This window comes from Pelmatolapia mariae, linkage group LG10_11, assembly GCF_036321145.2.
Source record: "Pelmatolapia mariae isolate MD_Pm_ZW linkage group LG10_11, Pm_UMD_F_2, whole genome shotgun sequence".
NCBI classification, from domain to species: Eukaryota; Metazoa; Chordata; class Actinopteri; order Cichliformes; family Cichlidae; genus Pelmatolapia; species Pelmatolapia mariae.
In genome coordinates, this window is record NC_086236.1 from 13,407,699 (window position 1) to 13,614,100 (window position 206,402).

The 206,402-nt window shown below is 38.9% G+C and overlaps 3 protein-coding genes across 9 annotated transcripts; 1 reads left to right on the forward strand and 2 right to left on the reverse strand.

The window, feature by feature from the left end:
* Positions 1 to 28,576: 28,576 nt before the first annotated feature.
* LOC134636825 (putative fibroblast growth factor 1) lies at positions 28,577 to 33,376 on the reverse strand. Of its 4 annotated transcripts, none has more exons than XM_063487042.1 (4): positions 33,289 to 33,376; positions 31,109 to 31,325; positions 30,518 to 30,621; positions 28,577 to 30,005 (listed from the first exon to the last, which is right to left on the reverse strand). In XM_063487042.1, exons 1-4 carry the CDS (start codon positions 33,328 to 33,330, stop codon positions 29,820 to 29,822), a joined length of 549 nt encoding a protein of 182 aa, XP_063343112.1. In that variant the 5' UTR covers positions 33,331 to 33,376; the 3' UTR covers positions 28,577 to 29,819. The 4 variants fall into 4 exon arrangements, with proteins under 4 accessions (XP_063343112.1, XP_063343114.1, XP_063343113.1 ...); XM_063487044.2 differs by lacking the exon at positions 33,289 to 33,376 and adding an exon at positions 32,334 to 32,428; XM_063487043.1 differs by lacking the exon at positions 33,289 to 33,376 and adding an exon at positions 31,995 to 32,321.
* A 4,733-nt stretch (positions 33,377 to 38,109) lies between these two features.
* On the forward strand, positions 38,110 to 127,264 carry LOC134636047 (rho GTPase-activating protein 26-like). Of its 3 annotated transcripts, none has more exons than XM_063485817.1 (25): positions 38,110 to 38,459; positions 38,535 to 38,807; positions 86,078 to 86,173; positions 89,070 to 89,131; positions 89,338 to 89,409; positions 93,485 to 93,586; positions 93,700 to 93,810; positions 94,137 to 94,241; positions 94,709 to 94,838; positions 95,221 to 95,321; positions 97,153 to 97,247; positions 98,967 to 99,045; positions 99,852 to 99,888; positions 100,116 to 100,181; positions 101,363 to 101,437; positions 101,566 to 101,650; positions 102,835 to 102,893; positions 108,140 to 108,245; positions 109,858 to 110,017; positions 111,082 to 111,220; positions 111,904 to 112,087; positions 120,829 to 120,864; positions 121,021 to 121,131; positions 122,429 to 122,520; positions 125,208 to 127,264. In XM_063485817.1, exons 2-25 carry the CDS (start codon positions 38,654 to 38,656, stop codon positions 125,294 to 125,296), a joined length of 2,346 nt encoding a protein of 781 aa, XP_063341887.1. In that variant the 5' UTR covers positions 38,110 to 38,459; positions 38,535 to 38,653; the 3' UTR covers positions 125,297 to 127,264. The 3 variants fall into 3 exon arrangements, with proteins under 3 accessions (XP_063341887.1, XP_063341888.1, XP_065327819.1); XM_063485818.2 differs by having other exon boundaries at positions 38,110 to 38,293; XM_065471747.1 differs by having other exon boundaries at positions 38,110 to 38,807.
* A 5,694-nt stretch (positions 127,265 to 132,958) lies between these two features.
* Positions 132,959 to 193,377, reverse strand: LOC134637613 (glucocorticoid receptor-like). Of its 2 annotated transcripts, XM_063488070.1 has the most exons (10): positions 192,886 to 193,377; positions 190,028 to 191,286; positions 155,889 to 156,058; positions 153,418 to 153,444; positions 149,194 to 149,310; positions 145,217 to 145,489; positions 142,871 to 143,015; positions 140,855 to 140,985; positions 136,507 to 136,664; positions 132,959 to 136,171 (listed from the first exon to the last, which is right to left on the reverse strand). In XM_063488070.1, the coding sequence occupies exons 2-10, from the start codon at positions 191,275 to 191,277 to the stop codon at positions 136,019 to 136,021; spliced, it is 2,424 nt and encodes an 807-aa protein (XP_063344140.1). In that variant the 5' UTR covers positions 191,278 to 191,286; positions 192,886 to 193,377; the 3' UTR covers positions 132,959 to 136,018. The 2 variants fall into 2 exon arrangements, with proteins under 2 accessions (XP_063344140.1, XP_063344141.1); XM_063488071.1 differs by lacking the exon at positions 153,418 to 153,444.
* Positions 193,378 to 206,402: the final 13,025 nt, after the last annotated feature.

Here is a 206,402-nt window from a genome sequence, read left to right on the forward strand (position 1 = left end):
GTTCATATTATGCTTTTGTACAGTAAAATACTTAACATGATCAGATAACATGTTTTAGCAATTTAGTCCAGAGATTAGTCTATAGTATAGCCCAAACTAATTTGTAAGATTTACTGCCAGCCATGTAACAAACAATGTCTTGTCGTATGGGAACGAGAGAGCTTCATTTGCTTCAGGGACTACAACCACAGTTGTAGAGAAGAAGAAGACGTTGCTGAGAAGAAGAATCCTCCACTCTTCTCTCACCTTTCAACTAAAGCCTAATCATGATGAGAAGGGATTATAGGCACAGGCCCAGCGTGAGTCCAAAAGAGGACATGATGTGGGGGAGTGGCGGCCCAGGCTGTATGACAGGTAGTTAGGAAGAACATACCTCCCACCATTTATCAAGATAAATAACTTTTGTAACATACCAGCACTGCTATAATGGATATAGTGGCAAACAGCTCGATTCAGTATGAATGTGCATGAATCCCATCCTGTGCTACCATACTAGAGAATGAAATGAAATCTGAGAAAGAGCAACAAGGAGCTTTCTATCTTGGACTAGTTTCCAAAACTCCAACACCTGACTGGGTACTCAATTTTGTTAAATGATAGATGGTTAAATCCAAGACAGAACATGATTTTGGGAGATATTTGTACGATTTACTAGAGCTGTAATAGAGAATGACATGAAGTAAAGGTCTATGCATCCAGAAATCAACACTGTGTCTCGTTATCTTGTGATACGTGCCCCAATCATTGCATCCTGAGCTGGTCAGACTTGCCATGGCAGCAAACTATCATTTTGTTTGAACAGAAACCCTACAATATTGAAGATCACGCGAAGAGAAAACAGATGGTAAAAGCAAACAGGAGACATGCGTAACCCCCCCCCCCCCCCCCCCCCCCCCCCCTCAAAAAAAACAGGTGATGAATGATTGAAAGTGCATTATTCATCGGGTGTGACACCACAACAGAGAGTCCAATGGTAAACATGTGTGTTGGTTTGGGGTCTAGTGACTGCCTCAACTCCGAAACAGACTGTCTACTTTGGGTTAGAAACTGTAGGCTTGGCCTGTCTCTCAGTACTCTGTGAGTGGTATGCTCAGGGATCTGAATGTTTTAGTCAATTACCTACTAATCATAAGTTTGTGTGTGTAAAATATTTGCCTGTACATATCTGTGTAGATAGGAAAACCTTTTCACTTTTTTCAGTCGATCTACCATATCAGAAAATTCTTTGCACATGGTGCCGTGTTACCTCACGACAAGAAACTTGAGATTGAACCTCCTGGTTGGTTGAGGCCTGTCTGTGTTTCTCATTCACGTTTTCTGACAAGTCCAACCTTTACCCTGGCACGCTGGACTTACTGTATTCAGAGAGATGCATTGTTCCTGTTCCAAATTATTTGTATTGGTTAAAAATACAAACAACTGGATTTCTCAAATCTTATCACTGCCCATTTACAAATGAGTGAAATATTGGCAGCTTTAGCAAGCTACAATCTAAATCTGCAGGCTTCAATCTGAGGAACTACAGAGAGAAAAAAAACTAAACTATGCAAAGGCCCTAATCTGACAGTTTTCCAGTCATTCATGGGGTCTACCTGCAGTCTGTCTGTCCGTCTGTGTGGGTGTGGTCATGCCTGTCTGAAGTTTCTGAAGTTCAGAGCAGAGCATTGTACAAAGTGACAACCCCATCAAAGAGACTGGGCCTGCATAAAAGGGCATTTTATGACTCTGCCCTTCAAAAGAACAGTTTGAAGAGTTCAAAGCACACACACAGGCTGTGGATGGAAAGTTCAGCGCAAAACCAACAGTGAGACACTGAGACGGTGGAAGAGAGAGCGAGGGGGGGAAGAAAAGTGAGAACGAAACATAAAAGGGAAAGAGAGGAAAACCCTCAAAAGCTATTTGATATCTTTCATCAAAGAACGATACTAACCTGCCTCACTTTGCATTTCCAGCTCGATGCTAAATCTCCAACATGAGGTTGTCATTCTCCCCACACCCGACGCACATCAATCCCAGCCGTGGTGTTTGATCAACCTCACCAGTTTGCACGTGCGTTTTTAGGGCACACACCTTCCAGCCATATGCCAGGGATTTCTTCTGAAGACAGGAAATGTCATTTTGTGATTTACAGTGAGGTATTGATGTTTGGTTAAAGCAGAAACAATGGCCAGTGCTGATGGTTTGCCCTTTTGTCCACCTTTCCAGTACAGTGCAAAGATTTAAAGCCTCAGTTGAATCATCTGGCACAAAGGCAGACACAGGCAGACACCTACTGTGTTTTTAATTACTGGCTGCAAATCAAAGGTGGCGAGCTACATTTTCTTTCCAAAATGTTGTAAAGCCATAGCTTGGATATTAAAAAATAAAAGGTTAAAAAAAGAAATCCAGTAAAATATCTCCATTTGATTCATATCATCTGTTTCGCGTCAAACCAGTTAGAGAAATATGTTTATTCAGATTACTTTGGGCCCTTTAGAACCAACTAATGCTTATTGACCACAGTGTACCCATCTAGTGGCTGCTTGCATGTTGCAAAACTTCAGTAGTCTTAAACTGGTTTCTTGAGCATGAAAATGGCCTTTCTGGATTTAAAAGTCCTCTGCAATCACCAGATCTCAGTCCAGCAGACCAGCGGTCCCCAACCTTTTTTTGCACCACGGACCACTTTAATGTCAGACAGTATTTTCACAGACCACCCTTTAAGGTGTCATGGATAAATACAACAAAATAAAATGATAGAACCAAGACAAAAACGGTGGTATTTTGTAAATAGAATAATAAAAGCGAATTCACTGTGTAATTGTATAACTTTATTAGCAGCGTCCTCCTGAACCGTGCCAACAACATTGAGAGTAACATCCTCCTCTCTGTCCCGTAATGCTCTCTGGTCGCTATGGTAACGTGTAATTATTTCTTTCAAAATGAGACCCACAACTACAGCACGGGAAAAGACCCAGGGAAACCGAGTTAACGATAAAAAACACTGAAAACCATACATTTCACACCCGAGCCTCAACTCTCGTGGCCCGGCACCAAACGACTGACAGACCGGTACCGGTCCGTGGCCCGAGGGTTGGGGAGTGCTGCAGTAGACCACCTTAGGAATGTGGTGGAACAGGAGATTCACAAATATGAATGCGGAATGTGACTGGAATGTCTGAGCAATGACTCCAGCACCTTGTTGGATCTTTGCCATGAAGGCTTAAGGTACTTTTGGAGAGAAAAGGAGGTCCAACCTGCTACTAGCAAGGTATACCTAATAAAGTGACCACTGAGTGTAGTATATGCAATTACAAAGGTGAACACTTATGTTATATACATGTAAAGAATATAGGATCCGCAGTGGCCACAGTACTTCACCTTCATTCTGGTGTTGTTTTTCCACAGCTCAGCTGAGTTACTGAAGTTTACCAGAAAGTTGCTACCCTTGAAGTGCAAAGCACTCCAACATCCACTGAGTCATAGTCTTTCTTGTAGTCAGTCCAGGCAATGATCGGGTTGCCTTCCAAATGTTAAACACAAATCTTTCTCAGATAACTTTAACAATAACAGTGTTCAGAGAGCCACAATGAACAAGTAATCCAACAAATCAAACCAAGTAAACATTAGTGTGTATAACATGAAAGTGCTGTTTTCAAGTGCTAGAATGCATCCTAAACTTCAAAATAAAGCCCTGTTCACATCTGTGCACACATGGCATTTTGTTTTTTTCATTCCATGCATGTGCGGAGTTAAGTGTGCTATTCTGGCGCTGGTGATAATTGTGGAGGTGTGACAAGTATGGTGTTGGAGGTGGCAACCCTACCCTCACCACCTTAACTAATCCCCCAGTAACAAAAGCCTGCTTCTCTGCTCCGTTTGACACTGAACCCTGCTGGACTCTGCCTCGACTGTTTACAGTTTCCCTGCTCCTGCTTAAATGTGGCTTTACCTCCCCAAAAAAGGGTGTGGTTGTGCTAGAGAGATGGTTAGCGAGGCAGAGGAGGAGGACAAATAGGTGTTTTTTTAAGCAGAAATAAGGGAGCTATTACATAGGAGATGCAGAAAGGAAGGGAGAATCATTGGTGGGTGGTGAGTAGAAGAGGAGGAGGAGAAGGAAAAGGCGGGAGAAGAACCCATCAGGGATTAACCAGCCAGCTGCTCCCTCAGGGACCAGACATGAGCGACACTTTTATTCTGATAGGAAGAGCAGCTCAAGAGAGCAGCGAAGAAGAAAAAGAAAGAATAACTGAAAGAAGTTGAGGGATAACAGAAGGACAACTGGGATGGGATAAAATTTAATTTAAGGTGTTCATTTTGCCAGCAGGCATGGCCGGAGGCCAACCATTGTCAGGGCCAGGTGTTTCAGATTCAACACAGCACACTTTGAATGTAACTGAGAAAATTAGCTAAATAAAGCAACAATTCAAGTCTTAGTGACCCTGTAGTTTCCTTTTTCTTTTCGGCATGCTTATTATCACTCACTTTAAGACATCAAACTACCTGTCTACGGCCAGGAACCTTCACCTGGGCACTTGTTGCCTCATTGGTCACCATCTTTGTCCCTTTGCATTAGTCTTCTGTCAGAATCACAGGCATTGTAATTTAGTGAAAACACACAGAACACCTACTAATACAGAACATTAACCGTTTATTGATCTAATATTTCAATATTTTCTATCCCCTAAAGCAGTAAACCTCCTTTTTTGGTAACTTTTACAGAAAGGAGAGAAGAAATGATCGATCCAAGCATTTGATTAGACACAGATTTTTATGCCAGATGCCCTTATTGATGTAACGCTGCTTTGGTTCAACACTAGGGGTACACAAGCTAGAAAAGTAGCAATAAAACACGATGGAAATGTCTCAATATGCACACAAAACTATGGAATCTATCTTTTAGCATTGATAACTGCTTTTGCTTTTGTTTGTTTTTCGCCATACATCAGTAAAAAAAAAAGTGCTATTATCTCAAAATGTATCATTAGTCAACCTTCTACAGAAGCCCTGCTGACAGGCTGAATGACAGTTTGGTATGGGAGTTGCTCTTCCAACAGCCGGAAATCACTACAGATTGTGGTAGAGGTGGCAGAGGACATATTTTTAAGAGCCTTCCTGCCATTAAGATCCTCTACCTCCAGTGGTGCTTACGTAAGACCCGCAGTATTATTGGGTATCATAGCCATCCAGTACACCAGCTATTCTCCTGGTTACCGTCAGGTAGACGATACAGGAGTGTGGCTGCAGGGATTACCAGATTAAAGAGCGATTTTTATTGTCAAGCCATCAGACTCCTCAACTGCAACACCTGGCACCTGACTGATCCTTACAACTGTCAGATCTCTCATGTGCAACATGCTGCTTAGCACTGACCGCCCACCTTATCTACATGTGAATATTCAACAACGTTTATTAATTTCTTAGTTTTTTTTTTTGTAAAAAGCCTTACTTATTACTTCTTTTATCTTATTTATCATATTTTTTGCTACTTTTTTCATCTTAGTTTTTTTTTAAACTTGTGTTGCTTTCCTTTTTATCTTGTGAAATTTTCAGATGTCGAGTGTTTTGTTTTGTCTTTCATCTTGCCAAACACGTTTCGTTGTAATGCTGACCTTGTGTGAACTTACATACTCATACAGCAACAAAGTTTCAGGTTAGATATCTCAAAAATTTGTATTATCTGAAAGTTTCTACTTAGAAGTTTGAGCCATCCATCCACTTATCCTTTTCAGGGTCGTGGGGACCACTGGAGCCTATCCCAGCTGTCATAGGGTACACCCTGGACAGGTCGCCAGTCTGTTGCAGGGCTAACACACAGAGACAGACAACCATTCCTGCTCATATTCACTCCCACGGGCAATTTGGATGAATCAATTAACCTATCCCCACAAACTGCATGTCTTTGGACGGTGGGAGGAAGCCGGAGTACCCGGAGGGAACCCACGCAAACACGGGGGGAACATGCAAACTCCACACAGAAAGACCCCAGCCTGATGGTGGAATTAAACTCAGGACCTTCTTGCTGTGCGACAACAGTGCTAATCACCATGCCACCGTGCTGCCAAGTTTGAGCCAGTCAGTTGAAAATTTTTAAATGTGTAACTTGAAGTTTTGAGATAATAACGTAGCTCTTCCTGATGGGTTTTTTTCAGTGGTGGATACAAACCTTTATACAAAACTGTGCTACTATTGGCAAATTGTTTCATTTTTTCTATTTGGAAACCTCCTAGAATTAAAGTTTGATTAAAACCTTGCTCTGTACTCCACTATGATTGTGTACAAGGGAAAACGTACTAGGATTGTCTCTTTGACCAGCAAATTATAGACCTAACCCTCTGCCTGAATAATGCCATTTTCTTTGTGCCACCATTATTGTGAAATAGTAAAAAATAAGTTATATATGAGTCATAAATAAAAAATATTACTTCCAAAAAATGTCTTTCGCATTTATTCACAAGTTATTAAATGCACTTGCACTGGTGATCAATAGTGAATCATTTTATTAAAATTAGATAATATAAGATGGATTTGGCACCATTACTGAAACTCTCCATACAACAGTGTCTCTAGCGTTATGTACCAAGTTTAGTTTCACTGAATGTTTCATGTGTGGCAGAGAAATGTGTCCCTATAGACCGCAGAGACAGAATGAATGTGGTCATGGTTTACAGCCCACAGAAGCTGTACATCTCTTTACAATGAGCCACTAGTATTGATATCTCCATCAGCTCGATGAGACAGCAGGCAGCTCAGATGCATCCCTCACGTTCATGTGGCACGAGACCTGAACCCATGCAACAGGAAATATTAATATTAACATGCTACCGTAGCATTATCCAAAAAAAAAAAAAAAGATTGAAATTTAAAAACCCTTGAAGAAAACCTCCTACAGGACCATAAAGTATGAAGATACAGCAGAGAGTTTTTCTTCCTTTCCTTCTTCTCTGCCTTTCTGTCTTTCTTTCTCCATATGGCAGCCATTTGTCTGGAGGAGGTCTGTCAGACATAAATAATAGGTTATGAAAAAACAGACGGAGGGAGGGGGGGGACGCTTGCTTTCTTCCTGAGGGACGGGATCTCTAGAGGGCTGGTGTCCTTCATGGCAAAACAAGGAAAAAGTGAGACAGAGGGAGCGAGAGAGAGTGAGAATGAGGGGGACTGAAGGAGAAACTGAAAGAGAGGGAGAAAAAGCAAACTTAGAGCAAGGAAAGTTGACCGGCAGAGCCTCGCATATTTGAGCTATGAGTTTCCGCACTAAAACATGATGAAGTTTGATTAATTGACCAATCAGTGCAGCAGGAAGGAAGACGAAGAGCCAGGAAGAAAGAGAACGTGAGGGAAAGACGGAGAAGAGAAGGGGGAAAGGGAGATGAAGTGCAAGGCAAAGAACATTAAGGCCTTCTCAAGTTTGTGTGCGTTGATTTTCATCTGAAACCAATTAGTTCCAAACCACGAAGACAACACCAAGCCTAGTTTTTAAAAACATCCTCTCTCTTTCCCCTCATCTTCCCCCCTCCTGTCCATTCATGTGTCAGGCTCTGCAGCTCTCTGCTGGGTCTAGACTCCTTTGTGTGTATGCATGCAAGCATATGAGTGCGTGTGTGTGCGTGTGTGTGCACTTAAAGGCATTGTGATTAACATTCGCCCCAATTCGCTGAGGGACACGCATTCTAAGCCCTTCCTTCCTGCTCCGAGTGGAATTCTCATTAGCTGATAACTACTTTTCAAGAGACTGCTGCATTCCTCTGCTCGATACCAGAGGCCTTACACACACACACATGCATGCACGCACACACTCGTGCATGTACACAGACAAACGCAGACACCAATGCACAGGCAAAATCATAGATACAAACAAGCATTCTCACTGACAGGGAAAACCACAAATGGATACACTCTGATTCTGGACTTTTCCCCCCTGTTTTCATTTTGAAAAGTTTCATGGCTGAAACAACTCTCATACCTGCACTACCAAAAGTTTCCACAACCACAGACAGGTAGACAGGCAATAAAAATTTCTGATACCTTGCTTCCTGCATTATTCTGTCTTCCAGAGATCGAGGACCAGAGCACTTTCCTTATTAGATTCAAGCCAGAAGTTTATGGTATCTGTTACCAATTGCTCTCCAGCATCTTTCACTCACTTCCCAGGACAATGACGCTGCCAAACAGTGAAATATATAAAGAGAGGTGAAGGTGTCTGTTTTTAAGTGGGAGCAGACAGAGGAGTGGGGTGGGGGGTAGACGGCGACACCTGGTGCTCCGTTTTCTCATCATCATCACACCTCATTTGGATTCATCCTATTGTGAACTTTTGGCAGAGTTGTAGATATTGACTACAGCCAGAGGAATCTGACATTTATAGTTCCTTTGGGGGCATGAAACCTGTTAATGGGGAAAAGAAATATTGTTATATGTCAGAAGGATTTAAAAAATAAACATATTAGAAAGGATGTGGGACGACATCCATGAAAAAAGAGCAAAAAAGAAAGTTCTCTAATCAGCCAAGTCTGGCAACACTGTTACAGTGCAAAAGGTAGCCTGTGAGCGATTAGTCAACAAATGACCAGCTGTCTCATATTCTTCTATATGTAAACTCACCTCCTTTGCCTCTCCATCTGCCTCTCTGCTTACAATAACAATGGCGTGGACTGTTTTGCTTTGCGACATTCAACTCTGTCTAAAAAAACTTTGCGATTTCTCGGGTGCTCAAAGTGAGCTGCACGCTCGATTTTTCATGTCAACAAATGGGGCTATAAATTTATAATGTGTAATGCAGAGCGGCCTGGTTGTTGCAGACTTAGAAGAGGAGTGCGTATCAGAAGTAATGGAGAAAGGGAGACCGAAGGGAAGCAAGAAGACAGACAGGTCAACTTTAAATCCTAAATTCTAAAAAGATTTTTGTGCAGGATCACTGGGGCAAGACACACAATGCAAGTAAACACTATTTAAATGATGCAAACACAGCAGGGCGTAAGGGCACAGCAGAAACAGGACACAAGTTATGAATCGAAGCATGTTTGTACTGTCCAGTTCCACAAAGGTTTAGAAATCATGTTAGTTCACAACAGTAAAAAGATGGCCACAATGTTGCCTTGTATGTGCCTGTAACTCCTCTTTTCCGCTTGTCAGCTAGAGGAAATCTAAAGTTGTTGCTTTTTTCCTGTTAGTATTTCATCGCTTGCAAGTCGCAATTTGTCTCTGTGCTTCCTCTTGTCTACCTGTTGGACCATGCTCTGTTATAGGCCAGTATTGCCACCTACTTTGCTCTCACTCAGCCATTTGTCTGGCTCCTTCCCCTCCCCAGGAACACTTCCCCTTAGCCTGTAAAATGATCACCGGATGGCTACTTGATTTGCCTCTCTTTCTCTCTGTCTGCTCTCCTTTCTCCCCCTTCCTCTCATCTCCTCTTATTTTCACTCTCTCTACTGGCCTCCAGCTCGCCCACCCCTTTATAACCTTAAGTCTCGTGGTCCTTCCTCTCATTTCTCTTCCTCTATCATTTTGTTCTTCTTCCGTTGCTCCTTTCCTCTCTAAAATGGATGCTGTTCCCTGGGGAGTGGTCAGCAGAGAACAGAGGAAGTAGGAGGAACTTACTGTAGAGCTAAACACTGATGCTCCTTAAATGAAGGCTGTTAATTCAAGGAGGTATTACGTGTTGGCAGTTGAGGTAGATGAGACAGGCACTCAAAAGGTCCTAAAAGGATTTCCTGTCTCTTAATTAAAACTGATTAACACGGTTTGTCATATTCAGCTTGATTACCATACTTGGAAAGCTACGTCTCATGGTTTATTTAGTGCTCCACATTACCTGCAAACTTACTGCACAAACATTTTGGGCTATTTTCAGCTAAAATATGGAAAAGCATCTACTTGTTATACTAAAAGTTTTGGACTATATGTTGCCAGATTTTAAAGTGAGCAGAACACCAGCCGAAAACGGGAGCAGCTTGCTTTACACAGTCAATAACCTGTAGATCAAACAATCACGACATGGTGTGTGGTTGCATTATAGTCAGGGTACAAGGAGTCCCTTTGCCACAAACTACATGCTGCTCCAGCTCTGCACCATTCCTGAGTTTGTTTCCCTGCTGTTGTTGCGTGATCAGACAGTCTCAGAGGCCCCTGGTTGCACTGGCTGACTCCACTCCTTTTCAATGGGGTCTTCCGCTGTCATAGTCACAGCCATGGCCCTGAATTCCCATTCCCGTACACACATACACGGCCCCTTCCAATCCACCCATATGTGCGCACACACTCACAGACATCAGGGGTGGTGGTGGAGGCTGGAGCCGGAGGTGGGGAGCGCATGGGGATAGCCCCAACCGGAGGCACGCTTCTAGACTTGTGGATGAGGCAGAAAAGCCATTATGAACTGTTATGGTTGGCTGATCGCTCCCTTTCAGCTGCTGAGCTGCAAACAAAAGCGGCAGGCAGAAGCTAAAATAATGGATCTCTTTTCGGCACGCCCCCTCCGGAGCGTATCTGACTTTGTGTGATCACAGATGCATGTTGGGAGGTGGAGGGGAGTGTGCGTTTGTTTGCATCTATAAGTGCACGTTCTCAGAGAAAGCATGCGAAAGTAGAAACGTTGTTTTTAGCAACCCATTCAAAGGCCGGGGTGTTTTCTTCAATGGGTTCAAAAATAATAGACTTTCATTGACCAAAAATGTTCACGAGGGGTGATGTTCAAAAGGTATTAGTATGATCCTCAGGTGTTACCAGGGAAACAAGGCTATTTTTAGTAAAACACACACACACACACACACACACATATTGAAACACACAAAAACATGGATGCATAAATGTGGATACAAACTCCCACACGGACATGGAAAGAGCCACATCATAGTGAGTAAGACGGTGTACAGCCCTGCTTGCTTAGGTTGCAATTGTGATATTAAATATCATCAACTACACAAAGAAAAAGCTCAGCAGTGGTGGTTGAACTCATTGTCATACTATTCTTTTACTACTAGGAAGAAAATGTGGGTTTGAAAATTATGCGGCTTGTCTGATTTACAGGCAGTCCTCAAAATATGTTTGCAGTTACCACTGTGTAAACAGCCTGCTTATTTTGAAAGGGTATTACTAGCACAGCACAATGGTAGTGGCACATCAGCTCCTGTTATGTCATTGCTTTCTGTGACATTGAGAGGAGTTACAGCTATCTATCCATGCACTGGTCTATAAATAGACCTGGAGCCATTTATACACCAATGCCACACTGTGATGCTTTAATGATGCTTTTTCACAATAGGATTATGTCTCAGTGTTATTCTTTTATATTTCTTTACATTGCTGTTTTACAGAGATTTACAAGAAAAGGAAAATGTGTATTATTAGAAAACATACAAGTAGAGATAATATATTTACTTTTTTTTTTTTTTAACAAAAAGAAGATGACTCCAGCACTCATACACTAGCATCTACTGACTATGAGTTTCTTCAAAAAGGCACATGCTGAAACCCTCGCCCACTGTTTTCTTCTTGAACCCATCATCGTAGACGTCATCTTGCCGGTTGTATTCTGTTTCCCTGAGTGTATGCATGTCAGCTCTCTATATGGAGACCAAACTTGCCACAATTGACCTCAGCCTTGATGCGTGTGAAATTCTGTTTGTTGCACAACTGCTAAGCAAACATCTGCTTCCTCCGTGAGGTTTGAAACAAAACATTCAAACACTTAAAAGGGCACGCAGAGTACACTCTCCACCATAGCCAGCCCATTATATTTCAGTGATTTGGAGCTGGACTAAACTTTAGCTGGAACTTTCCTTGCCCGTACTCCACCCCACCAATCACATTTCATGAAATTCGGCATGTTGATTTTTCCATTATTTTGCTGACAGCCAAGCAGATTAGCAGAATGATTGAATATCTTATATGCTGTCTGTACAGAGTGGATTTTTTTTTGTCGTGGAAAAGCTAATCTACTGTATACTGAATGCACTCCCTAACAGTTGGCTACACTTTAATGTCTTGTGAAAATGATTGTTTTGGCTTAAGGCAGACACCAGACTATAACCTGTGTTATAGGTTATATATCCACCTGGACTTTGTATTTGGGAGCTGCCAGGTTAGAGGCTGTTTAATGTCTGATCTGACTACATTAGGGTTTTCTGTGTAGAAGAGTTCAGGGCTAAAGTTCAGTAGTGAAAACATGTTTTCTTTGTTCACAGATGCCAATAACTTGATTGGCATAGATTCTCAGAATCAAAAAAGTGCCTGCCTTAGTTTGATTGATGTCATGTTATATGTGCAGAATTTCCTAGTATGAAGAAATGAAAAATACTGCGCGAGTATAATGAAAAACCCTTCCCCTCTATCATTCATTAGCCTAACCGCTTGTTTTATTTGTACAAAGATTCCTGTAGCAGCTCAACTTTTATCTGAATGGAAACATTGGAGGTGCTGTCAGTGCTGTTTATGACGCCCATTCACACCACAGTTACAAAACTCCTGTAATCAAACTCACAAATCTGTGTGTTATATAAAGCTAGAGCGAAACTGTAACTTTCCCTCCTGCTAGATTTGCTAAACTGAATAAAAAAAGATGAGATCACGGAGTTTAAGGGGTCTTTTTTTTTTCTCTTGTGAAAATACAGTTGAATAACATTTTCTTACAGTTAACAGGCAAATTTCTGAGTAGAGTTGACAGAAGTCATTTGTTATCTGGGTTGTTTGGACTTGAGCGATATTATAGCACAGACCAAGCTCTTTACACTTTTCCCACCCACCAAGAAAGCTCCACTGACTCAGTCAAACTGTTTTTTCCTCTCATTGTGCCTGATTCAAACAGAGTCACAAACGCACAATTGACTGTTTCTGATGAATTTTCCAGTGATCTATTTCTGCCCAAATGACGTTAATCAAAGATATTTTTATCCTGTTAATGTCTTCCAAGGGTTAGGCATGTATATATGCATTTATTTAATTTCATATTAATAATAACCTTTGGAAAAACTCTGCTTATCGAGTAAACAAGGTGTTTTTACACTTTACCCAGTTCGCCGCTCATAATTTTTCTTCATCTCTGTCTTAAAGCCTTTTATTTGGGCATTTATTTATTTATTTTTAACATCAACTGGAGATGTTCACAGCAGTACCAAAGTACAAAAAACTTCTTTTCAACTAAAAAAATTCCAATTTCTAAGTTTTGAGAAAAGCATTTGACCTTCTAAGAAATCTTTTTCGGGTTCAAGGGAAAGGGAAGTGCTAGAGATCTCTTTTTCTGAGGACTTACAACACTGACAGTGAAGGCAACTCTTGGTGACATACAACACTGGGAAACCTGATGCAGTATTTCTCGACATCAGGCAATGTAATGATATGTCATGTCGAGATTTAGACACAGCAGATTGAGCAGTTCCATGTTACTACTGTGCTCACTCTCAAAGACCTCAAAAATATTTAATCCTTTTCAGTTCAGTTGCTTATTGGATCATAACCCAATATTTGGTCATATTGGACTGCGGTTATTTGTGATCACTGGAGTCAGAGGTGTTGCTATAGTGTCATATTTCTGTGGCATTTTGGACTATTTAGGTGGGCTATTTGGGCAGGAGCCTAGTTTGAGTTTTTAAAAAGGATGAAGGGGATGGGTGAGGGATAGGAAGAAAGAATACAATTACCGCTTCCAGTCTTAAAAGGCAGATCCGGATCCATTAGCTCACTAATCACTAAATCAATAGCCACCAAAGAAGCTGGTAGTTCACTTAACCATGTCTGAATCACATGCGGAAGTGTTGTGCCTTTGGGGAGGAGCACTGACTATGCACACCCTCATCTTCAAAATGGCCAATGGGAAAGCAATACATTTTAATGGCAGGTGACAAAACTGCCAAACTATGAACACTGAAATAGACTAACTTTGGAGATTATTCTATAGATGGGCACACAAATTCTTGCTTCAGAATAAAGCATATATATTATAGGAGAAGAGAAAACTGTGCAAGATGATACCATCTATTGACCCATTGTTCAGCAGATGCTGGTGGAGAATTTGAATCTGGAACACCTCCTCAACTTAGAATTCCAGCTCAGGAAAGTAGAAGGAATCTCAGAAACCCCGTGTTAACAATCCTAGATGGCGGCAAGGAGCGTAAACAGGATGTAAACCCCTCAAACTTTTCATCTGTACTGCCACTGTTGTGTATTTCTGTCTTGCTAAAAAGACTTTATCCATGAATGTGCTGGAGTAGCATTTTTAAGCACAAAAAAAAAGTATTATGCTGTACTGATAGTGATACCTAAAGGACTCTACCTTGCCAAGCACCAAAACAAAAACCCATTTTTCTTCTTTGATTGAAAACAGAGAACATGACATATTCTGATGGCCTAAGGTCAGAGCCAGGTTTAGGGTAAGTGTTGAGTTGTCACCACATACGCCTTAGACCTCAACAGAGGTCAAACATGGTTGGTATTGAATTTGAGGAAACTAACTTACATTTGTATAAAGCATAACATGAGTAATCTCCCTTTCAGCAGGTTTGTGGTGTCAAAAGTGACACCAGAAGAAAAAGGAGTAATGGCTTCCAGGACAGACAGTTTTATATTGCAACATCCCAAAAGCGGGCCATCTATATCCTACTCAGGGCAACAGCAATAGCGCTAGCCTTGCTTTTTTCCAACACATGAGCCCTGGGGTAAAAACTACTGATATAATCATGTCACCGTCACGGTCACCCTTGTAGCACTGGACATATGTTAATGCTTTGTCTATATGTTAGACAAGCAATCTCTCTGAAATTTGGTGAAAAATGTAATAGATGGTGGAAAAATAGCATTTCGTGCATAAATATAGTGATATTAACAATATTAATATACAACATGATCTCTCCCTATATGAGTATTCTTTTTTCTAAAAGGAAAGCACTAGCTCCAAGTGTGTTGTCAGTCCTGATAATGAGTGATTCTTGGTCATGTGTGAGTAATAAAGCCCAGCACACTGTTTATTTCCTCAACTTGACCTCTTTTTAGAGCATGCATAACTAGGATTATTACACCAACTGCAATGACTGATTTCAGTTTTAACATATTCAATATAAGGTAAGTGCGTGTGTGTGTGTGTGTGTGTGTGTGTGTGTGTGTGTGTGAGAGAGAGAAAGAGATTAACTGTAATGGCTCTAATTCAGAATTCATATAAGAGGAAAACAGTCCATTCATCATATTTTGCTTCACTTGACACAACAACGAACATTTCACTTCTTCTTGCTTTCTTTCACCCTCCTCTCTTCCCTCCTCTTATCGCTCTTACTCTGCCTCCATTTGACTTTATTCTGCTCTGCATTCCCCCCCCTCCTCTAAGTCTCTTCCCCCTCCGGTCTTCCCATGGGCCCACAGCCCACAGGAGACAAGGTGATGTCATACCTCCGCTTCCTGGTGATGTGGGTAACTGTACACTGTGTGCCTTGGGCCATGGCAGAGTGTGCGTGTGTGTGAGTGTACGTGTGAAAATGTGTGTGAGTAGCAAGTAGGTTATCTTTTTGAATGAGAGACACAAATGGAAAGAAGAGAAGGAGAGAGACAGTAGTGGAATGATTGTGAAATTTGTTCCAATAAAGTTTAATTTGAAGTGTATGCACCATACAATATGTTCACTTAACTATGGTCCAGTTATGATCATGTTTTTTTGTGGTTATATGCAACTTTTTGGACATAAATGTTATATATCAGCAAGTCCTCTAGCCTAATCTGTGTATTTGAAACAGCATTTTAACAGCGCTGTGGTAGAATCAGCTATACTCCTCAGTATGGAGCCATAGACTAGTTTGGTGCCCAGAACTTAATAAATGTACAGTAAATACCTTAGCAATGATAAATCTAAGTATGACTTACATTTAATTTCTGCAAATAACATTAGTAAAACACAACCTTTAATTCTTGTACCATGAGCAGTATATGTCTTACATACTTTTCTCATCTGTTTCATTTGGTTTTGTATTTATGGTTAGGCTTAGGGAAAGATTTGAGATTACCTTAAAAAAAGAAATTTGTTTTCATAGTTTTCATAATAAATACAAATTTAAATAATGGGCATAATTTAGAGAAATGTTGAACCTCAGTGTGGAACATTCCATGTCATCCCATCCATCCACCCTGACCTCCTCCCTGTATTGACTTTCCAGCTTCCAGCATTGTCATCTTCAAAATTTGCTAAGACCGCTTAGATTTGTTGGATATAAGATAAGATCAGATAGCCTTTATTAATCTCAGTTTTCTCTTACCGTAGGTGTGATATATGGTTGACAACATGAGTAGACATCAGTCTTATTTAAGTCTGAGAATGAAAACCTGTATAAGTGATATTAAAATACATGATAAGTTTGTGTCAAATGATTTCAGTACAAAACTCACATAACTGAAATTGTTAAATATCTAAGGCAGCACGGTGCAACGTTGGTTAGCACAGCACAGCAAGAAGATCCTAGGTTGAACTTCAGCATCTGGGCTTTCTGTGTGGAGTTTGCCTGTTCTCTCTGTGTGCTCTGGTTTCCTCTCACTTCCTCCCACAGTCCAAAGATGCAGTTAGTGGGGCAGAAGAAAGTGGATGGAATAATAGCTTATATTTAAAACTTGATTTGTTTGCATGCAGTATCTGTAAATGTTGTTGAAAACTTTTCAGGTACTGAGGTATTACTAATATATTTTATAAGTATGTAACTGTAACTGAAACTGTTTAATTGAATTGAATTGAATTGAATTTTCTTGAAACTTTGAGTAGCAAGGAAAGGACAAAAAGTTAGCCATGTTTGCATAGATGTTAGAGAACTGATTTAAAAAATTCCCACACTTTTTGTAACCTGAGTATATGTGTTATTTAAAGCAAGTTCCTGGTATTCATTTTAAACAAAATTATACTTTAAAACTCTCTCAGACAGGAGCAGAGAGGAGGGACTGGATCAAAGGGAATCTGACAATAACTAAACCACTGAGAAAAATGAGATCCACCCTCCCCGCCTCCCCTCTTGTACCTGTAAGCTCTGCCTGTGCCCTAAGCCCAGGGCAATAACACTTGATAGCAGCATGAAGCTGTAAAACAATGTTGAGATTGTGCCTGAAGCAGTTCCCTTATAAATCAAACATAAAACCATGCTGGCACTGCAGTCCACCTTGGCCTGCAGCAGCACTTTGAACAGACATCACGTGGAGCTTTCACCTTAACAAGAATTGCTTGCAGCTCGAATGCACTTACAGTAAATGGATAGTACTGCGTGTTTTTATTTTTTCTTAACCTTGTTACTTTATTGCTTATACCCTTACACAGTTTTAGGTGGGATGAGAGAAATGTTTGCAGCATTTTTGCTGACTTGACTACAAAAATAATTCTGACATGTCTTTTAAAATAGTTGACGAAGCCTGAAAATCTAACAGTATTAGCCACATTTAAAGGTTTTATAATAAATAACTGTAACTTATATCATCGAGGATTTAACCAACCAGTCCCAGATTCAGCTCCAAACATACAGAGGCACGGTTAAATGTCTTCCATGCCAGTGTTATGTTTACTATGGGTTTGCTTGGGTCAGCGTGAAATTTCATCATCTGGGTGAACATGAGGCAGACGTGTGGACATCCACATGGGTTGCAGTTTTTTGTGACCCCTGGACTTTTCCATGAGACACTACACTGCAACACACTAACTCCACATGCCTCATTCATGTATCCTTCCTTTGTGAAGCACTACTAATCACAGATTCATTTCCACAGAACAAAACCAGCAGTGATGCAGCAACCAGCAATGAAATGTATTCATTTGTAGGCTCTGCACTGTTTTTAGGGTGGTCCATTAGATGGTAGGACCTAGTACCAGGTACTCAAGCAGGGATCCAAGTGATCTAAGTCAGTGATGTCCAAACCCAGGCCTCGAGGGCCGGTGTCCTGCAGGTTTTAGATGTGTCCTCGATCCATCACAGCTGATTTAAATGGCTAAATTACCTCCTCAACATTCCTTGAAGTTCTCCAGAAGCCTGGTAATGAACTAATCATTTGATTCAGGGGTGTAGACCCAGGGTGAGATCTAAAACCTGCAGGACACTGGCCCTCAAGGCCTAGAGTTGGCCAAACCGGATCTAAGTAATTCAAAAATGTAACGTCAACAGACTACAGCCTGTTGTCATCACCAATTGGCTAGTCAGTGACATCACTCAATGAGACATGAGAGTGACTCCTTCCCGAAAACCAAAACCGCCATTTTTGAAACCTGACAGCCAGGGAAATGGCTATACAGACACCCTGGTCCTGGAGTTTGACAAAAATCCTTAGACCGGGTAGCAGGTATACCTTTGCCTCGACATCCTCAATTACTGACTTCACGGGACTTTCAGCCACGTTGAGTGGATTCACATAAGGTGGAATTGTAGTGGAAAATGTGGAAAATGCCATATTTTTTTGTAATACCCTTAATTTATCAATAAGACACTACTATATAATACAACAACTACACAGGTGTCCATCAGGCAGACTCACAGCAGACTAGAAAAAAGTGTGCTGTGACTCTGAACATGGTATCCGGTCTTTAAGTCTGCTGTCATTAGCTGTTTCTGGGTCCAAACTCTGCTTAACGTCCCAAAGTCAAAGAAACACTGCGGCATCACTGAGAGTTAAAAATGGTCTAAATTCTTTCATCTTTAATAAAATGATCAGTGTGGCTGCTCTACCAGGGGAAACATAAATTTAAAGTTAAGTTTAAACTTATATGTTAAGTTTAAAATCCAGGCATCCATGAAAACAGAATTTATGAAATTTAATAGAGTTAGAATTTAGCAGGGAGTTAGCTTGCTAGTTCCTATCTAAAGATGATACACCATGTTCTGACTGAAAAATTAAAATGTACAGATCTGCTATCACTTCCGACATAAATGAAGACAGAAAACCAAACAGCAGTGATGTTTGTAGGGTTACTGAAGTCGGGCTAACTGGTATATAATTATGTGCTAGGTGGTTGCTAGCTATATGGTTAGCATGATATGAACACAGTGAAGCTGATGTATGCTAACTTTTTTCCACTCGATAAAAGTTAACACGAGGGTGGTTAGGGACAAATTTCAATTGCATGCTAGGATGCTTTAAACTGACCAAACCTCAGTCAGGAGAACAATTGAGATAATCAATACACAATATGAGGTTAGTCATTAATATACAGCTGCATGGGCTGAGCTGTAGTAAGATTGTAAGGTTTTAAAAACTGAGCTTTAAAATGAACAGTGATAATAAAAACCGAGAGAGGCCGACAGTGGTCACTGACCTTTTTTTAGGGGCTTGTTCAGATTAAATAGAACAAGATACAAAGCATTAAAACGTGTTAAAAACACAACAGCCTTGATAAACTCAGAGCAGTTGGGAACCGGGAGCACAGTTCATACCTCATCACTAAAAGACCGAATAGTTGCTGGTGTCTGATCGGGTGGATGTGGGTGTAAGTATTTCAGAAACTGATGATCTACTGGGAATTTCCCACACAACCATCACTAGGGTTTAAAGAGAAGTAGTCGGGGGTAGTATTACTAGTGGTGTAATGTTGTGGAGGACATTTTCTTTGCATCCTACAACCAACTGAGCATTGTTTAAAGGACACAGCCTCACTGAGTATTTTTGCTGACCATGGTGATCCTTTTATGACCACAATAAACCACAGTATCTTCTGATAGCTGGATAATGAACTGTGTGAAGCAAACTAAAATAATCTCAAACCTGTACCTTAAAAGTCACTAGATTTCAATCCAGCATTGTGGATGTGCTGCTGTCATATCAATATGGACCAAAATGTCTGAGGAATGTTTCCAGCAACTAATTGAATCTTGAAGAATTAAACACTAATGAAGGCAAAAGGGGGCCCAACATGTTACTAGCACGGTGTACCTAATGAAGTGTCCGGTGAGTGTATTTCATTTGCTTTCAGTTTGATGTATGAAAAAGGAGTAATATGGTCATGTGTAAATGGTCATGTTTAAGCAACTCAGAGTACTTATGGCACTGTTTTCATTTTCAATATTGAATAACGTCTAAGTGATTTCGAACCAGTATAATACAATTACAATGCAGATTACTAATAATCTTTATTTTCTAACCCAGTCTCTCCTTCCTTCTCTCTTCTGTCCTATTTGTTCGTTTTTCCAACACTCCTGACCTCTCCCTCGTTCCCCTCAGTGTTCACCACCTCTTCACCTACTGAAGTCGGCAAACAATGAACCACTTCAAAAGGTTGGTTTGCTTTAGACATTCCTTTTTGGAGAAGGAGAGAACAATTATAGCTACTCCTTTGGTCTGGGAACACACAAAAAGGATGTCACCTAAAAACAGAAATGAAAGGAAGTGGCAACAGGATAAAATAGGGAGTGAGTAAGACATAAAGAAAGAGAGAGAGGAAGCCACAGTATCCTGCAATGACATGGCTGCGGCCACAGCCAAACAGTCTGAGTTATCTGGGATGTGTGGTATTTAAGATATTTGCCATAAATAGGGTCCAGCTGTTTGTTCAGAACTCTATTTTTCCTTTGGTCTGACAGGTTTTTTTCCTCCTTTTTATTTTTGTGTCCTGAATGAAAGGAAAAGGAAGAGGAAGAGATAAGAGGTTAAACTCGGACATTTCTTTCCCAGACAGGAGACTGGGCAGCAGCACAGAGAAGAGTGGGAGTAATGGCTTTGCTTACGCATTTAGTGCCAGAATAAGAACTATTCCATGATCACTTCCAGGGGAATGAAAAGAGGATACTGTAATGGCTTTTTCATCATGTTCCTGACATTTGTGAAGTCATGGTTTTACTTAGAGGAACAGGCTTTCTGTTCCCATTGCCACATAAAGAAACGTAATTTATTATATTATATTGTATTATATAATATTATGTGTTTAAAAAACAATTGAGTTATTAATAAAGGAATGAAAAAAGAAACTCATAGTTTCATAACTTTTTCTCAAAGTTATGGGAAAGCTGATGATTTTTTATGGTTTAGAAGTGAATAATACTTAAACAACTGAATAGCAAGCCCTTTCCTTTGTTCTGAACGTCATCAGGAAGTCTCAAACGTCAGTCATACTTGGAAAAATGAAGTAATAAAAGGTGTTTTCAGTGGAAGGGACCATAACTCAGTTAACTCAGTTTCCTGCATAGGATGCTGTGAGGTGCCATTTGCCTGCGTGTCCTCTAAAGATTGTAGATTGTGTATTGTAGCTTTCATCACAGAGTGTATCTGTGAATGTTTCTCTTGTGGCAGAGTGCAGTGTCAGTAGTGTAAAATTCCTGAGCGTTGAAAAGGATTAAAGAAAACAAAAAGCAATGTGACTTCACTGCTAATTATTCCACTCGGGATATTTTTGACCATTCGCAGGCGTCATCGCTGCAGTTGGTCTAAGTGTGAGAGTGTATTTGTGTATGTGAGACATCGCAGCTGAGACGACAGGCCAGCTTCCGGTCTTGATAAAATGTTTGTGTGTGTGGGTGGGTGTGTGTGTGTTGGCTTCCCAACTAAAACAATAGATGACACTGCTCCCACATTTGTGGAAGTACAAACAGTGATTTAGAGAGTCACACTTAGCACGTGTAGGACTGTGGGTGTCTGTGTGCAAGTCATACCGAGTGCAGGTATGACAGGGGAAACAATCACGCTGTTATTGTCGTCCCTCTCTTACTATTTTTAGGAAATTTGCAGCATATGAATGTTTAGAAAGTACTGCTTTGCAATGTCTGGTAACTGTGGTTATGTTACACTTTTGTCTGCACTTGATTTTGATGATATTGGTCATATGCATACTTTCGCCTCCACATCAAAAACCTTTTCATAATATTTTACCAGAGGTGATCCTGTTCCCACTCATCTCTATATCTTATATAAAAAGGGTATTGTTTTCCTTATCAATTACAAAGACCCAGTTACACAGTCCTTACAATGTCATATAACAGGACATTTAAACAATAGCTTTGCCTTTTATTCACACTGAACTTGTTAAAAGAGGATTTAAATACCGCTGCTGCCTACTGTGGAGTCAAATTCTTTTATTTCATTGAAACCTTTTAAAAAGCTTAAATCTTCTTCTTTCAGCTGGCACCTTTAGGGGTCGACACAGTGGATCAGCTGCCTCCTTCTATACTTATATAGACCATATATAAATTAACAGTCTATGAGACTACCTAAATAAAAAAAAGATTGAATATTAAAAATAATGTTAAAGATTATGGTTATAATTAGTAGTAAGCAAGAATAACTTGAAGGTTTGTAATGGATTGCAAACTCTTGCATGTCAGTCCGAGTATCCTAATTCAATATTGCTGTTTTTAAAAGTGAATTAACAGTGAAAAATCAATTTGTTTAATAGAAACAATGTCTCATGAACACAAATAATTAAAATCATGGGTATACCCCAGCAACCTGTAATCCATCCACTCATCCATCCATCTATCCATTTTCTATCACTTATCCAGATTTGGGTTTGCGGGGGCAGCAGAGAAGCTGAGACTTCCCTCACCCTGGTCACCTCTTCTAGCTCATCCTGGGGGACACCAAGAGAGCTGAGAAATGCAGTCTCTCCACTGAGCCCTCCGTCTGCCCCGGGGCCTCCTCCAGGTATGACATGCCCGTAATACCTCACCTAGGAGGCGTCCAGGAGGCATCATAGTCAGATCCGTGAGTCACCTCAACTTGTAATTTAAATGACTTTTGTAATGAGATCATGTTTCACATGTTTCATAAAGGTCATTAAAAGGTATATATATATATATATATATATATAATCTTGCAGCTCTGTAGCACACTTTGCACAGAGTAATCAATAGTTCTGCTTGTGATTGATCACATGACAATTTATCATATAGGAGCATAATGGATAATAAAGCATGAAGGTTCAGTTTAAATTTTGGATGGAGAAAATGAATTGGGTCAATCTTACTTTACAAACAAGCTTCACTCATAGACTAAGACTTAGTATATGTGATCTTATATATTTAGTTATATCAACTAAGGTGTTATTGAAATTCCCAGGAATGAATAACTCATAACCTCTATTTGTAAAACCAAGACCAGGACCATTTATATGAGGTAATACCAAAACAGGCGAGTTTTCTGAATACACTGCATTACTGCAGTTCATGCAGTTATATACAAATGTAGCAATAGCTTTGTATATTTAAAAGAAGACTGCAGAAAAACCATAATGCAGATGCCGTACTGCTCTAATGTGCTGAAGTGAGAGATGAGTGTGAAAGCAAAGCTGATGATTTATTGGTTATCAATGGTCCCACCCTCGCCTGTGTCCACCAGCTGTGGGTAGTGACTGAAAGAATTAGAACACTGAAACCAGCAGTGGAAATGAGCTTCCTCCAAAAATGTTGGGCTCGCCCTTAGCGATGTAGCGTGCAGGGGGGGCTCTGACAGCAGCCCCTACTCCTACACATTGAAAGGAGCCAGTTGAGGCGGTTGGGGAATCTTAGTAATATGCCTCTTAGATGCCTTCTAGGTAGAGCTGGGCGATAGGACGATAACGATATGTATTGCGAAATAACTTTTTCTCGATAGAAAAATTAAACTATTCCGATAGGCCTCATCTCTCTTGTCCTCTTAAAAAAAAAGAAAAAAAAAGAACAGCCAATCCAAATTAAGTAGCGCAGAGCCGAACCAATCACAGCCGCAGCGTCACGTCACGTGACTTGTTACATACAGCACAAGTGCCAAGGCGCACATGTGTATTTGTTTTTGCAGCCGGGCTGCCCAGGTAATGAAGGAAATGAGTTTGCCGACTAGAGAAAAATCAACCGAGAGCGTGAGCGAAGGTTACCGAAGAAAAAACCGATGATGGTTCCAATTCCGGAGAGCTTGTCGAACGGAAGGGCCATAGAAGTTCCGTAGTGTGAAGGTATTTCGGCTATTTCAAGTCTGACAAAAAACAGAGTAGCCCGCACTGTAAATTGTGCCGAAAGCAAGTCTGGAAATACAATAAACCGGTGCATGCTCAATCTCTGACTGAAAGCGCTAATTCGTCATTCGGCTTTTGTCAGACTAAAGTCACTGTTAAAACTGTTTGAAAAGCTAAGCTATACAACAAGGAGAGATTGAGAATTTCCTTTTAGTTCTCAGTTTATTTGATATTGACAAAAGTTAGTCAATTTTGTCTGTTCTTCTGTAAAACAAACTAAGATTTATTTTTAGAATTAAAATTTTGTTTCTAAGTGGAATTGACAATTTAGTAGTCTGTTTTGTTTGTTCTATTTTGAAACTTAAACGCTTTAGCGGCTGCCTTTTGTGTAGTTTGCAATATTTGCCTTTATTTATCTGAAACTGAAGTCTCATGTTCCTTAAGTACATCTACCCTGTTGAACTTATTTTGGGAAATAAATATTTAAATCAAAACAAGCTGCTGATTATTTCACATTTTACTTGTGAGCAACGGCACATTTAAATCTTACAAATATAGTTATTTGGCTTATATCGTGATATATATTGTTATCGCCTGAAATGAAAAAAACATATCGTGATATGAAAAAATCTTATATTGCCCAGCTCTACTTCTAGGTGAGGTGATTTCGTCCATTTATAAATGGTAGACGATCCTGGAAAGAACCAGGAAACTCTGGAAAGATTATGTCTCTCAAGCTGGCTTGAAAAGGCTTCTGTGTCCCAACAGAATAACAAAAGGAGGCAGTCCAAGTGTCTTTGCTTAGTCTGCTGCCCCGACCCCGACCCAGATAAGAATTAGAAAATGGATGGATGGGAAATGCACTAATTTGCTTTCTTGTCAAAAGTTACATTGAAAGATTTACGCTACTCTCATGTCTGTATAGCTGTTTTAACACATGAGCTTTCAACACTGGATAATGTTGGGACGATCAAGATATTACTAGTGGAAAGACTTAGCTTAGTTTAGGTCAGGGTGCTGCTATAGGAGTGCAAGCAATAGGCAGGATGCAATACCCTGACATTGGCTCAGTTGGGCTTTATAAAGATTTGCAGTAGGGAGGTTGTTTTGTTCTGCTGGGCAATGTATAGTAAAGTTTAGGACAATATTTCATGTGGGAAAACAACTTGTTTGATAGGAAGTTCAGTTTTTTGGGAGCATATCGACACATCAGCAGATGTAAAGCTCATAAAGACATTTATTATGCTTTAATTCACATTTCTTTCCCCTAAAAAGTTCGGCAACCAAGGCGTATTAGCAGTTGTGCTAGTTTATTATGCAGTGACAGTAATTATCATTAGTAGTGTTCTAATAAAACCTTTCTTTGTGTTGGTATTACAGTCATCTGCAGACGGGGTTTGCACTTACGAAAGGTTTTGATCTTCTCAGGATTATTTCTTTCTTTCCTTTGTTTTTTTTAAACATTCTAGAAAGGACTCCCTTTGCTATATAGTAGTCGAGTTTATTTGTTGAACCGTACCATTTGCTTCCTCTCTGAGTAAAAGATGCATTTTTGCAGCCCAGCAGAATGTGTCTATCCAGCAGAAATCATTTATTAGGAAAACAGTTGCAATAGGGCAAACCACAAGCATCCGGACGATTCTCTGAGTTGTCAAAATGCTCCTTCTCGCTTTCTCTGTCCCCCTAGTCTGCCTTCCTCCCCCGTTGTCTCAGAGTGCAGTAGCAGATGGGGAGACAAGTGTCAGCATTTCCAGTTGGATCAGCTGACGGATATGCATCCTCTGCTTCCGTTGCTGTTGGTGTGTAAATGTTTGCTTGTGTGGAGGAGAAAGGTGACATGACAGAAAGGTAACATGTAGAGCAATCCCTTTTTAATATCATGAATTATTATTTATTTGGCCTGCTTTAAAAAACAATAGACTGTATTTGTTTCTCCCCCGTTTATAGGGCTTGATTATTAAGATTGTTGTTTAACCAAATCTGCATCTGTCTAATAAGAAAATGCAATGCAAACTTTCCAGAGGTATCCTCTCTTTACTATGCAAACTTTGTAAACTTCCCTGATAGGAGGGAGGAAGCAAAAGAGAGAAAGAAAGAGATGAGAAAAAAGAACCATAAAAACTAAAAACAGAAGATAAAACAAAAACAAAATAAGGAAGAAGAGCTGTTTGAAGAAAATTGATGCAGGAACGTAGTAGGATGGAGCGCGAGATGAAAGTAGGCTGGAAATTGAGAGAAGGGCAGGAAGGGAGAGTAAAAAAAAGACGGAATTGAGGAAAGAGAGACGAGTAACAGATGAGAGAATGTGTCCTAGTTCCAGCGTGTGTACGTGCTGATTGCTGTGTGTGTGTGTGTGTGTGTGTGTGTGTGTGTGTGTGTGTGTGTGTGTGTGTGTGTGTGTCTGCTAGAGTGGTTTGTGTTGCAGGGATCTTGGCTGCTGTCAGGCTAGGGGACTCCCAGAGGAAGCCAGTCCTTGTTCAGTTTACAGTGAATGATTCCCTTCCTGCCCTGCACAGCCCTGAAGGCCAATGGCCAACCAGGTTTGTGTGTATATGTGTGTGTCTCTGGGTGTTTGTGTACTGAGCTGCTTCATAGGGTGGCCTGCTGGAATGAAGGAGAGACACTGTCCTGTAAATGAGAGGTCACAAGTTGTGAAATCGGCAGTGTTTGTCCACCAACAGTCGTGTCCACTCAGAGTCCTTAAGAAAGAGAGGTCTACCAGTTTTTTTCTTCTTCTGCACATGAAATGTCTTCACAGCACTTTTGTGAAAGAAAACAAATGTAAAAAGTAGAAAACAATTTGTTATTTTTTTATTTTTTAAAAAAGCATGTTTATATTTATTCTTCTTAAGTCAGGTACTATACATAAGGAACTCATACAGAAAGCAAAGGCAATTGCTATGCAGAATTGCCCTTTACAGAGAGCTTCATATCTAAATTACTATTAGTTTAGTTTAGTTTAGTTTAGTTTAGTTTAGTTTAAATGTTATGATGCATTGTTTGTTCTAAACTAATTATCTTTGTCCCATATAAATTTGTAGAGTTTAAATAGTTGACAATGACAAATGTTGATGCATCAATAGAGAATTTAAGATTTCCTGAAAAAAACGTATGGCGAGACGGATTACAAGTATTTTAATTTAGCTCTAATTTAACATTTGCACAAAATGATCATTCCAGTAGGAAAGGGCAGACCTATTGCTCAACTTGAAACAGTAATTTGTCACACTCATGGTGCTTGGATAAGTAATAATCCTACTGTAATGTTCCCTGCCAACTCTGTTTAAATCCCACAATAATATGGGACTTGTTGGAGACATGAATCAGCTCCAGTCCTCCCAAACATTTTAAACCACGTTCCAGTGTTTCCTCCAGGATCTTTTTCCTGGCACAGTCGACTCTAAAACAACGTTTCAGGCCATGTTCTGTTTCAGCCGTTACACATTAAGCGTGGATTAGATGAAGAATGCCACTGCTTCCAAAAATGTGGTGAAAATACTTGATCGGGGTGAATGGGGCTGGTAACATCTGTCACAGCTTTGTGGTTACAATCATTTCGACTGGAGTGGAGAAAGTCTTCACTAAAACTAGTGCATATGGGGTTTCCTTACAGTTTTCAAAAAATTAACTGCAAGTGCTTTGTTATGCAACTACTCAGTACACATATTGTGTCTAAGAATGAAAATCTGTCAACAGCAGGAAATTGACACTGGATGTTTGGCATTAATGGGGAAGTTCAGATATTTCAGATATTTTGGTGGTGGAATAACATTTTAACAGCATAATATTATTTTAGGTAGAAATAAAAATAAAATTCCAGTCCTTCAAAATGTAATTATATTTATACAAAGAGTTAGATAGTAGAAGGACTCCTAGGATGGCTTTCCTTGATGATTTTCCTTCTGCTTTTTCAGATGGTTTAATTTACATCGATTTGTTGTTCATACTATAAGACAGCTAATATATAAAAATATACTATATCAATTGTTAGGTATGCCTGTTATATACATGAGTCGTCTTTACTTGTATTTGGACGTGTAAACCCAAGAACAATACATAGTTTAGACAATGCCTCCATCTTGTGGCCAAATGTATTTTTTGTGTTTGACTCACAAAAAGAAACTTGCCTCTAGTAGTCAAAGGAGTTTGCAAAGAAAAGCGTCTGGACTTCTTAAAGTTGCTTGAAGACGTTTCACCTCTCATCCGAGAAGCTTCTTCAGTTCTAAGGTCAAATGGCCGAGAGTCCCAGATTTAAACCCAGTGGGAGTATCCCCCCAAAGAGGGACAAAGGACCCCCTGGTGATCCTCTAATCACATGAGCCAAGGTGTGAAAGCAGGTGTGGGACCTAATCAGCCAGGGTTTCGGGTGAGCTCATTGTGAAACCTGGCCCCACCTTGTCGTGTGAATTCCTGAGGTCAGATGGCCCAGGATGTGAGTGGGCATTAAGGCGTCTGGGGAGGGAACTCAAAACTGGATTATAGATGGCAGACAGTTGGTGTCGTAAACCACCGCCTCTGTTCAAAGATGGTCGCTCACAGTGGACATAGATGGCCTAATCATTTTTAGTGTAATTATTTGTTGTTATTTTTTATTTGTGTAATTGTAGTGCATGCAATCAATACACACCACATTTGCAAGAATCATAGCTTCTAGGTTAAAATGCTTTTTGTCAGTTTTTGAACAATAACTTGATCACTTGAAGACCTTGAAGACCTTAGTGGATGCATGCCAGATTTTAATGGATTGTTAACACGCTACAACAGACAAAACGGAAGAATGACAGGCACACAACCAAACTCCTACCAATAACATATTGCTCCTTGGCAGAGGTAATAACTATCATGAATACAGTAACTCAAAAATAGTATTTATTCATTCATGTATAATAATACAGGCTTATTCATTACATTTAAATAGAGTGAATACAATATGTATTACTTTGTGAAAAGGTGATATAGTTACCTTTTTATTCCTTCAGTGTAAGCATACATTATTTAGAAAATGTCTGTTACAATGTTGAGTAGAATTAAATGTTATTAGCAATAAATCTTTATAAATACATATTCATAATAATCTAGGATAACGTTACAGTAACAGGATTTTAAATCAAAATTAAAAAGGGGGGGAATTTACTTGAACTGTGAAGCAATTTACAAAATAAAAGAAAACTTACATTATATACCTGCTATACATCGTACATAAACACACTTAATAAAAGCTTCACTCATTTCTCTGACAAAGTTTTCACATCTGCTTTTATAGGTCTGTCAGTCTTCCAACAGTCACACAAATACAGTATATTAATACAATAATAATTCTTAGCAACAGAAATTATTTAAGAGCTGCTGTTTTAAAAGCAAGAATTCTGGCTTCACAGTAACACCATATCATCATTGCTCTCTTGACTCCCTCAGCAGACATATTCATTACAAAATGAGGAATTGTTTAGGAAGACTAAATATCTATTGATTGAAATTCAATTATTATTATTATTAATTCAATCCATATAAGACATTTTTAGATTTCTACTGTAAACCTTGAATATCTTTCCTTTCTTAAATTTTGAATTCAATGCCATATTTTTGGTTTTATTCTTTAATTATATTCCTTTTTTTGTGCCAGACATTAGTAATGCTAAATACATTTATGTATGTAAATTGCATATTTTTTCCTCCCTGTGGCATTTCAAATCAGGGTTTAAATTAATCACTTTATATATTTTCTATCTGCAGTGAGATAAAGTATATATGCTATGCACTTAGAAGAAAAAACTGTGCTGGATATGATCACATATCCACACAATGATCATTTATAAACTGTTCAGTCAAATGTTAAATTTGTGTATGAAGAGCGACATTTAGTTTTGCCTCAGCCATTACCAGAAATAACAGATTTTCAGTGACCTCATGATCGCTTGTCAAGTGTAATTTTACACTAATAATGTGCATTTAAACATTTTAGCGAATATACAGTGCCTGCTGACATCTCGCTTTACATGTTGCCTGCAGGCCTTGGCAGGAAAAAAACGGCCTTCTGACCCTGGTGGGTGTCAGGTCCTGCTTTGGGCTGGCCGTTCCTCTTCAAGGCGACGTACCAGTTGTACTTCTGAGAACGATACGTGTTGTGATGGTTCTCTTCGTATTTCTCCAGGAAGTAACACTCATCGTTCACAGCTTGCTGAAGCAAGAAAATGAAAGAGGGGGGAGGATTGATTATATCTCTAATATACGGTTAAAGGTAATGCGGGCATTCACAAACAGTAACTGAGCAGGATACAACGAGGAATAGTGTAACATAGTGAATCACCAAAATAATAATCGACATAACAACCCTCTAAAATAAAGCTTGTCTGTTTTATTTTAGACATCCCAGTGACAAATTATTAGTCACAGCAATTTGCTAATTACACTGAAACTTTCCACTGTTTTGCAGTCTAGGTTGTTTTGCACAACCTGTTACAAAACTGTAACGATCAGCGAGTTTAAACTTACGCTGAGAAATAAATGAACAATTGTGTCATTTGATGAAAAAAGATTTGGGTAAAAAAAGCTTTTAGAACTGTTACATAGAAAGACAAACGGGACCAGTGAACATTTGTTGCAATCTGTAAGTGTTCAGCCTTTCCATCAAAAATTAGTTTTTAAGTCAAACTGCAAAATATATATATATAAAAAAAAAACACAACTCACTACTCCACAGAGGCGTCCATTTCTGTTCATAGCCAGATACCTTCCTGTCGCCTCACCTTTGATGACCACCACTCCCGCACTCACAGCCTTCAGCCTCAGGATGTCTGCAACACACATTATGCAACACAACACCGCAGCGTTATTGCTTTTTTGTTTTTTCGATTTTCTTTTCAAGGTCAAAGTGGAAGATCAAATCATGTAAAAACAATGTAACTGTGATATCCCGGAATAAAAGTTTAATAAGTATTTTTCAGGGAAACTAGGCCCTGCAGTCCAAATGTGTACACAGGTTAAGATGTTATTATTGCAAAACCAAATCACTGAGCAGCTTTACCAGCAGCCTAATTATTATTCCTTTAGTGGTAACATGTCCTCTTTTCCTCATACCCTCATAACCTTTAATCAAAACATCTTAAGTTTACCTATTCTCTTTTGTTTACCATCATTATAACAATCACAAAGACTTTTAACCTAATGTTAAAACTAAAGTTAAAAGCCTCCCCTTCATATATTACATGTACTTTCTGGCTCCTGATTTTGAAATATAACCAGCAATCACAAATCAAACAGTTCTTTTGTTTTTTTCCTCACCATATGTGTCATTTTCTTGCCTCCCACCATTGACGGTTCCATCTGGTAAAATCCTTAGGTGATAGCCTCCATTCATACTGTAGAGCCTGGTCAGTGTCTGGGCTTCCTGCTTGGACAGGTCCAGGGACCCAGGTCCCAAAGGCAGCACTGTAATGTCTCCCTCAGACATCATACAGATAGTTTGAGGTATGGACGAAGCAGTGTGATGTCCCTGTGTCTGCAATGACAGAGAAGATCCAACGTGTTCACTGTTCACATCACCTGGACTGCGGCTGAGACACAAGACGAAACAGGAAGGGGAGGACAACGTCGCCTTCATAATATGATTACAGGAAATGCTCCCCTTTCCTACCCTCGCCTAATCACTTTCTCCATCTGCCTGGCTCTCTGTTACTTTCTGTCAGCCTTTTAAAGAACACACTTTATTAGGAAGTGATAAAACCATCCAGGGATCAGTTCTGGATGAAGGCCAGGAGGGGCAGCAACATGACCGGACTTGTTTTAGAACTGAGCATCACTTTGATTCGTCTTTGGAAAAATAATTTCCAGATGCTGGGTGATGTAATCTTACACCTGAAATCAGTGTGAGGCCAGACAACAAGATAACCAACACATGGACATAACAGCCAAGAGAGAAATTTGTGGTAATTGTTTAACTTCCTTTTAGTAAGTTTTATATTAACCAGCATAATCTTACAAATAGGTGCTAACACATGACGCTGAATTCTACTAGTGGGATACTGGACCCTTGACATTTTTCCCACGCTCTCTGAAGCATTAACACTAATCTATCGTTCAGCTGGATTTAACAGACATGTTAACACGTCAACAAATCAGCGACTATCAATATGAGAATTTAGAGCCCAGGCAGCCCTCTTGGTCTTACCCCTGGATTCCCTGCTTCCTCAACAGCTTTTCCAAAAAACAGTCAAGCTCATTTTAAAGCCACACTGTCAGTATAGTTTTTATTTCCTGGATGCTTGAGATCCCAGAGCAGCGGCAGCTGTCATAAAGTCAATCCAGTCCAGAAACAGCAGTGGCAGACCAAGCCAGTGGGGATACTCTAACACACACTGGTCTTTGTTATCATTTGAAACCGGAGGTATAGCTGCTGAAGAGCCAAGTTAGCCCACATCTGGAATGTCTTGGAAGAAGCAGAGAGAAGAAGGGGAAAAAGAGAGAGAGCGAGGGAAAGTGAAAGCCACAGGAGGAATGTAAGGCCTACCCACTGGCGGTCTGTTTTTCCTAAGAACAAGATCTGGAGGACAGGATTACTGGATATGAGAGCTTGTGCCAGACTGGCCTGGGGACCTTCGGACAGAGCAGCAAGTGGGAATGACGTCAAAAGTCCAACCAATGACCGAGTCAGAGTACAGATGTGTGGGAGGAGAGCTTGAATCTGTGTGTATTTCAGTGTTTATTTCAGTGTAAAGATGAAGAGCATGACGGTGAGCTAAAGTAAAGTTTGAAAAAAAAAAGGGGGGGGGGGTGTTGCAATGGAAGCCACCAAAATAAGAGGCTTTCCGTTGACCCTGCAGTGGTCCGAGTAAACAACCTTTAGTTTGCATGCTTCTAGCACCTCTTTTTCTTTGAATCACTTTGCAATAGTTCTACATGTGCTTCACAAGAAGTTTTCTCTTATTTCATTTGAATTGGCTTCACTGTAAGTTGTTTTGGCCTTTGACTAACAGATTGTACTCTGTGGTAAAACGGGCTGTAACACATACTGTAACCACTCATCTACCACAATATTTCATTATTCTCACCTGCACTCTACTGGTTGTTATCTTGTCTTTAACTCTTTACCCCTTGAGTAACACTCTTTTCTGACTGAGCAGTTTCTTTCGTATTTCAGGCCTGCCTATAGAACAAAACAACTAGGTTAGTGACAGTGATCACTAACCTATACATCTACCCTTGGAAAAACCCAGAAGCTGTTCTAACGGTCATCAAACCACATCTTTATTGATATATATATACAGAAGTATCAAAAAGAGGGGGGAAAGTTATGTTACAGATATGTACACACACAGACCAGACAGTCAAAAAGAAAGCACAAAGAAAGACAAACATTAACTTCATTTTTTGTTATGAAGATCCTTATTTAACTCTGCAGCACTAATTACTTGCCAACTATATTACCACACAGACAATAAGCCATCTTAGCCTTTGTCACCTACCTGTGACAATGTCATGTGACAGTGCCCACATTGAGCCAGCATGTCCTCTTTTCTTCCTCTTAACTGAGGCTTGACTGAAACAAAGTTTTTGGTGCCTCTCGTGCCAAACTGTCTTCCTCCTTTCTCTGCCAGTGAAGTGTCTGGACTTTATACGGGCTTCTTAAGTATGAATTTGAACTCCATCCACTCCTCCCTCACCTCACCCCCTCTTCTAACAACGTCAGAGGACGCATTTTAACAGGCTAACGTCAGGACTAAAATTACCATCCACGACTGGAGAGGGAGAAGGAGGACAAGCCAGACCCTAGAAATGAGCAAGGCCGCCTGTCTGACTGAGCACTGATACATTCTTGTAGTGTTGTCCTCCTGGAGACACTGGTAGGCAACACTATATAAACATTTATAAGAGACACAAAGGGAATGACTTCAGCTCCCAGAATTAACATAATGCCAGTGCCTTTGGATTCCAAGTTCTGCTTCCCATATTACAGGATAATAGGATTCCATAAAATTCCTGCAAAACATATAATGCTCAGGTTTCAAAAATATGAGTGCATTATATACATACAGTAAAGGTGTGTGGGGTGTAAATGGAGGAATACTGTACTTAAATGAGGCATTAAGGAAAAATAAAGTTGCATTTTCAACAAAATACTCCATTTCCACAACAAAGATTCATTTTAAAAAAACAGAAAGAAGGAAATGTTGAGTTTTGTGCCTCCATAATTCCAACTCTGTAATCTTGAAAAAGAACAAAAATGCTCACACGCTCCTAAAAGGTTAACCAAAAGATATGAGGCTGATTTTTGACTGGCAGTAACACTGAAGCAGCTCTGAGAGGAAAAAATATTTAAAAAAAGGAATGTAAGTCCAGAAGATAACACAGTAGTGATCGACAGCCTCACATTAGCTCTTACACAAGGTTAATGTTTGGAATTTGGGGGGAGTGATAGGAATTTATGATTCAAAATGCTGCAGGACATATTAAAAGCATTTTCCAAAGCCTATAAAAATAGACATTTTTGGATATGCACTGTGATGCGCTGACATTTCTAAAAATGGTGGAAATGGCTTCCAAGACATGGCAATCTCAATATCTATTTTTGCAGCCCTTCACTGTCTATCCTGCAGCTATGTGAGAATAAACAGTGGTGGTGTGCAGGCTAGGTGATATATTCACACTGACTACTTTGTCCCTGTCTTCTTCTAATGGATTTTTCTCTCCGTAATTCATCCTCTGCAGTGCATCTAAAGGTTAAAACCATCACTTTGAAGTCAAGTAATCACGAGACACAAGACCGTGTCAAGAATGTGCAGAAAAAAAAGAGTGATAACCAAAAACTGAGGAATCTGACCTACTTTTCTCTCACCTGTTCCATCAGCATTGAACTGCTTCTTTTTCTTTGCTTCTATTAACCACAAGATGGCAGAATGGGTTAACCTTGGTGGTGCTTCAGTCTGCAAAAATCAAGTCTGCTGTTCATGTCCACAGAGCTGACACGGGCAAATTTAGAGCATGCACCATTATACTGCATTCTCACTAAACCTGCATTCTCAGTTCTGTATTGGCACAGTATCAGAACAGTGAAAGTATTATCAAATGCACATTTACACACTAGCATTTTTTGGGTGTTTGTGTGTTTGAGTGTGATCAGTTGGTGAATATCAAGTTCAATATTTCCATTCCTGAAACAAATATGTGGCTAATTAGCTTCTTAATGTTGTAGTTTGTACACCAGCCTTGCCTGCCAGTGAGATTGTGTGCAGATAGTGTTGTTTGTCAGAGCTTTGACACCAAAAAATTGGTGTGAGTGAACCAAAAAAAACCTACAAGCTACAGAATAAAAAGCCAAAGTCTGATAATTCTCCTTGGGTTCATCTCAGTTCATATTGCATGAATTCATTTCATGGGGCTTTAAAAGGCTAACTGACACTCAGTCATCATATGCTTTTATCTTTGACATGCTGCTGATTAAGTGCCATTAATCTACAAGTATTCTGCCAAAAATTAAATCCTCCCCAAAATGTGTCTGATGCTTGAGAAAGGCAGGTTTGAAATGATATGTCTCAGTGCTGTAACAGTGCTTTCTTTTTCTCTAGATAATTCCACCTAAATTCTTGAGTTCCTGGCAGTCTTGGGCTTGTCATCAAAATGCATTTGTTTCAGTTGTTTTATTAAGTGCTATGTTCTCCATTTCAGATACAATTTCTTCCCCTTCATTTTTTCTGGTCTATTTTTTCTTGGCGTTATCAGAGAATTATTAAGACCAAATGCTGATCCTAAAGAAAAATCTGTTTCCTGCATCACCTCATTATGTGGTGGTTAATTCTGGTTCTTAAACTAGCCTCCTGGATTTTTAAAATTTATACATAAACAACAGGTGACTTCCTGTACATTGCATGTCTGCGTACACCAGACTGTGACAGATGGGGTAATGAGCAAGCGACCAGATGCAGTGCTCTACTCTGACAGAGGAAGTGACACTTCTAAATATGAGCTGTTTTCACACAATAACCACATGCACTTAGTGTGCATGTATCAGTGACATGAAGTGAGATCTCAGGACAGGAATCAGTGGCGGAAATGCGTTAGGCCTCTTCACATAATGGTTGTATCAAGCTTTACTAGGTCTGCCAGTAGATCAGGATCAATCTGATATCAAGTAAACACACAGCAAGTATTGCCAAAGCCAATAGCCTATGTAGGGGAGAGCAGTGAGTCATGGTAAGATAAATCACTATTAATTTGCAAATTCTGAACACATTTAATGAAAGCTAAATCGCTTTAATTTTTACTTTCCACAATTATTAGCTAATGCAACAAATCACGCCTTTCCATCAAATATCGATACTACCGATCTATCAGCCCAACCGTAGTGCTCACAGCTAGATCAGATCCCCATATTAAGGATGTTCCCTCTTATCAAAGAGAGCCATGGAGTGTAAAAAACGTCTCTAAAACTACCAGTTTAGAGCCATCTGGAACCATATTTATTACAGCCTATTATATGTTTATACTTTTTTGATGAAAAGGCGTATTTTTACATTATATTATAAAATATCGCAGCTATTTTAATGTGATGCAAACAACTGTGGACCAGATTTTCAGAAAAGGCAAACTAGTGCGCTCAGGTGTGGTTGGTTTTACGCATGAAATACAAAAGTCACAGTCAGTTTTTCCCAGTATCAAGTCCAAAAAATAAGGTATGCTCTTTTACTGCGAAATTAACAGTAAATTGGCGTGTCGCAAACGACAGTAACTCAGTTTGCATACCTCTCCCAGAAATACATATAAGACGGGGTCAGTCGCAAGGGTCTCCGAGTTCCCACCTCTTACACGTAACGCCCTCTCTCTGTTTATGCAGCCTCTTACCAGTAGAGGGCGCCAGAGGTGATGGAGCCTTGGTGGGTACCTCTCCTCTCTACAGAAATTCCCCGCTCTGGTTGAAATGACATCACCGGCTCCTCCCACCAACCAGACTCCGGAGCCGCTGCATACACAGATCGTTTATTCACAAAAAGATGGTTCACTCGACCTTTGACAGGTTTTGACCTATGGGACCCTTTTAAGTCGAAACATGTTCCAGTCATTAAAATAAAATGAATGAAAAGTACTTCATACATGTGACCCAGTTATTAGTCTTTCATCGCAGAGCGAGCCTACTTTCTGGGAAGCCCCAATTGACACTGTTTTTACCCCACAGGTTAAAGTTCACACCACTCAATGGAAACTTTGAAAATTTAGACAAGTAATTTCTACTCAAAATGTAAACCGTTCGCCTCTTCAGATGTAAAGATATGCCTTCCAGTCTTTCAGAAATCCTTATTTTATACAATAGTAACCAAATATTTTTGGCGTTTGAGCTTTTGGAAAAACCAAGAAATTATTAAAGAGAGTAATCAGCTCATCATTTCGGTTTAAAGGTAACTGTTGTGTACCTGATACTCCTTTTACTTTCCTCCATGTACACTGTAGTGGGACAGAAGTGCATGATATAGTATGCTGATTGACCTAGCTTGTGAAGCACTGTGAGTGACATCATCTCCAGAAAAACAGCCTTTTAATGGGATTACTGATTAGATGACTTGCATTAGCTTTTCATTGATATGATGAATCTAGTGGTAATGAAACACACTGAATATATTTCTATAGAACCAAACCAAAAGCAGACAACCACTTTGTTGCTTAATTTCATACTTTAATGATATAAACTATTGGCATATAATTTTACATTGCACTAATTAACCACACCTGAGATTTGTAAACTAGTGGCACAGGTATGTAGGATGGCGAAGCTAGGGTAGTGGTTGGTGATGTTCAGAAGTGGTCCAGTGGACCGGGATAAAATGCAGTACATACATTTACAGGTCTTAGGAGATTAGATGTGTGTTGACTTTGGTGAGCTATTAACTTTTCTTCCAGTGATTTTCTTTCTTTGTTTTTCTGTTTAGAGTGTAACATGCTGATATTGGTTGAAGTATCAAAGGTAGAATGTTGACTTTCTAAAATTAAGCCTACCTGCTAAGTATTAATTACTAATTAATTATTAATGAAGTAGTAATGTGCGAATATTTTCACTGTTTATATGCTGGGTGCTGCACTTTCCATCTAATTCTGAGAGTTCACTTTTCCAACGCAGTTTCAGGAAACTTGGTCAGAGTGGACCCTCCTTCTTTTATCCCACCCATCTTTGCTCTGGAGAAGCTCACCGCTCGATCCGCCCCTAAACGGTCGAAACTGCCCTCCACGTCGTGCCTTGCCATCTCATTGGTCTAGACAGACGTCAATCAGTGGATTATCCTTGTCGGGGTAGGTTGATTACGGTCTGCGGCGCTGAGCTGAGCGGTGCTGGGAGAAAACAGTGCATTTAAAACCGCCCAGGGAAGACACCGCATTTACGAGCGGAGTTTTATTTTTTTGCTGCCTCCCTCCTCCTCGGCCCTGTTTCAGTCTGTCCGGTCCAGAATGAGTCGGTCGAGAGGAATGCAGCACCGGCTTACCTGAGCAAGTGGACACCTTTTCTTTGAAAGCCGTTTCCAGACACTTATTCAGCTCTGTCTTTTTCCCCCTTTTGAAATTTAATTTTAATTGGATGTCTTGTTGTGTTACTGCTGCTGCTTGTGTGTCTGCCTGAGTGTTTTCCTTTGCAAAGAAAAACGAGGTTATGTAGGTAGGGATTTCTCTCGGATCCATCTCCGCCCTGTTGTTTTCATGTTGTAATTGGATTTTCTATCATTTACAACAGCAAAAGGAGCACCAGAACAACAGGTTTTCTCCCTCCATCATCATCATCTCGTTCCTCTTTCCTCCTGCTGTCCCAATCGTTTATTCTTTTGCCGGGTGGTGGTGGTGGCGGTGCAGAAGATGGGATTACCTGCCCTGGAATTCAGTGACTGCTACCTGGACAGTCCGCAGTTCAGGGAGAGACTCAAGTCTCACGAACTAGAGCTGGACAAAACCAACAAGTTCATCAAAGAGCTGATTAAAGACAGCAAGGCTCTGATCCAGGCTTTGAAAAGTAAGTGGAGGTTGGAAGGGGCGTGAGTGTGTGAGACTGATAAAATGTGTGTGAGGAGGTTGCAGCTGATAGTTATATGTGATGTCCCTAATTATTGAAATAAAGGGGAAAACAGTCAAATCTGGTTCATGTGGGCTTGATAGAATCACAAGGATTGAGAGGTGAGAAGCCTCCAGGTGTGAAAGTCTCAGTTTCATTGGATTCATGTAAAAGGGTTACACTCTGTTTTGTGTGTGTGTTTCTGATAAGGCATGCTGAGAGGCTAGGCGGGTGATATGACTGATCACAGTGCATAGTGTCCTCTCATGTTGTCAGCACATTTGTTCCCATTAGCGTACATTGGGAGGCGTTTACAGTGAGAGAGGGGGTGTGCACTGTGTTTCATCCACATTGATATCTGCTGCTGTTCATCTGATGGGATTTGAGGCTGTGATATGCTAAAAACGTTGTCCTTTAATCTAAAAACAAAAGCCTTTATTTTACATTAAAATTTTTATTGTAGAAAGGCATAAAAATCAGAGTGGGATTGAACGGAATATGACTTTTAGGTGTGGTGGTAAAAAATTTCTGTTTCTCTAAAGGTCAAACTTGGAGTCACAATCAGCATTACAGGCCAAGTGTGTTTATGCATGCACGGATATGGGCTCAGTGGCTCTCACACATATTTACAAGAGAAATAATCAGGAAAAAGCAAACATTAATGCATGACGTGTACAACAAAGAAGGTTGGAAAATGCGTGCCAGTGTATACATTTAATGGCAAGGGTTATCTAATGTTTATTTTTCAAATGCAAGAAGATATGAATTTGAATAACAACAAATGTCCAGCATTCAAATGTTAATCTTATCAGCCTAATCAGGGCAGTTCCTATAACATAACTACTAACCTTAAACAAAACATTAATGTGTAACTTTTATGTGTAACTTTACTTCAGTGAACCACGGTTCAGCTAAGGATAAGCATAATCCCACCTCCCCAGAAAGACTAAAATAATAGTTTTTTCCATGTAAGAAATATGAAATCCAAGGCTTTCTTTTGTTAGGGAGTCACGAGCACCTCAGAGGCTGTGACAGCACTTCCTGCTTCGGTAGTGTAAAGTTCATTCTTGTGCCTACACAGTTTTCATCAGCATGTGCAAAGATAAACAAGTGCCATTAAATACTTACTGTGTCTTTAATAGTCCTGTCAGTACTATTCAAATCTAACTTTTTATTGCACCTTTTAAGTTTGCATTGATGTAAAGTTCATGATGGGCAGGGCTCCAAATGACATGCAGTAAGGAAGGAAGATTCGGTGGTCAGTTTTACTGTGGTATGTTCTAGAGGCTGGTCCAAATGTCTGCACTGACCAGCATGAAATCTTATTCTGGCATAAACTTTAACAAATGAACACATTCAGAATTTGTGATGTCATGGTTCAACTATACTAAAATTGACAGTTAGCAGCTGTTTTTACTCAGTGTAGTTTGCTTGCATACAGTGATGTGCTACAGTCTTGAGCCACCCCACATTTCTTTATATCTGGGAAAATGGGAAATGGGTGCAGAGATTTCATTGAAACATGTGCAAAGATACATGGAAGTCAAGTATCCAAGGCAAAAACAAAGTTTTTACAATTGTAATGAGCATGACAGTCAATTTCTGGTAAGATCAACTTTAATTCTTTAACACAGCCTGAACTCTCTTAGGTAACATTTGTTGTAATTTCTTTCAGTAGTCTTCATGAGTAGTTCTCCAAGCATCTTGAAGGACATTCAAAGCTCGTCTTTGGATGTTGGCTGAATTTTGCTCTGTTCTCTGTTGAGATGATCCCACACTGAGGTGAGGGCTCTGGGGAGGCCAATCTATGATTGATAGGAAAAAAAAAATCAAAGACCACTGGTTTGTAAGACACGATTTTCAGATGCTGCTCATCTGCTATAGATGTGTATATATTTAGACCTGCTGCTTCTTCTTTTGTCCTCCGCTTGTTTCCTCAATTCTGTTTAAGGACACATTAAACAACGTGCTGTGTTATGCCAGTTTCCCAGTAGCTCTTTGGGAATCCCCTTGTTGGTGCAAAAATACTGTTTAATGCAGGGGTGTCGAACTCCAGGCCTCGAGGGCCGGTGTCCTGCAGGTTTTAGATATCACCCTGGGTCAGCACACCTGAATCAAAGGATTTGTTCACTACCAGGCCTCTAGAGAACTTCAAGACATGTTGAGGAGGTCATTTAGCCATTTAAATCAGCTGTGATGGATCAAGGACACGTCTAAAACCTGCAGGACACCGGCCCTCGAGGCCTGGAGTTTGACACCTGTGGTTTAATGCATGTTCTCTGTAATGAACATTTGTTTTTGGTCTATATCTTTTGACTTATTTGAGGTACCCTATTAAGTCCTGATGTACTACATAGAGAGGACATCCTGGGCTTTCCATTGATATTTCCTGTATTTGGGTTACCTGTTTTAGCTCCAAAAAGGAAGGAAATAAAAAAAAAAAAAAAAGTTTAATGGGAAGATTCTTTTTTCCTCGATTCTTCGGTGCTGAAATTGTTCTGTAATAGTAATAATAATAATAATAATACTAATGATAATAATTTATCGACAAAATCATGTTCAAAGTGCTTTGAAATAAGTCACATTGCTTTCATGTGAAAACGGTGTTAAAGCACAGTAAGATTAAGACCTTGAAGCATTACAGAGAAAAGCCAGTGTTCTCTGCTGCTGTTATGCATGACAACAATGTGGAGACAGCCAGGACTGTTTGAGGTGTGGGGAAAGAAAAGAAAGAAAAGTAATGAGCAACAACAAACAATAAACACAGAGTAGCTTGGTTACCTGGAGCCAGAGATCCCTGCAGATAGATGGAAGGAAAGGGACAACGGGAAGGAAAAAGCATGAACTACAAGAGAGAGAAGACACAAAAAAACCTGCTTGATGGCGCGAGATGGGTGAGTTCAAAAGCGTCCAGTAAATTTAAAGCTTTTGGGGGTATGTTTTTGAAATTTTCATGGATATTTAGCTCCCAATCCAAGTTTAGCCTATCACATCTACAAATGCCAATTAAAATTAGTTCTCAAAAGTTCTGTCAAATGTTTTGGTTGTCGATAAAATACAAATATATATTCTTTATTAAGTCGTTGAGCACAAGAGCAAGGCATCCAAATTCAAATTTGTCAAGGTTGATGCCACTACATGTCTACTCTCCGTTTCTGTTTTGTCTAATGAACTGATAAAAGTCGTAGTTTGGAGGTCAAACCTTCACCAATGTTGCTGCAGCAGCGGTATAATGACAAAGATAAAGGGTAATTTCATTTGTACAGCTCAAAGAATTGTAGTTGAAAGGATTGTGTGATGGGAAATTAAACTGGCTGTTGTTGAGCATGAACAATTTTCACAATACAGGCAGTATTTGACCATGATTCTGGTTTCCAGAAATAATTAGAATGAAACTATGACTGGCACTCCAGAACTGGATAATACCACAGAGATGAGTTAAGTGCTGTTAAAGTGACTCAGAAATTTGGTTTAACCATATGTGAAATCATCTCTTTGGCTAAAGCTTAATAGGTTATTGTATTCAACAACATGTTCAGTGGTGTGCCGATGCTAGGATGACCAGTAGGAATGTGTTTAACAAAATCTGTTATGATGGCACTGGAAAAAGTCTTCCAAATTCCTCTGGGGAATAAACCCTAGTTATTGAATTACCAGTTTAGAGGAACTCAGGCATGCTACGGCTGCTTTTGTGCATGACCAAATTGGAAGTTGTGTCACTTGGAGACTGAAACAGAGGTCTGTTTCCTCCTGGGAGATGTTGCTGAAGAACTGTTGATGCAGCAGGAAGATGGCATGTTTGTCCAACGTGTCTACCATGGGGAAGATCCTCATTGCTCATTAACGAGAGGACCAGAGTGCACAAACAGTATATCCATTGCCCGTTTGTTGTTGTGAGCCGAGTTGAACCAGTCTCTGAAGTTGGTCATTGATAAATTGCCAAAAATTCTTGGCTACAACTTAACACCACAAAAGACATCATGATGGACCTCCTTGCTCTGTTAGGTAAATTGTTTGGATTACTTGGCCTAGCTGTTGCAGCACAGAGTTATCCTTGCAGTCAGCAAACCACAAACAGGGATGAAGCTTGGTAGTACTTCTTTGTTCAAAGCAGTTTATTATTTACACTGTTCAGATAGGACAGAACCTGCAAAGGGCAGATGTTCCACTCTGCTAAATACACCTTTTTAACAGCAAACTAGCCCAATTCTCTTTCACGACAAAGCGCTGGTCAGCTGATGTGCAGCTACGAAGACAATTCTGCTTTTGTCCTTATGTGGGATCCAGAAATCAGACGGCGTGACCTGGTTCACTAAGGCCGGGATGAGAGAGGGAGATGTTGTTGCGTGTTCTGTGCCATTGTAGCAGGGTGCTGGCAAATAAAGAGCAAGTCAGCAAATTTTTTGAGTTAATCTTTTTATACCTGTGCTGTGCTGCGTCACGTGCTGAATCAGTTGCAACAGGTCTGTAATATCTAACAGCATGTCGGAGTCCTCTTTGCAGTTACATCGTAACTGTCTGCGCACACACCTCCACCTCCTCGGCTTTTCTGTAAACACTGAGGGGGATGTGACTGTCCCGGGAAGCCCCTAAGGTTTAGCTGGTTACAGTTTGCTGCTGTTTGCCTGGGGTAGCCTGACAGCTTTCACTTGTGTTTTTATTATGACAGTTTTAACCTTGGGCTTACTGTAAAATATGCCTGTTCCTGTCACTTTTTGATTTTCAGTTGAGTAGAGTTCATCATATGATGAGACTGGTGAGTTAAACATGTGGGTCAGAGGAGTTTCTTTAATGTTTTTGTCAAGGTTCTGTTTCTTTTAACTTTGACAGCAGTGAAGCAAAACTGTTTTGCCTGCTATATCCTGAAATCCCCTTTCTGCACAGTCCATTTGTACGCCACCATGCCCACGATATCCTCCATGTCAAAGGTCAATCTGACTGGCACGTTGTGAGGCTCTGTAGAAAGGACTTTCTGACTACTTGCAAACTAAAAGTGTGCTTATGACCATATGTCACTTTTGGCCAGACACAATGTTGGTGATGCTATTTTGGGTGACCAAACAGAAACAGTGGCGGTTTTATATACCTTCCTCTGCTCCAAATATACTCATGTTTTAGACTTTATACCTTTTTTGCAGCAGCATTCATATTTGAAGCCTTGTCAAGCATTTCCTGTAAGAACTGGCTTTATTCCCCAAACATATAAACATAGTTGGGGGATTTTACTGTATTTTTTTTCTTTTTTGCCCTAGTCAATAAACTTCCACATTAATAAAGTAGAGGTAGAGCAGAACAAAACAGCAAAGCTTAACACTGGACTGAAATGACAATGTCTGAACTATCGGTCTATGCATTTATTTTTTTCTGCATTTATTTTTTATTATTCTTCCCAAATTATTTTTCATATTTTACAGAGTCTCTACAGTTGATATGTAATTGCTCATCACATAGTCATCATATTATTTACCAAAAAAGAACATTGCTTGCAGAGGTGCCATCGCCACTGTTGCAAATTAACAGCAGCTCCATCCTGTTTGAGGGTAACAGACTGGCTTGTGTAGCAATTACAGATGTAGACACATTCAGACCAAAGCCTGTACACATGCAAACGCACACAAACTGTGTTTTAGTATAGACCCTGACAGCCACAAACCCTCACTTGAATAAGTAGTTTTGAAGCGTGCACAAACGTGGGACGTGAGATGAACATGCGCACGAGCAGATGCCCATGTGTGCGCACACGCAGATGTTGACGCGATTGCGTGTGTTACCCAGATGTCATTTTAGGGTCGACCTAGCTTGTTATTACTGAGGCTGTAGAAATGTTTGGCTCTCTGCTCCACCTCTAACATGACACGGCTCAATCAGCCAAGCAAATCGTAATTACCAGCTAAGCGTTCACTGGAGCTCCGAAGGAAACGAGGCAGTGTGTTCAGACGCTTGCATGACAGCAACACGTGATTTTTGCCATGTTTTCAGCTAAAAGTGCGTCTCAAGGTTCAGGGTTGTGATTTCTTCTGTTGTGATACTTGATCATTTTTTTGTTTCACATCTTAAATGTGTAACTATAACTCAGTGATTTAGTTCTGGTATTAACACTATTGATTGAAAACCTACTGGTTCTTGTGATAAGCTAAAAGGTCTAGTTGTTTTTGGAACCTCTTTAAGACACATAATGAGAAAACTGTAATTATTGTAAACAGTTAAAGACAAAGGACCTGTACTGAACCTAAAATGACCACCCCAACAATTCACCATCGCCATTTTTACCCAATACTGTTTCACAGTCATAACTGCTGTTTATGTTTCAGTTATTTAAACAATGCTTCAGCCTGTAATTATATTCCAGTTTGGAGTCTCGGAGCTCAATTGTGACAAGTTCTTAAACAATCTGGCCATAGTCTTTGTAGATTAGCCACTAATGTGTGTTTTGGTTTGATTTTTTTTTTTTTTGGCCCAAGCCCCACAGGTTGTTTTTCTTGCTAGGTACTATCCCAACTTTCTCTCTGTGTTAGACCTCAGTCACATAATGCTGGGGATCAGTCAACGACTCCCTGCCCACCAATGGTCACAAGTGAAATGTGTCGAGTGGGTGAGGGCTCTCGCTGGGTGAACCTGGGTGTAAATAGGGTGCTACACTAAAAACCTCCTGATGATTGATTTGGTTGGTAGCAGATTGTTTTTGTGGCTGTTACAGATTCATCAGCAAACAATTTACTTGCCAAGCAGTACTGAAACTTGGAAAAAGTGTGCTGCTAGCCAGAAATGGAGAGTGTTTGTCTTCAAAATCTAACTTGTACATTATCGCTGCCACTAATACACTTGAAGAGATGGAGCTTTTACTTTGGAAGAGAATTGTCTTGGTTTCTGCTTTTCACACTTCCTGCTTCCACTCTACAAGCAGTTGGTGACTGCTTACAGATGAATTGCATGAATTTGCACTGTCCCCAATGCAAACTACAGGCGATCACGGCAGTCTGCTAGTGACATCACCATTTACCTCTTTTTGTGAAGACTTTTCTCTAGGGACCAGTGATCACCAGGAGGTCACTGACTGGTCTCTAGACATGTGTGACTGAGGCCTTCACTTGGATAGGCTCTGGCCTGAACCCTATACTGGTTCCAGTGGTAAATGGACTGAGTCTTATATAGTACTTTTTTACTAGAGCACCTCAAAGCGCTTTATGCAACATGCCTTATTCACCCATTCACACATCAGAGAGTTACTTGGGGTTCAGTATCTTGCCGAAGGATGAAGCATGAAGAATGGAGCAGCCAATCAGCCACTGAACCACCAACCTTGCATTCAGTAGATGACCTACTCTACCTCCTGATCTATAGCCACCCTTTAAGGCCACACATTATGTATGTGGTCACTCTATATAAATAAGCCAAATTTTAACACCCACAGTTTTTCGTCAAGTGAGTAGAAAGCAACTTGCTGATGTATTATAACAGCAAGCCCCTCCCAAAAAAGCTCAACGCTCCTAGAATATTTTCTGGTGACTACTCATTGTGTATATAACTGTTTTAGTCTGATGGTTTATGAATATGATATGCTAAAATCAGACTGTCGTGCAGGCGTGAATGTGCAGAAAAGGACAGCATGACATCCTTAACCGTGCATGCCAGGTTGCACATGTTGACAATATGGACATAGTGCATTCTTTAAGTATGAGGTCTGTGTGCAATATATATGTTGTTTACTTGGATTTACACTTTTGATGAGATGTTGCTACCAGACGGACGATAAAGATGCCAGGAGGACAAACTGTGCTCCTTTACAACCCAGAGACGAGGGACAAAGAAGTGAATCGTGTTTGATTTTCATGTGATTTTCAATCTCTGAATAACTGAGAATTTTTAAATTTTGTTGGAGTGTAAGGAAAGTTTGGGCATCTGCATAAGTTGGTGTAGCTATGGCTTTACAAGGACCCCTGTCTCTGTTGTAGTTTGGACACAAATGGCTGAATAGTAAAATTTTTGATGACCACAGTATTTCAACTGTGATTGTTATGATGTGCAGACCAGGTTTAGCCAGTAAAACAATGCCAGAGCTGGGTCTGTAGAAGAAATAGTTGATGCCTAAACTTTATTAAAGTAAATTTACTCCCTAAGAATTACAGCTACACGAACATGTTGTAGTAAACCTGTAATGCTTCCTGGCTGCAAGAATATAGTGTGTGCATATATTAAAGGCTAACTAAAAGCACAAGCATATTGTTCAGGCATGTGTGCTTAGCTGCATGCTGTCTGTTACTGGTTAAAAACAGGCCTTCCACCCATTAGGACCATCTTGATAATGGCTTTCTTTTCAAGCATTTACTCTGACTTCAAATTGACCTTTAACTGCCGTTGGCAACCTCACAAATAGGCTGCTGGCTAAGTGAATGTGTAAATGTCCCAGAGGAGAAGAAAAAGAAGAAGTAGCAGGAGTTCCCTGGAGCTCTGAGACCGTCTGTTAATGGCGGGAATATTATGCTTCTACTCCATGTTGCTGTTCTGTATAAAAAGCCATATAGCCAGCAGTCCGTGTAGTGACAGAGCCAATTCAGCTCCCACCGTGATGCTGTTGCATTTGGTGCCACACCCCTCTGGTTCTTTAACACCGGCACGCTATGTAAAATCGCACACTTTGGTGCCATCGCGCTGGCTTGGTGTGTTTAAGTGCAAACATGCAATTGCGCTGTAAAGAGAGGTGTTCTTAAAGGCAAAATCTGTGAGTGAAAAGGGCTTCATTCTTCTTCTCACGTTACCTTCTGTCTTTCTTTTTTCCGTAGCCACCCACTGTGTTTTTGGTTAGTAACAACAGGGGTAATGGCGGTTATTCAGTAGTTCAGCTGTCAACTATTCTGATGGATGAGGGTTATACACACACACAAGTGCACACCACACCATAACTAATTCTCAATTATGGCACGACTGAACCTTTCTTTCTTTCTTCTTCTTTTTAACATCCAGAGCAAAAGAAGAGTTTGTGCTGGGAGGCAAATGAAAGAACCAGTACGTAAGGAGGAAAGGAGGTGGGGGGTGCGGTTGTGTTTCACACTGTTTAAAAGCTAACATGACCTTATTTTTTTTCAAAAAGTGTCTGTAGAGGAGCCTCTGGCTTGGTGAAACAAAAGAGTAGGAAAGGAAATGTGTGGAAAAGAGTAAAAAATGGGGACAGAAAAGAGAGGCGTTCTTATGTCGCATAAGAACAAAGATGATACTGTTACGTGTGCATGCGTGCAGTTATATTCTAACTGCACGCTGTACATCGTGTGTGTTTCCTATTAGAGGCACATTTCTGCTTGCAGAAGATTTGTATGCATACAGTAAATGTGTGTGTGCGTGTTGCCACTGCAGCACAGCACAGTGGGGGCTGGGGGTCTTCCTCTATCTGTGACGTAGCATGGATGAAAAGGAAATTAGGGCACGACACAGCCCTGCTATTTTGCTATTGTTGTCTTGCATTGACACTGGAGACAGTCTGAGACACACACACACACATGCATGCACATTTGTACACACAAGAAGAAATTTAAAGGTTGTGTAAATTAAAAAAAATGTCTAGTGGGTATGATGTAAGGCAAAAAGGATTTCATAATCTCTTTCTTTTTGTCAGACCAGCAGTCATCGCTTCATAATTGTGCAAATCTGCAAGTTTGCCTACTTCATTGCTACTTCTATTCCATGTGTGCCCTCATTCGATCAATAGTGGATTTTTTTTTTTTTGGTCATTTGAAGATTGGTCAGTAATTTGTGATGGATATGTTTTAATGCACATGAAAAGATATCCATCTCACGTTGTGCATTTATTGCACATTAGCATTAGCATTGAACTCTAGAGTTTGCTCAAAGTAAGGACATCAGTAGACTCTGTGTGTGTCATAAACATTAATGTTTAAAACGGCTTGATGCATTCTCAATCATCCAGGTAAGTAAATCTCCAAATGTTGATTCTGTTCATCTGGACGTAGCTTTTTCAGTGGGAGAAACATTTCGTCACTCATCCAAGTGACTTCTTCAGTCTCAGCTGACTGCAGGTTTCTCCAATCTTATAAACAGTACATTTGCATAATGACTGAAACCAGCCCACTGAAGGACATGATCAGTGGTCTTTGATCAGTGGTTGTTGAACAATGGTCATGAGAATTTGCATAATCATGATGAAGGAACTGACCTCCCAGCCCATTGTTCCTTCAGTGGGCTGGTTTCAGTCATTATCAAATGTACTGTTTATAAGATTGGAGAAACCTGCAGTCAGCTGAGACTGAAGAAGTCACTTGGGTGAGTGACGAACCACTGTAAACGCTACGTCTAAGATGAACAGAATCAACTTTTGTAGAAACATTCATGTTGCAGTGTAATAAATATCCTCATTAAAAATCTAGTAGGGTCGTATCAGGTCATTTAAATGTGACAAAGACAAGCGATTTGAAGGAGAAAAGGCTTGTTTATCTATATCAGTTTTAAATTGGCGTTACTACTGCTGCCCTGTAATCTGATTAATTGAAACTTTGACGTGGAGTATTGGATTCAGAATCAATCAGAATCTGAATACTTGTCCAGTATTCAACCTGGACGAAGGCTTGTAAATATTTTAGCTTATGGTTATTCAGTTACATTGCTTGGCAACAATACAGTAACTCAACCCCTCGATGTAGTGAGTACTTGTGTGTTGTGATAATTCTGACTTTTTTGTTTTTGGTTCATCTTCCACGTCCAGTATAGGCCCAATAGATGCATACAGACCAGGCTGACATATTTCCTTTTTTCTCTGTGGTTGCGCCTATTGGCAAATTCACACATTTGACCATATATTAATGTAGAGGCAATCTTCACGAGGTGTGAAGCATGCATAAAAATAAAAATGCCCTGTTTCTCTTTTTCTTTATCTGTTCTTTGCCCTGTTCAACCTAAAATGATTCAGTAAGAATTTATAGTCACAATGTAGAGATGCAAAGAGAAGTCACTCAAGGAACTGAAAAAGGAACTGCAATGCAACAAGTTCGTTTGTTGCTCTCATGCCATGGTTAGAAATGCACAAAAACCATCATAATTTAATTATAGTTGATCGTTCATGAAACTGTAAAGAGGAAGTGGGATTTGGACATAAATGTAAGCTTTTTTAAATTTACAACTCTTGCACTCCTCACAACCCATACATCATTCTCTGACACGTACAGTGAGTTAATTGCAGAACTGGTGCATGTGGTGAGCCTTTGCATATGCATGAAGTCATGTGTGTCAATGATAGAGGCTCCCTATCTGCTTAGCCACAAAGTTGCTGTTTTGTTTAGGGGAACTACTGAGCTAATTTAAAGGCATCTTGCACTACTTTTACCTAAATTATTGCATTGCAGAGAAATACTGTATAAGTTCTTCTTTTTTCCTCCCTTTTTGCAACATACTTTGACTGAAATACACTTAAAACCAAGTTGTACAACCTGTTGATACTCTGCTAAATGAGTTGGTTACACTGTTTTGTAATGCCCTAAAGCTCATCTTCTCTTCTTTCCAAAACCTTTTGAATTTTGTCTCTTGCACAAACAGTAAAGGTGTTCGGGTCATTTAAAAAGGGCTTGTATGAGGGGTTTTAATCACGGTGGTGGGACGGTGATGATTTAGGCTTGTTTTACAGCCACAGGAACTGGACCCTGACAATGAGTCAACCATGAACTCCTGTGTATATAAGACTGTCAGATAGCTAAAGCTTTGCCAAAACTGGACAATGATCCCAACAAAACAGCTGACAAAGAAAAGAATCAAGGTGATACGTTGTCCCAAAGTCCAAATCTCCACCAGAAATGCATAAATAAATATTCTCAAACTTTAAGTGATGTTTTAAAAAAGAGTGAGACACAACCTTTTGAGAGACTCGTGAAAGTCATAAACAGTAGTTGCTACTGGTGGTTTATAAGCTGTTGAATCATGTGGTGTACTTTCATGGTGTACACGAAAGTACATGGTGGCTTACTGTCATGGTTTTTTTTTTTTTTTTTTTTTACATGACAGTATATTGTCATTATGTATGTAGTATTCAGTAATTCCTGGTTTCATAAACAAAATACTTACTGGGAAAGCAAAACTGATATTTTTTCTTTGCCATTTAAGTTTTAATATTAAAGTGCAGGAAAATATGGGGGAATAAAATGTGTCGAGCACTTACAACTTTTTGCTGACTCCTGACTATACTTTGGATCTTTACAGCTGCATGGAGGAAATGCCATTTTAACAAGTGAAAGCGATATGTTCATTAACCTTAGGACTCGTTTCTCTGCGTAAAGCAAATGAATCCAGCTGCCATTAGTGGAAAACTGTCACTTGCAATCCAATAAAAACCAACTTGGTTAAAGAACGTTCTTGAATTTGGCTTCAGTTTCTTCATGCTTCTGCAGGTGTAGTAGCAGTCTGCCTTTTTCTTCCTTAAAGGCAGTAAGGGATCTGTCAACTTTAAGAAAAATGCTGCTTAAAGGGTAAACGTGATGTGTGGCGAGTACATTTAACCGACTCTACATTCATGTTTTCACATTGGTGTACTCTAAAGATCATAAAACACCCGGAATCGAGCAGGAAGTGAGAAGGGAAGCTGAACTCTCAGGAATGCTCTTTTACTTTCTGTACTCAGATAACTGATTGCTGCTGTTCAGTCATAAAAGAGACAGCTGCAGTTTTCACAGCTGTTTAAAAATTTACTTTTACTGCAAGAGGTTACGGGAGCAAATTGTTTAATTGCAACTGTCGAAGGTGATGTTGGTGAATGGCTGTACCTGACACCCCACCCTTCTGAGTGATGTTGCACATTTAGCGAAAGGATTCCTGTTTAATGTCGGGTTTGTTTTGGAAAACCGGAGACAAGAGAGAACAGGATTTTTATAGTCTATTTGCACCCTGCGAAAATGTTAACATACCACTGGCTACAAGTCTGAACTCTTTACTGAGAATTTTAATAAAGAAACACCTTAGAAATGTCATCCGTGTGAGTGTGCTGGGTCTGGCTCTCTATAAAGTGTCACGTGTGAAGGTTAGGTTGGAAAATGTGCTTCAGTGCAGTAATTCCCAGATACTTAAGTTATGGAGTAATAGTAATGGGTATCTGCGACCCTAAAGGAATATATTGGTGGAATTTAGTGAGATTTATTTACCCCCAGCAAACCTCTTTAAAGTCAATTTGCAGTTTAAGGTTTTTTTTTCTTAGCCTGGAGCGCTGAACCGTCATATCCAAATTCACCCTGTCTGTGATAATGTCCTGGAAACTCTCAGCCTGCGGTGGAGAAAAGGTGTTGCTCACAGTTGATACACCTTTCAGTGAGGAACCTCAGGCCTCTGTCCCTGATGCCCAGACTTGCATATTCAGCAGGATGGGTTTTTTTTTGTTTTTTTTTGTTTTTTAACCCTCTGACATATTAAGATCTGTCTGGGAACACTTGCAGAAGCAAGAAGACAGATGTGGCTTAAATGAGATAAATGCATCAACACACACGCCTTCTCTTGCTGACACATGTTGTTAATAAAACCGTCTATTTTGCCTTCACATCAAAGCCCTTGAAATGAGTCAGAACAAAAGGAGAGAGGAGCCTTTGTTGCATGTCACAGCTGGAGTGTGGTTGGAGTCTGTCCTCTCTTTCCAGGGAACTGTGAGTCTAGAGGTTGTGAGGTTAAAGCAGGTGGTTGCCGTGTCCAGAAGTGCAGATGCTGCCTTTCATACAGGAGAGAACGCTTCCTCTTTCTCGTGTGTAATGTGGAGTCTTTTTCAGGTTAATCGAGTTTTGGTTGAAAGCCTCCTTGCAGGCAGTTTGGTATCCAGCTGCCGCCGTCATTTGAGATCAGTGGTTGCATTTTAATAGTTGCTAAAGTATTTTACTGAACGAGGTGTAAATCCGACTGACTTTTTCATTTCGTGGCCACATCTTACTAAAACTGAGAAGTGAACCTTTTCCACAAAAATGGTTTTAATATACCACAATGTAACACAGCCTCAGAAAGTATTGGTGAAACTGTGTCTCCTCCTCTCTGTTATTCCTGTCATTCCTGTATGAATGTGGCAAGCTGGGGCATGTGTCTGAAGCTGTAAAAAGACATCTCTACTGCAGATAATCTAAGTGATCTAGAAGATGACAGAAAGCCTTGAGGGAGGCATGCCAAGATAAGATAACTGTTGAATTAGTGAAGATTGTCTTTCCAAAACTCTTTGAGGGGAGACCCTAAAATGCTTACTTGTGGGATTTCTCCTCCTGAGCTTTTATTGTTTTAACCTAACTTCTGTCTGTTTCACATTTCACTAGGTTTTATGCTTATGATGTATGACTGCGCTTCTCCGAAAGGCTGACATTTCATTTTGGCCTATTTTTATGGAATGGCGAATTCAGAATTCAAACTCTTCAACTTTGTATCCTCAGTGGCTTCCTTACTAGCGCTGAAATCACGCCCTTCCTTCCCCTTGTGGCGTCTTTTACCAGAGTGAGATTTATCAGCTCTCTCTTGTCACACATTTTTGATTTTGATAAGGAATTTAAATGTAGTGTTAAAACAGGCCATGAGTAACTTGTGTCATGTCAACATCCAGCTCGCCACCTTTAAAAATGCTCTTTATTTCAGCTTAATCTGCTAAGAGAAGAAATGATTCATGAAAAATGAATCTAACGTTTAAGGAAGACCTTCCAAAACAATGATTTTTCTTTCTGCTTTCCACTCTTCTTTCTCCCCCTCCTGCGTTACATTTTTTTTAAGGTGAACGTTTTTGATCTTTGTATTCTAAATATATTAATCCCATCCTTCGTCATCCTCTTCTTTTTCTCATCCTCATGTCCTTCCTCATTTCCTTTCATCAGCCTGACATGGAAATGCCTATTAGCCTTCTTCCTTCCTCCATCGTCTCTTACTCTGTTTCCCTCTGTGTAGTTACTCTGTTTTGTGTTGAGACATTGTGAGTTGGACATTATTAAAAATGGCGTGGCGGATGAGTTAAATGAGGTGCAGGAGCCTTTAAGTGTCTCCATCACTCCCATTGTTTCATTTTAACAGCAATGTCTGCTTTCTTGGCCAGGCTTTATGGTCCCATTTTTGCCAGAACTTGTGTTATTTTTATAAAAACTAGACATGAGCAAACCCCCACTGTGCTGAAGTAATCACACTGGGCATCAGTCCGACGCAAACACGGGAGACTTCTGTAATGCCATGAGTACTGGCAGTCTTAAAAAACACATACTAGAATCTATAGTAGTAAAAATACATGAAAATACAGTATATAAGACAAAAACACAGTTTGTATAATTCTAACCTGCTTGAAAGTCAATATTTGATATGTCTACCTTTATTCTTAAACACAGCCCAACTCTCTTAGATAAGCTTTGTTGTAGTTTTTTTAAGCAGCTTTCAGGAATAGTTCTCCAGGCTGCTTGAAAGAAATTTAAAGCTCTTCTCTGGATATTGGCTGCCATTTTTTTTTCCTGTTATTTGTCAAGATGATCCCACACTGCTTTAATACTGTTGATGTGCAAGTTTTCAGCTAATAGCCCTTTGGAGATCACCTCACTGGTGCATATGTCTGTGTTCTGGTCTGTGTTCATCCAAGTCATGATATTAGTCAAAAGAGCTTGAACTTGAACTTGACTTGTTTAAGTTGGTGGAAAACAAGAAAAGTCGGTCACCTTCTTTTTCAAGCCCTTAAGACTTATTGGTACAAAAATCCTATTTTTATGCCTGTCAAACTATGTTTACTTTGAGATTTTTCATAGATGCAGCTAAAGAAATGGAAACAAATGATGTGTTTTTTTGTATTTTTTTAGGAGAGACTGCTATTAAGAAAGTGGAACTCATACTTTGAGTTAGGTGCCTTTTTGATGCTTGAATAGGTCAGTGTTAAGTGGCTTAAACTTACAAAAATGATCTTAAAATAGTACAAGGACTTAGGGCTGTGCGATATGACCAAAATCTCATATCCCGATATAAGACATCTATTGTCCCGATAACGATATAAATCACAAAAATTTAACATTTTCTGTAAATTCTGTGAATCTCGGGCAGCTCGACTGCGTGAAGTGTTTCCAGCTGGGCGTTGTGTACCTGGAGTCGAGTGTTTTAACCGATGTATGAAACTATACATTTTTAGACATAAGTTTTAACGGCCGCCGTTTTCTTTGTAAGTATTTATTACACAGCGTGCTGCGGGGAAAAGCCCGTTCTAACGTTTGAGTCTAAGGTTTATTTTTTAGCACCTGACGGCTCTTTTTTGCTTCTCATCCGTAAATACTCGGCATACTCTTTCACGTGATTCAGTTCATTTTGAAAAGTCTCAACAGGATCTTGAGCTTTATTGTGAAAGGTTTATGTGGAAAATAAACAAGCGGGCCCAATGGTTTTACCGTCGTTGTTGCTAACGACAAGGCATTAAAAACAGGCGCTTGTCCGTCCGTAGTGTGGTTATATTAAATATAAGAGAAAGGGAGAACTTTAAGAAATTAATATAGCCACTACAGTGACCATCAAAACGATGAAAAAATATGAAATATGAAACGATAGACGTTTTTATATCGTCATCCGATATATATCGTTATATCGAACAGCCCTTGAAGGACTACTCAGAAAATCAGTCAAAAAGAAAACTTTAAAAGATCTCCAGAAAGCCTGAAGAACTATTGCTTAAGAATACTTAAAACAAATACAAGCCAGTCTGGCTCATTGGAAGAGAAAGTGAAGAAAACTGCGTTGGCTCAAGAATTTTGCACATTACTGTATGTATGAAACTGTGACTGGAACATCAAATGTCTAATCACACGTATCCAGACATTTGCTTTTACAGTAATGCTCACAGATACAGGCCACATGTGTTAGTGAGCCAACAGATTAGGTTGGACTTTTGGGGTTAGCGTCTTTGCCAGTGTTGCACTTAGTAGGTGGGAATTGAACCAGCAACCCTGTGATTAGTGGACTGTACTTTTTGGTTTTCCAACCCACCAGATTTAGCTTGAGATGAATGCAAAACAGTCCTAAAAAGGAACAGATGCACTGAATTATTGAACACAATGCAGTGACCCGAGCTGAGGTGTGGCCTTTCTGTAACTATTGCTGTGCTGTCTTGTGAGAGTCAGCAGGCGCAGATATGAAAGCAGAAGAAAAAGGGAGATAATTAAATAAAGATTTATAGAACTTTTGCTATATTTTATTTATGGTGAAAGAGATGGTTTGCATGTTTAGAGTCAGCATAGTTGTCCCACTGTATGATCAGAAGGAATCAGGAGAACAGCCAGAGTTGATGCAAGCGTATGCAAAGTCAGTGGAAGAAGCCAAAGTTTCAGGTTTCAAGGCTGTCAGATAGACCCATCGTAGTGCAAACCAAGATACAGATGTGTTGTGTTTTTAAAAAAGCCTTTGTGTACCACATCATTGCACTGTTAAGTCTAATGTTCTGTGAAACAAAAGAGTATTTGTTTTGCATTGAAAGATGTTTTTATGACTCAGAAGAGGCCACCTGTAGTGATGAGCTTTTTTTTTTTTTTTTAATGTCATTTTTTTGTATTATTGTCTTGTTCCTTTGTATGTTAATCACATTAGTCTCACCCACCCTTGTAGGTTTTTCCAGTAAATCTGATACATGGTGTCTTCCTAGCACATGACGCCAGCTGACATGCTGTGTGACGGGTGATAATTAACCAAATAATAGGAAAGGATAGTGGGTTAGGTTGATGTAAAAGAAGAAGAAAAAGAATTCCATAGTCTTTGTGTAGTTGTTATTAATTAAGATGAAATGATGAAATACAGGTCAACAGAATATACTCCAAGACATGCATCCTTCACTTGTTTAGAGCGTCATTTGTGGGTGGAAGGAAGTGTGCTACGCCTCAACTTAAAGTGCTTTTTTTTCCCCCCATCCAGTTAAGGCAATTTATGCATGTAATGCAAGAAACCTAATATATTATCTTGCTCACCCACTTTACCTCTTAATGGTGTTTAGTATGCTTTCGCTAGAAGACCGAAGGCACACGTTTTAATTTCACTTTGACTGTGTGTGTATGAGTCTATGAGACAGGAGCGCATGCAGGGGTGGGCTGAGACTACCCAGAGCCAACCCAAGCAAACCACAGTCCCCTGGCATGGTGAGCGAGGGTGTGCGTGTGTGTGTGCATGTGTGCATGTCTATTAAACCGAGTGTGTGTCTGCATTCAGCTCCGGTCTGTTTTGTCCTCCAGAAATAACCTCCCGCTAAGAATATTTAATCCCCAGGTTACCGCTCTTCTCCATCTCGCTCTTTATCTCAACCTCACACATTTGATATACATATTTTACACACTCATACACACACGTGCAGGGATAAGTGGGCTGGGGGTCTCCTGGTGTACAGCCAGCCAAAACTCTTTGGCTTAGTGGGGGTAATCTGGTTGGTGAGTGTTGCTTTACTCTGTCTGGGTGTAAAGTGGTATTGGCTTGATTTAAGGTCTGGCTCTCGCTCTACAGGAGAGTGAGATTACACTGTTTGATATTTAAATATTTTATAATATATTTATTTAAATCTTTTTTTAAGGATTTTTTTAGAGCACTTTTGGTCTTTAACAGATTTTGTGGGGCTGATGGGACTCAGGGTCAGGATGTCAAGACTAATGCTCAAAAACTGAAGGGTTAGGGTGATGCAGGTGGAAGAGGATTGAGTATGGCAGGCTGGGATTAACGCCCATCCCAGCAGGAAATTGCAGTAAACACAGCTTTTTGGGTAGTTTGGTTGATGATGATGGCAGAAGGGTGTGGGGGAAGGGGAGTCTAAACTGGTGGAACAACTGTATATTTCAGTATGGGGGAAAAAAAACCCTGTATTTTTATATTATTATTTTTATTTATTTATTCATTTATTTGATGGTTGACTCATGAATTTTGACTTAATGCAATGGAACATCCATTCAAGGCCGATCTTTGCACTATTAGCTCTACTTAACCTGAAATGGGAAGCTGAAAGGCAGCTATATATATATATATATATATATATATATATATATATATATATATATATATATATATATATATATATATATATATATATATATATATATATATATATATATATATATATATATATATATATATATACGTGTGTGTGTATATATATGTATATATGTGTATATATATATATATATATATATATATATATATATATATATATATATATATATATATACATATATATACACACACACGTATATATATATATATATATTAATATATAATATATAAAAGTTAATATTTACCCTTACACAGATGTTATAATGTTACAGAATTAAAATATTTTGGAGCACAAATTTAATTGCAGTAGAAATATTATCGTGTCACTATCTGTGTTGACACAAAAAGCCATATGGGCTTGCCTGTCTTTCATTGTTGTGACAGAGGAGTTGCCTAATCCAATTAGACATTTATTTTGGAAGTTTGCACTGGCAAAATTCTTCTCTCTTCTAAATTTAGACCCTTGTATAACAAGACACAGTCTTTCCAAATGCGATTTGTTCTGTTGTGGCTTTATTTGAAGAGGAAAATGAGGGCAAATGCCAACTAATTTCTGACCAAAACTAAACAAATGGAATCGGGGGGATACATTCTCTAAACTACAAAACAGTAAAAGGAAAAACCTTTTAAGTGATGCAGCAGTTTAATATTTTTGCTTTGCTTCATGCATCTGGCAATAAATTAATCAATAAATGAATAAATCAAGATTCAAAGCGGAGCTCGAACATTGAGAGGCATTCTGTGAAAATCAAACGCTGACCACAGGAATGCTGCGGAGGATCATATGGTGATAAAAGCAAATTTTCTGGCCCAGAACTGAAGCACAAAAACCACAATAATGTAAGGCTCATTTGTCTCTCTGTGTGCTGTTGGTTACACTGAGTTAGTTTCCCATCTACTGTCAACAGACCATCACATGAAGAATTCTTTGTGTGATCAACTAATCGGAGGTTTTCCAGTTTCTTTCAGTGGCTATTGATCAGACTGTTAACCCTAAACTAAGCGAACAACTTGTTAAGATGCTAAATTAAGTGGAAATCCCCTTTCGGTTTGTCTGTAAACCATTCCCGCATCTTATTTATTCCTTGTTTGCTATCATTTTCCACACTGACGCTGAAGTCTTAAACTGGGATGTTGGCCTCCATTTAAAAATACTCTAAATTCCGTCTCTCCTCAATTAGTTTTGGTCCATTCGTTGTGGTTTCATTAAAATGCGCTTTCACCACTACATGCACCATTTTTACACAGTTTAGTGAATTTTATGTCCGTAATTAATGTTGTGGGTAGGACTAAGGCAATCTCTATCTCTCATATTTATTGAGGTTTTGCAGATTTGTGATTGCTAACATGTGATGTTAACTTGTTGGCCATTTTGGGCAGGTGGCAATATAGGATCAAGTGAAAAAGCCAACCACGCAGGCTTGGAGACCAGTCCGTGACTATCTGACAACCATTAGCTGTGAGGGGAAAAATGAGTACTCCCCAGCTGGCTGCAAGTGGCTGCTGGAGGTTGATAGCAGAAAATGATAACTAAACCCCCCCAGTCACACAGGCCCAGAGACTGACCAGTGAGCCCCTGGCAACCACCTGTTGCTAGGGAAAAGTATGTGATCCCCAAGCAGTTGGCAAAAAACCTTCAAGTTTCAGCTTCCTGGGAAATAACAGATAACCTGACAGTTTGTTATGTCTCCCCCCCATGCTTTACATGTGTCAGTTTTAATCTGTCATCTTATAAAGATGAAGCGGACATTTGCGGGCCATGAACCTGCCACAGTGGCTTCAGAGGAAGAGCTTAAGCAGACAAGCCACTCAGCTGCACATCCCCCAGGCTGCTGTGATCCATTCTGACAGAGACAAAGCGAGAGAACCAGGGTGAAGAGGGCGAGAGAGAGGCAGTGATGGCTATGCTAACAAAAGAGTTGGAGGGCACAACATGTACTCTGTCTTTATTTCTGGTATTTGTGTAATAGGCGCTGAAGAGAAAAGCAGGCTATGCCTGTGCGTGCAGTTGGTAATAAAGAATATGAGGATGCCTTCGGGGCTGCTTTTAGTCTTCTACTGAAAGAGTGATTTTTGAGGAAGGAAGTTGAGCTTGCGTGTTTTCTGAAATACGTCAGATATACTGTTTAACTATAGCTCATCGGCAGTGTTTCCATTTCTGTATTTCTGTGTGACTTGTTTACTTTAGCAGTTTTTCCAGTTATTTCTTCCATTATTTTTATATTTTAAAGTTTGCACACTTTTACTTGATGACAGCTAGGATGGATGGAGTGATCAACGAAGGGTCTAAAGTTAGCTGATTAGAGATGGCTGTTGGACGTACTGTTGAGGGATTGTTTTTCCTCAGACCAAACATGGTGGATTAAACAATTTTTGAAAGCTACAACGACTTTTTTTTTTTTTTTTAACGTAAAAGGTGCATGTTAGCATATTGGGTTACTGGCATTTTCTGTGTCAAGTGTTATTTTTTGTTGTTGTGAAGGGATCCTATTCATTGACATACCGAGTGACATTTTTTTGTGCTGTTACATAAACACTCCAATTGTTGACCTTTTCCGACCCTTAACCTATTTAATATCAATCATCATATGGATGGATTTGCTCTGTGCTTTTCTTAACCTCACAGCTTCTTGCCCAGGGCTGCAGCAGGTCTCAGGGACAGCTTGTCCACACATGCCTGGATACACACAGCAGCATATACTCACACACACTGAGACACACACCTCATTAACTGTCATCGCCTTGTAGCATTGGTGATGCAATATTCAGAACATTTACAAATTTGCAAGTGACTCTCTGAAAGTGCTCTTCATGGTGACGCATGCTACGCGGTAAGAAATGAGAGCTTAAGGGGTTGAATATAACACTAAAATCTTGGTGATTTAATAGGATTGGCCTGATGACCTAGTAAGATCTTGACAGGAACGGACCGAATAGGAGAGCGACGGATTAATGAGAAAAGCAGAGAGGAGAGGGAAGGGAGATTACAACTTCGAGGTGCTTGGTCCGCGTGGGGTTTGGCTTACTATAGGTCGAGGTTTTAGTGCTGGAGATGGTGGGGGTTGGTTGGGGGGTTGGGTATTGATGGGACAGACATTGAGGCCCATTCATAGAGCCAAAAGAATATTAATTTAAATGCATATTTCTCTGACTTTAGGGAGAGAGAGAGAGGTTTATAAAAATGTTGCTCATATTTAAAGGTTGTGGGAAAGATCAAGGTGCAATTTCTTTTTTTATTACTGTTTGCAGATTCTTTTTGAAGCTAGATTTCTCTGACTATCCTCTGATCCCTTGAAAATTTTCTGCTGTCAAAACACATAAAAGGCATTGAGGTATTGAAGGGGGTGCTGTATCCAATGCCATCCAATGAGATGAGTTTTGTGCTCAGAGGACAACTGGTCTTAGGCCAAGTTAAAGGTCGCCCTGTGTGGCAGCCTTTCAATCAGTGTGTTTAGTGCTTCATAAAAATAAGATGACTTCTTGCTGTGGGTGTTCAATTTTGGCATAATCAGTTATTTTTGGCGAATACTGAGATCATTGTTATTTATTAACTTTACGAACGTCAAATTAAGTGAAATTTTTGGTTTCCTTGGACTTTAAAAATGTTTAAAGTGATAAATTAATGAAAGCATAGTTGGTTAAGGATGCAAGGTTATCGGGTCATACTTCTTGCTCAGAATTATAGTTTGTCACGCATAACATTAAAATCAGCAGCATGATATTGTGTTGGTCCTCGCATCCAAAAGAGCTTTTGCGTGCAGGGCTGTAGCGAACACTGAGTTCTGATGATGACTTGTGGAGCCAGCATCAGTATCTCGGGCTCCTTATCACGTTGCTCGTGCAGGATCTGAGCGCTTTAAGGAATGATGGGAAACATTTTCCTTCTTGGGGATGTTTTTGCCATTGAATAATGTTGCCATGGGGGCATGTGACCATGTTTAGATGGATGATTTCAAAATAACATTCACTAAAATGCCAGGATGGAAACTTTTCCAACAAAACTTTGCAGTGTAAGAACATTGCTTCAGTTTTTCTGGCTGGAAAACTGTCTGGATCGAGAACCTACTTCCTCTTCCTGTTCCTGTGTGGCCTTTCTTGTTCCTGACTTCCCAGAGCTATGACAAAGAAAGTCGGCAAAGTGCGGGTTGAAATCTCACAGCCTGGAAAATCGTTTTGACAAAATATTCAGGGCTATATTTAGGTTTATTTTACTTATAAAGTAGTGTCGTGTGGAACATGACTAAATCAGGAATCATAGTAATTTTCTAGAACCTAAGCTTCAGATATCATTTTTTTCTGGCCAGCCACAAATGGCCAAGAAGCGGTTTATTTATAGGCTTAAGTACTTAAAAAAACAGTGAGAGGCAATAAGTTTATGAAAAATGACTGTTTATCTCAGTTGACCTTACCTACTAATTGTATTTCTGGCTATTTCCTGCATCCTGTTTACATCATCATCCTCTCTGTGGTCGAATGCTCAGTTATCAAGTAGTCGTAGTTTAGATCAGTCATTGCTCTGTTAACTAATGAAGTAATAATCAAAAATATAATAAATACACAAAAAGACAAAGAAACTTAACTTCCAATTGTTATTTTTTGTTACGATTGTAAGCAATAAAGTTTCTCTTGATCAAGTTTCTTAAATTATTATTTTTTTTAGATGTCAGAGGTCCGTAGCATTGTGGTTAACACATTTGGCTTGTACACCAAAGGAGAAACGACCTCCTCAGGGGGTTGTAAGCTAGTGTACTAGTGTTGGTTCCAGCCTTGGGTAAATGGGGCCGTTGTGTCAGGAAGGGCATCCATGCCAGATCAAATATGCAGTCCATCTGTTTTGGCAACCCTTTAGAGAAAAAAAAGGAACAGATAAAAGGATCTTTCTAAGTCTATTTTCCACAGCTTTGTGGGGTCTTATGATCTTTCTTACTAAGTAGTACTTATTCAAAGCTGCAAACTTACATTTTTATGACTGCCAGCCATTCATCCATTCAACTGCTTATCCAATTTAGTGTCTGGACTGTAACCTATCCCAAGTTTGATAGAGTGCGAGACCACAGTCAGGTCACCAGTGTATCACAGGGCACAGAGAAGCAGACGACGCATGCTTGCATTCACACTTGCAGTCAATTTGGAATCAGCAGTTAACCTAACATGCAGATCTTTGGACTGTGGTAGGAACTGGATTCAAACCCAGGACCTTCAGTGAGGCGACAATGCTACCCACTGCACCATTGTGCTGCTGACCACATTTCGCATTCCAAATTCTTAGTTCACTGCCAGTTTTCACTGCATTACGGGGTATATATATTGGACTTAATAAAAAATAGGACAGGGCATGTCATTGTTTTATGCACTACTCGGTCAAACAGAGCTTTCTTTTTTTGTTTTTTTCCTTTGATTTCGCTTCATTTGTGAGTTTCATGCTTTTCTGTTTTTTTTTGTTCCTCTCTTTATTCTTTCCTTCATCTGTCTCATAAGAGTTGATGGAATGAGGTCAGAGGATTTCACCCAGGCCCATTGGAAACAGCTGATTTATTTCCTGGTTGATGTCACACAGAGTCTTTGCTTAGAGCTGCTGTCCAGTGTTGTCCTCTGTTGTCTTGGACAGAAAACACTGGCAGCTTTACGAACACCTCCAATCCAGTCAGCACTGGCACTCTTGCTCTATATTGGCAGCCAATTCAAAGACAAGTATTTAGCTGTTAGTGAGTTTGGCTTCCCTTCCATACAAGGCAAGTTGCCATGCTGTATGGCATGTAAAGGAGAACTATTTAATGTGTTTAAAACTGGTATGGCAGATGTACTAGTTATAATAGCCCACATTCTGTTCATCTAAACTTTGTTAAAACTCTATTACACTGTATGGCAGTAATGTCCTCTGACTAGATCCTCCTTTTTAAGCATATTTGAGACTATTAAAGCCCAAATGTAGTTTTTGATCTATCTAATATTGGCATAAACGGAAAGTTCAGGTCTTGTGTTAGTTAGTGTAGATGAACACTGAACATCCCATGATACATAATACATTTTGGTAAATAATTAGTAAGTGCCGGAAGGAATTATGTAGATTGTGTGAAGATAATTGGTATCTTTACACAATTGGTAATATGCAGACATTAAAATATCTACCATAGAAAACCAGTGATTTTTTTTCTGGCTTTCAGATGGTACTAAAAAACCTTACCATTTATGTTTGCATGAAATCAAAACCACACAGTGGTTTAGATTGTATTAGATCCAAGCTAGATAAGGTTTACATTAAGCAGAACTGCATAAGTAGGACTTACATAACCAGTCAAACATTAGACAATGAATATACCTCTCAGTGCTAATAGGTTAAAAAACCAGCAGTAAACAGTAATAACTTCAGTATAACTGAATTAACAAGGTGACAGTTCAGCTCTCAGGGAGAGTTGTAGGCATTGTTTTGCAGCATGTTTGTGTTTCTGTCTGGAACAGAGGTCAAGTTTGTGTCGGGCGTAGTGGAGGAAGTGGACGAAGGCTATTTGGAGACTGGCACTAATCTGGTTAGTGTGGTTTCCACCCTCTCTTCTCTTTCGTATCACCGCTGCTGCCTTACTGGTCTGATCTGTAATGCGTCCAACAGGCATTCAAACTGTAGGCTGCCGCTTGGATGTTGTTTAACTCAAGGGAAAAGTACTTTCAAGATGTGTTTCCTATTGTTTTGTAGTAACTGGTTGTTTTGTAGCCACAAGTTGGGACCCAGGGCAGTTGAATTGTCTTGCTTCATCACTGAGAACACTGCCTTGTGAAACTGGAAGTTTCTTGAGAGAAACTTGTGTAAAAAATGTGTGAAAGATGTCCTCACCATTGTTGCATAATGTGATTTATTCACAAATTCTTCAAATAATAATGAAGTGTAATTATTCTTTTCCCACTGTTTGTGTTGGAACAGTATTTAGTGTGTTTTTTACCAGCAATGACCTCTAATGGGTCAAGTCTCTCAGGCAGCTCAGCAAAACTGTACACAACAGAAGGAAAACTACTCCATCATCCTTGTTTTCTTCTGTTTCTTACCTTCTGTACGATGAGCTACTTTCCTCTGCTCTGTCACTCTGTGTCTGTATCTACCATCGCCTGTACTCCCTGTGAGCTCTGTGCAAAGGTAAAGTCATATATTCTTTTACGTTTCCTGTTATGAAGAGGGCGCTTGGGCTCCAAGTAAGTCATGGTTGTCATATGAAGGGCTGCCGTTACTGCACTGTAAAATGTAATTCTAGCTGTTTGTTATTTCAACATATTATTCTATATCAGTTTGACGATAGATGACTGAAGTTGTTGTTATAACATAGAATTACAAGTTAAAAACGTCCCAATTACACCAAAAAAAGCTAACTTGAAAACTCATGTCCAGCTAAATCAGAAACTTATGTGAACTTGACAATGCGGGTAAGTTGAGCACAGCAGGATTCAAAACTGCCTCACGTGACTGCTACCGAGGTGCATCATGGGGAATTGGCGGTTAACGACATGCTCACTTTACTTGGACGTTTTCTAATCGTCTTCTTTGGAATATGCTTTCAAGGTGAGTAACATTGGTTATAACTATAAGGAAAGAGAGCTACAAAAGTTGGAACATGTTTTGAATTTATGGCATGACGTGTGTTTTTCTCTTTTACCGAAATGTTTGCTTTAGCTAATGTAACTTTAGCCGACAAGGTCCAGCTTGTGTGTCATGACCAAACTTGACCTAATAAACTGACATATGGCCTTTTTTATGGGTTTAATGTGGCGCTGAGCAAATCACAAGTATTGTGCCGCTAGCTTTAAGGTTGTGCACTCAACCACTGTTGCGATATTAGCAAGCTAACTCAGCTAATTAATAAAGCTTATTTCATATTGTCTCTGTACTTGTAAATTTCTTTCAAGTTCACAGGCTGTTGTATTTTGGTGGAAGTTCATTTTGGCAATATTTCCAATAACTGGCTGGGTTCAAAAAGACCTTTTTGGCAGGACTCGGATGCTTGTTGTCATCTGTTTATCCCTATGTAATCACTTAAGGTGTTATTAACTGCTGCATGCTAAGCTGCAAGAGTGCACTGAGGACAGAGACAAAATATGGTCTACAAACCAGCATTATATTAGTTTTTATCAGATAGTCCTCCAGTGTGCTTATTTTTTGCTTTAATTATATTGTGCAGTTATTTGTTACCCTGAAATGCTTTATGCTTAACAACCGTTCACTATTTTGACTTATTTTTGAACTCTTGTGATCAGTATGACTAGATTGTGTGAGTTTCCATACTAAACGAGCTGTAGTGATAAAATAATTGGCATCAGAGACACTGATTTTTGGCATGGTATACTGCAGAAGGTTTTTTTTTTTTGCATAATTTACCTTTTAATTAAACTGCATTCTCTGTATTGTAACAAAACTAACATTGTTTATATGTCAGAAAATTAGCAAACATGAATAAATGGCGAAAACAATATAATTATAACATATATTTTTATTTTACTTATTTTAGGTCTGTGAAGCCAAACTTGATGCTGGGGATTTATTTTTGTCAGTGGAGTCAAATGGTAAGTTACAATTTGTGCATTTTGTCATACTGGAAACACCTCAGATTATATTGTAATTCAATAGCTCTGTAGAACAAATGATATAAAGATTGTAGTGTCAGGGTACTTCTTAAGAAGTAATATGGCACTATTGATGATCACATGCAGGTGGCATAAACTAAATATTCAGACGTGCTGCCAACAAATGATTCATTAACAAAAGCAATGGAGCAGACTGTTTAGGTTCTTGTGGTTGTAATAACATCCATAACTGAAGGTTTGTCATTAATTTATTTTCACAGGTCTAGATGATCACATTTGACTTTGTCATTTAAATGAGGTGGACTTGCAAACTTTGCGCTCTTTGGGGTAAATTGCTGTCCACTACATATACACAGAATGTGCACAGTATTTCAGATCTAAAAAGGGAGTATGTAATGGACTTGCTGGCTTTAATGTAAAAAGCCTGTTGTGTAACTTTAATGAGGCAGTTGGACTAAAACAGTATTGCTCATCAAGGTAAACATCTGAGGAATAAGGAAACTGTTACTTGTCCTTTTACTCAGTGTTCTTTTAATCGCACGTTTACTAAAGTTTTACATCACATAAGTCATTTTCACAATCATTCTACTTTAAAAGATTTCAAGACAGAGCTTATTGTTCTCTGAACTTCCTTGTTTGCTGAACGGCAGGTAAAGTGCATCTTTTTGTTTGTTGTTTGTGTTTTCTCTAATGGGCCTCAGATGATCGTTTGCTTAAATTTGGGTCTCAAAGAATCTTTTTTTTATTCTGCCTGTACTCTCCACCCCTCTTCTTCTATTGCTCAGGTTGAAGCAGAATTTGCCCGTCTTACATCTGTTGACCTGAAAGGGTTCCTTTTTGCTGTGCTTGACCATTATGGAGAGGTTCGTGGAGCTGTACAAAATCAAGAGCGGCATAGAAAGGCTAACTAGGCTCATAAGATGCTTCGGAGATGATGTAAGTGTTCAACTGCGAAATCTAATCCTTTGTTTAAGTTTTAGGTTATCCAGTTCAACTGATGAACTCATTGAAAGAAAGCTGATAAGTAAAGTCTGTCATCATATTTCACAACTGGACATTTAGTGTGGTAACTTTTACAGAATCTATGTATATTGGTGGTAGGTTGGATATCATATTCTACTTGAATGTCCTGATAAGCCTGATTCAAAATCTCCAATGATAATCATATATTGATGGAATTATGCATCAAAAAGCTGTGAATTTGGAGCTGTCTACATGCTTCATAAACACTGTTTAAAAAGTGTTTTTGTTTTCTTTTTGACTTCTTTGACCAGAGCCCTACACAAAGGAAGAGGACAGAGGACCTCATTTTCTAAAGGAAGATCCCTCACACACTTTCAAGACTGTGAAGGTTAGCATTGTTTCTTTTAGTAAATTTAATAATGACAGCACCACAGTGGATTTTAAATTAAAAAGTACATGTGTACTTTTTCCTCACCAAATGTATTATTACAAGATCTTTGACACTGGATTTGGTCTGGGTTTCAGAGAAACTAACTGGCAAGCTAGCATTGATATTATTAGTGTCTTGTGTTTATTCATGTCTTCACCAGGGTCTTTGACATTTCGCTGCTGTACTGTTCACTTCAGCTTTACGTTTGATTTCTCACATTGTATATTGTAATGGCAGAGATATTAGGATATTTAAGGGGCTGCAGTGGCTGCTACAGCTGTGGGGGGCAATACTTTGGTGAAATGTCCTGGACCCTGGAAAAGAGACTGTGTAGACTGGGTAAGCAATTAAAGGTTACTGGCCGAGAGTCATTGGGCAGCTGGGTAAAGGTGGATGTTGATATTCAGTGCCAATTATGCAACCTGTTCAGCCATGTCTATATGCTCTTTTTTCATGCTGTTAATATAGGGGGAAAAAATAAACTTTAATCAATAAACTGATTAAAGAAGCATTGTCTATGGAGCCATAATCTGATCCTGTAGTGTAGCTGCAGTTTGCACATTTCATGTATTCTCAGCCAGATTTGGTTTAGAGCACAGCCAATATTTAGCATAAGTAGATTTAAATTCACACACTGGTGATGGCAAGCTACATTGTAGCCACAGCCACCCTGGGGCGCACTGACAGAGGCGAGGCTGCCGGACACTGGCACCACCGGGCCCTCTGACCACCACCAGTAGGCAACAGGTGAAGTGTCTTGCCCAAGGACACAACGACTGAAACTGTCGGAGCCAGGGCTCGAACCGGCAACCTTCCAATTATAAGACGAACTGTCAACTCTTGAGTCACGATTCAGTCATCCACCCATGTGTGTGAATGACTGAATGTGTAAAGCACTTTGGAGTCCTTAGGGGACTAGTAAAGCACTATACAAATACAGGCCATTTACCATTTAAATTGAAAATTTTGTTTGAATTCTGCAATTGAAGACATGCTCAGTTATTTATGAACATGGTCTTTGTTTAAAGCAAGAAATGGATTTGTAACATGGGGGTGCATATCTCATTCTGAAAAAACTTTAACAACTAATAAGTGTTACCCAAAGCCAATCACCATCATCCAAAGCATCAGTATGGCTCTTCTTTGGAAAGACATGAATTGTTAAGCACACGGGATATTGTGTAATTGTAATTGTGTAATTTTTTTTTTTTTTTTGTCTTTGAACCCTTTTATAGCCGACAGGTATTGAAGACACGTTTTCTAAGAGGATGAAAGTTGGCATTGCGATGGTGAAAGAAGAAGACATCGATGTGTTGGTTGTCCTTGAGGCAGCAGTAATCCTGTCTAATCTGAGGGATGTCTCAAGTGCCATTTCCATGCTGATGGGCCTTCTTTTTGCCCTCAACATACACTATCCAAAGGAACTTAAGGACATCTTTGAAGTCATTCAGAACATCCTAATGAACATTGGTGGAAGGCAGTGCATCTCACTAGTGCATGGTCTAAGAAACAGACTCTTGCAGAAAGCCATGCAGAACTGTAATTGTATGATCCTTAGTGTTAAGGACAGTTTTTATTTTACTGTTTGTTTTTTTATTCTTGCAAGTTCTCATTCTCACTTTTGTATGTCACCAAATGACTACACTTTACATTCCAGATTAGACAATTACTCATTTGTTCATGGTTTAAGAAACTTATGTGAACAACAATATAATGCTGGACTTTGCAGATGCTTATCTCATGCAAGTCAGTAGTTTTTCCTTTGTTTTGCAATTGAGCAGACTCAAACTAATGTTTCTGAAATATCCATATTATCAAATGTTTCAGAAGCATGCAGTCATTTTCAGAGATATTGGTTCTGTGGAATTTGTTGCAATTGTAAACGAAGACAAATACAAGAGTTTGATGTCTTAGTTGTTATAAACTGATCTTTACTGTCACTTATCAAAGGTTTTGTACTATTTTAATATTTCAAGTTTTATGCTAACAGGTGTGACTGAGCACAATGAAGTTTAAAAATTTTGTAAATGTAAAGAATAACTTTTCTAAAATAGCAAGTGTCCCGTTGATACATTACATTAATGCAGACTTTATGTTGTTACTTCACAAGAATCACTACTGCTCCTAGAGTATTGGTCAGAATTTCATCTTCACCCAAACTGGGCTCAAGACCAAGTTCAAATTTATTGTTTCACAGGGAGCAGCCTTTGAGTTTTGATGGATTGTGAGCCTGATGAGCTACGTCACTGATTTTTCTGTTTCTCAGATGACTAAGATGGCACAATAAATGGTGAATGTTGGGTGCTCATGAGTAATTGTCTTGTCATGTTCTTAAAACAAACTTTCTGTATGAAATGATCAGATAGACTTTAATGGAATCTGTGGGGTTTTATTTTTTTTCTGTAAACAACAGAAAATTAATTTAAAGGAATGTAGATATTTAAACCTGAGATCTAAGATAAACCTAACAGGTAGTTTTGCTGAAATGGATGTTAGAAAGCCAAAAAAAACAAAAAACAAAACTTAAGATGTTTAATACACATTTTTCTTTACATCCAGTCAATCAACTCTGATAATTAAAATGAAACTGATTTACAAGTTCACTCAGCTACCTTAAGGAGCTCAGTTAATTAATAAACTTAAATCAACTTAGCTAACAGATTATGTTAGTTAAGCTAAAATAGATTCCTAAGTTAAAAGAACTACTAAAGTATTTGAATTAACTAAAAAACCCAAGTCAACTGAACTAGGACAAGAGTTTAAACAATAGATTATTTTAATTTAGCTGAAAGGGTTTTCCCAAGTAAAGATGACAATTAAAGGAGTTGAACTGACTAATAAATCTCAGTCAACTAAACTAAGATGAAAGTTTAGACAACATGTGATTTTTCATTAAGATAACAATTGGTTGTGTTATAAGAACAAACTCTATTTCTTGACTTAACTTAAAATTTTAAGGCAGCCCTTTACCTCATATTTTTAAGTTGAAACAACAAGTTATATTTTACAGTGTGGAGATGTCTTCAGTTTGCAACGGAGTCAAAGTCCAGAACCCTAGTGACCTGAAATAATATTATTTTGTTCCTTTTTTTTAAATTAATGTCATAAAATTGTTGTATTGTTATACAAAATGTCTAAATATTCTGTTTAAAGTCATAAAATCTCTGAAACGGTGCATCTGAAAATTTTGAAAGACTAAAATTTGAGCACAAGTTCAAAATTATGATGAGTACTCAATTATTTATCACAGGAAACAGGTGACCTGAGGCTGTCTTCAGACTAAAACCACTTTTTTAATGCTTGTTGCAGATGGTCTCAACATTGTGAACAGGGCTCCAGGGCAAATGATCCTGGGGACACTCGGATACTTGTGGTGTCTGTGTTCTCCCCATTTCACAAGAATGTTATAAAACTGGCTGAAATCTTGGTGTTTTCCTTTAAATTGCGAGGTAAGTTTTAGCCAGAGCAGGGCATTTCTGGCCCCGAGTCCTCCGCTCGGATTCCAGCTTAGATTGTCCCACATTCCTGCTGCGGATTTTTCCAGCGGCAGTCGGCGGTCTGCAGGATGATTTCACCCCGCAGATGCTCTTTTTAAAAAAGGAGAGAGGAAAACCTCCCCGGTTGTCTCTGTTCGCTGTGTCAGCAGCAGGCGTGGCAGTGCCAAAATGAGAGTGGGAGAGTTTGAAAGGGAACTACAGACAGTGTGTGAGGCAGGAAGGGGACAGAGTGGGATTGAGTGTAAAACTAAGAGGAGCTGATGGGGACTAAAAACAACAAAACAGTGAAATGGAAAAGCTAACAATGGAAAAGCATAGAGAAAAAAGTGTCAAAGAGAAAGCTGTACTGTAAGGGAGACACAAACGATAACTCAGAAACTAAACTTTCTGCTTGTCGTCGTGGTCTGGCTTCTTTGTGCCAGTTGCTAGGATACGATAGCTATGTGGCCTGGGACAAGAGGAGGGAGAGTGTGAAAGCCTCAGTGATGTACAGTGTTTCTCTCTTGTCCAAAGCTGCGCAGATAATTCATGACTGTTTGATTTACTATGAAAATAGAAAGTGGTCAGACTGAGATTTACTAATTCATGTCTCACAGGTCTCATTTTTGAGGCAGTACTGATGGCAGTATTTGAGGGTGTCTGATTTAAATGCCACTTGATCCAGTTTGATATTTACATTAGAAGTAATTCAGTTGTTATTTTTCTGTCTTTATATTTTCATTTATATATGTGATTGGAGAAAATTTAATATCTTAGCCTTAATACCAAACAGTAGTTAGAAGCTGCCACCTGTGGGATCTTAATCTGGTGTTTCTCCCTCTCTGTTTGTTTGTTAGCAAGACTGTAGACTGACTATGGCCCAGCTGACCCAGTTTCTCACACACATGCATACGATGCTGTATTCTAAAGAGTCATTTGTGGCAGATTTGCCCGTTTGCGAACCCAGTCGACACTAAATAGAGAAGGGTTCTCACCCACTGCAAAAGTGCTCGACGTGCATGACATGCATCGGTCGAATCCTGATTGGCTTGATCAGCAGGCTGGAATAGGGAAGAGAGTAACAGTTCATTGGAGAAATTCACAAAAATTTGGTGGACAGATGGAGCACGAGCATTGAAATCTGGTGTGGGTCTTGACTGGATTACTGTCTTTAAATTTAAGAAATGTGAAATTAAGTTTGGTGGCAGATTTATACTAAAAAAAAAACTTAAAGAAGTCCATTTGCTTTGCTTTTCAAGCTCCTTAGATGACCATGACCTGGATGACTGAGAACCTACACAGACACTTTTAAATGTTACTTAATTATGGAATTAAGTGGGATTTATTAATCCCACTTAATTCTACTTTGATACTAGATCCCTAGTATCTAGAATTTAGGGATCTAGGTACTTTGATATACCCAGATCCCTAAATTCTGTTTATTCCACTTCCTCCCTGAGTCCTTAAACTGGCAAGAAATAGTTCACATTTCCTTCTCTTACAGCTGTTTCTCAGCTTAGTTCCCTCCTTCGTTCACTAAACCTTTGACTTTCTTCCTCTTGTGCCTATGTGTTTCCCCTGAACCTTCCTGCCCCCACTCCAACATACAACTCTCAGTTCATTCTGGTTGGGAATTTGTCATTGTTAGGGTCTTTTTTGTTCCCAGGCTTTATTTAGCCATTGTTCATCACTTTGTTGGGCTCTGACCACCATTGAGACAGTTTCTGATGAGCAAAGTACTATTGCAGTGTAACTAAAGGCCACCATAAACTAGTGCAGACTTTATAATCGTTGTAAGATTCAGAGGATTTTTAAAAAAAGTGCTTCTCCCCCCCCCCCCCTGTTTTTCTTTCTTTCTCTTGTTCCATCTTTAAATACTTTCCATGAGATTCTTCTTTGGGATGGGCAGTTTGACGCTCATTAAACAGGAATGAAGATGTTGTTGGGTGTGTACTGTGTGTGTGTTTGTGTGTGTGTTTTCTTTTTCAATTTGAAATATGGGGAAAAATAAAAGCTAATTACAATGAACTCCTACAGTGCACACATAACACGTGTACCCTCAGTCACTGCACTGACACATTCAGATGTGATGAAAGCCATCTGCTGAGACAGACAAAGTGAGTGTTTCCAGTTTGTGTGTGTGTGTGTGTGTGTAACAATGATGGGTCTGCTTTGTCAACCCCAGTGCTGTGTCATGTGTTGGCCTGTCTTTGCTTTTATAAATGCTTCCAAATGCGGGCCAATGACAGCTCATGTAGTTAGTGCATGTTTGTGTGTGTCTGTGAGTGCACTGTCAACTCTCACATTCAAGGGGCCTGAACGGTGTTTATGTATCATGGATTTGTTCTTGGTACATGCGAAATTTTCACAACATTATTGTAATAACTGCAAAAAAAAAAAAAAAAAAACCACACAAAAAATTACCCTGATCTGCTCATGTAAACAAAATGCATTTGTCACCACAACTATAGCCATGCTAGATTTTTACAATTTATGATTTTGGAGGTTTTAATAATTAAAGTTGATGAAAAATATAAATGATACCTTTTTGTATAGTCTGAAAGACAAATGTTTTTTAGAGCAAATTTAATTCATTGTTATTAAATGCAGAAAAATATTCTAGCCAGTGTTCATTTTTAGTGTTGTAGCTTTGAAATAACCTTTCCCGTCTTCATTGCTCTCTTTGGTTAAACATGTGTTTAAAATAAAATTGACAGTGAATGGCTGCTGTTGGTGGCAGTTGGAGGGAGTGTGTGTGACTGACGCATTGGACCTCATGCCTGTGTGTCAGCCTGTAGTTAAACCACCAGCAGGAATATTTATACAAGTGGCAGCAATTAGTGTATGATTGAGAGATATGCAGAAACTGTATGTGTGTGTGTGTGTGAGTGAGTGAACGTGCACCTGTGGGCGTCTGTATTTGGTAGCTGATTTGCTATAAGAGGTTTTGATTTGCCCTGGTGCTCACATCTGTAGTCCCCATGCTATAGAAGGTGAAGCAATGGAGCCAGTACATTACTGTGCTGCGTCTGAAGCCGCATTCTTCCTCTGACAGATCCCAATACATTGCAAAGAATGATTCTATGTAATTTAAAAAGTTATAAGAAATATTTAAAGGTCAATAGATGTTTACGCAGTCATGTGAAAAAGAAATCTTTGATAGGTCTCCATGGAGACCTGTTATTAAAGTAAGTACATCCTATGATTCAGTAGCTTGATGAACCACCTTTAGCAGCAATAACTTGAAGCAATAGTCTCTGTTTGACTTTATCAATCTCTCACGTCATTGTGGAAGAATTTTGGCCCACTCTTCTTTACAATGGTGCTTTAGTTCATTGAGGTTTGGGGGTATTTGTTTAGGCTCAACCCTCTTAAGATTGACCACAGCATTTAAATTACTTGAGGTCTGGACTTTGACTGGCCCATTGCAGCAATTTGATTCTTTTCTTTATCAGCCTGTTGTAAGCTGATAAAGTTTGTATTGTTCTCCTGTTGTGTGACACATTTTTGGGCCGAGCTTTAGCTGTTGGACAGATAGCCTTATATTTAACTCTAGAATATTTTGGTATATAGATGAGTTCATGGTGGACTCAATGACTTCAAGATGCCCGGGTCAGTTTCAGTCTGATTCAAGTGATTACCAACCAGAGGACTTGAAGTTTTACAACAAGAGGATAACGGTGGTTAAGGGATGCATGAAAGTCGGTGTTTGTGCTGATGCGGTGTGTTTAATTTGAACTAAACTGTGTATTATGGCCAAACATCTCCTCTTTGGTCTTGGTCTGTCTTCCAGAAGGCTTGCCGTTTGTCTGTCATTAACTTTAACATGCTACATGCTAACTGAAGCCTCTAGAGTCTGAGATGCAATCTCTTTTTTGTAAACTCTTTGAGCATTGCATGGTCTTACCTTGGAGCGAATTAGCCAGGATGTCCAGTCTTGGGAAGACTGTGGTGCTGTTTTAACACTCAACTGAATGCTCTAACTGCCAAAACATCTGCTTTTATAAATGTGGTCACACTTGCTGATGATCAGTTAAGAAAGTAATTAATCAGTGAGTTACAGCACCTGGCTGCTACTTACCCTCCCCAGTGGAGGCAGCAAGAGTGTACTTAGGTTTTTGCATGTAGAGTTCTGTAAAAATGGTTTTTACAGGACTCCCTACAGTATAATGTTTGTAAAATATTGATAGATGTTCTTTAATTTTAAACATGGTGTCTATGAATACATTTGTATAATTTGCATATTAGTACAAAATTAGGTTCTAATATAAGAAAAACAGACCTATCCCAAAATCTGTGCTGAAAGTGTGCAGCCAGTTTCTCATCTAAATTGAATAATTTTTGATTGGATTAACTAGTTCAGCTCTAATTTCTGTATTTTTATGGCATTTTTCTTTATTTTATCAGTGATTGCCATTTAATGCTTTCTTATTGAATGGTATCAGGCATTTCAGTCAACCATTCTGGCTCTACATTAAAATATCTCAAAAACTGATCCATGAAATTTTGTACAGATGTTCAGATATTCCCCCTTCAGTTATTGGCAGCTATTGGATGGATACTAGCAATACAGCTTTTTCACGGCAGATACCGTTACAAATTATAAGAGGGGCAAATGTGTCTGTTAGAGCAGATTGTTAGACTACTTTTGACTGTAAGCATCTTAGTCATAACCTTAGCTCAGCTATTATATGGCATTTTTCAGCCATTTTAGTGTTAATAAGAGGCCATACATTCGTATTACCAATAAACTGGCACACAGTCCATGCTACACAACTTCAGGAGAAAGAATATCAACCAGACCAAGAACTGGGTGACCCCTAACAAATATTGTAAAGGTTGGTAAGGTAATTCAGTCTTAGCCTGATGAGGTGTAATAAAGTTCTTGATCTCCTGAACCATCATCAGTTTTAAAATGTACTTTTAATCATTTTTGTTTATGACAGCTAATCCACTAACCTTAGCTGTACTTTGTATTTACTTACATTTTGCATGCTGGCATTAACATTTATCTGAAGGACGACATGAAGGACCACCAGCCTGGCTCTAGACTTTTAGTTGTATTGCTGTATACAACATTCTAATAAAGGAAATGTAACCTATATGTGCATGTGTGCTTGCATCCATGTAGACTGCATAAGTAGGCTACGCATGTGTCTCCTGCATCTGTGAGGATGTTAGCATAAAGAGTCCAAGCTACAGCCCGGGGGTTGTTTCATGCATCTTGGCAGCAGCTTGTCGTGATGACATACTTGCTGTAAAGACAGCCAGGCTGGACTTTGGAAGGGAATGATATAAAATATAACTCTAATCTGTTTTTCTCTCTTTCTCCTCATTTCTCTGCCAATCTCTGACTCTTTCTTTCAATCTCTAAGGTGACGTTATTGTTGTCGCATCCAACTCAAACTTTCTTCTGTACCATAACAAAGCTCTAAACTCTACATTTTTTGTTCTTACACTCACATAGCGGTTTTTCACGCAAAACACAAATTACCATCACTCATGCTGCAATATTTTAATCACTGAAGAGGCTGAATTTGATTCCACCTTAATTTAACCTCTAAACATCAACCCATTCCACACAGTCCTCAGGGAATGCATGGCAAGGTATTATATGGTATGGACTTAATATTAGCAGACAGCGGTGAGCTTTTTTTCCTGTTGTCCCCCAGCTGTGATGGTGGGTTGTATTACAAGCAGATGACGGATATGAAATGTGGATGCGTAACAGGATCTACACTCATGGCCAGATTTGACCTTAATCACCCATATATGCTTCAAAATGATAGTGATGAGATGTGTTGTGCGACAATGAACGCCCTACCCAGTTAGCTTCCAATAAAGCTGGCTGAGCTGAGTGGACAGACACAACGTGACCTATGACCCTTGCCCCCCCCCCCCCCCCCCCAACCTGCACTCACCATGGTAACGCCTGAAAAAAAGCCATCTCCACTTCCTTGCCTTCTTATGCTCTCACACTTTCCCTGCTTCTGTGGCCTGCTGTTGCTGTGAAAGTAGTGCTTCCTCTCCACTACACATCAGTTTGACCTTGTGTGCTGCGTCCAACAGGAAAGCCTGCCCATATACAGATGTTCCTGCTCAGCTTGATGATGTTTACTCATTGCAGGCGTCTTTTGCTTTTCATTTTTGGTTCTTGTGACATGTCTGCTTTACTAATGAGCTATAAGGCACTGATAATGCATTTATTGCTTTAGATCTGATTAAAGTGTCACTCAACATGACTATCACTAATAAAAGAACAAAGGCAAATTAGGAAAAATAGAGTCCCTTATACAATAGTATGCATCCTTTAGTACATGCAGTAAGGCATGGCAGTATAGAGGTATAATAATTATAAGATTAATACAGTTTTGTTTTGACTGTTGGCATAGTTTTGTTTCAAATTGATGGATGTATTTTAAGGTGTAATTCAATAAGGAGTCAATGGGTAACAATTATATGAACTTACAAGCTAAGCAACACTGGAGAGGACTTTACATTGACTTCTATTCATTTCCTAGATGTAACCCTAATGACTACTTGCCAAATGACAACTGACCTAAACGTAGCCAAAACCCAATGTTAAATCTTGTCTTCAGTATAATGATTCATGTATGAGAAACTCTCTATTTGTTCACTAAAGGGGAAGCAAGGCCCAAGAGTGTGCCTTTTCAAACACTTTTTTTTTTTTAAATCTTTAAGGGAGATTTAGCTAAAGAAATATGCACTTATATGTATTTGAAAGCAGTTTTGGCATTTAATATCTAGTAGCCAGCTTAGCTTATTCTCTGGATATGAAAATGGAAGGGCACAAGTGTATGATAATGTTGGTTTTTACTGTCATTTTAATGGTATTCCCCTACAGAAGCTCAGAGATATACAGATATGCAGAGGAAGATTTAAATCTCTGAAAACTTGAGACTTTGCCGAGTGTTTTTTCCAAGTTTTTATCACCAAGTCTTTGCTTCCAGTTTTGATGACTTCTCTTCCTATATCAGATAGGATGTAGGGATATTGTCTCAGTGGCGACACCTATCTTTCAGGGGAATACTGCAACTGCTTCCTGCAGTTTAATGGTGAGCAATACAAATATAAGTGACTGCATCATGATGTTGTGGCTGTGCCCTAACTACAAGGGAAAAATTAGTATTTCCTGACTGGTTGTGATGGTTGCTTGAGGTTTTTTTTTTTTTTTTTTTTTATTTAACCTTTATTTAACCAGGAATGTCCCATTGAGATTAAAAACCTCTTTTTCAAGGGAGTCCTGGCCAAGAGGCAGCACATTTCCAAACAAATACATACAAACAAACAAGATTACTGGTACTCAATGTGGAATAAATTGCCAAAGACCCATTGATTCAAGTCTAAAGACTGGTTAGTGGTCAGAAACAAACATTCTCCATTTCTGGTTTGTAGTTTTTTCCAGGTTTCACTAATGCACAGTGGTTAGTTAGTTTGTAGACAAATTGGGATCTTCCAAGATTGAAAACTATAGGTGACTGCTGAAAACTGCTAGTGACCAAAGCAATCACAATGAGGTTTTTGGTGCAGAACCTTCTTTGCAACCAATTACATGTGGTGACATTCAGCACCCTCTAACAACCACTAGCCAACTAGTTGAAGCATGGACACTTTTCACCTAGTGAGAGGAGAAAAAGCAGAACGTTGCTAACTAGTCCCTAAGCCTGTGTTACTACGGCCTTTACTGTATCAGTGTTTAAACAGAGAAAATTTGCATTAAATGGTTAGAGAATTTAATTTGACCTCCGTATCAGACTGTGAACAGTTAATTTTCAAGTTCCTGACAAATTCCCGTCACACAGAGTTGGCAGTCGGCCATTATGAAAAATGCTTTATTCAAATGGACTTTTTAAAAATAGGGTTTTGGAGTTACATGTATAAATAAATTAACATAAAATAATGATGGTCCTTATTTGGTACAATATTAACCTTGAAGCAATATATACACTGCCAGTAATATCATAAAAATATGTGTCCCAAAGTAAACTCCCATACAGTGCCTCGTACACTACGTGGTGATTTTTACATTCCTTACACTATAATTGAGTCCATCAGTTCCTCTCCTTGCTTGGCTGCTGGGTCATGTAAAGAATTAGATGAGGAGACTGAAATCTGTCTTTGTCTCCCAGATGAATTGTGTGTGTGTGTGTGTGTGTGTGTGTGTGTGTGTGTGTGTGTGTGTGTGTGTGTGTGTGCACTTGTCCTACTTGATGAATAAAGTTTCTATTCACATGCTCATGGAACAAAGCTTCTGTAGAGTTCAAGCTACTGTTGGATATCCTGTTGATATCACACAGGCCCATTCTTTTGACCGTGTATGTGTGTGTTTGTGACACACATAGCGGCCGTTGTAGAGCTGCTGCATGGTTGTGGTTAATTACAGATTCCTTTTGTGTAGCTTACAGTGCTCTGTGTGTTTCTCTGTGTTTTTTGAGTAAGATGCAACATTTCAGCAGTATCCAAGTCACTGTCATACAAATACCTTTGTTAAAATGCAGCACTGAGAGGATTTTTCTGCTTTTGCACTGAGATTTTCCACCGTGACTCAGAGTACTGTCTTTAAAAGTGATTTTATCCAATTTTGACAAAATATTTAACACGATATATATTTGAAAATTTGCGATAACGATATAATTGACGCGAGACAAAATACTTTACAACTCCACAACTTTATTAGTGCAAAAAACCCCCCATCAATGTATTTTCACTTAAACAAGCAGCTGTTTTTTATGTGCATTAAAGTTATATAAAAATTTAACAGTGCAAATGCAAATTCCTTGCTGACATTTTAACCAAAAGGCATTTCCAGTGGAAATTGGCCGACATATCCTCAGCATAACCATGTATAATATCCACAAAACTTAAAAAGAGGTTATACACACACAATACGGTAATATTATGTTGAAATGGTAAATGGCCTGTATTTGTATAGCGCTTTACTTAGTCCCTAAGGACCCCAAAGTGCTTTACACATTCAGTCATCCACCCATTCACACACTGGTGATGGCAAGCTACATTGTAGCCCTGGGGCACACTGACAGAGGGGAGGCTGCCGGACACTGGCGCCACCAGGCCCTCTGACCACCACCAGTAGGCAACGGGTGAAGTGTCTTGCCCAAGGACACAACGACCGAGACTGTCCGAGCCGGGGCTCGAACCGGCAACCTTCTGATTACAAGACGAACTGCCAACTCTTGAGCCACGATCGCCCACGTTGAAGCAGAGTACCTATTACTCCGTGAGGCTCCTGACTACGGCATAATGCTCTGACAATCCATCAAGTGGTGCGGCTTCATAGCTTAGCAGTCGTACTAAAACTTTTTTTGACAGATTTTCGAGCACCGTGTACCACATAAAATCAGTTCGGTAATAACGGTAATAGCGAGGGCTCACTTGCATGCTCTACCAAAAAATTGTGCTTTGTTGTGTATCTGACGGACGAAAGCCAAACCAGTTCCACACCACTGAAGTTGCAGCATTTTTACAAACCAATTCTTGTTCATCTGTTTCATTCAACGATCCGCTTTCGCCCTTCTCATTCTCCGTCGCCGCCATGCTTTTTCTGCCATGTATGTATGAAAACAAAGGCAATGCGCGTGAGCGTTTTACCCATATTCTGTCGCGATATTTCATTTTCTTATCATTGCCTAACATTATACCAGTATTACCGTGAATGGTATGATATGGCTCAACCCTACTTACCCTATATGTTCAAAAAGATCCCTTTTTTTTTTTTTTTTTACTACAGATGCTGAAAAAAGTACTCACATTGTACTGTATTCTTAGGTGGGTAAACTCACAATACTTCATCAAATCAAAGTTTAAACTTTTTTATTACCAAGCATAAATAAAATAAATAAATAAAATTGTCGAAGAATCTCTAAGAGAGATTTTGTAAATTGGAAATAAAATCCTAAATACTGTAATAATATGATCTAATGAAGAACAAAATGTGGACATAAATGCTGCTGCTGCTGGGTTGAAGTTGAACCAGCCAAAACTAATGATTAGGTGTGTGCTAATATATTGACCCAACATCGCTATTTGCTGGAATCAGCCTTGTTGATTGCAATCAGCCTGTTAGCGAATAAGATAACATTTTTCAGTGGCAGTGGTTGATGCTTTGTGTGTCACGTCAGTTCTCACGTCACTATAAATTAGAACCTTCAAGTTCAAGGCCATGGACTTCAGATGAAAAGAGTTTAATGTTGGGGATAAGTTACTGCTTCAGAGAAGAAGGTTGAAAAAAAGTGGAAATTGAGCTGGGAGTGTTTACATTTATATGGCCGCCTTCCCACATTTTCTTTTTACATTTGTTCACGAGTGCTCTGATTAGTGCCTGAAAGAAAAAGCTAAGTGTGTCTTAGCTTACCCCTAATTATAGAGTGACAGTCATTCAGGAGGGGTTCAGAGTACTCCTCCAAACAGAAAGTTAGTTGAAGTGCTTCTGATGAGATTGCGTCTTAGGCGAGGAAGTTCAGGCATGTCCCAGCTGAGAGGAGCCCTTGGGCTACTAAATATCTGGGTTGCTTTGGCAGCACCATAATATTCCTGCAGAAGAGCTCGATTGATGGATGGATGGGTGGAGTTTGGAGGCCATGCCTTCATCATCATGTTCATCAAACTGTTCTTGTGGAGTTCTCTTGCAGCAGGGCATTTGTCCTTTCGGTGCATGTTTGTGTGTTTCCGTTTGTGTGTCTCTTTTCGTTGGTGTCTTGAGCTCAGAATTAAAGGAGCGAAGCATGGCAGGAATTTTGTCCTGTGAGTGTGAGAGAAAAGACGGGGAGGACAGAGAGGCAAGTGTCAACAGGGTCATCTATTTTTAGTTGTCCTTGTCCTTTGCTGTCCTTCCTGCCTGGGCACAGACATACAGGCGCGCACAAACAAATACACACATACTGACGGCAGGGCATCATCAACACATCCAACTGTGTGTTTTTATTTTAGCTTCTAATCTGATTCAGCATATTTAAAATGGTTTACATATTTTCTCGGAGAATTTTAAGATTTTTATCACATTGACAGCTGACCTATGCACTAATAACGATAATGGGACAGTGCTGTAGTGGCAAACATGCAGTTCAGTTCTGTTTGGTGGTTAAAAGTAGCAACAAGTAGCCCAAAAATTTGAAGCACACAGTCTGCTATCGTGTTAATGGTTTACATTACTAAAGTTATACAAAAACTATCTACTTTTCCCTTTCCTTTTTAGTACCTAGCCAGAAATTGGACTCATGCGTACAAATGACTGACCAGTGTTATAGCTCAGCCTGTCAGCCAGTTACAACCTTTCTTTTAACCTGGAGCTTGAACATGTGTCTTACCGCATTAAATTGGATGCCATAAATGGCAAGCATCACTTCTTGCTACATCTGTAAGTAGACTTTCCCCTTTCCTAAAGATTTCTGGACAATGTACTTGTTGTGGTGTGTGATTCATTTTTTTTGTTTTATAGTAATTCCTTTGTGTTGGCAGGATTTTACAGAATCTCATCAGCCAACAATGTGGTTTTGATTTGAAAACATGGTTCATATAAGCCGAGGGACCTGCATGGGGCTGACACGTGTATGTGCGCGTGCATAAATGTGTGAATATATATGTGGATTTATGTGTGTCCTGTTGTGTCATTGCTGCCAAAACTGCTGACTATAGGGAGCGCTGGTCCACTCCTGATGCGTATCTGTATTTATGAGCCAGAGTAAAAAGTTACCTTATCACGCTGTTTGCCAAAATGTAGAGTGAGACTCTCCAAGGGAAAGTAGGTTAAACAGAATTTCGCACTTTGATTTTTATTTTTCCGTCACATTTTTAAGTGATTCAAGGGGGAAAACAAATCTTAAACTTTCATGCAAAAGTGCTGTGATGGTGTGTCAAATGTAAATGAAAAATAATGCAATTATTTCAAATAATTTTAGTCCTGTCTTAATGATGATAGTTTGCTACAAGTAACAAACACAGTGTCCATTTCAATTTTCTCTTAGAAAACCTGAAAGATCTTATCTAGGAGATAAGATTTACCGAAGGAATTCTTCTTAAGGCTAGTAATATTACTTCTTTTATTTCAATAGCACAATAGAGAAACGGCTGGGAGAAAGACCAGGGAAGACAGTGAATGGCCTTGGGGGCAGATTTGAACTCAGGCCTCTGCAATAGCCTTGCAGCATATGAGTTGCCTACTTTCTCTAGTGTGCTACACACTGGCGTGTATAATGAATAATTTTTAAATGTATTTGTAGACGTGCTTGGGGTTTTCATAACATGAAAATGAGATTTCTAGAAGGAATAAAACATCACATTGTGTTCAATGTGATGTTTTTTTATGTTCTGTTTATGGGCTTCCAGTTCTTCCCTGGATGGAAACTGCTGATTTTTCTGTTGGCTTTAAATCTCTCAGTAGCTAAAGAATTGCTCAAGTGACATACTTTTTTCATGGGGTCAGGAAGGTTTGGATAGCTTTTTTCCCTTTAAAAAAAATTCAAAATCACTATTTAAGAAGTGCATTTTGGATTTATTCAGGTTATCTTGCTCCAGGTTGTCTAATATTAGAATTTGTTTAATGCTCTGAAATATGTAAGTGTTTAAATATGCAAAATCAGAAAGGGGCACTGAGTGTTTAGTTTGTGGTTAGTTATGATTTGTGTGCAGGAGAGCACACAGAGTGTGGCTGAAGCCGGAGCGAAGAAATCAACGATGGGCACGTTTCACTCACGGGGTGCTGAGAAGAACTGTCAGTGGGAATAAAGGAGGGGAAAAAAAGAAACGGTCAAAAAGGAGACCTAAGGGAGGTGGAGGCCAAAAATAAGAGAGCGGAGACGTAAGAATGAGAGAGTGTAGAGAGAGATATGGTTTTATACAGCTCAGTGGATGTGATATCACTGTTGCCAGGGCTGGATGTGATTCCCGCTGAGGCCACCCGTGCTGAAAATAAATCACCCATGCTACTACACAAAACAAATAAGAAGCTATAGAAACTAAAGTTTACTGAAATGTGTGATAGAAAGCAGGCGCCTCGGTTACCTAAGATCTGGCTCATAGATACCTGAGATCACTCAGTGCAGCCTCATTTGCCAATATGTAATGGCAGTGATTATAAAGCCTGAAAACAGCATGTTTAATCATTTAAACCTAAAAACACCCTGAATTGTTTAAGAGCTGAGACCTGCTGGCTTTCAAAGCGACTGAAAAAAGGTTATATTGCTTTATGCATGCTACGTATATTAGTTAGTTATTTATGCTGTAAATTCATTAACAACATGACATTATAGACAACATTTGGTTTTCATTGGAATTTTCTATTGGAAAAACATATTTGCTCACTATATACATGTTTACCTTTAAACATTGTTATATATTTAATTTCATTAAAATATGTTACATGATTTCTGTTATGTAATTGTAGCAAAATATGGGGAATTGGGGAAATACTGTGAAAGTACAGTGGAGTTTTTTTGTTGTTGTTGTTTGAAAAAAAAAAGTACTGGACACTGACTGGCACCGTAAAACCGCAGTTTATCCTTCAAGTTTGGAGTGTGGTCTCATTTTGGTCATACTTTAGTTATTTTGATGACACAGGGCCACTGTGACTCACTACTCACTGACATCCTAAATGTTTTTTTTGAGTCTTTCCGGAGAGAGAAAGTGGTCTGTGTGCGTTTCTCTGTGCCAGCGTGCACGTTTTTCTGGCAGCACATTTAAGCAGAGCTGCTGGGCCTGCGTTTCATTTCTGTGACTGGCAAACTGCACTGGTCTACACGGAGAACCAGTGGTATTTACTTGAACATGGCCAATTACTCTCTGTCTTTCTTCTGTCTGCGCTCGCTGTCCTTTCTCTGACTCCCATGCGCATTTTCATGAAACTCTTGATCTCCCCTCTTGCGTTTTTTAATTTTCCTTCCTTGCCTGGATTTAATTATACTTTCTATCTTTATTTTACAAAATGCCACAAATACATATTTGCTTGTGTAGCTTTTGTATAAATTTTGTCCTCCGCCCTATCGACGTGGGTTTCCCTGCTGAAGCTGACCGCGTCATGCGTCAAGTTTTTCTTTTCTTTTTTTGAACGTTAAAGTAAAAGAACACTTTATTCTGTATAAAATGATAATTATTTTAATCCATTCCTTCAGGGTCGGTGTCATTATGGCGAGCAAGCACTTGTTGCGGGGTGCTGTTCCACAGCATGCGATTTACAAGAAAGTTATGTAAAGTCTCTTTCTTTTTTGTGTGTCTTCCTCTTCATCCTTCCACTATTTCATTGTGATCCTTTGAATGTTGCTGACCTAAGCCAGTCAAGCAACAGGAAATGTTGTAGTGAAGGTGACCCTGCGTTGAGTTTAAATGCAAGGGAAGCCAAGCTCGCCGTGAGTGTCTGTCTCCTAGGAGCTCTTAGCGCCTCATGTATTATTTGAAAGGCATCCAGCTGTCTAAGGCTTTTCAGTTCTTCGCCTGGCTAATGTGACTTAAGTCGAATGGAACTTTTTTTTTTGCACTTTTCAGCACGAACACACACAAATATATGAGCTGTCAACCTCCATCACTGACGCCACAGGGGACCCACTCGTGTTGTCCGCCTTTCCACTCACTCTCACTTCCAGTACCTGCATTAAAAGCATAATCAGGACAAAACAGCTATTCTTGTCCATAATCTTATCACATTATTTAGTACTAGGTTTTCTAGAGTTCAGATTAAGATTTATTATATGCTTTCTGTACAGCTTGTTATTACATTATTACAAACTCACTTAAAGTGAGGTGGACCAACATAAAATACGACCTTAACGTTCTTATTTTTTCTGTTCTCTCAGGTCTGTCGACAGCGAAGAGGAAGTTTGCTGACTCTCTCAATGACTTTAAATTCCAGTGCATTGGAGATGCTGAGACGGATGATGAGATATGCATAGGTGAGTGTGCGGATGTGAAATCCAATACATTCGGTGCACCAGAAGAGGAAAGCCTCTTAATAGACATCAGATGATGTTGTATTATGTCTAGTCACTAAAATAGAATAGCCAAATCAGCGTTGACTTCAAGGTCAGCTTGATTTTCATTTCAGTGCTGCTGGACAGGAAACTGATGAGTCTCAGATTAGGTATCTGCCCTGAATGTGCTATTTTTGTTAAAATATCAAAGCTTATTCTGTAATTAATAAAACTACTGGCACATTATGAAAACGGGTGTAATTTTAGCTTTTGATCCATCTGACTTGTGGCTTAAAATAGTTCAAAAATTGAAATGATTATCAGCAGCTGATGGAGAGTCTAATAGTAAAACTGTAAAAAAGGAAAAAACTGTACATTGGCTCAAATTTTGCAGCCCTTTCGGTATTCTTTCATTATTTTTGATAGCTACAGTTAGTCTTCATAAATGTTGTAGTTATTTCATGAAATAAAATGTCATTACACAGAGCGCACTATTACACTAAAGTTTGTGATATTGGTGTGTAAAATATGAGTTCCCTGAACTCATCTGGGCTGTTTCTGCTCAAACAGCCTGCTGTGTGAGAGTCTGTGCAGTCACCACACCCTCTCTGTGTCAGTCTGCAGCTCTTTGCTGCCCTGATTCTGACCTACCACCCTACTGTTGTTTCACTATCGCTGGCTATCTTTCCTGAACAGCTTGGTGCTCAGCTGGATTGCAGCACTGTTGTTGTTAGGCTATTCATGGTGAGACTCATGTCAAAACCCATCTTCATCTCTCTGATGCTATAATAAGTCCTCTTAGAACAATGTGGAAAAAACAATAGGTACTGATTTACGTCAGTGTGTCAGCATGTAAGAGTTTAGATTAATCGTCAAGCTTTGATTGCAAAATATGAGCCGTATTACAATTTTGTACTATTTTTAAAATACCAGGATTTATTTGTAGAAAGAACTTTGTTCATTGTCTCAATAAGTCGGACACATTTGTGGGGAGTATTATACGCCACCAGGGCTTTCATCTGTCATGCATTGTGGTTATAATTTTTATGTACTGAATTTGTAGCCCAGGGGTGGATGGTGTCAGATTCTGCGGTCTCTGGATGTCATCTCTGCTTTTTGCAGATGATGTGGCTCTGTTGGCTTCACTGAATGATGACCTCCGGCTTGTAGCTGGGAGTTTTGCAGCCAAATCTGAAGCAGCAGGGATGGGAATTAGCGCCTCAAAGTCTTAGACCATGGTTCTCACCTGGAAAAGAGTCACATGCCCACTCTGGGTCGGGAATGAGTTGCTGCTCTAAGTGTGGGAATTAAAGAATTTTAGGGTCTTGTTCACAAGTGAGGGGAGAAGGAAGGGGGAGATGGACACACAGATTGGCGCAGCGTCTGCAGTAATCTGGATGTTGTACCTTCCTGTTGTGGAGAGAGCGATGAGCATGAAAGCAAAGCTGTCCGTTTACCAGTTGATCTACATTCCTACCTTCACCTTTGGCCGTGAGCTGTGGCTGTCAGATCACAGGTATAAGTGGCAGAAAAGAGCTTCCTCTAAAGAATGTCTGAGATCTCCTAGATAGAGTGAGGAGCCCAGCAATTTGGGAGGAGTTTAGAGTAGAGCTGCTACTCCTCCACATCAAAAGGTGCCAGTTGAGGTGGTTTGGGCATCTGATTGGGATGCCTCCAAGGTGCTGTGTTTTAGGCTTGTCACAGTAGCTGAAGACCTCAGAGCTGACCCAGGACACATTGGAGAGATTACATTTCCCAGCTGGCTTGGGAATGCTTTGATGTCCCCTTAGAAGAGTTGAAGTAGGTGACAGGGGAGGGAGGGCTGTGGTCTGGTCATCTGTACTTGGACTGCTACCCCCAGTATAAGCGTCAGAAGATGGATCGACAGATGGATGGAATTTCTTTCTTCTAATAATGGATGAAAGACCCTATGTGTAGGGTGTAGTGTCAGCTGACAGTACAGATTGCAACCTGATTAATTTCTGTATTCTGGTGATCCTAGAGTTGGTGCTAAAACACAAAATGGAAAAGGCCCTCTGTATGGTTTGTCCATCCTGGGCTTCTATAGAAGCATCTGGACGTGTACCTGCAGGCTCTGTAGATAAAGAGCTCATTCTGAGGCAATGAAAAATTGTCTCCTACACTAAAATTCTGCACTAATGAAAACACAACTACAATTATATCACATTTCTGCCATTAGATTCCACTCAAACCTGGACGTTTAAGGCCTGCATCTCCTTTTTAATAGCTAAATACAAAACCTATAACTTCCAGAAACATGAAGTTTGATGTTAATGAGGATAAAATGGATAACTGTGGAATGGATTATCACAGTGCGCATGCAATTTCTGCATTCCTGTGCATAAGGAACACATGTTCGGTAGGCACACTCTTCAATTACTTGAGGTGCGCTCAGTGTGCCTGAAGAACAAGTCTGTGTCTGAAGTGTGTGTAAAGTGTTGGACAGGGTCAGAGGCAACTGAAGTGGAAACTCTGACCTAAACAATGTAACTGTGGCTCGTTTGCCAGTGAATGGGGGAACCGAGCACCGATCCATGATGACTGTGAAAGCACCATAGAAACAAACCCTTTAAGTTGCGGTTTCATTTCCAGTTAATTACTCTGCTATGTCATGAGTTTAGAAACATTTCGAAACCTCTAAATAAGTGGTACCGAAGCAGAAACAAAGCACCTTTAACCTCTTTACTCCTCGATAGCTGTATTTTCTTTGATGCTTTTCCCTTGCTTCTTTTTTTTGTCTCACTCTTTATCAGCATTAAAAATAGCAGTGCTTTGCCTTTTTGCCCCTTTATCTATTTTTAATTATCTCTTTTGTCTCTTTCTCGTTCACCCCATTTACCAACATGACTGTCCCTAGCCAAGTCACTTCAGGAGTTTGCAGCGGTTTTACAGAACCTGGAGGATGAACGGACAAGAATGGTGAGTGACCTTACTAGCTATATTTCTCTCTATTTTTATAGGTTATTCTTAATGACAGTGAACGTTTGGTCTTTTATAACCACGGAAACACTAGTACTCTTCAGAAAATGACTGGCAGCTGTGATAGAAACTGCTAGTACAAATGATACCAATATTAAAATACCTGGTGTGTCTGTAACATGGATTTGTGTATATCTGCCCTGTAGATCGAGAATGCCAATGATGTGTTAATTTTGCCGCTGGAGCGGTTCAGGAAAGAGCAAATCAGTGCAGCCAAGGTAAGAATGCTGACAGTACATGGGCCACAGAAATGACTTTTAACTGTACATGAGCTGTGGGTTTGTATTGATACATGTATGCTTGCATGAAGAATAAATCAATAATGGCCTTTAGTGCTTCTGGAGCTATTAAAGGATCTGTGTCAGACAGCACCCACTCAAAACATACAGATCAGAAAAACATTCAGATTTTTCTTTCTTTTTTTTTTTTGTTCTCGTTTTTATTGTTTTTTGTGCCTTTTGCTGGTTGCCAGGGACACATGCATACAGTTTCACATTAACTCGTGAATGCAATGCCTTCGATTTTGAAACTTTGCTTTACCACAACTAATACATGCCCATTGTCTGGCCTGTTTAGCTGTTGGTAAACCGCAATATGTAATCACGTTTAGAAAATTTAAATGAATAGGGGAGGTGGATGTTGTTTTTACATTGAAAAGAGGTCATTTAAGCCCATTGATAGGTGGTAGCCTGGCAGCATGATAACGTCATAGTATATCATGCATATTTAAGTATATGTGGATATGAATAAAACGTTATTGTTGTAAAATTAAAGCAACAGCACATTTTCATACAAGGTGCTGTACGTGCATAAAGTCTAAAAACGGGTCATTTGAGCCTGTTTTCAGGTGGTGGCTAGGCAGTGTGATGGTGTCACAATATATCATTCAAAATTCAGCTTTTCTCACAAAATAAAAATGATACAAACCCTTTACAAGGTGTTACAGGTGAGTAAATACTAAAAACGTGATATTTTAGCCCATTGCTAGGCAGTTGCTTGGTAAGATCATGGCGTTATAGCTGATCTCGGTAAGAACCTTCAGTGGTCCAAGACTTTGGACTACATGTGTGTCAAGTTTAGTTGCTCAGCTCCTGATGCTCTAGGAATAATTTGCAGAAACTGTTAGAGTAGATGTATGCACAAGATTTTTAGTCCAGAGAAACACTCCAGATTACTCTCACCTGGTTAGCATTACTGCATAATATCTGACTTTAATACAATAATATACCGGTACTATAATTATACTATAATTACCAGAGAGTGTCTCGATGCATTTTTTAAAAAATTGCCTATATACTTTGTAGAGTTGTAGAGAGATGGTTCAGAATACAGGACAACCTTTAAGTATTGCCAAATACACCAATGATAGAATATAATACAATGATAAATATAAAATACAACGCTTAAAGATTTTATTTTGATGATAAAATTTCGTGTTTGGAACTCAAACACATGAATTTAGTTACAGTTGTTGTTACCGCTGCACAGTGACATGGAACTAGTAGGTGCTTTTCATGTATGCTTGGAATAAAAGGCAGCACACTTCTCACGAGGCTCAGGGTCTCCTTCTCCTTACTTGATGGATGTATGTTAAGGTCTGAACCATTACTAAATGACCTGGATAAGAGATTAGAGGAAGACATAAATGCTGCCATAAATCACTGATTCCCTCTTACATGCAGGCTGGGCTCCCTCTAGCAGGTCTGTGTGTGATTTTTTTTTTTTTTTCTTTTTTTAAAGTGTGCTTAAATCTCTTCATTTGCTTCTTACTCTATAGAAGTAAAACATAAGTATACAAAGTTTTTGATGTGTTAATTTTTATTTTTTCACACTCCAGAAAAATAGATTCTATAAAAAGATAAAGGATGAACACTGAACTGTACATTTTTGGATAATGCCGGCCCCTGTGCAGTAAATATACCACGCTTCAGCGTCTTTAATCTCCTTATATCGGGTCATGGTGTGCTTGCTCCATGCTGTCATTAGCCATAGGACCTAGATGAGTAGCGGCAGGGGGTTCCCCTGATGCATTCAGTGTTTTACCAGTACATGATCTATTAAAACATGCCCATGTTGCAGGTCACTGTCTGATTTTGACATTATGGTCAGATTAAAGTGTGAAGCGTAATCACTTCAGTTAAGTCACCGCGAGTGATGCACTAATCCTAGTTTAGCCCCAAAAGAACCAATAATATCTTGGCCTGGCACAGTTTCACCTTGTCCTAAAGCTGCAGAGCTGGCAGCCGTCTTGCACGGGACCAGTTTGACCAAAATAGCAGCGAATGGCTAACAGATAAAAGATAAATATGTTTAAAATGTGTGTGTGTGTGCGTGTGTGTGTGTGTGTGGGGAGGGGGGGGGGTTTACACATGACAGTTTATTTAAAGAAAACTCAAGGTTCAGATTCTAATCTTATTCACAGAGGAATTCACACCAATCAGATTACTGCAGCCAGTAGGAAACATTAGACAAGAAGTCTTTACATAGAGCTCGAGTGTAAGACTAAATTAAAAAAAAAAATGCTGTTTGCAATTCAAGGTCTTTTTGTATAAAAACACTTCACTCATGCAACAATGACGGATTTCTGTTAAAACACACTGAGAACATCATCATTTCCAGAAATCCTTTTAGTTGTTGAAGTTGTTGAGAATATGTTGTCAGGAATCACGTTGCTCTTGTCTTTGTAGTCAGTTATCCACTTTAAAGTCATTCCACGTTGCTGCAGGTGACATCAAGTGCTGCTTTTGTTAAAAAGATGTGTTTTAATAATGCACGTCTTGTAAACAAAGGATTGCTGGTGCATTTGTTGGCTTTAGATTTGACTGGGACTTCTATGTAACTGTTGCAATTGAAAAGAACCTGATTTGATCTGTGATGAGTCAGTCTGGTGGGGTATGGTCTTGGATCAAAACATTTTCAGTCACCTTATATTTCTGGGAAAATTTTAATAAATATAAAAGGAAGACTTTTATCATACTGTGAAGACACTGCCACCTGCTGGCTGAGGATGGAAGTAACCTAAAGTAAATGAAGTTTAACACCTTTAACTTTTTAACCCAAGCCTTAGGGAAAATAGAAACAAGTCATTTTAATGTTATAAAATCTTTCCTGATGATTTGTCTCACGCAAATGAATTCCTTTCACAAAGGAAGCCAGTCATTTTTTTAGTTTAAAACTTTTCAAAAGGCTGTAATTAAATCTCTAATAATGAACACATGGGAGAGGGTTGCCACGACACTCGTTTCAGACATGATTTCTGCAGAGAATATGACAAATCAGAGAGGCAGACTTTAAACAGAGGCCTTGTTGTTTAGAGAGGCGTTCATCATTTCTGATGCTTTCCGCAGCTGCTGTCTGTCGCTCCTCTGGCCAAGAGCACTCAGCTTCTTGTTGCTGAAACCAGCTCGGCAGTGAGCAGAGATCATCTTACAGTACACATTGTATTATTTTAGTGCCAGTTCCAGCGTTGTTAAAGAAATAGTTAAAAGGAATAATAAAGGTGAAATGTAATCAGCAAATGCACATGTGGCTCACTGATGCATATGTTCAGAAATTTCTCTTTGGCTCCAACGGGGGGCTTTTGAAACAAGTCCAAGTTATTTTTTGTTTTAATGACCAAACAATTTAATATATATTGTTTTGTCTTGTATACATCCTTTAGCACAGACGTGTCAAATGTTCACATTCAATAAGCACTTCTCTCATACCCCAGTTTGTTGCTTAAAAGTAAATACGATTAACAGGCTGGTTTCTCTTTATGCGTCTTACTGTACTGATATCCCTATCTTCCTGTTGAAGTGACATGATTTTAAGTTTAATGATCCTAATCTGACTGGTAATTCCAACATTGCCTGTGTAACAGTTTCTTTCTGTTGCTTTCATTCCATAAATACACACCCTGAGCTCTCTGTCCCAGGTTCATCATCTATCAAAACATGTCTCTCTCTCATGTTGCTGATCTCATTTCTGATGAAACAGTCTGTTGTTTAATAACCAGCTGTGCTCCCTGGAGGAAAATATTCATTGCTAGACTCCCTAAAAAAAAGGGAATTTGTTATTAGAAAGCTAAAAAAAATCTGCATTATATGAAGTTTGCCCTGTTCTCAAATCCTGACAGCAAATAACTGCTAAAATATACTACAGCATGTACACCAGCATTATGAAGAGGGTCAGAGTACATGTGTTGGTTTATTAAAACTGGAGAAAAACTCCCCGGTACAAGTGTTGAGACAGTTTCATTAAGCTCAGCCAAAAGATTTGTATTTTATTTTTAATTTTTCCCCCCTGTGACAGGACGCCAAGAAAAAATATGACAAAGAGACGGAGAAGTATTGTGCAGTACTGGAAAAGCACCTCAGCCTCTCAGCAAAGAAGAAAGAGGCACATCTACTTGAGGTAAGATGCCGTGTCTGAGTTTAGACTTTGCTAGTTTCTCTGAGCGAGCAGGTTTTACGTGTAACCCTTGATTATCGGTGTGTCAGTTTTCTTAATTTCCTTCTCTGTTGTAGGCGGACAACCAGGTAGATAACGTGAGGCAGCATTTCTACGAGGTTTCTTTGGAATACGTCTTCAAAGTGCAGGAAGTCCAAGAGAGGAAGATGTTTGACTTTGTGGAGCCTGTAAGATGCTACTAAAAAAAAAGCTCTTCTTCTTCTTTAAAGATGTTGCACACACACTTTCTTTTTGTAGCAGTGATTTGTGTTATAGTCACACTTTAAGATAACCAAGCACATTAGCTACTCAGTGCTAACTTTTGTTGAGGTATTCTCTGTTTTCCCTTACTTCTTCTAAATTGTCAACCTTTTGCTCAGTCTTCCTGTTATATTTTCTTTCTTCCACTCAGACACGTGCATTCATTTTTTCTGATGTACCTTTGCCCCTATCCCTGGGTTGTTCATCTTTTTTTGATCTTTACTTTCTTTCTGTTTTTTTCTTCTTCCTGTAGCTGTTGGCATTTCTTCAAGGCCTTTTCACCTACTATCACCATGGCTACGAGTTGGCAAAGGACTTTAATCACTTCAAGACCGACCTCACCATCAGCATACAGAATGTAAGATCAAGTACACACACACACGCACAAACACAAACAGTAGTGTATCAATGGGGTATTATATCATTTTTTTGAAGACTTTCTCTATTCTTAACCATATTTACTACTAGTCTAACCATAATCTTAACCATGACCCAAATTGACCTTAAAATCGCCTGATGAGTACTTCCTGTTTTTTCTCCTTTAAGGAAAACATGTCTCCACAGTGATGAGTTAATGGCCTTATGTAGTATATAACAATATTTATTTAGCATTATATGGTCCAGTTAGAATAAACCTGATGAATAATGCAGGATAGCCCTTACTTGTGATGTGTGTTTTTAAACCAAAGATTCTCAACTTACGGCATTAAAATAGGCCTTCAAAACTTGTTCATTCTGCAACATATAAGGCTTGTTATGTACTTTCCCATCTACAAGTTGAATTTCTGAGGAAAGATCTGCACTCCTGTGTGCTTTTGTTGGCAGACGAGGAACCGTTTTGAGAGCACGCGATCGGAGGTTGAGAGTTTGATGAGGAAGATGAAGGAGAATCCACATGAACACAAGAGTGTCAGCCAGCACACGATGGAGGGCTACCTGTATGTGCAGGAAAAGCGTAAGTAAGCCACATACAACAGTGAACGAGTGTGTGTGTGTGCGTGTGTAACGAGGTATAGTGTGTGGATGTTAGTGGCATCTTGTTTGGCTCACACGGTGTCAGAGCAGCAGAACAAACAAGCCATAATGAACCAATGGCTGACAAACTCAAGTCCGATCTGTTGGAGACGTGACAGCAGCTCTGTCCACGTGCGGTAGCCATGGTAACACTAAAGCACTAAAAGAGGTCTGATCAGGACTCGTCCTTTTCTTTTTCTTTTTTTTGGTTCGTGTTGTTTTGACCCTGTCTCCAATTCACCCATTTTCTATTTCTCTTCTCACTTTCTTGTGTTTTTGTTTTTTTACCACTCTTCATCTCTATGTTTTCTATCTATCTTTAGGCTCATTTGTATCCACTTGGGTGAAGTACTACTGTACATACTACCGTGAGCCCAAGAAAGTCACCATGGTCCTGTTTGACCCGAAGTCTGGAGGTAAAACGGTGAGTAGCCTGTGCTGTTAAAATATACAGATAAAATCACAAGTTCACTAACAAAATCCAGGTTTGGACTTGCAAACATTTTTTGTAAGGGAGAAAAAAAGTACACAATCAGGTTCACTTCACAAGCGCCCTCATATACAGGCGCTCATGCAAATGTGCTTCGTCCCAGTGTGGATAAGCACAACACTGAGTGCAAGCTCTTAGTGTTTTTTTTATTTATTTTTTTTTTATTATTCCACATGCATGGACAGGTGAGACTACAAGATAGTTTTGACAGCAGAAAAACGTACCACTGTTTTCAGAAATCAGCTCAAAAAGCTGTGCGTTTTCATGTGGTCGCACAGTCACAGAGCGAGATACTGGTTTTACGAGCGAGCGCTAACGACTTCTTCCACGTTGCCCTTAATAGGTGAGAGTGCAGTGTGGGTGAATAATGTTCTGAGTAAGCAGCAGTAAGCAGAAAATGTTGTCTCCAACTGTTTTCTCAGAGACCTATCTCTGATCGCCCTCCACCTACAAACCGATTAAGCCAAAGCTGATATGAGCCTGAAGTGCAGCTCAGTTCTGAGAAAGTTGCCAGAGTTTCATTTTGAGTAACTGAAGAAAATTTCGAATCATTAAAAGTCACAGAAAACCCTTTGGCTTTAACACAAAGCTCTGAAATCCAAAATAGCAAATAAAGAGTAGGTGGACTGCACTGAAAGAAAAAAAACACTCCCTGATGACAGCAAACCTGGCCCATCTGTGCTTTGCTTTAGAGTATGGCAGTAAAACCTGTACTTTGAATTGGTATGACGCCAGAGTGTGTAGCCATCTGTAGATTGTGAGTTATCACACTCATCTACCCATCCATTTTCTTCACCGTCTGTGGCCATTTTAAAATCACCAATAAAACTAACTACTAGTTACTACTACTACTACTACTAAGTTAGGCTGTGGGAAGAAGCAGGAGCATCTGGAGAGAACCAGCATAGGCACACAAAGAATCCATGAAGGCCCCAGCAGGCTTGCAGATTCAAACCCAGTATCCCAGTATACCTAACCCATCAATTGTTTCAACTAGGTAGGTTTCTACCTAGTTACTATTGTTACTACCTTTGAAGAGAAGTGATGTCACCATAGCATAAATTGAATAATATTGTTGCTACAGGTAGCAACATTGTCTGTCTGTGTTTTCTTTACTTATAAGAAAACCAAGCTTTTGAAAAGCTAACAAGCTGAGTGTCTCATGGATAATGTGTGAAATTGAAATAATATTGCTGTAATCCTTTATATTGGTTATAAAACTGCCAGATGGCACTCCCGCACATTAGTTTATAGTGTCTATTTTTTCATATTGTTCTTTTTAAAGCACATATGAGTCATTGCCCAGTTCATACAGCAAGTCTTACTTCTAAATTGGAAGTCTGTATGTATGAATGTAACTATATGTTACATACTGGTTTTTTGTCTGTTTGTTTGTTTTTCTGCCCTTGACTCTGTATAATACGCCTTATCGGACAAGCCTTGGAGCACAGAATAAACTGCTATTTAGGTCTTCTGTTTGCGGGGAGCAGCCAATTAGAAAAAAGTCGGCTTAAAGAGAGGAGGAAGGGAGCTAAATGTGCTTGTTTCAGACAGGATATATTGACGACCTGCACCAAGACCCCATATGGGAAAAGTACAGAATATTTTAATCAGTGAATCTTGCAGAGCTAGTCTTAGTATGGAGCTGAAAATTACCGTCCTGGCTATTAAATTCTGCTCAAACAGTATGGTTGCATTATGATGTCTTAAATGCTCTTCATGTGTTATTAATGTACTGCGTTGCTTCTTGCTTTTACTGTGTCAGGGAGAGGAGGAGAGCTTTATTCTCAAGTCGTGCACCAGAAGGAAGACGGACTCGATAGAAAAGCGGTTCTGTTTCGATGTGGAGGCTGTGGACAGGTTAGTGAATATTCACCCAGCTTTCTTTTCACCGGGTTTTACTTTGTGTCATCAATATGAAACATTTGGTTAAATGTGGTTCAGTCCCAGCTCATAATCTCAGGATTATCATGGGCTTTTTTTTTCCTTTTTTTTTTTTTTTTTAAGCAGGGTGTAATTACAGCTAACCGACACATGAGGGCACTGCACAGTCAGTGTGAGCTGGAAGATTGAGGCTCTTTTTCCTGTCTGACTCAGCCCTCTGTGGCATTTCCCTTCCTATACCGCCTCCACTGTTCCTGTCCACTCACACACAACTTCAGCTATCCTCTGTCACACTCTGCCTATCTGTTAACCATCCATCTTTAGGCTTAACTCAGGTTCTTTAGGAACACAAAACAGTCTCACTCTTAAGTGGGACAGATTGCTGTGGTACAGTAACTCATGCTCCGTGAAGCAGGTTTATTTTAGAGAGCCAGCTCTACAATATAAATCTTCAAAATGATCAAAACAGTCTGATCACTGCATACACAGACTTGTTCCTGCAGGATCCTGATGGGGGGGAAATCTAGCAAATTATCAAGAGCAATAGAGATGGCATAAATCATTTGTTTGGCATTATAGACGACTTTTTTTTTTTTTTTTTTTTTAACAGAGCTTTTAACACAAGGAGGGTGCGTTTATAACACAAAGAGAAGAGTGGCTCTTTGTGACAGAGTTACAGACTGCGTCAGTGCTTATTCATTCTTTTTCCATCACAGTGACTCAAAATAAGAGGAGGGAACGGTGATCATCTCTGTGATGAGTTTCCCATGCAAACACAGAATTTAAAGCAGCACAAAAATAAAAACAAAGGCCAGTAAAATTGCACACAAAACGAAAAGTATGAAGAAGACGCTAATAGGAACAATACATTACATATTCTCTATGCAAAATGCAAAATCGTGGAATTAACAGAGCCGGCTTTGTTATCTAGGATTTTTACGATTTTCAGGCTTTATAACCTCAGAAGAGCTGGTCTCAATTTAAATCATTTTGTGTTTTTGGCCCTCGAACGTGTCTCCACACTTCTGTCTGAGTGCCTTTGGATCACCGTGTAATGTGTGTGATTGGCTAATGTGTGAGGATGAAGGACAGTGTGTAGATTGGCGTGTATGGTGATGGAGAGATTGACATGGCTAATGAGGCTGTGTGTGAGCCCATGCAGTGAGTACGTGCGCATTACACGTTGCCTCTGTGGATGATTTTTCGCTGCTTAGCCTAATGAATTCTTGTTAGATGCTGAATTTTCATGCTGTATTCGTCATCCTTTTGTTATCCTTTTAAGGGGAAAAATCTGATCGGAGCTGCTGATCATGTGATTTACTGGAACACAGTAGTATAGTCATAGCTCTGGCACCCATAAATAAATATGTTTTGCTATAAAAAGAACAAGATTTGCATTTGTTTAAGAATGGGCACATCTATTAAGTAGTTTTTAGTTAGAACATATAACTACTTAGTTGAAAACCTTCATAAGAATTTCTTTAGTTGATAAACTTTTTATTTAAATATGATGATTTTATTACAGTTGTGGTTCGATTTATGGGTGCCCCTTGTTGCACCAGTTATCGACATGTTTGTCTTTGTGTGTATTTGTTGAGTATTATTGAGGTTTGATGATCTAACACCTAATGTTTGCCGCTCACCTGTATGTTTGATAAGCTTATATGCCTTTCCTGTTACTGCTTGTGTGTGAAGGCCGGGAGTGATCACCATGCAGGCTCTGTCGGAAGAAGACCGTAGATTGTGGATGGAGGCCATGGATGGGAGAGAACCAGTAGGTTGCCATGGTTACCAGTTTGTTCTCATGTGACACAGACAAAAACAGGAGAGCGAGGCCGAGACAGAAAAGGAGAGAAAAAAAAGGGGATGGGATGAGAGCTAAACAAACCACGAGGTGTAATTGGGAAAACTGTTGGCTCAAATTCTGCGTCTTTTCCTCAGCACATGCTGTCCATGTCTAGTCACATTTAGAGAGACACCACATAAGTCTGAGAGGGATCATTTGGTCTTTATGCTCCACAACAATCAACACAACAGCTGACTGCCAGCCAACTTCCTCAGCCCTTGGTTTATACCTCCTCGGTGTACAGCATTTTTGCTCTTTGGCTGGAAGTCTATTTTAACACTATTATTCAGATGTGTTCTTGTTCCAACACCTCCCTCATGTCTGCATTCAAGTGTGCAAAGGTAATCCACATTCAGGAGCTCACCACAAGTTGGAACACGCGGTTGCAGAGTTCAGGGGAATGGTCATAAAATAAAAAATGCTGGCGATCTTGTTCTCTGGCTCCCACTTCGCTTCATTACAAGCTCACCACAGATCACGACTGTGAAATACCACCAGCAGACAAAAGGATGGATCTGAGCATTAGAGTCATAGTTACTGTATTTTCTATATAATGTGACTTTTGATAGAAATAATAAGTGGATATTCCCTAAAGATCCCTGACTATATGCTTGCATAACTAGAGTTATCTATATTTATATTTATATTATAACATGTGAAACACTGGTAATGTACTTATGTTTGCTTCCCTAATTAAGCATAACTGTGAAGTGTTCTGTTCTTTATTTCTGCAGGTGTACAACCTCAATAAAGATAACCAGAGTGAAGGCAGTAAGTGTCTTTAATTTATTTGGATTGAGTTGCTGTTTTTTTTTTTTTTTTTTTTAAGGCTGCAGAGGTGATTATCGTTGCCATCTTTAATTAATATATAAGACCTAATAATACTTGTGCCTAAAAAGTGCCAACAAACTTTTAGGTTGGAACACTGTGTTTTTAGTGATGTTAAAACAAATCGATAGTTGGCTCAGATTCATTCTTGTCGCTTCCCTCTCCATCAGTGGCCCAGCTGGATGTCATTGGGTTCAACGTGATGAAAAAATTCATCTATGCGGTGGAAACGCGAGGTACAGTGTCAACCCATGTTATTTCCTTTGTTTTTTAATGCTCTGTAAATCTTTTTGCTTCTTTGCTGTGATACGCTGTATTTTTTTAGCGATGAAGATTATCCAATAAACTTTATCGTCTGCTGTATCCAAATCATTGACAGTAGTTTCAATAAATATCAGAAGATAATACTGTTTGTGGACCACCTTACTTGTTTAGAGTCTTCTCGTGAATATTTTTAGTGCATTCAGTGTTACAGTCACTGTAAAGCTCTCTTTGCTGCCATGCGTTTTTAAGGGTTTATCTCAGTAGAACTGAAGTTTTTCTCAGTTCATTTGATACTAAATTTAGAATTTTTAGGAATATTATTTCTCTTTTTTTAATATTTGCGCCAAAATCTTTGCAAATAACCTAAAAAATAAATGAATATTTTTTTAAAATGCAGAACATTGGGCTGCATGAATTGAAATTCTGTTCAGGAGTTATGAGTGCGATTTAAACCTTCCTGATGTGTCTGGACATCGCTCCCCACAGATTTTCTGTCACCGTACGTGTTCACAGATCTACAATATTAATACCTCCTTTTATCTGTTGCACTAAGAGCACCCATTTCTGGTCACTCTGTACCTTTTCATTGCTTTGTCAGGTGGATTTGTATTTAGCTTGTATATGAAGGTAACCTTGAATTTTTTAGCTGAGACAGGTTTGCAATGGGACAGATAAAGATTAAACACATTAAATTGATATGAGTTTCATGCTGATGCCAAAAAAAGTGCATCAAAGCACAACGGTGTGGTGCCTTTTTTTCTGTTCTTGTCTTAATTGGCAGTGATTTTAGGTTAGTGAGAGGAAGACACATCGTAGTACATTAATAACACTTTAACACATACAGAAGAGCATCTAAAGCATTTATGAAAGTAGAGGAACTAAAGTTTCGCTGGTAAAAGTCCCCTTGCTGAAATCTCTACGTGCTTGCTTGAGGGAGAATTTTGTAGTATCATAAAGTCCTGATCTTATTATATCAGTTGCTTTAGGTTGACTTGTTGATGATTTGGTGCTGTATTAAAAAACCGAATCAGAGCTTTTTATGCTTACCTTTAAAAGCATTTCAATGCAGCCAGTGTGCAGCACTTAAACGGTAGGAATGCTTGGTTTTCGGTTGGTTCAATGTTTACAGGTGATCTCTTGTCTCCTCCTTCAGGTATCGATGAACAGGGCTTGTACAGAATCGCTGGTGTCAACTCCAAAATACAAAAACTACTGAGCTTAGCTATGGGTAAACACTGAAGCACATGAATAAAAAGCACATGTTTAAATTGGATCAAAACAGTAATTAAAATATATATTTTAAAAATTTCATCTCCTTTGTTTCTTTCTTTTTCTCTTCATATTTTTGTCCATCAGATCCAAAGACGTGCGCTGACGTAGAGCTGGAAAGCCCAGAGTGGGAGATTAAGACAATAACGAGTGCTATCAAACACTATCTCAGGTTTGTGTGAAAACCCTTACATAAATGCAAACTCAGTGATTTCATTCGTTCTTCTACTAAGAATTATTGGCAAAAAATAATTCTTCCAGTGTTCACCGAGCATGAGTGCATTTTAACCTCCGTGAAAGTGATAAATGGATTAAATGTGCTTTTTGTGTCTTGGAATTATTCCTCTTATTCTAAATTATAGCACTTTTCTGCACTTATCACATAATAACTTAGTAGTTTTTTTGTTAAAAAGACCTCAAATATATTTTGCTTGATTTTGCTGTCATTTCTATCATTTGTGGTCTGTTTTTCTTTATTTTATACATGTTATTTACTCAGAGTTAATGCTGTGTCAAAACTGCCCGATAGTCTGGTCATTATATTGCACGTCATAGTTAAATTACTTCCTCTGGAGCGGTGCAACAATAAGAGAAGGATTGTGATTGTGGGAAGCCAGAGATGAGCAGCTGAAGTGGAAAGAAAATGTAAGAAAGGAACGAGAGTAGCAGAGGCGTTCATGCTGTGCTCAATCTGCTGTTGCTAAATGAATCTATGCTGTTCACAACACAAATCCACAGGCATACAAAGATTCGTATTCATTCGGTTGTGCCCGCAAGCACTTCGCCGGTACATAAACGGACAGATTTATAGAAACACCTGCTGTCAATTCTCTCATACATACACCCATTTACACCATCAAGACCTCAGGTCAGGCCTCATTGAAGACCAGCAGGTGCCATTATTCACATCAGGCAGTAGGAGAAAGCTCATGTCAAGCTGGTGTGTAGAGAGAAAATATCAGAAGGAGAAGAAAATAGAAAAATCAAGATGAATTGAAGAAAAAATGTCCCAACTAAACACCTAGGAGACATTTTGGTCTAAGCTACTAGATGGCACTCTCCACTATCATAAAAAAAGTATCTTTTGTAAGAATCGTCTTTCCTTCCTCAAGTAGAGTTCCAGACTTCCAGAATGACTGCCAAGGCAGATTAGAGCTGTTCTGGCTGCACATGGTGGTCCAATACCTTACTAAGACACTTCATCCTGGTGCTTCCTTTAATTTCTTTCCAAACTGTAGTGAGATGAGTGCTCGTACAGAACTCTTCAGATTTATTGGTTTTTCCAGAGAAGCCAATCCTAAGCTCTCGTTTGATTTTCCTTGCTGATAATCTTCTCCTGACATCTTATGTTTCCAGAATGCTACCTGCACCTCTCATGACATACCAGTACCAGAGGAGCTTTATAAAAGCTGCCAGTGAGTAGTTTCTTTTTGCCTCCTGATATCTCGTTTTCTTCACAAAATGTCTGTTCAAGCTGTTTAAGTTGTTTAAAGCCAACCTTGATATTAAATAGTGCAAACTTCTCTTCAAGGCTACCTTGGATAAAAATCGACTAGACAATGCTTAAATAGCTTTTGTTTGTTTTTAAATTAAGCTAATCCTGTTGATTCATTTCAGTTTCTAAATGGTTGATTGGAGTTGGTGAAATTTTGCATTATGTTGGTTCTGAGAATAAAAAGTTTTGCACAAACACAAAAGCAAACAATGACACTGTGCTGGGGGAATGACCCAGATCCAGATCCGGATCCTGCTCCATGCCAACTTTTTAACAGGCTAAAACGCACAGCTGTGTCAGTGTGAAAGCTGCCTCTAACTATGTAAAAGAGAAATGAAAATTCAGATTCAGAAAGTCAGATTTTACAGGAGACTCAAAAATCCAGGAAGTATTCCTCCTGGGTGTTAAACACTGATTATCTACATCAGGATTCCCTAGAAGGTGAGACCTGCAGCTTCTTATTTGAACTTGTTAAATTGCAGCATGGCTGTTATCTCACAGTTAGAGAGTCTTACAAATACGTGTTTTCTAACTAAATGTTGTGCACACGGTTTGTTGGCTTTGCTGCCGATGGTGTGTCTGCTGTGATGGGCTGATTGAGAGGAGCAGCCATACTCCAGGATGGAAAGATCACCCCTAATCTGACCATCATTCTCCGCTGTCCGTTGTGGTGCAATGCACATTGCAGAACACGTTGCAGAGCCGAGAATTATGAAACAGAGTTTCATAAATACTCTGAAACTCTGCTTTTAATGTCAGTACATTAACATGGTGCCTCCTTTGCTGTATGCAGATTTCCAGATGTGGTAAAAGAGGGCGACGTGCTGTAGACCACGCTTCCCAGGAAGGCAGAAAAAAAAAATCTGTCTTGAAATTAGACCACTATTTTAGAATAGTTAAATAGCATAGCTGGGCAAATGGTTATTTGTATCGCTGGATATGATCAGCTGTGTTTAAAGAGGAAAATAGGCTAAACTTCCTAAATTTGGTTAGTTGAAATTCATAATTATTCTATAATCACATTGACAGCAGTAATAACAGTTCATCAGGCCTCAGAGTATCTAGAACTACTCTGGCTTCTGAATTACTATCATAGAGATGTTCTATTTTCACAAATCCTTTGCTGGTAGAACATATAATATGCTCCCATACTGTTTATAAGTAGTTTAAAGTTTATGGTTGCTGTTTATTTGCCCTTCTTCTTTAGTAGAATTAGGAGAGTGACAATATATTCACTGAAAAACTCTCTTTATTCTCTAAATAAGGTGTTTTATGGTGTTCCTGTCTTGTTAGACTGGCAACTCTGTCTATCCGATGAGGGTTATACAATATTGTAAGAAGCCTGGAGAGCTTATCAGAAGCAGACAGCCCAGTAAAGGTTTACTGTTTTGAATTTCGGTGGATCACATAGCAGCTGCAAAATGCTCCTTTTTGGTAACTGCACCTGATGGGTGTGGTTTGAGTCAGGAAAAATATTTTATTAAAAGAAAAAAGACCCTCAGCTGCCTGGAAGATAGATTGCCTGAACTCTCCAACAGCCATGGTAATCATTTCAGTGTATTAGATTCTTCTCATGAGGCTGCTAGGCTACAAAATAAACTTTTGCAAGCACCAACTGATTTAGAACATGAAATGGAGACTTTGCATGAACCCCTCCTTTGCTAAATCTGTTCATTTGGATTTCCTTGTTTTTCTGGCTCTGTTTAACCATAGTTTAGCTTGCTTGGGTCGATTAACCATGGTTATCCAGGTAGCTGCTTCCTATTTTTTTATTGAATATTTGACACATACAAGTAGTTTAGTGCAATTCTAGTGTTGGAGGATGCTTTAGTGATTTGTTTTTTGTTTGGCAGTAGCTAATCCTATAGGAAGCCGAGCTGACATAGGAAGGAAGTCCAGGAAACGATTGTCTGTTTCTGGCCACGGTACCAAGAAAGGCTCTACAGTGAATCCAGTGAAGATTGTTTTTTATGTGTATTTAGAGAAAGGAAAAGAGGATGGCAGATAAGTCTACCAAGATAGCTGGATTGAAAACAAGGCGGACCACCCATGCGATAATGCATGCGATTATGGTTTTTTAGTAATCATTAAAAAATACTTGTGTTTGTGAAGTTGCTGTATAAGTTTACAGTTGTGTGCCTGACCTGACCTCTTTTCTGCGGCACGCATTAGTTTCGGTTGACGTCGGCGTCGTAAATTTCTTTCAGAATGCATATGTGCAAGAAGGCGCCTCTGTCTGTGTGACTTAGCTTTTGTATTTTTTCCAAGGTGGAATTCTGCCGAAGCAGCAGTAGGGTGTTTTTTTTTTTTTTTTTAAAGACAGCGTCCTCATTTGAACTCTCTCTTTCAGGTCCTCCCTTTTTTTTTCTCCTCTCTTTTACATGTATTCACCAACTCCGCCCACAAGATCAGATATTGCATCGTGCTCTTCCTCCTTCTCAAATTTCATGAGAGGCAGAATAGAAAAGAAAGTATAGAGTGTATGAAGAAAATGCTCTGACTCTGTCCATCTTGTGTCTAATATTTATGTACATCACCAGAATTCCTTCCAATTGGGCTTTATTTCTCACTCCTACTAGGAGGAGTGATATTTTGTAAGGCATCTACAAAGATCTACCGAACTTTATTCACTTGCATTACTTAATGCAGTCCATAAGAAAGACCTGAGATGAGCCTCATCTCCGTGACACATAATTCAAAGTCTTATTCTTTTTAAGAAGCCAATTTAACAAGTACTGTTTCTTCCTGTTTAACAAGTACTAATTGACATTAATCTTCTAAAGCACGATTATGCATGATAGACGGAGTTGTTTGCCGCCTTTTCTACAAAAGTGTCAGATAGTCTTAAGGCTGAATAGGCAAATTTCTGGAAAATAATAGGTCAGGAAATACCCTGATCTGTAGGTTATAAACACATTATACTATGTTTGCAATATTTTTCTTCTATCCCTACATTTTCTATGATTTAACCCTTATTTTGATACATTATGCGTGCCGGGATACATTAAACTTTAATTAAACATTAAAGTTCGGGCCATGGAACATGGTCTAAAAATCATCCTTCAGTTGTGACATCAGCAAACCACTTCATCAGTCGGAGATGTACCAGATTTTTTTAAATTTATTTTTTTAATCACTATATCTAGTGAGATATTGCTCTATATTTAATCACTTCCTCCTGTGTGAGTTCAGACATATTGGCCTGTTCACTCATTTTAAATGACTGACTCATCTGGCATCCTGGCTGAACAGCATTATGTCCAGTGAACACCATAGCAGGATTAATGATTAGCCAGTCACCAGCAGCATGGGCAGGACACACAGGCTGTTTATAAAGACATTCTGCAGACTAAACTGTTGCATTGCTACTAGCAGTGTATACACACTAGTAACTAGAGCAGTGTGTCTTTGTGGATATTTAGGGCAGATGAAGAGGTAAAACAGAAGAAAAGCTAGTAGTAGCAATATTTCTAAATCCCCACTCTTGCTTCCAGTTTTAATGCTAAGCTTAAAGTCTTTTCAAAATGTCAGTTAAATGTTTGAAACAACAGAATGCCGATGGAAAACAAATGTTTGTGCCATTTGACATATTTATTAAGAACGGATTTGTTTTGGCTGCTGTACATAATCATCTTGATCCATCGATGTAAGTAACTGCTTCCCTATGGTCTTAAAAGCACCCAAAACTCAACTTGCATCACATTAGCAGCTTCCTCAATAATGAGAAAACAGGTTATTGGTGAATCATGTGTAATTTCCTTGTTTATCTCTCTCCTGGGATGCGGTTGACGTTGGCTGGATTCCTACTCTTATTAAATTCAGAAAGCGTTTGATGGTGCCCTAAATCTACTCCGAATAAAATTAAAGGTCTTCAGTACTGTAAAACCGAATGTGTGTTCGTACTATGCTGTGCCTACACATGTCTGGGCTGAGGTTTAAAGAAAAACAAAGTTTTGTTTTTTGTCCTTGTGTGCATGTGTGTAAAGCTGTGGGCACCATAATAAGGAATGCTAATTTTTATTTTAATCTTTTTAGTGTATGCATCTATTTGGAAATATATGAAGATACATGAAAAGTCAAAGATGTGGTGATTGTATACATGTTTGACTTCTTATTTTTTTATTTATATGGTGTCTGCTGGAGCCCAGCCCAGTTATGTAAGAAAATAATAAAATTATGGTTGTCTGTGTATAAGATGCTCTGTCAGTTGTGGGAGCGTTGCCTGGCACTGACAGCTGGGGCCTGAAGGTTGATATAGTGTGAGTCTGCTGTCATCTCTTTATTGACTAGCCCCGCAGGCTTGAGTTATTATAGTTATTCATCAGCAACAGGCTGTTCTGCCCTGCTTGCCACGGAGCTTTTCCACTTTGTAACAGTATTAAACACACAGTGCCAATAAATACCCACATGTATCCTCTGCTCTGTCTCTGCATCTTGTGGAGATAAACGTTTTAATATGTGCTTCATAAATAGTTTGGCAATGGTACACAGAAACACTGATTCTAACGTCAAATTATTCCCTCTGAATATTTATCACCTACCTAACCTTGTTTATGACACTCAAGCCCATTACGTCAGTTGGTTTCCTAAATCAGCTGGACTATTTTTTTTTTCTCACAAAAATGGCACAAACGTGAGTTTATGGTGCGTTTTTATAGAACTGCAGGTTGATACTCATGCTAGTGATTATATAGAATGCCGAGATGGCATATGTGGGTCTGACTGGACTAGTGCAACACTGTGACTCACATATGGGACCTTTAATTATTGTTGGAAAACAATGTGTTTACAAAAGAATATAAGCAGCTTCAGACTGTGTTAGGATGATAGTTGGTTGTAGCGACAGGAAAAAAGATGTGAAATATCTTGACCTGTGGTCATCTTGAGTGACATCTAAGAACTCCACCGAGTCTGAGTGTTATTCAGACTGTTATTTTATTGAAATCCTGGTATACTTGTTTAATTTCTGTGGCGTGTATTAGAATGACTGCTTTTTAGTGTCTACATTAATTTAAAAAGGAAAAATAAAAAAGGGATCACGACTGCTTTGCATGGTTGCAAAATTACCTGTTTGATGGTTTTGTATGTGCTTGTTTGTGTCAATAAATATATAATAATCAGCGACACACTTGAATCTCTCAAGTCTTAATATGTGTCTCTATCCAGAGATGGACAATCCAGAGGCTAGAGTAACAGAGGTCCACGCGCTAGTGCACCGGCTACCAGAGAAGAACAGACAGATGCTGGAGCTGCTGGTGAAGCACCTGGCCAAGTAAGTGGGAAAAATTGCACACATGGGACAAAAGGTGTAACTGCATTATACGCTGTTCAGTTCTAAAGCAGTTTAACACTGTGTAGTGTTATTAGCATTAGTGACTCCATTTAAATTGCTATAATGCTTCTTTGCTTAATTGCTGTCCAAAAGAATTAGTGCTCAGTGTAATCTGTTGACCACATGCGCTAATGCTGTGTGTACTGAAAATAGAAACCCATCCGCTAACCACCAGGCGAAATCTATTTCTGGACTTGGGCCTTTAAAAAGAAAGACGAGCTAGTGGTTGGATGCAGGTATTTCTGTCAGTACCAAGAAGAGTTAATCAGACCTTAGTCTCAGCGTCTAGTTTACAATTGGATTAAAAGTGGTTAAAAAGTTAAGAAATTGCACATATATTTTTTATGTAATGTAATTTTAAACTTTAGCTGTATTTCTGATGCCGATCCCGACTTTCCCAGCAAGATTAGCGCTCGACTTTAAGTTCTAGTATAGTATTAAGTATAACCCCTTGTCACAATTTAGACTTTTGCTTCAATGCTTTAGATGCTGCTGTACTGTACACAAGCAGTGGTGCTGTGTATTGTACAGGTGAGAGAAATTGTGAATAAAACCCGTTGTCTTTCTGCAGGTCACATTCTGCAAGTTGCTGTAACACATAAGCAGAGATAGCATCATACCGCTAGCTTAAGTCTACTTATTCCTCCAAAGCAGCCACCTTGCTTTGTGTTTTCAGTGTAAACCCGCATCTAAGCCCCCATGGCTTTATCAGGCTTTTCTTCAACAGCAACAGCATGATACAATCTGTGGTAATGAGGACATAAGCCACATTTAAACCACATGTAGGTGAGCGCATTTACAGATAGTTCTGAGGACATGTTACCTGGGTTTAGTGGATTACAGCTGCCAATAGCTATTATCATCACAGGCTTATAGGTAGAGGCTGGATCACACTGTAGCTCAGCTCTCTGTGTCATTTTGTTCATGCATGATTTAAGATTTATTGGATTGTTCAGTGTATACAATGAGGTTTGTAATGGTTGAGATTTAATGAGAGCGTAAGTGTAAGCCAAATGGATTATTATGTCACAATCAGGTTTAACATATTCTCCCTCATTATGATTTTCCTCCTTTAATGCCATTTTTTTGGACTGCTCAGGCAATGTTCCGATCTATCTTGACTGAGCTCTTACATTTTATATGAGTTTCTTATTTTTTTTTATTTTTTGTAACCTGTGTTGTTTGGCAGCTTTTGAAATCAGGATTGCGATCTGAATGCAGTGAAAACACATTTGCTTTTCCAAGATAAGCTCTCTAAATTCTCTATAGGTTCCTCTTGTTCATGTGTTTCTTTTGTCTGTTTGTTTATTCATATATGTTAGTGTTACTTCTGTTATTACAGACAGGAAAAAAAAAAGAGTTGCTTCTCCTGAAAATGCGTAAAATAAGTGAGGCTGTATATTTGGGTAACAATTATGTGAGTGATGCGTCGTTTGAGACTTTATTAATGTAAGAAAAAAACTGTCAGGAACTGTAGCTTCAAATCGCGTCAAGTTCCATGTTTCTAATTTGGATTTACTGTGTCGCCCTTTTCTTTGTGTAACCTTAATAGTGTGGCCAGTCACCATCAACAAAACCTCATGACCATTGCCAATCTGGGTGTAGTCTTTGGACCAACTCTGCTCCGCCCACAGGAAGAGACTGTTGCAGCCATCATGGACATTAAATTCCAGAACATTGTTGTGGAGATCCTCATAGAGCACCATGAGAGGGTAAGATGATGCATAACCTTAGTGAGTAGCATAACTGCAGAGAGATTAAATGCACCCGTTTGTACCCGTTACACACGCACGCACGGATGCACACACACACACACACACACACACACACACTTCCATTAACTTTATATATTTTGCTTACACATCAAAGCTACTTTCCCCATAAGATAAGAAACACGCATTGACAGGCCAAACTGTTTGCATGTGTCACCATCAGTAACAGCTTGGCTGTTTGAGACTTTGGGAATTTGGTAAGTGAATGAAACAAACAATTCGATGCAGACAATTTTATACCACACCTTGTTCATTCATAGATTTATAGACAGACTGGAGTGTGTATTTATACAGACACACAGACAAACACACACAGCTCAAGTTGGCACTCCTCAGTCTTTTGACTTTCCCAGACCACCGCTGTATCTACTGGAATGTGTGAAAATATAGTAAGTAAAAGCAAAAATCTTTATCACGCTTGTCTCACCATAGTGAACAAGCATGTACAGTGTCACAGGCGATTAACACAGCCTGCAATAACAAACTAAAAAACATCATATTTGAAAACTAATAGACTTATGTAATCCGTTCGAGGAAGGCGGAGGGAAAAAAATTACTGCTTGTGTTTATTTTTATCACGTCGTGGGGATTTTACTTTCCTGACTGTACTTGAAGTGGAAGAAAATTTCAGTAATGCCATGATCACTGCCACAAATCTCAGACTAGAGCCAGCAATGTCCCCTGTTGTTAAATCTCTACATATGTAATTACTCTCATTTAAAAGACGTTTCACACGCAGCTGCAAGCAGCTTTGTTGCCATGTTCTGTAATTGCAATGGTTGAAGCTCTGCTGCAAAATAAAAAAATCCAGGAACTAATATTCAGTATAATGCTTCTGCTCACAAATGAATTAGTCTGTCCTCAACAATGGGCAAGGGCGGTGATTTATTGTTTGCTTTTTTATTACTGGAATCAAATTTAAATTTGCCAAAGCACCATTTACATATTTATGCACTGTGCTGTTTCTTAGTTTGTATTTAATGCTGATTGTCTTGTTTGTGCAGATATTCAGGGACATGCCGAATTCTTCTTTGTCCAACACGCAGCTGAACACGCCCAGGAGGAGGAGCACAGACAGCAAAACTCCTTCCTGCAGCGAAAGGCCACTCACGCTTTTCCACACCCCAACACATTCCCACAAGGGTAAGCTGAAGGACATGACCTCATGCAAATTATTATTTTTTTTTCTTTAGGATTTCTTTATTTAATTTTTTTTTAAAGCATCTGTTTGTTTGCATTAAAACATAGACAACACAGGTATACCAAACAAACCGAACAACAGACAGAACAATTCCTAATCCTAATTCCTTCAGCCACCTATTAAAGGGAGGAAGTTTGTCAGACATGCAGGATTGCAGCAGAATTTTTCTTGCTAACAGCTTTGATAAGTAAACCTCATAACGACGTTTCGTACTCTTGAATAAAGCACCTAAAATAATGCTGTAAGAGGAGGGAAAGGGAGCTCCCTATTAAAAGCCTTGGTGAAAAACTCAAAAAAGTGACCCCTAAAGGTCTGTAATCTGTTACACTGAATAAGAATGCAAGGTTTTTACCTCTCAGCTGTAAAAGGCTGTTGGAGTATTTTCGTCACACCGCCAGGTGAGCGGAAGAGCCAGTGGCTTTGACACCCGAGTTTGTGAATATGATAACCCGAGAACGAGGCAATGTAGGCTTTTCAAATTGATACCATAGGTGCATCTACTAAAAATCTCAGATGAGTTTGAATCTCAGTGAGAGTAGTTGCCAGTTTTTCTAAATAGTTAAAACCATTTTTATGAAATGAGAAAGCCCCAAGGAATAGATCACTCACACATTTATTCTTACAGGTGAGAAAAGGAACAGTGTTGGCAACGCCACAGCTGCTGACCTGCAACACTCGGTGTCCTCGTCTGCCAACTGTAACAGCAGCAGCAGCAGTAGCAGCAGCAGCAGCCAAGGTCGAACCCCGAGACACAGCCTGACAAGCAATGATGGCGAGCAGGACAGCCGGCAGAACCGGCCCACATCACTGTGAGTAGGACAGCATTACGAAATAAGGTTAACCCAAGTAGCTTCTAACAGATACACCAGCATAAATATGTGCACTTGATTTAAAGATTAAAATGGAGCAGTGGTGTGGTGGTTTGCATTGTCACCTCACAGCAAGAGTGTCCTTGGTTCGAATGTACTGGAGAGCTGGGACGTTTCTGTGTGGAGTGTCCGTCTTTCATAAGAGACTCTGGCTCAATCCCACAGTCCAAAAGCATGCTTGTTAGGCTAACAGGTGATTTTAAATCAGCAGTAGATGTGAGCGAGCTGTTTCTGTCCATTAGAGTAGTGATCTCGGTGTACACAGCCTCTCGCCCTGTGACAGCTGTGACGGACTTGTTTTGTTCACTGAAAGCATCTATCAGGTGGGGATTTACATAAAATTAACAAGAATTTTAAGAAGAAAATTAAGGTAGTAAAGATAACTTAGCAGTCTAATGGTTTTTTTAAAGGGTATTTTGAACATATTAATATATGAGGTACAGTAGATAAAGCTCTGTGCACAAATATGAAAACATTTAACTTCAAATATACATACAAACTCAAAAATATATACACTATGTAAACTGTTTTCAATCACACTGATGAAACACTGCCACATATTTGTATATCAGCATACATCTCCATTTATGGTTGCTAGGAGCTTAGTGAAGTATACTTTTGACTGGCTGGTTAAATCCCAAAAGATTCTGGTGAAGTTATGCAACTGTCTGCTTCTCCTGAATGAATAAAATTTAAAAATAGCTGCTGCATAATCTAGCCAAGCAGGTTTTGATACAATGAAAGGGCATAAATAGTACTTGACATTTGTCCTGCTGTGCAGAAGCTGAGTTTTTTTCTTTCTTTCATGATCTGTTGCAAAGCAGCATGACAAAAGTGGCAAACGTACATCCAGTCATAAACCCCTATCTTCACTGGCGAGAGGGTGACATGCAGCAGATGACACGTCCCATGCGTACTTTTAGTTTAAAACTCAATTTATAGCATTAAAAAGTTGGTATGGTAATATGTATCTCAGATTTAAGTCTCACAGTGTGTTCACTTGTCAGACTGTCTTGTGTCTGATTGACAGTTTAAGAACTGAAACCAGCTGAGATAAAAATATTATCACAGGGCTGACTGAACCTGTCTCCTGCTGAAAATAACCATGTTTTTATGTAAACGCTAAACCTGGAACTCACAGAGACAAAGGTTGGCCACGCATATGGTCTGACACACAAATGTACAGAAGCACAAACAATATCTTCTGTCTGTCATCCTGATATTATTTTATGGTGTTTGTTGTTAACATACACCTAGTTATAAAGACTGCAGGCCCAGTCTGTCACCAATAATTGTTTCTCCTTCCGTCTTCCACTGATACTGCCACTCATCCTCCTTTATTATCTCCCACGGCTTGGAATTCATTTTTTAATTTTCTCAACAGCATGCTATTGTTCCACCCAGCCTTTGTTTATTAACTTTGTTATTTGTGTGAGTTCTTTGTCAATTTTGCATCTTCAGTCTGAACTTTGATTAATGTTAGAAATGAACGGCGATCAGTACTGTAAGGTTTCCTTCATCAAACAACAAAAATACTTTTGGCTGTTGAATACTTGAGTATGGCTGTGGACTGTAACAGAACAGAAACATACCTCTTGCCCTTGTTGATGATGTTGTTCCTGGGATTCGCTGGAGCCACTTGTCTAGCTTGGGAGTCACTGCACCTAGTGCTCCTATTACCACTGGGACCACTGTTACCTTCACCCTCCACATCTTCTCCGATTCTTCTCTGAGCCCTTGGCACTTCTGCAGCTTCCTTCTTCCTGATGTTGCTGTCATTCGGAACCGCTACATCAATCACTACGGCCGTCTTCCTCTGTTTGTCTACCACCACTATGTCCGGTTGGATAGCCATCACCATTTTGTCTCTCTTTATCTGGAAGTCCCACAGGATCTTATCTCGGTCATTTTTCACCACCCTTGGGGGTGTCTCCCATTTTGACCTCAGGACTTCCAGGCCATACTCGCCACAGATGTTTCTGTATACTATGCTGGCCACTTGGTTATGGAGTTCCGTGTATGCCTTGCCAGCTAACATCTTGCACCCTGCTGTTATGTGCTGGATTGTCTCAGGGGCATCTTTACACAGCCTGCACCTGAGGTCTTGCCTGATGTGATAGACCCCAGCTCAGAGCTTGTTCCTGTGCTGCCATGATTACTGCCTCTGTGCTGTCTTTCAGTCCAGCTTTGTCCAGCCACTGGTAGGACTTCTGGATGTCAGCCACTTCCTCTGTCTGCTGGTGGTACAGATAGGGGTCTATCCTTCCATGATGGATCCTCCTTATCCTCTACTTTCTTGGGTTTCTGCTGCCTGAGGTATTCACTGAGCACGCAGTCAGTTGGAGCCATCCTTATGATGTATTTGAAGTATTTTCCTGTTTCTTATGGTATGCTTATATTTGGCTTAAATGCTATCTTTACTAATCACAATAGATCAGTCATTAAAAAGTACAGAGCGCCAGCACTTGCAAGATTATTTGAAAACTCATGTTAAGTAACCCCCCCCCCCCCCCCCCTTCAAAAATAAAAATAAAAAAATCATCATTTTATCTTTAATATTACTGAAAGCATTTTTTTTTTCAAACGAAAGCCCATGGCTGTATATAGACAGTGTACTCTATATTGTGTGCACAACATAAAACAAAAGATATATGCCCGTATGCTGTAGTGATACAATTGAAATTTAATGGGCCCCATGCAACTGCTGCTCTGCTTGATGGAGAGAAAGCTAATGGATAAAAAAATGTTTATGCAAACACCTCACAAGAGGGTTTACATAATAACTAATGATACAAAATGTCACAACTTACATTTTTCATCTTTTAATAATTTGAGTGATTTGTGCACACAATTCATAGAAAACACATACTTTATATTCCAGGTGTAATAATAAATGTATATAGGATTTTTTTTTTTTTTTTAAACTGAGCCCAGGGTCCACATTAGGGTGTCTAGAGAAGTGTTATTCGTGATATGTGAAGAGAGGGGAGAAATAAGAATGCACAGCAGGAACAGGTGCTTTAAGAGATACTCTGAAGAATACAGAGAACAGCGGACAGAGAAAAGAACATTTTTGGAAAGTCTTTGCTTTATGAGTCACAAGCGAGAAGCGTTTAATGACTGTAGTGAACAACATGTGAGCTATGATAGAGCACCTAATGGTGTATGCAATTATATGTTCAAAGCCTGCTATCCTTATGTTTTTTCCTTTTATCCCCTTATAGTTGTGCTTGGGCAGAACCGTATGTTTTATGTAATTGTTTTTTATACTTTATGTCCCTTTCTGTTTGCACTGTATCTCTGCAAGCATACTTTATTTACTTCTGCTTTTTGGTGTATATGCCAAAGGTTACTGCAGGGTCCTCGGTTTGAGGTTTGGGTGTCATTTGCTGTCTCCCTGCTTTCCTGCCTACCCATCCTCTGAAAATAAGGCCTTTAAAATGCCCACAATCGAGAAAGAAAAGGGAAAAAAAATGACCAGCATGCAATCAAAACTCTACCAGCTCAGTGTGAACAGACACACATTAGAGGATTTTCGATTTAGCTGTTGAGGGATTTTCAGGCAAAGCGAATACACTACACCTTGGGGAAAAGAGAGTCTTTCCTAAGCTGCTGGACTGGAGTAGCCAGCGAAGTGTGAAACACAAACGAGCTGCCAAAGCAAAGATAGATATGTGTAACTGACTCTGATCCCAGCTCGGATCATCATTTCATATTCTCCCAGAGCCACATTACAAATTGGCATGAAAAACCAGCCTCAGCGACCTCATCATATGTGCAGAGGCAACCGGTTGACATTGTCAGCTCTGTCTGTTCTCCTATTCCCTACTACTATTTGTCAGGTGCTTTTTACAAACCTGCAAACCTTTGACTATGTCTAGAGGCAAACCTAAAAGAGATGTCAGTCTGCAATGCACTGGGGTCTGAGTTGGGTCAAATCTACGAGGTTGACGGTGGCCTGGACCTGATGTGTTAAGGTGAAAATGTAAATGCCAAAAACCTCCTGCTCTGCTCTGCTCTCGTCTCTTTGTGAAAGTCAGTGAACTGTTTTGTCTTTATCGTGCAGTTTGTTTTAAAAAATTTTGAATGAAAAGAAAGCAAAGCAAAAAATAGTTTACTGGAGATTGATTAGTATAGAGAGAGTGACTGAAAAACACACACTCACGTGCCATTAATGAGAGGAAGAAGAAAACCATCCATTAAGGATTTGTAGACAGACTGTCATCAAGATACTCCCTCCTAACAGCATAACACCCTTTTACACACATGCATTACCAGATTACATGTGTCTGCTTTGGCTGCTTTTATTGATAAACAGCTTGTTTATATAAATATTTTTTCTCCTTCCTGCTATCAGATCTACAGATATTACACTGATTACTTCAGACCTCTAATAAGGGATAAATTCGTGCCACCATCAGTAAAAATGGACATGTAGTATAAGTAAAACCAGCCTCTCACTTTTCTCTGCACTACTTTAATCTTGCCCTCGCTCTCAGAGTGTACAGGTAATGCTGGGCTCTGTGACAAAAGAAGTAAGTAAAATTTATGATTCTCATTACTAAAATGTTCTCAGAGCTTTTTGCACCCTTGTGTTTTGAGTCCAGACTCAACATTTGCAGGCAATTCTGGGGTCAATGTGATTTATTTGTTAAGCTATAAATTCTTATTTAAGGCTGTAAACTGTATTTGTTGCTCTCACATCTGCAGAGGCAAACAGTGCATGGTGGTGTTGTGACTCAGCAGCATGAAGTCCACTTTAAAAACAAAAGAAAAAAAATCAGACAGCCGATTCAGTGAATACAGGTCATATTCATTGCAGAACAAACACGAGAATCACCATGAAATATTCAGATTATTTATAATTGCATTGTTAACTATTTAAAATTAAGACAGACTCAAAATGTATCCTTGATTAGTTTTACTGACATAGAAGTTGGTCCCCTCTTGCCGTGTCTATCACAGTGATCTGTGATTAGTGACAGTTAAAGGGTGCTAGAACCTAATGAGGGTGTCTGCACTGATTGATTTTTTTTTTAAATGTTGATTGATCTCTGAGTGGAGAATAAAGTAGAAAAAGGTGGATCAGTTACTGTGACTCTACTGATCCTGATAAAGCCACAGTGATAACATCAAAGTGCCTTTTTGAGCTCATTTAAACCAAATGATCTCACTTCCTGTTTTGTTACTAGTTTATTCACCAGAGTTCAGGTTTAACATCCAGTTAAAATAGTTTGACTTTCTAATAATTTATTTTCTGAATTTAATTAACAAGTTTGAGAATTATTCCAAGATTGATCTTCCAACTCATACTTCTCTCACTCTGGAGGTGCCAAATACTGATGGTGTAAGAAATGCTTCAAAATGAGTATGGAGGGGGTGAAACTGTTTCTAGATGTTTCTAAGGTCAACAAAGATATATGTATCACTTATCTTCTTTGTTTTTGTGTTTGTCTTGTTCTGTGTGCACAGAGTTACTAATCTAAAACATCCATCCTTCCTTCTTTCCTTCCTTCCTTCCTCCCATCCTCCCTCCCTCAGCTTATTCAGTTTCCCTGGACAGGTTGCCAGTCTGTCACAGGGTCCCTGAAACAAAAAATCACAAAACTAACTTTTAAATATAGCTACATCACCATAGCAACCATATGTTACATCATCAAAAAAAGGGAAAGGCTGTTATAATATAAAATAGAGCCGGCTATGAATCTGTTGACGCTGTGCAGAGAGGGAGATAAGAGGAAAAAATAATAATCCTCTGACTCACCAATGTGATGTTATATAAAATGAATGAGGGGATTGATCTGACACTGGAAGAAAAAGAGTAGGGTCTGCTTTTGCTAGGCAGGTGCAGATTGTTAAAATAAAATAATAAAGAAGCCATATCTTTACAGCAGCCCATTTATTAGAGTTTCTCTCTTTTTACCATTTTTTTTTTTTAGTGGAAGGATATATAGAAATTTTCACCTCACTGTTCATTCAAACTACTTCTTCTTTTTGGTATGGTAAAAAACTTCATAGAATTTAAGATTACCTCTCAAAGTATTTCACAAATAGAAAATTCTGCTCAGATTTCCTGTACTTTCTGGTTACCTTTTGAATCCACTATAACATATCAAATGCTACTATGTTGGCACTGTTGGCTATAATATGTCCTTTTAACTCCATTCTTCTAATAAATTGTCACTGATTATTGGGGCAAATTGAGTATTTCAAAGGCCAGTTAAATGTGTTCACTTGTTGGATTCCTGGTGATTGAAGCAATCAGAAGTAGCTCAAGAATCAGTTTTAAATCTTTTTAAACAATGGAGGCAAATTGCTTGTGCTATTAAGAATAAGTATAAGAATAAGAAGACCTGCACATAAGACTCCCAGGAAAAATTCATTTTAGAAATAGGTGTATAAATATACAACTTTTTTTTTAGTATTTAGCTCTCATGAGTAATACAAGTAAGAAGAAGCAGAGGCTTCCAAAAGAAAGCCCAAAATAAACAATGATGTAGGGGATGATGCACAGCAGCATGGCTGTGTTTTCAGTGCTGTGAATGCACAGCAGTGGGTGTTCTGGTTCTTTGTGACTCTGCTGGCTTAATGTACATGCCAGTTTTCTGTGATGCATTTACGTTTTAATCTCTGAAACAATCTGGTGTTGCCTTTTATGTAATCTTTGTGTGTTAAAAGTGTCAGTTCATCTGCATCCTGCATCATTGGATTAGAAAGACTGAATGAAAATCTTTTGGGGAAGGCCAGTGTTGCTCAAGTTACTTTATTATTATTATTATTTCTCTAAGAAAGTTATCCCAATACTTTTCTGATTACTTATTTTTAAAGGTAAATAGTTACTTTATTACTTAGTGACTTTTTAAAAACATAACATAAACTTATTACTCTGTTCCTCTGTCTCTCTTGCTGCATTGAGCATGTGTATGACAAAAGAATTTCCCTCGGGATAAATTTAAAAAAAACAAAGTTCTAAAAAAATAAAGTTCTTCTTATTCTTCTTATTCTTAAATACACAACCTGAATGTGTTATAAATCAGTAGACCTTTCAGCCCAATTCTATTTTTTTCTGCATTATCTATCATATAAAATTGAATCAAATGAGAAAGTCTCTTTTTAAAGCTTGTTTTAGTAGTTTGAATCTGTTAACTTTATGCACTTCGCATCAAGCAAAAATTAAATATACGCAACAGTCTTTGACTTGAAGAAATTTGTTTAACATTTTAACCTATTCTCTGCATATTTCAGCATATAAACTAAAACAATGTTTTGTGTTTACACTCAAATAGATGCAAGTACTTGCAAGATGCAAAGATTCAGCGGCACTAAGTACAGTCGTTTTTAAATCTATTTTTACCTGTTTAGCAGGAGTGGGGCATGTGGAGGTTTGCCCATTGCCACAGCAGTCATGTCAGTGGGGGGATCCGGGGGTTTCTCTGTGAATTTCACATTCCCATGGCAGCGTGCTAGGTGCTTGCTCAGATTTGAAGTTTAATTTTTCGCTGTAGGAAAAGTTTTTTTTCCCACGCAGAGTGTACAGCAGACGCTAATGTTTTTGTCACTTTTTTACAGAATCGAACTCAAAGTAAAGTCAGTACTTCGAGCTTTAAATGCTGCATGGTCGTACTGTCTTTCACAATCCATATTATCCATTGTTGATCTTCTTGTTGCTGCCACGGACGCTGCACGCTCGTTCGTCATTATCATGAGACACTCCCGCAAACATCACAAACAAAATCACGGTTTAGTAATGCGGTAACATAGCGTGCTTATGGGAAAGTAACAGTAATCTAATTACTTTTTTGCCATAGTAATCCCTTACTTGAAAAAAGTAATCAGATTACAGTAACACGTTACTTTTAACACGCCACTGCCCATCTCTGGTGAAGACATGGATCTTGCTGAGAAAGTTGAAAATATTTAACATCACCATGTTGACCAAAACTGCATCTATGACTATTCTCTTACAAAGAGTATCACTACAACTGATTCTTGGATCAGTCCTTTGTAGTTATTGATTTTTTTTTTATCCCTCACCCCACCTAATTAAAGTCTTGTTGATTTTTTTTTTTTTTTGTTACATGTAAGGTTAAATATAAGGATATCTTGTTTATCCTCCTATGTCTTTGCATTTAACCCATCCTAATTATTAGGGGCAGTGGGAATCAACTATGCAGCACCCAGGAGACAACTACAAATGCACACCAATTCCTTGGTCAAGGGCAGCATGAGTGGAAAATTAAACCTGTGCAACCACAGGGAGAACATCCACACTCTGACCTCTACTCACTGTGTTTACAGACCGCAAGATTCAACTGGGACTGTGTTAGGACTTCACCAAGGGAAAATTCAAACAGCCTCCATATTAGCCTCCATTATTCTTGTTGTTTTAGTTGAACACGAAGCACATTACACTTTTACAGAATTTCTACTGGTATGGTTTGGCTTTTGGATTCACTATTTTAGCCAAGCGAGATTGGAGGTCTACTTTGCTGACTTGCCATTTATTCCTCATGTGGTGGAAAACTCATATGGACATCATTGTCTCTCAATTTATAATGTACAAATTCATTCCACAATGTATTTTCCAGTCCAGAAACACTTCTGTATGTAATAAAATGCACTGATAATGACTGATTGTTTCACTTTGTCTTCTTTTTTTTTGTGTGTGTGTGTGTTTCCAGGCTGAACCCAAAGCCTCGCGCCAGCATACCAGCAAGGTACATTTAAAACTGCTTTAAAGTCACACTTGCCACTTGTCATACCTAATTTCCAGTACTCCACGGTATAAACATGAGGTGTTATTTATCCAGTTTTTATCCAATTCTATCAACATGTCATGACAGCATGTCATTCTCTGTAAATATGTCCTTCAGTGCAACGTCTTCCAGTCCCACTTCACCACGTTCGCCCTCCTGGCCGATGTTCTCAGCCCCTTCCAGTCCGCAGCCAATATCTTCTGCCTCCAGTGACTCCTCCCCTGTCAGGTTAGTGCACAGTATTTTTGAAATGACATGATGCTGACTTGCCAGTAATCAGAATGAAACTGCAAACTGTGCTTATTCTAAGAAACCTTAAACTGTGCCCACCTAGTTAAAAAACCTTATCTGAAAGCTTATGGATCTCCATTATTGTAGTGTCTTTGATCAACACACTTCCAGCCAGCAGAGCTCAAGAGGCATTGGTGTAGTGGATGTGACTGACCTCTCCTCTTCCCCATGAAACGAGAGAGCTTAAAAGCTAACTCGTCCCTCGGGGTATCACCGCAGTATCTCAAATCAAGGACACGTCAAGCAGCAGTCATTCTAATATAAGCCTCTCTATTGAAACGGCAATAAAAATACGCCTTAATTTGATGCAGTTATTCATCTGAACCTTGGTAGATATATAGTGTCTGTCACTACAGTTCATTTCAGCGCTTAACATTTTAAGCCTTAAGTGTCCTGGTGCTGTTTTAGAAGCTGATAACAGCTAGTATTCTTTTCAAGTGCTTTGCACCCTCAAAATATCAGGTCTTTAAAGCTTTGACCTCTAAATGCCTGACTCAGTAGCAGACGGTAGACAGATATAACAATAAATTATATTTGAATGAAAAGGTAAAGTTTACAAGGCAGAAATAAATCACAAGCTACAACTTTAAAGACATACAACACCATGGAATATTACAGTGTCGAAATAAAACCATGTCCAGAGTGTCAAATAATTAAGTAAACATATGCAAACACATCCTCATGTGCAGTTAGCACTGACGTACAGCTTATTTTAAAGGCAAATTCAGAGTTATGTCACACAATAAGCAGGTAATGAGTGTATTGTTTAACCAAACAGAAACATTCTGGTGGGTACATTCCTGTCCAGTTTCATATTAAAGACCTGGTTCAGGTTTGAACATGTACAGATCCTTTTTTTGTCTTTTCTGATATAGAACAAAAAGCTTCATTATCTTTATCTTCAGATCCTCCACACAAGCAAAAGGATAGGGTTGTTCTCACAAGCACTGGGTGCTCCCCCTCAGCAGATTTCTGGACATAGGCCTGTTTCCACAGAGGATCAACTGTAGGGCTGTTAATCCTCTGCTAAGTGTAGCTTTGCATGATGTATAGTCATGCACTAATATTTTATACCTACTCTAAAATCAGGAAAAGGAAAAAGTCCATGTGTGAATTTAACCATTTGATACTTAATAAAGAGCATATAAAGTGACCAACCTGCCATTTGTGTTAAATTGAGGTACTAATTTGGTGTCTGATTACTGGCTCAGTGTAACTCTCTTCTTATTTCCAGTTTCACGGGCAGAAAAGCTCGAGCTCTGTATGCCTGCAAGGCAGAGCATGACTCTGAGCTGTCCTTCATTGCTGGGACCATCTTTGAGAATGGTGAGTCACAATCTGGACTTGCCAGCAGAAAGGAAAAAGGAAAGAATGTGGGTTGGCGTATAGAAACTATTTGTTGTCAAAACAAAAATCCAGCTTTGGGAATTTGCTTGGCCTTGGTGCTGAGGCTTTCAAAAAATCCTCGACATTTATCCAAATAGTCAGCCGTCCAAAAATTATATATGATAGGCTTATAGCACCACTTTCCCTTGACTAGAACTTCTTCTTTATAATATGAAGCGAATATGAAGGAGCATAGAGGAATGTACACTAGAGCTGCATGAAAAAACAAAAATTTAATTAAGGCTTTGGAGCTAATTACAGAGACTGAATCCACAGAACATTTGTTTAACATATTTTATCTGGCACCTGGCAATAAAATGTGCTGAGACTTTAGAATCTGGCAAGCAGACAAGCTGCTAAAGCAATACACTGGACTGCATATGTTACAAACAGCAAAGACATACATACTGTATATATGAAAGTTACCCAAAGACATACAAACCATGATAAAGGGAAATGTTAAACATTTTCCCCATTCTTTACTTTCCTATTTACCTACCTTACCAAGGGAAAATAATGGTTGGAGACTGCTGCGTAACTAAAATTATTGTGCAATGATCTAGTGGTCTCGTTGCCTTTGAAATGGGTCCTTTGAAAATGGACACCAGGTCTGTGAGCACTCGCTGTCAATTTCTGTCTTCAAAGCAACTTTGGTGTGTCAAGTGGGCAGTAAGCTAGAGTTGGTTTGCTGTCAGTTTTTGATTGAATGCAGTCAGCAATTTACTAATAAAACGGTGAACTTTAACTGCTTACATTTAGAGTTTAGCAAGAACTTCATAAATTTGAAAGAAATTCTGAAATTTTCCTCAGAAACGCTGATATAGTTTCTGTAGAAATGGCAACTTACAGCCAAATGATGTAGAAAACGTCGCTTTTATAAGAAAATATAGGCAGAATAAAACTAGCTGAGTTTAGTCCCCCATTTCAAAGAGACACTGTGTAGATGAGTTATTACCTTCACTCAAAAAAAGGATTCTTCACCCTCCAACAGAAGTATATAAAAACAAAGGTTTATTTATTGAAATAATTAGTTGTAAAGGGAAATGTGTTTGGTATAAACAGAATATATATCACTGGAGTAATTTTAATTTAACTAGACACTGTTAAGTGTAACATTTTACATTGTATGTATGTAATAAAATTACGTGGAAAATTTAGATGTAATTAAATGAGTTAAAGTCGGCATTTTGAGCATGAATATTTGTAAGTCTTGCTATCAAAATAGTTGCTGCAGCTACTTGCAAACAGTCGCCGAATATGAAAAAATTCAATGCAATCACTGGGCAACTACTGATTTTTTTCCAACTGGAATGAAGGCTGCAATCCATTTTTTATTCTACTGGGAATGAGCCATTAGGACTCTGATTATATCATCTCAGTTTCTTTGTGCAGATCTGGGCTTCATTACCCGACATCAGCCAAATTTAAGAACAATAACTATACTGGGTCTTCTGTTTTGCTGCCTATTATAATTATAGTTGGCCTGAGTAAAGTTTCCTTGTAGACATATACTCCATGTTGGTGGGATGTAGTTTCCAAACCCAAACCAAAATAGAATTAACTGCATAAAGACTATTTAGACTTATGTAATGCAGACTCGTGTTATCCGAGCCCTTTGGGTCAAAATGTGTCCTTGGGGACATCCAATCCTTAACGTGGTATCTCAGCAATGCAGTCTTCTCACGGCTGGCGAAGGATGAAGCATCCCAGCTGTCCACATGGAGCTCATAATACAACCTCGTAGTGCTTTCTTGACCGTTACAAGAATAAAGCAACGGTATAATATTCATACTGCAGGTTTGCTGAATGTAACTTTCCCCCCGACATAAATAGTAAAAATCAAATATGTGCAAAAGCTTACATGGTCTTATTTTGAGTTTATGTTTCATTTTTCTGTCTTTGATGTAAATGTGGTGCGCAGCTTGGTGCAAATTAGATTCCTGGTGTGGACAAATCTGGTGAACACACAATCTAACCCTGTAGCAATGTTGCACTTTCGTATTTATAGGATGTTTAACCACCACAGCAACCCCAAACTAATCTTATTAGGTTTCCAATTTAAAACTGCACTGCACTTTTACCAAGCTGTTAGAACAAACCATCAAAAGTGGTATGTTTGAGTTAACAATTTCATTCCTGCATGAATGATTTCACAAGAATGGTACATAAAGATATTTTTTAAATGAGATTTAATAAATGTGATAAACAACTTTATCATGAAATAATTCAGTCAGAATAATGTTTGGCAGTTTGAATATGTACTTAAAAACCAACAATGTGTAATCATATTTGTTTAGCAGAAATGTTATTTCTGAACTTACATGTTTGCAGGTTCATGTGCAGAAAAGAGATTCCTGTTGCAGGACGCATGTGTGACGTTTCGGGCTCATACTGTGTTTCATGCTCACAAGTAAACAACAGCTAATCTGTGATGCCAGAGATATCCTCTCCAAAATATTTAAACATTAAACACTCGATGGGGAACATGTGGAAGTGTTAACTGTCATCTTAAGCCTGCTTCTCCACCCTCTCACCCTCAATATGCATAGTGTCTTCACATGTTTATGAACATTTCTCTTCTATGTCAGTACATTTCAACAAAATCCATGTTTTCCCCTTCTGTCTAGTTCATGTTTCCAGGGAGCCTGGCTGGTTGGAAGGGACTCTTGATGGCCGAACAGGACTGATACCAGAGAACTATGTTGAGTTTGTATAGTTTAATGGCATACAAAGAACTGGAAGATTGTGGATGGGAGTAGACCAAACTGGATTTTAATGAACTATATTTAACTTCATAAAACTAAACAGATTGAGGATACAGGCTCAATCACTTCTATTGTACTGGACGGGACCAATGCAGATAAGGTGACTTTTTGTTTTGATCAGACTGGAAACTGAAACTGGACCAAGCAGAACCATATCCAATAGATATGACACAAAAACAAAGCATACCGAAGTGGGGAGAGAACCCTGAATTGCACTGGGGAATGAAAATATATATAAAAAGACGAGACTGCTTTTATTTGATTAGTGTGCGTGGCTTTTAGTCTTGGTGAAGACTATATGGGAATGAACCCAAATTTGTGTGTGTGTGAGTGAAAGAGAGAGAGAACAGTGGGAGGAAGTTAGACAAAATCACTTGTATAAATGACTTGATATTTTTCAGCTGCAATGTGTGTGAGTTTTTTGCTTTTATATTTTAAACTGCACTGTCCCTCACCCCAACCACCTTTTCCACACACTCCTTTTTTTGTTAGGTATAAATAGGCAACTCTTTCTGCAGAGATGTTGACAGGACATATTAACTTTGGACTTCACCTATTGTAGAATTGATTAGTAATGCCAAATGGGACAGTTAAGCTTTAAAAGTTGACTTAAATGATTGAGTTTGGCTGTATGGCTGTAAATGTGTGAGCACTTGCTGCAGAAGTGCGGTTATTGCCTGGGACAAGACTCAACCTGGCTAATGTTTCAGAGCTCCAGTTAAGCATCAGGAGCCCCCGGGCAGGTCTGCACAGGATGAGGTTTCTTTGGAACTAGTTCGCTCAGAGGTCAGCTATGGGTTTCTCTTTATTTATAATATTTCCCCTGCAGAGCCCTCGCATAAAATGTGAAAAATTTCAAACAATCCCCACAAGCCAATCAGCAATTTAAAATGCAGCGAAGGCAGAACAGCTGATTCCTGTCAGTTAAAACAAGCCCAGCTGTGAGGCATCACACTGTATGGAGGCATGTATGCACCATTTCAGTCCATTCAGGAAGATTGAATGAACTTGGGAAAATGTGTTTATTTATACTATTTTCTTTTAGTTTTAGCCATTATGCAGATTTAGTTACTTGGTTTTCTTGGACGCTTAAATCTTGACAGCATGGCGTGACTGAAAAATTGAAATAATTTTGAAAGTCAAAGTATCACAGAGTCTTTGTTGTTCCATGCCCTTTATACCTCATCGCTTAACTCTATATTTTTAAAAAAAATGTAAAGTTAAGCATCCCTCAAGAGTTGAACATTCATAATTTCTTCTTTACGCCTAATTTTACCAGGGCTTTCCTGTGTAAGACACAAGATTACATGATTATCTAATTCAACCATGGCTGACCTATTTGAGTTATTCTTTGATCAAAAGTTTACAGCCCAGCATGTAATTTGTAAATACATTCAGTTCAGATACTTGAAGGGGGAAAAGGTAATAGATTTTTCAGAATTGTTTTTACATGTGTATAAAAGCTGGTCTGCTTTGTGGCTCCAATGAATGTTGCCATTTTCTTGCTCATTCCTTGAACCACTTGCTAAGAAAAGTTTTTCTTTTTTCCCCACTTTATCCTGTATCCAGTTTATAAATTCAACAGAAAAATCAAACGGGAGAGTAAAAAAAAGCTTAAATGTGAAATAAGACTACTTTATTCAAATCTAAATTGCTTATTTATGAGATTACTTAAAGGCTAAATCCTGTACGGCATTCTTTTTGGGGTGTTTTCTTGACTTTGTAAATAAATACACAGCATTTGATAAGGTATACTTTTTTAATTATGAAATTTTATATTTTGTATTTTTAGCATACTAATTTAATTCCTTAATTCCATCTTTGTTGCCCAGATTTTTTGTATCATTTAAATCCTGCAGCCTTAAATATTCTTTTGGATGTTTTGGTGAAAGATGTGCAGAATTAAAGACAAATCTTGAACAGCTGTAGCTTGAAGTTTTCTTTCTAGTTTCCAATCCTTATTCTGAATTTTCTTTTCTGGTTTATTATTAATAATGTGTTATTATTCATCCTGCAATCCTTACTTTATATTTAAAAATGATGCATGTAAAACAGTTATTATTGTTTTATGCTTTTTAATTAGTTTTTATTTTTTATTTTATTTTAGTTTTAATACATTTTATTTTCAGTTAGTTTCCAGAGTGGAGTTGCACCTTTAAGTTTAGTTTTTGTTGTTTGAAAAAAAAAAAAAAACAATTTTTTTAAATAAGTTTAAATGTTAGATTTAGGCTTTTAACTTATTACTGTATAGAGAGCATACAGAGGCAAGACTTGAGAAAATCAGCATAGGTATAGCAATAAAAGCGCATAACCTTTTGAAAGCAATGTAGACATCCATAGTCTCAATAATCATGTCCATTGATGACTCATCAGGCAAGTTGTAATAACATTTTTACCAAACTAAAAAATATAAAAACTAAAGATATTTCTGCAGTATTTTTTATTTTAGTATTTAGTATTTTAGTCGTTTTTAAAGTTAACAAAATAGATTTGTTTTAGTTAACTAGAACAACTTTGATGTACTACACTAGAATTTGAGTGGATTGGCTCATGGGTAAGCAGAACTATTCTCTCTTGCTAAACAGTAGTGATGTGCGATACCACTGATTTCCTTTCTGATCCGATACCAAGTAAAATTCAGGGTGGTATTGACGATACTGATCCGATACCGATACTTTTACCGATAATACCGATAATTTTAGCGTCATCATGATTACAGGACATCAGACTACTTGTTCTTATCACTAATGCAGAATGCATCATATAATTAAAAAAAAGTGAAGTTGTGTTCTATTTGAACACCTTGCCTGCCTGCAGCACTAAAGGACTCCGCGAGAGACGTCTGTCTGTGACATGATTTACTCTGAGGTGTTTGACGAGGTTAGTGGAGCTGCCACGACACCTCACTTTCTTGCCACATGTATCGCAAACCACGTCTAGGCTGTTTGTGAAGGTAAAATACGTCCACTCAAGACTTAATTTACGCTCAGCCATTGTTGTGAGTGCACACGCCAGGCGCTGAGACACATTTATACAGCGGTATTTCGAACATGACTATGAAAGGTGGAAGAGGAAGTAGTTCCTTCCAATGTAGACAATCTGAATGATATTTCCTTATTTTCTTTCCACTGTGTTGCTCTTAATGATGAACTACAAATTTACCCTAAATTACTAAAATATCGATATTTTAATATGAGAATCGATTCTAGAACATAAATGGTATCGGAGGAATCGATATTTCAGTATCGATCCGCACATCACTACCAAACAGCACTTTGACATAAGATTAGGCCATCAATGAGTTGCATTGGACTTAATATTAAGTCATGTTTTTACAGTCTGGATTCCTTTTAAAGTAAACGTTTAGTGATGTTTATTTAAATTTAGAATCTACTTGTGGTTGCGGCTAAGATGACATGAAAATGTAAGCTTTAAGTTTCAAGCACTCGTGACTGCAGGCTAATTCATTAGCACTTATTAGTTAATTTATAAACGCGTTTACATGCTTTCTTTCGCATAAAAGACAAAGACACTGATATCAGTGCATTACGTATGGGTACAGCATCAGGAGACAAATAGCTTACATATAGTTTAGCTTAGCATAACTACGGAGCCCCGCAGGGGACATGGGAGAAAAAAAAATTAAGACGGACTTTTGCGACGCGCGTTTGCGTACATATAAAAGGCACTGTTTTTGTCCGCTAGAGTGGGATTTTCACGGCATATTCTGCACCACATCTCTGTGTGAGTAAGAGTTCTAAACAAATGTCTGTCCTCCTCCAAAAAATCTTATGTACGCAAACGCGTGTTGCAACTTCTTATCTGGTGCGCGTCTTTTATTTTGACAGCGAATGCGCACCTGCGGACCACTTATGTGCATCCTGACACAGGAAGGATACTGCTGGACTCTTTTCATATTTAAGAACATAAAACAACCCATACATAAAAATCAGATTTCTTGCACACATGCTCTAAATGTACACAATATTGCCAAAAGTACTCACTCACCCATGAAAATTATAACAAATAATAACTCAGGTGTTCCAATATCTTCCATGGCCACAGGTGTACAAAATCCAGCCGGTATGCAGACTGCTTCTGGAAACATTTCTGAAAGAATAGGTCGCTCTCAGGAGCTCAGTGAATTCCAGCGTTATTTTTCAGGCCTGGCCCCTTAGTTCCAGTGAAAGGGACTCTTAACGTTTCAGCAAACCAAGACATTTTGAACAACTTCATGCTCTCAACTTCGTGGGAACAGTTTGGGGATTAGGGTGACCCCTTCCTGTTCCAACACGGCTGCACACCAGCACACAAAGCAAGGTCCATAAAGATGTGGATGAGCAAAGTTGGTGTGGAAGAACCTGACTGGCCTGCATAGAGTCCTGACTTCAACCTGACAGAACACCTTGGGGATGAATTAGTGCGGAGACTGCGAGTCAGAACTTCTCGGTCAAAAAGAAAACGCACTCCTAAACCATGTGGAAAACCTTCCCAAAGGACTTAAAGCTGTTATTGCTGCAAAGCTTGGGCCAACATCATATTAAACCCTGTGGATTAAAAAAGTCACTCCAGGTCAGAGTTGTGTGAAGGCAGATGAGCAAAAACTTTTGGGAATATAGTTTACTTGCATGTTTGGGCTTGTTTCTTTTTTTTCTACAAAGAGGTCTGTGCACCTTGTGAGACCTACGCCATGAAGAATTAAGGTAAATTTAGAAGACAAAAGGGGATCCAGCCTGGAACTGGCAAGGTGTGTCTAATGAAATGACCAGTGTTTGTGCCTTTGGACATACCATATATTAAAAACATGTAATAATAATAATAATAATTGTTAAAATAACAATAGTAAATAACTATTTTTTTTCACAATTTAAAGAATAGTTGTGCAAGTTTATTTTAATTTCTACAGTTACTTTATACAACTATGCAAGTTAAAACCTCTCCACTAATATTAGGCACAGAAGCCACACTTCATATTCAGGGAATTTTATTGTGACAGGAAGGAATGGGACGACTTCATTCTGCACATTCATAGAACACAATACACTACACATAAATGTGTGTGTGTGTGTTTAATTTAATTAGTTACGTAACTTTAAAAAGAAGGAAAAAATGTGAAATGAACAAAATAAAAAGGAAAAAATATAACTGTTTCTTTAATTTTTAAAAAGATAACTCATAAAAATTAACTAATAGCTAAAATATTATTTTTAGTGGTTCTGTAAAAGTCAGGTTAAACATTTTTAACATTATGTATGTCTGATAATATATACACAAATTAGCAAGATAAAGTGTGGCCTCAACACAAAGTCTGTTTCCGTGTTTGTGTCTTACATGATCAGGAATTGAGCAACCAAAATTGGCACATCGTCCCCCTGAAGGGTCTTATCTATCTATCACATTTTAAGGCTAGTCATGTTGCCAAGCACCCACCAACCAATGGACTAAAATAAACCCTTTGCAATGTTTATGCACCTGGAACAGCTTATAAAAGCATTTTACGATTTTATTTTCATGGCATAAGTATCTAACTCATAACCTCAAACTTTCATTATGCGTGATATATTGCTATGCCATCGCGGTGGTTAGCAACCACCTCACAACAGACTAAAATCTCAGATTTAAAAATATCATGGGCATGTACTAGTAACATAAAAATGTCAGATAACAATGGTTCAATAAATTTAATCTAACACATAAAAGGAAACCGTAGCAGTGAGAGAACTTAAGCATGTTTTCACGTGTATGTTTATCCAATCATGTTTCCAGTGTGGATTGGACAGTGAGACCTGTTTTGATATATCAAAATGAAGCTTAATTTCCATAACTCTGTTCCAAGTGAAAAAAATGAAATCCATGTAGCTGAGTGTTGAAAAACAGGAGACTTTATTGTGTAAGATGCTTTTAACTAAAGAGCAATCAGTTCTTCCAAATTTCCACTCTTAACCAGTGATGACAAAAAGATCATCTAACTCGATGTCAAACCCAATGTCAGAGAACGACACATAACTTAATTCAACATTTAATCAAATAGGTGAAAATATTGACACCGACTACAGGAAGGGTGTAATACAGAAGTACTACAAACTACTGTTTTTTTTTTTTTAATGGTTTGTATTTTTTTGACATTGGATTACATTTACATAACTGAAATACGAAGAAAACAGACTTTAGTGAAAGCTATAGCCATATATACCAGTGAAACATGATCTGCCCTTAATCTTTAAAGATAACATTTGCATGTATTTTATACAAAATAGATTATATCAAACAATATCAGGGTAGTGCAATTCTGTCAGGCTCTGGTAAATTTTACTTTCATATGGAGAGTCAACATTTTAAATTTTCTTTTTAAAGTGACCAGTAAATCCTCACAGAACAATACATGGGGTCCAAAGCCACGACCTTTACAAAAGACATCTTTAAAATAAAACAAGAAGTACTAGAAGTTGGATAGTAAGTGCTACTCAAAATGTAACTGCTTGAATACTTCTTTTGTTAATTTTTGTTTTCTCCTCTGCTTTGGTCACTCTTATATAAACCTAAAAATCTCCACCAGTCTTTCTCTGTCCCTCTCCCTCATTTCCTTATCTTTAAAAACACAGTGAGCTTTCATGTAGACTTTTTCATGGACTCGTAGAATTTACATTTACTTCACAAGACAAACATGTTCAACACTTCCTTATGGATTTAACACATCTACCTTTATCAAACACAAACCAACAAACAGAAAAATATTTACTTTCTTGACTCATTCAATGTACAAAAACGACTGAGCAAAATTAGTCATATCAAAGAGGATCAAGCCGATGTAATCAAAATCACAGAAAATATCATTTTTACAATAGATCAATCTCTAAAAGCATCGATATATGTTAAGGGTTTATCTATTTCCTGATGTGAAATCTTATTTCTATGGCTCTCTGGCTCCCTTTCGCAAGGCCTTTAATTGCGCATGAAGGTGAAATGCAAAAATTGTTTGTAATCTTAGATGATGTTTACATTGCACTAGATATGCCAGCATTGCTATATGCGCCTATAGCCATTCAGAAATAAGCATCGATATGGTTACATCTAGATGTTAAAGCTGGTTTTCTGAAGCACCACCACCTTGGAACAACTGTAATACCATCTCCAAGTTATCCAAACAAATAGTTTAGTCAGATTTTCTCTAGAATAATCAACACACAGTGATGCGAGCAGCAACAAGCCCATGTTTTTTACAGCACAAGGACACACAGCACAGTTAGAAGGTGGAGCTGAAAGCCTGCACTGTCAATGAAACAACCCTGAAGCGAGTGACCACCCCTAAAAGAAAAAAAAGAAGAAAAAAGATGGCTCTTATTCAGCAGTGGCTTGTATGCTTCCAGTGCCCACTGTGCTGTTAGCCGTAACTAACATACAAATGACCAGTCTCTATGGCAACCTGCTTACCTGGTCTCTGCTAATTGGCATTCAGAGTTATGTGCAGCAGAGGGGTGAGTACTGTTCAGAGTAAACAGCTGAAAATCTGTACAGTTGAAATTTAGGCAGAGAGGCCTGACAGTCATAAGACACATACGGAGGAAAGTAACTGTACTCTACAGGAGGTGGTGAAGGGCGTTTTGTTTTAACACTTCCAGCAGAAGCCAGCATACAACTGCACTGCACTTTGCTTTGGCCATTACACAAGCTGGTATGGATTTTCACATTACAAATGTATTTTGAAAATTCAAAAATACAATTTTTTTTGTTGATCACAAAAAGGTTTATCATACAATGGGCTAAATGATAACAATCAGTACTTTAAGCTGGTGTAGGTGTGACACTGAACAATCCTTTTTTTTGGTAATTTTTTTGTAAATAAATGAGCACCCTGAACCAATGTTACAACAACCACTTAATGTCAGATCAGAAGTACTCTTTCACATCTCCAGAAAAAAAAAAACCCAAACCAAAACAAAACCAGTATTTCCATTACATTTGGAACACGTAGAGCACATCCATGTGAAGTAATCACTCACTTCCTGAGGCTGGATTCACAGATCAATAGACCAACGTTTTGAGCTTTAGAGGGGAAATGGTTTTAAAACATAGGTTGCATCAATTATAGGTATCCATTTTCACATCCAGTATACAAAATAAATATTTTATTTTAAACAAATATATTTGTGTTTTTTCACAATGTTGGCACAGCAGCTCCATATAATAAGTCCTGATTTTGCAAGTACATTCAGATAATGGTAATTAAAGGGAAATATTAAATCAAAATGGTATCTTGAGGGAAACAATACTTTTTCCATTAATGTTATGCCTTAATTTCCTATCACGAGTGCTATGTTGCTACCATTTTTGAGTCAGTTAAACCTTTTACTTTTAAAAATGAAAACAACAAAAATCCTAATGCTAGTACTTTTGGGGGTCTGAAATATTGAAGTTTTTTCTATTGTTTTATGACCTCACAAATTTTTGAAGAGCAGACAAGGAATACGAACTAGCAAGTCACTCCTACCTCAATTATATTTGGTTAAAGCTGCATTATATGGACAAATGGTATTTTCAGTCCCATTGCCTTAGGCACACAAAATCAAGCACCTAGCCACGCAGAATGGTTTTACAAACATTTGTGAAAGGAATGAGGGTGGTGTTATAATAGCTGCAAGTGACTGTTGCAGCATATCAGTTTGTGAAATTTCTTCCCTCCTAGATATTCCATCATCAACCGTAAGTGGCTTTATTGCAGAGTGGATGTGTTTAAGAACCAAGATAACTCAACCATTAAGTGACATACCACGTTAAGTTACAGAGCAGGGTCACCGAACACTGTAGCATGTAAAAGTCGCTCTGCTGACTCAGTAACTGCAGAGGTCCCAACCCACCTCTGGTATTAACATCAGCACAAAAACTGTGGACCAGGAGCTTCATGGCATGGGTTTCAATGGCTGAGAAGCTCCTGTACAGTAGGCGTAATGTGTGTGTGGCCCAGTACTTTTGTCCATATAGTGCATTTACTAAACTACCAACCTCAGTATGAATGCAGCTGGAAATGAAAGGACGGTTTAACTTCAAGCCAGATTTAACTGACTCATTATGTCGCTTTTCAAACAGACAGCAGGCCCTTTGATACTTCGGATGGCTTTTTCAAATGCATTTTGGTTATAAAACGCTTAAAAAAAATCCAATTAAAACATAAAAAAAACCTTTTTAAAGATGTAAATCCTAAAATTTAAGTCAGTCTGCTCCCAAGTAGTACAAAACATTAAATGTGAAATTTGAATGTTAGCAGTACCCATTTAGATCAAAGCTGGCTAAAGCTTAAGCAAGAAAAAGGTGCATTCATTATATATGCTGGGTAATCAGGGTAATAGAACTTTTAACACAATTTAATACTGACTGGGAAAGGCAGCAAATTTATCTAATATACTTTAGATAGATAATAAAAAATTGTTTTGGGACTTATTTTGTTAATCTTTTTTCCAATGTGATAAAACTGAACATTTTAACATTACTTATCTGTACCATAGGCTGTGTTCCTACATGCAGAACAGGAGATAAGAACAAAAGGGAGAGTTTTCCACATTAAGAACACCGAAATGGCAGCTCGGAAAAAGAAAACAGAAATTACAACGCGGAAATAGAGAAACAGACAAATCATGTGGAAAGATGTCAAGATCAACTTCTAATGCAAAAAAACCTACAGCTTATAGTGGATGGCTATGAAGAGTGTAAAAACTAAAAGGCACTGGGTTTTCCCTCAGATACATCCTGTGTAAACATTTGGCTGAATGAATGTATGTGTCTTGCTTCTGCATGTGACTTGAATTGTGTGCCTGCATAAAATAAATAGAGAATATGTCTCTAGCTGATTTCTTTTCTCAATGGTCTTGTGTAGAATTGTGATTTGAATAATTTCAGAAGCGATAAGTGATTCACAACGGGAAAGTTTGCACTGTCCATTTGTCGTGAAGAATAATAAATTTCTTTCATGTGACAGCGTTTCCAACTGTTCTGAGTTTTTTTTGTCCCCTTCATCGTGAATGGTCTTCCAAAAACCACCCAGAAAAGTGGACATTCACTACATTCTCTGCACAGTGAAGCTGGGAAGGACCGATAGATACAAGCTGGGTATGTGAGCAGAGGAACACTAGGCTTGAACTGCTAATCTTTTCAAGTTGGAAAGTATACCAGGTGTAATGTTCTTGGAGGAAAGGTGTTTGTACTGTATATCTTAGCTTCTCTGTGAAAACTGCAGAAAAATACTAGAGCCTTGAAAGAATAGGAGGCACATAGCCATTGTAAGAAAGCATTAAAAATACAAGCACAGGGTTATGGGTGTAGAGTAGGTGAGGGAGGACTGAAAAAAAAAATTACCCAAAATGCATCCACCCCAAGAGACATTCAGAGTCCAATTTCTTCTTGTCCAACTAAGAGGAAGGGCTACAGGTCGGTGAAGGATACCATGGCGGGACTAGGAGCTAGGACTGGGATAGGGGGCTTGAGGCCACAGGTATTGTGCTCCAAGATTAGGCTGAATGGCTAAGCCCTGAAGGGCCGTGGCAGAATTTCTAGAGGAGGCCCAGGAAAAACTGAGAAACTGAATCAGAGCGATGAGGGAGGCAGGATATGCAAGCTAGGGGCCCCTGGAGAGGTATATGTGCAGGGCAGGATTTAAGGCATTGATTCACAATTTAAGGCTGTCATTTCTGATGAAACAGCAGAGCTTTGACGCTTCCATCTTTGAATTTTGGTATCTGGTTGGAAATGATCTCTGCCAGCATCTCCGGGAATTCCACACTGAGGGTTTTATTCACAAAGGTGTAGAAACAGATCTGGAGAAGACCCTCGACCATCTGGTTAAGACACAAAGAGATTAGTAAGAGTTGTTTACTCACTTTACTTAAAAGGATTACCCTTAAAGTGGAGTAGGCTCTAAATGCAAGATCTTTATGTCTGCAACAAGTTTTTACAGAGAGGCAGAAGGGGAGAGTGCTAAAAACTAACTTGATTGAAACTTAATGCACTACACAGCATATGAGTGTATTCTTTAGGTGGAAAAGACCTGGCCGGTATTAAAAAAACAAAGAAAGCCAATCTACGGGATAAATATCAAGAAAATGCTATATGAAACAAAGTAGCCTAAAAACACTTAAACGTACGTGTGTGTGTGTTTGTGTGTTTCACTTGCCTCCTGCATGGAGTCGAGTAGCTTAGTTAACTGGTAGAAGCGTTGCCAGTTCTGACTAGGGTTCTCCTCTCTCTTGACGATGGCTTTTCCCAGCTCCTTGATATAGGTCATCCTGATCTCATCAAAAACTGCTTGACTCTTCAGGCCATCTTTTGGTACTGCACACACACACAGACAGAGAATACAACACAGAGCGATATATCAGTATAATTTAGAAAAAAATTAAAAAATACGATTTTCTCCCATGTTCATTTGAAGCTGGTAAGCTTCAAGGACACTGTTGCTCTGTTAGGCTAGTGGTTAACAGAGGAAGGTGTTGTGAAGGTATAAATTAAAAAAAACCCCCACCAAAAATAGGACAAAGCGTTTATCAAAGAATTTATCCTAATCAGGTCTGTGTCTGCTCTTCGTGCGGCAAAAAGAGTTAGGTGAGAAGTTTGCATTCAGACACAAATGATCAACACTCTTCTGGATCAGAGAAGACTGACAACAGAGTATATTTTTCATTTCATCAGGTGCCAAATGTTTTCAGTTGCTTAAAGGTCTGAACTGCAGGCAGGCTTTGCTACTATGAAGCCATGCTTTTTAACAGCTGAAGTTTAGGATTGTTTTGCTGAAATATGCCAGCCTTGCCAGTAAAAGAGGTTATCTGGATGGAATCATATACCCTGAAGCCTGTATAGGGTCTAATGCACCCCCATCAGAGATGCAGGTTGGGAACTGATTCCATTTTAAATAAGCTTTAGTCCAGAGAAGATGACAGCGTTTCTGGATCATGATCACACACATCTCTTCCTCTTTGCATGATGGAGCTTTAACCTGCATTTGCGGATGGCTCAGTGAACTGTATTGACAGACAGTGATTTCTGGAAGTGCTCCTGTGCCCATGCAGTGATTTCCATGACATAATTTAGCCGCTTTTTAATGCATTGCTGCCTGAGGGGCCAAAGATCAGAGGCATTCGATATTGATTTTTGGCCTTGTCCCTTGCACATGTACTGTAGATGATGAGATTCTTTGAGATATCCTAAAGTCTTTGCAATTTTACATTGCGGAACATTTTCCTGAAATTATTCCACAATTTTATAGACAAAGTTTTTAGCAGACTGGTGAACAACTACTTTTCTTTACTTCTGAGAAACTCTGCCTCTCTAAGATGCTCTTTTTATACCCAATCATGGTACTGACCTGCTGCCAGTTCTCCTAAGCTGTTGTAGCTGTTGCTGCCAACAAATTCAAAATGACCTTATTTTATTTTTTGGTAAAAAATATATGTTTTCTGTGTACTGTTACGAATGAAATATAGATTTATGGGATTTTAAAATAATTGCAGTTTGCTTAAAATGTTCCAAAGTTTTGGAATTGGGGTTGTGCTAAAAGTAGCACCAGCTGCTGTGCAAGGTGTCACTTTAGCTTTTTAAATCAGGACATTTGAATACCCTTCAAAATGATTCTCTGCGTTTAATTGATATATTCAAGAGGACACACTGAGGACTTTCGCTGTGCCGGTCACTGCTGAAAAGCAAAAACTGCAAAGTTGAAAAGCAATAGAGTTGTATTAGCACATTGTGGACTCTTGTCAGTCTGGTGTCAGGCAGTGAGCCGCACAGTTTAGCAGTGACTTGCAGTGATTGTGCTAGGCAACAATAGCACTGCAAACTCATTAAACAAATTGTGTTTTCTTATTCTATGACCTATTAATTCTTTATTGAGTTATTTATGTTTTATGGTGCTTTCACGCTGCTGAGCATTCGCTATTTTCTCTTTTTCACTAAATATGACAGTATATCAAATAGTCTTATAAGTGACTTGAAATTCCATATAATGTGTGCGAGAATGAATAAAAGCAGCTCAAACCAAAGTTGTCCCATCTAATAGTATTTCCATCCCTGAGGGAAACGGATGGAAATCGCTCTCAGGTACAAAAATGCAGCCGGTGCACAGTATGGAAATGTAATTTCCTCTGCATAACAAGCTAATTGCTTCTGAAGTGCATCCTCTTCTTCGCCATTCTCTGAGAATAATGCTCTCCATCACAGGCAAGAAAATGTGAAATAAGTGGGGAAAGGTCTGATTTAGTGATACTGTTCCCTTGTGTAGTATGTAGGGTTAGGTTACTGATTGGTAACCCACAGCTCTCATTATTTGACCTCTTCAAACATTAAATAAAGAAAGGCCTGATGAACACTGCCTATTTGAGTCTGTCCTTCAACAGCCTTTACTAATTTATACACAGCAAATAAAATGCACATGGAATAAATTTACAATTCGTAAAAATGTCTTCTGAAACCAATTTTATCAAAACTAAATTGTTAAAAAGAAAAAAGAAAATGAGTTTTTATTTTTTTTAATAATGTGTTTTCACTGGACAATTGTAGATAAAAGAAGATTAAACAGCAGTAATAAAAAAGCTAACTGTTTTTATTTAGTGAGATAAGAAACACAAAAGTTTTACTAATTCAACTCTCAGTGGACCCTCTTGTAAGGAAATTAAATGACTCTCTACCAAGGTAAGACCTGTGAAAGGACTGCACTTTCACAGAGCAGTAACATTTAACAGACGGCATCTAAAAGAAAATATCACATTGTTACATCGCAGATTGGTGAAGAATGTCAAAAGAACATCAAACTTGCATATTTTGATAGTAACCGTAACACCCGGTCTTTTCTGTGGCATTTTGAATTCATGTGTCCTTCTAAAAAGAAATGGCTCCGTGTGCGATCGCTGAATTTCAGAACTGAAGGAGACCCTTGAAAGAAAACATTTAAGATACACTTTAAACCAAACAATGAAGTTAAAGAAAATGCAAGACAAGTGCTTGAAATGGTTTAGGGTACATAACACCCTGTGAACGTAAACTGAAATAAAGATCCAGCGAGCACTGACAGACACACATAATAATGCATCTACAGAACAAAACATTTACTGTGCTTTTGTCAGCAGACTGGGTTTAAATTATTGCAGACAGGAATGTTACTGTTCTGCCGTTATGCTTCTGACAGTGTGGACACTTGCGGCATGCTTACCGTTTGCTGCTGTCAGCAGTGATTTTAAACAGGATCTTTAAACTGCAGTATTAAAACATACAACCACCGGCCACTTCATTAGGTACACAAGTTGATCTGCTTGTAATGCAAATATCTACTCAGCTGATCATATAGCAGCAACCCAATGTATTTACATATGTAGATGACCTGCTGAAGGTTCAAACTGAGCATCAGAATTGGGGAGAAATAAGGTGATGCAAGTGCACACGGGCTGATCTGAATATTTCAGAAACCGGTGATCTGCTAGGATGTTTCTGTTATAGGGTTTACAGAGAGTGATCGAAAAAAGGAGAAAATATTTAGTGAGTGACAGTTCCCTTGGCAAAAATTCCTTGCTGATGCCACAGGTCAGAGGAGAATGGCCAGATTGCGCAGATAGGAAGACAAAAGTAACTCAATTAGCTGTCATTATAGGCAAAGTGTGCAGATGAGCATCTCTGAATGCACAACACATCAAACCTTGAAGCAGATGAGCTATAGCAGTAGTAGACTACACAAAGTGCCACTCCTGTTAGCTAAGAAAAGGAAACTGAGGCTGCAATTTGCATGGGCAATAGAAGATTGGAAAAGTACTGCTTGGTCTGATGAGCCTCGATTTCTGTGATCTTTCAAAATTTAGTGTAAACAACAAGACAGCATGGATACACCCTATCAGTGGTAGGTAGTGGTACAAGTTAGAGGATATTTTCTTGGCCCACCTTTCATTATTTAAACACCGGAGCATACCTGAGTATTGTTGCTGACCATGTCAATCCCTTAATGACCATATTATGATCAATCCTGATAGCGTTTCCAGCAGGACAACATGCCATGTCACAAATATCAGATGATCTCAAATTGGTTTCTTGAATTTGACAGTGAATTCACTATACTCAAATAGCCTTAACAGTCATCAATCTCAAGACAATAGAGCACCTTTTGGATGCGGTGGGACAGGAGGTTTGCCTCATGGATGTGCAGCTGACAAATCTAAAGCAACTGCGTGATTCTATCATGCCAATATGGACCAAAAACTCTGAGGAATGTTTCCAGCACCCTGTTGAATCTTTGCCACAAAGGCGATGCATTACTGATAAGTAATGAAATTTGTGGCCTTTAGTAGCAGCAATCAAAATCCTCTGCGCATTAATCGAGAGGAACATAACCAGAACAGCCCTACTGTGACAAATTGCAAGGAAATGGAAAAAAAGCTGCAGCTGTATAACACAGTAGATACAATAAAAAGTGATATTTCCAGTCCAGCAGAGAGACTTTTGAAAAACACTGCTGTCATTTTTCAAAGTGAATTGTGTTCCATTACCTGTACTGAGCAGTAACAGCACCTTCATGCACAGGTACTCTTCATAGGACACCTGCAGTCTGACAAACTCATTACAGATCTTCAGCATCTGCTCGCACTGGTCAGTCATGAAGGGCAGCTTCATGCGATCTCTGTGAGAGGAGAGGAAATGTAGAGCAGGTGAAGACAAGAAACAGAAGAAAACAGAATTAAAAGAGACACACAGGTTAGACTTGGAGCTGTTTCACTCATGCTGTTATTCAATTCCCAATAAATAGCCCTGGCAGGGATGTGCTACATCCTTGCAGGAGAAATACAGACTCTAAAATCAGTCATGATGGATTTTCACACCTCACTTCCACTAACACACAGCCCACATGACTTTTTTCTTAGAAAATCAATACAGCACATTCTCCTGATACATAGCCTTGGGCTGAGCACTGTCTACTCTTTCTGACCAACTGCAGTGCCATCGGCAACGACTCCTTCACATTTCATATCTATTTTTTACTCCTCTCTGGAGTTTTTGGAAGCGACTCTTCACAGCTCAGGGCTTTCTTTCTAACCATTTCCAATAAAAAGGTTGAGCTGTTTGCAAGATGTCGATGTGTTTTTAGCACTGTTTACAAATGTAGAAATCCCAACAGGTATTTAAACAGGTATTTAAACAGCTTAATAGTTCAGTTCTATTTACCTGAATTTGCTTTCTACTGTAAGATAATACCCTGTTGTATTAGAAAGAAAACCCCAACAATCATATGATCCCCTATGAGCAAGCAACAGTGGGAGGGAAGAGCTCCCTATTAACAGGAAGAGACCAGACTCAGGGAGGGGTAGTCACTTGCTGTTATAAATAGATGGCAAATGGCAAAAAAAAGGATAAGTAACAAAAGAGTACACAAGAATAGCCTCTATTTTGTTTCCTCTGGGAGCAACAAAGGCTGTTGTAAACACAAATTCAATCAATTTTCAGTAAGCAGTGAAAGTTTTAAGTAATGAGGCTATGTAATCAACATACTGCAGTCTAACCTGAGCCCTGCCTCTGTGGCATAGAAAATTATTTACAGTATAGTTCATAATGCAGTTGTTCCTGTATTTTTTTGAATTACTTGAGTAGTGTAACTCTTCAAGTGTTTACAGACTATTATTACAGATATTTGATTCCTTATACTTTATTTTTTTCTAGCCTCCCTAGTCCATTGTCTCTTGTATATGATTTCCTATTTAGTTACTTCCTGTTTTATTTTATTAGTCCCCATGTGCTTTGATATTAGTTTTATTTCCTTTTATGTCTCCGTTTATCCGTTTATGTCTTAATTAGTTTCAGCTGTGTCTTGTTACCGTGGCGTTTCCACTCTCCCTGATTAACTCCTGTGTATATTAAAAACCTCAGTTTGTATTTGTTCCTTGTTGAGTCATACTGTGTTCCTGGGTGTGCTATCTGCAGGATTAATGGTTTTAAATATTTACTATTATTTTTATTTTTTCCCCTTTTTCGGCATTGCCTTAATCAAGGTTTTTTGTGTTTATGAAGTCTGCCTCAGAAAAAGTGCATTTGGATCAGGAACCTGCAAACCGTGGCAATAATAGCTGATGTACTGGCCTAGCTTATTTATTCATGGGGCCTTTTTGTTGCTTCTGAAAATTAGGTGAGAAGGTCAGTCCCGGGCTCATGTCTGCTTCTTAAGAAGATTAACATAGAAACTGGATGAAGGGTTAAGCAGCCTACACAGCTTGACGATCAGCAAAAACTAGCGAACACCCTTTCCCACGTCCCTCATAATAAAACACAGAACTGGAGTTTAGATTTCAGCAAAAACTATAACCATATTCTCATTTTTAGACAGCAAATTCTTATTTACATGTGACTTTATCCCTCAGCCTTCAGACCTGATTTCTATACTGAGTCACAAAGCTGAGTCACAGATAAATGGTTAACTTTGTAAGTCAAATGATGAAGTGAGACTAACACCGTGAAATGAGCAAATGGAAAAACAAAACTGCTCAAATATTAGAACAGCTGTGATTGTTACCCACTTGTTGATGACAAGATCAGGGGCGAAACAAAGCATGCTGCCATTACACTGCTCGTACGACCTCCAGCCAAGACTGAAAGACATGAGAAAGAGCCAGGAGCACTGCAGCAGAGTCATCTGGTCATCAAGGTGCAGATTGCGGAAGCCTAGGGACGTAAAAAGACTGTTAGAACAACTAAAACAAGATAAACACAAGTTCATAAAACAACCACAATAACAATTTCAAAGATGCAACATCAAAAAGAGACACCAAATACTGTCTGTGATTTTTTTCTTTCTAGGACTGACGGTCTTCAAAACAAAGCAAGCTATGAGGTTATTACAAATGTGCTTATATGTAAGCACATATGATTGCATATGTTTCAGGTGATAGTCATCAGTTGTGCATACTTTTAAAACAGCATCGCAGAATATTTTCATGTTTTCATTTCAGAGAATACAGACATTAAAGACAAGCGGAAGAAATTGCTCAACTCTTTTATTAAAACTACCACACAACCAGCTAAGAAATACTAGAAATGGACCATGCAGTTAACTGGATATTTAAATTGAATTGCTGTTCAGTTGTTTCTGCTCTCAAAACAATAAACGTTGAACTGCACATTAAGTTCCTTCATTTTCTGTTTCCTTGAAATATGGCTCAGTTATGTGAGACACCCCCCCTCCTCCTTTTAGTGCTTCTCCTCTCGATCGACTTACCAGTTCTGGACATCACATACATAAGATTTAAAACCAGATTTTCTCTTCATTTTTTCCCTTGTCATATAAAGAGAAATTACAAAAAGAAAAGCCAATGTTATGGTTTTCTGGCAGGTTTCTCAGGAGCAGAAATACAGGCAACTCCTTGGACTGATTATCAAGTCATGTGCTTTCTTTTCTCATGAGTTGAAACTAGCACGAGTGGTTGGAGTTTCAAATTCATTTTGTTTCCATTTTTGTTTTGGTGGAATGGAAACGGCGTAGGAATAAAACCCAGCAATTATCGTATTTTCTTGACATTTAAACCATGAATTTAAGTTATATTGACAACAATAAAATGTAAGTATATCCATTTATGTGCTGAATCCTATGTTTTGGTGTAGTGTCTTGCTCCACTTAGAGCGAAAGAGTCCCCAAACATGGCAAAGAAAGTTTTTCCAATTCTCATTTTCCATGCATTTCAACATTCACAAATAAATAGTACAAAGATACATTCTACATGTGTGGATCTGAGATTATATCATGGACCGGTAGTTTTCTGTCAAACTGTATCTATAGTTACAAGCACATTCCCCTTGTTAATACACAAATTATTGTGTATAAGCTGCATTTTTAGCAGTGGCATATTTCCCTTTGGTATTAAGGGGTGCACACGTGTGTTCAGTACCACTGCAATGCACAAACTACATGTGCTGCTCTTGAGCTCTCGTGACAAGCTTCGAAAACAATGCAGTGATCCCCAAAATTTAAGAGTTAATGAGTTATTAACATCGGTCATGACCTTATACCTTGGAAGTGCTAGGCTTCTAAAAACTCTGGCCATGAGATACAATTACTCCTCCATCTGTAATTATGGATTCAGCCATTAAAAAGGTGACATGACATTGGTAACTAAACAACTGTTTTTTAAAAAAAAAAGGAACGAGGAAAGAGGAATCAAAAAAAATAATAATCAAAAATTTACCTTTTGTGCAGTGTGAAGTGAGATGCATCAAACACTTCCTTATTGGTCACCCTACCATTAAGATGACACCCAGTTGGCTACTGAACTGAGCCACAACTGCACTTTCGCTCGTTATCTGCTTTTTATGACAACACTCAGACAAATAAAGGCTGTGGTCTTAACCAGAAGAGCACTACTGGAGTATGTACTACTGAAACACTCGCAAACTACTCACCAGGTAGTAGCGAAACTGTGAGAAGTGCAATACAAACCATAATAAGAGAACATATGCCTTCAAAGTAAAAGTACTGCCTTTTGTGCTATTAGCAATCTACTTGCGACAATGTTTTCGGTATAGTGGCATATACTTCTTTGTGACCAATTTCATGTTAACCAGTGCTGGAAACTCGTCCCCCATTTTATTAAAATAACAACTGGAGGTAGCCACATTGTTGTTGGTCAGCCTATAGGCCTATATGACTAAGGCCTAAGTGGGGACGTACGACTGAGGCAACTTCCTTAACTGGCATCATGTGTTAAAAGAAATAGACAAGTGAAAGTGGATGTAGTTGTTTTTCATCATCGACTTGACCCATTAGTTCAATTTTCTAGATGGATTTACCACCAGTGATGGAGTCTGTTTGAGCAAGTCTGTGCATATAAACTAAACCAAAGGGAATCCATGGTAAAGAGCTTTTCTGTTACCTGGTAGTGACTTGGCCCACTTGACTGCAGAGACAACCTGCTGTCCCCCTAGCCTGTTGAGAGTAGACATGAGCCGTGATGAAGTATCTGGCAGTGTGCTGTCATAGCCCGAGTAGATGATCTCTGGTTCTATGGCCTTCAGTATGGACAGCATGGTCGGCACGAGTTGGGGCATGCTCCTGGGTACGACTGGAACAGGCATGTTGCTAATGGTGGGCTCTGATGCCCCAGCCCGGTGCACTTTCATCTTGATCAGCTTTTTGTTTTTCCTTGCTGTGAGGTGAGACATAGCAATAAAAGAGAGGTACAGAAAAAAAAATCAGAAGATGCTTCAATAAAATAAATTGTTCACAAGCATTGTGTTTTCTACAAATGTTTTGTGCAAGGTGCAATCAAAAAATTCAGCAATTCTATGCATAAAAAGCATAAACTCTACCCTCATTTTACCTCATTTCAGGCTGACTGGCTAATTTTGACCTTTCAAGGTCCATCTCCTTTCTAGGCACTGCTACTGTTTTTAGATAGCTTTCTGAAAATCCTTCACTGTGCAGCTCAAAGATCAGTTATGACTCCAAGAACAAATGGATTTTTTTCTTGGAAGAGTGTGCAGTGTCCAAGACTGAACATCATCTCAAGAGCCAAATATTTAGCTCAAATGGTCTCTGCTGTGGTACATGCCCTCTGTGCGCTCAGCTGCAATATGTAATAGGTAGTATTTTTGCCACATAAACACAATTTTTGCCACACCTGCAGTTCTTCTGCAGATGTCAGATTGGACTCTCTGGAACCTTGTCCTCACCACTAAAAAATCATGCAAGATAAAGGCTCGTGATTTTGACGAATTGGAGGAGACCCAATGGGTATTGCAGACATACTTCTAGGAACAACAGCATCTCTGGAAGAGATCCAGATATGCACAAGGAGCAAACCCTGGACCAAAGGGTTGCTTTTCCATGGGCTGGGCAATGGAACTAAAATTAAAACTAAAATGAAAACATATAGAGTCAGTGAAACTAGAACTATAAAAACAATTGAAATAAACTGATCTGACCAAATGATCTGGCTCTAGAAACACACAGAATACAAAAAAGTTACTTTGTGACATAAAGACAGGCTATTATGTCCTGAAGTGAATAATCAACTCAAAATTAGCTTTCACTGTTTTACTGCACAGTGTAATTAACCTAGAAAAATCAACATTGTAATGCATCCACGTACTGTATAAACACTTCTATATTCCCAGTTAACGCTAATAAGTTATTTAAGTTACACGCTTGCTTCACCCCACCTTACAACATGGATGAAGAAATTTCACTTTGAGTTTTAACAAACCAGTTAAAGATCAGGAGAGTGCCACATGCTGGTCTCTGCCCAGCAAATAGTTACAAAATCACAAAAATAATTCCATTTATGAGGACATATGACTTAACAGTGGATTTTTTTGTTGCTTTTTTTGTTTTGCAGCATCTCTCCACCAGTGTGACATCAGTGAAACAACAGAAATGGCAAATTGCTGTGTTTTTTGCCCACAACTGTACATTATCTAAGCCTCATTTGAACATTTTCTGCAACTAAATGTAGAAAACGTCAGACTTTGAGAGGTTACCATGAAAAAACATGTTTTTCCTACTCTACCTTTTTTAATTTCCTCTCTTGGTGTTTCTATGGCAACTAAGAGCCTTTCTGCTGGGAGTCTGTCTGCTGATGCGCTGACTTCCATCAAATCCCTCTCTCTGTCTTTGTTCCTCTCACTCTCTGTGTGCGAACCTACCTTCACCCTTGTGTGACCAAAACTGCACTTTTAACATGTAATCTCACTCAACGCTGATTCATACAAACTAGTAACAGCAATTTCATTCCCCTAAGGGAGCATCAAGCGGAAACAGCACAACAAGCAGGTTCTTGGTTATAAAGCTGTTGTTTTGTTTACAACCTGTTGCTTCCTATGTCCATCTTCCTTAATTAAGCTTGTCACAACCTAACTTTGCACTATGTCCTAAACATCCATTAGATCAAGTAGAAAAATGTGAAAGATCATCCGGTAATAGAAGTTTTGGAGGCTTGGACTTAGTAGTGAATTAAGCAGTGATCAGTGTGAACCATATAGAACCATAAAGGCCATATTAGCCATCAGGCTATATTTAATGTGTGTTTGTTTTTTTCCTTTGTTCTTCCTTTATTTTTATACTAAACCACTAATCTCATCTGTAATCTAAAATGTTCTTTACATAGTCAATAATCTGTCATTTCAATTTTAAAGCTAAAATAAAAGAGTGATAGTTTACCTATTTTTGGAGGAAATTTCTGTGTCATTGGATTTATAACAAATTCAAAGTAAGTGAAATAAACTACTGTGCAAAAGTTTCAAGCCACTCCAATTTATTTATATCTTGCTAGAAAATGGGAAATAAGTGCAGGAATCTATTGAAATGTGTGCAAACTTAACTGGAAAACCTGGATTTAAGGCAAAAATAGAGCCAATATATGGTTTAACCACCTTTACTCTTCACCACAGCTTTCTTGTAATTAAAGTACTCAAAGTTATTTGGATCCTGACTGCTTTTTTTCCCTTTCCACCAGGATCCACTGGTTCAATAATGTCAAGGACTGGTCTCTTCAGACCAATCCATGAGTGTTTCAGTTTGTGTTTTTCATTTTTTATATGCTTTTATTGTACTGGCAGTGTGCTTGGGATCGTTGCTGCACTAAAAAAATTTAGCTGTTGCTAATGAGATGCTTTGCAGATGGTATTGCATGGCTAATCAAAATCTGACGCTACTTCCCTGTGTTTACAATTCCATCAATTTTGACAACACTGGCTGAAATGCAGCCCCAAACCATGACAGATCCTCCACTACATTTTACAGATGGCTGTATATGCTCACTGTTGGGCCTCTCGTCTGACCTCCTCCATGCATACTGATGATAATTTGAACCAGAATTTAATTCAAATTTGTATTATTCAGTCGATAAGACTTATTGTCAAAGATTTTCTGTCCAGTTCTTGTGTAATTTGGCCTCAGTTTATCTCAGTTTTCTTTTCTATGATTTCCATTCCTTATGAATGATTTCATGGCAACCACTCTTTCACTGAGACCACACTGCTAGAATGCGCCTTTCTTATCTGTTGTTACAGCTCTGTATCACTGGCTTCCTTTTACTAAGTAATGTGATTGTTTGTTTTTGCAATCAGAGTTATATGTGCAAGCTCCTTATCCTGATTGGTGTTTCCACTTGGCTCATATTCAGTAGATCATCTGGGATTTGGACCAGAGACCTCTTGCGACCTTAGAGAGAATTATACTGCCTAGACCAGCGTTTCTTTAAATGAACCACTGCAAGTAGAACATGGACATCCAAGGAGAAAGTGTGACACTAAGTGAAATTAATACTTGAAGGGAAAATTAGGTTACTGGTACAATTAATTTCATTAAATGAACCAATTTGGATCAGTTTTTATTAATGATTGATTACAAATTGTGTGGGACATGAACTTTTTTCAGCTTCTGAAGTTGGGGCTTCCCGAAAAACTTTAAGAACCACTGCCCTAAACTAAAGCTGCTCACACTGAATCACAGCTGCCCCGAATGACAAATTGGCTGCACTTTGAAGCAGCTGCAGGGATTACTGCTGCAGTTTGGCTGTGGCACTGGTCTAGTCATGGTGGAAGCCAAGATGAAAGAAGAGCAGTCAATATTATAGGCTGAACATAAGCCAAGTGGAAGCACCAATCAGCAACAAGCCCTTGCACATACAGATGAGAGTCCAAGAACAGAGTAATTCACACTTTAAGAGAAGAACTGCAACATCCACCTTTGTGTGAATGATCCAATCAAATCCCTGCTGGAAATAAAACCAGCACAGGTACTTTACTTTACTTCACAATATTGCACATAAGACAAGATAAAGATGCCCAGTTTTTCATTAAAGCATTGAATGTTGGCTGGACTCATTTAAAGATGGGTCTGATCATTTACCTTCCAAGTTCATTCCAGCTTGAAGACATTTTCTGAAGCGGCAGGCTGGACAGTTCTTCCTGCGGATCTTATCAATGATGCAGTCATTTCTCCCTGCACACAGGTAGTTGTGCTGGCCTGTAAATAGAAGAAGGAGAAGAAGGAGGGGGAAAAGAAGACATTAGCTAGCAAAGAATGTTTGAGAAGGATTAGCACGAGCAATATCTATGACCACACTAATCACCTGTTGATTCTACAGTAAGCCTAACAGGCTTGTGGGATCCCTTTGGTGTTAACAGCTTCACTTCCACAACTATGCACTTAGACTAGACGGCAAAATCCACGCCATTGGTCTTTGAGAGTAACGCACAGTCCATATTATCAACATTCCTATTATGGAGCATGCACCAGATACTAAAACAGGTCCACATTTGATTATAGAGCATGGATACTTTTGATTTCTTAATAATCCTTTGTTACACAAGAAGGAACAGTTGATTTGTGACCACAATGAGGAAGTCATGTGAAGTCAATCACCACCTAGACTCCTTTTTTTTTTGGGGGGGGGGGGGGGGGGGGGATATTTGCTAGCAATAGTTTGTTGTTAAAGAATTATGAATGCATATATAATTCTATATTTTACAGATGTGCAAAACTATTCCTTGGTTGCACTGAAACTTCTTACTTGTTTAATGTTTGTAAATTCATTGAAGACATATTAAATGCTTTCATATTGTGGCAGTATGTCTTACAACAGAGCAACTTTGATTCTCTGAGATATCCAACCGAACCTTATTCTCAGCACTTTTCTATAAAGCACATTTTTGCCTGGTTGTCACCAATTCTCTTAGCTTTGTTATCTTTGGTTAAAATACTTTAATTACAATAGCTTATATTTTTTAAAATAAAAGATAATATTTAAATCCGGATATGCATGAATCTCAGAGATGATGACATGTCAAAGCACTAAGTTACTTTGTTTCTTGCGTGTTCTTTTTGCTGATTAAAATTTGCCCAAAAATGATCCTCATTGCAAGTGTACAGTGGAAGGACAAACATGTCTGAGGATGAATTTGGCATTTCGTACATTAACATTGCCTCTTGAACACTTTCAAGATCACAATCTGGAGCATTTTGTCAATATAATTGTCAGGTCTGTATTTTTTAGCTGTGAAAGGCTCCACTAAATCATTGGGCTGTTGCTCAATATTTTATGGGCTATGCTTGAAGATCTATTTTATGTCTCAGTTATGTAGTCTTGATGCAACAGCGTTTTTGTTCCAGTGCATATAACACTTATACGACAGGACCTGAGAAGTATCAGATTAACCACTTTCCTTCTAGCAACAGATATGCTTTTTATTTTTGTGATGACTATTCAGTAGATAACCTATGCTAGTTTAAAGTTTCACTGTGACACTTCTTTGAAATCAAAATGGGATGATTAACTAGAAGTGTCTTTGATTTTCCCCATATGAGTAACTAACCCAACCAAGAATTTCATATGAAGTGTTGGTGGCGTTTACTCTGAAAAACAGACCATGGGCAGTTATTTAGAAAAGTTGCAACTAATTGACATCTGCCGGAGCAAAGGATTCATAATTTTTTCACCACTTCCTTCAGTTACCAGTCACTGTCAATGGAAAGTCAGCACATTTCTATATTTCATTTCCACTGGCTTTACATAGAAGTGTGCTTTTCTCACAGTTGGAATTGTGTATCATTGTCCTCAATAAGACTGCTTAAACATAGGACACACTATAAAATGCACAAATCACAAATTAGAAGAGTTAAAAAAAAATATCAGGAATGCAGGCTACTTTTTCGACTTTTCGACTCACTGGATTTGTGCTGCAAAGCACCAAGCGTCAGACTATAGTCTGCTCCAGCTCTGCAACACAAAAACATGCCTCCTCTATCATTTGTGGTGTTCTTGTGAAAAATGCTAAGTTCATCCTATCTTATCAAACGAATATGTCCGTTCTGTGCGATTGAATTTCTACATTGTAGCTTACTTTGGCGGGGAACGGTGAAAAGCCTACTTATTAGTCACTCGTGTTATAATAGCATTACTCATTATGGTGTAATGGCTGTTCTACACATTATAACGAGTGGCAAAAGCAGAGGATTCAATAAATAGTCTTTTCATGTTACTGAAACTCATTATAATAGATGATACAACAAACTCTCCAGAAACCATTCATTTATTTTTGTATAGACCCACTGAAAACCTGCTGCATGATTGCAGAAAAACTTATTGACTGTATACAAAGTCACCAGCGTCAGTATTCCCCCTAGGGTGGAGGATGAACACTGATCTTTAAAATGTAATGCTTTTGATGCTTTTTGACCTAAAGGGCATTTAATTATACTGCTGGAGACATGTAATAAAATGGAAGAGCAATATTGCACAGTGCGTGACAACTTAAATTTCATGGGCACTTAAAAAGGAAAGGAACACTATAAATTTGAAAAGAAGCACTATATAAAAAGAATCATATTATTCAATTGACAACATAAAAAATAGTACGTGCCTTTCTTGCACATTTGACACATGTTTCAGGTCATAAAACAAATTTGAATATTAGATAAAGACAAGCAAAGTAAGTATAAAGTAAGTAAGTATAAAATGGTGCTTTTAAATGATGATTTCATTCATTAAAGGACAAAAAGCTATCTAAGCCTCCCTGTCCCTTTGTGAATAACTAATTGCCCCCTAAACTTAACAACTGGTTGTGCCACCATTGGCATCAAGAGCTCCAATCAAGTGTTTAACTGTCATTGAGCCTTTTACATTACTGTGGAGGAATTTTGGCCCACTCTTCTTTGTGGAATTGTTTTAATTCAGCCACACTGGAGGGGTTTCAAGCATGAATGACCTGTTTTAAGGTAATGCCAAATCATCTCAATCTGATTGAAATCCAGAGCCTTAACTAGGGCACATAAAAGTAAAGTGCTTTACATGGACCCTTAATGAAGCTCTGCTAACTCTGAGATTCCCTCTCTATTTACAAGTAACTTCTTTACAACAGTAGCATCCTGCTGGTCCACCAGTGGGCAGCTCATACTGTGAAGACTGAGCAGCAGGAAGGGTTTGGTTTGCATTAACAAGGAATGAACATGGCTGAAAATGATCGGTAAACAGTAAAATATGTTCACAGATATGATTGTACAAACAGGGATGCATACAGAAGCTACAATGATCCAGGCAGAAGCTGAAAAAGAACCGAAGCTTAAACAGAGTCATTTTTCCCTGTCTGACCAGCACATACACAGAGAAAATTAGCACAAAAAGCAGGGATCAGCGTTGCTATATTGCATATTACAGGTGGCTAAACTAATCCAGATGTCCACATAGAAATCATGATGAACGCGCTACGAAACCCAGTAATAATCATAATATTCCACAATAAAAATTGGTGGTGTGATGACAAGATTGGAGCTGCCTGTTGCAGCCATCGCTGATATCACAGAGAGTCATTGCAAACAACGGCGTAAACAGCCATCTGCGGTGTCAAAAGTGCCAACTGAATCCCACTGGTATTCTCCCTCCCTTATCTTGCCCTAATCTGCTAACAAGGGTCTGGCACGACCCATCAGCAGTGGTTGGTGAAGCCCGTAGCTGAGTTTGTAACCAATACTGGCATACAGGGTTAGTGGTTGGCACTGTGAACTCAGAGCCAGGAGGTCCTGAGCTTAAACGTGACCAGTGGAAGGGAATCCACTTTTTTGATTCTGTAAAGGTAAACCACCAAATTTTTTGTATTTCATAATTCGCTTCATAATTAACAGAAGGAAAAATGTAACTACAGAGGTTACAGAGGTAACTACAGGGGTGGCAGAGGTTTCATTTCTCATGTCAGATCTCAGGAAGTAATGTGGGTTAAGTGCTGAAAGAACAGACCTAACTGGAGACAGCATGTGATTGCGTTTAGATCTATCATCGTAGAGGAAGATAAGATGAGGGGCATTCCAGACAGAAAATGAAGGGTGCAAAAATCATTCACAGGCAATTTATGCTGATTTAAATTACCAAATCAGTACATTTGCATGCATTAACAGATAGTTGGCAGAACAGGCTATGCATGTTTCTAGGCAGATTGATCAGTGCTGAAAAAGTACAGGGGACATGGGCAAATCATGAATGCTAAAATTTCCATCATCGTCATCATCATCATCATCATAATAATAATAATCATTATTATTACTATCATTATTATTATTATTAAAAGTGTATTTATTTACCATCTGTGTTTTGTCGTGCTCTCCATCCTTCCCCATAGAGACAATGACCAGAGAAGGAAGAGGGGGAGAGAAAAACAAAAATGACATGTATGACTTTCTCATTGCTACTGTAGGCAGTTATTTTCAAAGTGAAATTGCACTTCATATCGAATGCTTGGCAGTTACACCAGCACTGCATAACAAATGCCGACATGCTGGATAACCGTTAATCATAATCTTAGTATACCATAGAAGTAAATATCGTAGATATCAGGATATAATTCAGCGCATACCAAGGGTTCTTGTTTACAGTTTCAGTCTATCTGTATCAGTTTGTCTAATACTTTTTTTCTTTTCTATGTTGGAGACTGCGAAATGTTTCTATAATAAATTCCATTAAAAACCGGCCCTGTTTTAATCCTTAACTGCTGCAGAAGTCAAATAATCCATCTACACCGTGTCCCCAAATATTCAGAGTAATGATTTCCCTAAAGCAAGTCTGATCGCGAGGTATTCTTTCACCAGCAACGCATAGAAATGAAAGAAAAGGACAGGGCTATGTTAACTGATACCTGAAATTAAGCGAGTCATTTCTGTGCATCTTCAGTAAGTTTGGTCAATGATAAATAGAAGTTGATGTCTTAGGGTTAGGGTTAGTGGCTAATAATGACTTAAAATACACCTCAGAAAACCCTATCTAAGCAACCTGTAACACATCTGCAGAGGCCGCTTTTTTCGAAAGAAAGGGAATGGAAAGAGAGAAGAGAAACTCAGGGAGGAATGCATGACAGTAAAAGCCTTTAATGCAAAATACGGTTTGTCAAATGCATTCTTGCCCTTCCCTCCAAAGCATTCTGACACACAAACCATTTAGAGATAAATATGCACATTGAAGTATATATGTAGCTAACCTTTTCTTACTTGTTTGTGCACATATTACATAGGTCTATGTAACCACTGTGATTCAACAAAAATATAATCAAATCAAATCAAATACCTTGCCTGTGACAAGAACCAAGTACCCCATTAGAAGATAGACTCACTGGACTTTTTATTAGGTACACCTGCTCAACTGCTTGTTAACACAGATATGTACACAGCCAGTTGCATGGCAGCAACTGAGCGGGAATAAAGGTGACATAAGTGACTTTGAATGCAACATGGTTGTTGGTGCCAGACAGGCTGGTCTGAGTATTCTGAGCTGAGATTTTCCCACAGAACCATCTCTGGGGCTACAGAAAATGGTCCAATAAAGAGAAAATATCTAATGAGTGGCAAGTCTCTAGAATGCCCTGGCATTCTCTGGGTATTTTTGCCAGAGGTCAGAGAAATGGCCACCCTGCTTTGAGCTGCTAGGAAACCAACAATAACTTGTTCCAATCAAGATATGGTGAAGAGTATCTCCGAACGCACAGCATGTCAAACTCTGATGCAGATGAACTACAGCAGCAGAAGAGCACATAGGGTCCCACTCCTGCCAGCTAAGAATGGGAAACTAAAGCTACAAATTCACATGGATTCAACAAAATTGGACAACTGAAAACATTTGAAAACAACAGGGTCAGAATTTAGTGTAAACAACATGAAAGCATGGATCCCTTCTGCCTTGTATAAAAGCGGTCAGGCTGGTGGTGGTGTTGTAACAGTGTGGGGGATACTTTCTTGGCACATTTTTGGTCCCTTCACACCAACTGAGCATTGCTTAAACGCCTCAGCCTCGCAAAGCTTGAATAATCCCAAGCACATTTTTCTTTAATAAAAATGAATTCACTGTACTCAAATAACCTCGACAGTCCAGCAGATCACTATTGGCCTGTGGTGGAACCGGAGAGTCATGTCAGCCAACAAATCTGCAGAGACTGTGTGATGCTAACAGGTCATGTACTGAAATCTCTGAGGAATGTTTCCAGCACCTTTCTGAATCGATGCCATGAACAATTAGGGCAAAAGGGGGTCTAAACCAGTATGGTAAGGTGTACCTAATAAATTGGCTAGAGAGCGTGGCCACTTTATTGGAAAGCTGGAAAAGAAAATAGAAAGATGATATTTCTGGATTACGGCCTTTCCTCTGCACGCTTTTGTTTTGTTGGTAATTAAAACCAGTGGTTAGCAGTCCCTGCTTTGAGGCATAACAAACAGGAAGGGGAATAAAAGAGGTGGAGAAATACAAGTAATGTACTAAACCCACAAACAATTGAAGACATAAGATCTCACCATGCACTCTACTATTTAACTGTGACCCTGAACTTGGAGAAATCATTAAATTTTCTTCTTCAGGACAGAGCAGAGATGTGCAGAAGCATCAAGAGCCGTAGTGTAATGGGAGAAAAACTGTAATAAATACTAACAATTTAGTGCATATGTATATAAGCATATGTAATTTAAACATCCATAGTACCATCATTCAAAGTAAAACTGAATTTCCAGCATTAATGAGGAGTGTGCCGTGTCTGAGTGATTGAGGCAGTGGGTGCAGATTGCGGGAGACCAACCTTCAACGGCTCTCTTGAAGAAAACCTTGCAGCTGCCACATGTTACAACCCCGTAATGGCATCCAGAGGCCTCATCTGAGCACACCAAACAGATCTTATGAGTCTGCCCGCTGGTCTTGGATTGGGCAGGTACCACAGAGCTGCTGATCTCTCCTTCTCTGGGTGATGAACTGTAATATGTAGAGAGAGGAAAGAGGGGGAAAACATGTGTCAAGAATGCTGATTTGCAGCATGGAAATATCATGTGTAGGGTGACTCATTCACACCACCTTTGAATGAGCCCAAATTTAGTCATGCAATTTTCTGAAAATGGATCCCAAATATACATATTACTACAGAGACACAACAAATAAACACTGGCCACTGCTAGAACTGAACATTATCCTATTTGCTAATAGGCCTGTGGCAGTCAACTTGTATCATGAACCGACTCAAATCTTAGGGTGATAAAAAAATGCATCCCTCATCGGAATTCAAACCCTCGTAGTGTTTGCAGTGTTTTCCCCAGGTTGACACAACCCAGTGATGAGCCAGATGTCTTTTCATTAATGAATGCTTAAAGTGAAAAACAAATCAACTGTAAGCCAAATCCAATGACGCCTATCACTAACAGCTTCTCTGTGCGGTATCTAGGCTCTAAATCTCAGTCCAATCTTCTAAGTTTGTTACAATACAAAGTAAAGAACTGAATAAACTTCTTGAGAAATGTAATCACACACAGTCATACACGTTGTTATTTCCAACTGAGAGATTTACACACATGGAGTGCACTGTGAGGCTTAACTAGTCACTAAGACCAACTTGACAGCTGCACTGCAAGTCAAGTGGCAGGATGCAAACCAAGAATACATTACGTCTGCTGTGTTCGACTGACACTGCTGTGTAATCCATCACAGGAATTTGACCGCATTAAAGGGCTTAAATCTTTCCCCTGTTGTTTGTTTTGGTAGCACACTAGTTGGAATGTATATGGGGATTATGTAATAGGATTAGCTTGCTAAGCCTGACAATGACTTTGCGTTCAGGTCTATAGATATCTTGGCTCCAGTGCTGATACAACATCACTTCTCAACTAAGGCTTCAAGTGTTTTGCTGTCCATTTTCTCCACATGTTCAATCAGAACGGGAAAGTACAGTGGATTACATTAACTGGAACTCTGAATCCACCTCACAGATCAGCAGCACTGCTATCTAAAAAAGCATGACCCAAATTCACAGGGCCTGGTTTCTCATGGTCACTGGAAAGACGACACTTGCTTATGTAAATTGGACCGCAACCAAGGGGAGTAGCGTTGATGGATCTTGGAAGACACCTTAAGCTAAGATGTCTATTCATATCTATGGTGAGCTAGTCAAGATGACTCCAATGCAGCCAAGTTCGAATGGTATCTGGATTCAGAATGCAGTCCCAGCTTAACTTCTGATCCCCATCTGAGCAAAGTATGCAATCACAAAACACAGAACACTTTTTCACAAGTACTGTTCCACTGCACCACAAAAATAAATGCACCTCTGTTAAATATGCATACCTCAATTTCAGACCTAGTTTTCTGCATCTCTATAACCTCAGTGACTAAGTATGGTTCATTGTGAAACTTAACAAACCCACAAATTGAAACTATTAGGAGTTTCAGCTAGAAGTACAGTAATCTGCTTCAATAGTCTAATCAAATTTGGCACCTATAGGTCACATGCAGACAATGTATATAGAAAACAGTCCTTTCCTCCTTATTGTTCAGTTGATCCTGTACGTAGTCCAAATATTAGGACACACCACTGATCCTGATGCAAGATGGGATTACTTATAAGGATTTTTATAATAACTGAATGACTGCTAATTTTAATTACATGATATGTCAATTAAAAGGCTATTGTCATTACATAGCCAAAATATCGATATGCTAGTGTGTGTGCTACATTTGGATGCTTCCTTGTCACAAAGGATCTGTCAGAGTTTTATACAAATATACTGATGGGCAATTGTTTTTCATTTCTGCTAGTCATAAAGTCATGTTTTCACAGGGCTCGATGCGGTCCTTTCACAGGACTTTTTAAATGAGTTGTTTTAACAATGAGGATCATACCAAAAACAAACATCTATGCTATTTGTTCATCATCAACATGGCAAACAACTGCACTCTTGGTGTCACAGCTTTTCAAATCTGAAGTCATTAGGTAAATCATTTCCAGCAGTCTATAAAATTTGCTTTCGCAAATGTGGAATTTCCCCAACACGCCCATTTGGGATGCTACAATAAAAAGTCAAGCAGACCTTAAAAGAGTTAAAATCCCAAGCATTTCAGTGGACACAAACCCCTTTATTTCTTTTTGTCTGAGACATCTGGTTTGAACAGATGCAGATTAATTTGCAACCTGATGCGTTCAAGTGAAAACACAAACTTAGATCTTTATTGTTATAGCATAATAAAATTAATTATGACAGCACAGTGGCATGATGGTTAGCACTGTTGCCTCTCCAGGTACTCTGGCTTCCTCTCACAGTCCAAAGACATCCAGTTAGTAGGGTTAAGTTAACTGGTGAATCTAAATTGCACATAGGTTTGAATATGAGTGTAAATGGTTTGTCTGTCTCTCTGTGTTAGCCCTGAAGCAGACTAGCAACCTGTCCAGGGTGTACCCTGCCTCTCATCCTATGGTCGTCGCTTCTAAGGATAAACAGAAGAGAATAGATGGATGGAAATCAAATCAACTTTCAATGTGTTTAAACTTTATTTGCCACACTGGAACTCTGTGAATGTTGGCAAATGCTCCTGCTATGTGCTCATCTTTCTGGTGCTCTCATTACTCGTCTACTTAAAGGAGCAACTGATGAAACTGTGGACACTTATTATGGGGCAGTGCTTGATCTGTAAATATCTGGACTTCTAGGAGACCACCTGAGACCAATCATCCGATTTGAACAAATGTAAACACAGAAGTTTAGAAAGACTGGCAAATGCAGGCATCTCATCCTCGTCCCTCTGCAGCTGAAGTGGATTAACTGAATGAAGGCAATGTGTCTGTTTAGATTTTCAGCCATCTCACAGTTGTAGTTGATCTTATTAAAACTGAAGAAGTCTCTTGGATGAAGGCAAAACGTCATCTTCTCTTAAGCTCCTAAGACTATGCTATGGTGTGTCCTGTGCATGAAGACAATGAAGCAGAGTTAATTTCAATGACCAATAATTGTCATTATAGTTTTTCATCAACAACCTTTTTTTTCTGAAGAAAATGGGATAATAACTGACAAAAAACTTATGCACAGGGGGAATAAGTTGTCTTGTCTGTAGAGACAAGATCCAATTAGAAGTGAAGTAAGGTTAGATGCGCGCATTTGATCTGGCACTGGCAAATAATACAGCTAGCTTTCATGCTCCCTGTTTGTCATGAAAATGTGACAAAATATCAACCGCTTGGGAAGAAGAGGGCAGTAGACATATGGACACATTTTGTATTTGATATCACTGAAAAGGAGATGCTTTGAAAACCGTATGGAGCAACCCTCATGATCAACTTTTACACTTTTTATTTTGGGTCAACTGAATAAATCTCATATTGAGTCTACTATAATGTTATAATATTTAATCAACTTAAGCTAGATTAAAAATAAAAGAATTTAGATGCCTAAATTATGGCTAAGACTAAAACAAAATTTCCTGTCAAAATTAACACAACTGCAATGTAGAGTAGCTATATATATATTTTTTTAAATTATCTTATCACTTCTTTTATTCTCATTTTTAATGTTTAAAAGTTCAGTAAACAACAACAGTACAACAACAACAAAAAAATGTCACATGCTACAATTTTCTATTCTGGTCTGTTACGGCATGACTAAACTGCTGGTAATGTAAAATGACCACAGGGTGGTGTTTGGATTAAAGATTTATAACCCCCCACCCCTACTTGCGAGCCATTTCATATGCTCCTCCCACTGCTGAGACATCAAGTGTGGCTCTGAGCCATGTAGCACAGAGTCAAGCCTCATTAGGAATGCATACTGGGCTAGAGCACAGCAGACGTGCACACAGTCGATCGTTCTCTGATGCACACACTCACACGGGCAACAGGGTTTGTATGCACTGACAAACAAGCCAACTCCGTACAGTGATTAAGACACAAAGTGCCAAATGTACACATGCAGAAAAGAGAAGTGTATTAACCCACCTACACACCTACGTACGCATTAACCAATACTTTCCAGTGGGGGGGTTTGAGCAAAAGGCACGAATAAACACAAAAAGCAGGTTGCAGTTCATGGCCCTTTGCTGCTCTTTCATCACCCACACTGCCTTTGGAGTGTGTTTGTGTATTTGTGATTTACTGCACGGACTTTGCTGTATCAGTCTAGAACCTGGTCTTAAAAGGCAAATGAAGGAAAGTAAAGGCTGGACCATGATGACAGTGATTTCCCACACCCTTTTACTTCTACCTACAAACATCGCTTTCACTGCATGTGTTTGTGTTTGAACACATGCTAAGAAAGAGTATGTTTCTAAAAATAGCATATGGTGTTCATTGTAAATTACATTCCATTAAAATGGATCCTGATTTATAACTAATCGCAATAACGTGTTATTTAATGGACACCAGTAAAAATTATATTATGTGATATAGCAGTAGAAGACATAGAGCAGCATGGACGACAGTCTTAAATAAATAAATTGCCCGTAGCAGCCATGAAGAGACTGTGTGAACTGAGCTGACCTGATCTGTCACTGGGGAATCATATAGCAGTAACTACAGTGGGAACTGATATACAGTAAGCCTAGTTTTTCCATTCAGATCAAAGCTTTTTTAGGCTAATGTGTGGGAGCAGAAAGTAGAGGTGCCCATGGGAGGGATGTAGAAAATAAGAGCATTCACAGTATTGGATACTGACACATACTGAAAATGACTGTAGCTGCTCCATTCGATAAAACGTCAACATTTTTATGTGGAATTTTCAACTTACAAGCAAAAAATTAAAAGCTGTTTGGACACTGATTTATGATTTTAACTGAGAATTTTCAGGTTTATTTTAGATATATTTGATTGTAAATATGTAATTTTTATGAATGATATTTGCAAAACAAAACAAAACAAAACAACAAATGCTGCAAATAATTCTTGACACGGAGCAGTTTCAAATTTGAAATCTGTTGTGTAACAAAAGCCCTGGGCTCTGAAAAAAAAAAGGAAGTCTGACAGTTTTACATAAGATGGCATTTTAAGTTAGTGATAGCATGCAAGGAAAAGTAGCCTGCATCCCTGCTCTAGCAAATATTAGTCAGTGTAGTAAAATATAAAAACAATAAGTCTGTTCTCCATTTTTTTAAGCCATTGTGTAATTTTACCGTTTTACTGTAGTCTTCCTTTGCTGCCTCTTGCTACTCTCACTTCCTCACTCTCATCACATCCGTCTCTCACTAACTCTCTCTTCCTTTCTCACTGCTCACCCCCCTCACTCCCCCTCATTTTCCAAGTTATATAATATTCGCATTACGGCTGCTGGGGCAGACGCCCTCCAACCCCACCCCAGCCCGGCCTCTCAGCCAATCCAGTGTCACTACTTGCAGGGAGCATGGAGGAGGTCAGGCGAGTCATGGGATTATCCATCTCACCTACCCGGGAACGGGAATACATGGCGTATGTGTGTGTGTTTTCAGTTTGTGTTGCTAATAGGAACCTGTGTGGGTTTGTTGATCTGGTCTTCAAATTACTTAAGCAGAGCCTTTGGTTGCCAGAGAGGAGCGGGGTTATAAAGCTACCCTTGTTTCAAAAATTGTCATGTGATTGTGTCATGGCTCCCTCTTTTCTTCTCCCTTCTTCCTCTTGCTAAACAACACTCACCCACCAACTCTGCCATCCTCGCATGTGAATGTCTAAATCTCCTACGCACGGCTGTCATTTCAATCATCATTTCATAGCATCAGTCACTTCTTCCCCAACCTAAAACTTGAACAATTGTTCACGACTATCCTCACAAAGTATTTTCAAAGTATCTTTGAAGCAAACATCAAACAGGTGTGAGACTCAATAGAAAAAAATGAAAGCATGACGGTTTCTTCAAATGTTGCATTTATGCTTCCCTGAAAAAGTCTTTGTGCCATGCAGTCTGTGACTGCAGCCTGTAAGAAGGAAAGTGTACTCAAATCTGTTGCTGGCATCCCTTCTCACCTTTATGCAAGGAGTGCTGGACTATAGTCCCCTTAATTTGATAATACTAGAGAATGCGTAAATATCAAGCGTAAATTATGTCTCAACTACTATGACATGAACATAACTTCAAAAAATCCTACTCAACAAATTGTCCACCAGCTCTTTTTGAGGATGGTTTTAAAATGAAGTTCAAAAAGATAGCACACAAGTGAAAGCACAAATAAGTACCTCAGCCTAACAGTTTGACTTCCTCTCACACGTAGCAACAGTTTGTGCCATGCCATTGCTACCGCGTCTTCTCCTTCTCCTTCCCTCAATGCTGCTATGCTCAAATATACACCAGACACAGATGCCCACAAAGAATCATTAGCAAAGTGGACACAAAGACATCTCATTAGCACTCATTTCCACTGTGGCAGGCAGTGAACTGGGGAATTTTTAGAACTAAATGAGTTACTTCAATCTGTTCTGTCGCCTCTTTTCATCAGGAATTAGTGGAATTTATTCCTTCAACTTGCACTGTGTAGTCAGGGTTGCTCAGTAGTGAAGTAAACACAATGCAAAGCGCTGCACAGCAATCATCTTAATGTTATGATTAAGCATAACATTACATTAGGAAGTAGTTCTTTTTAGAAGCAAGAGAAAAAGAGAATTACAAGAGAAGAAAATTAAAGCAGTGAATGACCTGATTCAGAGCTGCTGCAAAGTAGTTTAGCTTTAAAGGTTTTTCTCTCTCAGTAACTTTGTGTTTTGGATTTTCTAAGGCTTTGGGGATTTATGATATGCTGTTGTGTTGTGAAAACAAATAACTAGACTATCTAAAAAGTGTTTATGAAACACAATATGGAATATTCAACATTATACCTACACTTTATTAGGAAGACCTGTCCAGCTGCCCTGATGTCTGTTCAGCCAATCACATGGCAGCAATCTATTGCATTTATCCATGTAGAAACAGTCAGGACAACCTTCTGAAGTTCAAAACAAGTTTCGCAATTAGGATTAAAGGTGATTTCAGTGGCATGGTTGTTGATGCCAGATGGGCTAGTCTGAGTATTTAAGAAACTGCCGAATCTGCTGGGATTTTCCCACGCAGCTATCTCTAGAGTTTACTGAGAATGGTCCATCAAAGATAAAACATTCAGTGGGCGGCAGTTTACTGGGGCAAAAATGTCCTGTTGATGCCAGAGCAGAATAGCCAGACTGCCTTGAGCTGATAGGAATGCAATAGTTATTTAAACCAAGGTGTGCAGAAGAGCATCTCTGAAAGCTTCATCAAAACTTGAAGCAGATGGGCTACAGCAGCAGAAAGCCACAAAAGTACCATTCCAGTCAGGTAAGAACAAGGGACTGAGGCTACAATTCACAGAGGCTTAACAAAATTGGACAACAGAAGATTAGAAAAATGTTGCCTGGCCTGATGAGTCTCACTTTCTGCTGCCACATTTTGTTTGTTTGAATTGCAGGGTCAGAAATTGGCTTAAAAATATGAAAGCATGGATCCTTCCTGCCTTGTATTACTAGCTGAGACTGCTGCTAGTGGTGTAATGGTATGGGGGGATATTTTCTTGGCACACTTTGGGTCCCTTAGTACCAAATGAGCATTGTTTATACCACAACACCACAGCCTGACCACATCTGTCCCTTTACGACCACAGTGTACCCGTCTTACAATGGCTACAGGATAATGCACCATGTCACAAATCTCAAATAATCTTAAACTGGTTTCTTGATGACAATGAGTTCACTGCACTCAAACGACCTTTGTAGTCACTAGATCCCAATCTAGCAGTGCACCTTTGGGATGTGGTAGAACAGGAAATTCACATCATGAATGTGCAGCTGACAAGTCTGCAGCAACTGTGTGATACTATCATGTCAATATGGGTCTTTCCAGCACTTTGTTGAAGCAATGCCATGAAGAATTAAAGCAGTTCTGAGCATGAACGAGGAACCCACTAACAATTTGTAACTAATATAATGACCTGTGAGTGTATAATGACATTAACAGCTTACACGCTTTAATATTTTAGGGACAAAAGATGTAAACAACAACCAAAAATAAAAAACAAAAACAAAGAAGAGATGGGGTGGGTAGGGTGGAGTAGGACAGTTGGTTGGGGAAGAGCTAATACTTGTTTATTTAACATATTTAGCTTAGTTGAGTTGATTTTGAGACACTGTAGGCCAGTATTCCATTTGTAATGTGAACTCTTATAAGGGCATTTCTTTCCTTGTTTCTGCTAATCCCCCCATCACAGCAATTAATCCCTGCTATTCTTTTCACCATTTCTCTTGTACTTTATCATTTACAGTAATGATGTCGTGCATGTCATTACTAAGATCCAGACAGACAGACAGATGGCAGAGAGCGTGCAGCATCACCAAAACTACCCCGCAGGAGTCTCGTCTCTGTGCCCCACTTCAGTTACACAGTCAGCAAAGACAAGCGCATGTGCGTAGGCAGACGAAGCCAGGAAGGAACAAATCAAAGCTACAGTAAGAGTCAAACTGCAAAGTGTGTTAACAGTAAGGCCCTTCTCCACTTTGATGTACAAGATAATTTGCAGAACAGAGGAGAGCAGTTAACCAAGAGACAAAACTTCTACTGTTTCTCTCTGAGAAGGGCATGGTTTAGGCTAGATGAGGTCACGTGCTAAATCCCTGGAGAGAAGTTATGCTGTATTGGAATGTGGAGCTTTACAGGAAATTGGGCCACATGGTGTCGACCACAGGGAGCAAAATGAAGGGCAATGGCACAATCTTGCAAGTTTATTCCAGTGTGAGATACAGATGATCTACTTTTTCAGACCGGTAGCATGTTACATTTTTATAAGTATATACGCATATTTCCAAATAGAGTGTGTCATTTGAATACAACAGGTAGCTTTTAATAGATGATTTTTTTATACAATAAAGCCTGGGAGCAGCTACACAATTACATTTAAAAAAGAAAAATTAATAATTTGCTATTTAACATATACAACTGCGAAAGAATGGAATATTTCAAGTACAACCACGCACATGTCACTCTTTTTTCCTACAACCCTGTTTTACTTTACTACATTTCAAAATATTATACACTTCTTTACAAAGCAGTATAAATTGATTCTGCAAAACAACACAAAAAGAACTTGTCATCACTGATTAAAAATCACAAATAGTCAATTTGTTGCTAATTTGTTATTTAACCTCCTAGGACCTGGCGTCCACACATGTGGACATCACATTTTGGGTTATTTAGACCAAAATACTCAATTTTGCTCTACAAGGGTCTGATATCCACTTACGAGGACATTATACTGCTACTGTTCTATCAAAATTTTAAATGAATATCCTCATATGTGGCTCTCATTGTTCTTAGAAACAAAAATTAGGTAAAAAAAAAAAATCTGGTAATTCTTTGTTTTTACATTCATCAGGTCCCAATCAGCCCAAATATCAAAGAGAAATTAAAAATGCATGCCGTGGAAGAGTCCGGGTCTTAGGAGGTTAAAGGAGACAAAATGTCAAAATTTAAATAAAACAGATTTTCTAGTCATCACATCTAAGATTTTCTCACTTTTACCGATGCCATAAAGCCAAACACTGTGCTCTAAAACCTCACAGTGGAACAAATGCTCAACATTTTTTTTTCCCAGCACGTCTTTGGCCAAAAGCTGATTAATAAAATAAAGAAGATGACAGGATGATTCTAACACCAGTGCAATAAATCCTGTGTGCTGCGCTGCCTTATCACAATACAAGCGTGTGTGTGTGTGTGTGTGTGTGTGTGTGTGTGTGTGTGTGTGTGTGTGTGTGTGTGTGTGTGTGTGTGTGCAGAGAACCTCCAATTGCTCCCTGCAGATTCGATTTACCGCTGACACATTGTGTGTCTTAAATCAGATAGATGGCCAAGGCCTCAGGGTGCACAGCATTTCCCCTTGTCCTCTTATGTAATTAGCCTTCATTTAGGACTTTAATGCTTCGGCCTCAGAAGAAAGTCTCCTCTCTCCTTTCATGCACTTTTTCCTCTTTCTCTCTCACAACAGCATTTTGACAGGAAAGACACTTTTCCTCTCACCAACTCATGACTAATTACCATAAATGTCATCATTACCACCATTTTTAACATTATGTCAGAAATATTGTACTGCTGACTAAAAAGTATTGAAAGGGTAGCAGAAAGTATTTCCTTATCATGCTGCTTTTCTTTTTATAACATATGCAATGTTAAGCAAGCAGCAGTTACCTAACAGAGTCTTTATGCTAAATAAATATTTATCATGGCATAAACATGTAAAGGACTGTACAGTGATGTAAACATCCGACTGCTTAAGCGAACTGGAAAAAATGATAATGCTGGAATAAGAAGCTCAAACACGTGCTTTCTCAGAATATAACATTGCTTTTTTTTATTATGAAGAAAGAATTAGTGAAGTAAGCAGGAGATTAAAACATATTCCAAGATGACAACGCCAGGATTCATCAGACTCACACTGAGAAAGAGTGGTTCAGGGAGCATGAGACATCATTTTCTTTCTGTCTTTGTCTCTTTGTTTTCCCAATATGTTATTAAAAAACACAATACTAAACAGAGACAAAGAACTGGCAAGAAACAAGAAAGGAAACAAAAGAAAAAGAAAAAAAAAATACAGATTTGTATATTTCATATTTCATTAAGGTTAGTATATGTGTGTGTTGCATGTCGAAGAACTTGCAGTTATGTGGCTACGCGAGGCTCTATTCAATAAAATAATAATAAAAGAAGAAGAGATTAAGGCAAACATAAATGAATGAATGGAAAAGATGCCTCTGCAGTGTAGTAGTTTACACATTTGCTTGGCAAGTAAAAGGTTGCTGATTTGGTTTCAGCCAGAGAAACAAAACCCCTGGCGTCTGGTGTAGAAATCTCCCAGATCATCTATGCAGAACTATCTGCTGCAGTGACCCCTTGTTACAAGGAAGTAACTGTAAGTAACCTTCTTCATGTCTAATTATAGTACAGAACATGTAAATAGTAAAGAAAGGTACTGGGGCAGGAGCTGGAAAACTACATGGCAAAGCTTAGAGCTTTGGACACCAGGGATAGATCAGGACAAAACTTTTCAGAAGCACACTCATGGTGGTTCAGGAGGGGTGTCAATACTGGTCAGGTCACAAGTGTTTTGTTCATTTTCACACATGGACTGGCAACCACAGAGTCCAGACCTTAACCCACTGTGAATCTCTAGGATGTGTTGGAGAAGGCTTTATGCAGCGGTCTGACTCTCCCATCATCAATACAAGATTTCAAAGACAAATGAATTCTACTCTGCAACACTGCGTAAGAATAGAAGCAACCATAACCTTAGCATCAAAAGTAAAAGTGGCCCAATGAAATACTAGACTGTGAGACTTATTTTTGGCCCGGCAGTGTAAATGCAGGAGAAGCTGAAACGCCGGTATCGCCTCAGTGTCTGTCCTGACACACCGCATGAAAAAAGGTTTATGTTTCTAAAGTCATAGACAGAGATGGCAGTAAGAATACTGACTGATTCGTCTTTGATTTATATATCATTACCTGCTAACAAGCAAAAAGTGCTGAGATTGACAATTTAAAGGAAGCACGGCAGGGAAAGAGATCATTTTCCCTGACGTTTATCTTGGCTGAGATTATTTAGGTTCACCAACTTGTTGGTTAACTTTATTATCAGTTAGATCAATTTCTGAGGTCTGAGGGGGAAAAAAAGGAAACATGCATGCAGTCTTACTAGAGGCCAGGCCAGAGAAAATGTCTCCAGCTACATTGGAAGCATTAGCAGAGAAGAGTGGTGATGGCTTTGGCTGACTAATAGAGGGTTACATTTACATACGCCCACCTCTGTCTGCAAAAAGATTAATGAAGTTGGTAGATGCAAAGTGAAATCTGTCGATGTAAAGTGAGAAAACTATGGGAGCACAGAAGCAGGGCAGTAAGAGTTTGCTTGCACGGGGGGGGGGACACGGGAACTGGTTTCAGGAACCGACACTAAATAAAAAGAAGGGTTTTAAATTTACAACAAGCTGGAATTTGTTCAAAGAACTATTTAATTTCTTTTTTTGTGTGCCTCTGATGCATTGGAAACCCGAGGGCTAATACTTACTTTACACAGAGCCACTGAAATGTAATCACTCTGTCAAACTAGTTTCCTCTCGCAAAAAATTCTGACAAAGTGCTTATTGCACCATGAAATGATAATCAGTCATTAACAGTACAGAAGAAAAAAAAGAAGAATTATAATTAAAATTTTTTGCTATTCTGATACAGAGCCTAGAACTCTCTTAAAAGCTAATAAGGGGTTTATGATTTACCCACATGATTTCTTTCTAACGCTAAAACGCATCCCGCATTATCAGCAGACCACTGGAAAGTGGAAATAACAAGGCTGATGTGATACACATCAGACGACAGTTTATTCCTTAATTCAAAATAATTCTGCTGGAAAATACAGTTAGAAGATTAAGTGATAAGTCTACTTAAGACCTGTCAGTCAATCTGCTTTGGTCTGCAGCCTGCAACTGCAGAGTGGAAAACTTGCTTTCATGTAGGTGCACTGCTTTTCTGTTTGCTTTACAGTTAAAAAGGAACAGCAGTTCTACAAAGTCTCAAATGATTACTTTAAACAGTACATTAAGTTGCATAGAGACTGTTACTGGAATGTTAGTTAATGTTATATATTCCCACATATAGCTCATAGCTTCATCATAAATGTTTAACTCGTGAGCATTATGTGCAAGATTTGCAAAGGGAAAAAAATAATTATTGTAAAAAGTAGGAGGTTTGTTTCATCAGTCGTACTCAGGATGGGACCCTTATTAAATAACATGTTGATTTTACAGACAAGCTAAAAGTTTTCCCCCAGTTCTCAAAAGAATTGACATTACATGTCACAAGTTACTGCGTGTCATGCCTACTCATGAATTTATCACTGTCTTTTTATCTGTAGTAAACTAATTTCAAGCTGACACTAATATAGGGCAAACCATCTAACCCGCTTAAACCTAAGAAGAGGAGAAACAAAACAACGGAGCAAAATATCTTGTAAGAAAAGTCGCTAATGGAGGCCAGAAATGTGGTTGAAAATCAGGTGGGGTCATGCTTAATAAAAACAAAAATAAAACACCACACAACTGCGGTTTACATAACCTGTTCTGGCCAAAAACACCGGCAAATTAAAGCATGCATGGGTATTTAATTTTATTCTGCTCTAGCCCAAGGCGCACTGCAAACGGTACAGTCTGGAGCGTAACGACCAAGTTCAATTAAATATTTACCGTCTATTAGAAAACTGAAACAGCATCTGTTTAGCTGTCAAAGTGCAGCAATGGTTTTCTTAGCCTGTACCAAACTCATTGAAAGCTAATACATTATGACAACAACAACAGAGCTCAAAACAAAGAGACAGAGACAGCCGATAAACAAAACAAATCAAACACGTAACCAAGCAAATGCACACACAAGCTTGGAAGAGCCTTAATAAAAACTTGTGAAAACCCTAAAAATAATAGATTTTTATGGGTTGTGAGTTTGATGCGAGACTCCTGTGGTCCTTGCTGGCACAGCTTTACTCTCCTGCTGTGTTTCTGTGGGCAGCATCAAAGGTGCAAAGCAGACTTTTACCTCGAGTCCATGAGGGACAGTGCTACTTTTCTTTGGATATCCTGATTCTAATTCATTCAAGGTTATCGTCCTCCTCCTCTCTATCTCTTACACACATGCACACACTCACACCAGACACACCCATGCATGCTCAAACACACCCACGGGATTAAACAGGCTGATCGTTAACCCACTAAAGTGCGCTTAAAAAGCAGTCACAAAGCCCCTTAACCATTCCCCGCTCAGCCGAAAGGGAAAGCGGAAAAAAAAAGCAGAGAAAACATGAAGAGAAAACTGACTTGCTTATATAAGATTATATATTTTTTTTTTAAATTGGGAGATCATTCCATTGCAAGAATTGCTTCACAGATTTCACAACTCAGATGGCCTTATTTGAAGACAGATAAGTAAGTTGTGAAAGAAGGAAACAGAAAAGCAGGATGAGGATGAGCCGATATCTTGAAAAGTGATGAAATGTGGTTTTCCACAGAAACCACTGTAAAACCCCCTGGAAGAAGTTAGATGTGTAGATTTCGATTTGCGCTCGGACTACTGAAGGCCCCACCCTTCGGACAAGAAAGACAAGTGGAATATGAGCCTCTGAGCTGATTTTGGGCCCAGGGTGAGGGAGGAAAGAAACCTCCATGTGTCAGATTTCGCTCAAGCAAACTCATTGACTTGATGAAGAGGAGCAGATAAGATAAGAGAGAAGACCTTAGAGAAGGTGTGTCTGATAACCCTGCTTCTATTGCTATCAACAATTTCCAGTATGTAAGAGGGTAATTGATAACAGTGCTGAGAAAAACACTGAAAAAAACAATAGGTTTGATATTAGATTTCCAGTAGTTGGCGTCAGCTTGAAAAACAATCTATTTTTTGGAATTATTAACATTAATGAACCCATATGCTTTCTAGCTTGTTTAGAAACACACACAGGGAACAGATAGCTTAAAAAATAATATAAAAAAGGAAATGTCAGCCACAAGTAAACAAAAAATCTCCCCAAATTGTCTCCTTCCGGATCCCATCTGCAGCATTGATTTAATACAAGTAAACAGAACCATTAATGGCAAAAAGTAGCATTTTTCACTGCGGGTCAACCGTAATTGAGCAAACACAGTAAAGCATAGACTTCACTAACAAATGCATTAGAGGTAAGCTGGAAGCACACGTGTGTTTTAACTGAATACACATACACACTTACCTAATTTCCATTTTCCCCAGGTGCTCCTGCCTGTTGAAATCACTGTTTATCTGACCATACCCATCCTGTAGTCTTTTCATTTCAGTGCATAGTAAACATATGTCAAAAGGCTTGCAAGGATCTTTTAAAGACAACCCCCCCCCCCCCCCCCCCCATTGCTTATGTCACCCCATGTTTAAACTGACTACCACTCAGTTTTATCAGCTTTGTTTCATTTAACAAGTGGGTTGAAATGTTTTGCAAACCACACTCAGTGCTTATTTTCTGATGTCAGGTGAAATCAGTGTATGCTGGTGTATAGTGAGTAAGACTGCTTTTGCAGTGCAGTGGGTATACCTTTGAAATACATCACAATACAGTAACACAGGAGTCTAAAGCACAAATAACCAATGGAGGATAAACTCAAGTCCATTTTTTAATAAAAGCATACAAACTCTAAGCTAGACTTACAGTTGAATATTTTAGTATTTACAGAATTAATTTGGTGGAGAAACACTTCAATTCTCCAGTCCCAGAAATCTTTCAAAGGTGTGGACAGATAGGACCACTGAACATCACCAAAACCAAAAGCCATACCTTGAGTATAATGAATTTACTGTAATTTAACCATGATGAGGTGTTTGGACTTTACTTAAGAATTTAAATGTTATGCATCAGTCATTATATTACATTCTCGTCTCTTGGGTAACTGTATTTCCATCTAAAAATAATGCGCAGTCAAACTAGAAAGATACAAAATTCAGTGTCTTATTATGCAGCAAAGTAAGTCACCAGATGGTATATACAAAAAATAAAAATAAAAATAAAACCAGCTCTAGCTCAGTTGCCTACAATCTTTAAATGCTGTGTACATGTTAACTTATCAATATAATAATAATAATACAGCAAATGAAAATAGAAAAGAGCCCATTTTGATGTTTGGACTTTTTTAATTCTTGGTGAATTTTCTGTGTTGAAACAAGAAGGCCTGTACATTTTCAGTGCAATTGCTTTATTATCTGTGTGCCTGAACACAAGCTGGCCTGTGACTCAGGCATGAAAAAGCTCCAGTGTTATGAGTTGGTCAAATTATTTTTCAATGTCAATGACGCAGTAGCTCATCTGGATCATGATCCACCACAGCTAACAGCTCACAGGTTATAGAATTGGACACAAAGAAAAATCTAACTTTCAGTGTCATTGATAGGCTGTACTGCACAAACTAATGAGAATTGAAATCCACTGAGAAGTCAAGGAGGCTCTCAAACAGTCATATCCTGCACAAATGTTGTGATGTTGCTCAACACCAAACAAAAGTGTTTGAGTTCAGGAGTATTGTGGCACAGTGAGTAGTAAACACAGCCAGAAAAAGGACAAAAACTGCCTGTAAGATGACAAACCTTGTCCTTGGGCATATTTTGAAAATACTGAAAATCCATTAGGTGAGGATTGTGTTTGCAAGTTTCACTAAAACCTGACCAATACTCTAAGGGGAGTAGCAGTTATTGTGAATTGTGGACACAGAGCAGGAAGGATGACAGACACCTTCCCATTGCATGAGCTCATCGGTCCTTCAACCGGATGAGCTAAAAACATGCCCGATTTGACAGGAGGGACTGATAAGCTTGGACTAATTTTCAACTTCCACTGTTAGCCATGACTCATGATTCAGTGTAGACACTTTATAATCATACAGACCTCCAGATGACGTTATTCTGTAGCCATCTATTTCATTAAGATAGGCACACTGTCACAATTTGTGTGCTGTAGACGAGGCAGAGCGTTATCCAGCAGTGCACTGATGCAGCTGCAGATCTGCTACATCATATAATCCTGCCTTCATTTGCACTCTAAACAAGTCCCCATTCATAATATGGGCATATGACTGATTGGAGCAGCACCAATTTCTGACCTCCACCAGGAGCACAAAAAATTCCCGTTAGCATTAAGAAAACTGTCTACTGTCTACTCTGGATGGCATGATGCTCACTTCAACTCAAAATGCATCCTATTTCAGAGTTATTTAAAAAAACAAAAAATAACAAAAACTTGAACCTGAAGTTCAGCTCCATAGCAACAGCACTGAAAGAACAGCATGACTAAGTGCAGTGAAGCCGCCTCACTCGTACTGTTGTGATTTTTAGGGCTAGGCTGCAGACATCCAGCAATCGTAAGCAAGACGATCTTTTCCTAATAATTCTTGCCTCGTGTCCACAAACTTGTGACCATATCTCTCAGATTACATTTTTTAAATCTCTGGCACCTGACTGCAGGATTTCTTTGGGGAGGGGGGCTAGCAGAAAGTATGTGGAAGATCACCAGAAATAATCTAAAATTATGCAGAAAATTATTAGCGGGTTATGTGGCACAGATAAAACATGAAGGCCAAAAATTATCTTGAACTATAACATCCATTACAATAAATGCCTAAAAATGAATGCGTTTTTTTTTCTCTCTTTTTTTTTTTTTAACTGCCAAGATAAATTAAACACATTTTCTCTGTAATAGGCAATAATAATGTTATTGACTAAAATCATGCAGATGAGAGATGAGCTGTAGTGGTAAAGCTAATGTATTCTGACAAACACCATTTATCGTTTTTGTGCAAGAGGGGGTGGACTGAGAGTAAAGAGTGATGAATCAGTGGTGAGAGAGCACAGACACAGAGAAAGGAGAGAGTACAGCGAAGAGCAGATTGAGGAAAATGGATAGAGCGTCAGCTGTAATTAATGGCTGAAAGGCTGATAGACCATGCAGTGAGGAGGGAAATGTGCAGGAAAGAGAAGAGCAGACATTATGACGAGGCCTCAGACTGTCGCTGTACAAGCTGAATTTATTTAATGTACAAAAGCAGCAGCGAGCACACAGCAGCTGAGCAACGACCAGCATTAAACATGCAAGACATTAAATGGCAAAATCCAAACTTATGAAAGTGAAACAGGCCTGAGGGGGTGTAATAATGTTCACATTTTTTTGGTGACAGAAAAGCACTTTGTGTCAAGTTACAGACATCAAAGTGCATTCTTACTTATGTACAGGTTCACAGTTCTTAATTTATTACATCATATTCACTTGGGCAAGTGGCTGTCTTATGTGAGTGTGTGCGTGAGTGCACAGAATGCCCTTACTGCAAAGTGACAGGGAGATTGAAGACATTTTTGCACTGGCTTCATATTTCAGACCCAAAAGATCTCCATCTTGTATTATTTTTACTGCATATGCATATGACAGGAATTCTTTCTATTATTTATTCCAAGTGTAATTATGCATTATTATGCCAAAGCATAATGGTGCTAATGGCTGACTTAGATCAACAACAACAACAACAAAAATCAATATCAATTCTGGATTTAATAATGACTAATGATACAGTTAATCATTAGACAGTGTGGATTTTGTCCTGTCTCCCTCCCATTAACCCCAACCAGTCACAGCAGAGGGCTCCCTCCCTCCCTCAGCCTCTGCAGGAAGTTTCGTAACATTAAAAGGGAGTTTTTCCTTCCCACCATCAACATGCTCATAAGGCGTTGTGATTGTCGGGGCTTTCTCCAATATTGCAGGGTCTTTACAATATAAAGCGCCTTGAGGTGACCGCTAGTTTGATTTGTTATATATATATATATATATATATATATGATATAGATTTTTAAAGTGGTAGTTAGGCTGCTATACTGCAGGATGTTTGTCCTTTGTGTGCCACCTGTGAACATGGAAAATCTTGCTGTCTGCACCAGGACGTTAGCAGCAGTTTATTCAAGTCCTGCAATGTGCAAGTTGGAGCGCAAAAAAGAAAAGTCGTTGATGGTTTATTCATTTTAGGACCACTGGCAATCAGCACTGCTGTCTACAAAAGCTCATGTTTTCTTTTTACTCTTTTTGTGTCACCTTTTTGGGACTGCTCACCTGAGAATTTGCCCCTTAAGTCGAGCTTGCTTGCAGGAAGATAGGAAGAAATAGTCTACGTTATTTGAGAAATGGGAAGCTTGTCAGGAATTCCAGCCCTGGTCTACCGTTTCAGAACAATAACAAGGTTAGAAAGGCTCTCAATGAACATGAAAGTACAATACACAAACAAAGCTGAGGCCTGTTGGGCAGCTTTCATCTACAAAGAAAACACAACGTGTTGAAAGTAGGTTAGAAGCAGAACAGTAGTCCAGAGAAAGTAACAGTAGCTTAAAGCAAACTGAAATGAGGTGAGAAATATAAAAAAGGGGAAGTTCAAGTGTGCCAGAGTGTGAGAAAAAAGAAGGGCTAAGATGAGGAAAGAGTGAGAAAGAGGAAAGTGAGAAAAGCCACGGGAGAGAAAGCTGCAGTCAGATATAGAGACAGAGTTTGGCCCAGCTGGATTATGGCCCATTTACAGTAGAGCTGGACTCCTCCCCTTCTTCATCGCCCAGCTCCCATGTTGATGACAGTTAAAGGAGGAACAGAGTAGAATTAAGGAGACCTGTGTTTACAGGCAGAAAGAAAAGGAGGAAAAGAACATTACTCACAGTAGACAATTTGTCAGTGCTTTTCTTACATATTACTGCCAAACAAGAGGAAATACAACTGATTTCATGTCATGTAGCTCTAAGCCAAGGGATGATTAATTTAAACCAGCCATCCTTATTACATCTCTTACTAACATGTTCTTTTATAGAGACTGGATAGGCAAGGTCACCGGCAGCTGTGGCAGTTTTACCCGCAGCGAGAGAAGATCTTCCATCACAAGCAAGGCAGCTCGTGCTAGATTTTGTCCAACTATAAAACTTGTAACACACTGTACATGTTAAAATTAGTTAAACCAGATTATCAGTTAACCTAACCTTGTCTCTACTACCTTGTGCAATGTGACTTTAACTCTGGAAATAACTATACTATTAAATTGCTAAGTAGGCATTAGGCAGCAAAATTCATGAGAGTTTATCATCCATAGTTGACTAGCATTGGATGGATGATGCATGTAATGCATAAAGGAAAAATCCACCTGCATATAATAATGGTATTCTGTGGTGCACTTCAAGGCATGCGTAAGAAGGTTGCACCAAACTAAGAATTCACTGCAACTGTCTGCTGCAAAAAAGTGGTTACATAAAACTACTGGCTGGTTTCCAAGTGTTGGCAAAAGAACACGAAAAACCAGATATGGGGGGGGGTTTGTGTTTTGAATTAGCCCAAGAACAAATTCAAACATATCGAAAGTACTAGCAAGTAAGGCAGAATGATCTTGCACCAAATGCAAGAAACAAAAGCATTCTGTCAGTCTGTTTCAGCCAGGACAGAAAAAAGCATGTTTCACTTCGCATCTGAATGAGTGCACACCTCCAGATATAGTTGCCACAGCATTTTGCTTTCTCTTACAAGAGATGACACAAGATTAAATGAAAGTTAAGTAGCTCTGAGTCTACATAACTGAGAGGATAACTGTCATTCTAGATGATTCAAACTCCAGCTTTGGTAGAATGAGGTCCTTTAATGTTAGCAGCTATGGGCTAAGCAGGCAACCTGCACCAGTCCAGCTGCTGGGTAACTGAAATATGCAGGATTTTCCAAACCCAAGCAGTCCAAACTGGGATACTTTTCTCAAAATGCCTGCGACAAATCTCAGAGTTGATGCACTGCTGTTATGTTATGATGGAATAACCTGAATCACTGTGCCGGAGAAACCAAGGCCACTATTCTAAATTTAGAGCTGATGACTGATCTATAGAGAAGAGTGATGACCGCAGTAATATATGATTCTTCCTGCTACAGTGGCCTAGCACCACTTCAAAGCAGCAAGGGATTTATTTACTTTCATTCAAACCATTGGCAGAACAACCTCTACTTTGCCAGTAAAAACAGAAAATGTAACTTTTATAATAAATAAAAAGGAATTGAATAATGGAAACATATTAGCAATGAAATTAGGCTACTGTTGGAGCCCAATTCAGTAGGTATCTGACCCAAAAATCTAATTTTTAGTTGTGTCCTATTTAGGAAATATAACTTTCTCATACAAGCCCACAGTCCTCTCAGTTTAACAGTTTAACACAGAGGGTGAAGGTAAATGATCCACACCTTACTGTTGCAGTAAATGTCAAGTAGGTGATTTATTGCTGGCGATCTATTAACCTGCTCAGTATGTCTGAAAGTGTGAGAAATGGATAAAGTAGTCTTTGCTACTTCATTCCCTCCTGCAGAGAATCAAACTCTTGTTTTCAAGGGTGCCTTGGCGTGCAGTGACCACCGTTTTCCTTTACCTTTGAAATTACTGCCACAGTACTGAAGGCGCGTAATCTGCTTAATGATTTCTACTGTCGACTGAGTGCAGTGGAGGATTTGAAATCAAACGTCGGGGCCGAGCAGGGACAGAAAATGAAGGCAACGACATAGAGAGAAACTTAAAGTGTAAAAGGAAACCTTTATAAAAGAAGACAGTCAAAGTAGGCGACATCAAAGGAGAGAGAGTCTGAAGGAAAGGAACAAGGGTATGATGTGTGGGCTGGAGCTGGTTACACAGCCTAAATGTTTGTTAATTACTCTGTTTTTAAAAAGCACAGTACGAAAAAGCTTTATCTGTCTTGAGAGTATGTGGAGGTTGTGGCAAGTAGACTCTTGTGCAGTAGACTTGCTCTTATATACTCCTGAGCACTCAAACCACGGTTCATTCACCCATATTTCCACAAGCACTTCTATGCTTCTGTCTAACATTCACACAAGGTCACACGCATGCAGACAGACACATTCACATCTCACTGGCATGCACTGGAGCATGCCAGGGATCGAACCACCAACCTCCCAATAAGTGGATAACCTGCTTTACCACCTGAACTACTGACACCCAACAGAGGTATGCATCATGCCAAAAAAAAACCTTAGAACAGAGGTGAAATCTAAGGAGCTTGAAAAAAGATAAAAAATGTCACTAAAATGTCCAGAGGGTAAGTTAAAGTTCTAGGGGGTGATCTAATAATATTGCAATTTACAATAAAAATGCCAGCAAACAGTCTTCCATTAGCTCTCCCAATTGTGGTTTTCATTATGTATCATTCTGTAAAGAAATGTGACTAACAACCTAAAATACTGAAAACCCTCCAGCGTGCTATAAAAAGCAACTTGACTGCTTGTATGCGTCTTGTGTTGGGGCTTTCCCTTTTAAGCTGACGATCTATGCTAACTTTGATTCCGTTTAGATAAGTTCTGCTCTGCTACACAAAAGTACCAGTATTATTAAGCTCTTCACTCAGTGAAGAGCCCGCAGGAGTTTAAGCTTTGGCGCACAGCTTTGACATCCATCATTCACCCCGAGGTTTGCTCTCGTCCTGATAACATCAGCCTCTGGCATTCCAACTGTATTAACCCTCCTAACGGCTACTATCACAGGCACAACAGGTGCAAAATAAGACGTCCTTTTTCACATCACTAAATTTGGCACAACTTTCAGTGAATTGCAAGCAGCAAACCTGAAAGAGAAAATTCCTGCAAATGCATATGCAGTAAGACCAGCAACACACACAAAAAACAGAAGAAGCCCTTCTGGGCTTTCAGTCACTACAGCTCATTAGTAAATCATTAGTAAATACCAAAACTGTTAAACTGCTCTTAAAAGTGTTCAGTCTTACTGGCGGCACATTGAGATTAAGGCACAGCAATGCTTTCAGCTAACTGTAAACTCAGATTGCTAACATGCAATAAAGGCCTCGGTCTCACATGCCCGGCAATTGGTCAGTGATGCCCTGTCAACACCCCAGCAGAGCAAATTGCAAGAAGGTTTTTTCGTGCAGCATTGTGCACCTCTTTGCAAACAAATTCACACCAGCTGTGCGAAACTTCCAGCCACCATTCTTCAACCAGTATACACTCTTTTTCCTTAGCAACTGGTGACTGCCAGATGGTCTAGGCCTGTGTAACTGAGGCGAGTTAACATGCTAACTTCCATAAACCAAAACACTGGTGAATGCAAAATAGACTGTGCCATTTTTTTCCCCTCAAAATAACCCCTGCCATGGGCAGGTTAGTGATTCGACAACAACCTAAAAAAAGCACAAGCTTTAAAAATCTTATGTGCTGTTGACAAATATGAATTATGGCCAACTCATGTCAATAGAGATACAATAAACGGCATGGCTGGCATGCTTCTTTCAGCACACAGGTCTATTTCTAACATTGCTTTGGCAACACAAAACTGGCACAATGTAACATCATCACAACAAGCTAAAGCACCTTTAAAAATAGTAGATTGGCCTTACCAGTAGCTGTGCGGAAAATACATAACCTCCAGACACACGGGGGCTTCTATTTTAAGTGATGAAATAAGAGTGTCTGAGAGGTGAAGTCAATATCCTCAGACAAATGCATGACATATTAGTAATTAATTCAGAACAACTGATACTGGACCAGTGCATTAATAATGGTATTGGAATAGGAAGAGATATATTGTATTGCTGTACTGATATTTTGCCACATCTTTACTCAGTTATTCCATAAATGTATTAAACTCTACTGTTATGGTTGTTATTATGTGAATTTATAATTTATTTTTAAAGTGCTTTAGTTCAGTTCAAACTGAGCAGATCTGATTGTTAGAAAACGTTTGAAACAGATAGATCTACCATTGTGTCACCCCCCCATGTGTCCTGCACAAACACCAGCCAGTGATAAACGCACTCACCAACCAGTCGTTCAATCAGCTGCTTGTTTAGTCAGGATGATAAACAAAGTCTACGCCTGTTCGCTTCGACCAGCGCTGATACCAACACATGCCGGATCAGCATAACTCCATCCATTCAGAACAGATTTACTATCACAAGCTGCAGTTTCATCCACACTTGCTGCTGACTTATCAGACAACCTGTGGTCAGAATCGAACTAACTTCAAAACATGCTTATTTAGTGGTTGCAAAAGAAATTAGGACTCTTGCAAAATGCTTTTAGTTTGCTCAGAAACAATGCAAATAAACACACCGATAATGAGCATGTTACTGCGTCTCCAACTCTAGCGGAACCCTTAATATTGTCCTATCTGGTTCACTGAAAAGCTGAGCAGATCCTGCAATCAGTTCTTAATATTGGTGTGTCATCTCAACCTAAAGCTTAATTTAAGAATGTAGCAGCACTTCTACAATCGCATGATCACAAGTTAGTCACCAGGAGTAACTTGTTAATTTCCTTAATAGTGTTTTAAGCGGGGCCATTGTCAAGTTTTCCCTCAAAGCTGGAATGAAATGCGAGACTACACAAGTGCACGTCTGAACAAAGGCTTCAGGGAGAGAATGTTTGCCTCCACATGTACAGTAACCTTGGTTAGGTAAATAATTGACGGGCCTATGGGACAAGGTCCTTGGCCTTGGCAACCTAATACATTAAACTTTGTATGCATGTGGCAAAGAGAACTGAGAATACTAAATCCAAAGATGTAAATATACTTTTTAGTAAATGGATGCGTGCATGACTACATGCAAACGTTAAGAAAAATGTTTATTGGTAGGTCTAAGAAAATAAAATACAATAAAATGCATTTTACTGTAATGCTTGAAAGGTATTCAAAGAGTGCATATACCATAAAATATGAAAGTGTTGTAATTTTAATGAATTTGTTTCTGATCTGCCTCCAAACTTCGCTTTTGAGTGACCTAATGGGGTCATTTACGATATATGCTCTACTAAAACAACTGGTTCAGCAACAACAATAAAAAAAACGAGTGGGGTCAAATATATGTTCAACATCACAGGCTTTAATTTTATTGTAATTGCATACTTCTGATCAGTAGATTATAACGCTTTGCTGTGAACCACGGCTAACAGGCTTAAATTCAAATTTAGATATCAAATTGGCAGATAAACAGCTGGCAGTTTTCAGAGGCAGGTGCAAATTTTTGGCAATGTTTTCAGTCTAAACCACCCGAGTATGGCATAAAAATATGGAAGAACTGTGATGCTGAAAATTCATTTTGCATAGAAATCATCATTAAACTACGTTAGAATCTTTTAGAATATCTGGCATAGATAAGAGAAACAGCATAAGCATGATAAGCTCAAACAGCTTGAGGGTTATTAGGATTTTCCTTTGCCCTTTCCCCCACCTCTCCATTAAGTTTGAATTTGTTTTAGCAGTTTTTGCATAAGTAGATAAGATCGGATAAGATAACATTTGATAAACTTACACCAGTTAAAATTTAGTTAAACTTATGACAAATACCGTACTACAATACTTTATTGTTCAGTAAAAAAGTAAATAAATTAAAATAAAACCCACTTAACTCTTAAGTTTTTTTTTTCAGCTCAACTCATAAATCAATGTTTCTATGCTGCTAATTATTATATAAATAAATAGAATTAAATATATCTGAAATGTTAAAAACTGAATGTAGGTAAATATAAAAATCCCAAAGTTAACATAGTGTTCAAAGTTTTTTCCCACCTTGGAATAAAAGAACAGCAGCCCTGCTGAAGAGTAATCTAGTTTCTAATATCTAAATAGTGTATACAGTTACAAACAAAGGAGTCTTAATTTATTTATACAGCATTCTCGAAAAGTGATCCTCAAAGAGATACAAAAGGAGCAAGAGAGCCAGTTCAACCCTGTTGAACGACGTATAATTCAGTTTTAATCTTATCAAAACTGAAGCCTATTCCTAGTGAAATATAAATGTGCTGAAATACAGATTTTAAATTACCCTTAAATTTTTATGATGCAAGATAAGAAAGATCAATAAAGCATAAGTCAGATACATTAACATTATGAATCTTGTCTAGACCGGAAAACGCTGACCAAGCTGAAACCAAACTTCAAGATTGCTCCACCTTTTGATTCTGCTGTAAAAAATTAACAGAAATTTGGCAGTCAAACTGTGCTGCACCTAGGCGAGTTTTAATCCGGGCAGTAACACTGAAAAAGCAACTGTGTCGACACAGGAGACCTTTGTATTCCCTTTAGAGTTTAACCGCCTCTCGTTGAATCAGGAAGACTGGATTAAAGGTTATCGCAGACTAGATGACCCACATTTAGGCAGACAGGCAGCACAAAAGCAACACAGCTACAAAAATATCTCACAAACAAAAAAAATCTGATAACTCTCACTCTCATAACCGAAAGAGCGCACCATGGCACAGTGCCCACACTGCTCTGAGGATTTTTTTTTTTTTTTTTTTTTTTTTAATTCGGTGATGGGCAGGAAATTCCTCCAACTCGACTCATCAATAAGAAAACAAGTTATGACACGTCAGAGAATTTACAATGCCTACAAAGTCCAATTATAATTTTTATGCAGAACTTTCTACTGGTCTCCAAAATTCCAAAATTTTCCTGTGTTTGTTTTGCAATTTGAAGGCGACAGAGTTATGTAAAGAGAGAAATGCAGAAAGACGGTAGAGAGAGGTAACAGATGCAGCAGAGTGGGATGATGTCATAATGTTTAATACTTGTCGGTTTGCCAGCGTTCAGCTTCAGTCAAAAATACAACTTTTTTATTAATGCCTGTGAAATTTGTGTTAGCAAACCATTATCAAATGCTGAGATTTTTTAGGAATGCAAAACAAAGTGAATTCCCCTTTAACGGGAAACATAACTAGCATAACGCAACTGAGGAAAGTATGCAGTTAATGTGTTACTAATCTGATTTTGAGAAATGGATGAGGAAATGCATCAGGATTTCTGTGATTCAGGCTCTGAACAACAGGTTAAATCCTACGTTGCAGTCTGGTACGAAGTTTGTTAAAGTCAATCGACAGCTGAGAAGTTAGGATATGCTTAAGGAGCACAAAAATTCATATAAAATGATTTAATGCGGCATTTCAAATCACCCTGAAACATTCAGCATTATGTCAGACAGCCACCACCCAGCACTCCCACTGTCATTATCATTAAGACTGTTGGCTTCTTTCTCTAACCTGTCACCCAAATGTACACTTGCATGCTAGGGGATGTTTTTAATGTGCGGGTGACGGGGGAGCTGAATGAAGTGGTGGGACTTCGCTCACCACCTCCACTAACCAATTTCCTGTGGAAAACCTTGTGATTCTATTTGCAGCATATAGACATTTCCAGCGCCTATAGCTTTTGCCATTTGGTCTTTCTCATACGGTTACCAGAAGCTGGTGCTTTCACACGTATTACGATTTTAAAACGTTCGCGAAAGCATCGCCAAGAAGGACATAAAAGTGTCACAAACAAGCCCCATTACCGTCTTCCTCCAGTTTTTCCAAGTTCAGCTAGTCTGCATTGGTAGGTTAGTCATCAAAAGAAGGGAGAGGTTAGACATGTGACAGAGACGGCTATGCACTCTCAGGAATTTTGAATCGCAGTGCTGACAGTCATTACATTATTAAGAATAGGTTATTGAGAATACGATAAGAATCTTTTCGGAGTACAGGTATTCTATACCAAGAAATGTTCCCCCGTCCAGCTAGCTTTGTTGACAATGCACAATCATCTCACAATGAGTAATGAGGCATTTCTGAGTCTTTGTCTGATCAATTAAGTATGTTGGTGGGTGTTGTGTATACAAAGCTTCTCAGATTTAAAGTAAATCTAAGAAGTCAGTGAGTGTCCAATCATCCAAAAATTCTATTATAAATTGGAAAGCACACAAACATTTTCCAAATAAATCTGGCTGGAACAAAAGCCTTTTCAACAACGGTTCTTGTGAAAAAAAAAATGTAAAAATACAGGAAGAGAAGGAAGTAATGCTCAAAGGAAAAATCTGAATTTCCCAGCGTAGACTAGTCATTTCAGAGAGAGAAAGTGAAACAAAACTTTGACATTGTATGAGAGTTCCCATATACAGTGATTAATACATGTTAAGATCTATGTAGACATTTAAAGATGACAACAGCAGCAAGCTGGCAGCCACCAAAATAGTCTTCAAAAAGGAAACAGCTTGGCTGGAACAGGACTACACCTCAGTTTAGCTCTTTGCACCACTCTGACCCCGTGCTTCAAAGACTCACAAAAGGAACTAGAAAAAACAAAAACAAAAAAAGTGCCAGATAGCAAGACAAACAGAAAGAGGAGAATTGTAAAACATTAACGTGAATTAATATAACGTATCACAGAACATTTCAACACACTTCATATTACTCAGCCTGGATATCTGGATCCCACATGAACTGTCTGGCTAATACTAAGTACCTAAAATCAATCAGCCAGTAAGTTGCAGAGAAATGCAATGTTTTATACAGCTCATCAAACAGCAAATAGCTATTTGTACAGATATTAAGTAACCTGAACTCAAACAAACAAAGCTGACTGAGGGTGGCATTGCCTCGGAGATTAGAAATACACGAAACTGACACAACAGATGTGAAGCTGACCTAGTTTTTGCCATAGTTTAGCGACCTTTTGTTGGTAGTTCCCGTTTTAAAAATTATAGAGGTTTTCGGTTTGACTCGAGCTTCCCAGCCTGCCGTTTATATAACAAGAATGTCTTTGGTCTGTGGGAGGAATCCCACACAGACACAGGGAGAACATGCAACCTCAACACAGAAAAGCCTCAGATGAACCTTCTTGCAGTGAGGTAATAGTGCTAAGCAAGGCAATACAAAGCAATCCTGTTATTTTGCAATGTATACTTCTATTTAAGATAATATACTGTACGAGAAACTGATCACGCTCAGCGTAATTACTGTTATTCTGTAAATCAGCAATGGTGAATCTTGGCATACAGTTCCTTGTGTTTGCAAATGCTAATAAATAAGTGATCAATATCATTCAATTTCAAGTTACCCCTCTTCTGGGCCTAAGTCTGATAATTACAGTAATGATGATGATGATAATTATTATTATTTTTAGACACAAGCCACTACAGATAACTGAGCTAATACATTTTATTATTCTCCTTGTTACATATATAAACACAATGCATTGAAGAATTTACAGAAATATAAAGTAGTTAAAAAAAAAGTATCAGACTAATAGTATGATTTAAAACATTTTTTGCTTTCAGGTGTTTGGGTGACATCTGTGTATTTAAGTTCACTAATTACGGTTAAAAAAAAAATCAGTAATAACTGTATTTGAACACGGTTAAGTATAATTTAGTGTTTTTCGCCAGCTGCTATAGCCTACAATACTCTTCATGCTGAAGGTCATTAACACTGACCTATGAATCATAGAAAATGCGTCTAACTCAAGGCAACTTAGCACAGAACCAATTTTAAAATTTATCTTTAGGCACCTTTTTTGAAGCCACTTCATTTGGTTACATTTCTTCAGCTGAAACCATAAAAAATGCCAACGATAACACAGTTTGGCAGACATAAAATAGAATTTTTGCACCAACAACGTTATTTTCAAAGGACTATTGGCCAAAAACTTGACTTGGTGTGCAGTGAACCCTTAAACCTAACAGTCAAGTGGAAGAGAAAAGAAGAAGTGGCAGGCCTGTAAAAACCATGTACAGCATATAAACAGCATCTGAAAGTTGTGTCCTGAAGAAGAAGGAAAAATATCCAACAAAGACCTGACACAGGACCACAGTGATGCAGTTGGCCCTTCAGTTAACTAGTGTTCACTGAAGCCTCATCAGAAATAGTCTCAAAGGAAGGGGAGCTGTTAAGAAGCCATTTTTAAGGAAAGGAAACTTGAAGAAAAGGCTAAGCTATGCCAAATTACACAGGAACTGGATTCAAATTCAGTGGCAACAGATCTTAAGGAGTAATTAATCAAAATGCGAATGTTTTGGTTCAAATCTTGAATATCTACAGAGAAGGGGTGTTGAAATGCAAAATTGATGAAACTATGAATGCAGAAAATAACATCAGATTTTGATACACCATGCACTACCATCTGACTCTAAAAGCTCTTTTTCTCAGCATGACACTGAAAAACCCCAACAAAAACCCACAGTGGATCACTATCAGTTGTGAACTGAGTTTCCCAAAAGGTGGACCTCAGTATTATTGAAGCAGTATGGAGTCATATTGGCTGAGAACGCTTTGGCATAACACTCTGTATTTCCATGTATGTTTCCCACTGTCCTTGCACAATATAAAGAAATAAGAAGTGGTTCAAGACTTTTACACAGCACTGTATATTATATACTATACAGTATATTGCTGTGCCTAACAACCTTTCTAGCAGATATCACTTATTTTGGACCCTGTAACGCATATATGTTTTACATTAGCAACAGTGGTTTTGACAGTTTATGAGAAATCTAACATGTATGCTCCAGAACTGTGGGTGCAGGGCATGGTTGCAAAACATGCTGTCAAACATGTGGTCTCTTTAATCTCTTGTCTTAAAGTTTATATTATATAATGCGCTGCAATGACTCCAGAATATATTTTCTAAAAAAATGTAAATAACAGTCTGTGACATATGCTGACTTTTTTTTAAAACAGAGTTTGAAAACCACTTAACAATAACACGAAGCATCTGCAATTCTCAGTAACAGTAACAACTACTTTATGATGCAAATCGCAACACACCCAACTGTCAAACAAAAGCATAATTTTCCTGTTAAAAAAAAAAAGAGCGAAAAACACGCAAAAAGAAAAAAAAGGAAAAAAAATGTCTCAGCTTTACCACAATCTGTACTTCTAACATGAATGTGGTCGTGTGTATGTGTGTCTGTGTTTACGTGACAACTGTGTGTGTATACAGCATTTGCATGCCTCTGTTAAATAAAGAGCTTTGAGGGGGCCAGCGAGGGTAAGTAGGTGAAGAGAAAAAAAGTGACTGAGTGACAGCGTAAGGAGAGCGAGACAGCAGCACACCATAGCAGATATGTACACGTGGCCTCCCAGCTTCCTTGTGTACACTACACACATTCACACACAAACACACAAATACACAAACACACACACAGCTTGCTATCCTCAGCCGTGCTCTTACACACACTGACGCAGGCAACAGAGCAACAGAGAAGAGTTGACATCAGCTTTTTAACCCTTTTTTGCTTTGCATGACTCACAACATTTTAAACTTAGCACCACACAAATAAGAAGACTAGGAGGTATAATAGATTAAAACAAGTAAAAAGAAATATCTCCTAATAAGAGGGTGTGTCATGCTATTTCTAGAATTGATATGACTCTTGTAAGTGCCTCCTTTTACCCTGGGCATGCAGCAACAAACATTTGTCTATTTGATTATCAGTTATGTAACACAAATCCTGTGCCAAGCAATGTGGTTGGGCCAAATTGCATTCAAACTGTGTCGAAAATTCCCATAGAACAGCTAGATGGCCTAAATGATATGAAGGGTGTAGTTGATATGATATATGATATAGCCACCAGTCACCGTTTTCATCCCTCCGTTAAGATATGGCATGTATCACACACATAGCTGTGAAATAATACAGTATAATGTGATCTAATGCAAAAGCACGGTAACATACAGCAACACTATACATTTCTATACATACAGTTCTCCTTTAGAGACGCATCGATCGACTGGCCAGGGACCCGAAACGGACAAATTTCAGCACTGTCGCCCTGTTAATCACACATATGTCTGATTACCAGCCAGTGTGTTTCATGCATGCACAGCACATGCACAGCAGCACAGGCAAATGGTTGTTCTCACACTCACAGTCTCACAGACTGAGCCGAGTTCTTAACTGTAAGTGAGGAAGACAAAGCAAACCACAGGGGAACCACCATGAAAACATTCGTAACAACAAACCTATGAGACTCTTATATCACCTAGACCCAGCTAAACATGCCCAATTTGAAGAAGCTAACAAAGGGAAAGTGGCTAAGGCTAGCCAGAGCTTAGAGCCAAGCTTACTGCAAAATGAAGTACCTGAAAATTTTGTAGTATAAATCTTCTGCCCTCGGTTTTGTTTGATAAGGTTAAATATATAAAACATTTTGGTGAATTAGCTGTACCTCCTTCCAGTACCAGAGCACTTTCTTTCCAGTTGTTTAAGTGAGACATCGTCCTGTGACTTGCTGCAGTTTGGTGCAGATTGTAAAGTTTAGTAATTTATTATTAAAATAAAATTCAGCACTGTCTAAAAGTTCATTTTTGCTTGATTATCTTATCCAGTGCATCTTTATTCAATTCTAAAGTATTAAACGACACACTCTGATCAGTCAGAATGACCAGTTTCTTTTTTCTTATGCTGTTCTTTGTTATGTTGTATAACTGTTAAATTATTTTTTATAGTTGATCCCTGCCACTTTTATAATTCAGTGTATAATTCCTTAAAGAAAGTCTGTAGCTAAAACAGAGACCCTAAAAAGAAATTTGTATAATATAGCTAAAAAAATAATTAACAATTTCTCAAAATTCAGTATTTTATCTTCTGACTGTGAAAATCTAATGCTTTACTTTATTTCATGTTAAAGCTGATTCATTTGGTTTTCGGGTTGTTCCTCATACTAAAAAAAAAAAAATCAAAACCAATTTAACACAAAATGAAACATTTTTTTTAAAATATTTAATGATTTCATAGACTGAATTATTATTAGCTGTGTATGATTTAAAAGTTTTATTTTAAAATAATCATCGATCTATGTGAAATCGCATTCGAAATAATCAGCTTAGTGTCAATTAAAGTGTCACTACTAAAAAATCTAACCTTTCACACTTGGTTCATTGGTAAATCTAAAGTGTTGATTTAAATAATTTATACATCATGGGAACAGCTTAACTGCTAAATAAGGATATATAAATTGTATAGTCCAGTTATACTTGCTTGGTCAGTGGACTGTTAGGTGAGTTTCTTTTTGCATTAAGCTGTTTGTACTGTAAGAGATTTTGCATTGCAGTGTTCAGGTCCCGAAGAGCATCACAGTACGTTATCACACTTCATGCTGGTGCAACAGGGATCAACACAGCAGGAAGTCGGTTACAAAAGTCCCGTGTCCGTGTTTAGCAATAAAGTTCACTACAGTTTATTATACAGGAGAAAGACAGTGGCTTGGGAAGACTGAGACTTGCACCATTTACCAGAACAAAGAGATGTGATCAACAGAAAATCAGACTGACGGAAAAGAGCTAGCGATAGCTGAAACTCTGTTCATATACAACTTGTTTACAGCTGTCCTGAGCTAAATCCCTTAACAGCTCTTTAAGAAGGCCAGTACGGGCTCACATTATTACTAGATATTAATCAAACACCATCTTTGTACTTTCACATATAACCATGTAGACTCATAAAACTAAAAATTAAACCTCTATCAATGTCACGCTCTTAGTTGGTTCAGTTATCAGATAGTCTTTCCAAGCTGAAGCGAGGCGTGTCCACCAGACACTTTTCATGCTCACCAAGCTGCACGTACACAACTTTCTCACAGCACTCCTTTCCATCAAATTAAACAGGAGCACACTGCATTTTTAGAGATGCAAATAACACGTTTTCTAATAAATCGTGGTGGGATGACACGTTTAGATTATTTTGCGATTGCTCTCTAACAAGCATTGTTTAACAAAACAATAGTGGAAAAATACTAAATGAATAGTTCTTGGATACCGTATATGAGAACATTTAAGCAATATAGCTTAGTCAGACATTGGAATCCAGAATCCACAATACTGTGACACTGTACTGTGAAAACATAAGATCTCACATCAAGTCTTCAGTTAGACCGCTTACTTTCACCTTGCGCCTCGTCAAAAACAGCAAAAATATTTCTCTTATATCAGTCTCCTATTCTTGCATACATATTATACATAGTGTTTACTCTTAATTTAAACTTGATTCAGTTTTACAATGTGCTGCAAAGTGGATATATTAAGAATATGCTCTGCAGTGTCTGCAGATGTGATGAGCACCAGACGCCCTGCATCCAAATGCTGTTAAGAATGTCACAGGGAAGCATACAACAGCCACTGAGCGTCTTTTCTGACTTATTCAAGTGATTTTGTGTTAAAAAAAAACAAAAAAACATCACACTAGAGGACATTGTGTTAAATGATGTGAAAAAACTGACTGAGATGTCAAGTTGCCGGACTGAACTTAGCATTTCAGGAGCTAAGTGAGCAGCACAAAAATTTTTGTAGAGCAGTGGAAAAGGAAGCGCTGCAATCATTGTGCTTATATTCTACTAAAGTTAATTGACCATCTAGTGGACTAAAAAGCAGTAGTGAGTCTTCACAGTTTGTTTTTAGAGATTTCACACCTAAGACTGCAGCAAATAACGCATTATCAACTTCCCTTCTCCTTACAATTAAACTTCTTTTTTCAAAGCACAGCCATACTCTTCTGAGTCAATACAAAGCCAATCATATGATGACTGAGAATAACGACAAACGTTGCAATGAAGTCAAAAGTAAACATAGTGCGATAAAGTTCAACCTACCCGGAGAAGCCAACAGAAAAAGGTGCCAAGGACGCGGCAGGAGTGAGCCCATCATCGCTGCTCTGAATCCCAGATGTCTCTCCATACCTTTTCCCCCGGGCCCAGCCATCCCCCATCAGAGGCATGTTTGAGTACATGTCAAAAGGCTTCTGGTCTTGTATGCCCATTGTTGAGCTCGGGTTGGCTCTGTAGTGGTAGCCGGGCAGTGCGCCGACACCCACAGGGGAGGACATGGGGCCTGGTCCTCCTCCTCCTCCATGGAGAGAGCTGATGCTGCTCTGGAGACACTGAGGCTGGCAGAAACCACTATCCTGCTTCTCCTGTTTTATCACACCAGGGGTACAGATTTGGATGAAAGACTCGTCAGGATCCTTCTCTTCCTTGATGATGACAGTGGACAGAAGGGCCTGAGGCTGGTGATGCTGGGGCTGATGTTGCTGGTGATGTATTAGTTGGTGGTGCTGCTGCTGCTGCTGCTGCTGTTGTTGATGGGGGTGTAGGGCATGGTGTTGCTGCTCTGTGCCATTAACACTGGTACAATTTTCTCTGTTACCCATGAGAGGCTTTATTTCCTTTGGCAAGCCACTGACAGGACAGCCACCACCGGTGCTCTCTTGTAGAATGTTATCCAAGTGTGCCACTTCTGAATCCAACTCAAAAGCACTGATTTCCGGCAGTGAGCTGGGAAGGTCCAGATCTTGCCAAATCTCTGTATCCTCAATCAGGCGGCCACTGTTGCCATCCAAATCGCATGGACCAGTGCCTGTGTGCCCACTATAAGTTCCCAAGTCTTTGTCCAGAGAAAGAATGCTTTCCGTCTTTATGGGGTGGGAAAAAAGGTCAGGCAGAGGAAGGTTGCCTAGGACGGAAGTGTCTGAGGTGTTGATGACAGATGTGGGTGTATCGGAAATACACTGGTTAAACAATGGCAAGCTGTCCCCCATGCCGAATATACCAATATCCTGTTGCTGCTGCTGTTGTTGTTTCTGCATTCGAATCATTTTACCCTCCTTCATGTCTGTCCCCTCACCCAGAACATGATGCTGATGAGACTCAAACAAGCCTCCAAGCTCCCCCTGGCCATTGGTTCCACCCTGTCTATTGGGGGCCACTGTGGCAGGGGGCAGAGACCCAGGCAGATGCATTGCAGTCTGGAACAGTGAACCAGGTGTGTCACCAGTACCTCCTATCTCCGCAAATGTCAGGCCGTCGTCTCGATTACCATTGCGCTTCAGTCCACCCTGATCCATTTCTTTGTCCTGTGGGTAACAGTGAGGACAGCCAGGGTGAATCAAAAACACAACACACACACACACAAGGACACACATGCACACTAAAGAGACAAAATTTGACTTGAATGAGATGACCCATACAGTAGATAGTGAAGAAGCGAAACAAACAGAAAATCTTACTGAAATACTGATCACTGATGCTGACAGGTGTTTTAAAACATCTGCATTACAAAGTGGCGCTCTTTAAAAGCAGTGTTCCGCTGCTGTGCTTCTGCCTACGCTCTTCTGCTTCTACTTATTTATTTTTTCATCTTTATATAAATGACAGCAGCTGAATGACCCCCTCCCCCAACAAAACCGACTTGCAAAATCAGACCAGAGCTATTAGGCTTGCATGAAATAAATGACTGAAATATGTGTGCTATTTCTAGGAACTGCGTCTTTTCCTCCGTGAACAGGGAAAAGAAGTTCAAGACATGCCCGGACAACTTGCGTTACTGGTATCCGCACCGTCAGCCCCCCATTGAGCGTTTGTAACAACATGCATCCGTTGGACTCGGGAGACATGAAACCACATTAGGCATCTGGCGTGAACGACTGCCTCTGCCCACTTGCAAGAAGGAGCGAGTAAATAATACATTCAAAGTCCAATTTAGAAGTTTTAAACCGATTAAAGCAAGGGTCGGTCTGGAGTGTTTCGAAGCGGTGTCCCTGAATAAACTATATATTAAAAATAAAGAGGGAACACAAATAGGCCAGCATATTAGCTCGTAAACTTCGTCGACCATTTGATACGCTGTAAATGTCAAAACCTTAAAATAACGCACTGCCGAATCGTGCGTGACGACCGGATAATTTCCGGTGATGTTTTGATCTTTTCTGCTACATCTTTTCCTGATCTTGAGCCGCAGCGGTGACATTCTTCCTCCGGAATACTTTATATAACATTCATAAACACTTTAAAGCGTCTAAAATAGCTATAGCACTGTGCTTGAAGACCAAGGATTTATGAAGGGTTTTTTGTGGCTGCGCAGGATTTCCGTGCACACATGATTATTTTTTTCCTTTGTTTTATTGAGCGTCTTACAGAAAATGCAAAAAACGATTTATGTTTTGGCCGTAAGGTTCAACAACTTTTCCACACCCACAACGTATTATTGCCAGCTGTCATGCACAGCTTCAAAACTGAAGCTAATGAGATCATGCATTTCTTTCCAACTTTAATTTGACCAATAAATACCAGTTGGATGCTAAAGTTATGAAAAAAAAGAACTTTGGGATTTCCCTGCTTTCTACATTGTACTCCCACCAAGCATGACAACACCATTAGTGCAACCTGTTGGTTATATGGGAAACTGCACAGATCACACGCTTGCTAGCCGCAAAGCCTGATAAGCAGCTGGTAGGCTGAAGTTTGTGCAACGTTTTCCCATTTCTTACACAAATTCTTCCGACCCAAAAGAGACGCTTTCCTCGAGCGCTCGTGGCGATCTGTCAAACAGAGCTGTCAGCGCGCACGACCCTCACCGTCGGCCTACTCCACGGAACAGCCAGTTTCACCCCTGCCAACATTTCTGCAGTGACCAAACGAGAAGACAAGTGTTTCCACTTGAAAAGATCTTATACCTGTAGTATGAGTACCTGACCTGTACTCCACCGGTTAGGTCATCTTTTAGTAGTCCAACTTGGAAAAAATGTAAGAAATGCCGCAACGTCCACAAGGTGAAGCGCTTGAATAAAACCCCTTCGTTGCAGTTTTGTTGTGTGGTGAAGTATCAGCTGTATTTGTTGCTGCCTCCCGTGTCCGTATGGCAAGAATACATTCTCCGCAATATATCTAACTGTAAAATCAACAGCCCGACGCTGACCCAGCTCGAGCTGGCGAGATCCGCCGTGTGCGCCGTTTCACGGATCACTCGATAACTTTTTAATGCTCACCACCGGCAGGAGGGGGCGAAAAAAAGTGATCGATCGCTCACAGAACTCGGGATAAATCCTCAGGAAATCGACATATCTGTGGCGCAATGTTCTGCTTATGCGCCATTAAAAGCGCCAGTATTCTAAAGTTATATAATAGAGCTGCGATCACTGGCGCACTCAACTGCAAACTCAGGCACAGGGCAGGGCGATCGTTTAGTGAAATGGTGACAGCTAAAACAGAAGGCGATCCGCACTTCCTTTAGCTCTCAAAAATAAAAGCCTTCTCTGCTGCAATCGTTTACTAGCATTAGATGAAAATGTGTGCCGAGGTATTTAATAATCAACATAAATATCCGCTTTTTACAGATTGAAACGCACCAGCTTTTGTTCTTTTCATACTATTCTATTAAGGTTTATTCCACATCAAACCTTTTCGCTTTTAGTGTAAGGCAGGATGTCGTGTGTTCCCATATCCCCGTGTTTGTCTGTGCCACCTTGACGCAGTTGGTTTGACACTTGGTGAACGCCCCTTTGCCCACTGAAAACTGCAGGAAAATCTGTCAAAACGTGTCTTCATCGGCCCCTTATATCCACCAGGCACAGGACTAAGTAGACAGTTCTTAGGCCATATGACCTATGTCCCGCTACAGCTCCTCAGACATCAAATCAAATCAAATTAGGAAGGCCAGCTCTGTTCTGGGATACACCCTGGACCCAGTGCAGGTGGTGGGAGACAGAAGGACTCTGGCCTTCAGTGACAGACTGCTGCATCCTAGATGTATGAAGGAGCGTTTCCGCAGGTCCTTCCTCCCTGCAGCTGTCAGACTGTACAATCAAAACTGCTCCCAACAAACATAGATGTTTACATCAGTGCTGAAACAACTTCTACTGTTATAACTGCACGTTACTTTTCTCAGCTTATATATACACTAACTTATTGGAAGTTACATGTCTACTTTTTAATGCACAGGTACAATACACAATCTGCACTTTTCTAACTTTTCTAATTATTCTAAATATTCTTAACTATTTAAACATCTTTCAATATCCTGCTCTGTTTGCACACTATCTGTATGCTAATTTTAACAACTGTACTGTACTCTGCTCTGGTAACTATTGTCCATGATGTAAATATGTAAAAATTGTGTTTTCTGTTCTGTGTCCTGTTCTTTTTTTGTATATGTGTGTTTTTTTGCTGCTGATACAACCAAATTTCCCCTTGTGGGGCAATTAAAGGATTATTCTATTCTACTCTATTCTATTCTATTCTAAATCAAGGCTGCTAATAACAATTACTTGAGTTTGGGGTTCTATTTAGAGTTAAGGTGAAAATAATAAAGGAGAAAATCTCAGATCAAATCCTTTAAAAGCCTAGTTATTAAAAGACTCGCCTTTCATAGTTCATGTCAGAGATTGATTAAAATATCACAAAATCTTTGCTGCTATGAAACTTCTTAAATTGCAAAAGTACCTTCAGCAGACTGCTGAGGGTTCTTAGACACACATTATATGCAATGTAAGTAAAACATATGAAACCTGCTTATTATGATACCTTGTGTCATGTCACTTAAGATATTGTTCATCCCACATTCTTGTAACAAATGAAGCCTTGCCTGAAGCAACTGAAAATCACTCTACTGACAGATAATGAACTTACAGGAGCTGCTGAAGAAGAGGAAAAACCAGACTTGAAAGACAGTGAGGCAAACCACACCCTCTTCATGCACGCATTAGAGAAACCCTCCAAAAGTAAACTTCAGCACACACACACACACACACACACACACACACACACACTGTAAGCTTGTTAGCATTGGGTACATTTATTAACGTTAGTGCTTTTATCAGGTTTTATCCCTAATTTTGTATCACTGTCATGTTATTAGAGCTGAAACAGGCTCTCAGAGATAACTGGATAAAACTCACACTATACTGCTTTATGTTTTTATTGAGCCTTTTTATATATCTGGTTTCCTGTTATAAATGACTTCAATCACTTACTCATGTTGTTTGGACGACTGCTTCTTGATAAAGCTGCAACACACAATCTAGCTGTTCTGCACAAGCACATTTTGAACAGACACAATCTCTCATGTCTGTGGGTGTGCGCGCACGCGTTGCGTTTGCGGGACATCTGTAAATGGCAGTTGTAAAACAAACAAATAAGAGCTCAAACTACCCGGGCAGGCACTGCAGCAGAATTTGAAAAGAAGCACAGTTACAGTGACTCATTTTTCAGGAGAACAGCTGCAAATTTAATGGTTGAGTCTATTTCAACAACTAGGAGGGTTCAACAGATTTGAATCTTTTTTGAGCAAGTTGATAGCACTGCAGCCTGGTCATTTCACTTGCATCTTTAAAAAAACACATTTCAGTAGACACTAGAAAATTAAACTGACCCAGTATATTTTACCTTATTCATTTAGGAGGCATCAAGAGGAAGGGCCTAAGTTTTTATAGAGAGCATTAGCTAGTAATTATGGCAATACTCTTGCTGATCAGTCTTTACAGTTAAGTGTAATAGTGAGTCTTGAGTGAGAATAACATAACAATATGATTCTGTTGGTCACTTCTACCAGAAAAAAGCCTTTATTTTTGACATTTATTTCCCATTTATTCAGTGGACTGCAACAATGACTGTTCAGCAAGACATACAAGGTGAGGAAAGGAAAGGGGAGGACAGTTGAGTCTGTGCAGACAGGTGGGAAGAAATAATATAGGATAACTTGATCCAAACCAACAGCCTAAAGAAGAAAGACAGACAAGCTAAAGGGGCGGGAGGAAAATGGGAAGATGTAGCAGGCGTGGCCGTCCATGTATGTCATCCTATTAGGAGGAGCAAAGTGTGTCCAGTGCATGCGGATGTCTCATTAACGGCCGTGTGGCTGGAGAGATGCAGGAGCTCCCCAGGGCCTGAGAAAACCACACTGTTCTCAAAACATCACAGGGAACACAGTGAGTTTTTAATGCTGGGTAACAATGGGTGATCCTATTTACCAATAAGCAATAAAAACATTGGACATGCCGTGCTCCATGTGCATGTATGTTCAACTGGGAATACATGTAGAAGTATGCTATCGTGGTTGTGCAATATAGCTCGCGTGTGTCTTTCACTTTGAATAAATAAACATTACTGTATACTAGAATTATTGTTGTTGTCACTGGTGTTTATGTGTATTTTTTTATTTCTTCTTTCCTTTATTTATTTATTTTTTATTCCAGTGATGAAAGCCGGCCGGGCTTAATTATCTAGCATTCCATCAGATGTGTTTGTGTTCATTATTCTGTGAATGAGTTCAGTGTCTCCTTTTATCTTCTTCTTTATGCTTTGTTAATCATTTAGGTCTCCAGTGCTGTTAGAGCCAGTAGTAGTAATAATGGTAGTAGTAGCTGGTTGTTGTTGTTGTTTTGCTTTTTTGTTTTTTTGCAGCGATTGGGATTTATTGTGCAAAAACTTGATAAACATCTGCCCTGTGATTTTAATTGTCCATTGGGTTCCATTAAGTACATGGGCCGACACAAAGGACACAATAAAAAGGCACATTTCAAATTAAAGTTCAGGGGAAAGGAGAAAGTTACAAAGCAGTCACACCAAAAGTCACATTACTTCACAAGTCAACCAATAATATTTGGGAACAAATTGGATAAAATCTAACCTTTGCTTATCTTTTAAAGAAATACACTCTCTGCAGGGAATAAAAATGTCATTTCTTGAAATGTTAGAGTACACTTTTCTTTTATTTTGTGATCTTACATAACGGTTAAAAATACTGTGAAATCTGCAGAGTGACTCAGACTTTAATGAACTGATTAGACCTTGTAAAACTCAATAGGATTTTTAGAGCAAGGTCAAGAACTGACATCAGGTATTTCAGCCTCATTCTTATATGTGGTAACAAGAACAACAGGATCTGACTGATCAAAACATGACAACAGCCTATAAAGTGAGGACTATGGGAAACATGTCAAAGCAGCTCTGGGTCCATTACGTCAGTCCAAGAAACTACTAAGAAATGGAAGTTTGCAAATTGTGAAAGAAAACTGCTAAATGAAACTGACAAAGCACCACCATATGACCTGTAGAGTGGATGAACTGACATAGAAGTGGCAGTATTTTTCCACTAGTTAACCACGACCACAAACGTATAACCTTTTTATACGTTTGTGGTAATAGTAATAGTCTTTGGTGCCAAAGAAAAACGATTACAGGTCACCAGAGAACTTCAATCTATACACCTAAAAACCACAAACCAGACGAGAAATTTGGGTGTAGTGATGGATGCAGACCTAAACTTAGAAAAACACATTAAGACAATAACAAAATCAGCTTACTATCACCTCAAGAATATTTCAAGGATAAAAGATCTGATGTCTCAACAGGACCTGGAAAAACTAGTCCATGCATTCATCTTTAGTAGGCTTGATTACTGTAACAGCATCTTTACAGGTCTACCTAAAAAATCAGTCAGACAACTACAGCTCATTCAGAACTCTGCTGCTAGAGTCCTCACTAAGACCAAAAAAGTGGACCACATCAGTCAAGCTCTGAGGTCTTTACACTGGCTGCCTGTCCGTCAGAGGATAGACTTTAAAGTTCTGATGCTGGTCTATAAAGCTCTGAATGGTTTAGGACCAAAATACATCAGTGACCTCCTGACCCAGTATGAACCTTCCAGATCCCTCAGGTCATCTGGATCCGGTTTTTTATCAGTTCCCAGAGTCAGAACCAGACACGGAGAAGCTGCATTCAGCTTTTATGCTCCATATATCTGGAACAAACTCCCAGAAAGCCTCAGATCAGCTGAAACACTCAGTTTATTTAAATCCAGGTTGAAGACTCACCTGTTCTCAGCTGCTTTTGAATAAAGCACCAAATCCACACTTTTAAGCTTAAATTTCAAAACTTACATTTTAACTACTGATTTTATCTACTGTCCTGATTTTATCTACTGTTTTGATTTTTCATTTTATATACTGTTTTGTTTGTTTGTTTGTTTGTGTTTGTTTGTTTGTTTGCTTGTCTTAATCAATTTCAAATCATGCTTTTTATTTGTTTTTAATGTCTCTGTAAAGCACTTTGAATCACCTTGTTGTTGAATTGTGCTATATAAATAAACTTGCCTTGCCTTGCCTTTTAGAAAAGTCTATATCTGAAGTATGCAAAGTAGCATCTGGGTGAGTCAGAGTTATACTGGAAAAAAAGGACATTTGATTAAAAAAAAACATGTTGCTAACTTGTTTTGCATCAATGGAGAAAATGTTATGTTTTAGTCTGAGTCAATGGCATAGGAAACATCGGAAGAGATAAGGAAGAATTGATCCCACTCGATAGTACATTTTGCATGAAAAGTGATGCTTTTGCGTCAAAACACTACTCTAAAGTATGCCTCAAAGCCCACCGAGAACTCAAGTGTAGTGAATATTTTGAAAACCGAAAGTGCAAGGATGTGGCATAGGAATTTTCCATTAACGTATAATTCTTTGTTCTAAACAAAAAAGATTAAAAATGATACCATTTTAACCCTTAATAAACACCCACTATCCAATTCATGTATTCCACTTGTTCAACTGCTAGTTAACCCAATTATCTAATCAGTCAATCACATGGCAGCAATTCAATGCATTTAGGCATGCAGATATGGTCAAGATGACCTGTTGAAATTCACACTGAGCATTAGAATGTGGCGTGGTTGTTGGTCACAGGTGGGGGGATATTTTCTTGACACACTCTTTCCCTTAGTGCAAATTGAGTGCACTCTTTAAACACTACCACCTACCAGAGTGTTCTTGCCTACCGTTTCCATCCCTTTATTACCGCAGTGAGCTTCCAGCAGGATAACACACCATGTCATAAAGCTCAGCTCATCTCCAACTGGTTTCTTGAACATGACAATGAGTTCACTGTCCTCAAATGACCTCCACAGTGAACTGATCTCAGCTGAGTAGAGGACCTTTGGGATGTGGTGGAACACGCGATTCACATTGTTGATGTGCAACAACAAATGTGGAGTAACTGTGTGATGCCATCATGTCAACGTGGACCAAAATCTCAAAGGAATGTTTCCAGCACTTTGAATGTGTGCCATGCAGAATTAATGGAGTTGAGAAGGTAAAAAAAAAGGTACAACCCAATACTGAGAAGATTTAACTAATGAAGTGACCGATGAGTGCATGTCAAAGTCAAAAGTAGAAGCCATTTATTATACATCTACACAGCTGTATGATTAGAAAACATTATATTCAAGTTGCTTTTTGTGTAGTGAAACTACCAGGCCGGGAAAAAAATTACACATTTAACACAGTATGTGCTCTTTTATCTGTCCTCATCTGTGAACATTCATACTGTCTAGATAAGCTACTGTCAACTCATCACTTAGTTATCATTTAGCAACATTTGGCCATTTTTTTTTCTGTAACAAAAATAACTTTAGAAGTTTTAAACTTTGGGATAGAACACCTTGTTTTGACTTGATTCCATCCTGCTCATTTGTTATGTGTGCCTATGCCAAGAGGCACACATATTACTATTGCTCGGATTTATTATTATTATTATTATTATTATTATTCTTCAGTTTCCGCCTGAAATTTTGCAGCGAATCTCGCCCCGCAGTTTTGAGACAAGCTTCATATATGTTACCTCATTTTGTGATGCTGGTCGATGTGGAAAAAATAACTGAGTTGTTTGGTCTTGGCTAACGCGGAGCTACAACCGGAGCTACAACCGAGAGCAGCTATCTACCGGTGTGTGTCAGAAAAACATGCGAGGAACGAGACATACGAGGCGGCGAGGGGACCGCCGATCGACCGGTGGTAGATCGTGGATCAGGGAAACCAAAGGCAGGAGCGTGAGGTGAACTGAATTTCAGGTAAGAAGTTATGAATTGCACAGGAGTTTCTATAGAGCAGTGTGCGCGCTAAGTTACTGACGTTGAACTTTATTTTATTCATAAGAGTTAGTCCGTAGAGTTGTCGTACAAACGGAATCGTCCCACATTCAGAGAAATGTTTTATTCGAAATTATTTTATTCGATTTATTCTGTCGTTATGAAGCCTCCCCTGTCATTCTCTGGCCTGTTGCAACTTCAATCGTGAAACTGATCAACAATCGGCTTTTCGCTCTTGTTTATCGCGCTAAACACAGCAGCACGTTTAAGCTTGATCAGCTGTTGTTACAATTCATTTGATTTTAATTTCGCGGCTGGTCCAAACCAGGAGATGTCCTTACTGAATCATCAGAGCTGAACTGGTGATGGAGAAACAGGTTTACCCTTTAGGTGACATGAATGAGTTGAAGGGAAGTTATGAACTGTTTCTGAGAGACTCCTGTTTTTGTGTAGCTGACAGCTGGTAACTGTGCAGGGGCTGATCTAGCAAAGCTTTTGCCAGGGGGCCAGGTAGGGCATTAACAGGGAAAGGGGGACACAAAGATATACTTTTCTTTCTTACTCTCATATAAAATATTTAGCTTTTTATTAAATACTTATCTGCATCTTACAACCAAAGTTTGTATAATAATATACAAGATTGGCTGTAGACCATGGTTAATCATTCAGAACACTGTGTAAAAATAACAAAAAGCAAAAAGTGAATGCAAAAGTGCATAAATATTTATTTTACGTGTTTGATGTGAGCTGAACTGGTGATGGAGAAACAGGTTTGCCCTTTAGGTGACATGAATGAGTTGAAGGGAAGTTATGAACTGTTTCTGAGAGACAAATAAACACCCAGCTCCTGTTTTTGTGTAGCTGACAGCTGGTAACTGTGCAGGGGCGGATCTAGCAAAGCTTTTGCCAGGGGGCCAGGTAGGGCATTAACAGGGAAAGGGGGACACAAAGATATACTTTTCTTTCTTACTCTCATATAAAATATTTAGCTTTTTATTAAATACTTATCTGCATCTTACAACCAAAGTTTGTATAATAATACACAAGATTGGCTGTAGACCATTGTTAATCATTCAGAACACTGTGTAAAAATAACAAAAAGCAAAAAGTGAATGCAAAAGTGCATAAATATTTATTTTACGTGTTTGATGTGTGTGGCGGGGCGTGGTCTGCAGTGCCGCTGCAGGGGAGGTGGACCCACCTGAGCGGCACCTGCAATCACGCCTCTCGGGTGTAGTCTGTGCTCTCTCGGCTTTTATTTTGGGTGTGTATCGGGCTGTGAGTTGAAAAGCTACAGCCGGCTGTGTGGGTACACCAACCATGTTTGAAAAGTGGTCCATAACGTAATGCTTCAAAGCGTGTTCAGGCAAACATTGTCGGGTCTGCCGTGGTACAATGGCACTTCTGCTCATGAACCTGTGTGCACAGCATCTACAAATCGGGGCTGTACAAAGTCACTTCATCTTTACCCAAAACTGTAAACTGTCATCTGTGAGGCTCGAGCGGTGTTTGTTTTTACCATAGTTCATGGTGGAGAATGGCTGCTCTTCTGACTTTTGCTCTCTGTAGCTGTATGAATGGCAAACTACACTGATTCGCAGCGGCATAGGCACACTTAAAATTTCTTCTGAAATTTTCGCTTTCTAGTTTCTTTTGTTGTTGCATTCTCACACCCACTCTCACACTCCCCCAGAGGCAGAAATGTCACAGCACAAATCTAAAACATGTCGAACAGATATTTCTTCTTCTTTTGTGACTAGCTTTGCAAAATGATAACATTATTAGTACCATTATCTGCTTTTCAGAGCTCGAATTTTATGAATCAGAACACTGAGATGAAAGCTTTTAATGTTACAAAATTCAATATGTCGAATGCACGAGTAGCGTTTAAAAGAAAACTGATTTTGCATTCAAAGCAAGTCAGTTTAGTTGTTTCTATAATATACAGATTATACAACAACCTCTGTTCTTACACAACAAAATAAAGGCGAACAATGCAATAAACCTCAGTAAGAATAACAGAGGGGACATGGCCTTTCCAGAAGAGACAGACAGACAGACATAAAATAGATGTTGTGTATACACAATGGGCAAACACAGTAATAACAATTAAGATGATAAAATTACAGAATTGTATACTGAATGAGAAATGTGATCTGGAAGGACCTCAAGAACTCCAGGACCCCCAAAACAGACCTGGAACACATGACCACAACAGAGATCTTGAGGAAGAACAGACTACAAACAAACAAGAGCCAAACTTGATATCACTCACAAATTAAATAAACATACTGGAGAGAGGTGGACAGAATGCACGTGAAAAAGAAAGGAACAAAAAGAAAAATTAGAATCTCCTGGAGGACAAAGATCCAGACCCAACGTACCTGTAAGAAGAACCTGACATAAGGAAAGACAAAGGTCTCAAGAGAAGACCGAGTGACAAGATACTGGTTGTTGTTGTTCAAACTGTAAATGTATTCTTTAAGCACTTTATCTGGACAACTAGTTGCTTAGTTCCCTGCAACTATGGAGTGGGGTTAGCCAACGTGCTGTTTACATTTCTGTGAGCAAACCACAAATTTCACTTTTGGTGTTGCTAATTATCAGATGTACCCTGTGGCTAACACAGAAAGAGACAGTTCAAAAGAAGGACAGAAAGGCAGCGATACAGGCAGGAAGAACGAAAGGTTTCACTTTGGTGTGCCTTCCATGTCACGTCATGCACGATGCCAGCAACAGTGGCATCACATTGAAGCCTATTGTTTTCCGTAAGAACTCAAAAAGTAATGAGTGGATGTTTACCTAACCTAGTACAGGAAACCAGCTTTTTAAGATTGGAACAAGATTAGACCAGATAACTCAATTTGGATTTCTGGATATCTGATTTTAAAATGATGGAAACTGTTTGGGTCCTGAGTAACAGAGTGTGCCACTCACGTTCAGAACAGCAAATTCTGACAGCTGGAACCACCAAACTTGCACTTTGCACAAGCTGCAGCCTGCATCTAGTCCAGTCATTTCTAAACTCAATATTCTCCACACACACACACACACACACACACACACACACACACACACACACACACACACACACACACACACACACACACACACACACACACACAAAGATGCAAATGTGACACATGGCTTTTGTACACACACAGACAGTCAGGATGACACAGAACAGTAAATGTGTGAGCATATAAACAGAACATAAGGCTGAGGAATGAGTCTGCTATGCTTTATGTACAACTACAAACATCCGGAGGGGGAAAAAACTGCCAACTGCCACTGCTGCCATACACAAAACAGTTGAGACAGTTGAGTAAGCGACTGTTACTGTAGTTTCCCCAAAGGATCGTGTCGTGGTGCAGTCAGAAGGAGAATTAATGCGATCGATGCTCTATTACAATGTATTTTCTAATACGAAACAGAAAAAGTAAAGAAAAGCCATAAAATCTTGAGCACACGAGATTTTTTGTGGGAAAACAACAACAACAACAACAACAACAAAACAAAAGATGGGATGATTCTTTTCTACAGAAGCACAGTCATTAAGAATGGAATGCAGACCTTACTGTAAAGGCTTGCCTGTATTTGTCCCAGCAGAATCAGACAAGCCAGCCCTTAACGTCGCTAAATAATGCACCCACTTTAATAATGCAAGAGCAGTTTTTATAGCTCCTTTAGATCCTCATTTCTTTTTTCCTTTTAATGTTTTATTTGGAGAAATAAACCTGAAAAAACAACAAATAAAATCATCTGAAAGGCCAGACACAACTAAATCTAAAAACCATGTCTGACTATCATTAATTAAGCCTCCAATCCATAATAATTAGACACTATATTGCTAATGCCAGTAAAAACATGTTTTAAAAGATCTTACAGTACCTTAAAGTCTATAGTAAAGTAGCAATTTGAAAAAAACCAAACATTTAAAAGCCTATTTACACAGTTTTTCATTACTGTAAATATTGTAAGAGGGCAATGTTGTGACCTGTTTGATTCTTGTGTATTGTGCCTCAATATTATTGATACTTGGATGCTTATATTATTACAGCTGTAAAACCTTATTGTGGATGTAAGAGCCAAATTATGTGGACATTCTACTTTATTTTATAATGTTTTATTAGATTATACTCGATGGCTTGGAAGACTAGCAACAACTATTGTGGAAGCTAATGGGGTTCCTTATATAAAAATAAATAAAATAGTAATTGACTCCATATTCAAAATATTGATAAATAAAGATATATATTGCTAAGCTTAAATGCCTTTCCATGTAATTCAGTGTTTTGCAGTTTGTTTATCCTCAACATTTACACACATTTTATGCATCTGATTCATTTCTGAGTTAGAACTAAATGACAAACACATCTTTTGATGGCATTTACGCAGCTTTTATAAACAACCTCCACAGTAGGGCATTTTAAAAACGGAGTGCACATGTTGCTCAGACTGATTGTCTGGCCTTCTAATTTGTGGATTAAAGCTCACCCTGAGCAGCAGTGAATTAAGAAATGAAACCCGATGTCACCCTAACCTCGTTTGATTTTCTGGCTCATTGAAAGCTTCAGTAACTTTATATTCCTCGTTGTTTCCCTCATCTGATAACCTGTTTGGAGCAGAGTAGAGTATGTTTCACTGTGCTTAGTTTTCCATTTGTATTGCTGCCTCCATAGCGCATTTAGATTTTTGTTCATGTTGTCAGCACAAATTTAACTAACCAATATCCCTTGAGTTATCTAAGGAAATCAGCAGCGACTATGCGGTTGTTTCACAAATTTCAAGACAACCACTGACGAATGTTGTCATGAAGGTTTTAGTGCAGAGATGGAGCAAAATTCCTCCAAAGAAAAATCAAATTTTTTTTAGGTCTACTCTACACCCACATGCAGTTATTGTAAAGTAGGTCAATTTTTTTGTCTAAACAAAGTCAATGTTTGATTCCAGTTTCGGGCATTAAGATGAACATGAAACTAAATGTGGGTTTTAGCATTTTGGCAACACAGCAGCCAGTACACACCAAATCAAACCACGTTAGAGAAATCACAAGTCAGTTACGAGAACTGTACAATGATGTTTGTCTTTTCGGAGAACTCCGAAGCCAAATCCAGATCTAGTAAGTTCTCTCACCGCTATTCTGTTGTATGGTTAATAACATGCCATAACGGAGAGTACTCTTCTTTTTGTGGATAACTTGTTTCTTTTTTTTTACTTTTGCCACATTATAATCGTCCAACTTTGCTTATGTAGATAACAGTGTTTTTGAGTTATATAGGATACTTATATCATGAATATCAGGGAAAACGTGTAGATAAGAGATAAGGGAACAAGTCGGAAGCAACTTTGTGTCTGAGTCAGAATGATTTTTTTCTAAAGTACCTATTAAATTAAAGGGTGCAGTTAAATTATACTGGGTACCAAAGCATGAATTATCTGTGAAGAGAACAGGGCACCACTCAGGTGTTGCTGGCCTCTTAAAGAATATGAAAATGTGAAGGAGAGCATAAATTTTGGACTTTTAGCTGTTTTTTTATAACATTTACAGATTTTCTTACTGACAAAGTCCTCCCCAGTGGCCATTCATACTGAGCCAAAGTAATAAAGTAATAGATTAATTAATAAATGACAGGAAAGCTCCTGTTTTTTTTTTTTCAATATCCACTATAGATTTTTTTAATCAATCCACAGTGGAAACAAATAGGACATTTTCTGTGTATTAACAGGAATATTTTTTTAAATATTTATTTTATAATTGCAGGTCAGTCTGGGCAAGGAGCCAACAAAACTTCTCCTGTAATTTTTCACATTCATTTCTTATATTTTGTGCCCAAAGAGTTGTGCTGACAGACTTATTTCATTTATTAGAGCAACATTCCTTTATCTGTTGAAACTGCACTTCTTTTCTTATATTAAGATATCTCAGGGCTTAAATGTGTAGTTAAACTTATTTACACTGACATAAAGGCCCACTTAAGATCAAATTGGGCTTATGTGGCCCATGATGTAAAATGAGTTTGACATCTCTGCTCTAAAGGGAAAATGTATTAAAAATGTGTATAAGGTAAATGTCCTCAGCAGTTTAGCTGAGTCCTCACTTATGACAAGCATGAACATTTTCCTTTAATTTGTCACTATCGGCATAATGTGTATGAATATATGGACAGGTTGACCTAGTTTTTAAAATATGACTATTCTATCTCATGTGTGCAATTCTCATTGGGTCCTTTGCTTTTTTGTTTTTAGGATTTAGCCAGCTGTTGTTTTCACAGCTGACACGTGGCAAACAGATGTTCTATTTAACAGGGTGACTTACTCACCTGGCAATCAGAGTGC

Bases quoted from the DNA above. Each gene is read 5' to 3' on its own strand.
- LOC134636825 (XM_063487041.1), bottom strand. From the start codon at position 31,427: ATGAAGGCGACGTTGTCCTCCCCTTCCTGTTTCGTCTTGTGTCTCAGC. The intron at 30,622-31,108 runs GTGAGGAAAAAA...TGTGTGTTGCAG, and splicing joins GCAAGAAAATGACACATATG to ACATCCTGAGGCTGAAGGCT. The intron at 30,006-30,517 runs GTGAGTTGTGTT...TTCTTGCTTCAG, and splicing joins ATGGACGCCTCTGTGGAGTA to CAAGCTGTGAACGATGAGTG.
- LOC134636047 (XM_065471747.1), top strand. From the start codon at position 38,654: ATGGGATTACCTGCCCTGGAATTCAGTGACTGCTACCTGGACAGTCCG. The intron at 99,889-100,115 runs GTAAGTGTCTTT...CCTCTCCATCAG, and splicing joins AGATAACCAGAGTGAAGGCA to TGGCCCAGCTGGATGTCATT. The intron at 101,651-102,834 runs GTTTGTGTGAAA...TTATGTTTCCAG, and splicing joins GCTATCAAACACTATCTCAG to AATGCTACCTGCACCTCTCA.
- LOC134637613 (XM_063488070.1), bottom strand. From the start codon at position 191,277: ATGGATCAGGGTGGACTGAAGCGCAATGGTAATCGAGACGACGGCCTG. The intron at 145,490-149,193 runs GTAAATGATCAG...CTCACCTCACAG, and splicing joins AGCTGGAATGAACTTGGAAG to CAAGGAAAAACAAAAAGCTG. The intron at 140,986-142,870 runs GTGGGTAACAAT...CTCCTCTCACAG, and splicing joins CCTGATCTTGTCATCAACAA to AGATCGCATGAAGCTGCCCT.